Source organism: Erythrolamprus reginae, chromosome 3 (assembly GCF_031021105.1).
Source record: "Erythrolamprus reginae isolate rEryReg1 chromosome 3, rEryReg1.hap1, whole genome shotgun sequence".
NCBI lineage: Eukaryota > Metazoa > Chordata > Lepidosauria > Squamata > Dipsadidae > Erythrolamprus > Erythrolamprus reginae.
In genome coordinates, this window is record NC_091952.1 from 79,781,292 (window position 1) to 80,068,476 (window position 287,185).

Consider the following 287,185-nt stretch of genomic DNA (forward strand, 5'->3'; position numbering starts at 1 on the left):
CACACAGGCCATGCCCCCTCCCCAGCTCCGCGAAGGGAGAAAACGGCAACGTGACATGATGAGTTTGACATCCGTGTTGTAGAAGATAATTAGAGAATAAAAACTCCTTTATGTAACACTTAGTTAAAATGTGAAAATTGCTGTCATATGTTCTGCATCATGATTACAGGTTGGAAATGATGACCAAGACCTAAGATGATAAGAAGCTGGCCAAATCATTTGATGATCAGGCGATGAAGGATACCTGGTAATAATGGCTTCATTATTCATTCAGTAAAGTAATTTGCTTTCCGTTAATACTTGCTGAGGGACAAGTATAAAGGCATATCATTAGATTCAGATTGTGCTTGTGAACTTCTATGTAGCAGTCCAGCAGTATTGGTCTCATCCACATAGATTCTATTATTGTGTTTTTATATTGCATATATTTATGAAAGCAGAACTTTTTTGGAGAATAGGACAACTGAATTATAATATTTGTAGAATAATATATCCAGGAAGGAAAAGGGATATATCCCTTCCTCAGATATGGCAACTAAAATAGGATTATATGATTTTTTTTTCACTTTAATTGAGCTGCTACCACTACCTTCCTTCCCTCCCTCCCTCCCTCTTACCTTTATTCTACCTTATACTTGTATCCAGGGATGGGCTACTGCCCGGACAGGGAGGAACGCAGTGGGGTAGCGAAAATGGAGGTCCACCCAATTTGCACTGAAAGATTTATTTATCTATCTATCTATCTATCTATCTATCTATCTATCTATCTATCTATCTATTTGTCAAACAATTATAGGGTGATAATTTGTACATATTAAACATTAGATAAGTAATGATAAAAAGTAACAAAAGTAGACAATAGAACAAGGACGGTAGACACAATAGTGCGCTTATGCACGCCCCTTACAGACCTCTTAGAAAGGAGGAGAGGTCAATTGTAGATAGTCTAAGGTTAAAGGTTCTGGGGTTAGGAGTAGAAACCACAGAATCAGGTAGTGCATTCCAGGCATTGATTACTCTGTTGCTGAAGTCGTATTTTTTGCAGTCAAGTTTGGAGCGGTTGACAGTTTAAATTGATTTCATGCTTGTGTGTTGTTGCGGTTGAAGGTGAAGTAGTCATTAACAGGGAGGACATTTTGGTATATGATTTTATGAACTATAATTAAGTCAGAACAGAGACGACAGAGTTGTAAGTTGTCTAAACCAAGAATTTCAAGTCTGGCGGAGTAAGGTATTTTGTTGTGAGAAGAGGAATGAAGGACTCTTCTTGTGAAATATTTCTGGACTCTCTCAATTGTGTTGATGTTGAAAGAAAATGCAGGGTGTCCTGCTTAAGCCACGCCCACAGTGTGGTAGTAAAAATTTTGGTAGCCCTTCACTGCTTATATCACTGGGAAGAAGGGAGCTATTTCAACTCTAGTGCTGGTACTGTTTTGCTTCATTTCATGAGGCCCTGATCTAACAGTGCTTTGGACCTACCTTCCTATTAATCAAATTAACATACATTGATTTCAACCAACCTACAGTAAAGTCAATAAATCCTCCTTCAATAGATTGTACCTGTTTTATTATTTTTACATATTATTCTAGGTCCATTGAGATTAAGAGTGATCTGCACTTGAAACTTATATTCTCATATTCCAGCTGTTTCCTCGTGATGAGTTTCCATCATTTCTACAATTTTTTTTTTGCACTTTTCCTGCGCTATTTTTTTGACTGAATTCAAAGTCCATTTAAAAAATGTCATCTTTGTTTTGAGGGAAAGTTAAAGAGACTAAAGAAACTTTGTGCTTGCTCCCATCACAAATCATGACTTGTGATGAAGTCTGGATTATTTATTTATAGAAGCCATTCTGGAGTTGGGCAGCATATAAACTTTACAAATAAATAAATTTTACAAATAAATTTATTTATTTATTTATTTATTATTTATTTATTTATTAACAAACAAACAAAGGACGAAGGAACAAAGGAATGAATGAACGAATGAACGAATGAAAGAAAGAAAGAAAGAAAGAAATTAAACCAGGTGGCATACAATATGGAAATAATAAAAAAGCAATAATTCCCCATCTCCTTAGTGACAGCAGCTAAGTGAGCCATCAGATGGACCATCCCACTCCAGGGTCCCCAGGTCCATTGGCAAAACCAGATATGGACCTTGTGAAAGAATGGCAAAGTGGGGACCAATCTTATCCATGGAATGATGCTCCACAGGGAAGGAGCCATCACAGAGAAGACTTTCTTCTTGGTCCTACCAGATGGACTTCCTTAGTGGAGGAACTTATAGCATTTCCTGACTCTCCACTCTGCTGGGTTGGATAGAGTTGACCAGGAAAAGAAGGTCCTTCAAATAAATTATTCCCCAGCCATGCAGGCCTTAAAAGAGACAACTAGCACCTTTAATTGGATCCAGAATCATTACCCAATTCAGTTCCCACAAAAGAGATGACACATGTGCATATCTCAGTCTGCACAAAATAATGGTTTGCCACATTCTGAACCAATTGAAGCTTCCAGATACTTTTCAAGGGCAATCCAAAGTAGAGAACATTGCAACAATCAAAATGGAAGATGACTAGAGCATGAGTGAGTATGGATTGTTGGCTCAAGAAAGGGCATAACCTGCAGTTCTTTAAAGGCTCTTCCGGCCATTGCTGCCACTAGTTCCTCGAGCAGGAGTTTTGAATCTAGAAAAAAAAAAAACCAGAATATGCACATGATCCATCTGGGGCAGTTCCATCTCATCCAGGACCAAAGATGGCAATTGTCTATGGACCAAAGAACCACCAAACCATTATGTTTTGCTGTGTTCCGTTTCAGACTGTTGCTCCTCATTCAGCCCTTAAAGCTTCCAAGCACTGCAAGAGGGATGTCAAGGCATTGCTTAGCTCCCCATGGGACAAGGCATGGGGGACATCATCATATAGATGATATCTCAGCCTGTGATGATCTCACCCAGCAGCTTCATATAGACGTTAAACAGAAATGGAGACAGTACCAACCCCTACAAAAGAGGAAACCTTTTGTTTCATAGAAACACCAACTGAAAGTGACCATAGAGAAGTGCTTCACAATTATTTTCTATTATGCCCCCCCCACCAAGAAGAAGTATACATTTTGCCACACACACACCAACTCTCTGATCTGGGCCCCAATGGAATTTTAGTGTTTTGACACGGGGCCAGGCCAGCTTAATCAAGCCAATGTTTTGGGGTCGCCGGCCTTGCCCATAAGCCCCACCTCTGCTGGTTACACAAAGCAAATGTTGTGGAAGAGGTTGATTGATTGATTGGATTTGTATGCCGCCCCTCTCTGTAGACTCGGGGCGGCTAACAACAATGATAAAAACAGCATGTAACAATCCAATCCAATACTAAAATAACTAAAAAAAAACCTTATTACAAAAACCAAACATACATACAGACATACTATGCGTAAATTGTAAAGGCCTAGGGGGAAATAATATCTCAGTTCCCCCATGCCTGACGGCAGAGGTGGGTTTTAAGAAGTTTACGAAAGGCGAGGAGGGTGGGGGCAATTCTAATCTCTGGGGGGAATTGGTTCCAAAGGGCCGGGGCTGCCACAGAGAAGGCTCTTCCCCTGGCTCCCGCTAGACGACATTGTTTAGTCGACGGGACCCGTAGAAGGCCAACTCTTTTTGACCTAACTGGTCGCTGGGATTCGTGCAGAAGGCGGTCCCTGAGATAATCTGGTCCGATGCCATGAAGGGCTTTATAGGTCATAACCAACACTTTGAATTGTGACTGGAAACTGATCGGCAACCAATGCAGGCTGCGGAGTGTTGGTGTAACATGGGCATATTTGGGGAAGCCCATGACTGCTCTCGCAGCAGTATTCTGCATGATCTGAAGTTTCCGAACACTTTTCAAAGGTAGCCCCGTGTAGAGAGCATTGCAGGTAATGACTATGACTCAGGAAAAAGGTCAAGGAGAAAAAGAAATAAACCTAATTCAATCCTTGTCTAATTCCCTGGATGTTAAAAGTCACTGCACTCATCACGACTCAGTAAGGAGAATATGAAGAATTGGAAAAAGAAGAAGAAATGAAGTACATGGCATGGGGAAACTAAACATCTCCCCTGGGCACGTTAAATTTATATATGGTATGTTTGTGTGTGTGTTTGCTATTACATGGGGTTTTCTTAAATCGTTAAATATTTTAATTAATTGGATTGTTGTGACTGTTTTACTTGTTGTGAGCCGCCCCGAGTCTTCGGAGAGGGGCGGCATACAAGTCCAACTAATAAATAAATAAATAAATAAGTACAACTTCCAGCAGTACTGGCCAACATGACCAGTGAAGAAGCTGCTGGGAATTATGATTCCACTGCATCTTGGAAGGCTACTGGTTTTCCTCTCTGAAATGCAGAAGTGGGTGGTTGCAGCTCTGTGGATATTGCTTCTCAGCTCTCCACTTGTAACGTGAATGCCCCCATTTTTCTACACAAATATAACATTATCCCCACTCCATCAGATCATTTGAAAGCAAACACTGTAAGTTCCTTAAGCAAACATTCATATGAGATGCTTTTTTTATCCTCCAGAGGCCTGCACCCTTCGTGCCAAAAAGGGCATTAATGCATTCCCTTTGCTGTGGGTTTGAAATGATGTGTGGAGAATGCACCCAGATGGGTCACCCTCCTTCTTCTCCTCCTCCTCCTCCGTTTTTTTCTTCTTCTTGAATTTGATTCCCTGCAGCTGGAGGCAAGCATTTGGCAGGTGCCTGCTGATCCTTATTAAATTATTCCTAACTGTTTTTAAATTCTTGAGAGGCAACTAAAACCATGTGGAAAAGATGGATCGTGATGACTGAAAGTTCTGCTGACACCTATTTCCAGGTTATGGTTCTCTGTTTTCACTCATCTTATACAAAGTGGCACTGATGTGTGTGTGTGTTTGTGTGTGTGTGTGTAGTATTGCTTAAAGATGTGCAGAGAGCTGCAAAAATGCCACCATTGCGCAAAGAAGCAGTTAGCAGTACCTGGCACTTACAACATGAATCGTATTTCTCATTCCTCATAAAAAAATAAAATAAAAATGAAAAATTGCTTTGGTTATTAGCAATCTATGTTACAGGTAATCCAGGACTACCTGTATTAAGATTTTCCTCTAAAGGTGTGATCGAAAGAGATAGCAGCAGGATCCCATACCTTGTCTTGGTTATACTTGAAAAGCTTGTCCAGCATCTATAAAAATGTCTTAGAATAGAATAACAGAGTTGAAAGGGACCTTGGAGGTCTTCTAGTCCAACCCTCTGCTTAGGCAGGAAACTCTAAACAATTTCAGACAGATGGTAGTCCAACATCTTCTTAAAAACTTCCAGTGTTGGAGTATTCACAAGTTCTGGAGGCAAGTTGTTCCACTGATTAATTGTTCTAACTGTCAAGAAATTTCTTCTCAGTTCTAAATTAGATTAGATTAGATTAGATTTATTGGATTTATATGCCGCCCCTCTCCGCAGACCCGGGGCGGCTCACAACAATGGCAGAAAAAGTACATAGTGAAAAATCCAATACCCACCAATCCAATTACAGTTTTAGGTTAAGAAATTTATAAAACAACCCCAATATATATAAAGAACAAGCACACAATCAATCAAACACCAAAACAACATGGGCAAGGGGGAGATGTTTTAGTTCCCCCATGCCTGACGGCAGATGTGGGTTTTAAGGAGTTTACGAAAGGCAAGGAGGGTGGGGGCAATCCTAATCTCAGGGGGGAGCTGGTTCCAGAGGGTCGGAGCCACCACAGAGAAGGTTCTTCCCCTCGGTCCCACCAGACGACATTGTTTAGTCGACGGGACCCGAAGAAGGCCAACTCTGTGGGACCTAACCGGTCACTGGGATTCGTGCGGCAGAAGGCGGTCCCGAAGATATTCTGGTCTGGTGCCATGAAGGGCTTTATAGGTCATAACCAACACTTTGAATTGTGACTGGAAACTGATCGCCAACCAATGCAGACTGCGGAGTGTTGGAGTAATATGGGCATACTTAGAGAAGCCCTTAATTGCTCTCGCAGCTGCATTCTGCATGATCTGAAGTTTCCGAACACTTTTCAAAGGTAGCCCCATGTAGAGAGCGTTACAGTAGTCGAGCCTCGAGTGATGAGGGCATGAAAGTTGTTTCTTTCCTTGATTAGTTACCACCAATTGCTTCTTTTCCTGCCTTTAGTTGCTTTGTAGAATAGACTCCCTCTTCTTTGTGGCAACCCCTGAGATATTGGAACACTGCTATCATTCTGCTATTCTCTCTGTCTTAAGAAGGTTAGGATTGAAACTGCTCAGATATGTATCTTATGTGTCTTTGAAAAGAGATTTATTATCTTTATGTTGAAGATGACAGGTAAAATTCCTTCCTTAAAAAAAAGTTAAAATAATTAGTAGAAGTTGAATCATTGAACTTAAGATATGTGGTGGATTTACAATCTAAATTTATAGACATTTCCTAAAACCGGTTAATTTTAAAAATTTTACTGTATTTTTTTTTAGCATGCAAAGTATTTGATGGAAGTTTCGGAGGATGTACCTTCAAGTCTTAGGTTGAAAAGATGGTAACGCACCCACACAAACAATTCCTTTTAACTGTGTGGCCGCAGGATTGTGCCACATTTAGGCAGGATCAAGTTGTGGTTGATACTTTTCTCCTCCCACAGATTTTAGTAGGTGGATTTTTAACAAGAGGGTTTTTAACAGTATAATAGGATTTCTATCTGTTGCTCAAGCTGGTTTTATTAAATTAAATCTCAAATGGCTCAAATGAAATCATCCCGCTTGGCTGAAAAAGTGTATGGTGCCTGAATTTTGCAACAGATCTTATATGCTCCAACCATATCTCACCCTGATTTTAAAATGTTTTAATATGGTCACATTACAGATCATGTAAATGGAAATATACATGGAAACAGAATGGCAAAAATCGTTTTAGATAGCAAGCCATATTTTAAAAACACTCTATATATGAGAGAGTTAATAATAAAATACATGAGCAATATAAAATATAATATTTGCAATTTGATATTTCAGGAGATACTGTTTTTATCTTATATCTGTCTTTCTATTTTATTCACTCATCTTCCCCATCCATCATCTATTCATTTCTCTCATTAAAAAAACACATTAACATTATTTCCCCACAAAATCAGATTCTCTAACATGAGAAAAATATTCCAGTTCAAAAGCCTTGTTTCTCTCTTTCTCAAGAGAGCATTTATTGAGCTGCATCTTAATAGACAAGAAGACAGAAACAAATTGAACAGCATTGTTTTTCCTGAAAGGACAGCTATGTTAAAGCATGAGCGTCAAACTCGCCACATCATGTTGCTGTCACATGACATATTTTTCCCTTTGTGGACCTGGGATGGGCGGGGCCTGCTTTAAAGAATAATTATTTCTTCTTTGTCACTTTAACTCAAGAGTCTCCAACCTTGACAATTTTAAGACTTGTGGACTTCAACTTCCAAAGTTTAAAGCTTAGACTATCAAACATGGGGGAAAGTTTCTGTCAGAAAGGCAAAAAAAAGGCTAAATTGGGGTCTCCAACTTAGCAACTTTAAGCCTGGCAAACGTCAACTCCCAGAATTCTCCAGCCAGCGAAGCAAATTCTGGGAATTGAAGTCCACAAGTCTTAAAGTTGCCAAGGTTGGAGAACCCTACTTTAGCTTCCTCTCCTTCTTCTTAGCTGTTTTTTTATCGAGACACAGAAAAAAATAGTTTTATTTGATGGAGTGTCCTGACAAAATGATCCCTTCAAAGTAGGAATGCAATAGAAGGCACCGTCACAGTGTTTGTGTACTTTTTGTGTGTGTGTTCTCTGTAGTGGTCCTATTGCAAATGGTTTCCAGAGCATCTGTTATAGAAACCGCTGTGTTACCCATACCCAAGGATCAACTTTCCTTAAGAGAATCTGGTGAAAGAAAGATGAAAGGAGATCAGATAATATATTCAGCATATCTCAGAAAGAGTCTCAATAGCAGTAGCTCAGTTCTTCAGAAAAGAAGAAGCAAACCAAAAAGCCCTTCATGGCATCGGACCAGAATATCTCCGGGACCGCCTTCTGCCGCACGAATCCCAGCGACCGGTCAGGTCCCACAGAGTTGGCCTTCTCCGGGTCCCGTCGACTAAACAATGTCATTTGGCGGGACCCAGGAGAAGAGCCTTCTCTGTGGCGGCTCCAACCCTCTGGAACCAGCTCCCCCCAGATATCAGAGTTGCCCCCACCCTCATTGCCTTTCGCAAGCTCCTTAAAACCCACCTCTGTCGTCAGGCGTGGGGGAATTGAAATTTTTTCCCTTCCTCCTAGGCTTATAGAATTTATACATGGTATGCTTGTTTGTATGATTGGTCTCTTAAATTGGGGGGTTTTTAGATTATTTTTTAATATTAGATTTGTTACATTGTTTTCTTTATTGTTGTTAGCCACCCCGAGTCTTCGGAGAGGGGCGGCATACAAATCTAATAAATGAATGAATAAATGAATGAATGAATGAATGAATGAATGAATGAATGAATGAATGAATGAATAAATAAATAAATTTTCAAAAAGCAAAATGAAACAAAAAAAACCAAGTAATTCCAGTTGCCTTTTGGAAAGGCACCATTGGGATAGTATATAGCAGGTCATCATCCATGTGAACAATCATAGCAAGTAGAAAACTCTCAGTATACCATACATGCATTTTCCTATGAAAGTGAAAAACAACATTCATACATTTATATATATATAAGTGAGAGTCACATTGACTTTATAGTGAAATAAATGTGTGTGTGTGTGTGTTCTGTCAAATTACCCTGGTATACCCAAATATGGGATGCAGCATACTGCTTTTTTGCCTTTCAGCCCCTCTAGTTAATTTTATAGGCAAACAAACTATATACTATCTGTGTAACATATTTTTTCTGATAATGAAAATGAAGGGAGACTACTATAGATCTATTTTAAGCTATTTAGCTCTCTTACTGGGATGTGAACCTGGGTTGTCTGCCTTATATAACTCTTCCCTGGTACAAGCTGAGACAGGAGGACAACCTGTGGCCTAGAGGTTATAAGCTACTGTCTTATAAGGCAGACTGCCCAGGTTCAAATCCAGTAAGGGTATGGCTAGCTAATGAGCACTAAATAGCTTGAAATAGGTCTATACTAATCTTCCTTCATTTTTATTATCAGCAAAAATATATTTCACATGTGGAATATAGTTTGTTGGCTATAAAATTAACTGCCTGGATGGCCCCTGGAGGGGCTGAGACACAAAAAGGAAGCAGTATGCTCCCTTCCATATTACCAGTATGATTCAACAGAAAAGAAACATATATGACTCTTCCCTGGTACAAGCTGAGACAGGAGGAGAACCTGTGGCCTAGAGGTTATAAGCTACTGTCTTATAAGGCAGGCTGCCCAGGTTCAAATCCCAATAAGGGTATGGCTAGCTGATGAAAGCTAAATAGCTTGAAATAGATCTATACCACTCCCTTCATTTTCATTATCAGCAAAAATATGTTACACACACACATACACAAACATATGTAATATCATACACAGATACGTCTGTGTGTGTGTACATACAAATACACATAAACACACAAGATTTAGGACACAAAATGTATGTATGAATACACGCACAAACATACACACAGAGACAATTTATGCTGAAAAATAAGTTCAGTTGCGTTATCATTGGATGCTATATTTGTGCCAAGGAATGTGTGATAAGAAATACATAAGGCTTCTGAATTTCAGAAGGGAAAAAAAGTCATCCTTGCTTTCAATGCCCTTTAGGCATGTTTTTCCTTCAAGCAGAACCTTCAACAACAGTTTCTTAGCAGATCAGATGATCCATATCCCACCCACCATATTGAGTTCAGGAAAGGAGACGGGGTGGGGAGTTAACATCTGTTAAAGAAACTGATTTGTTTGGATAGTTCTGAATCGCTGGTATTCAAGGCACATTACATGGTACGTATGAAAGGGAGGCACTCCTGGTTTTGATTTGAAGTAGCCACATCAAATTGGTTCATTAAACCAGGCTGCAGTATTTATAGAGAAGGGGTTTTTTTTTTAATCATAGACTGTTGAATAGAAGGTAAGGAAAACATTTCTATACATTTCTCCAAAACAAAGATATTGGGTGTTATTCGGGGGGTTTTGCGGGGACAAAAACATTCAATTCAGGTACCAATTTTGGAAGAAACTGTCAAGATGTCTCAATCTGTAACTTGTTACAGTGCAGTTTGTCTTTTACAGGAAATTAGCCAGATGATATTTGCTGTTAGGCAGGAAATAAATATTGGAAATAAAATATGGAAAGAATGTTTCAATTGAAAAAAATAAATATTTTTACTTTTTGTTAGGAGCACAGCATAGTATAGCTTATGACCTTTCTTCATTGCTACACATTTTGGTTTCAGGACTTCCTTACTGAATATATGCCATCATTTGGCATCTTCAGTTCCTACCATTGCGACGTCTTGTCCAGCTCCATCAGTACACCTCTCCTTCACCTTCAACCGCAACAACACAAGAGCATGCAACAGATTCAAACTTAATATTAACCGCTCCAAACTTGACTGTAAAAAATATGACTTTAACAATCGAATTGTCGACGCGTGGAACTCATTACCGGACTCTATAGTGTCTACTCCCAACCCTCAACATTTCTCCCTTAGACTCTCCACGATTGACCTCTCCAGGTTCCTAAGAGGCCAGTAAGGGGCGTTCATAAGTGCATTGATGTGCCTAACGTCCCCTGTCCAATTACCTTTCCTTTTCTCATATATCCTATATATTCTCTCCCTCTCATCCACTCCTCTTCTTTTTTACCTACTATCCCTATATAAACTACTTAATGTCTATTTCATTCCATATGTATTGTATATTGGACAAAGAATAAATAAATAAATAAAAGAAATATCTCATTATAATAACAAACAAGTATTAACTGTTCTGCCGGGCTCTATGGTATGAGTCCCCCGAAAATTCAAGGGTAAAAATTTCAGACACACACACACTTGAAAGTTCAAAAACAATGTTCTTTATCACAAAAATTCAAAAGAAACAAAGCACCCTTTTTATATTGCAAAGAGCACTCATACCCAAAACAACCTGGTAGTCTGTACAATCCCCTTAATCAGTCCTTAAATACTTAGCTAGCAGCTGTGAAGAAACATCATGGCCCTCCTCCTTCTTCCATGAAGTGAGACCCCCACACTTTGCTCTGCTTTGGTTTCAAAGTCATGAAAAATCAACAAAGTCTGGAAACAGCAAGGCACGGTCCTGAAAAAACAACGCACTGTTTTTGACTCGTACAATGGAAGGCAGGTTGGCAGCAATTGTTTTTTCTGCAGTTCTGATTATTCTTTGAAGTATACAATATGTCGGTCCTGTTGGGTTGCAGAACCAGACAGTTATAGAGGTACAGATGACAGACTCAATGATTCATCAATATTCCCTCCCTCCCAGGTAAACCAGACAGGAAACAAGATTAAATGAACAAATTTTATTTTATTGATAAAGCTCATTAACAAGTTTTGCAAATCTGAAGCCACAAACTTTCTTCCACCATTTTTAACTTCCACCATTTTTAAAGGGCAGGTCCTTCCTAAGCTTCTTTCTCTAAGCATTAAGCCACAGAAGGCTCCTGCCCTTCTTGTCTAATTGCATTCTAGGCAGCATCTCTTCCTTTCTTTCCTCAAGATCATTTTCATTACATCAGCCTCCCCTTCAGATTCATCCTCCCTTTTGAGTTATCCTGGAAACTAGGTTATGGACTGTGAGGAAAAAAATGTACTGGTGCCACTCCCACTTTTTCCCCCGCAACTCCCTGTGAGCAGACAAGGTGTCCTATAATTCATCTACTCCATTTGAAATGGCGGCCACCCTTCCTTCAAGAATCTGCTGATCTTCCTATCCATGTTTAAAAATAATGATGATGATGATGAAGAAGATGATGATGATAATAATAATAACAACAACAACAGTAGCAGCAGCAACAACAACAACCACCACAGAGTTAGAAGAGACCTTGGAGGTCTTTTAGTCCTCCAGCTTAGGGAGGAAGCCCTACACCACTTCAGACAAATGGTTATCCAACAGTCTCTTAAATTTTTTAAAATTTTCTGAATAAAATAAAATATTTTTTAAAAATAAAAACTTTGTATATGGGCATGCTAAATCTCCCTCTGCAGTTCTTGCCTTCTTGTGCATTTGCTGCCTTTTTGTAATGTAGTCTTTGCTAGCTCCAGCTGTTGTTTTCAGAGCTCTGGGGCTGTTTGGCTCTCATGTCTGTTTCCTAGGCAGCATCTCTTCCAGAGGTGGGTTCCCCCCAGTTTGGACTGGTTCACACGAACTGGTAGCGACCCGCTGGTGACATCACCATGATGACATGAAACTGGTTCAGTTGGTGCTGTTCCATAGATGCAGCCTTATTTTTTAAATATATATATATATATATTATTTTTCTTCTGACCATGTACAAAAGCTGAGTTTCTGGCACTGAGCCACCCAAAAAACTATGCAATAATATTAGAAACATAGAAGACTGACGGCAGAAAAAGACCACATGATCCATCTAGTCTGCCCTTATACTATTTTTTGTATTTTATCTTAGGATGGATATATTTAAATATATATGTTTAAATTCAGTGACTGTGGATTTATCTACCACGTCTGCTGGAAGTTTGTTCCAAGGATCTACTACTCTTTCAGTAAAATAATATTTTCTGTTGCTTTTGATCTTTCCCCCAACTAACTTCAGATTGTGTTCCCTTGTTCTTGTGTTCACTTTCCTATTAAAAACACTTCCCTCCTGAACCTTACCGGTATTTAACCCTTTGACATATTTAAATGTTTGGATCATGTCCCCCCTTTTCCTTCTGTCCTCCAGACTATACAGATTGAGTTCATTAAGTCTTTCCTAATACATTTTATACTTAAGACCTTCCACCATTCTTGTAGCCCGTCTTTGGACCCGTTCAATTTTGCCAATATCTTTTTCTAGGTGAGGTCTCCAGAACTGAACACAGTATTCCAAATGTGGTCTCACCAGCGCTCTATATAGCAGGATCACAATCTCCTTCTTCCTGCTTGTTATACCTCTAGCTATGCAGCCAAGCATCCTACTTGCTTTTCCTACTGCCCGACCACACTGCTCACCCATTTTGAGTCTGTCAGAAATCACTAGCCCTAAATCTTTCTCTTCTGAAGTTTTTGCTAACACAGAACAATACAATACTCAGATTGAGGCTTCCTTTCCCCCATATTCTTTGGATTCATGCAGTACTTAGTGCTTAGGGTAACTAAATACATTCAATATTTAGGGAAACTGCTGTCTCAACATACCCAGAGCGACAGTTTGCAAATATCTGAAAAAAAGCCCAAGGGGTGGGGCTTAAGGGTAATGTAAGTGGTATCATCAAACCACTTCACATTCAATGGGGTGATTTAATCTGGGCTGAAAGAAAACAGTCTAATGTTCTTTGAAAAAATCCCTGCAACCCAAGACAAATTTGCCCCAATTAAGTAGGTAGCCTCTTTGCCCATCCAGCACTTGGCACCACAAAATGCCTGTGACAGGAGAAGAACCAGCGGCGGAAACAATCACATCATTGATAAATGTCATATGAAAATGAAAAGGGACACTTGAAGTCTTTCTCTTAGCTAATAATGAGACATTTAACCTTAAACCTAATGCCTTAACCACAATTAATTTTAAAATGGCCACATTAGCAATCCAAAGCTCTTATTCCTTCATTTCTAATTTATTTATAACTCCCCAAATCTATGACTATATAAATGATCACATTTTTAATTAGATTTTTTTCTATCCCTCTCTTACTATTTTTTATAAATAGCTCAAGGCAATGAACTAATAATGCTACTTTGTCCTCTTATTTTCTCTACAACAACTCTGTCAAATGGATTGAGCTGAAAGTGACTGGCCAGTCACCCAGGTGCTTTTCATAGCAGTGTTGGGACTAGAACTCACAACTTCCCAATTTCTAAGCCAACACCTTAACCACTCTGCCAAACTGGCTTTGTAAATAGTATATATTTCTTTTGCTTAAGCTTTGTGTTCTTAAAATGTGGTATTCCTGCATAAATTAAATTTTGATTTGGCACAACATTTTCATAGACATGCTCAGGTGTTACATTCAATATAAAAAATCTATAATGCAGAACCAGGACCAATAAGCTTATTTCCTCATTGGTCAGCAGAGAAACTGCTTAGCCAGTACTTTCAACTGATCACCTCTTCTTCTGATACCAAGGAACATAACTGCAACTATATAACATTTGGTTTTTAAAAACAGCTTAGGTTCTAAGTGTAATACAGATTTGGTTGGTTGGTTAGTTACTTGATTGGTTAGTTGGCTGGTTGGTTGATTCGACATCCCTAAAATTATTTATTTTTATTTATTTATTATTAGAGTTGGAAGGGACCTTGCAGATAATTTAGTCCAACCCCCTGTTGGTACAGGAGACCCTACATCACAATAGTCCAATATCAGTCCAGTCTTTTCTTGAAGGTTGCTAGTGTTGGAGCGTTCACCACCTCTGCGGGCAAGCTGATCGCTCACACAGTCAGAAAGTTCCCCTTTACTTCCAGGTTGAATCTCTCCTTGGACAGCTTCCAACCATTGCTCCTTGTCTGGCTTTCTGGTACTTTGGAAAATAATGTGTCCCCCTCTCCCTGTGGCAGCCTCTCAAGTATTTGTAGACTGCTATCATGTTCCTCCTGGACCTCCTCTTTGCTAGACTATCCATGCCCAATTCCTGCAACCTTTCCTCTAATGATTATAAATTATAATCCCCATATAATTATAAAATAATTATACATTATTTTACTGTTGAAACCCATTCCTTTATTATTTTCTACCTAGTACCAGAGAAGATCTTATGGATTCATTGTAGAACACCTGCTCTAAAGGCAGATGAACCCATTGAAAGCATCTCTAGGAAGAACTTAAGAGAAACCTGCAAGTTACAGAAAGCAATACTGATCTTCATCAAGACTAAGCACACCCAAGCCCTCGGTTTTAATTCAATACTGCTAACCCCCATTATACAATCCCAGAAGACCACAAAATTGGGTTTGGGGGTGAAGAAATCTTTACAAATCTTTAGAAAAGACATATTGTCACAAAGTTCCATTTAAAGATGCTAGTTTGCTTACTGCAACTTTTGTTACACCATCCAGCTACAGCAGTGCAAAACAAGTTGTTCACTTCGGACCTGGTGGCTCTGATGTACTGCCCTCCATTATGTTGGTAACCAATTCCAACATATTGTCAATTGAGGGTTACTATCAATCTATTGTAAAATTGCTTTCAGGCAGAAGAGTGATGCAAATTGATGCAAAGAAGACGGGGAATTTGCCAACCTATATTTTCCACAAGACAAAGATGCCTAGTTAGTAATTTTTTATTATTTTTAAATTCAATGGCTGTCTGCAACAACTGGCTGCTGGATGTCCAGCATCTGCATTGAAGATATACAGTGGTACCTCTATCTAAGAACACCTCTACTTAAGAATTTTTCTAGATAAGATTTTTTTGCCTCTTCTTAAGAACCATTTCTTACTTAAGAACCCAAGCCCAGAAAAATTTCCCAGGAAATTCCTGCCATTCCCCCTTTAATCCCGGCCATCTTGGGCTTTTCTGAGCTGCTAGAGGAGCATTTTGGTGGTGCTTAAGGAGACTTTGGTAGTCCAGAGCGAACGAAGCATTTTTCCTTTCTCTGGGCACTTGGAGAGGGAATAAACTTCTGCCAGTGCCCAGAGAAAAGAAACACTGTCTTTGCTCTGGGCAGCCCTGAGAGAACGGAGCGTTTTCCTTTCTCTGGGTGTTTGGAGAGGAAATAAACCACTTTGCCATGGTGACTCTCTCGTCCTTCATCCCATACACCTGGTGCGAGGTTGCCTTCTGGAGCATATGGGCACAGAAAGGCAAAAGGGGGTGCTTCGCCAGCCATATCAACTCGGCTTCAGCCAAACTGAAGAGTCACCACAGTGAAGGAAAGATGCAGGCTACAAAGAGAGAGAGAGAGAGAGAAGAAGGGAGCCCTTCCACATGGGAAGGAAGAGGAAGCAGGTAGCGACAGCAGCAGTAGCCGCCTCTCGGTCAAAGGAGTGGGAAGTTCACCCCTCTTGCCCGCCTGGGTTTCTCTCTCTGGTGCAGTGTATGGGAGGCAGACTTGTGCTAGGTGTATGGGAGGCGCGTGCTCCTCCTCGCCACCTCAGAGTCCCTCTCTTTTTTTTAAGCCTTAAAGTTTTGGATTTTTTTGATTCCTGTCACCTCACCTTCTTCCTTCAGCAGCGACTGTCCTCCTCCTCTTCTTCCACCCAAATTCCGGGCTTTTATTTCTTTCCTAATGGGTTTGCATGCATTATTTGCTTTTACATTGATTCCTATGGGAAAAATTGCTTCTACTTACAAACTTTTCTACTTAAGAACCTGGTCACGGAACAAATTAAGTTCTTAAGTAGAGGTACCACTGTAAAAATATATCTGCAAATGATATACTTGTAGAGCAAGTCTGGGATTTTCTTCATATATGTTAGATCTGATTGTCTAATTTTGTAGTAGCCATGATTCTAAAATAGATTAAAGCTTCCTGAGAATCTTAAATCCAGGGTTTTGTTCAAAGAGCAAATTTCAACCCATTGTAGTTGCAAAAATACACTTAATACCACATGAATTAATTACTAAAATGCCAGATGACAGCAAAGCTTAGTAAAATGGAATCCTCTGTTCTTACTCACACTTCTCTCTTTAGAGTATAAATCTGACCATCCCACTCAAAGATTAATTTTTTTTAAAACCCATCTCTTATACTTGCAGCAATGAGCTAGATGAATGATTATCCAACTCACAGAAAGCAACTACCAATGAAATTTGTTCACAAAAAAAGTGAATCTGAGGGTGGAAAATGCATATTTGTGAGACTGGTACAGAAATTGCAATCCTTGTATCAAAATTAACAAATTGTTCTCTCTCTCTCTCTCTCTCTCTCTCCTCCCTCCCTCTTTCCTTCCTTCCTTCTTTCCTTCCTTCCTTCCTTCGAATTAATTTTGTGAATTCTGAACTCCCAAATACTCTCATCATTCCATTCATCATTATATTAACAAGATCATGCAAGTAGAACCAAGCAAAATCTATAGCACGATAGATGCCTCTCTAGCTACCCCATTCCACTCGGACTTCCCTGTCCTGCTTAATTTTTAAAAAATATTTAATTTAAAATAATGAATTTTTAAAGGGGGGAAGTTGTAAAACAGAAGACCCACCTTCTTCATCATCTCTAAGAATGATCAAGTATTCTTTAGGCAGTAAATGTGACACAAGCTTTTTTACAGCTAGTATTTCCTTTTGAAATATTTTCACTTGTTTGGGAAATACAGGGTCAGGTGGAGTTTTTGTAATTAGTTGTAACTCAGGAGATTAATTTTGGGGGAAATGGAATGGGCAAGCATTCTAATAGCCATTTTATTTGTATGTCACAATATGTTCTCAACAATCCAATTGTAAATGATGGAAGGTGGAAATCAGCCTAATAATTCAGTTGATAAACAGTTACAAATGTTAATCATAATGTTAATATTCCAATTAGCAGGAACTGCAGCTTTTTTGCATTTTTCTCAGCCCAGTTTGGACCCAAAATACTGTATGTTTTATTAGCTGCGGACAAGAATGTTTAGATTCTTTTTTTTCATATTTAGCTTTTTCTGTTAAAGTGGCAAATGCCATTTCCAAGCAACATGATGGCTACCATTTTCTTTTCTCCACAATTTGCAAAAAAGGAATTAGTTGATGCGTAGAAAAACAAACCTTACTTTGTTTCTTGAGAAAACAACAATAAAACAGTCATTTATTCACATCTGGCTGCTGCAAAAACAGTGACCCATAGAATGCAACATTTCATACTTCAATGCTGCAGGCTAATATCCAGAGGTTATTCTCACCCATATTTATGAAAGATCAAACTCTGCCAGGAAAAAAATACCTATTGAGAAAACACAAGGACTCTTTATTTATATATATATTTATTAAAAAAAGAAAAGAAACTGACTAGTGATGACATCACCCTTCCCTTCTCCGGGGATCATTGCAAGGTTTAATCAGGAATAACAGTGTGGTTAAATGCAACATAAAAGTAAGCAACATTATAATAGCAATCTATGCCTGCCTCATCAAAAATAAAGGCCACAGATCTCGGTGAAGCTTGCTTCCAGGTTCTGTAGCACTTAGGTGTTATACAGCTCACTGAATTCAAAGAAGTGAGGTTGGAAAACAAAACAAAACAATTTAAACTAGCATGCTTAGTCTTCCCACTGTGCTGATCTTTTCCCCTGCACTTACATCAACTATTTTAACTCAAGACTGTTTGTTATGTTTGCAAGTTGTTAGAAATAATGTGATCGCTGATTGGAGCAGGGCGACCAATAAGAAGCCCGCTAGCGTGACCAATGGGAAGCCGAGGCGCGACCAATAAAGAGCCTCCAGGCGCAACCAATAGGAAGCCTCGGCGCAAAGTCTTGAAACATTGTCACCAATCCCAGCACTAGCAACAAAGTATATAAGGTGCAGTTTTTGCCGCTTGTCTCTAATCGCTACCTGCCTGCGAGCTGGTCACTTTAAATGTTCCTGATTATTAAATAAAGAGCTGTTATCCTCTTCATCGGCCTCCAGCCTCTGATTTAACACTATTAGAAAACAATATGGTTTAATCTTGATTTAGGAAACATTAGCAAATATCAAAAGCTTTTCATTGGCAAAAAAAAAAAAGAGAGAGAGAGAGAACTAAAAGCTGGCCAAAGAAGAGACAGACAGACAGGCAGATGAGAAAGAGGGAAGATATAAAAGAGGCAGAAGACTTAATAACAACAACGGTTTATAAAATCTTCTCCATTTCTGGCTAAAGGGATGCAATTTTGCAGAGCTACTGGAAACTATACTGGGAAATTAGCAGGAATAAACCAGTAGTGGGCTTCACAACTGATAAACAACCGTTTAGCCTAGGTCACCAAAAATGTGACTGCATATGCATGTATGCCTTCCATGCTTTCACAAGGCTGCCAGGACACGGAGTTGTGTGGTTTCACACACGTACTTTCAACACTAACTTGTGGCTTTGGGTAGAACAGGCAAGGAGTAGAAATCAGCTGTTCATGACGTGGGTGGGTGGGCAGCACCAGCCAGTGGTTGGAGCTACCAATACGGGTGAACCGGTCTGAACCAACAGCAGCCATCACTGGAATAGGCTCAAAGAGAGAGAGGCCTTTAGTTATTCTGGGTTTAACCTTGCTATGTACATAATAAGAGTAGAAGTGACATTTATTTATTTATTTATTTATTTATTTATTTATTTATTTATTTAGTTAGTTAGTTAGTTAGTTAGTTAGTTAGTTAGTTAGTTAGTTAGTTAGTTAGTTAGTCCAATACACAATGAGGGTTTTAGTTGGTATATATCTATATATACATAATAAAATACATGATGAAGGTTATAGAGGAGATACTCATAGTAAAATATATCTAAGAAATAATAGAAAAGAAAGTATAGTAATAGAACATATCAATGAAAGAATAGAAGAAGAGATATAAGAATAGAAGAAAGATATAGGAGATATAGGAGAGCAACAGGACAGGGGACGGAAGGCACTCTAGTGCACTTGTACTCTCCCCTTACTGACCTCTTAGGAATCTGGAGAGGTCAACCGTAGATAATCTAAGGGTAAAGTGTTGGTGGTTTGGGGATGACACTATGGAGTCCGGTAATGAGTTCCACGCTTCGACAACTTGGTTACTGAAGTCATATTTTTTACAGTCAAGTTTGGAGCGGTTAATATTAAGTTTAAATCTGTTGTGTGCTCTTGTGTTGTTGTGGTTGAAGCTGAAGTAGTCGTACCTTTCAAGTACCTTTCAAGTAGACTTGAAAGGTAGGACACCAGGAGATCCCTTATATTCTACACCTATGATTATTTAATGGACTGGGATGACTTATCCAACAGATAAATGGCCAATGATGTATTTATGTTTTCATTTTATAATCTGCTCTCCGACAGTGTGCAGTCTCTTTGGCTTTCCATGCTTAATAAATCCTGGCATTTTATGTATTTTGTCTTGGGATCTTGGGAACTTTACAGCTCTAACAAGCATTGATTCTATTACTGACTATTTCATGGTCTCATTTAAATTTGAAGAAGATAAACTCGAAAGGGAAATAAATTCCGGAACTGGTCAATTTTAAGTGCTGAAATAAATACATATAAATAAATAACGTCAGTGAATAAAGACAAAATTTGTACACATCATTGCCAGTGGTCTCATTTTAGATGTGATAAACTCTCAACAACGGCTTTTTAGAGATTGTTTATTTACAGTTCCTATTTTTTCTTTAATCAACTGGCCAAGCAGTTGTGACCATTGAAAACATAACGATTTTAACTTCAGAGCAGTTTTTGTATGCATGTAGAGTATATGAATGACAGATCTATTCACAAAGGGTCTTTTCTTTCCGATATTCATCCAGGAGCCAAATTGGCGGCCCCAAAACAATGAGAACAAGTGAGTTTCACTAATTTCTCTAGGAAATTATTCAGGCAATTCCACAATCTATTTAAAAAAGAGAATGGAGCATATAAAAAGAAGAAAAGACCACTTCTTTCTCAATTCTCCCTGCATTTCTTTATGACATGTATTGCTTCACAAATGCCTAAGAAATTTCCTGTTTAGAAATATAGCAATAGCACTTAGACTTATATGCCAACATAATAAACTATATATTTTAATAACAAGAGGTTTAATGAGATTATATAATATTACATTCCATAAATTCTCAAAATTTAATTTCCTTGGGATCAAAGTTCGCATTGTTTAATTCATAGTAGCAATACCTAAACAATGCAAACTTTGATTTCAAGCAAGTCACCCATAGTTTCAGCATGGCTCTCCTTATGTTCTTATAGTTGTGACAACTATAGAAAAAATTGGACATCCATTTGTCTGGGATGGTATACATCAGAAGGTGTTAGCATAGAAGACTTCCAAAGTCCCTTCCACCCTTATGAAATTGTGATTCCATAACCTTAATTGTTTAGTCTGATATCTGTTCCATATTTCCAGGAACTGTTCCTTATTTAAAATGCAATTATAATATTTGTTCCATATTGTTTTCAAAAGTGATACTTGGCTATGGAAGTGTGGCTCATAAGTGCAAACCTGCCCCCCCCCCCCATAAAACAAAAACAAAACCCACAACTTTAACTTTAACATAAGCGCGCTAGAGTGCCTTCTGTCCCCTGTCCTATAGTCTCTCCTATATCTTGTATTTCTTCTCTACTATATCCTCTATAACCTTCATTGTGTATTATTGTGTATTGGACAAAAAAATAAAATAAAATAAAATAAAATAAAATAAAATAAAATAAAATAAAATAAAATAAAATAAAATAAAATAAAATAAAATAAAATAAAATAAAATAAAATAAAATAAAATAAAATAAAATAAAATAAAATAAAATAAAATAAAATAAAATAAAATAAAATAAAATAAAATAAAATAAAATAAAATAAAATAAAATAAAATAAAATAAAATAAAATAAAATAAAATAAAATAAAATAAAATAAAATAAAATAAAATAAAATAAAATAAAATAAAATAAAATAAAATAAAATAAAATAAAATAAAATAAAATAAAATAAAATAAAATAAAATAAAATAAAATAAAATAAAATAAAATAAAATAAAATAAAATAAAATAAAATAAAATAAAATAAAATAAAATAAAATAAAATAAAATAAAATAAAATAAAATAAAATAAAATAAAATAAAATAAAATAAAATAAAATAAAATAAAATAAAATAAAATAAAATAAAATAAAATAAAATAAAATAAAATAAAATAAAATAAAATAAAATAAAATAAAATAAAATAAAATAAAATAACAAAACAAAACAAAATAATAAATAAAATAAAATAAATAAAATAAAATAAATATTATAGAGCCTCGGTAGCGCAGTGGTTAGAGTGCAGTACTGAAAGCTACTTCTGCTGATCACTGGCTGCCAGCAGTTTGGCAGATCGAATCTCAGTAGGCTCAAGGTTGACTCAACCTTTCATCCTTCCAAGGTCAGTAAAATGAGGACCCAGATTGTTGGGGGCAATAGGCTTACTCTCTGTAAACCGCTTAGGGAGGGCTGTAAAGCAGTGTGAAACAGTATATGTCTAAATGCTATTGCTATTTGTATGAATTACCATCCAGTTTCTTATGTGTTTCAATTCAAAACAGGTCTATAAATTGACTGTTCAAGTTACTCATGAGAATCATTATTAAAATTTATTTATTTATTTATTTATTTATTTATTTATTTATTTATTTATTATTTAGATTTGTATGCCTCCCCTCTCCGCAGACTCGGGGCGGCTCACAAGAAAGTGAAAACAATTTACAACAAATCTAAATTAATGTTTAAAAACATTTTAAAGACCCCATTTTCTAAATACACATACATACAAACATACCATTCATAAATTGTATATGCCCGGGGGAGATGTCTCAGTTCCCCCATGCCTGACGACAAAGGTGGGTCTTAAGGAGCTTACGAAAGGCAACGAGGGTAGGGGCAGTTCTAATCTCCGGGGAGAGTTGGTTCCAGAGGGCCGGGGCCGCCACAGAGAAGGCTCTTCCCCTGGGGCCCGCCAACCGACATTGTTTAGTTGACGGGACCCGGAGAAGGCCCACTCTGTGGGACCTAATCGGTCGCTGGGATTCGTGCGGCAGCAGGCGGTCTCGGAGATATTCTGGTCCAGTGCCATGAAGGGCTTTAAAGGTCATAACCAACACTTTGAATTGTGACCCCGAAGTTGATCGGCAACCAATGCAGACTGTGGAGTGTTGGTGAAACATGGGCATACCTAGGTAAGCCCATGACTGCTCTCGCAGCTGCATTCTGCACGATCTGAAGTTTCCGAACACTTTTCAAAGGTAGACCCATGTAGAGAGCATTACAGTAGTCGAACCTCGAGGTGAAGAGGGCATGAGTGACTGTGAGCAGTGAGTCCCGGTCCAGATAGGGCCGCAACTGGTGCACCAGGTGAACCTGGGCAAACGCCCCCCTCGCCACAGCTGAAAGATCAATCACATTTATTTATTTTGCAAAGTTATATGCTGGCCTGGCCTGTCCCAATAATTATGTTAATTAGTTATGAAAATTTGTTCAGCTATTAAAATAACTAACTTAAAAATAACTATCTCTAAAATGGCTATTTAAAATTTGATTTTTTTATATGCTCATAGATTATAACAATCAGAAAACCTGCCTCAATTGTACAGCATTAGCTCTACTTAGTGTCATTGTAACAAATTTAAATTTTATAGGTCATTCAATATGATATTATATTACATTAAATTAAATTATACTTATGAATTCTAGAAATAATTACTTAGAAAGGGAGCAAAATGAGATTCAATAATATGATTTAATAGCATGTTATTCAAATTGTGACATTTGTGTCATTTTATGACAAGATATTTTTCATTTTTGAGTTCTTCAACTGGTAAGCATAGCATTAAATTAAGTCATTATGGTGTACAAACAGTGCTTAGTAGTTTAGGGTGGTGTTGATTTGATAAGGTAATTGGTGCTTAGTCAACAAATCATTATTTTTTTAAAAAAAAAATTCATGGTTTCGCATATGTGAATCACTGCCTGATTCCTTGGAGCCCTTTTTTTCTTCTTTAGCAAAATAGGGACACTTGTCTTCAATCATTTGGCAATATACCTTTTTCAGAATGTCTTAAATATAATCCCTAATTTTTCAGCCAGAATCAGTTCATTCAGCAGTGAAGAATGCTGTTTAGCTGGCTATGGAGACTTGAACTCATTCAAAGTAAAGGGATATCTCTGAACATGTTTCTATCAATCTCAGGCTTCAGTCTTGCTTGCTGTTTTTCTTTACAGAGGCTCATGTCACCCCCAGACATAGTCTTTTGGGGTGGTGAGAGAGGTATAGGTAGAGAAGGTATAGGTGAACAAGGTATAGGTGAACATACTCTATTAGTATTTTGCCATTTTCAACAAGCAACCTACCAGTATATTCCTTTATGACTGTATAACTGTAACTTGTTGCTTGTATCCTAACAGTTTGTTTGTTTGTTTGTTTGTTTGTTTGTTTGTTTGTTCGTTCGTTCGTTCATTCATTTATTTATTTGTTTGTTTGTTTGTTTGTTTATTAGATTTGTATGCCGCCCCTCTCCGTAAAACAATTCATAAAAAATCTAATAATTTACAATTTAAAATATTTTTAAAAACCCATTATTAAGCAGACATACATACAAACATACCATACATAAATTGTATAGGCCTGGGGGAGATGTCTCAATTCTCCCATGCCTGACGACAAAGGGTTTTGAGGAGTTTATGAAAGGCAAGGAGGGTAGGGGCAGTTCTAATCTCTGGGGGGAGTTGTTTCCAGAGAGTCAGGGCCGCCACAGAAAAGGCTCTTTCCCTGGGGCCCGCCAACCGACATTGTTTAGTTGACGAGACCCGGAGAAGGCCCATTCTGTGGGACCTAATCGGTCGCTGGGATTCGTGCAGCAGAAGGCGGTCTCGGAGATATTCTAGTCCGATGCCATGAAGGGCTTTATAGGTCATAACCAACACTTTGAATTGTGACCGGAAATTAATCGGCAACCAATGCAGACTGCGGAGTGTTGGTGTAACATGGGCATACCTTTGGAAGCCCATGAATGCTCTCGCAGCTGCATTCTGCACGATCTGAAGTTTCCGAACACTTTTCAAAGGTAGCCTTTTTGTTAGCATCTATTACTACATCAGTACACTCTTCTGGCACCAGATTTATAGACAATATCCCTACACTGGTTGCCTATTTTTCCTTTGGGAACTGTCCCTTTTTCTTCCTCCTACATCTTTTTTAAAAAAGTTGCATATCTTCACTCGAGATTTCTGGGCATTCTAGCTATCTTTCTTTGGAATTGTTTTTTTTTTTAAAAAAAAAACATTCTTCTTCTTTTAATAGGAACATCCATCTAATTTGATTTCCATTTCTTATTAGCTTTCCATAATGGAATCCTGTTTAATATTATTCTGAATATACTAAAAATCTGCCTTTTTTTCTGCATTCCAACATGAACCTTTACCAGTAAGTAGCTTCATTTCCCTTTAAAAATCTAGAACTTGAGTGGTACATAGCCAGGCTGTGGCATTTTATAAGTCCTCTGCTCTTATAATGTATATGCCTTATATACAGTAATAAAATTCCAAGAATTCTACATCCTTCCAAATTTGCCTTTGAACTGTCACTGACTGTCAGAACTAGCATCCATATCACATCTAAAGGCTACAGCCAGATATCATATTTACCTATGTTTGTCAATGTCAGAATCTTGAACTTGCTTTGGTATTGTTTTATTTTGAAATGAAATCATGTGCCATGCCAACATGTCACAATTTAGCCAAAGTGCTGTTTATCATTGTGGCCAAGAAAGAAGAAATAGGTTCCTTTAGGTTGAAACTTTCAGATCATATTATATTCACAATTTGGCAAACCCCACACACGTCTGTGGTTAGAAGTAGAAATAAAAGGACCCGGCAATCCGAAGGAAAGACTAGCAGGCCTCTGTTTATTTATGAAGCATTATACGGTCCTTGTTTCATACTTACATTCATACGAACAACAACAAATAGTTTGAAGCTGCTGCCAGCTGGTTCACATAAGTTTCCAACATCCTTCCCACTTGGTGTGGATTGAAAGGAATGGAAATATTTTTGCCCTCCACAGAATTATCCTCCAGAAGTTCCAAATTCCTCAATTTCTGAAGTATGGTATATTCATGTGTTTTTATGTTGTATGTATGTAGTTTGTATGTTTTAACATTTAAAATTAATTTTAAAAAATTATTTAAAAAAAGGTATATTCAGAGTGTGTGTGTGTGTGTACATGCACGTGCGCACATACATGCACTCCACACCTTTTTGCCAAGGTGTGGTAAAGTAGAAAACAACTGAGATGGAGAGTCCCTTCAGCAATTCTTATATGCTATAGTCCTCAAGTGGTATGTGGTGAATTTACGGGAAATTGGTTTCTATTTCTGTGTGTTTGTGTGTGCGTGTTTTTCTCTCTCTCTTTCTTTCATTCTGTCTGACTGACTGATTGACACTCTCTTTCTCTCTCTCTCTCTCCCTCCCTCCCTCCCTCCTGTTTGGTGTATTTTCTTTTTGAAGGGTGAATCCTGTCATGCCCCCTTCATTCCCAAGTGAAGATATCAATCTGAAGGCAGTAAGACTAAATGGATCTGGTTCTTCTTGAACAGGAGATGGTCTGTAAACTCAGGGGATTAGTTAAAGTGTTCTTGTCTCATCTTATTCCAGAACAATACAGTGATACCTCATCTTACGAACTTAATTGGTTCTGGGACGAGATATGTAAGATGAAAAGTTTGTAAGATGAAACAATGTTTCCCATAGGAATCAATGGAAAAGCGATTAATGCATGCAAGCCCAAAACTCACCCCTTTTGCAAGCCAAACCGCCCATTTTTGCGCTGCTGGGATACCCCTGAGGCTCCCCTCCATTGGAAACCCCACCTCCAGACTTCTGTGTTTTTGTGATGCTGCTGGGGAATTCCAGCAGGGGAATCCCAGAAGCGCAAAAACGGGTGCTTCACTGGCAACAGAAGTCCGGAGGTGGGGTTTCCCAGCGAGGGGAGCCTCAGCAAAATTGCAGCATCGCAAAAATACGGAAGTCCGGAGATGGTGTTTCCCATGGAGGGGAGCCTCAGGGGAATCCCAGCAGTGCAAAAATGGGCGCTTTGCTGGCAACAGAAATCCAGAGGCAGGGCTTCCCAGTGGCGGCGGCTTGGGTTTCTAAGGTGAAAATAGTTTGGAAGAAGAGGCAAAAAAATCTTAAACCCCGGGTTTGCATCTTGAAAAGTTTGTATGATGAGGGGTTTGTAAGACGAGGTATCACTGTACTTAACTAGCATATATTTTACTGTCCACATTTTCCAATCCCTTCTTTTCTTGGCTAATATACCTTTACCATTTGATTTAACAGCAAGGACTGTGTATTAATCAAATGACAATATGTTCCACACCATCACCTTCTCAACACCACCAGTCAAGGAGAAAACTATCTACTAACCACAAAATAATTATGTGCAAATGATAGTTGACAAAGAAGTAGTCCCATGGGTTTATCTGCTTGTCAAAACTTTTTCCCATTCACCTGCCAACTCTCTCCCAACCTCAGGAATAAAACTGGGAGGGATGGCAGCAGTTAGGGGAAGAGAGGTTCTTTAATTCATTTATTTCTGGCTAATCTCCAACTTGATAGGCCATATCAACCTGAGTAGAAGACAACATAACAGGTTCTGAAAGAAGTGGGGATCAGTGTACACCCATGGTCTTTAGCACTCTTCTTGAATAATAGTAACCATAGGTTCCAAAAATAGTCCAAAGAAATAACAGGTGATAGGTAAAGGGAGAATAGCACGAGTCCTCTTTTCCTGGCACATTTTTTAAAATTAATTTTTATTGATTATAAAAAAGAAACAAACAAACAAACATAACACATAGGACATAAATGAGCATTTCCAAAGTGTGAACTGTAGGTGGTACACATCACAAAGGTAAAAACCTAATGCTGTGACTATAAAAAGTGATTTTCATGAATATATCCAGTTAATATATAAGATTAACATAATTTACATTTTCATTCTTATTTTGCTCATATTTGGAACTTATATATGATGTAGCCAGACTGACAACTGACTAGTGTTTGGACTGATCTAGGTCTCTGAGCTGATACTATGGAGAGATACTATGGAGACACTAAGGGGCATGCATAAGTGCACCAGCGTGCCTACCGTTGCATCCTATTGTTTCTCTCTTACTAGTATCATGTATATAAACATTGTTATGTCTGTAGATTGTTCTGAGTTCGGGTTTTGCCCCATGTAATATTTTGCATGTCTATGCGACGTTTCGGTGAAATCACATTCACCATCATCAGGCTGAAGTTGTAAGCTTCGTGCTGCTGTAAATATAGTTTGTTTGCAACTGCCATTTGTTCCTTATAAATAGTGGTGGGGGTGGAGATTTGGTTTGAATGTAGCAAATAGATTGGGTGGCTATGTTTTAATGATTTAATTGGTTGGTGGAATCACATTTAGTTGAAGGATTGACATGGTGATGATTATATGTTTTTTTGTTTAGGGCTGGTTTCCAAATTTCTGGTAGGCGGGACGTGTCATCACGTTTATTCATACTGAGGGGGTGTTTTTCTATTTCTATGGCTTCCATGATTATTCTTTTATATACGTGTTCTGTTTTGGAGAGTAATTTAGTTTTTTCGAAGTCAATTTCATGTCCTGTTTTTTTAATGTGCTGAAAAAGGGAGGAAGTTTTTTCTTCTTTTTTAACTGTATTTTTATGTTCTGCAATGTGTGCGTTTATTCTTCGATTAGTTTGTCTTTGTAAACAACCAATACATACTTGACAAAACAAACAAAGTTTCATTTCGATTTCCTCTTCCCAGAGCAGGGTGGCCCTAAATGACAGTTGCATGTCTCAGGGATCAGAGAGGAAGGGGTGCTTGCACCATCCAAAGTGGCTAGTATGGTAGCCTGATCCCATCCGTAGAGGTCACCTGGGACTGAAAAGTCATGGTCAGTGAAATGTATTAGAATTTACCTATACAGTGTTCCCTCAATTTTCGGGGGGGATGCGTTCCGAGACCGCCCGCAAAAGTTGAATTTCCGTGAAGTAGAGATGCGGAAGTAAATACACTATTTTGGGCTATAAACAGTATCACAAGCCATCCCTTAACACTGTAAACCTCTAAATTACCATTTCCCATTCCCTTAGCAACCATTTAGATTATTACTCACCATGTTTTTTATTAAAGTTTATTAAAAAATATTTATTAAAGGCGGATGAAAGTATGGCAATGACATATGACCTCATCGGGCAGGAAAAACCATGGTATAGAGAAAAAAACCGCAAAGTATTTTTTAATTAATATTTTTGAAAAAACGTGGTATAGACTTTTCGCGAAGTTTGAACCCGCGAAAATCGAGGGAACACTGTATAACAGAATGGCTTGTGACTGCTTAAGGGTGAGCACACCAATACAGATGACTTTAAGATACCTAGGTAGGAGAGGAGGACAAAATTGAATATCTCAGCAGGACAGCATGTATTGATTTCCTAAATCCAATTATTGAATTGAAATTGCTTCAGTCCAGCCATTGGCCTACTGATCTGGAAAATGTTTTTCAGCAATCTTCATGTAACAGCCGTAGTATTAACCTGTAAATTCCTATCCTTCATCTGAAGGCCAATGATGACAAAGGGTAGGGAGAAGCATAAGGTCTTTCAACACATAAGTAAACTTACAATCATTTTCAATTCAGCCCTCATGCTAATACATCAGACAGAAAGATGCACAGCTACGGGACACATACTGAACATTGACATCTGACTTTCCCCCATAGGGGAAAAAAAAGAAAGGTCTGGGTTTGTACCTTTTGTGCCCCACATTTGAAAAATCAATTTTTCTAATCTCACTCATCAGTCATTTCCTTTATTGTAATTCTGCGTAGGTCACCATTCCATTTCGTTTTCAGAGAGAGAGGCATATAGTAAACACAAGATACGAAACACAGTGGAGATTGTTGGAAAGTGTTTGAGCAGATGTCTGTTTAGTGATGATAACATTATGTTTGCTTTCATATTTCTAAAGTAAGTGCTTGGCATGTGGTCCTTTTTCGGAGGGGTATCTGTGTGGCAGTTGCCTACTTGTGTTTGCTTATGTAAATAAAGCAAGAGGCCTTGGAGGGAATATTCTGCAGGCATTTATTTAACTATTGTTGAAGAATAATATATGTGGGTTGACCTTAAAAGCACTTAGCATTTTTCAGCCATTCCCAAGCAGAGGAACAAGAAAGACCTAAGAATGGGTTCGCGGACTACTCTAGGGTTATATCTGCATTAAAGAGTTAAAAACATGGCAGAAGAAAACAGAGAGGTCTTCTTTAGACTTAGAGTTATATTGAGATACAAGGATAGGTCCTTCCAAAAGACAGTAATCAAAACTCTTTTTTCCTTTTCAACATTTCAAAGACTGATTCATTCCAGGCAACTATACCTAGCCTCTTCATTTATGAGACTGTTGCAGTTCTGATTTGTGGATACATTGGTAAGAAAGGGTGAAGGAAATAAATATATAATTTTTTTAAAAAAATGGAAACCCATCTATTCCATTGGGAAGCTGCAATTAAGCACCGAGTAAAAAAAACTTTTTTTATTTCATTTTTTTAAAAAAGCTTCAGCAAAGTTATACTATACATCAGGAAGAGCTTTACGTTTCACTCAACCCATATTGATCAACAATTCTTCATTCAGGAAGGATCCTGTATTAAAAATGATTAAGGTAATTATTGTTAATATTTGACTTCTTTTTATTATTGTACTACTGTATTGTTTTTATTGTTGTAAGCTGCCCTGAGTCCTAAGGGATTGGGCAGCATAGAAATTGAATAAATTATATTAAATTAAATTAAATATTATTCCACAGTAAATCCCACTGTATATATATTTAGAAACATGCTTACTAGGAAAGCAGTCAAAATACATTCAGTAGAACAGATTTACAAATAAAATGTGTGTCATATGATGCTGACAGATTCCAAATTTTCAAGTCTTTTTTCCTTTTCAACATTTCCCCTGTCCAATTGTCTCTCCTTATCTCATTTATCTTTTCTTCCTTTCTAATATGTTCGCCTATACTTTTATATCTTTTCTTCTATTCTTTTCTTTACTTATATTATTACACATCTTTCTCTTCAATGTGTATTATGTATTGGGCAAAATAAATAAATAAATAAATAAAAATAATAAAAATAAATAAGTGCAACAGTTAAGCTGCTTTGTACCTTAAAGGAGATTTGATTGAAACAAGCTTCAAAAAGCAAGATCCAATATAGCAAATGTTGTGTCTTCTTTCAGGCTAGTAGGAGCTCTTTATCTTTAATATAAAGGGTACCTTGGGACTTTTCTTCTTTTGATTCTATTTGAACAACATATCTTAAAATTGCATCTTGGCACACTTTGATTCCCCCCTCCCCCGCTCTGTTCCAATGTATTGCTGCTCAGAGTAATTTTTAAAATAAGTTAACTTGTTTTATTCAGAATTTCTCATGATTCCACATTAATCTCATATTATTACATGAATAGACAAGTCTTTCCCTTGATAACTACAGGTAAGGAACTTGTGCAAGCACAACTTGCTTACATGAGAAAAAAATGATGTTAGCAAAGCTTTTCCGGTCATATATAAGGAATAAATGTATCAGTTTATTACATATAAAAGGTTGCATAACCCAAACAATGCAACAACTCTGGGTTGTATTTAACCAGAGACATAAATATATATATATAAAAAACAATAGCCCTCCCCCCCAAACTGTACCCTATAACACTGTTATATATAAAATAAAAAATATATAAAAATGATTTCTAAGTACTATAATAGAATATCCAAAAGGGTTCTCTGCTCAAAAGGCCCTTGATGTCAAGAGGAAAAACCAGGTCTTAACAGATTTCTTAAAAACTAGCTGAGTGGTGTCCGTCATACAAATGGAATACTACTTTCTCTATACTATATAACTTAGAAACCAGTTTATAATGAAAAATCGGGATTTTTCAGAGGAGAATGTTCCTAGTACTGAACAGTGTGAAATATTAGATGGATGGATGAATGGACAGACAGAGGGACAGACAGATATGATAGATAGATAGATAGATAGATAGATAGATAGATAGATAGATAGATAGATAGATAGACATAGATAGATAGATAGATAGATAGATAGATAGATAGATAGATAGATAGATGATAGATAGATAGATAGATAGATAGATAGATAGAAAGATAGATAGATAGATAGATAGATAGATAGATAGATAGATAGATAGATAGATGATAGATAGATAGATAGATAGATAGATAAAGAGAGAGACAGAGAGAGAACAGAGACAGAGAAAGAGAAGGAGTGTGTGTGTGTGTGTGAATATATATAGTTTAGAGGTACCTATTATCTTTTACAACATTCTTCGCTTTCTTTAGTTCTTGGAAATGGTTGTTTTTCCTTTCTTTTCTTCATAGCATAGAATATCTTTCACTCCCTGCCCCCTTTTCCCTCAACTGCTTGAGCCAAAACCAATCAAGAAGCCATGCTTGTTTTGTATTTGGCATGGTTAACCAAAACTTAGTTTGAAGTCTGGTTCAAGGATGAGGGAATTGATCCAGGATAAAATGCTTATTTGAAATGAAGTTATGTCCTGTGGCAACATACTGCCAAAAAAAAAAAGAAGTTAAGGACTGAAACAAGATGAGGTATATTTTAATATTTTCCCTCTTGATGTATGTGAAAATGTTAGTCCTATATATAATCTCTGGGAGGCAAAGATGAAACACTGAGAAAATGGTAGTGGGAAATACTAGAACTTGATAAAATAAAGATATTGCCTAAAAACACAATCATTGTAGATGCAAAGCCAGGCATAAACAAACCACCAAGAAGAAGAAAATAAACAGTTCTGGTTCTACTAGTACTTTTGGCTATGTCCAGAATTGACATCTGATTGGCCACTGTACCTAATACGTGAATTAAAGACCTCTTCTGTGGGCTATAGAGGGGCGGCATATAAATCCAATAAATCTAATCTGTAGAGTCAGCAGATCCTGACTCTTCAATTATTTCTTTGGCCAACTAATCTTACTCGCTCCTTGAAAAGTCCTGAAAATAAAACAGAACTAATTGAAAACAATGGATCATTTTTACGAATTCATGTTGGAATTTCTCTCCCCTACCCTCTCTTCCCTTACTTTACTTTTTTAAATAAAATCAAGACTTTTTTTAAAAAAATCATTATCACTGAGAAGAATAGATCATTGAGAATATGTTTGCAATAATTAAGCATGCAATTAAATAAATATACTATTAATTTAAATATAAATTATTCAAATAAGTCAATCTAAGTAACCACAAGTACATTGTTTCCAAACTTCCTGCTATATAAATTAGAAACAGTTATATATGCATGTTTTTGTTTATTTGTCTCTGTTACATACCAGACCTTTGCAAAGACCTGTTCTTTTAAAAATGAAGAACTGAATCAATTACCGGCTATCTTTTTAATCCTTTCCAGATTTTTGTACTAAATGTATGAATCTAAAATGGCCTACATGGGATTACAGAAATAATGGATAATCTCATTTCCATGTAGAATTTTACAGCAGTAGAGTATGCGATATGGGTTCCAAACAGATGAGCTATATTCGAGGATGGGTCTGGCGAAGGTTTTGTAAGCTCTGGTAAGTAGTGTGAGATTGCCAGAGCAGAAGCTACGTAGGATTAGATTAACAACTCTTGAGGCCTTCTTAGCGATGTTGTTGCAGTGGGCTTTGGCACTTAGATCTTTAGTTATTAGTATCCCGAGGTCCTTAACCAAGTGGGGATTATCTGTGATAATTTGTTTATTAAGTTTGTATTTTAAGTTCTGATTCTTTTTGCCGATGTGTAGGACAGAGCATTTGCTGGTTGAGATTTGAAGTTGCCATGTGTTGGACCAGTCAGAAACTGAATGTAGGTCTTTTTGTAGGGTAGTTGTGCTATCAGTGGTGTTATCAGTGGTGGACCAACTGTAGTCTCCAAACACTCTTCAAGAGAAGCCCCATGTAGAGATAATTTGACATAGAGATAATTTGAAGTATTGTTAATAAATTCAGAGAAGTAGTTTCAGTGTGATTTTTAAATCATTTTTTTAATAAAATTAGATAATAATTGTTCTGTCGAGCTCTCTGGTAGAATCCTCCCGAAAATTCACAGATACAAATTTCAGACACACACACGTTTGAAAATTCAAAACAATGTTCTTTATACCGAAAATTCAAATAAACTAAGCACTCTTTTTGTATAGCAAAGGGCACTCGTCTCCAAACAAACTGGTAATTTGTACAAGTCCCTTATTAGTTCTGTGATACTTAGATTGCAGCTGTGAGGCAATTCACAGTCCTTCTTCTTTCACAAAGTGAAACACACTTTGCTCTGGTTTAAGCGGGGGGAAATCAGCACACAACTGTCGAAGTCAGCAAGGCAGGCATGAAACACAACAATCAGATAATCCTCCACAATGGCCAAACCCACAGGCTGCTATTTATAGCAGCCTCACTAATTACCACAGCCCCACCCAACCACAGGTGGCCTCATTTTCTTTGATAATAATCTCTCAGTTATTGCTGCCTATGCATCGCTCTTCGCATACGTGGCTGTATCATTAACTCTTGTTCCGAATCCAAGGAGGAGCTAGATAATTGATCTCCTTCTGAGCTGTCTGCCACATTCTCCTCCTCCCTGTCATTCATGTCTTCTTGGTCAGAGGAGCCTTCATCAGCAGATTCCACCGGGAGCAAAACAGGATGTGTCCCCCACATCCACAGCGCTTGGGACAGGAGCTGGGGCAGAGCTAACCACAACAATAATCAACCAGTAGCATTTTAGTTCTGAGAGTAAATTAAATTGAAATACTGGTTATTATATAGAGAAACCCTTTGAAATCAATATAACTTTATATAAATGTTCTAAAATACAAAGGGGTGTCAAACTCTCTGTCACGTTGCCATCACATTTTCATGACATTTTTCTCATTCACGGAGCTGGAGTGGGTGTGGCCTGCATATGATGTATTCTGCCCGCAGGCTGCCAGTTTGACACCCCTTTTCTAACATAAGGATAGGCAGTGAGTGAATTATCTCAATAGTTTTTTGTCCTTCTTCCCACTCCATACTCTGAGCATGCATACTGTCTCTCAAACCTTAAAGAAAAAGATTGAACAGAGCAAGACGTTAATAATGTGAGCTGGAGCATGTTTCCCTCTGTACAAAGAATCTTCTCCAAATTGAAATATAGGTCCAAATAATGAGCAAGAGCTAGAGTTAACATTTTTTAAAAATTCATCAAAGTTCAACATTGACATCACTCCTCTCCTATAATATTTATGAAATAAATAGCTTTAAGCAGGAAGCATAACAAATACATTGGAAATAAATAGGGTGCTTGGCTATTGCTTATGTTATAACACTGGAGAAGATCCAAGTAATCTGCGCCTGCTAGATTAAATGTCATCCATCATGAAAAAAGAAAGAGGGAGTTGATTTTTGGTAATTAATTATCCTTTTTCCTCTAACTCTTCCTCAATTGAGGGGGGTCCCTGGTGTTTTCTGAGCTTGTTTGTTTTATTGCAGATGTTTCATTCCCCAAACTTGGTAGCGTCATCAGTGTATAAAAGGACTAGCAGTGATGATGTTACCTAGTTTGGATAATGAAGCATCTGCAAAACAAAAACAAAACCCAAGCTCAGGACCCCTCATGTCAACCCAGAACTACAAATATTCTCCTTTATTGGTCATCTTCCATTTTTGCTCCATAGAGGGTCCAAATTCTCCAGAAGAGGTTATAAGGACTGCAGGAAGTCACAAGAAATGTTAAAAGTCATTCTTCCTTCTCTTCCTTTTAAATAGCAATTTTTTTGTTAAGAATTGTATTTTTAAAAAATTAAAAAAACTGATACAAACCACATAAAATAAAAGAATAAAATGGAAAAGAGAAATAGAAAAGAAATAGGAAAGGAAAGGAAAAAAGCAAGAATATACAAAAGAAAATCAATATACAATTACTTTCCCCCTCATCACAAGTATAAAAAACTGTAATTTAATTGCTTCTTAAAATAGAACAAATATGGCATACTTGTTCTTTTTTTTAAAAAAAATCTTTATTAAGAACATATAAAAATAGAAAGGAAAGAAAAAAATAAACAACATTCAAAGAAAAAAAAGAAAAAACAAGATAAACAGACAAATGAACATATAAATTTAAACAACATATAGAACGTATTCAGTTTCAGTAGTGTTCTTAAATGCACATAGATAGTTATCTATTAACTATGGCATGCTTGTTCTATATACCCTGTTTCCCCAATAGTAAGACACCCCCGATTGTAAGACGTATCGGGGGTTTCAGGGGGGTTGGCTAATATAAGCCGTACCCCGAAAGTAAGACATATGTCTTACTTTCGGGGAAACACAGGGGTATTGCCGCCTCCCTCTCATCTAGCTGCGCGCCGCCTCCTGCCCACGTCCGCACCGTCCCCCTCTCCATACGTTGCTGCGTCTGCCACCTCCCTCTGATCTTAATGAGCGCCGCCTCCTGCCCACTTCCGCGCCGCCCCCCCTCCATACATCACCGCGTCTAAATGTTAATTTTATGGTTAAAACAAAAAAAATCGATAATTTTTTTCCAATATAAGACATACCCCGAAAGTAAGACATAGTGGGGCTTTTGGGGATAAAAAGAAAGTAAGACACTGTCTTACTTTCGGGGAAACACGGTATCATCTCTTTATAAATAAATTCGTAAAACCTCATCATTCAGTTCTGGTGAGCAAAATGTCATTAAGGATTAGAAATAACAATATGTATTATAAACTCAATCAAATAAACCAATAAAATCCTTTAACTTTCAACAATTTAGATTTTTAATATTTTTAAATAATGTCCTATAATATGGTGTCTCTTCATTTTCTCTTTGATCCTTATCGCATTTTTTTTCAAAACTATAACAATTTTTTTAAGGACAATATAGTTACCTTTTTGGATCACTCTTCTGGGTTTGTTCTTTGTGTATCTTTTTTAATTATTAAGAGATCAGCTGATTTCATGTGCATAGCCAGCATAGCATCTTTTTCCATATCATTCTAGCAGCCTGTCATTTTTAAATCCAATTTCAAATGAGTCTCAGTCTTGTCCTGTAAAACTTGTTCCTCTTCCATAACATGTTTTAGACACAATGCAAACACTTTTTAAATTAACTACTGGTTAATTCCAGTAGTTCCATTATGACCTTCAACATATTTAAAGTTTTAAGATATTTTGCTTCAGTCTGTATTATTATCCATCTTTCTGAATGAGATGGGTGATTAAGAAATTATTTTATATAAATAAAATAAACAAATGAATAAATGAATGAACAATGAATAAATAAATAAATAAATAAATAAATAAATAAGTCGGATTTAAGTGTTCCTCACATTTAATTTTAATCTTTAGTTTCGTATGGTTCCCTCTAGTGTCCAACCTTCTAAGTCCCATTCCATCATAGTTTCTTTTTAAGAATTGAAAACAAAAGCATTTTTCCACAGGAAGAATTATTATAATGAATTACAAAATCTTATTTCAAATTTATCTGAACCCAAAAGCGAAGGTCTAATCACCATTATTCTGTTCATTCCAAAAGAAATTTTAAAAAGGTCCTTAAACTTGCTTTTAAAACTTCTTTCACTAAGGATTAAGCAAAGCTTACCTGGTGCTATAAAATGTATCAACCCAAAAGTTCTTAATAGCTGATTTGCATTTAGCAAGCAACTTCTGAAAATGATTAGGAGGGGAATTATGACAACCCAGTGTCTTTTCAAAAGATACTGACTGTGGTTTGAATGAAAGGAGTTTTTCTTAGCATCAAACCTGCCAGAGACCTCTGTTCTAAGGTCTTCTCATTAGAAGCAACTGTATGGAGAACTTGTGGGGAATCTCAAATCCTCTCCTTCTTTGGAGAGGAATTATGAAGAGCTGGTGCACTTCATTCCTCATTCCACAGCATTCTTTGGCTTAATTGTACACAAAGCCATGTTCAGTTCTTCATTTGTTCTCCAGAAGTCATTCCTCTTGTATACTGTTGAAAAATATAGAGAGAACTACTCACTTTTTATATTATTATAATAAAAGACTATTCTAATTATTCTGATTGCTTAAAAATTATTTTGTTATTTTACGTTGACTTTGTAAAGAATTGCTTCAGCATGGATTGTGCACCATAATTATAGATACTGTATAGCCAGAAACCAGATTAATATCCATCCACACAATGTGCTTTGGGCCAACTGAATATACAACACACCTTTGTTAGATTTCCCAATTGCAGCCACACCTACCTCTCCAGCTGCTCTAACCTGACAAGACAAAGACCTGCTAAAGGTAATCAAAACCAAAAGAATGCAGTGTGGTTATTCAAACTGCCAAATCCAAGATTCCCAGAAAAGAAAAAGCAAGAATTTCAGTTATTATTGAGCAAAGTGAATGAAGTATTCAAGAAATCCTATTAATCCTTCATAAACTTCATAAAAGTATTCTATGACCTGATAATTACACACATATAAGAAAGTTTTCATATCTTAAAAGTCTAACAGTGTAATCCCTTACATGTCTTCTTGAAGTGAATCCAGTACATAGAGTGGAATTGTACCAGCACTCACAATTAGTGATGGGCGAACCCAACGGTGTTTGGGTTTGGCAGGTTTGGACGAACTTCACGCAAAATTCAGCTGAACCCAAACCCGAACGGTCCGTGGCGCCAAAGCTCCGCCCCCGGAATCCCATGGTTTTTTATTTTAATGGATTTTTTCTTTTTATTTATTTTTATTTTTATGAAAAAGGACACCACAGCAGTGCCGCAAGCAAAGGGAGGTGCTTTCACGTAAAAATAAAAAAAAAATTTACATGAAAGGACCTCCCTTTGCTTGTGGCGCTGCTGCGGCGTCCTTTTTCGTAAAAATAAAAATAAATAAAATGAAAAAAATCCATTAAAATAAAAAACGATGGGATTCTGGGGGCAGAGCTTTGACGTCACGTATACTGGCAGGTTGCTAAGGACACCAAGGTGATCATTTCCTGGATTCCAGGGGTGGCAGTAGAATAATGGAGGGAGGATGGAATCCAGGAAGTGATCACCTTGGCATCCTTAGCAACCTGCCGGCATACGTGACGTCAAAGCTCTGCCCCCGGAATCTCTTCATGGGATTCCCCAGCTCCTTTTGTGCCTCCCGACCGGCCGACAGCTCCCCGGTGTTCACTTTCCTCTGCCTCCACCGGTGCCTGGCTCCTCCTCCTCTTCTCAGCAGATGACAGCCGTGCGGTGGCTTTCGCGTTGTTCGGCACGAATGCCAAACCAAAGCACGATTTTTTTTTAAAAAAAATCAGGTTCGGGTTCGGCATGCCGAACACCACAAAATTCGGTACGGACCGGAATTGTGCGGGTTCAGTTCGCCCAACACTACTCACAATATGAAAAAAAAATCCCTATTGATAATCCAGATTAATCAATAAGCGTGGATTAACTGTTGTTCCTACCAGTATAAACAAGATGGGCCGTAATAAGAGATGATGAAATCTGCAATATGACAATAGCTTGAGAATCAGAAGTAGCTGATCCCTTCTTTCAAAAATTATAATCAAGGATGTTTTGAACTCACATAATTTGTTGTTAGTTGTGAAGTCATGTCTGACCCATCAGGACCCCATGGACAACATTCCTCCAGGCCTATCTGCCCTCTACCATCCTCTGGAGTCCATTTAAGCTCACACCTACTGCTTCAGTGACTCCATCCAGCCACCTCATTTCCTTTCTTCTTTTGCCCTCAATATTTCCCAGCATTAAGCTCTTCTCCAGTGAGTCCTTCCTTCTCATTAGGTGGCCAAAGTACTTGAGCTTCATCTTCAGGATCTGGCCTTCTAAAGAGCAGAAAGGTTGATCTCCTCTAGGACTAACCAGTTTGATTTCCTTGCAGTCTGGGGGACTTATAGGAGTCTTCTCCATAATTCAAAAGCCGCAATTCTTTGGCTTTTCTTATGGTCCAACTTCCACAACCATACATTGCAACTGAGAAAACCATAGCCTTGACTATAAACACTTTTGCTGGCAAGGTAATGCCTCTGTTTTTTAGTATGCTATCTAAATTTGCTATAGCTTTCCTCCCCAGGAGCAAGTGTCTTTTAATTTCTTAGCTGTAGTCCTCATCTGCGGTGATCTTGGAGCCCAGGAAAATAAAATCTGTCACTACCTCCATTTCTTGCCACCCACATAATAGAGGTAGCTATATGATAATGTAATAATACCTAGTTAAAAAGCAATAGTAACTGTCACTTTTAAAGTGATGGGGTGGTTAAACCTATTTATCTTAGAATTTACTTTCAGTGCCACTGGCTCAATCATAAAATATTCAGGCAGTCCACAATTATTTGTGATTTAAGAAAGTCGTATGACTGGATTTAATTAGATGCTGCTGTCATTGAAACACAGAGAATCCTGACCAATCTCATTCTTTTCCTTCACCACTAAAATATCTCATTCCCACAAAATAGGAAGTGCAAATTTCCTAAAGGTGTATGTGTGTGTGTGGGGGGGGGGGGGTAGCTTCATGAAAATCCAAGTTCAACATGACAATATCTATGCCTTACACAGAATAATTCCCAAACTTTATGATGTACACATTTATGTTTTATTCAACACAATAAACTGCTGTAGAACTGTAATACTTGTGAACTGAATCACAGTAAGAAGCATATTCTAATATTTCTGGAGATATCAAACTTTTACCAACACAAGATAATTTTTTCCCTCCACAGAAAAATGAAGAAAAACAGTACCCATGATATGATAATTACTAGCCTTTCACAATCTGGTAATCAGATGTAGGCTACCTCTATTATTCCACTTGACGTGTTCACATAATTTAGGATGATGGGAACCTCAATCTAACACTTTTCATTCATACTTTGTTAGAGGAAACCTGGTCATAAATGGTCACTGGGAAACCTATAATAAACCATGTATTAATCCCACACTAATCTGGATCGCTATTGCTATTTATTGCAAAGCCACAAGTTGGTGTAGTTTTAGGTTTAATTTTCTTTCCCTTCCTTCTATCTTACCTGGTAGAGTTTATTTATTTATGTATTTATTCATTTGTCCAATACACAAATACATAGGAAGAAAAATAGACACGTGGTAATATATATAAGGGTAAAAGTGAATTTAGAGGAGAGGATATATATGAAAGGAAGAGAATATATATGATAGGTGAAAGAAAGGAAAGACAATTGGACAGTTGACAGATGTTGAAGATGGGAAAGCAAGTAGATTTTACAAATGGCTGGTTTCATTCACCATTCATTCATTGGCATCCTTCAGTCTCGAAAGACTATGGTATTGTGCTCTGGAAAGAGTTCCTAAAATGCTCTATGCAAAGCTGGAGTATCCTCTTCAGAGCACAAGGGCTGGGTAGGTTAGTATGGAGGGTAGACTGTAACCCGAAGAGCAGACTCTCCAAGTCTCTGAAATAATCCAATGGAATGGCAAAGCCAATACGATTGGTTCAAACTGTGTCGCAGGAGTTATCAAAACATGGCCGTACACAGTCATGAACTGCTTCCGGGACTCTGGCTCCAGATATTGCCTCAAGGTTTACTCCTGAAGCCTTTTCCAATGATGAATATAGCCACAAAGTGGTGGAGGTTTGGAGTCACAATTTCCCTTCTCCTAGAAGATGATTTTGCCACTTTATCTACCCTTGGTGCATATTCCACTTTCAAAACTGTTGACCATCTTCTCCTGTAACTCTGGAAAGGGAACCTTACAAGGTGCTACCAGCCAGATCAGCTGGACCAATATCATTTTTTAATGAGATATTACTTCTCCAACACGATGGTGTAATGGACAATGATCTTCCAAATATCCATGTAAATTTGGACAACTTCTTCTCCCCCAATCAGGATCGGGAATTGTGTTGGTGGAAAAAAGCAGGATCAGGAAAATTTCATTCACCAAGAAGCACAAAACCAAAGAGATGTCTTGGGAAAACTATATGGACAATTGCCGTTATAAACTCTAAATTTCAGGCGGTCTTTCTCACTTGCTTCTTACATAAGTAGCTCAAGAAAAAACAAAATTATATGCATGCATGCTTGTTTGTTTGTTTGTTTGTTTACTTACTTACTTACTTACTTACTTACTTACTTACTTACTTACTCACTCACTCACTCACTTACTTACTTTGGACTTATATGCTGCCCAACTGTTGAAGGACTCTGGGCGGCTCACAGCCAAGTATGAATAAAAGATAACAAAAAACCTCCTAAAACAGTTCAAAACTATCTAAAACCAACAGACAAACAATTAAAACACTTAAGAAAAATCATGCATACCCTGGGCCTGCCAGAAAACCAGGTTTTTATGGCTTTAGGGAAGGCTAGTAGGATGGGGGCAGTCCTAATCTCAAGAGGTAGCTGGTACCAAAGGATGGGAGCAGTCACAGAGAAGGCCCTCTCCTACAGGCCCACCAGCCAGCACTATTTAGCTGACGGTACCCGGAGAAAACTGAACCTGTAGACCCCTATCGGTCACTGGGAGGTATGTGGTAGGAGACGGTCCTGAAGATAGTCTGGCCCTAAGTCATGTAGGGCTTCAAAGGTAATAACCAATACCTTGAATTGCCAATAACCAACACCTTGAATATCAAGAAAAAATTGAATCTACTTTCTAATTCTTCAAATTTGGGGGTTGAGATTAAGATGGATTATTACTTTCAACAGCTTGTTGTCAACCATGGATTCTTGCTGACATCTGTATTCTAGCAGCAATATGCAGATGTCAAAGCAAGCTTGTATATCTGCACACTGTTCTTTTGATGATGCTTTATGGGCATTTGCAAGAGTTTCATAAAACATGAAGGCATATTGTCACTGTGTCATTCTGTCATCTCAAAAAAGAATGCTTTGTAGTGTTTGAAAACAAATTTTCATGGACTAGACAAATATCCTAAAAATCAAATCCATCTCATGGAAGTAGCTATATATAAGTGGGCAACCATAGAAATTACAATAGGAGAGAGGGGGGAGAGGGAGGGGAAAGAAGAGAGAACTAGAGAAAGTTCTCATGAAATCTCTTACAAACTCTGAATTCCTGTGAAGCTCCATAGGGTGAGGAAGCCATCTGTGCTTCATATACACCTGATCCAACAAAATGACACAATGTGAAAAGCTCTTTCTCTTGTTGACAATGAACAGTAAAAGTAATGATAGTAATAGCTTCTGCAGCCCGAGGAATGACATAACCGTCACTCACTTATAGCACAGGCATTAGATGGAACCATTTGTCAAAAGTTTAGTTTTGATTTATATCTTCATTTTTAAAAGTAGACCATTATGGTTGGGGGCCTTCTTAAAAAGCATTTTTTTGCTAGCACAAAGAGGGTTTCTAGATTGCTGTGGAATATTTTTTAAAATCATAATTATTTCCTATCATGCGACTCTTTTTCACTAGAAGAAAACATTTGCTTTACCCGTAAGAGCGTGAATTTCAAATTGTTTCAAAATCATATTGGCTGGCTTGCGTCTCAATCATAATCTGTAGCAACTTGACCCAGTATCTGTTATTTAACACGGAGCCATAGCCATGAAAGACTGGGCTGTAAGCCATTGTGCACATATGTTCTTTGAAAGCCTGATATTTTCATTTTGCTTCTTATGACCTTAACTTTAAGGAGCATCCATTTATAGTATCCAGATTTCCTCCACCACCCCCTTCCTCCCCCCCCCCCCGTAAATATTGTTTTTCATTCTCATTCCATCTTTTCCACTGCCTGCCTGCAAAGATCTAGAACTTGGTAAAAGAAAGCTTGTTTTAATAAATTCATTGATGTGAAGTTAAAGATTTCAATGGGGCCATGCATTTTTGAAAGACTGCCTGCTTACTGGAGCAAATGTTTAGAAAAATAACACCTAAATCCAGCTTGGTTCCTTTTTCCACTTCTAATAGACTACTGTTTTTATAAAAATGCAGAAGCAAGTCATAGTTTGTTTAGGTAAGTATGTGGCAAAACAAATTGGACCAGTTTTTATATGCTTTTTATATGTTTTGCTCCTTTTTCTTCTACTGGGAATATAGTATATACCAGTTTACGCTACAGTGGAATCTGGCTTTACTAGTAATTACTTCATCCAGAAAATCAGGACACCATAATTCATTTGTGAGTGTGGAAAATTCCATTGTATTCATCACATAGAATGAGAAATTCGAGTATTTCATCAGCAAAACTCAAAATTAGTTTACATGTCTAGCTTTGGCCCAAATCTTAGTTTGTGGTTCATCGTTGCTAAACTGAAGTCCATTAAAATTTCAAGAATTTTACCAAATCAATAACATGTTTTCATCCCTCTTCAACATGTGAAATCGTTCAATTCTATGAACAATCTGGAATGTCTTAGAGTTTTGTTTGAGAAATGGGTGGGTCTTCCCCTTCGGATTCTTCTTCAGGGAAGGGGAGGGGGGAAAATAATGCAGAAACATCAGTTGTAGCTTTTCTAGGAAGTAGCAGCTTAAGATTCTTGGAAGGTAATACACATAAGCCCATATGTCATTTTATTGGCAGAAGAGCCAGTAACATGATATTTCTGAAATTGATGTTCATGGTTTTTCTTTTTGCATCAAAGGAGACAATTGGCCAACTTCAACTCCTAATTGCAGGTGCCTAGAAAAACACCACAAAATCCTAGCACGTTGACTTACATGTTTCATTGACTCAGTAGGAATTATTGCTAAATTGGTGCTTAACCTATGTTCCTTGCAAAAGATTGCTATTCACATAATATTGTCACTTTTCAATAATTCACAGGGTCTACGGAAGAAGACTAACAAATACAGTGATACCTCGTCTTACAAATCCCTGGTCATACAAAATTTTCGAGATACAAACCCGGGGTTTAAGATTTTTTTGCCTCTTCTTCCAAACTATTTTCACCTTACAAAACCAAGCTGCCGCCACTAGAATGCCCTGCCTCCAGACTTCTGTTGCCAGTGATGCGCCCATTTTTGCGCTGCTGGGATTCCCCTGCAGCATCATAAAAACAAGGAAGTCCAGAGGTGGGGTTTCAAGGACTTCCGTGTTTTTGCGATGCTGCAATTTCCCTGAGGCTCCCCTCGCTGGGAAACCCCACCTACGGACTTCCGTTGCCAGCGATGTGCTCATTTTTGCACTGCTGGGATTCCCCTGCAGCATCACAAAAACACGGAAGTCCAGAGGGGGGGTTTCCCATGGAGGGGAGCCACAGGGGAATCCCAGCAGTGCAAAAACGGGCACTTTGGCTGGCAAAAGGGGTGAGTTTTGGGCTTGCACTCATTAATCGCTTTTGCATTGATTCCTATGGGAAACACTGTTTCATCTTACAAACTTTTCACCTTACAAACCTCGTCCCTGAACCAATTAAGTTCGTAAGACACGGTACCACTGCACTTCCCTTTTGGCTTTCTTTTCTTCCAGATGCTGGGATTTATTTTATGTTGTTTTATTGTATTACGATTATTTTAATTCAGCTGTTTCTTTTCATGACGGTAGTTCTTTTCCTCTTGTTCATTTCATTTGCTCAGCAATGAGGCTGCATGGATGTGGGCATATAGACTTGTCTAAAGAACAAGTGCTTTTTTATATTCAGAGCCAGAAGAAGGGGGGGAAAAGCTCACAATGTTAATGAATTCAGAACTCTTCAGACAGATCCTCATGCCATTGATGGTTGAACAAAAGAAAGCCTGTTTTGTTTTCTTCCATGAACAAAATTTGGGTCACTTTGCTAGATGAAACCGAGTGAAAGGAATAACCAAAGCAGAGATCTTTAATTAGGGTTTCATTAATATGCACAGAATTCTCTAGAAGTCCTTGACAGGCAGGCAGATACTTGCAAATGCAGTGGATCATCCCAGGGGAGACGGTCACCCTTCCAGTTTTCAATTACTTACGTGCTGAAATGAATGTTTATTTTTCTCTTTACATTCATCTGAAATTATGTACTTTTGCTGTTGCTGCTGCTGACTGACATTTAACCAAGGAGCACAGAATCAGTCTTCATTTGTTCATATGCATCACCCTGCAGTTGAAATCCTCATGTATAATCCTCCCTGTCTATCTTACCCACTTAATAAATCTACAAGCAAGTTTTTGTATAAAGAGTTAGGGACTAATCCAAGAGCGCTCAGTGAGTTTAATGGTTCAGTGAAGTTCTGAATCGTGATTTCCTGAATGTCCTTTGACAGCACATTTGCTGGTTTTTAGATTGCTTGCAATTTATGTAGGCTATATCAGTGTTTCCCAAGCTTGGCAACTTGAAGATATTTGGACTTCAACTCCAGGAATTCCCCAGCCAGCGTTCGCTGGCTGGGGAATTCTGGGAGTTGAAGTCCAAATATCTTCAAGTTGCCAAGCTTGGGAAACACTGGGCTATATCAATCAATGACTCCTCCCTATAGTCACTTCCACTACTGATTTTAAATTGACATTCTCTGATCCAGTAATCCAGGCAAAATATATCCTGGCATATTTTTGAAACATAGAGAAAAATTAAAATAAAGTGAAACTATGACTTTTATTGCACTGTAATGATCATTGTGGTATATATTAATTGAAGTTTTAATTGTATTTATTATCTACTGTGTTTATTTTTATCATTGTGAGTCCACGAGATGAAGGGCAGCATATAAATCGAATAAAATAAAATAAATAAAATAAATAAATATACTTTTACCAAGAATTGACTCTGCCATTGGATTACTTGTAAAAACAAATGTCATGTTTCTCCCTTTGTTTGTTATGGGCTGTGCTCTCTGTTTATATTCTAGTAATCTGAGAGCAAACTTCACTCCTTACTAGCACTGATGATGATGACCCATCCTAGACTACTGCTCATCTGTCTGGAACCCATACTACATCTCAGACATCAACACCCTTGACAATGTCCAAAGATATTTCACCAGAAGAGCCCTTCACTCCTCCACTCGAAACAGAATATCCTACGAAAATAGACTAACAATCCTGGACCTAGAAAGCCTAGAACTACGGTGCCTAAAACATGATTTGAGTATTGCCCACAAAATCATATGCTGCAACGTCCTACCGGTCAATGACTACTTCAGTTTCAACCGCAACAACACAAGAGCACACAACAGATTCAAACTTAATACGAACTGCTCCAAACATGACTGTAAAAAATATGATTTCAACAATCGAGTGATCAAAGCGTGGAACTCACTACCGGCCTCAATTGTGTCAACCCCTAACCCCCAACATTTCTCCCTTAGACTCTCCACGATTGACCTCTCCAAGTTCCTAAGAGGCCAGTAAGGGGCGTACATAAGTGCACTGGTGTGCCTTTCGTCCCCTGTCCAATTGTCTTTCCTTTCTCTCACTTATCATATATATTTTCTTTCTTTCATATATCCTCTCCTCTAAGTTCACTTTTACCCTTATATATATTACTACATGTCTATTTTTCTTCCTATGTATTTGTGTATTGGTCAAATGAATGAATGAATGAATGAATGAATGAATGAATGAATGAATGAATGAATGAATGAATGAATGAATAAATAAATAAATAAATGTTATCTAGTTTGGCCAATGAAAGGTCTACAAGAAAACATCCATGCTCAGACAACACCAACTCTGAGCTACAAATATTCTCCTTTTTTGGTAAATGCATCAATATATACCAAATAAAGAGAAAAAGAAGAAGAAAAGCAAATTGTACTTTTAAAAACAAAAACACAATGAAAACAGCAACATAAAAAGCAAAATTTGAGAAAATTAATCCTTCAAGCAGGCAGCTTAATTGATGAGACAACATTTCCACTTGCTGATCCTCCAGGTATAGAATTCTTTCCCTAATATCAGCAAACTCCTAGATTAAGTTATCCTCACTTTATAAAGCTTCTCAGTTTGAATAAACAATAGATATTTGCAAAACCACTGAGTGCAAAACAGTAAATTTAATGTTATTGAGGAATTCCAATGTCTTTTTCAGATGTTTTCCAACTCTGTACTTTCCAGTGTGCCTATTAATTCAGGAAGCATAAATTACGTCAGCTTGTATTAAAATAAAATAAAAAATCCAGTTCATCGTTATCTCAGGAGGCTTCACCAGCAATTTATTTTGGCTTTTGTTGTGATTCAGCCTGAGGCTGCTCAGGGACCAGCTGTGTCTCTGCTGGCTCCATGCCCGGAGGAGGATGACAGCGCAGAGGAGGGGGCTGAACAGTTGGACGGGGGAGAGGAGAGTCAGGAATGGGATGAAGGAGAACAGCATGAGAGCCCCGGGGGGGGGGGGGGCTCTCCCCAGCCAGTAGCTTGGAGTCATTAGGTGATGACGCACAAGCTGTCATTGACATGAGACAGAGACGTTCAGAGCAACGAAAGGAGCAGTTAAAGAAATATTTTCACCCTTGAATTAGAAACAGTTGGGTTTGGGTGTGGTCCTCATCAGCAGGGTTTAAAAGGCAGGCAAGGCCTTGAAGCCATGTGGAGTGTTATCAAATGGAGTTGCGGTGACCTGTTTTGATTCTCAGCGTCTCTGATCTTGGCTTGTGGCCTCGAAGTCTAGAAGACTCATGGGAGGCGTCTGTTTGCTATCTACAGCTTCGTCTTGGCAGCAAGAATCTGGTATTGCTTCATGGACTATTCCCTTCGTGTATATATTTGAAGTTCCAGCGTTTTTCCTGTTTGTAAGGACATTTTCTGTTACCTGTGTTTTCCTTGCATTATATAAACTGCCTTTGCCTTTTACCAGCGTGGCTGGCTTCTCTTTTTGGGTTGGTATTGGCTTCTGGAGTGACCGAGACAGAACAGCTTTGATGTTGGCTTTTCCCCACATCCTACCTTTCATTATATTTTTTAACTTTTACAGTCATCTTCATGTTCCTGAGAAGCATTTCAGCAGAGCTTATATACGTAACTTTACTTTTCTGTGTTGTGGGAGTTGACATCCTCTACCTCTTCCTTCTCACAAGTCTGTTCCTTGAAAATGCCAAGCCATATGAAAATAGCATTACAAAGAAAGAAGACAGAATTTTTCCCCTAAGGTTTTGTTTTGTTTTGTTTTAATGTACTAATGGAAGGAAGCTGCTGGCATCAAAGCAGTTAATGAAAATCGCACATTTCATTAAAAATAATGGAACTGTGCTTTCCTACAGCCCTCTTCTTTAAAAAGTTCCCGTATTATCCAATCTTAAACAGTTCCAATATTCTCTTACATTCTTAAAACTGTTAGAAACATAGAAGCATAGAAGACTGACGGCAGAAAAAGACCTCATGGTCCATCTAGTCTGCCCTTATACTATTTCCTGTATTTTATCTTACAATGGATATATGTTTATCCCAGGCATGTTTAAATTCAGTTACTGTGGATTTACCAACCACGTCTGCTGGAAGTTTGTTCCAAGGATCTACTACTCTTTCAGTGAAATAATATTTTCTCACGTTGCTCTTGATCTTTCCCCCAACTAACTTCAGATTGTGTCCCCTTGTTCTTGTGTTCACTTTCCTATTAAAAACACTTCCCTCCTGAACCTTATTTAACCCTTTAACATATTTAAATGTTTCAATCATGTCCCCCCTTTTCCTTCTGTCCTCCAGACTATACAGATTGAGTTCATTAAGTCTTTCCTGATACGTTTTATGCTTAAGATCTCCCACCATTCTTGTAGCCCGTCTTTGGACCCGTTCAATTTTGTCAATATCTTTTTGTAGGTGAGGTCTCCAGAACTGAACACAGTACTCCAAATGTGGTCTCACCAGCGCTCTATATAAGGGGATCACAATCTCCCTCTTCCTGCTTGTTATACCTCTAGCTATGCAGCCAAGCATCCTACTTGCTTTTCCTACCGCCCGTTCACACTGCTCACCCATTTTGAGACTGTCAGAAATCACTACCCCTAAATCCTTCTCTTCTGAAGTTTTTGCTAACACAGAACTGTTGTTTTTTACCTGCCATTTATTTTCTGGATATATTTTTTTTAAAGAACAAAAACATTAATTTTAGAATCTCCTTGCTAAGATCCTGAATGTGCAAATTGTAAATGCGTGCATGAATGTGCAAATTAATTATATTTTTATATATAATTCCCACTCTTTCTAAAATCTAAGCATGAATAAAGCAGCAGTGTCAATCTAAGCACTGTTTTTCACTTGGTTTAATCAATGGGCTCCTTCAAAACATAGCCATGAAACAAGCCCCTCAACATCTTCTTGTCAACCCGGCCACTTCATTTTCCTCAAAAAGCCATCGTGAACAAAGCCAAGTGGCCAAATAAAGGAAATCAGTCCCACGTTGGCTTTGTGCCCATGGAGCCCCATCAGAAGGCATGTGGTTCCAGAAAAGTGATACATCTCCATGATACAAAAGTCTTGTTGAGGCAGATCATAGGTCACTTATTCATTCCTATAGGGAGGGACGAGTGAATTCTTCAACTCTGTTTTAGTCAGCTATTCATGTAACCTCCAGTCTATTCCATTCTATTTTCACATATAATTATGTTTTTCTTTTTAAATCTACACCTCTGTGTTTCCCTTAAGATATGCATTTGAAGAAACATTTTTTCCTATGAAAATCCACATTTTTTTTAACGCTATGTCTTAAAAGTAATGCATTATGCCTGGATCTCCCCAGTGCACGTATTGTTAAATTGTAGAGGGCATTGCAAGTTTAGGGAAGTACAGATATCAATGTGCAGTGCTTCCTGGTTTGCAGATTGGTTTGGGAAATTGGAAATATTTTCATAAAAAGGTGAATCTAGTAAGATTGGGATCAAATTCCTGCTAGATGTAATTTCTAGCTCCATGTGAATGTACATATGGGAAGCAACACTGAAAGTTTTAATTCTTTCCCCTATGGACCTTTTTTCTCACTTGAAATTACATAGTCATGCAAAAAACTGCTGGTTCACTACAGTAACTTTCATTGTGTATGTGTGTCACTGTAATTTCAGGGGGGAAACAATAAAAGGAAAAAACTGTCAGTTTTTCAGTCAAATGATCTTTCCTGTTTAAAAGTGGTTGTTCCCCATAACCTTCCCCATCAATGTGAAACTTCTTGTGTTTGCTTCTTATCTGTACTTTTTATTTACTTAATTATTACAATTGTATGAGGCACTCCCAGGGGCGGGTTCCTCTTACCTTCCAACCAGTGTGCTGCGTCCCCTCGTGCGATTTTGTTACTGCACATGCTCATAGGGATGATTTTTCTTTTGTGCAAGCTCAGAGAACAAACAAATGCATCAAAAATTAGGGGAAAAAGATGGCACTGTGTACAGACTGCTCAAAGATGGCACTGGAACTGTTGCATGCAAATTGCCCAATCAGCGGGCCACTACCAGAACGGCGCACCAAGGCATGCCAATAGAAACCCACCTCTGGACACTCCCCATTGGGACTCCAAGCCATTTGGCAAAGGCAGACTTACAGGCTCTTTTGTTAGGTCAAGTGGGTGATGGTTGATCTCACTTGGGGGGAGGGGCATTTCCATTTCTGTCTCAAAGACAGATATTTACTGTAACAAAGGGCAATTGAATTGCTTTAAGGGTAAATAATAAAACCAATTAAGTACTATATTTTTCGGAGTATAAGACGCACCTTTTTCCTTCCTAAAATAAGCTGAAAATTCAGGTGCATCTTATACTCTCAATGTAGCTTTTTTCGAAGCTTTTTTTTCCAGCCCTAACTAGGTGCTAATGATTTTCCCAGTTCTTACCTTGCAGGTTCTTTCATTGTTACTCCAAGCTCTAAGTCTTTGCAGGGTTTTTTCATTGCTCTAACTTGCTCCAAATGTTTCTTTCCAGCCCTAACCAGGTGCTAATGATTTTACCAGCTCTTACTGGCATGCAAGCTCTTTCATTGTTACTCTCTCTAAAAAAGTTTTTTTAAGCCCTAACCAGTGCTGAAGCTGACCAGACTAAGAATGCTAGCCAGATAAATATTTGGTAAGCAGATTCTTTTCCCTATTTTCCTCCCCTAAAACTAAGGTGCGTCTTATACTCCGGTACGTCTTATATGGTATATAAATATATGGTATGTAAAGTTATGTCATATGTATTCCGTTTCTTAATTTTCTTTCCTCTCAGTTGTTGAATATAATATTCTATTGCCTCTTTACCTTTTCTGCTCCTCTATCCTTTCCTAAATAATAATAATAATAATTTCAGACAATAGCTTACACTTTAATGCTGCCCAATGCAGTGGGCAGCTTTACAATCATGCTAAACACCTCACTTTTAACTCATTATCATTTTGTTTCTTTATATCTCATTGATTTCATTTCTCCCTATGCAATCCAAAATTATATTTTATGCTCATTTTATTCTCCTTATTACTTCCTTTGTCCAGTACCCAGACTTTCTTAAACTCTACTTCATTTTTATTCATTGATTTTACTTCAACCGCTTCACTGGAAATATTTCCTGTGCAATTCTTTAATTTTATTTTCCTTTCAGTGAAAACCTTTAAATGACCCACCCATCTTAATTTGCTTTTCCTCTCATAACCTTCTTATTTGAAATACATTTGTGATTGTTATATTTTTTAATTCAGTTTTTAAAACTCTGAAGACATAAATAGGTTTTTGAGAGTAATCTCAGCAGATATCTCTCCCCCATCTCTCCCTCTCCCTCTCCCCCTTCTCTGGAGTCAAAGAATATCTACTACAGAATACTGTACTTCTATTATCCCAATAACAACTCAAACAAGAAGAACTTGTGTTTTTACCAGACTATATAAAGAAAGTTGTGGGTGTTAAATTTGTTTTGCACTAGTAATGACCTCGTCAGTAAGCCTCCATAATAGTCCACCACCTGATTCCTGGTTTCTAACACCAGGTATTCACTGCCAACTCTTGATTGGTGAGCTCAGGTCTCCCTGGTCTGAGGGACAAAAAATAAAATAAAATTATGTGCTCAAGTAATCCTTTTTTTCATACATAACCCAAAGAGAAATCCTGGCTACTACTCAATGAGTTCTTATCATGTTACAGTAGAGTATATTTATATGGAAGAATTTTATGGTTCAGCTTTCTCTCTGTATTTGAAAGCGATTTATAAAGCAAAATAGAAAAACAACAAAAGACTCTATAGTATCCCAGTTTCAAATTTCCACTACATTCTTTTATAAGATTTTGATTTCCTCAGAGAGATGTTATCAATAGATTTTGACTCAGAACATTTTAGTGGAGGAGATAGAGTTAAACAATCAGGAGAGGAAGATGGCGGCCTACAGTGGCACAAAAAATATGATTGTTTATTTATTTATTTATTTGTTTGTTTGTTTGTAAAATTTATAGGCTGCCCAGCTTCACATTGGACGTGGGTGTCTTACGATGTTCATGGGGCCCAAATTGCACAAAAATTATCCACAAATTATCTATAGCTCATGGTTCTTCGGTTTCAAGTGTTTCCAATGATTCTTTTAAAAGTTTACTTAGCAGCTTTTGATTGCCAAAATGCCAATCCCAGTTTGTTGACCCGGAAAGGAATGGCGGCAAAACAGCATCCTCTGAAAATTCTAGAAGCCAGATCTTTTTCTCAAGCATTTCTAAGCAGGCAAGCAAGAGCAGAGCCAGCATTGGAATTAGCTGTGGCTGGTATCCATCACTTTACACCAACGCTCAGAAACTTGTGCAAAGCTCCAAAACTTTCTTTAACTTTTTTTTTTTACCAGGGCTCCTTATCAAAACAGCCTGTTTCTCGGCTTTTAACACTGATTGAATCCAGCAGTCCCCAATTGGCACTGTCTAGATGTGTTGTAACTGGACCAATCAGAAAGATTGCAATGGGTGGAAATTTTAGGATTTTTAATCCTCCCATATCTTGGTGGAGCCAGTTTGGAAAAACTGATTTAGTACTGGTTCTGCTTAAGGAGGCTTAAAGCATGCAATATTCATTGTATTGTAGCACATATGATCTTTTTTCATTTTATACAGCTTACATTGTTAAAGTAATTACTGGTGCACAGCAGCTTACAGCAGTATTTGGAAGACCAGGAACTCCGATTACTGTAGTACTTTGTTAAATCGTTTCTGGTACACTGCAAATACCAAACTATTTACAGAAAAGGAATGCTCACTGGAATCACTGATAAAGAAAATAAAAATTCACTCCATTATAAAACTTCGGAAAGATGAGAACATTCAGATGGAAATGGCTGAAAACATGGTTCCTATCAAGCCAACGTTCACTTTTTTAAAAAGAGGGTAGGAATTCCATGTGGATTTCAAATTGTGTAATTATGGAAAGAATTCCTCACCATACTTTTATCCACATGTGTGTGAATCGACTTTTCTATTGTTTTCTTTTTCATTTTAAGAAAGCTGCTCCTCCCAAGGCAATTACAAGTGTAAGTCTGTTCTTTGTTAATATATCCTCAGGGCTCAAAGCTTAAAATAGGCAGCAGACTGAAAGTTGTAGCTCAGTTTGTCATGTTAGGGATGGTACATCAGGGATATAATAATTAGCATGGTCTATAGCTACCTTCCTCAATTGAGCATCGTTCACGAATGGTTCAGTACAACACACTATTTAGAATGGAGATAGTACCTATGAGGGAAGATGTTAACACCACAGACAATTCTACTATCCTGCAAAAAGACCTAGGTTATGTATCTGAAAAACAATTTTCAATATCTGCTAATAAATGCTCAGTCCTACACATTGGCAGTAAATATAAGAGCATCAAATACAAGCTGGGCAGAAACAATCTAAAAGATGACCCACACTCAAGGATCAAGGAGTACTCATTTCAAAAGATCTAAGCCCCAGAGCTCACTGTAACAACATTGCCAAAAAGGCATTAAGAGTTGTAAATCTTATTTTACGAAGTTTTCTCTCTGGTAATGCTTCACTGCTAATTAGGGCATACAAAATCTTTGCCAGACTTATCCTTGAACATTGCTCACCTGCCTGAAACCCACACTGCATTTCGGACATTAATACATTAGAAACGGTCCAGAGGTATTTTACAAGAATACTCAACTCCTTGGCTGACAATAATTTTTTTTATACCACTAGGCTTGAAATTTTAGGCATGGATAGCCTTGAACTACAATGTCTACATTCCAACCTAATCTAAGTACACAAGATTATCTACCATAACGTCCTACCTGTTAACGACTACTTTCTTAATAAGTCTTTAAGGAGTGCAAAAGCGCACCAGCATGCCTACCATCCCTGTCCTACTGTCCCCATTTATTTGTGTCCATTTTATATGTTTATGACTATGTTTTGCTATTTGTATCCATTTTTGGTGCAATTTTTCATGTGTCTATGTCTATGTCTATACTGATACTTGTTTCCTTATACTTATTGACAAATAAGCAAAATTAAATTAAATTAAATTTTAAAAAGATGGGCATGATTTTTCAACATTTAAGAAGATAATAGTTAAAGAACCTTCTCTGACACAGAGAACTACTGTATATAAAATGCAATAGTGAATGATACAGAAATAATTGTGTTGAATTTACACTTATCTGTAATTTCTTAAGTCTGTGAAGAGATTATTAAAAAGAATAAAATTGATTAACAGTCTATTTGTAAACTGCATTTCTGATCCATCTGGAGACTGGGCATTAACCATGTCTTCTTACTCTACTTATAGCAAATGGATATGTGTCATGGGGAGCATACAAGGAATAATGGACAAAAAAGAACCAAAGGTTAATTTTTGCCCTTCTCTTAAATGAAAAATCCATCTCATTCAAAATGGAAGAAAATTGAGAAAATGCTGCCATAATTTACTCCCCCATTTTTGTCCAAGAAAAGATGAAATGAAGTTGGCTTCTCATAGATAAGTCACTGTGTTGGTGAATTGGCAGGAGGGATTATGGAATGAACTCAGCTCGTGCAAGCTCATGTCTTTTAATAAAATGTATTACCAAACTCCTAAGGAGTTGGTGAAGAAACAGTTTTTTCATTCTATTTCATTCAAACTTGGCTCTTTGTGTCAACATTTTTATATCTAATTATGTATTTGTGCCTTTAAATCAGCCTTGACTCCTGACAATTGCCCGAACTAATCTCTGATTACTCATATTCTTGCCAATATTTCAGAAACGGTTTGCCATTCCCAGTTTCCCAGATTTGAGAGAAGGGATAGACCTGTTCCATTTCAGCAACGAGCCCCCCACACCTCGCCCTGGAAATTGGCAGAGGCACACTGATTTAACATTAATTTACTCCTAATATTTTCTAGCAATCGGGTCTTTTTAAAAGTTCACAAAATCATAAAAAAGGCTGCTCGGTGAGACAGCTGCTAATGAATGTCTTAATAACTAGCCAGAGGCCAAGCGAATACCCTTCCCTGTAACTTATATAAGGTTGACAGAAAGCCTGGAGCTCTTTAGCAAAAAATCAGGAAAGCTGAATTTTAATATCACAAGCTGAACAAGAATGTCCGAGAGAGAGAGAGAGAACCCAAAACCCACATCTGGAATGGAATGATGTTGACTTCTGCACTGAAGTGTCATGTGGCTAAGCCTAAGGGCATGGCCAATTGTTCTACAGATCTATTCACGCAGAGACCTCCTCTTGCTTAGCCACCTTCTGGAAGCTCTGTATGCCCTAGCGTCAAGAAGAGGCTCTTCCTCTTCTCTTCATGAGTACTCAGGTGCACCTCCGGAGGTGCAGAAAGCCCTGCTTGACTTTTAGCCTCTGACGCCACATCCTCTCTGACCTCCTCTCTATGAGATTTGGGTGCCAGGTGCACAGGTCTAGGGCACCGCGCCACAAACATCTCTTGATCCTTGGGTCCGTGACCAGCTGTGTGGAATGGGCCCCAACTATTTTATTTATTTTATTTTATTTTATTTTATTTTATTTTATTATTTTATTTTATTTTATTTTATTTTATTTTATTTTATTTTATTTTATTTTATTTTATTTTATTTTATTTTATTTTATTTTATTTTATTTTATTTTATTTTATTTTATTTTATTTTATTTTATTTTATTTTATTTTATTTTATTTTATTTTATTTATTTTATTTTATTTTATTTTATTTTATTTTATTTTATTTTATTTTATTTTATTTTATTTTATTTTATTTTATTTTATTTTATTTTATTTTATTTTATTTTATTTTATTTTATTTTATTTTATTTTATTTTATTTTATTTTATTTTATTTTATTTTATTTTATTTTATTTTATTTTATTTTATTTTATTTTATTTTATTTTATTTTATTTTATTTTATTTTATTTTATTTTATTTTATTTTATTTTATTTTATTTTATTTTATTTTATTTTATTTTATTTTTTAGAGTTGAAAGGAACCTTGCAGGTCATCAAGTCCAACCCCCTGTTCACCACCCCTAAGTGTTTGTAGACTTGTTTTCATTCCTACTCCCTCTGAAAAAGGCTTTTTCAGCCTTAATCAGGGGATAAAATAATGTGCTAAAGCTGGACAGACTAAGAATGCAAGCCAGGTGAATATCTGGTAGGTAGATTTTTTTCCCCATCCTCCCCGGCAACCAAGGTGCATCTTATATTCCAAAAATATTTATTAATTTATTATTATTTGTACTCAGGAGGCTAACAATAATAATAAATACAACAATGATAAAAATGTAGCAATAAAATCAGCAATACAATAAAAACAATAATATCCTACAAAAACCATTCATACTTGCAGTCAATCAAGTATGTAAAAAATACAGGACATGGAATCACCTATCACACTGACCTACTGAAGCCCTCCAAACATCTTAAGCAAACCAAAAGAACCAATCCCCTCAAGGGGTGGGTTAGTACCAGGAGCCATTTACAATGTACAATTCAAGGCCTATAATAGTGTGAAGGACAGACAAGCAGAAGACTAGAGTTCATTTGTGAACATCAACAAGCCACCAGAAGACATAATGAAAACTTCTTAATCTTACAACACATAGACAGACACAACCACAGACACTTATCATCCCCCTCAGTCCTTCTCTTCAATAGACTAGACATCTCTAGCTCTCTCAACCACTAATTATACGATGTAGCCTCCAGACTTTTTCTTATCTTTGTTGCTCTTCTCTGCCTGATTTCCAGGGTCTCAATATCTTTTTGTATCATGGTAACCAAAAAAGATGTTAAAGTCCTGGAAAATGTGCAGAGAACATTTCCAATCTTCAATAATTCTGACCAATAATTCATTCAAAATAAAAATCAGGATAACCGAATATGAATTATAACTGAATCAGCAATTTTTAAGCGGCAAAGGTTCATGGTTAGCATCTGTTGACATGTTGATCCTTGTTCTTCTTTGGCCTGATGTTTTGCCCATACTACTATACTTTTCCTTGTGATATGAAATATAAATTCCAACTTATATCCAAACTGAGAGCCACACCTAGAGACAAGCTTCAAACCATGAATTGAGTTAGAATAAGAACATGATTTGACTAATGTACATGTAATTAAAATTCGAAGTTTGATTTTAAAGCTAATTAAAATGATTGCAACAGTTCTTGTGATAGATCTTCCCTACTGGTTCATCAATGCTTACAATTTAATGATAATTTTGGGAAGCAGAGATAATTTTTAGTGCAAGAGGAAGGAAGGGGCCATATTCCATCCCAGAAAATCAAACTGTACACTTTTTCTTAGTAACTGATTGCTCCTGATATCTTCCCCATATCCATAGAAATAGATGATTTCTTCTAGCTGACATCAAGAATGCTAATCTTCCATGGATTACTTTCGTCCCCTGTCCAATTGTCTTTCCTTTCTTTCACCTATCTTATATATTCTCTTCCTTTCATATATCCCCTCCTCTAAGTTCACTTTCACCCTCTTTTATATGATCACGTGTCTATTTTTCTTCCTATGTATTTGTGTATTGGACAAATGAATAAATAAATAAATAAAATAAATAAATAAATAAATAGTGCAGACCTAGTAAATAGCTTGACAATGTTGAGGGAATTATTTGTTTAGCAGAGTGATAGTGTTTGGGGAAAAACTGTTCTTGTGTCTAGTTGTCTTGGTGTGCAGTGCTCTGTAGCAATGTTTTGAGGGTAGGAGTTGAAACAGTTTATGTCCAGGATGCAAGGGGTCTGTAAATATTTTCATGGACCTCTTTTTGACTCGTGCAGTATACAGGTCCTCAATGGAAGGCAGGTTGGCAGCAATTGTTTTTTCTGCAGTTCTGATTATCCTCTGAAGTCTTTGTTGGTCTTGTTGGGTTGCAGAACCAAACCAGACAGTCCTATTGTCTCTCCTATATCTCCTATATCTTCTCTTCTATACCTATATCTTTTCCTGCTATTCTCTCATAGTTATATTTTACTCCTTTATTTTCTCCTCCATTCCCCCTTTAATACATTCTACCTGATTATATCCTCTATAGCAGTGTTTCCCAACCTTTTTGGAGCCGCGGCACATTTTTCATATTTTCAAAATCCTGGGGAACATTGGGGGGGGGGGGGGGGGCTAAAAAAAGTTTGGACAAAAAAATCTCTCTTCCTCCCTTTCGCTCTATTTCTCTCTCCCTCTTTCTCTCTCTTCCTTCCTTTCTCTCTCCATCCCTCTTTCTTTCTCTCTTCCTTCCTTCCTTCCTCTCTTTCTGTCTCATCCTTCCTCTCTCATCTCTTTCCTTCCTCTCCCTCCCTTTCTGTCTTTCCTTTCTCTCCCTTTCTGTCTATCCTTTCTATCTCTCACCCCTTCTCCCTCTTTCATTCCCTTTCTCTCCCTCCCTTTCTCTCTCATTCCTTTCTCTCCCTCTTTCCTTTCTATCTCTCTTTCTTTTTCTCCCTCCTTCATATCTTCTTTCTCTCCCCCCTTCCTCCTTCTTTCCTTTCTCCCCCTCCCTTTCTCTTCCTTTTTCTCTATCCTTTCTACCTCTTACTCTTTCTTTCTCTCCCTCCTTCATTCAATTTTCTCTCCCTCCCTCCCTTTCTCTCTCTTTCCTTTCTCTCCCTCCCTTGTTCCCCCCTGGGGCTGCCTGTGCCTGCCCTGCACCACCCAACATGGACGTACAGCCCCCGGTCGTCGGTTCGTCGCCCCCCCCCCCCCACGGAGGGAGATCAGGCTGGCGAGGGCAGTAGATCTGCGTCCCCAGCCACTGGAGGGAAATCGGGCTGGCGGGGGTGGTGAATCCACCTCCCCAGCCAGGTGGAGGGAAATCGGGCTGGTGGGAGCGGCAAATCCACGGTCACCAGCCGGGTGGAGGGAGATCGGGCTGGCGAGGGCGGTGGATCCGCGTCCCCAGCCGCGCGGAGGGAAATCGGGCAGGCGGACGGGTGGCCGCGGCTCCCTGCGCGCCCCTGGAAAAGGGTGCGTGGGGGGCATTTTGGGGTGCGACAGGGAACGGGGCCTGGAGCCGCTGCAGCTGGCAGCCTCCTGTTTCCGCTGCCATTGCCCTCCCGCCGGGCCCCAAAGGACAATTGTTGCCACCCCCCTCCAGGAAAGCTCCAGCTGGGCGGGGTGCTGCTGCTGGCTCCGCCCTGGAGCTCTTGCTCACCGCTGCCATCTCCCAGCAACTGCCCGGGGCCGCTGCAGCCGGCAGCCTCCCGTTCCTGCTGCCATTGCCCCCCCCCTCCCCCGAGCCCGAAAGGACACTTGTTGCCGCCTCCACTGGGAAGCTCCAGCTGGGCGCGAAGAATAAAGCTCAGCTTCCGGTCTCAGAAGCTGAGCTTTGCGGCACACCTGATGATGTCTCGCGGCACACCAGTGTGCCGCGGCACACTGGTTGAAAAACACTGCTCTATAGCCCTCATTGTGTAATATGGTGTATTGGACAAAACAAACAAACAAATAAGTAAATAAATAAGCTTTTTCTTTCCAACCACCTCCCACTCCCCATGTCCCCACTACAGCAAAAGATTAGTTTGACTTGGAGATTATTAACTCGCTCTATAAATTCTATGTTCTAGAATGTAAATTCTAATTTCTCCCCTTATTGCAGGTCACTGAAAATAGCTACCATTTCTGGATGGTCACAGGAAATGGTCTTTCCTCAGCTGTTATAAATATTACTTCCTTGCATATGTTTTTCCCAGTAATGGAAACAGAAGAAGAAATCTTCCCAGGCCTAACTTGATTGGCTTTTTTGTTTTTGTTTTCCTGAAGTCAGGCTACACCCAGTTTCCTTTGACTGGTCTGGTCTGTTTATAAAAGATAGAAGGCTATAGAACAGTTGCCTGGTCCATATATATCCATGCATGTTAAAAAGCATTAAAATAGGAAGAATGTCATATGGTAAAAATGAACTTCCAGATCAGGGAAGCTCTCAAAATAGTAGAGATAGATGACAGACAGACAGACAGACAGACAGACAGACAGACAGACAGACAGACAGACAGACAGACAGATGATAGACATAGTTGGGCTTCTCCGGATCCCGTCGACTAAGCAATGTCATTTGGCGGGACCCAGGAGAAGAGCCTTCTCTGTGGCGGCCCCGACCTTCTGGAACCAGCTCCCCCTCAGATATCAGAGTTGCCCCCACCCTCCTTGCCTTTCGCAAGCTCCTTAAAACCCACCTCTGTCGTCAGGCATGGGGGAATTTAAATTTCCCTTCCCCCTAGGCTTATAGAATTTATACATGGTATGCTTGTATGTATGAGTGGTTCTTTAAATTGGGGTTTTTTAGATTATTTTTAATATTAGATTTGTTTATATTGTCTTTTTATATTGTTGTTAGCCGCCCCGAGTCTTCGGAGAGGGGCGGCATATAAACCAATCAATCAATCAATCAATCAATCAAATAAATAAGTAAATAAGTAAATAAGTAAATAAGTAAATAAGCAAATAAGCAAATAAGCAAATAAGCAAATAAGCAAATAAGCAAATAAGCAAATAAGCAAATAAGCAAATAAGCAAATAAGCAAATAAGCAAATAAGCAAATAAGCAAATAAGCAAATAAGCAAATAAGTAAATAAAATATCAGATTTAGAGACCATTCACAGAGAGGTTCTGGGCAGTATACAATTAAAGACAGATAGGTAATAATATTGAAGCATTCCAACAATCTGTAATTCCATAATTCACATTTATCATGTTCCACAAATGTTTCCAAATTCAGTAATCTCAATAAGGTCCTATGATTAGATCTAACTTTTTAACAATTTTATCTGCGGTGGGATTCAAAAAGTGTAACAACCAATTCACTGAGCTTGTATTTCACTTGCTCCCGGGGTGCGTGCGTGGTGCATTTGAAAACAGCTCTAAAACTTACATTCTACTGCAGCCCCAGTAAATAAAACAGCTGAGATGCGGAAATCTGTTCTGTTGTGCTTATCAGCTGGGCTTCATACAAAAGAAATATAGATCAGTATAATGCAGGAGCAGGCGGGCATTGGATCTGACCATTGGAGCAAATCAGTTCACTCTCAGCTGATTGTCGGAATTGGGGGCTCACCCAAATCGGTCTGAACCAGATGAATTGAAATTGGTTTAAAGCAGTGTTTTTCAACCAGTGTGCCGTGGCACACTAGTGTGCCGCGAGACATGGTCAGGTGTGCCGCGAAGCTCAGAGAAAGAAAACAAGAGAGAGAGAAAGAAAGAAAACAAGAGAGAAAGAAAGAAAGAGAGGGAAAGAAAGAGAAAGAGAACAAGAGAGAGAGCAAGAGAGAGAGAGCAAGAGAGAGAGAGAAAGAGAGAGAGAGAAAGAGAGGGAGGGAAGGTGGGAGAGAGAAAGACATAGAGGGAGGTAGGGAGGGAGAGAGAAAGAGAGCAAAAAAAGAGGAAAGAAGGAAGACAGAAAGAAAGAGGGATGGAGAGAGAAAAAGAGGAAGGGAGAGAAAGAGGGAGAGAGAAATAGAGCAAAAGGGAGGAAGAGAGAGAATTTTTTTGTCCAATATTTTTTAGCCGTCCCCCCCCCCCAACTCAATGTGCCCCATGGTTTTGTAAATGTAAAAAATGTGCCGCGGCTCAAAAAAGGTTGAAAATCACTGGTTTAAAGAACTTCTTTCTGGATTCAAACTTTTATATAGTGATGTCAGCCAAACTTTCTGTTCAGAAGTGGGTGTCTATGATTGGTGGATTCCCTTGATTTTTTTTTTTAAACACCTCTTGGTCAATTATCAAGAGGTGATTGTGTGACAATGGCAGAATGATTTTATAGTCAAAAGATGTAGACCACTATTAAGCTTCCTCTGTAGGAAAAAAATAGAAGGGAGAAGTGGTGGGAGAAAGGATAGAAGAGTACCCCCAGATCAGGGGTAGGCAAAGTTGGCTCTTGTATGACTTGTAGACTTCAACTCCCAGAATTCTTGAGTTAGCATGATTGGCTCAGGGATTCTGGGAGTTGAAGTCCACAAGTCATAGAAGAGCCAACTTTGCCTACTCCTGCCCCAGATCATTGGGATTCATTTTAAGGGAGAGGGGAGGGTGATTTCACAATAAATGTGCTTGAAAGCACTCTATTTCACTGAAAAACTAGAGGCGAAATTGGAGATTAAAGCAGAGGTGTACACTGTGCACCCTAAGGACTACAAGTAGATCCCAAATCCTTATTCATGCCTCCCAACCCTCCTTCAAATATGGTTGTTAAATTTAAGCAGTAAGATTGCTGAGAATTGGCAAGCAGCTGAGAAAAATTGTAGCATAATCCATAAATTATAGGGCTTTATGAATCAGTAAGTAGTTTGCTTAGGGATAAGGCTGAGTCCCTTGCTTTGCAGATCAGAGATGCTGCATGACTTTGAGGGTTTCTGCGGCCATTTCAACAGCCTTCTTGCATTGTCTAAGTCAGTGTTTCCCAACCTTGGCAACTTGAAGATATTTAGACTTCAACTCCCAGAATTCCCCAGCCAGCGAATGCTGACTGGGGAATTCTGGGAGTTGAAGTCCAGATATCTTCAAATTGCCAATGTTGGGAAACACTGGTCTAAGTGATGTATAGCCACTCATAGAAGATACCTCTGGGACTGTCAGTGATGCACTATTCCTTGACATTTTGACCAGATTTGTCAAGCATCCTTTCAAATGATTCCTTCACTCAAAGAAAATTAACCAGCAGACAGTCTGAGATTGTCTTTCAATGTTCAAAAATCCCATTTATCTCGACCTATATGGCATAACACAACCTGCTTCCATTCTTGTCCTCTGTATTTTGGGCTCCCTACCAGTATTGGGTTGCTACTGGTAGTGAAAAGGATGGCGCACCAGTAGCAAAGGTTGCACTGTGTGTGAAACTTCTGTTCTTCTGCATGGCATGTGTGCATGCATCACAACATTTTGTGCTTCTGCACATGGGCAAGAAGCAAAATCTCATGAGGGGACTTGTGCAAGAGACAGATTTTGGTGATTTTTTTGCTTCTGCGCATGTGCGGAAGCAAAGAAATGACTGTGCATCTCCTTATGAGATTTTGCTTCCTGCACATGCACAGAAGCAAAAACACACTGGGATATGCATGCACGCATGCAGGAAAAACAAAGCTGTCCATGCAGCACACCAGTAGCGTGTGGGAATGGGAATTTGCCCCTCCTACCTACAAATACCAGGCACCGCCCCTAGACCCAGCAAGATTGAGCCACAATTAGTACATGTTTATAGACATGAAAGAAATCCAAAGAACGGCTCTGTTCATGTAGACACTTTATAATTAACACATCGGCATTTACATTTAGGAATAGGTCACAATTCAAAGTGTTGGTTATGACCTATAAAGCCCTACATGGCATCGGACCAGAATACCTTCGGGACCACCTTCTGCCGCATGAATCCCAGCGACTGATTAGGTCCCACAGAGTTGGTCTTCTCCGGGTCCAGTCGACAAAACAATGTCATCTGGCCAGTGTTCCCACTAATTTTTTGGGGGGGTAGGCGGAAAAGTATAGTGTCTGAGCGGCAGTCCCTTCGGGACTGGGCGGCACAGAAATAATAAATAAACAAATAAACAAACAAACAAACAAATAAAAAACCCACCCTGTTTTGCCTCAGAGAATTTCAAAATAAAATACTGTACTGTGGGTCTATAACAGTGAGCTCATCATAGGGCAACTCTATCAATATCAAAATGCCACTTAAATAGTTGAGCTAGTTTCAAACTAGATTTTGATTTTCTTTCTCTCTTCCTTACTCCCATTCTTTTTCTTTCTCTTTTCCTTCCTCTCTTTTTTCTATCTGTTTCTCTCTCTTCCTCTCTTCCTCTCTCTCTCCTTCCCTCTCACTCTTTCCCTCTCGGCTTCTGGGCAGGTTTGGAAAACTCTGAGTTGATGATGATTTTTAAGTGAGCGATTGCTCACTGCTCAGCTTAGAGGGAACTATGGATCTGGCAGGATCCAGGGGAAGAGCCTTCTCTGTTGTGGCCCCGGCCCTCTGGAATCAACTCCCCCTGGAGATTAGGACTGCCCCCACCCTCCTTGCCTTCCATAAACTCCTGAAAACACACCTATGTCTCCAGGCATGGGGAAATTGATATACCCTTAGCTATTCCGCTTTATGTATGGTTTGCTTGGGCTGTATGATTGTTTTTTATAAGGGTTTTTAAAATTGTTTTTAATATTGTATTTGTATACTATTTATTGTTTGTTGCGAGCTGAGTCCTCATAGAGGGGCGGCATACAGATCTAATAAATTATTATTATGATTAAATTAATTAATAGTTCTAACTTTTTTAGCCCTGGAATAAAGATGTCAATATATCAGTGGTGGGTTGCTGCTGGTTTAGAACTGGTAGCTTTAGAACCGGTAGCAGAAATTTACCAGAGCTCACCAAACCAGCAGCGATGATCAGTGATCCACACTCCCAAACTGGTTCTCCGGTTGCCGCGGCTTGCAATTAAACCCTCTGTGCATGCTCCAAGGCTTCTGCTCATGCACAGAAGGTCATTTCTGGGTGTTTTGTGTGACATGACTTCCTCTCTTACATTTACCTGTGCTACAATTTATCATCAGTCGAGGATCTCTGCATTCAAAAACAGCACAACTAACGTGAGTTCTCTGGAATCTCTAGATAAATTTCGAACATCCTGGAATGCCACATATTTTACGAGACATGCAAAATTCTACAAGGAAGTTAGGTAACAGTGCATTTTGTAAAGTTAAATTTTATAGGGATAGGGGGGCCAGAACAGGACAGTATCTGCCTTGTCATGTTAATAATGCAAAAGAGAAATGGAGAGAAATGGCATCATGATTTATTAGAAATTTTGTCTTAACTAGTAAAGAGTTACTAGTTAAGTAAAAGGGTCCGACAAAGCTCTCAAATGTTTTCAGAATAAATATTGAATATTTTAATCTAAACCATACTTTTAGGCCACTATGTTTAGAAGACAAATGTAAAATGCAATGTTCAAAACATAATCAAAATTTAAGTATCCTTTACATCATTTTAGATTGCTTCAAGGAAAATCTATCCCTGCTACACTGCAGATATTACTAGATTTCTGAACTGCTGTTTCTTTGGGATATTTGGAGGAGGTGGTTTGGGGGGTTGAGGGTTTTGGGGTTTTTTTGCATTTTTATTATATGTGTAGCTTTGCTTGTACTGATTTTTTTATCACTCTTATCTACCCATTTTTCTTTTTTCACAGCTGAAATTTACATCCTTATGGGAATAAAATCCTTCAAAGTACATTAATAACAAGAATGAAATTTAATACATTATAGTATGCTAAGTATCTTAAAGATCTATTCATTACCAATAAATATTTCCCACAGCAGAGCGCAAATGTTTTTTAGTGGAAATTGGATTTGAATATAATTGTACTGCTCTAATTAATCTGCTATAGTTTTTGGCACAATTAGGAATTAGAATCACTGTGCTTTCAGGCATCTTTTAAATATATAGCAATGTTAGATTAGTGGCAAAAATATTATGGATACAAACAGAGGTGAGCTGCACTTACATTCATAAGATGTTTGCTGCTTGCGCTCATGTGCGGGCACACTCGCTTCATTCCCACATACCTATTTATGACTGAAATATAGTTTACAATGCAGAGCATCCATCAAAGCCTTCCCCAAACTCCAGCATTGAAACATAGAAACATAGAAGATTGATGGCAGAAAAAGCCCTCATGGTCCATCTACTCTGCCCTTATACCATTTAATGTATTTTATCTTAGGATGGATATATGTTTATCCCAGGCATGTTTAAATCCAGTTACTGTGGATTTACCAACCACGTCTGCTGAACGTTTGTTCCAAGCATCTACTCTTTCAGTAAAATAATATTTTCTCACATTGCTTCTGATCTTTCCCCCAACTAACCTCAGATTGTGACCCCCTGTTCTTGTGTTCACTTTCCTATTAAAAACACTTCCCTCCTGAACCTTATTTAACCCTTTAACATGTTTAAATATTTCGATCATGTCTCCCCTTTCCCTTCTGTCCTCCAGACTATACAGATTGAGTTCATTAAGTCTTTCCTAATAAATTTTATGCTTAAGACCTTCCACCATTTGCCATTCAATTTTATCTATATCTTTTTGTAGGTGAGGTCTCCAAAACTGAACACAGTATTTCGAATGTGGTCTCACCAGCACTCTATACAGCAGGATCACAATCTCCCTCGGAGATTGGCCCATATTCCTCCACAACCTCCTCCAAGTCTGCTGCCAACTCTCCACAACTCAGGCATATTTTTTCTCAGGTTTGCACACCATTGATTGAGATCAAGAACAGATACAGTTTTTTTCAGTTTGTTTTCCCACACTTCTGCTCCTAAGGATCTTCTTGTTCTTTGGAATTGAATTTCTGCGCATCCATATTAGAAACAACGTAGTTTTAAAAAATGAACATATCATCAAAGATAATTCTGCTCACCTTTGAGCTCTACCTTTTTAGTTACCCCACAAAAATAATTCCCAACAGATTTTACGTCCATATACATATAGAAATTTGTTTGGATTGAAATATTGAACATATAAATATGAGATGAAAAACAATACCGTAAGAATAAACATTTTAAAAGGTAGAAACTATAGAAAAATACTTGACACATAATTTGGAAGTTTGTATAAAGAAGTGAAATATTTAAAACATTTAGCGAACGTTTTAAAATTTTAATATTTATTCAAAAATATTGAATAGGAATATTTATACATTAACCATATTCTTCTTCTGTATTTATGCAAACTTACAAATTATGTGTCAATTATGTGTTACTTTAAAGATTTGTTCCTACATCATTTTTCTATAAATTTCGTATTTAAATGATATATGATACAGGAAAGAGAAAACCTATTTCCTTAATTTCTAATATAGCTGGTGGCAATATTTTAGCTAATTTACAAAATCAAAAGCACTTTCTCAGTAAAATACCTATTGTTGTTTAAAGATAAAGCTTACATTTTATTACTTTGTAGTATAAATAGTTGAAACAACACAAATTGATGAAAAACAAATGCCTAAAAACACAACATTCAGTTTCAAAGCCTTTGTTAATATTATTGTTGTTTCTCCTTTGTACACATATGTTTGTGCTTACTAATTAGGATGCTACACAGTGAAAAATAATACAAATATTTATACAGCCCCTTGTGTTACTGACTACTCTGTGCTGCTTCATAGTAATATGAGACCAAACCTTCTGAGGTTTTCTGGTTTATTCTTTAAATCAAAGTAATGGTTTATAATTTTTCTAATGAAACAAAAAGAGCTTGCTACTAAAAATATTTCAAAATGGGATAAAATGAGGATTTTGTCCATAAAATCAGCCAAGCAGCAAATGAGGTGGGTGTTAAAAGAAATTGCGGAGGGATCTTGTTGCAACTTTTTCTGAATAGAATCTTGATAAAGATGCTTTTTCAAATACAGGTCGTTTTCAACATACTATCACAACTGAGTCCCAAATTTCTAAGCGAGACAGTTATCAAGTGAATTTTGAGCCCCTTTATCACCTTTCTTGCCACAGTTGATAAGTGAATAACTACAATTGTTTTTTTTTTAAAAAAAATAGTTTATTTATTAAATTAATAAAAAAGGGAGGGGAGTATGAACAGGAAGAGAAAAAGGGTAAGGGGAAAGAATACAAAATCAAGTGAGTTAGGAAAATGATAGTATTATACATAGTAATACATTAAAATTTTTGTATCAATAATGTATTTCTCAGACTATGTATGTAAAAGATATCCTTATTGTTACCGTTTATATCTTATGTTATATTTGTAATTCATACATTTAATTTCCAATTTCTAATACATATACAGTGATCCCTCGATTATCGCGAGGGTTCCGTTCCAAGACCCCTCGCGATAATCGATTTTTCGTGATGTAGGGTTGCAGAAGTAAAAACACCATCTGCGCATGCGCGCCCTTTTTTTCATGGCCGCGCATGCACAGATGGTGGAGTTTGCGTGGGCGGCGGGGAAGACCCAGGGAAGGTTCCTTCAGCCGCCCAGCAGCTGATCTGCTCGGCAGCGCAGCGAGGAGCTGAATCGGGGTTTCCCCTTTGCGTGGGTGGCGGGGAAACCCCGATCTTCGTCTGCTCGCTGCTGCTGCGGCCGCCCAGCAGCTGATCGGCTCGGCAGCACAGCAGCAGCGAGCAGACAAAGATCGGGGTTTCCCCACCGCCCACGCAAAGGGGAAACCCCGATTCGGCTTCTCGCTGCGCTGCCGAGCAGATCAGCTGCTGGGCGGCCGAAGGAACCTTCCCTGGGTCTTCCTCGCTGATGCCCCCGCTCACCCGCCCGCCGCCCGCCGCCCGCCGCCCGCCAGCAAGAGGGGGAGAGATAGAGAAACAGAGAGAAGGAAAGAAAGAGATGAGAGAGGGAGGAAGAGAGTGTGAGAGAGGAAGAAGCAAGATAGAGAAAGAGAGAGAGAAAGAAAGATGAGAAAGGAAGAGAGTGACGTTATCGGGTGGGAAAAATCGCGATATAGCGTTTCGCGAAGAACGAGATCGCGAAAATTGAGGGATCACTGTATATATATATATTGGTTAGTAGAAAGTGATTTGTGAAAAGGGAAAATGAGTAAAGAAGAATATAGGTAAGGAAAGATAGTGTATTGATATTCAACTGGAATAGTTAAGGAAATTTAAAGTTTATTTAAAGGAGAAGTGTTTAGGAAGTATTGAGGGGGGTAAATCTGCGTGTGACGCAGACGTTTTTAAGTGGTATGACATAGTATAGTAGGATGATAGGGGGTGTATATTACAGTGTAATAAATGTATTCTTATGTGTAAAAAGAAAAAGTGTGAAAATTGATATAGAAATTGATGAGTATTTGTATTGATACGTTATGTGATGCATAAGAGTTTCTGTTTGGTTTAAAGACGAATAAAGAGAGATATGATATAAAATCTTTTTCAAATTGAATTTCAGTTTAGTTGGTTTTGGAATTATTTTGTGGATTGGTTTTGTTTCAGTTTAGAACGTTCAAAGATGAAATAGGCTTATTACTTTCATGATATGAAAATTTGATATTTTTTTGCTGTGACCCATTTATACCAATTATCCCATATTTTATAGTACTCTGAGTCTTTTTTATTTTGCATTTTCATTGCTATTTTGGACATCTCCGCGCACTCCATAATTTTAGCAATGACTACCAGTACTGATGGGTTTTTTTCTTATTAAATTACTAGTGTGGTTATTAAGTGAGTGGCTTCCTCACTGACTTTGCTTGCCAGAAGGTGATACTATGACCTCAGGACACTGAAACGGTCATAAATAGGACTCAGTTGCCAAACATCTGAATTTTGATCACATGATCATCGGGTTGCTGGAACGGTTGTAAGAGTGAAAAACAGTCATAAGTCAATTTTTTTCAGTGCCATTGTAACAGTCACTAAATGAGCTGTTGTAAATCAGGGACTACCTGTAACATCAAGGGACACTTTAGTGAGTTGCAATACAGTTTAGAGTGGTACAATTTAGAGCAGGGTGTCATCACGGCTGTGTCATGTGACATATTAGGATTATCTTCCCCTTTGCTAAACTGAGTGTGGGTGTGGCCACCATATGACACATCCAGCCTGCGGGTCAAGAGTTTGACAACCGGAGAGGGGTGGCATACAAATCTAATCAATAAATCAATAAATCAATAAATCAATAAATCAATAAATCAATAAATCAATAAATCAATAAATCAATAAATCAATAAATCAATAAATCAATAAATCAATAAATCAATAAATCAATAAATCAATAAATCAATAAATCAATAAATCAATAAATAATCAATAAATCAATAAATCCTGATTTACAGTGTGACCTTACAGGGGACTTCTTTTCTTATTTTGGGCTGTTGCTGTGTTATTCTCAATTGGGCAACATGTAGGATCCTGGCTCTGGGTGACGGAAATTGTAATCTAATTTATCTGTAGGCTGTCAGGCCTGGAAGCCATCTTGGGCTTTGGATCTTCAGGCCTGTCACATTTAGTGCTATGGAAACCTGGGGGGGGGGGAGATTGTAGCAGTGGTGGGTTGCTCCCAATTTGGGCCAGTGAACCGGTGGGGCGGCAGGAGGCTCCACCCACTCACCTGGGATGCTTTTGCACATGCGAGCAAGTGCACAGACCAGTAGCAAACTAATTTAGAACCCACTACTGGATTGTAGGCAGCTGGGAAGATATATAGTCATAATAACATTCCTTTCTCCAAGAGTCAAGGTCACTCTCTCCTGCACCTGGAGGGGTGTGGCTGGGAGGCATCTCCAGTTGGGATGATGCATTGATTGGATAATGTGATGGATATGTGGGTACAGGGGAAGGGACTTGGACTTTCTTTTGGGTGGGGAAAACCTGGAAGCTTTCAGATTTGGGTTTTTCCAGATGTGCCAATATGACATCTCTAATAAAATGGAATTTTGAGGAATGCCTAGCCTTGGAGTCTTCTTTAGTTGGGGGTGTTTCTTGGAACCCTGACATTGGGTGCCAGACAGAAGAACTATAACTGGGAATAGTTCTGCAAATCACAATTATCAAAACTATACCGCTACACAATTTTAGTAAGTCAATGATTTGTTCAATGATTTGTAAGCTGCCCAAAGTCACTTTGTAGAGGAGATGGCAGCATGTAAATTTAATAAACCAACAAACGAATGAATAAACACATAAATAAAGAGTCACCCTATGGACATATCTCTCTTTCCCCCCACCTCTTCTTTTGGGGACTGGGGTGAGGGATGCATGGACATTTCCTTGTACTGATCCTTCCTGAAATGCCTATCCACTCACCCACTTCTTGCACAACCAGACCACTTGTGTGGAAAACATGTGTATGTTTTGTGTGCAGAAGATAACCCGTTCAGTCTGCATCTCTAACTATGTCTGGGAAGGTTAACAGTCTGAAAGATTAGAAAGCTGATGCCAATTAAGATAGCCCGTTCAAAATGGGATGAAGCAATGATATGTCTATATAAGACTGCTAAGTTCTCTGTGATCTGAGAAGGAACAGAGCCCACTTATAATATTTATTTGTTTTCACAAAAATAATTTTCAGTCAAAGCTATTTGAAGACATCTTCAACATTTGCTATTTAGGCCCTAAGCAATAGCATCAAGTGACAAGAACACTCATTGGATTAATATTCTTACACATAGTATGGTTTGCAGTAGAGGAGAACCTTGTTTCACATTTATAAATTCCTCGGTGAAAGTGCAGGTCAAACTTTTGATAGGGGTGCAATTTTAGACAAGAGAGACTTTGTAGCTTTAGTAAAATTGTACAATGGAGGAAATCTACAGCCCTCCTATAGCTATCGGCAGGGTAGCAAGTTGGGGAAAATGACAAGATATACATTTGACTTCATTTTACAAATGCTGTAACGTATAGACTTCCATGAAATTGTTGGGTTTAACCACTGTCCTACATGCTTGCACTGTCTTGTAAGCACATCTCTTTGGTCAGGTCGCAATTAACTGACCAGTGTGTCACCTTTTGATGACTAAAAAGTGCAGGTACTCTGCAGACTATATAAACTTCTGCAGAGTAGATGCTCCCCCCCTTTTTGATCCTCTTTTCGCCTTGATGACCCTTCCTTGTCCACTTCCTGGGTGCTCCATTGTCCTCGGCTGAGGACACATGTGTGAGATGAAATCCAAAGCCATCCTCACACATGGGACCATCCAGAAGTTATTAATATGGACTGGAATATAAGCTTATCTGCCTGAAATCTACAATTGCATGAATCAACAAAATTGTAAGTAAAGATTGTATTTTTCATCTTTATGAAGGAGTGATCATTCATTGCTAACAAATGGGATTCTGAACCATGTGTTATTTCTTGCCATGGTAAATCCGCTGCAAATTAAGCCACCTGAACTCTGCTAATACAAATAATATTAATAATAATCAAAATACCCAACAGAAATGATGGAGCACAAATTCACAATGCATGATTTGCATGATAGCAAGAGCAGTTAGATTTATATACCTTATTAAAGAGTCAGCATATTGTCCTCAACAATCTGGCTCTTCATTTTATCCACTTCGGAAAGATCAAAGGCTGAATTTACCTTGAGCCAGTCAAGAGCAAACTGTTGGCAGTTGGCAGATTTAGCCTGCAATATGGCCAAAGGTGGCATTCAGCAGTTTCTGACCAGCTCTGGAGAACTGGTAGAAGAAATTTTGAGTAGTTTGGTGAACCGGTAAACACCACCTCTGACTGGCCCCGCCCCCATCTCTTCTCTGCCTCTCGAGTCCAGCTGATTGGAAGGAAATGGGGATTTGAGGTAACCTTCCTTTGGAGTGGGGTGGGAACAGAGATTTTCCTTCCCCTGCTATGCCCACCAAGCCACGCCCACCAAGTCACGCCCACAAAACCAGCAGTAATTTTTTTATTTTGGCATCCCACCACTGAGTACAGAATTCTAAGCACTGCACCACAGTGGATACTATAATTGCCCATGTGTTATTTTGGCCTCAACAAGATTTGCTAGAAATAGGATTCCTTGAGGCTCGACTACTGTAATGCTCTCTACATGGGGCTACCTTTGAAAAGTGTTTGGAAACTTCAGATTGTGCAGAATGCAGCTGCGAGAGCAGTCACGGGCTTCCCCAAATATGCCCATGTTACACCAACACTCCGTAGTCTGCATTGGTTGATGATCAGTTTCCGGTCACAATTCAAAGTGTTGTGCTGTGAGCCGCCCCGAGTCTGCGGAGAGGGGCGGCATACAAATCTAAATAATAAATAAATAAAATAAAATGACCTATAAAGCCCTTCATGGCACCGGACCAGATTATCTCAGGGACCGCCTTCTGCTGCATGAATCCTAGCGACCAGTTAGGTCCCACACAGTGGGCCTTCTCCAGGTCCCGTCAACTAAACAATGTCATTTGGCGGGACCCAGGGGAAGAGCCTTCTCTGTGGCAGCTCCGGCCCTCTGGAACCAACTCCCCCCAGAGATTAGAATTGCCCCCACCCTCCTCGCTTTTCGTAAGCTTCTTAAAATCCACCTCTGCCATCAGGCATGGGGGAACTGAGATATTCTTTCCCCCTAGGCCTTTACAATTTATGCATGGTATGTTTGTATGTATGTTTGGTTTTATAATAAGGTTTTTTTTTATTTTAGTTGTTTTAGTATTGGATTGTTACATGCTGTTTTTTATCACTGTTGTTAGCCACCCTGAGTCTGCGGAGAGGGGCGGCATACAAATCCAATAAATAGATAGATAGATAGATAGATAGATAGATAGATAGATAGATAGATAGATAGATAAGAAAGAAAGAAAGAAAGAAAGAAAGAAAGAAAGAAAGAAAGAAAGAAAGAAAGAAAGAAAGAAAGAAAGTCAGATTTCGGTGTTGATTGGAATTACAATCAAAACAACTAAAGAACTTCAAATTGCTTATTCCTATGTTATATAGTTCCATCCTTCATAATCTTGCCTTAAGAAAATGTGTACTGGCATGGGCTAGGTGCAATGTTTCTGAAATAATGGGGTGGGGGGCCCTGGGGGGGGCGTGGAGCAATGCTAGGGAGCGTGTGTGACCCCAGGGAATATGCATGGTCCCTCTCAATTGATTTCCCCTAACTGAAAACACTTCTGTGACACTTACTCCCAGGTAAGTGGGAAGCCCGGCCTTCCTCAGCCAATAGTTTGCTTGCAGTTTATAAGTAAAATAATAAATATTAACATTAAAATTGCATTGGGTCCCAGATTGGAGAGTTGGGGGGACGAAATGTTTACTTCTTTCTGAGAGGGGGAGGCATAACAGAAAATAATTGAGTAGCATAGGGCTGGGGTATGGTTACTTGAGGGGCCACCTCCCACCCTTAGTATCTACTCAGCTCAATCTGGCAGAGATAGCATGCTCTGTGTTCTATCAATTAAACATTGTCATTGTCATTATTATTATTATTATTATTATTATTATTATTATTATTATTATTATTATTATTATTATTACTACTACTACTACTACTACTACTACTATTACTATAACTGTCATTTCTCCTATTCTATTTTTTAAAATTTATTTATTAATTATTTTGTTTATTTATTGGATTTGTATGCCGCCCCTCTCCGGAGACTCGGGGCGGCTAACAACAGTAATAAAACAATGTACAATAATAATCCAATAAATACTAAAAATGATTAAAAAACCCATTAATATAAAAAACCAAACTTACATACAGACATACCACACATGAAATTGTAAAGGCCCAGGGGGAAAGAGCATCTCAATTCCCCCATGCCTGGTGGCAGAGGTGGGTTTTAAGGAGCTTACGAAAGGCAAGGAGGGTGGGGGCAATTCTAATCTCTGGGGGGAGTTGGTTCCAGAGGGCCGGGGCCACCACAGAGAAGGCTCTTCCCTTGGGTCCCGCCAAGCGGCATTGTTTAGTTGACGGGACCTGGAGAAGACCCACTCTGTGGGACCTAACCGGTCGCTGGGATTTGTGCAGCAGAAAGCGGTCCCTGAGATAATCTGGTCCGGTGCCATGTACAAGTAACTCACCTTTTGAGCTATTTGCAACTAACTTTTGTCCTTCTTTTATTTTTAAGCTATCTTTAAAAAAATCGTTTTTTCCTCTTAGAAATTTGCCAGATGTTAGCCTTTGCCCTGCTAAACAGGTCCAAAAGGGCACTCAAAGTCTTTAGGTTATTTTTTTACTCCTAAGCAACTGCGACTGATGTATAGATGTGACAATCCTGTTTGCAAAAGTAAACAATTTATGAACCTCTTTAGTGATAATGGCATAATCCATCATTAGCCAGCAGCTCTGTCTCCAAATGGATCTGCTGATTCTTGGACAGCTTCCTTGATAGGTATTCACAGAGTACTTTAAAGTTCATCTTAATTTCCTTCAACTTTGGTTGTCATTCCCACTTCTTTACTTTTATTTAAGGACATGGCACATTTTCAAGTTTATTGATAGAAAGGGAAATCAACAAGGAATCTTGTCGTGGGAAAAGTTAGGGGTAGTCATTTCACAAATAGGCAAGTAAAAAATACCAGGTCACTAAAAAAGATCAGGTTCATGTGTGCAACTGAATTAATTCCACGTTGGTTTTTTTTTTCCTAAAAAAAATATAAAAATATAGCCAAGTCAATATTGACATTCTTTGCAGAAATCTATTTTGTGATCACACTAAAATAAGATGTGCAGTTTCTGCTTTTAGCCAGCTTTTTTTAACCTCTTTTTGAGGGTAAGCTGCAATGTTTGGAGCATTTTAACCTTGGGCATCCAACTTGCCTTGATTCATGGACCTTACATTCCAGGTACCTATAGAGCAGTGTTTTTCAACCAGTGTGCCGTGGCACACTAGTGTGCCACAAAACATGGTCAGGTGTGCCGCGAAGAAGGAGGCTCAGGTTACGGTCGCAACTTTTTGCTGAGAGAGAGAGAGTGAGAGAGAGAAAGAGAGAGAGAGAAAGCAAGAGAAAGAAAAGAGAAACAGAGAAAGCAAGAGTGAGAGAGATAAAGCAAGAGAGAGAGAGAGAAAGAAAGCGAGAGAGAGAAAGAAAAGAGAAACAGAGAAAGCAAGAGTGAGAGAGATAAAGCAAGAGAGAGAGAGAGAGAAAGCAAGAGAGAGAAAGAAAAGAGAAACAGAGAAAGCAAGAGTGAGAGAGATAAAGCAAGAGAGAGAGAGAAAGCAAGAGAGAGAAAGAAAAGAGAAACAGAGAAAGAAAGAGTGAGAGAGATAAAGCAAGAGAGAGAGAAAGCAAGAGAGAGAAAGAAAAGAGAAACAGAGAAAGCAAGAGTGAGAGAGATAAAGCAAGAGAGAGAGAGAGAGAAAGCAAGAGAGAAAGAAAAGAGAAACAGAGAAAGCAAGAGTGAGAGAGATAAAGCAAGAGAGAGAGAGAGAAAGAAAGCGAGAGAGAGAAAAGGAGAGGAAGGGAGAGAGAAAGGAGCAAAAAGGGGAGGAAAAAAGAAAGGAGAAAATGATTGAGACAGAGAATGAGAGGAAAGAGAGAGAAACAAAAGAGAGAGAAGTGACTCTTGATTTAAAGCATATGATAAAAAGCACCCAAAGAATAAGAGAGAGAAAAACCCCAGCCCTCACCTGTTTTTGGAAATGGTTCAAGAGTGTGTATACACACACAAGGGTGGGGAGGAGATGGGTGGATAAAGAGAGGAGAGTGTCTTAGGGTGTTATTTTGTGTCATTGTGGTTGGTGGTGTGCCCCAGGATTTTAAAATGTAAAAAATGTGCCGCGGCTCAAAAAAGGTTGAAAATCACTGCTATAGAGTATAGATCTTTATGGCATCAGACTTTCCTTTCACCACCAGATGCATCTACAGCTAAGCATCCTTTCAGTTTTGGCCCAGCCGCTTCATTCTTTCTGGCGCTGCTAGTACTAGCCCTCTGCTCTTCCCCAGTAGTATATTGGACACCTTCCAATATCATATCTTTGGGCATATATATATGGGAACATATAAATGATTCCATATAAGGCAACTAATGCTTTGTTTTGCATTTGACGTGACCATGAAGACGCCTGCTGATTGGCTGTACGCCGGCTCCAGCAAATGCAGGAAATTGCCAGCACGGGATTGGTTAAGACGTTGACAGCTGGAATTATATAAGACCTGTCACACCAGTGATTACTTGCTCGCTGACTCAGTTAGCCAGGAGCAAGTCACTTTGTTAGCTGGGGCAAAGTCTCAAATAAACAGTTGAATTGTTTCCAAGCCTCGCTTCACTCATTACTCGCCTCATTATCAGATACAACTTTGAAATCTGGAAGTCCATTGTAAGCAATGAAGAAAAGATGAACAATGCATGTATTAAAATTCAGGAGGACAGTAATTTGGCACAAGTAGAGGTTAATATTCGGATATGAAACATTTTCTCCACTAGAAAGAATATGGCTATTCCCTAATGTTATTAACAATGCTAACAAATACTAATCGTGGTAGTTGCTCCAACAACACCTTTTTTCACTAGCAGTAATGCAATGTAAAATTCAAGTAGTGTAATGCAAAAAATTGCATTATGTGTACCTGATGAAAGAAATGGCTGGATAACAGTAGAAAAATAAAATCCACTTTCGATCTGAGGGGTTGGCGTACTAATAAAGGGGAATATTTGTTGCTCAGGGTTGAAATGAGAAGTTCTTCCTGCTCTCTGAGCTTTTTGTTTTCTTGTAGACATTTTATTACCTAAACTAAGTAACATCAGCAGTGCTAATTTGAGTAATAAAATTTCTGCAAGAAAACAATTATTCGCAGAGAGCACCAAGGACTTCTCATTTCAATCCTGAGCTACAGATATTCTTCGTTATTGATATTACAAATTTTGCTGAATTATATCCATTGCTACCCATTCCCACTGCAAGGATAATCCTTCCCCATAAACCCAGCTGTAAATCTGTATACTGTAGCCCTAGCCTAGGCCCCTGATATTATTTCCACATAGCACAGTATGGAATCTTCTGCTTATTATTTCATTCCATAAGTGTAACCCCATTGCGGTGATAGATGCTGTAATGCTGAAAATTTATATGTAAGTTAGCGTCCATGGGATTATTCAACCCTCTAAATCTATTGGCAGACCATACTTCATGACAGGGGTTTCAGCTTTTTCTCAGTTTACCATTTTTATTAAAGAGAATGCATGGATGACTGGCAATGGAGGCAACTAAAGACTTTAAAAAGAGTCCCGCTGGCTTATAAAAAGCCCTGTGTCAGGTTTCAAATAGTGGCCACTGAGAAGCTTTTAGGAAGCTGAGCATTAGAGCATGAAGCCAACTGCATCTGGCCTTCTCAAACTATGGCTCAGGGTTATGGGCAATTTAGAGGGGATTCGTAGTTTTTAAAAAATCTGATCACATGGCAGTACTGTCAAAACATGCTCTGAGCTTTACTCCCCCCCCCCCAACTTTTAGGCTGTGGAAATAAGTCCTGGCAAAAATGGAGTGTGTTTATACAACTCCTCTCTTTTGCTTTGTATAGGAAAAATGTGAATATTGACACACACCCCAAAAAAAATGGCACCAGGATTTGCTCCTCACTTGTTTCACTGTGTTAAACAATGGCATGGATTCTGTGAAATATGGGAACAACCCCTAAAATAGTGGTGACAAATCTTTTTTAATTCATGTGCTAACATGTGTACAAGTTCCCATGCCCCTTCCCTCCCCCCCATGCATGTGCATCCACCCGCGTGACTCACCCACGCATGCGCGCAGGCCTTTCTAAAGCCTGGTAGGTGAAAAAAATGCCCCAAACGGGCAAACTGGAAGTTCGGGAAAACACACTTCTGGTTTCCCATTGTGTTGGTCTTTGCACCCCGAAGGGTTCAGGGAAGCTTCCTGATGCTCCAGAGTGCAAAAAAACCAGCACAACAGGCAAAGTGGAAGTTCAGAAAATGCACTCCCAGTTTGCCCATTGTGCTGTTTTTTGCACTCCGGGGCTTCAGGAAGCTTCCCTGAACCCTCCCGGAAGGCAAAACGGTGTTTCCAAGGCCCAAAATCAGCTGGACAACAAGGCAAAGTCTCACATGCCCTCCAATATGGCTCCGCATGCTACCTATGGCATGCGTGCCATAGGTTTGCCATCATGGCCCTAAGATATACAAATGGTCCTTGACTTACCACCATTTGTTTAGTGACCATTCAAAATTACCACACCAATTGGGAAAAAAAGACTTCTGAACATTTTTCACATGTATGACTGTGGCAGCATCCCCATGGTCACATGATAAAAATTCAGACGCTTGGCAACTAGTATGTATTTATGTCAGTTGCAGTGTGCCAGGGTCAGGGGTGGGTTCGTCCTGGTTCAGACCAGATCACCCAAACGTTTAGTGATCTGCTGGTACCGAAATTTTGGCATCACGGATCCAGTTCTGTCTGGTCCAGTCCATGCTCGCCATAATCTTTTCTCTGAAATTTTGGTCAATTTTCCTGTTTGGATGGCTTCTCCTTGTTCTGTGCTTTGAAAAAAGCCCGCCCACTCGCCCACCCCTAGAATTAATACTGACCTTTATTTCTTCACCTGAAGCACAGCTGATCAGCTCGTCCACTGTGGTTTTGGGCTGAATCCACCTCCTGAGCATGTGCGGAAGTGAAATCGCATGAGGGAAGGCACGTGAAATGTCACAATGTGAACAAGTGGCGAAGGTACCAGGTGGCCAGGGTCATACAATCACCTTTTGCTACTTTCTGACAAGCCAAGCCATTGGATAAGCCATATTCACTTAGCAACCTTGTCACTAATTTAACAACTGCAATAATTCATTTAGCAACTGTTCTGCCGGGCTATCTGGTAGAAGCATCCGAAAATTCATGGGTACAAATTTCAGACACACACACGTTTGAAAATTCAAAACAATGTCCTTTATCACAAAATTCAAAAGAAACAAAGCACCCTTTTTGCATTGCAAAGAGCACTCTTCCCCAAAACAACCTTGTCGGCTGTACAAGTCCCTTAATCAGTCCTTAAGTACTTAGCTAGTAGCTGTGAAGAAACGTCACAGCCCTCCTTCTTCCCACAGAGTGAAACACACACACACTTTACTCTGCTTTGGTGTCAAAGGCGTGAAAAATCCACAAAGTTCAGACACAGCGAGGCACGATCCTGAAGAACTGCGATCAGATAATCTTCCACAACGGCCAACTAGCACACTGCTATTTGTAGCAGCAGCTCTAATTACTGGAGCCCCACCCAAACACAGGTGGCCTCTCTTATCTCCTGTAATATTTCCTCAATTGGTCTCTTCGATGCATAAGTCTGCGCCTGCGTGGGTTTAACACTTCCTCATCCGAATCAACCGAAGATAATGGAGATTGGCTTCCTGGGCTGCGTGCCAAGCCCCCCTCTTCCAAGTCACCCCCATCTTCTTGGTCCGAGGAAACTGCACTCCCTGACTCTGCCGGCAACAAAACAGGCCTAGGACATGTTGACGTTTCCCCTGCCCCCACCTCCACATTCCTTGGGGCAGGAGCTGGGCTAGAGCCAACCACAACAGCAACCATGAAAAGAAAAATCGTAAAATGAGATAACACTCATTTAGCATCTGTCTTGCTTTCCTCAGTTGTGATCATATGTTGAGAATGATCTGCATAAATTCAATTTTAACTATAAACCGAGGGTTGTGGGGGGTTTCGTTTTTGCTTTGCCGTGCCATTTCCTATGAAATAATTAGTTTTATTCATGCAAGTTGGGCTAGGATTTCATATATATTTCATTTAAGGGGCTACAATATCATAGCATTTGAGATTCTCTGAATTATTTATTTTTAAACTATTCTTCAACAGTTTAGGGAATTGGGAGGTCTCTATATTGTCTGCTCTTCATGTTTCTTTCGGAATTCAGTTTCAAAGTAGTTTTCAATTTACAATTTTAACACAGATTCTGCCACAAATCTAACATTAAATCAATGCCAAACCAATCTTTCTGGGTGGCAAATTCTTTGGGAAATAAAAAATAGTATAATCCCACAACTACAGTATTTCAATTTTGTATGTTCAAATTATAGAGATTGGACATACAATGCTTTCCTGTATTTGGATGCTGGAAAATCATAACTGACATTTTTTTAGAAGTGGATAACAACATATAATTGCTTAATATCAGATTATGTTTGGAACTGGGTAAAATAAATATCAGAAAATCATCAAGCTTCTGGTATTATTTTTGGAAGTTTTCACCGATTAGAATCTAGTGCTCAGTGCTCTTCTTTAAAACTCCTTTTCTGTACTGACCAAGTGATAACAGCATGTTAACTCCAATAAATGACTGATAACACCTACATGAAATTCACTTTGATTTGCTTTCAGCTTGGACAGAATATATTGTACTGTTCCTGGCTAATGATTGTATGCAGAGGTGGGTTTCAGCAGGTTCTGATCAGTTCTGGAGAACCGGTAGTGGAAATTTAGAGTAGTTCAAAGAACCAGTAGCAGAAATTTTGAGTAGTTTGGAGAACCGGTAGTGGAAATTTTGAGTAGTTCAGATAACCGGTAGTGGAAATTTTGAGTAGTTTGGATAACCTGTAAATACCATCTCTGACTGGTCCCGCTCCCATCTATTCTCTGCCTCCCAAATCCCAGCTGATCGAGAGGAAATGGAGATTTTGCAGTAACCTTACCCTGGAGTCGGGAGGGAATGCAAATTTTACAGTATCCTTCCCCTGCCCACCAAGCCACGCCCACAGAACTGGTAGTAATGGTCATCTTTGTTGTTTTTTTTAAAAACCCACCACTGATTGTATGGTTTCTATTTCAATATAATACGAACAGGCAGTCCTTGACTTACAACCACTACTGAGACTGACATTTTTGTTGGTATTGGACCTGAGTTTACAACAATTTTTCATAGTGGTTGTTAAGCAAATCATATTTGTGAAGTGAATCATGTGGTCATTAAGTGAATTCAGCTTTCCCAATGGGTGTTTTTCACAGGAAATCAACAAAGGATTGAAAATTGTGAGCATGTCACTGCAGGATACTTTACCTAGTCACCTTTAATCCTCAGACATCATTCAAGCCACTCTGCTTCCCCAACTACTTTTAAAAATAACAACATATCTTGCACTGTGGAATTCTGTTCAGAATTTTAATTATTACCACCAATTTACCCAGTGTGGCCTCTACTTGTTTATTTTTCTCTAACAGACACTCCGTTTGTCTTACATCTCCACACACATCTGTTTTTCTGATTTTTGTTCCAAGGTTACTCGTAAGTAAATTAAGTAAAAAAGTATCAAGACAAATTCCTTGTGTGTCAAATCACACTTGGCCAATAAACTATTCTATTCTATTCTTCCTGTTTATGATGGTGCTGTTGCTACTTAAACATTGTCACTCAAGCAAGAACACTAAAAATGCAGAGGAAGGGCGTGACCAAAGTGGTGTTTGTGTATAGAACATCTGAATTTGGGTGGCTTGTCCATGAAATAAAACATGCAAGTTTCATCTGGAAACAGAATGACATGAAGTTTTTGTCTTCCAAAAAACCAACTGGTATGCCAGTATTCCCAGGAAGAAGTTGAAAGCCGGGGTGTATCCTTGATTTACTGTGATTAACATGTTAATAGTTTTGGAAGAGGCAATAATTTTATTGTACCTTTTCATTAGCATTGAGACATACATACCATGATCTGAGTCTACAGAGAAGGGAGACCTAGAAATCAAACCAATAAAATAAAATAATGATTTAAACAAAAACAATATTTTAACCAGTAATTGTATTTTTCTGATGCAAGATTAATGTAAAAGCAAAGATGAAGAATCTGCAGCACTAAAGCTTTATCTGAGCTCAGAATGATTTCCCAACTGCTCAATTCAGATCTCAGTTAAGAATGAATGATCTCCATCCCTACCTCCTTTCTTGTCTGGCTGCAGGATTGGAAGGAAGGAAGTGATAAAGAAGTGGATTACAATAACTAAAAAAGTAAAGCAGAATTATTCAGTCAGAATGAGACAGAATAGATCCTGCCCCATTGGGTCCAGTATTTCCCACTGTTCTATTCCTGTAGGCAATGACCAGGCTGAACCTGAGGGTGGGGTCAAATGCATAATAAGTAATGAGTCCTTGAGCAATCGCAAGAGATCCAAGTCCAGTGCACATTGAATGTATCTCTTATGCATCTCTGCTCATTTCCCTTGACTATCAATTGATCAGATTCTTGTAGAGAGCTTAACTTTGCAATAAATCTTCATACTCATTTGAACGGCCTTAATTTCCTGACACTCGACAATTTCACCATCAACATCTGCCTCCTGCACAAGGCACCAGCTCCTAAGTATATAGTCCTGATAGGAATGTAGCCCTTGATTATTTTTCCCAAGAAATTGTTATTCTTTCTATAAAGCACATTTATACGACAATATTTTTGCAAATACAAACTTTAATTCTGTACTCTACAAAAAGTCTTGCATATTCTTCTTTTTACAAAAAAAGGAGAAAGAAACATTACAAAAATACAGACAATTTAATACAATTTGATATAATTGTCTTTAGTTGTTATTTTCATTAAAATATTGCTACCAAAGAACTACAATATTTTAATCGACTATATAAAAAAATTAAACCAATGCTTTCCTTTTAAGCAGCAACATGTAAATAAACACAGGTCAAAACACAGTTTATGATCATAGTGGATATATCTAACATTGTTTGGAAATAATATTTTACATAGTTAATTTGTAATGTTTTATACATTATTTATATAGTATTTATATATTTATATATATTTATAAAAACATAGCTTGCTAGAATTGAAATGATAGGACGGATTTTGCATAGCAAAGGTGTGCAAAGGCCAGTCTGTTTAGTTAGCCTGCTCGGTTTACTTCTTAAAATAAATTTTAAAAATCTGTCTTTCAGAATTCCCCGCCAAAGGGCAGAAATTAGTTCTGCTCTCATTCATCTCCTTTGCCTGCCCTTGGTTCTTGAGAGCTGCACCCCAACCTGGTGCCCTCAATGTGTATCCTACAACTCCCTCCATTTCATTCAGTTCTGCCAATCATAAAGGGAATTACAGTCCAGTTCACCCCAACAGCAACAAAATGGAGAAAATGGGCTTAAGGAATAGCTATAAATCTCCTGTTTTCTTCAGGGCATGGGGAATTCAAGAAGGGTTTAAATGAATATCAGGATAAGACGGCTCTGCCCAGCAGTCCGTCACTTGCCTGGAGGATTAGTGTTCTGAGTTTCAATCCCAGTCCTTATAGTGCTAACATATATCAACAAGACTGTCCACACAAAAAAAATCTTTTATGAGTGGGGACTGTTCAAAATACAGTTCCACCATTAGTGGTAGTGGATAGGAAGCTTTGCTGGGCCATTGAGTAAACACAGGCTAGAGATACCAAACAGGATTATGGACAATACATATTAAAGGCATTTAATTCTGGATATCTTGAATGTCCTATAGTTGATTAATCCTATCTATTCTCCAATGTTTAGAGATGTATCACTTGCGAGAACAAATACTGAATGAATCTTACAAACTGGAGAATCAGCTGAGTTCTGTTTACCAAGTCAATTTTGTTTTATGTCTCCTCAAATAGAAAGTGGTATTATTGTTCAGGGGAATGTACAATAGGAAAAAAAAATATTTTCTAATATTTTACAGGGCATGCTTCATCTAAACCAAAGTAAGTCACAGTATGGAATGGAAAGAACCCAAAATATATAGATATATAAAAGAGATTATCCTTAAAAAGTGACCACAATCGATGTCAGTGCTTATTTCTTGTACATAGTGCTATAATTTAGTTAGTGAGGGTTTGTGTCTCTACATCCCCGTTCCATTTTCCTAACAGAAAATCACAAATCTTCATTGGAAGGAAGGAAGGAAGGAAGGAAGGAAGGAAGGAAGGAAGGAAGGAAGGAAGGATGGAAAACCATGGAAAACAGAGATGGCCAGTTTCCTAACAATTATTTAGTGTTCATTACAGTATGAACAATTTAGCATTCACTACAACATGAACACTCAGCCAATTGCACATTTAGAAATTCCTGCGTGAGTTGACTTGTTTTGTGATTGTTGCCTCTGACTTGGCTGAACAACATCCATTTTATGCAAATGTTGTAAAGAGTTAAAAAGGCCACAGAGTAAGACCTTGCGGTCAGGCAAAAGTCTCTCCCTACATTCTACTGTCAGATGAGATTGAGAGCAGCAGGTAGTCGCTGTCAGCAGTCATTTTGCAAAAATCAAAATAATAATAAAAAAATAAAAAAAAATAAAAAGAAGTCAAATGTCTACACCATGTTGTGATGGTTGTTCCTGTCAATGATGTCCACAGGTGATAATATCTCCCTCCGGATGGGAGGAGACTGCAACACCTTGGTTTTCTGCTTGAAGAGGTCTGAGACATAAAAGACCTGTAAATAAAAATAAATATATTTAAAATGAGGGTTTACGGGTTTTACTCCTAATACATTTTCCTTTAGTCAAGTCTCTCATTCATAAGGCAAAAAAATTCCCCCACCTGGTACCTCTTCCAGGTATGTGAAGTGAACCTTGTTAAAAGAGGCTAAAATAGCTGTTCAGAAGTTATACAGTTAGAGAACTGCATTTATGTAATGGAGAACAAGCAAGATACATACACAAAAAATATATTTTTGGAAATTGAATCCAACACTGCTCCCTTATCTATGAGAATTTCCCTTTTCATTCTTGATTTTATTTTCTCCTTCTATTGGATTATCCTTTCTTCACAATATAATTTACTATTCTAATTTGCTGCGTGGAAATACCTAGGCAGAGTGTGCACTAAAGTAAGGAGTTTTGAGTGAAAGGATTTAGTAATGTGGAAATAGTCCAATTTCAACTTTACTTTTCTAAATCATCACACAAAATCATGTCATTGTAGTCCTTTTGGTAATCCAAACTCTGCTATTAATAAATTTTCCTTAAGAGTCAGTTGTCTGCAATTATTAGTCAGGGAATAGTTTGATGTTTTTTCACTTTCCTCTCCCCTCTCCTTCCTCTTCTTCACCCTCTTTTCCTCTCCATTAATATATTAACACTTACTCAGGATGACTGTTCAGTATTTATGGGGCAGCATTAAGAGAGATTCCCAGCCACTTTTCCCTGAAATAGTCTATGAGGTAAGCACGGTTACGGATGTGAAATAGTCTTCGTTTAGCTATTCACAGAGGCTGCCACACAATGAAAAATCCCAGAGAGGAAACTTTAACATCCTCCTCTAATATAGCAGTTGAATATCTTATCAGGCTAACATAATGGGCGTGCTTTTTCTCTTGCAAAATATTATTCTGAGGCCAGAAAGGAAGAGATCCAGACAGCGCCTGATTCTGCAAACAGCAGAATAAAGTTAATCTCTCTTACACAGTAATATTCCAGTCATCAAAATCCTCATCATATGGAGGTACTTGTGCACTTATTTATACACCTCTGCTGAAAGTAGAATTTTTTTCTACTTTCTAATTTGTGGGAGAATTAGACTGATATTGCTCATCAAACATTATGAGGTTAATAAAGGGTCAGAAGCTACAATCCAAGAAGTGGCAATGACTTATGCTATATATATTAAAAATGGCATATAAGATTGACTGGAGTAGAAGAAGTAGAAGTTTTGTTCAGATTATACGACTTCTTTCAGGACCAGGTTCAAGCTCTGCCATCCTCAGTATGCCAGCAAAGTATCATTCAATTATTTCCCAGAGTGAGAAGTCACCAAGCACATTATAAATTTAATAAATGATTCATTTTATAAATACAAAATTAAACTGAGGCTTCTAATGGTTTTATAATATTTCTGCATCTAAATACTGCACTGAAGCATAGTTACTTCACTGACGAATTTCCCTTTGTTGAGAAAAAGAGGTAGTACAAGAAAAAATCAAAGTTAGATTGTACAATTTTTTTAAGTTCTTTCTTTCTCATTGTCATCCTAAAACTTGTTTCAAATTAAGTCAAATTAAAGACCAATTGGCCTTCCAGAACTTTTTTCTTTTATTTATTTATTAGATTTGTATGCCGCCCCTCTCCGAAGACTTTTGCTTTTGAGAAATACACAACTTCTAAAGAGAACCTTGTTACTAGGTAATTAATGAGGCCAAATTATCTTTATTGTTCTCTCTGTGTGTGTGTGTGTGTGTGCATTATTGGTATACAGTGATACCTTGTCTTACAAACTTAATTGGTTCCGGGATGAGGTTCTTAAGGTGAAAAGTTTGTAAGACGAAACAATGTTTCCCATAGGAATCAATGGAAAAGCGATTAATGAGTGCAAGCCCAAAATTTACCCCTTTTGCCAGCCGAAGAGCCCGTTTTTGCACTGCTGGGATTCCCCTGAGGCTCCTCTCCATGGGAAACCCCACCTCCGGACTTCTGTGTTTTTGTGATGCTGCAGGGGAATCCCAGCATCGCAAAAATGAGCGCTTCGCTGGCAACTGCTGTGCACTTATCATAGTGTGGCTGCAGCGAGTAGTTGAAGCTGCTACTCCTCCCCATGGTCCTGATTTCTAATCCTAGTCAAGACTGGAGTTAACTCAGACGCACACGTGCACATATCGGAGAGGCATAGCTGCGCACACAGCATACCGGTAGCAGCAGGAGCGGAAACCCCCACCTGGATGGAAAGGAAAATTGATTTATATTCATGACCTCCCTAATTTTGTGACTACATGGATAATACTGTCTGAATTTAATATATATTTTTATTTTAGCAAATCTCAGCATATTTATGTTACAGAGAATTCAAGAATATTTCAGCGATTGAAATACAAATGTTATATTGTTTTGTTTTTCAGTTGGGAAAATCAAATAATCAATCCACCTATTACTACAGTGTTTGAATGTCAACAAGACTAATTCAAATGCTAGGACATCACAACCTTCTTGTGGAAAAACACTACATAACAAGTAATAAATCACTAGACCCATATTTTATTTATTAGTTTAGCAATGCCAATCAGCAATAGAGATTGCTTTGCATGTGATTGACTGATGGATGGATGGATGACATGCTATCATTGTTTTTAATTCTTACCTACCACATAGATAGATTTTCTCCATATCAATCAGTCTCTAACCTGTTCTTTTAGGTTTCCCAACAGTATACTACTCATTGCTACTGTAATTGTATCTATTCACCTTGCTCCTGGCTATCATATTCTTTTTTCTTCCGCTTTTTCTACTTTTAAAGCCTTATAAATGATCAAGTCAGACTTTTGACTTTTCAGTGAAATGATTGCTGTGTGTATTGTCTCAAAGCTCCTTGGCTTCACAAGCCAAGAGGTTACCAACAAGCTGTTTATATCAAGATTCTTGTCTTGTTCCTCCAAATCATGATAGAAATCCAAAGCAGAAAGAATTTATTTTTTTTATTTTAAAAGATAAGTCAAAAAATTCCCATCTGGATGTAAATTTTAGCTTTTGCTTGAGGGTGATTCTTGGGGGTGGGGAGGAGAATTAGTTTAGTAACTAAATAAAAGTTAATTCAATGGACATAGTACAGCAGGACACTGTAACCCAAGCAACAGGCCAGAATCCTTAAGATGCCCAGATCATCAATGAAAGTTCCAGTCCAGGTCATAAATCTAATTCTCTGTGTAGCTGAACAATAATAACCACAATGAACCTATTACAAATAATGCAAAAGCTCTTTTTGCTCAAATCCATCCTATCGCAAAGGGTTATGGAACAGTAACCCCATATATCTGGATGACACCAGACTGCCAATGTCCAACACTGGTAATGAGACAATTAAGATTGTCAGATTTTACTTTAGCAATTGATTTAGAAAAATAGAGGGAAGTTCTTGAGTTCATAAATCTTCTTTTGCATTTTGTGTATCAGTTTCAGACTGGGAGCAGGGTGAGAGGGAGTGAAGAAAAACAGGGCAAGCAAGGACTTTGGCTGTACAGACTTTTACCAACAGGAGGAGGAAGCAGCAAACGGTCTGTTTTATACATGTGTCTCACTCCCAGTCTCACTCCTGCCTTCTGCCGCACGAATCCCAGCGACCGATTAGGTCCCACAGAGTTGGCCTTCTCCGGGTCCCGTCAACTAAACAATGCCATTTGGCAGGACCCAGGGGAAGAGCCTTCTCTGTGGCAGCCCCGACCCTCTGGAACCAGCTCCCCCCAGAGATTAGAACTGCCCCCACCCTCCTCGCCTTTCGTAAACTCCTTAAAACCCACCTTTGCCGTCAGACATGGGGGAATTGAAACATCTCCCCCGGGCCTATACAGTTTATGTATGGTATGCTTGTGTGTATGTTTGCTTTTAATAATGGGGATTTTAGTGTTTCTTTTAAATTATTAGATTTGTTATATATTGTTTATTATTGTTGTGAGCCGCCCCGAGTCTACGGAGAGGGGCGGCATACAAATCTAATAAATAAATAAAATAAATAAATGAATGAATAATTCTATTCTATAAAAGCTAAAGCAGACCAAGAGTAGAGTCAGGAACTAGAGAAATCCGTTTAAAAGATAAATAAATAAACATACAATGAAGGAAGTAATAATCTTCAATAATCGTAAACATTTGTGAGATGGGTGGCACATAAATCAAAAAAATACATGAATAAAACATTATTCCTGCAACAACTGAATCACATAGTCCGCATCCATGAAATCATGGGAGGCCCTAGAAAATTGCTGACCATCCCTCTTCTCAGTTTCCGTTTCTTTGGTCATGCCTGTGGTTGCAAGGCTGGGCGAATGGTGACAAATGCTTTCTCTGTATCCTGGTTCAGGCCTGACACATATAGAAGAGGAGCTGGCAGGGTAAGAAAAAAATGATTGGGGTGAAAAAGAAAAGAGGCATGCATGTGCTTGATATTGAGCAGACAGCTGTTTCCTCCGGCCTCTACCTCGTCACAGGAAAGTCAAGGCAAAGCAGCCAAATCCTCTTCTGCCTCAGTAAACCAGGCCATCTGTTAACTGCTCAGGAAAAGTATGTTGGATTTGTAACTTGTCACTGCACAGGAAACAGTGAAACTGTCCATCTCTTCTATTGTCTGCCTAAAGCTGTTCACTTCTGTGCCATGAGATTATCAATAATTTGATACACCTTGAATTCGATGCTTCATCTAGGTCAGAGAACAAAACTATGATTTAAAAAAAAATCACCACCTTTTCTTGATACCCCAAATCGGGTGCCTTACAGAGATACTGATAAGTGGGCGTAGGCCTCTGTTTACCTTCTAGAAGATAATTGGTATCTATAAGCATAAGAGTATAATAACTACTCTTAGTTCAGTGGTTCTCAACCTTTCTAATGCTGTGACCCCTTAATATAGTTTCTCCTGTTGCGGTGACCCCCAAGCATAAGTCTAGCATCAATTCTCCCAAGCTGATTGGCAGGAAGATCAGAGGGACACCCCCACTGTAAACACCTGATTGGTCCGATTGTAAAAATACGTTCCAAGGTGCCAGAATAGAAACTTTAGTTCCTAACACCATGGGAAATTTGTCTTTTCCCATGGGCTTAGGTGACCCAAAGGGGTCCCGACCCCCAGATTGAGAATCATTACCTTGGTTACAGATTCCAGGTTCATAAATGCAAAATGGTGGTTCTTCAGCTCTTAGTTAATACAATAAACTCCAGGGAGGAAAGAATTAACACCTGGAGAGGATGACTTTGCACACACTTGTTATTCAGAGTTCTTCAATAACAAGAACTAGTGTGTCATATGAACTCAACCTGGTTCAACTATTTAAAAAAATAAATGAAAAAGCCTGGAATTAGTTCAATGATACATACAATGCTATCAATTACAAACATGATATGAATGATTACACAGCTGCATTCCTCCATAAACAGCTATCAAATCATTTCTGGATTGTTTTGTCTGTGAGGAAATTGAATATTTAAAGAGATAATTGCAGGGAATTAGAAACCCAGATAATGGAAGAATGGTGGAAATAGGCGTTGATTGCTTACCTGAACGCCTCTTCTCGTACGGTGAGTGGGTACAGCAGTCACATGGGTTGCTCCTGTCCAATCCGTTGGAACTGAGCCTAGTATTAAAAAAGAGTGCTGGATCCGCCCCTTCCCCAGAATTCGCGAATCCATAGACTAGGCTCAGTAGTGAAGCTCTTTAATGTTCAACTCTCATGTGTTATAAGAAAATAGAATAGAAGGTAAAGAAGACCACACAAAGGGAGGGAAGTGACTGCTGTACCCACTCACCGTACGAGAAGAGGCGTTCAGGTAAGCAATCAACGCCTATTCTCCGTACTGAAGGAGTGGGTCCAGCAGTCACATGGGACATACCCAAGAGATAGGTCCCTAGGGTGGGAGTACATAGCTATCGTGAGAGATAACGGATTGGAGTACTCTTCTGCCGAAGGCAGCGTCCGCTGATGCGTACGAATCGTTGATGAAGGAATTTGGCGAGGCCCAAGTGGCTGCTTTGCAGACTTCTTCCAACGGAGCCTGAGTCGCCCAAGCGGCAGATGTGGCAGCACTTCTGGTGGAATGCGCTGTAATATTCCTTGGAATGGAAAGGGAAGCTGTCTCGTAGGCCTTAGAGATGGTCCCTCTGATCCAACGACCTATTACTGTAGAAGACACTCTGGATCCCAAGGATCTGGGATGGTAGGCTATGAAGAGTGCTTCAGACCTCCGGATGGATCTTGTGCGTTGGATATAAACCTTTAGCGCTCTAGTGAGATCCAGAGTGTGCCATCTAGTTGCCAGGGGATGCTCTCGTTGGAGGCAGAAGGAAGGTAATATGATATCCTGAGATCTGTGGGACATGGAACTGACCTTTGGTAGAAAGGTGGGGTCCAGTCGCAGAACCACCTTGTCCTGGTGAAAACTGACAAAGGTCCTGTCTGATAGAAAGGGCTGCCAACTCAGATATGCGTCGGGCGGATGTAATCGCCACCAGGAATGCTACCTTGAAGGATAGGTACCTGAGGGACGCAGAGTTCAGGGGTTCGTAAGGTGCCTGAGTAAGAGAGTGGAGAACCCGTGGCAAGTCCCAGGTGAGATATCTGTGGATCTTAGAAGGCCTGAAGTTGGCCACTCCTCTTAGAAATTTTTGGATTTCTGGAAGGGAGCGGAGGGGCTGCCTGCGAGGCCCCGCCAAGACGGAAGAGATGGCGGCCAGGTGTCGGCGGATGGTGCTGGTAGAGAGGCCTTGGTGGGAGCCTTTCATGAGGAAGGTGATTATCCTGTGGGTGGGAAGACACAGGGGAGATAAGCCCTTCTGCAAGCACCACTGATGGAATTTGGACCAAGTATGGTCGTAGATCCGGTTGGTAGACCCTCTTCTAGACTTCAGGATGATTTCCACTGTGTCCGGGTCATACCCTCGCAGGTCTAAGTCCCTCCGGATAATAACCAGGCGGTGAGGTGAAACCACTCTGGGTCTGGATGGAAGGAGGCCCCCTGTCGCGACATATCCTCCGAAAACGGGGAGTCGCCAGGGGTCCTGGACGGACATTGTTGGAGGTCCGCGAACCAGGGCCTGCGAGGCCAGTGAGGGGCAATCAGAATTACTCGGGCCTTCTCCAGGAGGATTTTGTTGATCACGTCTGGCAGAATTGGAATTGGAGGAAAGGCATACAATAGACCTGGAGGCCAAGGACTCCTGAGGGCAGTGATTGCCTCTGCTCCCGGAGACGGGAACCTGGAGATGAAGTGAGGGAGCTGGGCATTGGCTTTGGTCGCCAATAGATCCAACACTGAATGGCCGAACCTGAGGCAGACTTGGTGGAACAGTGACTGATGGAGATTTCACTCGCCTGGATCTATGGTCGCTCGCGAGAGCCAGTCCGCTTGGACGTTGAGGCTCCCCGAGATGTGGTCGGCTAGAAGCGACTGGAGATTCTTCTCTGCCCAAAGGCCTAACTTCAGGGCCTCCCTCCTGAGGGCCTAGGCTCTTGTGCCTCCCTGTCTGCAAATATGGCCTTTGGTGGCTATATTGTCGGTGAAAATCAGCACATGCTGGTTGGAGATGTGAGATTGGAATTGTTTTAGAGCTAGAGACACGGCTCTTAATTCTAATCAATTGATGGGCCTGGAAGCCTCCTCCAGTGCCCATGTGCCCTGAGCTAAAAGACCCTGGGCGTGGGCTCCCCAGCCCGAGAGGCTGGCATCTGTGGTGACTACAACTGGTCGGGGCACTGGAAGGGAGATCCCTTGTCTAGGGCTGGAGAAGTCCACCACTTGAGGGATCTGCGAACCGTCGGTGGAATGGCGACGATTCGAGTTGCTGTGGCCCGATCTCTGGGAGGTAATAGAAGCCACTGTAGTTCCCTGGCGTGAAGACAGGCCCAGGGGACAATACCAATAGATGACACCATTTTACCCAAAGGGAAGATAGGGTGGCAATGGAGGTAGATTGCTGGGGCAGGATGCGAGCAATGAGATCCAAAAGGCTGCGTTTTCTCTCAGTAGAGAGGAAAACCTGGGATAACTCAGAATTAATGATAGTTCCCAGATGCAGAATGGAAGTGGATGGATCAAGGTGGCTCCTTTTAAGATTTATGGAGAAACCATGATTCTGTAGAACCGACATGGTAAAAGAGAGGTCTGCCGCCACCCAGTTCTGGAATTTCCATGAATTAAAATGTCATCTAAATAACATAAAATATGAATGGGAGAAGCCCGGATATGAGCCGCCAAGGATCCCAAGAGTTTAGTGAAGACTCTGGGAGCTGAGTAGGGCCCAAATGGCATGGCCTTACACTGAAAATGCCTGCCTTGAAAGGCAAAGCGCAGAAATTTCCTATGGACCTTGACAATGGGGATATGGAGGAAGGCCTCCGTGAGATCCAGAGACACCATAAAGTCTCCCCGATGTAGAGCTGCTAAAAATGGAAGATAAGGAATGCATTTTGAAATCCTATATTTTATGAACCGGTTCAATTTTTTTAGATCTAAGATGGCTCTCCAGCCTCCAGAGGTCTTAGGGACCATGAAGAGGATGGGAGAAGCCTAAACCTCTCTGGAGAGAGGGGACCGGTTGAAAAGCTCTAATAGTCAACAAATGAGAAATAGCCTCCTCCATTCGGATACGAGATGGAGGGGAACTGGGAGAAGGACACGAAATAAAACGGTTAGGGGGAGGTGAAATGAACTCTAACCTTAGGCTCCTTTCCACAGTGTCAATGACCCAGGGGTCCTTACAAGAACGGTGCCAGGCGGAAGAGAACCAGGCTAGGCGACCGCCTATGGGAAAGGAGGAAAACTTACCATCTGGCTCTTTTGGAAGCCCTGGTAGAAGAGGATCCTCTCTGATAACGGGAACCTCTGCCCCTGGTGGTTCTAGATTGGGATCGAAACCGAGGGGAAAACTGACCTGGACTCCTTTGAAATGCGAAGCTCTGATCCTGTAGACGCCCTGTGCGCCGAAAGGGCTACGGTTTAGGGGCCTTCTAGGTGGTAGGTCCCAAGACCTTTTTCTTGTCTGTGGTCTCTGTAAGGAGAGGGTCCAGAAGGTCTCCGAAGAGGAGGTCACGTTTCAGCGGACCCCTGGCTAACTGCCACTTCTGTCTTACTCCCGCCTGCCAAGGGTGGAGCCATAGAAGTCTTCTGGCCGTTGTGGAGGCTGCTACTGACCTGGCTGCAAATCTGGAAGATTGGAGGGTAGCATCTGCTACATATTGGGCAGCTGCGAAGATTTTGTTGAAATCCTGTTGGCCCCGTAAGTCATCTGGAGGCAGGTGTGGTTGGAGCTGACGAAGCCACAAGAGCATAGCTCTGGAAAAGAAGGATGCCGCTGCAGCACTCTTAAAGGCCCATGAGTCTGCAAGAAGACTCCTTTTGAGCATTGCTCAAGTCGTTTGTCCTCTGGCCGGAGGACCTCCTCTGCTTCGCCAGGCATGGCGGCAGTCGAGTGGAGAGTCTTCACTGGTTCATCTGGCTTGGGACATGTTAGGAGTTCCTCATAGACGGAGGAGAGCTTGTAGAGCTTCTAGTCCTTGGGAGTGGGAGTAAAGCCAGCAGTTGGGTGGTCCCACTGTTTAAGCAAGGCATCCTTAAACAACTTGGGCATAGGAATTACCTCATTGTCTTCCTGTTCTTTCATGAAAAAGAGGAAGATTATCCTCCGGAGGATCTGAGGAAGAAGTAGCCTGTTTTTCTTGCCCGGCTAGCCCCGTGGATACTCTAGCTTTAAGCAGGAGAGATTTGAAAAGCTGCGAAGGAAAGATAGCAGCTGGGGCTGGAATCTTAATCTGAGATTCCTCATCTTCCGACAGACGCTGAAATGGGTCATCAACCTCTTCTGCATCCACGTCCTCATCCTCTTCCTGAGAGGAGTCAGAGACCTCCATGGCTGGGGCTCTGTAGGAAGGAGAAGAACTCACGGGACGGGAGGAGCGTGGAGAGGGATGAGACAGAGAAGGCACATTGAAAGATGAGAGTTTAGCGTCAATGGTGTTAGTCAGAATAGTCAAGATAGACTGAAACTCCGGTGGCAAGGAAGAAATATCAGCCGGAAAAGCCGGAGGATCCCTGAGGGCCTGAGCAGGTTCTGGCTGGGAGGAATCCTCGGTAATATCTGGCTCCTCTGGACCTAAACCCCATAGGTTAGGTTGGGGTGGATTTAGGTTTGGCTCATCCAGGGATAGCACAGGAACCCCAGAAAGAGGCAGGTTAGAGGCCTCCGGGGGGGTTGGATTGATATGCACTTGGGCCTGCACCTTAAAAGTTTGGCTGGTTTATCATGTATTTTTTGTAGGGCTGGGTCCCTTCTCTTCTCAGCCCTGGTGGGCTTGGCTAAGGAAAGGGTGCCTGAGAAGGAGGAGGAAGAGGCCTGGGGAACTTCAGTAGAATTACCAGTAGGCCTAACCTCTTTGGGACCTTTGGTAGTGCCTCTCTTGGGAAAAGAAGCCATAGTCTGACAATTAACAGAAGACAAGGCTGAGCCAATAACTGAATAATAAGGAGAAGAATTTCAAGGACTTCCCAAGAGGAATGGATCCTGCTTCGAGGCCTCGAAGCTGCTGAAACTTGAGGACAATCTGGGCAAACCCAGAGTTCGTGCCCCCAAACCCAGCGGGGCCAGCCTCCCTAAACTTTATAATTAAGTAAACCAAGGCACTCTGGTTGGAGGCTTAGCCGGTGGAGAATTTAGCCTGGGACCCCCAAGGCCCGCTCCGGGATCCACGCGGTGGACTGAGGCCTACACGGCTGGCAAGGGGCCAACACGAGAGGCCTAGATTTAAAAAGGGCGCGAAGGCCTTCGCGCCGAAAAAGATCGCTGCGTAAAATTTCTTAAAGGGGAAGCGATCGACTAAGTCCAGGAGACTAGAAGGCGTCTCACTCCGCAGGAGGTATTTCTTAAGCCCTTAAATATTTTTGTATACAATAAATAATCAATAATTCAATAGGTAAATACTTGCACCAGGACCTCCAGGCCAAAGGATTAGAAGAATCCACAAGCGGCCGCAGGAATCGTAACCGGCAAAACCGCCGGGGGAAAACGAAACCGCAACTTCTCCCAAGGAAAAAAGCCTAGCCGCTTTTTTTCTTTTTTTCTTTTAAACGGCTGGCGCAATTAGTGCAAGTAAATAATTAAAGACAATAAATCTTACTACTTTTTGAAGGAAAAGATCGAAGGGAAGGTGTTAGAATGTTGAACGAGCTATCACAATACAACCGCAGGATATGCGAACTGAGCGAATTCTGGGGAAGGGGCGGATCCAGCACTCTTTTTTAATACTAGGCTCAGTTCCAACGGATTGGACAGGAGCAACCCATGTGACTGCTGGACCCACTCCTTCAGTACGGAGAAAAGCAAGGCACGTGACTTTTGATAACAAAAGAACTGAGACATATAATGTATTTTTCAAATATTTGAAAGGATGCTACATGAAATGAGTACAGTGATACCTTGTCTTACAAACTTAATTGGTTCCAGGACGAGGTTCTTAAGATGAAACGTTTGTAAAACGAAACAATGTTTTCCATAGGAATCAATGGAAAAGTGATTAATGCGTGCAAGCCCAAAATTCACCCCTTTTGCCAGCCGAATCACCCGTTTTTGTGCTGCTGGGATTCCCATGAGGCTCCCATCCATGGGAAACCCCACCTCCGGACTTCTGTGTTTTTGCAATGCTGCAGGGGAATCCCAGTAGGGGAATCCCAGCATCGCAAAAATGAGCGCTTCGCTGGCAATAGAAGTCCAGAGGTGGGGTTTCCCAGCGAACGGAGCATCAGTGAAATCGCAGCATCACAAAAACACCGAAGTCCTCCAAACCCCACCTCCGGACCTCTGTGTTTTTGTGATGCTGCGATTTCACTTAGGCTCCCCTCGTTGGGAAACCCCACCTCCGGACTTCCATTGCCGGTGAAGCGCCCGTTTTTGCGCTGCTGGGATTCCCCTGCTGGGATTCCTCTGCAGCATCACAAAAACACGGAAGTCTGGAGATGGGGTTTCCCATGGAGGGGAGCCTCAGGGGAATCCCAGCAGCACAAAAACCGATGCTTCGCTGGCAACGGAAGTCCAGAGGCGGGGCATCCCAGCGGCGGTGGGTTTGTAAGGTGAAAATAGTTTGTAAGAAAAGGCAAAAAAATCTTAAACCCCAGGTTTGTATCTCGAAAAGTTTGTATGACGAGGCGTTTGTAAGACGAGGTATCACTGTATCTCTCCTTCCTAATTCCTTAGGACAGACATGGGAAACTATTTATAACTTGTGCACTTCAACTCCCAGAATTCCTGAGCCAGCCATGCTGGCTCAAGAATTCTGGAAGTTGATGTCCACAAGTCATAAAAGGGCCATAGTTCCCCATCCCTTCTTTAGGTAATAGAATAATGGATTTAGTAACAGGAAGTAAATTTTCAATTGTTAGTGGGGGAAACTTTCTTATCAATAAGTGTAGTTCAATAGTGACACTACAGTAATTAGCCAAATAAGTGGTAGACTCTTATCAAGCAGACTTAGAAAACATAATGGCATAAAATGCTACTTCATTAGCCCTCTTATTTCCTACTCAGCAAAACCCAAAACCAAACAAATTTCATTCAGCAAAGTTGCTCTGCCTACATGGCACACGGAAGGTGAAGGAAAAAGAGAATAATTTAGCAGCCGTGTTTAAACCTTTTAGGAATGAATGAGAAAAAAGAGCCACTGTAGTCATTTATGGATTCACCTAGGTGAATTGTGGCATGGGTTCCTTGAGAGACTCTCCCCAATTACATCTGCCTGTCCCACCAGAACCAGAAGAACATGTATGCTATGGATCTCATCTGCCAGTGCAGTGATTCCCAATCTGGGGGTCGGGACCCCTTTGGGGTTGAACGACCGTTTCACAGGAGTTGCCTAAGATCATGGGGGAAAAGACAAATTTCCCATGGTGTTAGAACTAAAGCTTTCATTCTGGCGCCTTGGAAAATATTTTTATAGTCTGACCAATCAGGCGTTTATAGTGGGGGTGTCCCTCTGACCCTTCTGCCAAGCAGCTTAAAGCACTGTTGGGAGAATAGGCGTTGATTGCTTACCTGAACGCCTCTTCTCGTACGGTGAGCGGGTACAGCAGTCACATGGGTTGCTCATGTCCAATCCGGTGGAACTGAGCCTAGTGTTAAAAAAGCTTGCTGGATCCGCCCCTTCCCCAGAATTCGCGAATCCATAGACTAGGCTCAGCTGTGAAGCTCTGTAGTGTTCAACTCTCATTGTTAGAGGAAGAAAGGTTATAGGAAGGTAAAGAAGACACATACAAGGGCGGGAAGTGACTGCTGTACCCGCTCACCGTACGAGAAGAGGCGTTCAGGTAAGCAATCAACGCCTATTCTCCGTACTGAAGGAGCGGGTCCAGCAGTCACATGGGACATACCCAATAGATGGTCCCTAGGGTGGGATTAGATTGCTATCGTGAGAGATAACGGATTGGAGTACCCTTCTGCCGAAGGCAGCGTCCGCTGAGGCGTAAGAATCAATTTTGTAGTGCCTGATGAAGGAATTTGGCGAGGCCCAAGTGGCTGCTTTGCAGACCTCCTCCAACGGGGCTTGAGTCGCCCAAGCAGCCGAAGTGGCTGCGCTCCTGGTGGAATGCGCTGTGATGTTCCTTGGAACTGAGAGGGCGGCCGATTCGTAGGCCTTAGATATAGTCCCTCTGATCCAACGGCCTATCACTGTAGAAGACACTTTGGCCCCCATGACTCTGGGATGATAGGCTATAAAAAGTGCTTCCGACCTCCGAAAGGGTCCTGTGCGTTGGATGTAGATCCTCAGCGCTCTAATGAGATCCAGGGTGTGCCATCTAATTGCCAAGGGATGGTCCCGTTGGAGACAGAAGGAAGGTAAGACAATATCCTGAGTCCTGTGGAACATGGAACTGACCTTGGGTAAGAAGGTGGGGTCCAGTCGCAAGACTACCTTGTCCTGATGAAATTGGCAGAGGTCCTGCCTGATTGAGAGGGCAGCCAACTCCGAAATGCGTCGGGCAGAGGTAATAGCCACCAGGAATGCCACCTTAAAGGATAGGTACCTGAGGGACGCCGATTTTAAGGGTTCGTATGGTGCCTGCGTGAGGGAATGGAGAACCCGTGGTAAATCCCAGGATGGATACCTGTGGACCTTGGAAGGTCTGAGGTTGGCTATACCCTTGAGGAATTCCTGAACTTCTGGAAAGGAACGGAGAGGCTGTCTGCGGGGCCCCGCTAGGACAGAGGAAATGGCCGCCAGATGACGCCGGAGGGTGCTGGTGGAAAGTCCTTTATGGAAACCTTGCATAAGGAAGGAAATGATCCTGTGTATGGGGATGCACAGGGGAGAGAGACCCTCCTGTAGACACCACTGGTGAAACTTGGACCACGTATGGTCGTAGATTCGATTGGTCGAACCCCTTCTGGCCTTTAAGATGACCTCCACTGAATCGGGGTCGTGTCCACGCAGTTCTAGGTCTCTCCTGATAACAGCCAGGCGGTGAGGTGGAACCACTCCGGGTCTGGATGGAATGAGGCCCCCTGCCGCAGCATATCCCCCGAAACGGGGAGTCGCCACGGGTCCTGGACGGACAACTGTTGGAGATCCGCGAACCAGGGCCGGCGGGGCCAATGGGGGGCGATTAGGATTACTCGGGCCCTCTCGGTGAGGACCTTGTGAATCACGTCCGGGAGAATTGGAATTGGAGGGAATGCGTAGAGTAGGCCTGGAGGCCATGGGCTCCGGAGGGCATTGATTGCTTCCGCTCCCGGGGATGGAAATCTGGAAAAAAAGCGAGGGAGTTGGGCGTTCGCATTGGTCGCGAAGAGATCCAGAACTGGTAGGCCGAATCTGAGGCTGATTTGATGGAACAGGTCCTGATGGAGATTCCACTCTCCGGGGTCTATCGTTGCTCGAGATAGCCAATCCGCCTGGACGTTGAGGCTCCCCGAGATGTGGTCGGCTAGGAGCGACCGAAGATGTTTTTCCGCCCAAAGGCCTAACTTGAGGGCCTCCCTCATGAGGGCCTTGGATCTCGTGCCCCCCTGTCTGCAGATATGACTTTTCGTGGCGATGTTGTCGGTGAGAATGAGAACGTGCCGGTTGGGGATGCGAGGAAAGAATTGCTTCAGAGCCAGGGAGACGGCTCTTAATTCTAGCCAATTGATTGGCTTGGAAGCTTCCTCCGGGGACCACGTGCCCTGGGCTATCATCCCCTGGGCGTGGGCGCCCCATCCCGATAGACTGGCGTCTGTGGTGATGACAAATTGATCCGGGCACCTGAAAGGGGATCCTTTGTCCATGGCCGGAGACTTCCACCACTTGAAGGATCTGCGAACAATTGGTGGAATGACAATGCGACGGCTTGAGTTGCTGTGCCCCGATCTCTGAAAGGGTAATAGGAGCCACTGTAGTTCCCTAGCATGAAGGCGAGCCCAGGGAATGATGCCTATGCATGACACCATCTTACCCAAAAGGGAAGACAGGGATACTATGGCAACTGAAGGTTGAGATAAAATGCATGAAATTAACTCCGCTATACTGATTTTTCTCTCAGGAGAGAGAAAGACCTGGGAGGATTCTGAATTAATAACGGATCCCAGGTGTAAAATGGATGTGGAAGGTTGGAGATGACTTTTGTCAAAGTTGATGGAAAAACCATGGTCCTGTAGAACTGACATGGTGACAGAAAGGTCTGTTTTCACTTTCTCTAGGGAGTTCCCATGAATCAAAATATCATCAAGGTAACATAAAATGTGGATGGGAGACGCCCGGATATAGGCCGCCAGAGACCCCAAGAGCTTTGTAAAGACCCGAGGGGCCGAGGAAAGGCCAAATGGCATCGCCCTATACTGGAAATGCCTGCCCTGAAAGGAGAAACGTAGAAATTTTCTGTGGCATTTGGCTATAGGGATATGGAGGTAGGCCTCAGTGAGGTCTAAAGAGACCATGAAATCTCCCGGGTGGATGGCAGCCAAAATGGATGATAAGGAGTGCATCTTAAACTTCCTATATTTGATGAATAGGTTCAGCTTCTTTAAATCCAAAATAGCTCTCCAACCTCCGGAGGATTTTGGAACCATAAATAGGATGGAATAAAAACCTAGACCCTTCTGACCGGGGGGAACCGGTTGAATGGCTCTGATGGACAATAAGTGGGAAATGGCCTCCTCCATACGGTTACAATCTGAGGAGGACCTGGGAGAAGGGCAGGAAATAAAACGTTTCGGGGGGGGAGAAGTAAATTCTAAAAGAAGGCCTGTTTGAACAGTGTCAATGACCCAGGGGTCCTTGGAGGTGAGACGCCAATTAGAGGCGAAATGGGCTAGACGGCCACCTATGGGAATCGAGGAAAAACTACCATCTAGGTTTTTTTGAAGCCCTGTTAGAGGACGCTCCCCTTTGGAAGCGAAAACCTCTGCCCCTGGAGTTCCTACCTTGGGAACGAAAGCGGGGGGAATACTGACCTGGAGATCTCTGATAGGAAGCCGCTTGATCTTGCTGACGCCCTGGGCGACGAAAGGACTGCGTTTTGGTAGCCTTTTTGGTGGTTGGACCCAATACTTTCTTCTTGTCCGTGGTTTCCGTGAGGAGTGGATCCAGAAGATCCCCGAAAAGGTCGCGCTTTAAGGGTCCCAGAGATAACTGCCACTTCTGACGTACTCCTGCTTGCCAAGGGCGAAGCCATAGGAGTCTTCTTGCCGTAGTAGAAGCTGCAATAGACTTAGCAGAAAATCTAGTAGATTGTAAAGTGGCATCAGCCACGTACTGAGCAGCTGCAAAGACTTTGTTGAAGTCTTGTTGACCTCTCAAGTCATCGGGAGGAATATGCTGTTGAAGTTGGCGAAGCCACAGAAGCATGGCTCTGGAGAAAAAGGAAGCCGCTGCAGAACTTTTAATGGCCCAGGAATCTGCGGTGAATCCTCTTTTGAGCATCTGTTCAATCCGCTTGTCCTCTGGGCGGAGGACTTCCTCTGCTTCGCCTGGCACAGCCGCCGCCGAGTGAAGGATCTTGACAGGTTCATCCGGTTTAGGAAAGGAAAGGAGCTCCTCATAGGAAGAGGAGAGTTTGTACAACTTTTTGTCCTTGGTTGAGGGATTGAGCCCCGAGGCTGGGAAATCCCACTGCTTAAGTAAGGCATCTTTAAACAATTTAGGCATAGGAATTACCTCATTATCTTCCTGTTCCTCTGTGAAGTAAGGTAAATTCTCCTCCGGGGGATCAGTGGATGTGGAGGCCTGTTTCTCCTGGGCCGCCAATCCCGTAGCAATTCTAGCTTTGAGGAGGAGAGATTTGAACAATTGAGAGGGAAAAATAGTAATTGGAGAAGGAACCTTTATTTGGGATTCCTCATCATCTGAGAGGCCTTGAAAGGGATCCTCATCCTCCTCCATATCCTCATATTCGTCCTGAGAGGAATCTGATTCATCCTGAATAGGAGCTCTAACCGTTGGGGAAGAACCCAAGGGGCGGGAGGGACGAGGAGGAGGAGGAGGTAAGGGAAGCGCATTGATGGTAGAGAGTTTAGCATCAATGGCCTTGGATAACACAGAAAAAATAGATTGGAATTCAGGAGGTAAACTGGAAATATCAGCAGGAATGGCAGAAGAATCCCTGAAGGCCTGGGAGGATCCTGGCTGGGAGGAATCTTCAATAATATCTGGTTCCTCTGGACCTACTCCCCATAGGTTAGGTTGGGGTCTGTCTAGGTTTGGCTCATCCAGAGATAACACAGGGACCCCAGAAGGAGGCAGATAGGAAGCCTCTGGGGGGTCATGGCTACTGAGTACTTGGGCCTGTACTTTCAAACGCTTTGCTGATTTGTCATGAATTTTTTGTAGGGCTAGGTCCCTTCTCTTCTCAGCCCTGGTGACTTTGGTCGAGGGACGGGCCCCTGGAGAAGAGGAGGTCGAGGCCTGGGGGATACTGGTAATCTCATCGCCTGTAGGCCTGGCCTCTCTGGAACCTTGAGTGGTGCCTCTCTTGGGAAAAGTAGCCATAGTCTGACAATTAACAGAAGACAAGGCTGAGCCAATAACTGAATAATTAGGGAGAAGAATTTCAAAAACTTCCCAAGAGGAATGGATCCTGCTCCGAGGCCTCGGAGCTGCTGAGACTTGAGGGCAATCTGGGCAAACCCAGAGTTCGTGTCCCCAAATACAGCGTGGCCAGCCTCCCTAAACTTTAATTAAAGTAACCAAGGCACTCTGGTTGGAGGCTTAGCCGGTGGAGAATTAAGCCTGAGCGTCCCAAAGCCCACTCCGGGATCCAAGCGGTGGACTGAGGCCTACGCGGCTGGCAGAAGGCCAACACGAGAGGCCTAAATTTAAAAAGGGCGCGAAGGCCTTCGCGCCGAAAAATCGCTCCGTAATAGACTTCTTAAAGGGGAAGCGATCGACTAAGTCCAGGAGACTAAAACAAGCGTCTCACTCCGCAGGAGGTATTTCTTAAGCCCTTTAACAATAATACTATAATCAATCAATGAAGCAATACTTGCACCAAGACCTCCAGGCCGAAGGATTAAAGGAATCCACAAGCGGCAGCGGGGATCGTAAACGGCAAACAGCCGGGGGGAAACGAAACCGCAACTTCTCCCAAAGGAAAAAAGCCGAGCCACAAACGGCTGGCGCTATTAGTGCAAGTAAACAAATAAGGATAAACAATTCTTACTACTTTTGAAGGAAAGATCGAAGGGAAGGTGTTAGAATGTTGAACGAGCTATCACAATACAACCGCAGGATATGCGAACTGAGCGAATTCTGGGGAAGGGGCGGATCCAGCAAGCTTTTTTAACACTAGGCTCAGTTCCACCGGATTGGACATGAGCAACCCATGTGACTGCTGGACCCGCTCCTTCAGTACGGAGAATTGGTGCTACACCAGGACTCCTTTTCTGCCATGGCACCCATCTTATGAAACAGCCTCCATCCTGAAGTGGGGTGGGCTCCCTGTTTTCCAAAGGGAAGGCCTGCAAAATCTGGTTATGCCAGCCAGCCTGGGGGGTCCCTGGGGGCTCCTATCGAGGTATTGAAGCTCCATTGTTGTTGACATCTGCTGTCCTCTGACAATCACGGTTTTGGATAATAATTGTTTGTTATATAATACTACATTATGGTTTTTATTCAACTCTGCTCAGAGTCATTTTTTCATGAAATATTAATTTGATGAATGGAATGAATAAATAAAATAAACTATGCTGGTAATATGCCCAGTTTGGCCCAAATTCAAAGAAAGCTCTTCCCCCCCCCGCCCCCCGCCAAACCCTAAACATGCCAAACCTCAATCGTTTTCCGGGGGGATGCAGAAAGCAGCTGTTTCACATGAGTTTCAGCATTCTACATTACACCTGAAAGGCTAGAGGTCACTTGGCATTTAATATTTCCATTTTCCCAGCATTATATAAAGAAATCCTACATATGTTTTCTTGGCTTAAGAGTGTTCTTGCCTTTCTTGCTCGATTTTACCAATGCCAACCTAATCCCCTCTACTGACAAGTAAATCTCCTTCCTTTCCCCAACCCCATTCCAGGCTGCTAATGTGTTCAACTAATAACAACCTGTGGCACGCGGAACCCTTTCTATGGGCATGCGTACTATCACCAGCCGCTCTTCCGGTTTCCACTGCATGCATACATGCCAGATAGCAGATCTGGTGCACATGCGCACCAGCCAGCTGCTGTCTTCCGGGTTCCCCTGTGTAACTGTCTAGCGTGCATGTGTGCAATGGAACCCACAAGAGCAATTGGCCACTTCACTGCAGATTTATTTATTGATTGATTAGATTTCTATGCTGCCCTTCTCGAGGCGACTCAGGGTGGTGTACAACATTAATATAACAATATATAAGAAATCTAATATCTCTAAAATATGAAAATTTGCTAAGAACAACAAAAAACCCCATGAACACTCACATATATTCATCCAATCTAATCGTATCTCATATTGGCCGGAGTCTCATCACTCACGGCCCCCATGCCTGCTGGCAAAGGTAAGTTTTTAAGGCTTTGCGAAAGACCAGGAGGGAGGGGGTGGTACGTATCTCTGGAGGGAGTTCATTCCAGAGGGCTGGGGACGCCACAGAGAAGGCTCTTCCCCTAGACACCATCAGTCGACATTGTCTGGCCGACAGGACCTGGAGAAGGCCGACTCTGTGGGACTTAATTGGCCGCTGGGATACATGAGGCAGCAGACGGTCCCAAAGATAATCTGGTCCTAAGCCATGTAGGGCTTTATAGGTCATAACCAGCACTTTGAATTGGGCCCGGAGACCAATAGGCAACCAGTGCAGCTTGCGGAGTGATGTTGAAATGTGGGCAGATCTTGATAGTCCCACTATAGCTCACGCAGCTGCATTTTGCACAATTTGTAGTCTCCGAACAGTCTTCAAAGGCAGCCCCATGTAGAGAAAGTCATTTTTCCAGATTCTGGCGCTCTGGCACACGCACTCAAGATTCAGCACTTGGTGCTGAAAAGATAAGCCATCACTGTAAAAGCTCAATAGTAGTAAGTGAAAGAGAAAAATCTTGGAGTCCCAATACACAATCACTTAAATATGATCCAGAATGTGCTGCTACTAAAAAAAACTTACACAGTCCTAGACTACATTAACAGAGATAATATCAAAATCAGTGTTATCACTTTATAATGCTTTTGGTAACACTACACTTGGAATATTGCACCTAGTTTTGTTGGCCATGATATAAAAAAGACATTGCAATTCTAGAAAGAGTGCAGAGAAAAGCAATAAAGATGATTAGGGGATTGGAGCAGTGGTGGGATTCAAATTTTTTAACAGCTGGTTCTGTGGGCATGGCTTGGTGGTCATGTGACTGGGTGAGCGGTGAAGGCTGGCAAGCAAGGAAAGCGGATGAGGAGTGGAGATCAGTAATATTTAATTACTTTTAAGAGTGTCTGGCACTATAGTTAATTAGTGTTTAAAAGATGTTATGGAAGAGGAACAAGTTTCACCAGACAAGACTGAGACTGAGGTAAAAGTGGATTTGAAAATGACACCCTATAAGAATGATATGCAAAAGATGTTACACTGTATATATAAAAGAATGGCTGGTATTTTCACAATTACAATTAATTAATTGAAAAATAAACACTTTTAAAAAAAGATATAGGACAAAATCATCTAAGAAGTTATCTTAAGAATGAAATTTAAAGGCACATTCATTGAGCAATACTGAATGCTTTTTCTGAAATTTATTCCTCAGTTTAAAAAACAGGAATATATGATTTAGGTTCAGTATTGTGCTCAGCTTGTACTCAAGTCAAGTGTTATGGTAGAAGCCGTAATAACAAACTGACATTGGATGTATGTAAATACATAATCTTCATCCCAAAGCATGCAACTTCACCTTTGCTTCTCAGCTGACATTCAAAGACTAACCAGTGTATTAAAATGCTATAAGCATTTTTCCCACCTTACAGTAACAAGTTCTAAACCTTATGATGGCTAATTTCATAATGCAAGTTTACATTAAAATGAACATATGACATTTAGACCAGATAAAACAAAAATCCAATTTCAATACTTTATCACTTTAAATGATGCGCTCTGCTATAACTTTAGCATTTCAACAAATTTAAGTAAACCAATTGCCAACAATTAATCAACACTGCGAGAATATTTAATCCAAGACTTTCAGTTTCTTTTTGGAGGGCTGTTCTACCTGAAGTTCATGTCAAGCTTCCAAAAGCCACAAGAGTGGCTCTGAGCCCTTCCAAAAGATGCAACTGAATTACAATTTTAATTTAATGTCAAATGTGTAGGAAGTAATTATGTTAATTGCATTTAATTAATGAAGTTAAATTAATTTAAATTAAGTAGGTTTCATGTTTTAAAAATGCATCCTAGATTTACACAGAGAAAAGTAGTATTACAAAAGCTAATTTTGAAAGACTCTACCTCTGGGATCCCTTCAAATGTATGGTGGCAGACACTTTTAAAAACATAAAACAACTTAACAATATAGGTGTCAAGGAGAACACTTTTCCTTACATAAGCATGCACTTGCTTCCAGGTACCATCATGATCAGAGATAAGAAAGATAATATCTAGGAGATTGAAAAATCTTGTCCAGGAACATTTGCCAAGAGCTAACTTCATTATTATGTAAAACATGTTATAATTTCCTGGTCCTTCTAGCTTTGTGTATTTATCTTAGAAATATTTTAAGAAATCTTGTTGGTCATTTCCTTATTTGCAGATTTTAATCTATTCAATTTTGAAGTGTTATTACTGTTTAGTTTATTTTACTGCTTGGATTGTTAGTGTTTTACTGAGATTCTCAGATGTAATGTAGTATAAAAATCTTCTACATATACAAACAAATCAAGGGTCTTGCTAGCCGAGTCTCACTCCCTGTTGGATATATATTCCAAACTCCATGATGGGAGATAAAATTCTTATATATGGTGCTTGAATAGTGGTTTGTTTTCTGTGCCATATTACAATTCATGGATGTTTTAAGTTAAAGGAAGTCCTATCACAGTCTCTAACATGCAACAGAATACAATTTTGTTACATGTGACATTTACTGAAATAATAAAGCTGGTAATATAGAAGACTTACTATACAATATGCCACCAGGGCTCCTTGTGTAAAGCCTGCCAGTACATCTGTGGGGTGATGTTTGTGGTCGGACACACGAGAAAGTCCTGTATAAAATGCCATCATGATCAGTGTGAACTGTAACAATGGACGCAGCAGGCGAGCTCCTCTCCAAGTAAATCTGGCTTGCAGGTACAACTGTAATGACAAAGAAAGTAACAGAAAAGCATAATGATACTGTCTTCAAAATAAATGGCACAGTTAATTTTCTCCAAAATGAAAGATTCCAAAATCCTGGTTTAATGCTATGTTAATTATGGCAGACTAACCAACTTCTGGGCAACCTTCTTCAACTTAGCCAGTTCTCCCTGTACAAAAGCTAGTACTAAATATTGAGGTAGCAATTTCCTCTTGCTACTGATTTCAGGGTGCCTGACCAATTTCATTTTGTGTATATTAGGCTACAACTCCCATTGAACTTAGCAAGTGTAACATTGGAGAAAGCAGGTACAGATGAACAAAAATATAAGACTGATAATATTTTTCCCCATTTTCTGTGTGAGGGGTATCTATGCCACTAAATATCACATCACATGGCAGAGAGCTCTTTAACTCAGGGGGTTTTCAGTTCTGGATTATGTCAGCCATGGTTTGTGGGAACTGTAGTCAGCAACACCTAGAAACATAGAAACATAGAAGACTGACGGCAGAAAAAGACCTCATGGTCCATCTAGTCTGCCCTTATACTATTTCCTGTATTTTATCTTACAATGGATATATGTTTATCCCAGGCATGTTTAAATTCAGTTACTGTGGATTTACCAACCACGTCTGCTGGAAGTTTGTTCCAAGGATCTACTACTCTTTCAGTAAAATAATATTTTCTCATGTTGCCTTTGATCATTCCCCCAACTAACTTCAGATTGTGTCCCCTTGTTCTTGTGAAAGATGACAGGCTCTCCCAATCTTTATGAAAGTATATTACTCTTTGGGGTGGGGGTGGGGATTGCTTTCCAGAGCCACATTTTATCCCGCTCCAATTTAGATTAAAAAATCTGAACTTTCAAATCATATATAGCAAATTATCTTGGCTTCCCTGGCTCGATGCTAATAAACTTCACTGGGTAACCCTGATTCTCATTCTGATAATTGCAATCGCTTTTTCCAGGTTATAATATTTCCTTTTTTTCATTTTTCCTCTTGGACTAAATATGCCACACTTAAGAGCTTCTTCATAAGAAGGGTCCCTAATCCTTTTGGCTTCCCCTTTTCCATGCTATGTAAAAATCTACAAAGCTCTTTCAAACCTGACTGCTGGATATTTTAAAATACGATGTCGTTTCTTACACTGTGAAGTCATACGTTTGAATTTCGCCTCTTTTCTAGTTTTGCCTGAAATTCAAGTTCTGTTGAGTTGCTTTCGACTTTAAGGCTCCTTAAACATAAAATTTAGAGTGAAAAGTGACATTTTTGCTGCAGAGGTGGAGCAGAAACCTATAAATATGCAGACATACACTCAGATGAAAAACTGAGGGTGTGACCTGATATGAAGTAGCTGGATGAGGTCAAATGGACACGTCTCCTTTGCCTTGTTCCTCCCCCTTGTTATCCTGATCCAGTTTCCTCTCAAAAGCTGAGGGCACAGCCTATTTCTCAGGTTCCTGTGGGAACCAGGGAGGCAGAAAGGGAAAGAGGCTGCAGGAAACACATAGACGTCTCCTCACAAATCAAAGGAGCTGGTAGCTGACCCAACCCAAAAGTCAGGGTGTGGAGAATGTGGGCCCAACTGAATACCTCATCAACTACTGCCTTCCTGTGCATAGGGAGCAAGGAATGGGATGTGACAAGGTCACAGAAATGCCCCATGTAGGATCTGAGTTGTAATATTGATGGAAGGAATTGAGCGGTTATGTTACATCTACAAAAGTGCATTAAAAAAAAATCCTGCATATTGCTGAATATTTATTATTTGGACATGTATGCTGCCACACTTCTAGATGACTCAGAAGAATAGACCTCAGATAGGAATAATAGGAATAACCTATCAATAACTCAGATAGGAATAACAGGAATAACTCAGAGGAATAGAGAACTTACAATCTATAAGAAAATATTCAACGAAAGTTCCTGATTGTCTGAACATGAAATGCAATCAGATTCTTTGCTGGAATGTAATTACCGAATGACATGCTTGAATCTTGAGGTTACGTTTGTTTTTTGTGGCTAGGGATCCCTTTATATAAATCTCAAGTCTCTCAAACCTTTCTTAGAAGAATTCTCTCATTTAATAAAATTTTCTACTATCTAAATCTAACTCATATCCAGTCCTGGTCAAAGTATCTGTGGTTGAATGCAGTGGGTGTAATTTTCGGGTGTGTGTACGGAATTCAAAATCTTTCCACCCAAATTCCTCTCCTAGAATTTGATGGAAGTGCTCCGATATCTTTAGAGCAGGCTTGCCCACAACTAACCTCAAATATACTCTTCCTGGATTATTTCTATCAACGTAATGGGTTCAATTGTGTGCCATCCTGTGACTGCCATGAATTCTCACGCTAAAAAGGTTATTTTAGATAACTCCAGCCCTACATTAGATCTTGTTTTTCTTTGATAATATTAAGTGTGATTAAGAGCGCATTAGCACTATAAAAAAAACTGGGTAGGAAGAAAATGATTACAACTTTTTCTAGCAATAACCCAGCTGTAAATGTACATGACTGAATGACAAAGTCAGGCAGGTTGACCAGCTTGAGAACAAGCCTTCTATCTAAATCTCATTTTTGCCAGTTCTTACCTGGCATATTAGAACTGTTTTGGAGGCAGTGGAACAGACAAGAGCTACCTTTTGTTACTGGAAAATGGGAATACTGTAGTTCATTAATGGCCCTTCCCTGAAATGCTACCGCCTAGTGCCGTGATGGTGAACCTATGACACTCATGCCACAAGTGGTACGTGGAGCCATATCAATGGCACATGAAGTGATTTTTAGCTCTTCAGAACCTTTCTAGGAGCCTGGGGAGGACCCTGCCCTGTAGGTGCTCTGGAGATTGGAAACGTTCCCTTTGCTGACTTCCGGTTGAACCAGAAATTCAGTTTTTTCGCCCTCCCGAGGCTCCTAGAAAGGCTCTGAAGCCTGGGGAGAGTAAAAATATGAAATTTCCAGTTCAACCAGAAGTCGGCAAATGGAATGTTTCCAGTCTCTGGGGGTGTGTGGGGTTGGGTGTAGGCCATTTTTGCCCTTTCCAGGCTCGGAGAAAGACTCTGGAGCTTCGGGAGAACAAACAGGCCTTCCGGTACAACCGGAACTTGGCAAATGAGCCATTTTCTGCCTCTGGAGGGTCTCTGGGGAAGGTGGGGAAGGCCATTTTCACTCTCCCCATGCTCCTACAAAGGCTCTGAACTCTGGGGAAGAGAAAAAAACAGACATGCCATCGCATGCCGGAGGGTCACACACACATGTATGGGGGGGTGCATGGAATTATGGGTAGGGTATGCATGCACCCCCCCCCCCCTTTTGGTATGTGGAACAAAAACGATTCACCATCATTGGTCTAGTGCGACCTAGGAAGTGTGGCTTTTTTTGTAACAGCTGATACCCTGGGAAACGTCCTTTTCTTGGGGAGCCATCAGACGGTCACTCTCTTCTCCTCCCAGAATGCCCTGGCACCGGGATAGGGTAAGATAGAAAACTGAAGATGGTTTAGTTGTAGGCAACAAAGGAGAATGACTGACGTATGTTTTTAGGATGGTTTTTTACTGTTTCTTGGTTTTACCATTAGTGTGAGCATTCAGAGTTGTATTCTAAGATGTGAGGTCCTATGTTTCTTTTAGATAAATAGAATGACAGTATTCCACCTATAAAGGCAATTTTGCTACTGAAGTGCTCTGAAAGAGAAAGGTAAAGCCAGTGAAATTTTACTCTTGATGTGTCTTTTAAAATTAAGTTTTAAGTTGAATTTTAAAATGTTAATCAATATATATGCCTATCCTTTTATGATGAAAAGATAATGTCTGGCTTGTAACCAGCACTTTTTGTATAAGAGTGATACATATGTCCACAGAATCAAATTCCCATGTTTTATTTACATATGTCTGGTAACAAATTTGCAAAAAGCCCTCCTAGGAAAACAGAAACAGAAGCTGACTTTATCACAGATGAATTCAGGCTAAAATCTGCATCTAATTTTGTTATGATCAAATGCGGTAAAAACAGCACGTATGTCCGAGACTTTTGCTAAATATAAAGGGTTAATTAATTGAGTTCTTGCTAACCAAATTTCCCCCGTCTCATTCATGATCCATTTTGACATTGCCATCCTATCCTTACTTCTTTAAAGGCTTTCATTATAAAGTGAAACCAAGCTAAAGAAAACAAAACTTTATTTTTTTTAAAAATACTAAAGTTGTTTTTATAGCGAATTATATATGGTTTTTTTAGTAAAGTCTCCTACTGCTGCAAACTCAGTCGTAGGAGGTTTACAGAGGCGCCGAGGTGGTGTTTGGAATGAAACAAAACATTGAGCAACTACAGCGGCAGACCAATGGGCAGCCATGGGAAAAACAGCCACCAATAGCATGAACTAGAAAAGTGTGACAAAACCAAAGGAGGAGGGAAGAATGCAATGACCTGGTGACCATTGGGTGCAAGAGTTGCTGAAAAAACCATACAAGTATTAAAATTCTGGCAAGAGCTGAACCACCACATAATCAACAGCTCTGGGGTAATATGCAGCACCGCCATTGCCAGGGGACTTCCAGTGATGTCAGTGGGAATAGACTGTGGTCAGCCAGAGATCCTAAGCAAATAAAAATGAGGTATCCGTATTTCTTAAGAGAACAGCAGGAGAAAAACTATTAATAGTTGCTGATATATTTTTACTTTTTGGAATATATTGTAAAAAAAAAAAAGGCGGCTCATTCCAGCTTGTAACCCAAGCCCTGCTTCTAGATTCACCTCCTACATGTCATTTTTTTTGCTATTTCCAGTAGTATTAGTGAACACATATGTTATGAAACTTTTGTGCATGTCAGATTAGTTTTCTGCTTATTTGTCCTGGCCGAAGCAAAGCATATTTAGATACTCCATATAATTAAATGGAGATGAATCTGTGCCATTTGAAATTGCTCAGAAGGATGGAGGGACTCAACCCAAACTGGACATGCTCTTCTGAATTGATAACTGAAATGTGTTGGAACTACAGCTTTTAATCATAATCTCCAAACATCTAGAGCAGTGATGGTGAACATATGGCACGGATACTACAGGTGGCATATGGAGCCATATCTGCTGGCACACGAACCGTTGCCCTAACTTAACTCCAACGTGCATGTATGTTCCGGCCAGTTGATTTTTGGCTCACACAGAGGCTCTGGGAGGGCGCTTTTGGCTTCCAGAGAGCCTCGGGGGGATGGGGGAGGCCCTTTTTACCCTCTCCTGGCGCCAGGGAAGCCTTTGGAGCCTGGGAAGGGCGAAACAGGAGTCTATTGGACAACCAGAAGTTGGGAAACAGGCCGTTTCCGGCCTCCAGAGAGCCTCCAGGTGGGGGAGGGGAAGCAGGGTTCACATTCCCCAGGCATTGAATTATGAGTGTGGGCACTCACACATGCGCAATAACACATGCGCACACTCTTTAAGCACCCGAGAGAAAAAAAGGTTCGCCATCACTGATCTAGAGAATATCAGCTGGTTAGAAAAAGGAGAAGAGAGATACAATCGGCTACAAAGAATAAATATTTTGTTGTCTGACTCTGAACACTTGAAATTCATATATAGTGTACAGTATATACATTTATCATATATATACTTATTTACACACACACACACACACACACACACACACACACACGTGATGAGGCTGATGAGGTGGCCACATACAATGTTGTTTTTGGAGATAAATAAGAAGGCATGTAAAATACTACTCTACTTGACTAATTGTAATGTGGCTATAAAATTGATTCATAGCTTTTTATGGTAGTAAAGATTAACATCTTACAAGTGAGTGAGTAGCAGAACTTGGCCTTGCTCAGATCAGTTAGAAAAATGTAAGAGGGGAAGAGAAAAGTATTTCCTTTGTTGAATTTGCACTTTGAAATTCGTCACCAATGTTTATCTAATACACTAGCCATCTTCCTACTGAAATATAGTTTTAGGTCTGCTCCGGTAACTAAGAAAAAATATCAAGTAATCCCAGAAATTTTATTATTAAATATTAAAGATATATAAGAGTTTATTTCCTAATTCATCATGGCACAATTAAAGATATGTCAGCAAGGCTACATAAGTAAGCAATCCCAATGATGGTTGGCACATGCATGGTGTCTGTGGGAAACATTATATACTTGACTAGCAAAACTTTGGCAAACATTAAGGCAGTAATTGATGTTAAGGAAGACAAAGGTAGGGTTTGAAGACTGACACAGTAGTATCAGAACAGAACATTAAGAGTAAAATAAGCTTTGGTCTAATTAATTCTAATATGGGGTAGGCAACCTATTGATAATTTGTCACATTTTGAATGGTTAAGAATGTTAATATCACAATGGCAGGATCTCATTATATGTATGGACATAACTGGAAGTATTTTGTTAAAATATTGAAGGGATTCTCTTTTCCTCTTTATTTTATCAACTATGTTATACCCAATTGGGGATTACATTAATTTCTTTTTTTGGTCCACTAAAAATGACTGGAAACAGTGGAGCCAATTATCAGCAACCGGGGGCTGAAAAAGGGGGAGGGGGCTCAAGGGTTATGTGGTCCTGGGATTTCAGGTTACCCCTGTTCTCGTTTTTTCTCCCTCCTTGTTGAGGTTAAATCTACAGAAATTGAGATTTTGAACTCACTGTAGAACTACTGATTTATATAAAGAAATATATATATAGCTAATTGCCACAATTACATATTTAATAATGCCTCTGAAGATGAAATTAAGATATTACTCTCTATAAGGCTTACAATATGGAGCTGATTTCCAACAGAGCTAAAGGGCATAAGGTTAGCAAAGTTGACTTATATTGAACTGATCATGGGGAACCATCATATCTGATTCTTCAATCACTATTCTCTTGTTAAGTTAGAAAGGTAGTTTCAATTTCAAAGCCTATCTGCCAGAAGTCTATCTGCCAAATATTTCTGGGGCATCTATTTACAAGTTTAATGCAGACATTTGGGCGCAAAATTTCTGCAAAAACAGCTAATTTTATCAGATAATGTCTCCTTTTACTTTGGACCATTGCTTTTTTACCATGATTTATTTATTTATTTATTTATTTATTTATTTATTTATTTATTTATTTATTTATTTATTTATTTATTTATTTATTTATTTATTTATTTATTTATTTATTTATTTATTTATTTATTTATTTATTTATTTATTTATTTATTTATTTATTTATTTATTTATTTATTTATTTATTTAATTCGACTTCTATACCAACCAATCCCGAAGGACACTGGGCGGCTTACAACAATATAAAAACACAAATACATTAAAAAAGAAATCAAATATGGAAAAATCTAAAACTATATTCTCAATTTAAAAAGCCAATCAAGTGACACAAATACATAACATTCCATGTATTTTGGCTATGACAGATGGCACTTCATGGCCCCCAGGCCTACCGGCAAAGCCAGATCTTCATAGCCTTTCGGAACGCCAGTAGGGTGGGAGCAGTACGGACATGGTGGGGGGGGAATTGGTTCCATAGAGCCTGGGCAGCCACAGAGAAGACCCTCCCCTGTGGTCCCACCAACCTGCATTGCTTAGTTGAGGGAATCTGGAGGAGGCCAACTCTGTGTGATCTTATTGGTTTCTGATGAAATCAATGCACCCAACTAAAATAAATTATAAAGATCCAAGTTGCGGAAAGTACACAATGCCAGTGTCTCCTTCGCAACAACAGTGTATCTTAAAAAAAAGCCTGCTGATCAAAGGAGGGACTGAATTATCTGTTAGTCTGAATTATTTCTCAACTCTTTTTAAATGGATGTCATGAGATATGCAGCACAGAATAATCAGGGCTTGGTTCTATATTCATAGACAATAAGGGCTAATTTATTTCCACATAACAATAGATCAACATGTTAAAAATATGTGATGAAATGCCATCTTATAGCAACAACCGTATTCAGATATATAGGCATTTGCTTAAACCTATTTTTAAAAAGCATCACTGTTTGAAAATCTTTTTAAAAAATCAATGTTTTGAGACCACTTCATATATTCCATATTATAAAGTACAGACCACTGTCGTATTTTCCTTAAATTTTTATATATATATATGTAATACGCCAGGTATTATACTAAGTGTGGTATATTAAATGTATCACATAACATCATCTGCTCTAAACATGGGTTGAATAGCAGGCAAAATGTGAATCCTCGAAATATATGCAAACATTTCTTTGAATTTTAAAAATGTAATAGGAACCAAATATGAGTGTATAAATACAGAACCTTAAAACATTTTAATGTGTCAAGAGCTCTGGGGAACATAGTTTTAACGTTGGTGCAAAAAATAAAATAAAACAACCTCAGCCACAACCAGCAACCTTGGCAAATTTCATGAAGATCTATTTCCTGGAGGTCTAGAATGTAGACAAAACAATTCTTTAGGGAAAATGGCCTCAATAGTGTGTCTCCTTCCTCACTTTGAAAATGAAAGAAAATTAGCACCTTATGGGAAAGTTTGCCATTAGTCAGCGCTTCAAGTTTCATTTTTTTTAAAAATTCTAACAAATGAAAGTAGCATAACAGGCTGCATTTAATTGTATGATCAGCTGGGCCAGAAAGTTCTCAGCAGGTTGAAAACCAGCAAGGACCTTGATTATATGTACTATAACAGGGAGGAGGGAGGAAAAATTTTAGGAACACTTTTGTATGAGACAAAACATGCAAAGACAGACCCCAGCACAGCAGCAATAAAATACTTGTTTGAGCATGCCAGTATTAAAAGAATCCAAACCGAGCATGACTAATTTAAACCAAAGGTGAATCTTAAAACTTCCTTGAATCTATTTTTTACCCATCAATTTCCAATGGCAGGAATTCCAGGATTTGCTCTGGATATTTCCAGTGCTGAATCAAATTAGGGCAGGAATCTGCAACTTTAAACATTCAAAGAGCCTTTTGGACCAGTTTCCTACAGAAAAGAAAACACTAGGAGTCACAAAACCAGAGTGGGTGTGGCCAACTTGCCATCACTCACTCTCACCCAGTCACATGACTGTCTTTCTCTCTCTCCCTCTCTTCTTCTCCCTCTCTTTCCCCCTCCCTCTCTTTCTCTCTCTGTTTCTTTTTCTTTCATGTCTCTTTCTCTCTTTCCCTCCCTTCCTCTCTCTCTCTCTCTTGTCTCCCTCACTCCCTCTTCTCCCTATCTCTCTTTGTCCCTTGAGGGAGGGGGGGAGCAAGGAACCCTGTACTGGTGCTGGCTGGTGGGAATCCAATGTCTACAGGCAGACGAAACCAGAAGCAGCACCAATGATCAGTTAGTTGGAGGATGAGTTTGTAGCACCAAGGGAGTAGTGGACTGAAAATTTATTTATTTATTTATTTATTAGATTTGTATGCCGCCCCTTTCCGTAGACTCGGGGCGGCTCGCCCCGAGTCTACGTTTGGGAACTACTGGTTAAACCTTTTAAACAAAAAGGATGTAGCTTTCCAGAAACTGTTGTCATTCGTTTCTATTACTCTAGTTAAGGAAATTAGAAATGAGGGTTAATACTACTCTCCAGTTCTCAAAAAATATCTTTAAAGAAAAAATTGTCTTCTGACCATTCTTAAATGCAAGGCTGCCTTTCTATCTATCTATCTATCTATCTATCTATCTATCTATCTATCTATCTATCTATCTATCTATCTATCTATCTATCTATCTATCTATCTATCTCAAGACAAAATCTTAAGTAGTACTGTAATTCTGAATGTCCAAGAGATGACCCTCATTGCTAATAAGTAAAATCCAAAATATAAATACTCTATCTATGCATTGTTGGGAACAAAATCAAGTTTTAACTTCTTTTGCGTTGCATGCTTGTCCCTCCGGTTCACTGCCCATGTTATTTTAACATTGCTGAGAGGAAATGGTATAAATGTTTACGGAGTAACTTTGAAATCCTTACAGGGGGAAAAAAAGAGAGAGGAAAATATGAGGAAATAAATTCACATAGACTATCAAACAGCCTGGATGTATGGTAATTGAATTACAAAGATTGCTACCAACTTAAAGAGGAAAGGGGAAAGGAGGAGGAGGAACAGCAGCAGGGAGTTGTCTTAATTTATCTTTTCAGGCAGCAACAAGGAGGAATTGTAATAGGAAAGGCCTATTCATAGATATGTTTTTATATGTTCAAGTCTGCATCCCTCCTTGGTAACCCTATTCCTATTTCATACCTAAGAATATGGCAGATATGAGGCCTACGGATCCGTTGGAAAGTCTCAAAAGGGGAAAAAAGGGGCCTTTCCCATGTTACATTTTAATCACAAATCACTCGTTAAATCTCTCCCTCTTCCTTCCAAAAAGCTTAGAGCTGCTCCACCCATAATTGACCTATGCAAGGTTTCTTTCAGGAGTTCTACCCAGCTTACTTCCAGCCAGGAAGCACTTTTACATAATAAACGAAGGGAAGGAAGGGCACAGCCATTTTTCATTGACAAAGAAAAACAAGGCCAGACCCAGAAATTTTGAGTGAAACTATGTGGGCAAGTCAAATCCACCTGCCCTGCTTCCTGGACTGCTTCTGGGTAAGGGAGTTTTTTTTAAAAAAAATTGCCCCCCCTTTTTTTCGCCTAATGAAAGAGATAATTATAATATTCACTCAATGTATGCAAATGTCAGATAAGCAGCCTAACATTATCTCATTATGTTTTCTGATGAAATGAAGTATGTGCAAAGGTGTACATTTTGTGTTTTCTTTTTTGCTTTCCCTGTTTTCTACGCTCTTGATGCTGTTGTAAGGAAGCTTCGAATGGAACAGCTATGCAGATAAAGATTTCCAAGCATTCCAGTCCTGAAGAATGTATGACATCCGAACCAATGGACGCATTTCAAGGATTGTATTTCTCTACCCATTTCTATCTGATGTCACCCACTTGCCCAAGTTGGACACGAAATGTGGATGCAGCCCCACTCTTGGGAAAAAAATACTTTTAATGAGCTTTCAGAGGATTCACGTTTTGTCTGATGCAGACAAGAGGCTGAGTTGCTGCTTTAGGCTACAACAATGTTTTAAAGTTAAAATAAAGAGCTTCCTTTTTTTTTTGCCCTCAAAAAATATCTTTCCTTTTTTTTTCTTTTTTATAATTTTTTTATTGAAAACACAAACAAAAAACAAAAAAAAAAGGTCAACAATAATATAAATTCACATTTACATTTCAGTTTCTTTTCTCTTCAATCCAGCTATCGAGTTTCCCCAATATGGTAATTCCAATGTAAATTGGCTTAATTTGGCACAATCTAATATTTTTCTGATCCCCATCTCCTCGGTTTCCTTTTCCTATAATCTTGAAATTATGCTAACTTTGTTAACAACTTTTCAGGGCTAATAAATTATGATGGTTGATTATCAAGATCGACCAACCATAGTTTATAGGTAGTATTAGTTAACCTGAATTTGTTCTAATGCTGGCTAGGTAGCCAACTAGGCTGTTTAACGAGGAGCAGAATCTAGTTAATGTATTAAAATCTTGCATCCCATTAATTAGAGACTTAGAATAATTTTATTGTCAACTTTAAATATATACTAATCGGCACACATTAAAATGAAATTTCATTGCATACAGCTCTCAAAGGGTCACCACTTCCAATATATATTACACAAACATGACAAAAATGTAAATAAACAAAAAGTGTATTTATAATAACAAAAATATTAAATTTGATTTGTATTACAAAGTTAATATATTAAAATTAGAATAGAGTCTCTCTTTTAGAATTAAAAGACAAGTCTAATTGAAAACAAATCCATTCATTTTATCCAAATATTCTCCTCTACATTGTAGGAAAGCCTTTCTTGTGTTATTAACTTTACTAAAAAAAAAAATTTAATATCAAAAGCCAAATTTCACTAAAACTTTAGGTAATGCATGATACTTAACCAAACCCTACATCTCAAAGAGGAGCATAGCCATTTTGAATGGATTATCATTTTATTTCCTTAGGGGGAGCACTTTGTGGTCCTAATTACAGTTCTAATGCAAATCTATTTGTGGTTAGTGGTCACCCTGGTGTAGAGAACAAGGAAGATGACCTTGATGGAGATAAGCAGTGTCCATTGCCAAACACTGTTAAGTCCAGAACAAGATCACATTCAAAAGCATCTCAGGCAGGTGCTTTCTGAATTCTCTCAACTATAAAGAAGTGGAATTGCAGTACAACTTGCAAGATTCTGGTACTACAGCTAATCCCAATCTCTGCCATCTTTCCAGTGGAGTTGATTTTCTGGTCTGATCTACCTAGTGAGGCTGACACATGGAGGAGGGACTACACACCTTTGACACATGGCTTTGTATTATTACTCTACCTTACCTGAACTGATGCTCTTTTTTCAGTGCATCAGGTAGCTAATCTGGGCTATCAATTGATATAATCTACGTAGGATTGTTGAATCTTTCTTTAGTAACTCTTCTTCCATTCTGTCCAATACATTCTTAATATAGCTTTTGCCGCTTTTTAATTTCCAAATATAGTGATTTATCTGCTTCACTTTTTTCCCCTTTGATAACAAGCACTTGTACTACATTCATGAACAAACAACATTATTTTTGGAACATCAAACTCATGATAGTCCACCACTGAAATTCAGAATATTTTCCAGTGTTTCAGTCCTTCCTAACACTATCCCACAAGTTGAATTCTGGATCTTCTAGATAAAAAAACCTGTATGTCTCTGATTTGAATCTAAGATCACCTGAATTCAAAACAACTATCAGAAACTCTTAAGCGTAAAGAGAGAAACCAGTATTGCAGGATCTGTGCCACATTGTTTTATATGGAAATGACGGCTGGAAGCCAAAATAACATTGTTCACATGACTGCATTTCTCCATGTTTACACTGCTGCATTTTCCAAGCAATTTTATATGTGGATGGGATGAACTTGTCAAAGTCAAGTTAGTTTCAAACATATATTCTATGAACTAATAGCATCTGAATTACTGTGTCTATGCTTCTTCATAAATAACAGGGTTTTTAACCATAAATTATAAGAGAGATATAGGGAAGTTACACAAAAGTTGCTAAGTAAAATAACTTTAGACTTACCACCAAATAAAGCATGGTATAGAGTGAGAAGGAAGCATGTCCAGAGAAAAATGATTTCCTGAAAAGGAAAAAAAAATACGAAGCATTGCATTCACTCTGTTATTTGAATAAGTGGTCAGTTATTCTGCTTTCTCATCTCCTAAGGTGAAAACAACAGAGAACTAAAACTTCTCTTTATTATATCTAAATTCATTTTTAACTATTAATTCAGGATTAAATAATTGTCACAAGAAACAGCAGACATCTAAGATGAAATATTAACTGATCTAATTATCAAATGCTTGTCACTGCAAATATTTATACAGCCACCCCATCTCACTCAAGATGATTCTGAGTAATGTTCAATAATTGATCTAATATCTGTTTGATTTTTAATAAACAGCTATTGTGAGCTGTGGTGGCATAATGATTAGAAGGCAATATTGCAAATAACTGACTGCTCACTGCCTGGACTTTGATCCTGATAGGGTTCAAGGTTGACTCAACCTTCCCAGTCAACTTTGAATTGTCAGTAAAATGACGACCCAGATCGCTGGGGGAAATATGCTGGTTCTGTAAGCCACCAGAGTGCTGCAAAACACTATGGAGCAGTATATAAGTCTAAGTTCTATCGCTATCTAATCTTCCTATGAAGTTCATTCATATACTATTGAGAAATAGAAACAATGCAATCATCATTGTGCCCAGCATGAGGAAACACACTTCCGCTTATACAGCATATAATATGTATTTAGTATGCCATACAGGTTTACAGATGGTGTTTTCCGGAATTCACATTTACAGTTGAATTAAACAGGTATGTATAAACTATATACCTAAAAGTGAAAACCATTCATGCCGTAATCACGAAATTTCCAGAACCATAAAGCCTACAAACTTGAATTTTGCCAGATATGTTCCTCTTGGCTTCTAGGTGCTCACTAAGAAAGGATTTTTCAAAATGACCATCAGAAGGGTTGTGCGCACATACGCAGGAGTGATTAGGATAAAAAAAATACCCAGGCAGCACCGGGTCATCAGCTAGTCCTATCTAAAATCCTGATGATCTTCGAGCTCACCTTTGACCACTATATTCTGTGCTTTTTGGAAAATGAACTATTTTGATACATCAGCCATATTGTGTCTTAATTGCTCTTTAAATTTTGAATTCCCAACAATCTTAAAAAAAAATGCATTCTTCTTCCACATTTTTAAGCAAAATTTATGAAATCTACATCAACAAAAGGACATCATTTTGGTTGAGCTACAGGTGTCCTTTTTTGGGGGGGGGGGGAGAGAAGACTCTTACCTTGCTTCCTGGACTTTGCTTTCATCAAGATTAAGGCACTGATATTCTTGTATATAACCCTGGGAGCAGTTGATTTTTGCAAAGTCTGGCATACACACTGCAATGAAATTGGGTCTCAGGCGTCCCACCGACACTTTGGCAATATCAGTAAAGGATTGACTGATAGCACAGCCAAAGGCAAAGCAGCCTACTTGCTTGTATAATGCGGCAATGTATGGATTCTGGATAAAAGACCGAGATTTCTCCTTCAGACAGTGGATCCGATAAAACTCTCCTATAATAATCTGCAAAAAAGAAAGATATATCTTTTTAAAAAGGATATTCATTCAGTCTTATTTGTATCGCTTTAACACAATAGCTGATCACTGTGTAACTGCTGAAATATATTCACCAAATGATTTATTAGGGATGAATTATTGGCAGCAACTAGTTGAACTTGGCGGATATCAAAGATAATCTGGACTGGATCCAATATATTTTTGGGGAGGTCACATGGAAATATCAGGCTGTGAAGTTGAGAAAGCATCCAGAAAAAGGAAATGGCATATTGTTGCCAAGAAAACTACAGATTATCTTTTCTCACCTCTCCTGAAATTGATTTGAAGGATATTTTAACTTCACTTTTTAAAAAGATGATTTACCTCTTATATTAAATCACAATTCTCCATTTAATAGTTGCAAATATGGTCAATAAAGTGAGGATCATCACAGGCAGAAAAGCAGATTAGCTCAAATTGAAGGTTTTGAACTGTTCATTTTGAATTTCAGAATGTTAAAATGTACTCACACACTTTTTTCCCATATAGATTTGCTTTTGAAATACAGGACCCCCCGCAACGAGCGGGTTTTCGCGAAGTAGCGCTGCGGAAGTAAAAACACCATCTGCGCATGTGCAGATGGTGTTTTTACTCCCACAGCGCTAGCGAGGAGCCGAAGATTGGGGGCGGCGCGGCTGTTTGCCGCCGGCATGGAGGGCTTCCTAGCAGCCCCCCAAACCCGGGTTGGGGGTCCGGGGGGCGCTGGCTCTCGGCGCTTTCGAGCTGAGTCCAGGAGCGAATTCGCTCCCGGACTCAGCTCAAAAGCGCCGATAGCAAGCGGCAAGGAACGGCTTGTCTCGGCGCTTTCGAGCTGAGTCCGGGAGCGAATTCGCTCCCGGACTCAGCTCAAAAGCGCCGATAGCAAGCGGCAAGGAACGGCTTGTCTCGGCGCTTTCGAGCTGAGTCCGGGAGCGAATTCGCTCCCGGACTCAGCTCAAAAGCGCCGATAGCAAGCGGCAAGGAACGGCTTGTCTCGGCGCTTTCGAGCTGAGTCCGGGAGCGAATTCGCTTCCGGACTCAGCTCAAAAGCGGCGAGAATGAACGGCGTGGGTGGGCGAAGGGCGGGCGGCAGCGAGGAGTTTGCGTGGGCGGTGGGGAAACTCCTCGCTGACGCCAGCAAGAGGGGGAAGACTCAGGGAAGCCGCCCAGCAGCTGATCTCCCGGTTGCCATCTACGCATGCGTGCCCCGGGCACGCATGCGTAGATGGTATTTTGACTTCCGGGTTGAAAAATAGCGAAGTACCCTGTTCGCAATGGTTGGGGACGCAATAAACGGGGGATCACTGTATACCATCAAAGCCAAGTGGAATTCAATTAAGCCCCACAATGTGGTTTTGAGTCCTTATTCTTGCAGATATTGACATCATAAACTCACATTTGTTGCTCAAATATCTACTTGTGTACCAAATAATTCCATATTACTGCTAGTCTGGGATAGCAATTTCTTTGCCTGAACCGCTGCTAGTTTATCTAATATGGTCTTTCTACATGATTTGCATTTACATACCAAATACTCAAATCTACCCAAGAGTATTCAAAGCTTCAGGCGTGATGTGCACTTCCTATTAATTTTCCAGTTGGCTTACCAGCCAACATAAAAGGGTATTCAGAACAACAAATTAGCCACAATATTTTACAACTACATAATGAAGAAGTTGTTTCGGGTAGTAGTTTTCAACAGTAGCAGGTAAGACCATCATCTATCCTGATCCACTGACAAACCAACTCAATTCCAATAATAGCACCAGTCTATTTGAAGGTCCATTCAGATCTCCACCCTGTATATTATAGATTTCATTGAGGGCCTCATCAAGGTTGTGCCAAGGTTGTGCATGGCCAAGATAGGTGTGGCCAGGTCAACATCACTTGGGTTGGAGGCACCTATGGCGCTCGAGCACTCTACCAGTGAAAACAGGCTTCCGAGCTTCGTTTTCAGCTGCAATGGCTGCAGCCCTCTGCCACTGAAAATGGAGCTCCATTTTCGCTGCCAGATGCATCATGGGCAGTCCTTTGTTGTTTCCAGAGCGGCCCCATAAGCACTCTGTGGGCCGGATAAGGTTCAGCCTTGAATTTGATGCCCCTGTTCTAGCTGATATTGAAGGGAAGATGATGTGAAATAAAGTAACAACAGTTATGGAAGAAGATGAAGGCAAAGAGATACATGTACTTATGTTTACTTCTCAGATATTAATTTGTAGATGGGAGTGTCTATTGGCACATGGATTTGCTGCCCTGATTTTGCGGGTTACACTTGATTGCATTAGTTCCTCTTAAATGCCCCAAGTATCTAACTAGTTACAGCAGGTAGTTTATATTTGTTAATGTACTGCCAAGCTACCATATCATCCTTTCTATGAAAAAACACAATGTTTTGTTTTTCTCTTCTATGAATCAGATTTTCTCTCTGCTTCTCCCTCTAAGCTCTTGTACAGATTTTTAATTAATATATTAGCAAAATGATGTGATTTAACAAAAAAAAAGTTTCTAATTCCATTAAACATAGACAATTTAATTTATAAGAAAAGGAGCCATTATTCAGGAAAACTAATTTATTTTTTCTCTGGTTCTCCCTATAAGATCTTATATGGCTTTTTAAATTAATGTATTAACAAAATGAAACAAAAAATGTTTCTAATTCCATTAAATATTGCTCATATATAGACAATTTGATTTATAAGAAAAAGAGCCATTCATTCAGGGAAACTAGTGTATTGTACTTTGGGCTGCCTATTTCATCTTCAATATACTTGAACCAACAGATGGTTACTGTAATTCACAAGATATATTAATTGTATTGCTTTCCAAAGGAGTCTGTATTGGACAAGCAGTAAAGATCTGCTTAAATGGGTTACTGTCATGGTACTTTTACATCATCTTAAGGAACAAATCTGTGTTCTATTGACATGTCAAATGACAGATTTCTATGTTTGGACTGGCTAAGCCCACTTTTCTATAAGGCAATGTGATTATTTTGAATAATAAAATGGAATCCTCCACTCTACCTCTGTAGCTCTACTCTGATCAGTGTGGTTAAAGATGCTACAGGTGTGGTTTGTGGTACACGCCACTCAATAGCTAAATTCTTACATCTGTTTCATTTTTGCTGTATCAAAGATTTCTGTGTAATATGCCTTCTAAAACTGACACTAAAACTGTATGTGTCTATGTGAGAACGGTTCTGTTTTTATATTTCAGATGTTTATATATTTGAAGAAAAGAGTTCAAATGACACAACCGTGATTGGGTTATTTTCTTGTCATTGAATCTGATCTTGAAGAGAGAACATACATATCGGGATACAGAGATACAATACTTCAGAGCAATTTATTGATCAAACTATAAGTATAATGTGGGTTAAATATTGAATCAGAAGGTTGTGTAAGTTACTGCTTTAAGAGTTGCAAACTTTAGGATTATCCTTGTATCTTTGTTCCAGGTATTACCCTATAACCCTAGAGACATAATTAGAAAAACTAGTCCAGCTGGTTTCATTTGAACATGCCATGTACTGCTTATTACCCGAAAGCAACCAAATAAAATAAAATCAAAAAGCTGTGGGCGTTTCTGGCATCATTACACCACTTATTGGACAATTGCTCTTCAGACATTGCAAAATATAAGCTTCAGGTGTAGTCGAGAATTGCAAGTAATTCCACAGGTACAACAGTTCCTAAACTAATCCTCTGAGTTCAAGATTGCCTTCTGGATTGAGAGCTTTTAAAATGCTACTACTATAACTGCACCCATATGTCTAAGCCAGTGTTTCTCAATCTTGGCAGCTGGAAGATGTGTGGACTTCAACTCCCAGAATTCCTCAACAATGCCAAGATTGAAAAACAACAGTTGAAGCCAGGGGTGGGCAACTATGACAACTTTAGGACATGTGGACTTCCCAGAATTCTTGAGGCAGCCACGTTGATGTAGGAATTTTGAGAATTGAAGTCCACAGATCATAAAGTTGCTATTGTTTCCCAGCCTGGTCTAAGCCATAGGGAGATTTATCTTCCATGTATGACTATGAATCTTATTTATCTTATCTTCCTATTGAACAATGTTATGAGTGGTGGCTGTCCTCTCACCTCCAGTTTTATTTTACAGTGTTTAAAGAAGCACTTTCTTTATACAGTAGTACCTCTAGATACGAGCTGCTCCACATGCGAGTATTCCAAGATACGAGCCACGAGGGGAGAGAAATTTCTGTTCCAGACCCGAGCTCAAATTTGAGATACGAGCCGAGCGTCCACTAGGTGGCGCAGGAATCCTTGCTTTTGGTTATCTCGGAGGGGAAAAGCAAAGTCTAAAGCCATTTGTTCCAGATACGAGTTGCTCGACATACAAGCTCCCTTCTGGAACGAATTATACTCGTATCTAGAGGTACTACTGTAGTTCATAACTTACCATTAGGTTTACCTTTAATTGATTATTTTATCACACAATTTATCTAAGGCAAAATTGCAAATTATTCTGAAAAAGACCATGATTGAGTCTCACTTCTATTATACCACAGGCCCATTATTATAATGGGGAAAACCACTCCCTAATGGTTCAAAATGATTGTTCTTAATATTATTTATTCTGATTGATTCTGTTTATAATCCTAAAATATTGGATCAAAATTCCATCATTTTCTGCCAGCTGAGATTATGGGGATTATAATAATTTAATAATAAACACTAACTTGCATGCATCCAACCTTAAATGAAAATAGGGCGATCCTAATGATAAAGAAATCACAATAAAGATGAGAAGTATGATAAAACAAGAGAGCTCACTTTCCCTTGTCAAAGGGTTGGGTGAGCAGTTATTGTATTCACAGCTCATCTGAATAACAGCTTGGTGAAGGCTATCTGCCTCTGAGAGAGAACCTTGTTCCAGAAAATAGGCACCAGACTGTCTTGGGAGTACCAGATTAAGGACATTTAAAACAAAATATAGTCATGCTGAATATCTCTGACCTTTTGCTTACACTGTAATACACAAGGCTATATGTGTATTTACTCAAAACACCAACAATGATTTTCTACTAAAAGCGTCATTATATGGAGTCATGACATTCCGAAAGGCCATTTCAGAAAGAAATTTGTTTCATAGCATTATTTAGAAAGCACAGTGAAATTAATCAAGCAAGGGCTTCATTTTTGGAGTGCTATAAATCAGCATTTATAGCTTGCCTCCAAATTATATTCTTATGCCATCCAGTTGCTATATAATTCTAGATGGAGGAGTGGGAATGACAAGAAGGTCATACATCTGCAATTTGCTGGAAGTATATGAGACGGAAAAGGGAATATTTACGTCAGGGCACCTGCTTGAAGATGGATGACATGTTCAATGCAAAATATACAAAAGGATCAAGTAGGCAAGCAAGTTCAAAAGTGATGCTAAATTATCTTTTTTTAATAATACAATAAATTTGTATTAAAATTTGAAATGTGTAGACATCAGAGAGCTATTGTTAATGGCAAGTATTCTGAGCAGACAGGTTACAAGCGGTGTGCCACAAGGGTCTGTTCTGGGTCCTATTCTTTTTAATATGTTTGTGAGTGACATAGGGGAAGGTTTGGTAGGGAAGGTTTGGCTATTTGCCGATGACACTAAAGTGTGCAATAGGGTTAATATTCCTGGAGGCGTCTGTAATATGGTAAATGATTTAGCTTTACTAGATAAATGGTCAAAGCAATGGAAACTGCAGTTTAATGTTTCCAAATGTAAAATAGAAACATAGAAGTCTGACGGCAGAAAAAGACCTCATGGTCCATCTAGTCTGCCCTTATACTATTTTCTGTATTTTATCTTAGGATGGATATATGTTTATCCCAGGCATGTTTAAATTCAGTTACTGTGGATTTATCTACCACGTCTGCTGGAAGTTTGTTCCAAGGATCTACTACTCTTTCAGTAAAATAATATTTTCTCATGTTGCTTTTGATCTTTCCCCCAACTAACTTCAGATTATTCAAATAATGCACTTGGGGAAAAGGAATCCTCAATCTGAGTATTGTATTGGCAGTTCTGTGTTAGCAAAAAACTTCAGAAGAAAAGGATTTAGGGGTAGTGATTTCTGACAGTCTCAAAATGGGTGAACAGTGCAGTCAGGCAGTAGGGAAAGCAAGTAGGATGCTTGGCTGCCCATAGCTAGAGGTATAACAAGCAGGAAGAGGGAGACTATGATCCCGCTATATAGAGTGCTGGTGAGACCACATTTGGAATACAGTGATCCCCCGGTTATTGCGTCCCCGACCATTGCGAACAGGGTAATTCGCGATTTTTCAACCTGGAAGTCAAAATACCATCTACGCATGCGTGCCGGGCACGCATGCGTAGATGGCAGCGGCTTCCCTGGGTCTTCCCCCTCTTGCTGGCGTCAGCGAGGAGTTTCCCCACCGCCCACGCAAACTCCTCGCTGCCGCTCGCCCGCCCTTCGCCTGCCCACGCCGTTCGCTCCCCCCTCTTGCTGGCGGGAGGGCGAGAAGCCCTCCCCAGCACCCGCTCGCCCGCCCTTCGCCGCTCGCCCGCCCTTCGCCCTGGCGGAGAAATTCCAGCCCCCACCTGGTCCCGCCCGATCCTCCTCCCTGAGGCAGCTCGCCCTCCCATGGCCGCTTCCTCCACCCTCCATTGCAAGCCCTCGCCACCGCAGCCAACGCGCGCTGCGATCTTCAAGCCCGGCTCCTTTCGGCCCAGCATCCCGGGCCAAGCAGCTGCCTTCCGTGACTGAGCCTGGCTGGCCCGGAAGATCGTAGCGCGCGTTGGCTGCAGCGGCGAGCGAAGCCAAGCCGGCAGCAATGTCGCCGCCGGTGCAGCCAACGCGCGCTACGATCTTCCGGGCGAGCCAGGCTCAGTGACGGAAGGCAGCCGCTTGGGCCGAGAGGAGCCGGCCTTGATCCGCCAACGCGCGCTACGATCTTCCGGGCCAGCCAGGCTCAGCGGATCAAGGCCGGCTCCTCTCGGCCCAAGCAGCTGCCTTCCGTCACTGAGCCTGGCTGGCCCGGAAGATCGTAGCGCGCGTTGGCTGCAGCGGCGAGCGAAGCCAAGCCGGCAGCAATGTCGCCGCCGGTGCAGCCAACGCGCGCTACGATCTTCCGGGCCAGCCAGGCTCAGTGACGGAAGGCAGCCGCTTGGGCCGAGAGGAGCCGGCCTTGATCCGCCAAAGCGCGCTACGATCTTCCGGGCCAGCCAGGCTCAGCGGATCAAGGCCGGCTCCTCTCGGCCCAAGCGGCTGCCTTCCGTCACTGAGCCTGGCTCGCCCGGAAGATCGTAGCGCGCGTTGGCTGCAGCGGCGAGCGAAGCCAAGCCGGCAGCAATGTCGCCGCCGGTGCAGCCAACGCGCGCTACGATCTTCCGGGCCAGCCAGGCTCAGCGGATCAAGGCAGCCGCTTGGGCCGAGAGGAGCCGGCCTTGATCCGCTGAGCCTTCACATTCCTCCAAGTCATTTCGCCGCTCATGTCCTGGCTAAACCAGGCAGCAGGAGACAGGCTTTGAGTTTTGGCTGCGGGGCGAGGGAGTTAGGAAAGTCCTACTTCTCCCCCCGCAGCCAAAACTCAAAGCCTGTCTCCTGCTGCCCGGTTTAGCCAGGACACGAGCGGCGAAATGACTTGGAGGAATGTGAAGCTGAAACCGGCCGGTTTCAGCTTCACATTCCTCCAAGTCATTTCGCCGCTCGTGTCCTGGCTAAACCGGGCAGCAGGAGACAGGCGGTGGGCTGGGAGCCGCAGGCGAAAGGAGCTCGGGCATTGTTCTCCGGACCCCGCCCGCAGCCTGGAGAGGGAAAGGGCCGCCGCGGGGCTGAGCGGGCGGGGTCCGGAGAACAATGCCTGGCGCCGCGCTCCGATGCCCGAGCTCCTTTCGCCTGCGGCTCCCAGCAGCACTTTGAATCCAGCAGCTTCTGCTGGATACGGGCGGTGGGTGGGACGAGCGGCACGGAAGCCAGGGGCTGTGGCAGCTCGCCCCCCCCATCGCCCGTATCCAGCAGAAGCGGCGGGATTCAAAGGGATTCAAGGCTAACTTCTGCGCTTGGCTTGAGGACTCAGCTCGGAAGCTGCACGGGTGTTTTAAAAGGTCTCCGCCGGCATGGGGGGCTTCCTACCACCTCCCGAACCCCCAACTCGGGTTTGGGGGGGTGCTAAGAAGCCCCCCATGCCGGCGGAGACCTTTTAAAACACCCGTGCAGCTTCCGAGCTGAGTCCTCAATCTTCGGCTCCTCGCTAGCGCTGCGGAAGTAAAAACACCATCTGCACATGCGCAGATGGTGTTTGTACTTCCGCAGCGCTACTTCGCGAAAACCCGCTCGTTGCGGGGGTTCCTGGAACGGAACCCTCGCAACGAGCGGGGGATCACTGTACTGTGTTCAGTTCTGGAGGCCTCACCTACAAAAAGATATTGACAAAATTGAACGGGTCCAAAGACGGGCTACAAGAATGGTGGAAGGTTTTAAGCATAAAACATATCAGGAAAGACTTAAATAACTCAATCTGTATAGTCTGGAGGACAGAAGGAAAAGGGGGGACATGATCGAAACATTTAAATATGTTAAAGGGTTAAATAAGGTCCAGGAGGGAAATGTTTTTAATAGGAAAGTGAACACAAGAACAAGGGGACACAATCTGAAGTTAGTTGGGGGAAAGATCAAAAGCAACATGAGAAAATATTATTTTACTGAAAGAGTAGTAGATCCATGGAACAAATTTCCAGCATATGTGGTAGATAAATCCACAGTAACTGAATTTAAACATGCCTGGGATAAACATATATCCATCCTAAGATAAAATACAGAAAATAGTATAAGGGCAGACTAGATGGACCATGAGGTCTTTTTCTGCCGTCAGACTTCTATGTTTCTGTTTCTATGAGTTATAATGTGAAATGCATTGTAACTTGACATGTAATCAACATAGGAATATTTGAGTAAATATTTTCAGGAGTACTTCTCAATTGTGTTTATATTCAATTATTAGGGCAATAGTCTTTACGATTACAGATGAGTTAATACTTGATCATATTTTTCTGTTGCTTCCATATGTAGCATGCTTTTACTAGCACAATTCACAAGCTTTCACTGGGTTATTTCCACATCTACCGGAAATGCCTTAGACTTGATGGTAATACTATACATCATCTGTATAAACATGCTTGCCTAGCATCTTCTAATCTCAAGTCCTGAAGACAATTTAATGAAAATACACAATTTAATCAAGTGCAAATGGTTATGCTCACTGAAAGAGAAATGTAAGTTTAATTACTTTTTGCCATATGTTCAAAATACCTAGGTGCTCTAAATTCCAATTTTAGTAATTGCTTCTAGTGAAGAAAAAGAACTAAAACTTTTTAAAAGGTGTCAAGCAGTTTCCAAGAGCTACTTTCTTTAAAGACACAAAGTGAGAATCAATGGATTACACTACTTCTAGGAAACTATTTATGCTTATTGTTATTTATGAAGGAAAACTATGATTTATGTTTTAATTTCTAAAGCAAAATTCCAAACATTCAATCATGAAAGAAGAAGCCAAAAAAAATCAATATCACACAGAATGATAAAATGAAAAGTCATTACAGTGGTCCCTCGACTTGCGCGTTCTCGATTAGCGCGAAACGCTGCAACGCGGTTTTTCAAAAAATATTATTTAAAAAATAAAATATTAAAATATTATTTAAAAAAAAAATTTTTAAAAAAAAAAAATTTTTTTTTAAAAAAAAATTTTTTTTTATTCTGTTCCCTGAATGGAGACCGCTGGCCGCTCAATCGGGCCGGCAGGGAACAGAATGGAGCCTTCCGCGGCGGGGCTGGGGGAGCCGAGCCCAGCCCCGTGACATTCGCTTTCCTGCCACCCGCAGCCGAGTGATCGTGGGCTCCTTCGCAACCTCAGAGAGCTTCCTGGTTTTCGTGAGCTTTCATGCCCAGGAAGCTCTCCGAGGTTGCGAAGGAGCCCAGGATCACTCGGCTGCAGGAAAGCGAATGTCACGGGGCTGGGCTCGGCTCCCCCAGCCCCGCCGCGGAAGGCTCCATTCTGTTCCCTGAATGGAGACCGCCGGCCGCTCAATCGGGCCGGCAGGGAACAGAATGGAGCGTTCCGCGGCGGGGCTGGTAGGAGGGGAGCCGGGGGGATAACCGAGCCCAGCCCCGTGGGATTTGCCTTCCTCCCGCTTGCAGCCGAGTGATCGTGGGCTCCTTCGCAACCTCAGAGAGCTTCCTGGTTTTCGTGAGCTTTCATGCCCAGGAAGCTCTCCGAGGTTGCGAAGGTTACATCTTCCGCTGCCAGCCAGGCCATGCTGGCGGCAGCGGAACAATCGCTGGCTGTCAACTTTTCTTTTTAAAACTGGGCAGGAGCTGACTTGCCTCCCCAGTGCTAAAAAGAAAAGTTGACAGCCAGCGCTGCGAAACCTTCTTGCGACACCTCTCTTCTTTCCCCCCCTCCCTCTCAGGCAACCCATTCACATGCCATTAACTTGCACTGAGCAAGAGACGCACCCTTCTCGCCATCTCGTCGCGCGCGGGTGGGCGTGGCAGACAAAAGACTGCCGCTATTCCAGAGGGGGCATTCCGATTTTCGAAAGAGATGGGAAAGGGGCGGGGCGGCTCGAGTCACGTGACCCGGAGCGCTCCCGGCGAAATGAATGACTTTTTTAAAAAGGGGGTTCAGGCTCAGGAGGACCACGGAAAGCTGCGAAGATGGCGGCGTCGGCGTTTGGTGGCAGGGGGATTCTGGCGGCTGGTCTCCTTCGCAGTCACGTGGCCATCGTGACGGGCGGAGGCACGGGCATCGGCAAGGCTATCGCTGCTGAGTTGCTGCATCTCGGTGGGCAACGGAGCTCCCAAAGGAGAGAGCCGAGTAGCCTCTCTGGCAGCGGGCTGATTTCTCCTCCCTTGAGGGAATGGGAGACTCCCTGTTATGGATGGTAGCTTTAGGACTTGGACAAGAGTGACAGGATGTCTCTGGAGATTCTCAGTCTTCCATGGTTGTCCCAAAAGTGCTTTCTTTCAAAAGGCAACTGGACTTTCTTGATTACAGTGATCTCTCGAGGGGCGAGGTGGGGGAGAACGGGAGGCTCAGCATTCCGTCAGCCGCAGCGCTGGCTGTCAACTTTTCTTTTTAAAACTGGGCAGGAGCTGACTTGCCTCCCCAGTGCTAAAAAGAAAAGTTGACAGCCAGCGCTGCGACTGACGGAATGCTGAGCCTCCCGTTCTCCCCCACCTCGCCCCTTCCGGTTTCGGCGTTCGGCAACGGAGTCCGGCGCTGGGGCCATGCGGGGCCGCTCATCCAGGGGGGCGTGGACTGGCAAGCGGCAAGTGATCTGGCGGGAAGACCAAGGGAAGGTTCCTTCAGCCGCCCAACACCTGATCCGCTCCGCAGCGCGGCAGCAGCGAGGAGCCGAAGATGGGGTTTCCCCTTTGCCTTTACCCCATCTTCGGCTCCTCGCTGCTTCCGCGCTGCGGAGCAGATCAGCTGTTGGGCGGCTGAAGGAATCTTCCCTTGGTCTTCCCCGCCGCCCACACGCAAACTCCACCATCTGCGCATGTGCGGCCATGAAAAAAATGGCGCACATGCGCAGATGGTGGTTTTACTTCCGCATCCAGTATAACGCGGAAATCGGTTAGCGCGGGAGGTCTTGGAACGTAACCCCCGCGCTAATCGAGAGATCACTGTATGCCAAAACCACAAAAACCTATAAGAAACCGAGGAAATAAAGCCAAATGTAAAATCTTAGGCAACTGGAAACAACTTGATTGGAGACTAGTCCACAATTGAAGTGTCAACACAATAAATGTCTTTCATTATCAACATGCAAAACACACAATGCTAATTATATTACTTAAAATCTGAAGTTCTTGAGGGTAACAGAGTGCTCAATAGATCTCTCAATTTTTCTTTTTAATGCTTAGCACATTTCCTCTACATTTACCTAAGAACAACTAGAATTCTTCCAAAATCCATTGCTGGTTTTGAGCAGGCATTGAGCTTACTGATTGTTGGTTATGGGTGCCTAATAAGAAACAATTATGGGTCAAAGCAAAAGAAGATTCTTTCTAATATACCAGTCAATATACACAGACATAGTTCAAAGAATTATAATTCAAAGAAGATTATTCTGTCCCGCAAGCCCAGTTTGCATGAGACAAGAGAAGGTTTCAAAAAATATGGAAGCAAGATTATAGATGTCTTGGTTTGAGAAACTGGACTGGGGAAAACAGAAGCTGAATGAAGCAATGGATTATGTAAATTACAGAATATGGATGTGAAAGAAAAGTCAGAGAAATGGATTGATTTAAATCTGCAGCATTCATGGCTACTTCATGGTAAAAAATTGAACAAAAACATAAAGTTATTTTTAGTTTGTAAATAAAACTCCACGTATTATTTGGACTTCAAAACTGCAATACTATCCCAAATATAAATTGATATGAAAGCTGTGGAGCTTTACTAAAGCTACCTAGGTTTAGGACCTGGCCTGCTCCAAAATGTGCTGCAAATCTTGAGATACGAGTGCTGCCCAGCTGATGGTCTGTCTATTTGTTGGACTATTTTCAAATGCAGGCAGAAAGCCAAGAACTAAATTTGCATACAGGATGAATAAAGGCATCTCTGTCTCAATCTCTTTTTCTTTGGGAGAATGCAATTAATTGCCAGATGGTCTATTGCAGTTATTTACAGGCAACTGAAACATTGTTCCTTTACTGGAAGATGAATCGCTTACAAATCCTCTGTGGTTTCTGTGGATACTTTGGAATGTATTTCCACCACTGGCAAATCTGTAGTAAGCCTATATCCAATATGTTTGATTAAATACAAGGAAAAATATACAAATGTAAGTTGATCCGTGTGACTGTTTCAAATCCTTTCCTGGGGTATGTATGGATGAAGGATCGGTGCATAAAAACATGACAAAGCAAAACAAAAAAAACTTTGAACTTTACAGAGGTTGATAATTAACCCAATATAGCTGGTCAACTTTTTCCTAGGCAGAACTTTGAAGGGGTTATCTGCTTTAAAGAAAATCTGACTCAGTTATTTGAACAGGTCAAATAATCAAATCAATTCAGGGCACCAGATCAAATCAGGACCTATCAAATAACTTCAGAAAGACTTGAAGGCAATTTTGAGATTCAGTTGGCTTTCTGGTTGGCAGGATCTAAGACATTATTGCTGGTTCCTACCCAACCAGAAAGCCAACTGAATCTTGAAATTGCCTTCAAATATTTCTGAAGTTATTTGGGTGCCAGGAAGAAAAGGAATGGTTGAATTCACCAACGAACAAATTTGCTCATCTTTGCACAACAGCTGTTTTTCACAGTGGTCTTGGAAGTATGGTCCTACTCACTTTTTTGATAGAGGTGGGTGAGGGGAAAGAAATAGGGACTCTGTTTTTTTAAATCCTCCTTCCTTAATGATGCTTTACAGTTTCCCAAATCTATTCCGTGATCTTCCATTTTTCTCTATCACACATATAAAATCATTTCAGAATCATTTGTCCTTAATTCTCAAACTATATATCAGTCTCTTTGGCCAAACTGTTTGCAGTTCTTAAGTCCCCATTTTATTCTCCTCCATCTCTCAAAAATAAACAAAAGAAATTTCTGTTTCCGTTCTGCAATTTTTTGTGTCTTGTCTTATTTTGATAAATTTATCTTTTTGTCTGCATGAGAGTGAGATGCATGTGTGCATATGAACCCCCAAAATGCATTGCGAGTGTGGCCTCACCTGCAGGCACCCTGTCCCCCACACACATACCCACATGGCCCCCTGCATGTGTCCCCTGTTTATAAATGTGCAGCCCGAAATTTAAAGCAACCTGTTGGAACTGTAATAAAGAGACTGGTACCTTCTATCACATGTGGTGGTCTTGCTCTAAAATCAAAATTCTATGGAAGACTATACATAGGTGGTTGTTAGAAATTACGCAGATGGAGATTGAATTCACCCCTGAAGGTTTCTTACTGGGAATTTGGAATAAAAAGTACCTTAAACAAATATTACACCTAGTGATGCATATAATTACAGCAACTAGCATAATCTACGCTCAAACATGGAAAAACCAAAACATCAGAAAGCCAACTCATTGAAAAAATCTATAGATGTGCAGAGATGGATGAAATGACGAGAGACATTAAGGGAACAAAAGACAATGAAACCAACAAACTATGGGGAAAATGGTACATATGGATCCAAAATAGAAATATAAAGAGAAATATAAAAAGGAGTGCTCAAACCTAGTGACAATTACACTTACACACAATTTTTCTCTTAATTAGTCTAATATAGATAAATGTATATATACATAAATCTACCTATTTTTCTGACGGTTGTATCTTCCCTATATTGAAGTGATTATTTCTAATAGTGGCGTAACGATAAATACAGAATGAATCTGAAACGGGATATGATCTGTAAGACTATTGAGGTGATCTTTCTTTTTATGTAACTGAAAATCATAAAAAAACCCTTAAAAAAAAGAATGTGCAGCCCACCGTATGCGCAGGGACCTGAACACCAGCTGGCCAGCAGGAGGCATGCATGCATGTACAGCAGGGTTAAGCTGGGGCGATAGCTTGTGTGCCCACAGAGAGGGCGCTGTGTGCTGGAGGTTTGCCATCACTGGCCTAGGATCTAATTATTTTTAAGCCAATCGACTGTGAGATCACTTGAAATCAAATACGGATACCTTCAAATCTCTAATCACAAATTGTAATTGAATCTTTCTATTTCATTTCTCATTATTTTGCATACACTATCAAAGATAACAGAAATAAATTCTGCCTGATGTAGCAAACATTATAAGATTTAAAATTTACAACACAGATTGGGCACAATTGAACTTAATCTTACATAACCAGGAATATAACCCCGAGTCCTCGGAGAGGAGCGGCATACAAATCTAAATAATAATAATAATAATAATAATAATAATAATAATAATAATAATAATAATAATAATAATAATTTCAAATGAATTAGGAGAGAGAAAAAACCAGGAAGAAAAACTGCAGAGTGATTCTATCTTTGACACATACAAAAACATGGACTCTCTAAAAAACTACTACTAACTTGCCTAGGGGATATGTGTATTTGACAAGATTGTTTTCTTTTAAACTGCTGGTGGTCTTGATAATTGCACAAATATAGCAGTTTGAAAATTGGAATTTGCCTCCCTAACAGCATGCTATTACATAGTCATGACCCATCCTCCTGCAGCCAAAATTGTGGCAAAACCCTTAATAAGTTGAAGTGGGAGAATCTTCTTTTGGCAAATGGTGACCCTGGGTATTTTGTTTCTTTTTTTCCCTTTTTTTAGTTAAGAAGGGGGGGGGAGAATGCTCCGGCAACTAATTCAGTACAGATGTGCAAAAGCTGAAACTTCATCCTGAATAAACATGTTTTAAAGATATTAAGCTCTTCTTCTGACTTGTGTCTCCAGCAAAGAGGATGCATGTGGTGTGAACTGCTGGAAATATTTAAAGGGCAGTAGTGATGTTAAGACCAAAGTGCACAGCATTTCACTATATGCTGAAATCAGGGCTGAAAACGGTTTTTAACAAATACTTAGAAAGCTTCTAATGGAATTTGCCTCTCTGCTTCTGTCAAGTCAGCCTTGCAATTGTCCCTTCCTGAGTAGGAATCTTCAGTTTTCAAGTTACTGTACAGGTAGTTCTTGATTTACGACCATTCATTTAGTGACCACTTAAAGTAACAACAGCTCTAAAAAAAAAAAGTACCGGTAACTTGAGGATAAAATTTAACTGCTAGCTTAACTGGCTTTTATTTACAAGGATTACAGCATCCCGTGATCACCATCTGCAGCCAGCTTCCAATGAGCAAAATCAAGGAGGGAAGTTGGACTTGCTTAACAACTGCAGGGATGGCAAAAAAAGGTTGCAAAAGTGCACATGATTCTGATTGTGGTTATATTGCAAGTCGAGAACAACCTATATTTTTTAAGGATCAAATCAGACAGAAAGGTCAGACAGTTGAATACAGGTAGTCCACAGTTAAGAATGATAACTGCAAAGAGAATTTCTGTTTGTTAAGTGATGCAGCTGTCATTAAACAATAATTAATTAGTATGCTCAATTAAGCACATTCCAGGCAGCTCACAGGCAGGATGGCAGAGAGGTTAAGGCACAGTGATAGCACAGCAGGGCCAGGATTGGCTGCTACCAGGAAGGGGAAGGTGCAAATTATTAGCATTCATCATTTACTTTCCTTGTAGGAAGCCAGCAGGGAAAATCACAAATGACAATCATATTTATACTGTATGCTTGTCGGGGTGCTAGGACAGCTGGAATGTTGAGGACCAGGCTTAAATTTTGTTTTTCAGCATCATTGTGATTCTGAACAGTTACTGAATGAATTTGGTAAGCAAGGACTACCCGCACACATATTTATCTTATTTGTAATGGTATCTTTTGTAAATATAACCATTTGTCTTTCCCTCCCCCAAAATATACTATATTCTTCCACACTTTGTAGCTAAATATGGGTACAACTAGATGACAGATCGAACACATGAATAATTGGAGGTACCATTTTCATATCTTCTAAGAACTTCAGTGAAATCTACCATCTAAAAAGACAATTTAAATCCTGTCCAAGAACATGCAACATAATTATGTTACATTGCCCTTCTATGCTGCCCTGAGTCGGTTGAGAAGGGCGGCATAGAAGTGAAATGAATAAATAGATAGTAGGCAGCGGTGACAAGCATAGGTGAAGGGGAAATAGCAGAGTGAAGGGGTGGTGGGAGGTGAGCAAAGGAGGCGGCGGTGGCAGAGCACTTGGCTCCAGGGCTGTCTTTTGTAATGTCTTGCATTTTCTTTTAGAATGGACTTCTCTGGACACAATGCCAAGAAATGCGATAGAGCTACAAGTGTTAGGTAGGATGCATGCCAAAATGTCCCACCTGCCAGAAATGAGTCTCTGTGAGACTCTCCACACCACCGCCACCGCCTTGTGGAGCAGGACTCTGCAAGGCTTGTGCCATTGCATGCATGAATGGCAGGAGGACCCCAGCTGTACTGTATGATGTAGCAGGAAAAGCAAGGCAAACTACCTGCCACTTAGCGCCACCCTGCCACCACCCTTGCCCCTTACCACCTCCATAAGTGCTCCCACTCCCCCAGGTGGCAGTACCGCCCACTTTGGGAACCAATCACCTACACCTTTCACAGATATTCTGTTGCTAGGAAAAAAACAACAACAACAACCATCTCTAAAAAGTTCTAGCACTAAAAATGAATGCTTATTCTTACTCAACGTTTCTATGTCATTTGAAAACAAAACGATCATTAAGAATAAGAGAAGAATAGGGATTCTGTATATTTCTGGAGTATTAATATTCTACTCAAATAATCATGGAACCTACGTTAAATAATATCTTTTGAAGAAAACATGTATTTGTCTTTTGGATAGCAATCTGCAAGTCTAAAAGATTTTGGAAATAATGAAATATAATTGTTCAACCTGCAGGGATTACAGCTGATATGGCTCTATTAACTATGTAGGTCATGATTACATAAATAAAATTAATACAGAATAGAAATGGTAATCTAAACAATTATCTTCTTTTTGTCACTGGGCTATTCGTCAATCATTACCTTCCTAAATGAGCAGGTTATGTACACAATAGCAATGTTACAACACTTTATTTAGTTGAAGTGTTAACAAGACTGGTACAGGGAGCATTAAGCTGTAAACATAGATGTATTAACTAGAATGTATCTAATAAGAAATGCTGTTTTAAAGTTTGCAATATCTATTTTATTTGTATCATCTCTACCTCTACCATCTCAGGGGTTGCCACAAAGAAGAAGGTGTCAGGCTATTCTCCAAAGCACCTGAAGGTAGGACAAGAAGCAAGGAGCGGAAGCCAATCAAGGAGAGAAGCAACTTAGAACTAAGGAGAAAACTCCTGACAGTTGGAACAATTGCTTAGTGGAATGGCTTGCCTCCAGAAGTTGTGAATGCTCCAACACTGGAAGTTTTTAAGATGTTTGGATAACCATTTGTCTGAAGTAGTGTAGGATCTCCTGCCCAAGCAGGGGGTTGGACTAGAAGGTCCCTTCCAACTCGTTGTTGTTGTTGAGTCAGAAATCTGAGTCAGTATCTCTTTTTCACTATAACTAATAAAGCTTTCTTCACTTTTAAAAAATCTTAATATTACCAATTCATTTATATTATCCAGTAGTTACCCTAGTTATTTTTTAAAAATCTACAAATCTAACCCAGAAGGTTGTTTGGTTGTTTCTTTTTTTTTAGTTTTTAATTACCATAATCTGCATTTTTGTTATAAGAAAGTTACTTGACTATTATTAACACATATGTTATCACTTTATAATATTCATGTCAGTCGCTGACCAATACAATGTAAGTGCTTAATAAGCATTTGTTCAGCGATTGTTCAAACTTGCAATAGGATTTAAATGTATGTCCAGTTCTCAAAGTCCCATGATCATATGATTATGATTTGCGATCTTCCCTGTTGGTTTCCTTCAAGGAAAGTTAATAAGGAAGCTAGCAGGAAATCAGAAGTCTTAGATATGTCAGTTTAATAAACCTGCAGCCCTTGCTTAATGATAGCAACCAGAACTGCTCTCGATAAGTAGTGCAATCATGCTGTTTTTCAGCTTATCACCATGTCACTTAATGGGGTTTCCAATCCCAATTGCATGGCTAAGCAAGTACAATCTGTAAAGCATGCAAGACCTTGTTTGGTTTATTACAATACAAATCCAATTAATCAATCAATCAATCAATTAATTAATTAATTAAATAAAATTAAATAAAATTAAATAAAATTAAATAAATATTAAACTATCTTCTTATAAAATAATTTCCATACACAAACTTGCTACCTGAAAATCAGCTTCTGGTTTATGGTTGAGTTTCTTTAAGCACTGTTTCTCAGTGGCCATTTGATTTTCATCCTCAGTGGCCATTTGATTTTCATCCCTCAGTAACTGCTGAGGCCAAGGGGGGGAGAGTGAGTATCCAAATGTGTTAAAACTGGGGGCTGATGACAATTCTATCATATTTTTTTTTAAAAAAATTCTAGGGAAATAAAACAATTAAAAAGTAAAAAGTGGGTCAAGGACAGCCTCTCAGCTAAGATTAAAAATATGGCACTGATCTGACTGATCAGTCCATTCATTCTGCTGGCATTCAAAAATAAATGAATTGCCTGGGAGAGGAAATGACAAAGTTGGTCATTCATAGGAATAAAAAATTCTTCTCATAAGATTATTTATGTAAATAAGTTACTGTAATTGTCCTGAAATATTGAAATTGCATTTGTCTACTGATCAGTGGTTTTGTGTAGCTGATCATGTGCGGCCTTACACTTAAATCTCATGGTATAATTTGAAACATAACCAAATTTTCCAGAATTTATGAAATGAATGACTTAATTCATAAGCATACCAAGCCATTATTTGTTACCCTTGTAAAAATTACCCTTGACTTCATGGACTCACTCTTCCTCCTAAGTCCAGAACTATCTGTACCAGGGCAGAAATATTGACAGACAACTGCCAATTCCAAGAAAGAATATACTTCATGATTCATCATGAAATATAGATAAATACACCCCCCCCCCCCAAAAAAAAAACCCTTTATCAGTCTAGGGCTACTGTGCACAACTTTGAAGCTCCTAGCTGCACATTACTGAAAATTAAAATTTGTATGAACTAAATTTTATTGAGATTTGCTTCTGAAAGGCCATCATGTCCTTATTTCGAGATTATTTCTATATGTTTTGATTTATAAAGTTCTCCAGGTACTACATTTTAATCATCCAGTTCTATCCTCAGAGATAGGACAATGATACCCTAACTTCATTTACATTATTTTGATCCTAAAGTGGCCAGATATATTTTGCAATTGAAACTGTAATATCAAAGCCAGTTATTCAACAACCATTTTTTTTCAGAAGATAGTTTAATGACTAGTTATTTATGAATATTAGCAAAAGACAGGTACAATATTTTGTTTACGATCCAGTAGATAAGTTTAATTTAAGGCCTGGTGTTTAAAAAACAACCATGGATAAAGTAAAGAAGCATATCAAATCAAAAACCCAATATAATGGCATTATTGCCAATTGTTGTGTTTAAGGACAGAAAACATTTTATTGCAAATATGCAGATTTCTGTTATTTGTCTTACTTACAGCAAGTATGGCAATAAGAATGCCTGCAGCACACAGAACAGCATCGTTGATGGTCTCTCCACTTTTCATAGGGTAACGGATGCTTTCATCATTACAGTAAAATCCCCGTGGATATGGTGCAATTGTGCTCGTTTCAATGATCAAAAATGGCAATCCAGCTAATTGGAAAAAAGCAAGAGAAGAAAAAGTTGTAAGAAACATAAAAACACTCGGCCAAATTACCAGGAAATCTTTATTGCTAAGAATTCAGTGAAGGCCTGCAACTTCATCTTAAGCCAAATCCATAAGAAGAGCACGATCATCAAGCCCAGCAAAATTGTCATCTTTAAAACAATTTTATTTCAGTTTTCATCTACCTTGTAGTAATAGAAAACAAAGGTGGAATGGACATAGACAGTTCTTTTTTTTTCTTCTCAGCAAAAGCTGTAGAAGTTATATGCTGCCCAACCCCAAATAGAATGAACTTCTTGGTGAGCTCACAAGATTAAACTGAAGATCTTGAATAAAGTTTACATTACCAATAACAAATGTAATCATCTCTAAAACATACATGGAAAGTTGCCAAACAGAAATATGGTTTCTATTAGTCCATCTGTATGAATTACTATGAAATATGCAACATATTGCTTGATGAAAGACACCACTGTGCTTAGGAAATGGCTTTTTAACAAAACATAATGGCCCACAAGTCTTGTGCTTATTTGATAGCCAATCAACATTAACTTTTCCTAACTCAGGGGAAAGGGTAGAGTTTTATCTCTTTTGATTCAGAAACACTAAATCTTAATTGCAGGGATAGGCAACTATGGCCCCTTCGTGACCTGTAGACTTCAACTCCCAGAATTCCACCCTGGCTCAGGAATTTTGGGAGTTGAAGTCCACAGATGTAAAGGGGCCATAATTGCCCACTCCTACTCAAAGGAATACTTCCAGAATTACTAACATTTTTGTTTACTTTGAAGTGTATATGCATCATCTCACCAATTGGTTGTTTCAATGCTCCTCTCCTTTAGAATTGGCAAATTAAAAACCTCCCCATGACCCTGGAAGCACTAGAATCTAAATTCCAATTCCCACAGAATTAGAAAGAATAGAATAGAATTCTTTATTGGCCAAGTGTGATTGGACGCACAAGGATTTTGTCTTGGTGCATATGCTCTCAATGTACATAAAAGAAAAAGATACATTTGTCAAGAATCATGTGGTACAACAATTAACGACTGTCATGGGGTCAAATAAGCAATGAAGAAACAATCAATATTAATAAAAATCTTAGGATGCAAGCAGCAAGTTACAATCATACAATCCTAAGTGGGAGGAAAAGGATGATAGGAATGATGAGAAAAAAACTAGTAGAAATAGAAGTGCAGACTTAGTAAAAAGTTTGACAATAGCTTGGTGTGCAGTGCTCTGTAGCAACATTTTGAAGTTATGTGTTGAAACAATTTGTGTCCAGGATGTGAAGGGTCAGTAAATATTTTCACCGCCCTCTTTTTGACTCGTGCAGTATACAGGTCCTAAATGGAAGGCAGGTTGGCAGCAATAGTTTTTTCTGCAGTTCTGATTATCCTCTGAAGTCTGTATTGGTCTTGTTGGGTTGCAGAGTTAGTGTGTTAGCTATCATTTATCGGGACACAAGATGACCGTATTCCTTCATTTTATTAATAATTTAATATGCCCACTTCACTATTTTATAAATTGTTTTTCTTCTACATTTAATTGCCCTAAGGTTTAACAAAAGCGGAGAAGAATGTAAATCAAATCAATTAAAGAAAACTGAATTATCTTCCTGAAACTGAGATAACTTTGGGGATAGGATAAACCACTGCTTAATGAAAATAGAAAAACTGTGTTGTTGCTCTTTAATTGTGACTTGTTGCCAGCAATATTTACTGTATTTTAATAAACATATGTTAAAAATGATAATGGAAATTAGAATCAGGAAATTTTTGACTTGGAATTTAATCAAGCACCTTTGTCTTTGGAACTATCTATTTTACAACACATTCATAATTACTGAGCAGCAATATTTTTGTCAATTGAACCTTCATTTTGCAACCCAAAACTTAGTGTATGCAGGCATTCTCTTTCCACAACCTAAATTATGTTGGGAGACAGCCAATGTGGAGACAGAGTTGGGCTTCTGAGCCAAAAGTATGTGATACTAATAATCTTTTCTTTTTTTTAAGAAAAACCCTTTGCATCCCAATGAAAATTTACTGCTGAAAAACTAACACAGCATGATGTGATCTGGCTTCATATACTCAAGCAATAGTTTAATAGTTAAACTTCGGGGATTAAATGCACCATGGTTACGTGGCTTATTGTTATTGTTCTAGTTCCTCTTTTTAATAGTTTTCACATGACAGATCTGTAAAACATATGTTCCATCGAACAATAAATCTATCGGAGAGCTAAATAAGGCTTTAACAAAAGGGCAAGAGGCATCTTAAGGAGATCGGACACTATACAGTGATACCTCGTCTTATGAACCCCTCATCATACGAACTTTTCGAGATATGAACCCGGGGTTTAAGATTTTTTTGCCTCTTCTTCCGAACTATTTTCACCTTACAAACCTGCCGCCGCCGCTGGGATGTCCCACCTCGGACTTCCATTGCCAGCCAAAGCGCCCGTTTTTGTGCTGGTGGGATTCCTCTGAGGCTCCCCTCCATGGGAAACCCCACCTCCGGATTTTGCGATGATGCATGGGAATCCCAGCAGAGGAATCCCACCTGTGTGCAAATGGGCGCTTTGGATGGCAACGGAAGTCCGGAGGTGGGATTTCCCAGCAAGGGAAGCTCAGCGAAATTGCAGCATCGTAAATGCTGCGATTTCGCTGAGGCTTCCCTCGCTGGGAAACCCCACTTCCAGACCTCCGTTGCCAGCTAAGCACCTGTTTTTACGATGCTGGGATTTTCCTGCTGGGATTCCCCTGCAGTATCGCAAAAACACGGAAGTCCGAAGGTGGGGCTTCCCATGGAGGGGAGCTTCAGGGAAATCCCACCAGCGCAAAAATGAGCACTTCGGTTGGCAAAAGGGATGAAGTTTGGGCTTGCATGCATTAATCGCTTTTCCATTGATTCCTATGGGAAACATTGTTTCATCTTACGAACTTTGCACCTTACGAACGTCATCCTGGAACCAATTAAGTTCGTAAGACAAGGTATCACTGTATTATGATTTCTCTTCATTAATGGAACAATTTTGGGGCTTCATTTTTCTTTTCACTCAATCAATCTAGAATGGCCAAACTTAAATCTTACAACTGTTCTTCATATATTTTAATTTCTTCTTTTCAATTATTTTCATTACAGATACATATGCAAACACACAGAGATACAAACATACATATATACACGCACAGACAGGGAAACACACAAGTATACAGGCATGATTTTAGAAATTCAAGGGTTTTGTTTTTGTCTCCTGCAAATGTGTGGTTTGGTGGGATATTGCCAATTGAGTCTTGACATTTTTCCAACACAGCAGTAACCTCAGATTGCCTATTTTCATATGAGAAACATAAACACACCCACAGAAGCTGAACGGATATTGCTCACAGAACCCATGACATGCCCAGACTCTGAGGCCTGGGCACAAGCCATGTTTAGAAAGGTTACATCTAGATCTAGCCACACATTGCCCTCTGAAGGAACATGGTTGTGCCAATGTGCTGGGAAAGGTAATCTTGCTTCTAAAGATTATCTTTTGGAACCCAGATTGTTTGAAGAGTTGGGTGTCAGTCGCCACCCACAACGTCTGGCATCCACCCCATCTTATGGGAATGGTTAGCACTGAGGTTCCAGCATGGATTTAGGCCACCCTGAAAAGAAATGTACAGATGAATCCCTCCTTTGGCCCTAGGGAAAGGCAATTGTGGGGTCACCACAGATGAAAATCTCAGAGTAAAAAGAGCGCAAAGACATTGGAGTGTGAATGTTTACAGGAAAGGCCCCCAACCAATCTCTGTTTTCAGTTAAGCCAGGAATATCAACAGCTTTGCTACTTCTGTATTCCACTCCGTTCTAAATAGACTCCATTCATGGGGCTTTCAGCTGGGCTTTAAAGGTTTCCTGCACTGCAGTCTTGTCATCTGGCTGTGAACTAGCTTAAATTAAGCCAGCTTCAGAAATCCCACCCGCAGTAATAGCCAAGTATTTTCTCTGGGCTTAATATGGTTTGTGACTGGTGGGCTCCCCTGCTTCTTTTCCCTTCTTATTTATTCTAGGGTATCAATCAACAATTGCTTTCCATTCTCTGACTTGGGACAAAACAACTGTTGCACAGTTCGTCCTGACAGTTAGGCTAGAAGGAGAAACGTGATAGAACTCTTGTTAAGTCATGGTCAAAACAAAATACAACAAAATAATTTTAAAAATCCATCATTTTGCTTTCCACAAATAAAAAACCAACACCAACAACTCATTTCAGGATGGGCGACAAGGGAGGCACCAACTAAGCACACCCTAACCAACAGGAATGGAGGCATTCATGTGGAATGGAATGAAGCATGGCAGGTTGGCTTGTGCTGGCAGATGGGAGGAAAAAATACTACTCAAGGAATGGAACAAAGAAACTGAAGTAGGGGTCATTTTCCAGCAGGTTGAGGATAGTCCTGAGCATGACAGCACCAGTTCCTCTGCTCCCTAAAATGATAGGTAGTTCTATCCACATGCTGGGAAATGCAGAGGTGGGTTGGTTCAACCTTCATAACGCTGGAGAAATCCACTAACAAGAGCTGAATTACTGAGTTACGATGTTAATTGTATTGCATACAAAAAAGCTGAACTGGAGATGATCCAACTCCTTAATGAAGCCTTTGTGAAAGAGAAAGACCAAGAGAGAGAAGCAAACGTAACTTGGCATCAACATCTGAGCCGGCCATTAATGTTAATGCTGGTCACTGCATAGATCACTTCCTTGTTCTTCCCCTTCATCTTAACATTGTGAGGTGCTGGACTCTGAGTAGAGAAACTGAGCTTCTATTTCATCCTCTGCCATGAACAAATCCCTTTGCCATGAACAAATCTCTTGAATTCATGACAATATTATTGGCTTAAGGAAACTATTCTTCATTCTTCCATTCTTTAATTGGAGATTCAGCCCTAAAATATTAAGTAACGTGATAAAAATCTTCTTTCTTCCCAGCATACAATGAAACCCTCTCTACTTGCAGCGCTTCTTGAAACAAGTGTGAATATTCATGGGTCCAGTTAAGATGTTTTCCAATGGTTAAAAATGAGAAACAAAGAAAATCAATGTCCCTACTGCATGGAGTGAAGTCCCAGTGACTTTTTGACTCCTCTCCATTGGTGCTGTCTTATTTGCAAAGGGACTTTAATGGAAAAAAAAGTTGAAGCTGTTTTCTATATTACATTTTAATATCATAGTAGAGTTTGAGTGAATCCTGGTGGGTTTGAGGCACCAAATGGATTGTTTTATCAACATTTTGCTCCACAACCAATTAATTTTTTCACTCTACCTCTTCAAATGCTAACAACCCCAGAACAATAGGAGGTGATTTCTTTTTTTAAAAGCATGACATTTTAGGACAGCACACACTGGGGAGAAAAATCAAAGGACTCGTCTGTTGGATTCAATGCTTTGAAATATCGAACCTTTGAAAACTTAACACTTGTGCAGATTGGGAGGGACTGGGGGCTGTGAGAGGATAAACTTTCACCGGCCACCCATCGATGGACTCTCTGTGGTAACCCAGCCAAGCAGCTCTGATCTTCCCAGCTGAAATTTCACCTTTGCACTAAATTAAACACAGTTACTTTCCCCACCTTTCAAATTCTTCTCTTTGCTTTGTTTTCATACCACTCTCTTCAGTTCCCTGTCGATGTTACAAGACAGAAAAGAAGTCCAGTTTGGTAAAGCACCTGAATTGATTTCCAGTAACTCTTACAAAAGCTTATTCTCCAGTTATTTATTTATTATTCATGCAACTTATCAACCCTTCTCACTCTTCATGAACTTTGGAAAGTCTAGAATTATTAAAAGAACAAAAGGAATAACATTACACGTTAAGTCCTTCAACAACGTCAAGTGAAAAGTACACACATATTTGGTATGTGAAGGCATATCTTATGCATTTGTTTCTACACAGAAACACAATGTCAAATTCTTACTATCTTCTAGAAGGCCACAGATATACTTTTTAAAACGTGAATTTTGCTTACTCAAGCATTTCATTTATGGGTAAATGAGCCGTTGTACTCACCTGAACGGTCTTCTCAATGCGCTGCGTGGAGAGTCCAACATGGGTTATACTCTAGTCTTATTGGTAGGGACTGAGTTTAAAATTTAAATATTTAAATTGGCTACACCCCCCAACCGACCCCTAGGGTCCAGTTTTTAAACGAAGGCGTAGACAGGTGTAGTATAAATATATATATATAAAACTTTATTGACATAAAACAATAACTGCGACCCTGAGCCGATAGGCCGGGTGGGTTTGGACTCTCCACGCAGCGCATTGAGAAGACCGTTCAGGTGAGTACAACGGCTCTTCTCCAATGCGCTGCTTAGGAGAGTCCAACATGGGATATACCCAAGCTACTGAGACAGGGAGGGAACAGGCCCGGCCAGGGGAGCAGTGGAGGTGTCAACACTCTGGAGGACCCGCCTGCCAAAGTCTGCTTCTGCCGCTGCAAAGAGGTCCAGCCGGTAGTGTCTAATAAACGTTGTTGGGGATGCCCACGTAGCTGCTCTGCAGATGTCCTCGACCGACGCTTGAGTGTTCCAAGCGGCGGAAGTAGCCGCGCTCCTTGTGGAGTGGGCTGTAATCCCCTGTGGAACTTGCAGGGATTGGGACTTATACGCTTCAGTTATGCAGGAGCGTATCCAACGTCCGATGGTTTGGGAAGAGACCTTCTGACCCAAGTAAGCCGGCAGGAAGGAGATAAACATCGCCTTGGATTTCCTAAGATGTTGGGTCCTGTGAATGTATATTTCGAGGGCTCGCCTGACGTCTAATTTGTGCCAACGGCGCTCGTTGGGGTCAGTGGCTTCCGCATAGAAATCAGGTAGAATGACTTCCTGAGCACGGTGAAAAGGTGTGTTCATCTTTGGTAAAAATGCTGGATCTAATCGCAACACCACCCTGTTTTGGTGGAACACACATAGGTCCTGTCTCACCGATAGGGCCGACAATTCCGATACCCTTCTGGCTGACGTCACTGCGATCAAGAAGGCTGTCTTTATTGAAAGGTAGCGCAGTGGAATTGATTTTATTGGCTCGAATGGAGGGCATGTTAATGCCTGTAGCACTAGCGTGAGGTCCCAGGTAGGGTATCTGTGTACTACTTGAGGTCTCAGGTTCCCTGCACCACGGAGGAAGTCCCGGATGCAAGGGTGGTGGTACAGAGATCTCCACTTGTCCAAGTGGATTACCGTGGAGAGGGCCGCTACGTGCCGACGGAGGGTATTAGGTGCAAGTCCTTTATCCAGTCCTGCCTGAAGAAAGGATAAAATCTGTTCCAACGATTCCTTAAGCGGATCCAAGTTCTTTGATTTACAGAAATTGAAATATGTTGTCCATGTTGCACCGTAAATTCTGGTGGTTGAGGCTCGACGGGCTGCCTGTATTGTCGAGATTACATCTTCAGGTAGCGAGAGAGATCTTAGTCGACACCCCTCAAGCGCCAAGCGGTGAGATGCCACCACTGAGGATCCGGGTGGTGGACCGACCCTTGGGAGAGTGCTATCCGATTGTCCGGGATCCTCCATGGTCTGGAGACCGACAGATTCTGCAGGTCGGAGAACCAGGGGCGCCGCGGCCAGTGTGGTGCTATTAGTATTAACTCCGCTCTCTCCTCCAGGAGCTTGGAGACAACTTTTGGAATGAGAGGGGTTGGTGGGAAGGCATAGAGAAGGCCCCTCGGCCAGGGGGATCTCAGGGCGTTGATTCCCTCTGCGTCCGTGGACGGGAAGCGTGAAAAGAATCGAGGGAGCTGTGTATTGTCCCTGGTGGCAAAGAGGTCGACCTGTGGTGTTCCGAACCGTAGACAGATGTCGAGGAAAATGCTCGGATCCAAACGCCATTCTGCCGGGTCCAGTGTTGCCCGGCTCAGCCAATCCGCCTGTGTATTCGAGGTTCCTGCTATGTGTTCCGCCCTCAAAGACTGCAGGTGTCTTTCCGCCCAGGATATCAGTGATTCTGCTTCCTTCATGAGGCAACTGGATTTGGTGCCTCCCTGATGGTTTATGTGCGCTCGTGTGGCCACATTGTCCGTGAGGATGAGTACCGGACGGCCCGCAATTCGGGGAAGGAATTGTTGGAGCGCCAGTGAAACCGCCCTCAGCTCTAGGAAATTGATGCTGTTGTTGCTGAGGTCCTCTGATGTCCAGCAGCCCTGGGCTATTTGTTGAGCTGTGTGTGCGCCCCAGCCGGAGAGGCTCGCATCGGTTGTTACTGTGATGCCCATCTGCTCCTTGAAACAGGTGCCCTGTTGTATGGCTGATGTAGTCCACCACCGAAGGGATCGATGAACCTTGGAGGGAAGTAATACCAGTCTGTTGGTGTGACTGGTTCTTCCCTTCTGAAAGGGCAGAAGGAACCACTGCAGCTGACGGGCGTGGAGTCTTGCCCATGGTACTACATCGATACAGGACACAAATATCCCCAGGAGTCGGGATAGTAGGGATAGCTGTACCTTGTGGTTGTGTCGTATTGATTCCACCGTCTCCAGCAGAGAGGACTGGCGGTCCGGAGACAGGAAGACCTGGCAGCTGGTCGTATCTATGATGGTGCCCAGGTGTTGGAGGGATCTCGTGGGGATTAGATGGCTCTTGGGAACATTTATTGAAAACCCATGTGCCTGCAGGGACTGAATGGTGTGCCTGAGGTCTACCTCTGCTTGGCTGGGGGACCTGGAGAGGATAATAATGTCGTCTAGATATGCCTGTAGTCTTATCGACTGGAGGCGTAAATCTGCCATTACGACATCTAACAGTTTGGTGAAGGCCCTTGGTGCGGACGATAGTCCGAAGGGCATGGCTCGATATTGGTAATGCCCCCCCTCTAGGTAAAAACGTAGGTACCTCCTGTGAGCTGGATGTATGGGTACATGCAGGTAGGCCTCCTGTAGATCTATGGAGGTCAGGAGATCGTATTGCCGGATGCAGGCTAGGATGGACTTGAGCGACTGCATCTTGAACCTGCGGTATCTTATGTACACATTTAGCTGTTTGAGGTTCAGTATTAGCCTGTGACCTCCTGAAGCCTTGGGAACTAGGAAGATAAGCGAATAAAACCCTTGACCTTCCTGGTCTAGGGGCACCGGTTCGATGGCTGCAATGTCCAACAGATGTTGCACTTCTTGTCTCAGAAGGTTTTGTTCCGTTTTGTTGGTGGGAGTCGGGCATCTGAAGAACCGGTTTGGTGGAGAGGCAGTAAATTCTAGACTTAGTCCTGAACGAATGGTATTTAGGGCCCAACGGTCGGAGGATGTTAGCTCCCATTGTGTGAGAAAACGTTGTAGTCTGCCTCCGACGGGGATGTCTGCTGGGTAGTCACTTGGACTTCCTGAAGTTCCTGTATGACTGGCCTCGAAAGGGGCGTTTTGGCTGGGTATACTGGCGGTACCCTCCCGTGCTTCTGTCAGCAAAGGGCTGTCTGTCCTGCTGGTAGGATCCCTGGCCGTAGGGTCTCTGGGTTTGTGGAAAAGTAGATACTGCGGCAGAGTCCTGGCGAAAGGTTTGTCTACGAAAATAAGGGGCCGACCTTCTGTCGGCTCGCCTATAAGTCTTTGGTAAGACCTTTCGCTTATCCTTGTCTTCGACCAACACTGCATCCAAGGAATCGCCAAACAACTTTGACCCACTGAAAGGGGCTGCTGCCAGGCGCCACTTAGAACGGGAGTCTGCTTGCCAGCTTTTGAGCCAGAGAAGACGGCGTGATGCCATAGTGGCTGCCATTGATCGAGACGCAAATTTAGCAGAGTTTAGGGTTGCGTCTGCCGAAAATTCGGCTGCGGCAAGAAGTTTTGTTAGATCTTGCCGAAGTCTGGCATCCTCTGGGCCCAACCTGGATTGCATCTCCTTGAGCCAGATGATTGATGTGCGGTTAAAGAAGGAAGCCGCATGCGCAGCCCGCAAGGCCCAGGCAGCTGACTGGTGTGATTTGCGGATGAGACCCTCCGCTTTGCGGTCATCAGGCTTAAGTCCCTCCATATCTGCTGGGACTATGGCATTGGACACTAGGCTGGCGACCGGCTGGTCAACAGGTGGAAACAGTAGTAGTTCCTCAATATCAGGCCCGAAGCCATAGAACTTCTTCTCGGTAGAGGAAGGACCTGGGGCAGCCGTCGGGTGTTCCCACGGGCGCTTGATATTGTCTATGAAGATGGAAGACGAGGGAATGAAGTCAAGTTCCCTTTCTGGTTCCGAAAACAGACCAGCTGTTGGATCCAAGCCCACTGAAGCCTCTGCAGGTTTTGTGGTGGATCCCAGTTTGACTGTCATCTTAGCCTTGTGCAAAAGTGTTTTGAACATGGCCGGTTTGAATAGGCCTGTGAACACTGGATGGTCTGTGGATGTCTCTTCATCCTCTGAGAATTCATCCTCCAGCTCACTACCTTCCTCATGCGATGGGGCCTGAGCCCCCAGAGAATCCTGATAAGGGTAGTGGATGTTGGCTGTGGGCCAAGTCTCTGGGGGTTGGTTCCCAGTTGGCGTGGGAGGGCGTTGTTGGATGCCAGTGGCAATGCCTTGGGAATAGGCGTTGGCAATCAAGTCCTGCACCGATGGGGGCAGGTGGTGCCACGTGTCTGGGCCAGACCGCAGACCTGCTGCTGTGGGCGTGAAGGAAGCTGATGTTCCTGGCCTTTGTGTCTGAGGTGAAGACTGAAGACCACCGCCCCTTTCTGGGATAGCTGTGGGGACCGAAGGGCCGGGAATGGGCCCCAACTCACCCCGTTCTGGAGACCAGTCCTTATTGGTGGTGGCCCCGTAAAGGTCCGGCATGGCTGAAGTGGAGGCCATTGGCTCAGCTGGCATAGGTAGTTGAGGTGGTGGAGAACCCCAAGGCTGTTGGGATTGGCTACAGGATGGAGTCCAGGTTTGCTTTTGTGCCTGCTCCATCATTTTCTCTAGAGCTTTAATCCTCTTTTCTGTTTCCTTTAGGGAGCTTGAAGCCTTTGACTTGGATTTAGGCTTAGAAGAGGAAGCCTTGTCCTTGGGTCTCACCACAGCTGGGGCAACTGAAGGTTCCTCTGCCCCCTGCTGGTAGTCCTTGCTCTCAGCCATCCTCAAATGCAGCAAACGGCAGGCAAGTAGGCAGGTTCGCCTTAGAAATGCCGAAAAAAACAAACAACCAGCTGGCGTCTTCAACCGCTTTGAAATTCCCCTGCGTTCAGTAGCAATAGTGCAAAGACGCTGGGAGGCTGCCTTTTAAATTGATTGCTCGCGCCTGCGCTCTTGAGGTCAGGCACTCGGTTTTCGCGCCAATAGAGCTCGGGAAGTTTCGACTTCCTGGTTGTCGGCTTTTTGCACGTGCGTGCGTGTGTTCCCAGCTCTTACAATGGCGCACGCCGAGAGCTTTTCACCGGAGCTGGGATGTCTGGAGCGTTTTGGCTTAATCCAGCTCCCTGAGCTTCGAGGATTACAGCGGAGAGACGGACCCTCGCAGCTTCAACGGTTAGTAATTTGGCAGCTCAGGCGATGCCCGCAGAGGGCAGGGGCCTGGAGAGGGACGCCCCTTAGTTCCTGAAGCTTTGCCCGCGGAGGGTTAGGCTTCGCTCAGAGACAGAAGGAACAGCGGCGTCCTGGGTGGTATCCACTGGGGAAAGGGACCCATTAGTAGAATCCTTGGGCGGTTCTTGCCGGCGGACCGGTTAACCAGCCAGAAAGGTTTATTTTAGCACTTACCTTAATGATGTTTTGAATTCCCTTGAATATGGAGAGTCCAACATGAGTAGAAGAAATCAAAAAAACCAGTCGGAGAGAAATTAATAACGTCCCTACTCTACGACTGAGTTTAAAAAACTGGACCCTAGGGGTCGGTTGGGGGGTGTAGCCAATTTAAATATTTAAATTTTAAACTCAGTCCCTACCAATAAGACTAGAGTATAACCCATGTTGGACTCTCCTAAGCAGCGCATTGGAGAAAAACTTGTACCCTCCAGACTTTGTGACTAGAATTCTTATTGGAGCTAAGCCACAAGACCAATACTGTATTAAATAATAGGACAAGAAGATGGAATTGTTTTCTTTTTTTTTGTTTTCAGGTGGGCAACGAAGTCACGATCAAACAGCTGGGGGGGTGTCCATAATCAGAACACAAGCAAAGCCTAATACATTTGATACAAATGTGAACTCGGATTTAATAGCATTAATGCAATACAATTAGTATAATTATTCCTCTTGCATTTAAAAACGTTTCATTTTGTTTCATTAAATATTAGGTTTGATGGCAATGTTTGGAAGGTTAAGCCACATTCATAGCTTTAGGAGATTACATACCAAGTTGCACAGTAAACTTGAATACTGTGCAAAACATCTGGAAGTCATTGGGCAACCTATTCATGATTTAATCTAAACTGGTGATACCTTCCTTTGGCTTATGTTTGATTTACAAATCAATAGATTAGATTTCGTATCAAAAGTAGAAAACTTTTTCCCCTTCTGTCTTTAGCTTACAGTGATTAGAGAGACAAAAGGGCGAAAGAGAGAACCCAGAACAGCTAAAATTGCATAAATCCTCTTATTTGCACTATCAAATCTCTCATGTTGAGATAAGAAGCCAAAATTCCTATTCTTCCTATATTTGACTCAAGATAAAGATGAAAGGGGGGGGGGACCAAAATATTTTGGAGTGTTTTGTATACATGTGCATGTGGGGTCATGGGGTCAATGAACTCTGATTTTTCAAGTCTTACTATCTAGATTCACACATCATTCTACTACCACAACACTGCTAAGCAAGATAGTTGTTAAAGTGAATTTTGCCCCATTTTATGGCCTTTCTTGCCACAGTTTTTAAGTGAATCACTGCCAGGAAATAACAAGATTCTTAAGAGAATCTGGCTTCTTCATTGACTTTGCTTGCCAGGGCACAAAAGGGGATCACATGATCCCGAGACACTGAACTGTCATAAATATGTACCAGTTGCCAAGCATCTAAATTTTGTTCACATGGTCATGGGGATGCTCCAACAGTGATAAGTGTGAAAAATGGTGATTAGTCACTTTTTTCAGTGGTGGTGTAACTTCGAACAGTCACTAAATGAACTGTTGAAAGTTGAGAAATAGAAAAATATGGTAATCCTGTTATTGGAGTTGGCTCCCTGACATTCTACCTTGTTAGTTTGTTTTTAAAAAGCACTGATTTTAGGGAAACAACTGGATCCCACTTTGGAATTTGTTAAATAAATAAGCTTTTTAAGTCAAGGCCAACATTTAACATTTCTTTCTCTTTCTCTCTGATCTGTGTTCTGTCTGGGTCACTCCAGAAGCCAATACCAACCCAAAAAGAGAAGCCAGACACACTGGTAAAAGGCAAAGGCAGTTTTATAAAATTCAAGAAAAACACAGGTAACAGAAAATGTCCTTACAAACAGGAAAATGCTGTATCTTCAGATATATCCACGAAGGCCAAAAGTCCATGCAGCAATACAGAATTCTTGCTGCCAAGCCAAGGCTGTAGATAGCAGACCTACACCTCCCACGGATCTTCCAAAGCTGCTGGGCCACAAGCCAGGAACAGAGACGCCGAGAAACAAGACAGGATAACGCCACACCAAGCTGATAACACTCCACATGGCTTCAAGGGCTTGCCTGCCTTTTAAACCCTGCTAAGGAGGACCACACCCAAACCCAGCTGTTCCTAATTCAGTGCTGATAATACTTCTTTAATTGCTCCTTTCTCTGATCTGAACGTCTCTGTCGCATGTCAATGACGGCTTGTGCGTCATCACCTAATGACTCCAAGCTACTGGCTGGGGAAAGCCCCCCCCCCCGGGGCTCTCATGCTGTTCTCCTTCATCCCATTCCTGATTTTCCTCTCCCCCGTCCGACTGTTCAGCCCCCTCCTCTTCGCTGTCCTCCTCCTCTGGGCATGGAGCCAGCAGAGACACAGCTGGTCCCTGAGCAGCCTCAGGCTGAACTACAACAATCTGTGATGGGAAAATCTCCAAGAAAAATGGTAGCAACATGGGTTCATCCAACTGTACACCTTCCTTTCCTTTCACTGGTCGTAAATCGAGAACTACTCATAACTGGTTCACTGATCTAATTTGATTCATTTAACAATGGGACTTCCTTACTTTTGAATGGCCTATAAAAATATAAACAAATCTCACCTTATAGAATGTTCTCATATTAATAAGTAAAATCTTAAACTCGGCAACTCCATTTGGAAGATCCAGTTAGGAACGTCTCATATTCCTGATGGCACAGAACTCTGCATCTCACACTATGGAGGTTTGTAATCCACTCAACTTAATATAAGAAACTAGTTGATGAAACCATTAAGTATGCTAAAGGGAATCAATCCAGAAGGAGCCAAAAAGCAATGGAATCAAAATATAGTATTTTAGAAACCCGTGCTTTCCCATCAAATTCCAAAGAAGCCATATCATAGCAAGTTGTAGTATTTCAAAACTGCTAAAGCTCCAGAAGCCAATTACATGTGGCTGACCTTGATTGACCCAGCTTAGACGAGAAAGTTGTAATTTCTGAAATTCTAACGGATTGAAGCTTACATAATAATCACATCTGAATTACTGTCTACTGATTTACACACAATGGTTTATGAAGTTGTGGAAAAGTATACTGGGCACACATTTTTCCCTGTTTTGTTTTGGGGATTTTCCCCCCATAATCAAACAGGAGGGGGGAGTCAGGGCTGCTTATTACAACCAAACTGTGAAATTCTGATTTAGTGTCAATTCAAAACAAGAAAAATATATCTAACTTTAAACACCAGGACTAAACATAGAGGAGGATTTTTTTCCCCACCATTCACATTGCCATTTTTTAAAAACTTTGGCAGCAATATAGGTTGTGAGCTACTTGAATAGCGTGCCTGGAAAATCTCCACAAATTTTACAGAACAGATAATACTCAACATATGACCAGAATTGAACACAACATTTATGTTGCTAAGCAGGAGAGTTATTGAGTTTTGTCCTATTTTACCATAGCAAATTACTGCAGATGTTAAGTGAATCTGGCTTCTACCCTTGACTTTGCTTGTTGGAAGCTAGCTGAGAAAGTTATAAAATGGTGATCCCAGGACCCCAGCATGCTACAACCATCATAAATACATGCCAGTTACTAAATGCCCAAAATTTAATGGAGATGAGGAAACTGTCATGTGAAAACCAATCATAAATCCCTTTTCTAAGTTCTGTTGTAACTTTGAAGTTGCTAAATGAATGGTTGCAAGTCGAAAACTACCTGTATAAATCTATATAAGCCGTGTGTGTGTTGGGGCGAAGGATTACATTAGCCCCATTGTCCACAGTACTATACAGTCACAATAACTTCATGTTGGTCCTTCATCTGCCTTTTATAACTCCAATTTTTTTTTGCGGTTTTAGGCAACTTTCTTTTCTTCTTCACTTACCGTAATTATGAAGACATGTGAAGCTTAAAAAGTTCATTGTCTACTCTTGCTTTCTGTTCATAACACAAAAATAAATATTCTAATATTCATAAATATTCTAATATTCACCTCTTAAGTCTTAAAAGGCCATTTTTTTGCTCTGGATTCTTCACTCCGTCTTCTATAACAATCACCGTTCCTTTTTTCTAAAGAAAAATTTTCTGCTATGTTGCTCATTTAGATTAGGAATGTACCCTAATGTCTTTGCTGCCAATTATAATTTTCTTGCTTTCGCTAGCTTTCATTATAGAGAGCTCTTACCCTGAAAGTATAGAAAGCTGTCCAAGGGGCTTTCATTAAGCCCAACCCTTCATTAGGCAAAAAAAAAAGCAGTCACCCTAAGTGACAGAGGATCCTCTGATCATTGTGAAAGCTACTGTCATTCCTTCTGGTGGAAACATTGCTTATTCTAGTGCTCCAAACCATCTGCTGCCATGGACTCAGTGATAAATGTTACTTTACTGCCAATAGTTAAACAATAAGATTCAATTGCCAATCCAGTCAGCTTTTATATAGGAAATGAAGAACACATCCTTTTGCAAAATTGGGCTTTATGTTTTGGTAGCACGATGTCTTGGTAAGTCTTGACTGACCTACAGCAACTACAGTAGTAATCAAAATTAAATTCATATATACCTGTGGCATTAAAAACCTTCCAGTTAAACAGAATCAAATGCAATGACATACAATGGCATTCCCCATATCAGACCCAAATTTGCTACTATTCATCTCTTTTGCTGCATTTGAACAAAGATAGCTAAAGACCATTCCCTCTCGGTTGATTTCTTTCATTCTGGAGTGAAAGAATCCAGATTGGAAAATTCAAAACCTTCCTCATCTAGTTTCAGGTTTGACTTCAGCAATGACGTTGTATCCTGTACAACTCACTGATCAAAAACTTTGTCTAAATGTAATTTCCCCAATGATTCCAGAATGATGACAACTTTTTTTTTAGTTTAATAAGACATTTAGAGGAAGTTTAATTAATACGAGGCTGAAAAGATCACTACAATACTTGCATTTCCAGAGGAGGGTTTCTGTAGAATGCAATTTCACATTGAATTCAGATTGAATGGTTTAATGGAAGACTTCTTGTTTTGCTGGACATCTTGCATTCAGAGGGGATGACGGTTAGCTCTGAACCATCAATACAGGCTGAACAGCCTGGCAGACAAGGAATTATTCTGCACATATGCTTCTCATATATTGCAGTCGAAATCTGAAACTTGTTCCTAAATCCCCACTGGAAGAAATAGTAACAGAGCTACCATTCGCTTGTCCTCTTGGGTCATGCTATATATATGTTCTACAAATTTAAAAAAATGATAATGTCCAACTTTCCTGTTCAGACCTCCTGTAACAATGCAATGCCCAGGGGTCAGGCAATGTGTGAATAAATTGGACGATAAAAAAGTGGGGGGGAAACCCTTAGGGAATAGCAACCTCTTTTTCTCACTTTTTTCCCTTTTTTTCACAATTTATTGCGGTATGTCAGACAAAGCCCTCTCTGTTCTCAGCACTTTCCCCTCCCCTTAAGGGCTCTGCGCCAAATAATGTTATTCCCTTTCACCATGGCACTGCCATGAGAGCAGGCTGGTATGATTGCCTGAAAATCGTAGGCTTTTCATGGAAAATCCTTTTGCTCAACAACCTCCTTTGTCAAATTAGACATGAAAAGGGAAAAGCAAAAAAGGAGAAGCACCCAGATGAAATCTAATCATTGGGATTGGGAACAACGCTATGAGAAAATGCCACAATCACAAAGGGATGGGAGAGCAACATGTGCCCCCATGTGTGTGTGCGCGCGTGTGTGCGTGCTCACACTACAATATATTCAAGTAAGACCACTCGTCCTGTCTATAGAGGAGACCATTCCTCTATAGACAGCAGCATTACCAGACTTTTTTTAATGTTGCTGAAGCTTGCAAAATAATAAAATATATCAGAGTCAAATATAATCTATACAATAGATATAATACAAGAGAAGAGTGTTTCTCAACCTTCGATGCGTATCCTTCATCCCTCAGAATTTCATTCTTTCTTGTCCCCCATTAAATGGCACAGGCTCTTCAAAAGGTTGGCTTTAACAATTAAAATATTATTCCCAATCATTCTTAAAAACATGTGTTTAAAAAGCTGCAAATAATTTTTTCTGACGGTTTAATTGTTGAGAAAATTAAAGCTTTTTTTTTTTTTGGGGGGGGGGGGGGAGGAACCCTGTCCAAAGTGTCCTCCTCTCTTTTACTACTTTTCTTATACAAGCATTTGAAAAGGTTTGTCAAACTATACCAACCAGAAATCTATTTCTCTATAGGAATGTATAAACAGACTGCATCTTTCCTGTTGCTAGATTAAAATCTACAAAAAGGTGCCAAGTCTGCTCATTCAGAGATTCATGTATGCAAAAACTTATGAAGTAACCTGCACAGCAAACCAAAAGTATAAACATTTCAGAAACTAATTTGTAGTGCTCCAAAGGAATGTGTCGATATGTGTGCATGTACACGTCAGAAGCACTTATTTCAGTAATATATTGCAAGATAGTGGATTTCAATATCTTGGATATGGTCCTGTTTCAGGTCCACCAGTCAAGCTATTCTCAAAGACTGTTGAGTCGTAAATCTGTAGTCCTCAACTTATGGCCACAACTGAGTCCAAAATTTGTTGCCAAGCAAGACAGTTGTTAAATGGGTTTTATCCTATTTTATGATCTTTCTTCCCACAGATGTCACGTGAATCACTGCAGTCGTTAAGGTAGCAACATGGTTGTTAAATGAATCTGATTTCCTTATTGTCTTTGCAAGTCAAAAGGTGGCAAAAGGTGATCACATCACCCTGGGTCCGCAACTTGGGCATCCTCCTCGATCCACAGCTGACTTTAGAACATCATCTTTCAGCTGTGGCGAGGGGGGCATTTGCCCAGGTTCGCCTGGTGCACCAGTTGCGGCCCTACCTAGATAGGGAGTCCTTGCTCATGGTCACTCATGCCCTTATCACCTCGAGGTTCGACTACTGCAATGCTCTCTAAATGGGGCTACCTTTGAAAAGCGTTCGGAAACTACAAATTGTGCAAAATGCAACCGCGAGAGCAGTCGTGGGCTTGCCCAGACACGTGCATATCTCCACGGCCTGCATTGGCTGCCAACTGGTTTCAATTCAAAGTGTTGGTTATGACCTATAAAGCCCTACACGGCATGGGACTAGAATACCTCTGAGACCACCTTCTGCCGCAGAGTCGGCCTTCTCCAGGTTCCGTCAACTAGACAATGTCGTTTGGTGGGGCCTATGGAGAGAGCCTTCTCTGTGGGGGCCCTGGCCCTCTGGAATCAGCTCCTCCCAGAGATTCATACTGCCCCCACCCTCCTTGCCTTCCATAAGAGTCTGAAGACTCATTTATGCCGCCAGGCCTGGGACCATTAGATCCTTGCCCTCTGGCCAATGAATGTGTGGAGAGAATGTTGAGTGAATGGAATGATTGTTTTTTACGCTTTTTGGGGTTTCAGATTCTTAATTAATTAATTGGATGTGAGATTTTGTATACTGTGTATTATATGTTGTGAGCCGCCCTGAGTCCTTGGAGAGGGGCAGCATAGATTTTAAGATTAAGATTTAATTGCATTTGTATGCCTATTGAAATCCAATTAATATTATGATCGAATATTATAGAAATCCAATTAAACAAACAAACAAACCATCATAAATACATGCCAGTTGCCAAGCATCTCAATTTTGATCATGTGACCATTGGGATGCAACAACAGTCGGGTGAAAAACGGTCATTAAGTCACTTTTTTCAGTGCCATTATAACTTTGAACAATCAAAACAAATGGCTCTAGGTCAAGGACTACTTGTAAATTAAATTTACCTTTGAAGATAAGAGACCAGAGAATGAAAACATGATAAAACTATATTTGACTGCTCTTGCTGGGGATAGATGCTTGGATTGGCTGAGGGCTTTAATGGTCTTGGGATGTCATTTAGCAGGTTAATTAAGGCTCAACATAGATTATAATGTTTGCCAACCTTAATCTTAAGCAAATAGCTTAAACAATAGGCCATAAGATTTAGGATAAGGGGATTGTAAATGAAACAAACAAAATGTTAAAAAGTTATGTATTTATTTATTTAGTTAGTTAGTTATTGACCAAGCACATCTAAATTATATTAAGGTAACCAAAATATCTTTACAATCCCCAAGACACGTCATAACTGTTGATAAGGCCTAATGTTTGGAAATTGAAAGTTGAATAATTTGACATGCCCATCAGGCAGCAATTTAAAGGAATTGCCAGTATTAAATAGTGAAGATACATGTTTGTTCTTTTCAGAAGAAAAATAATTATGTTCTTATTTTACAAAAAAGTAACGCATATATTGTATCTACTTATAGAACTTGTTAAATAGCAATGGTGTTTTCCTTCAAATGTGCATTAAATCCGCTGGCTTGCACTAGGCATGTACAACCATTAAACTATAGGTACAATATATTAAGTCCTACAACACTGCTATTGTGTTTTTAATCAAGGTCTTTTAGAGATCATACCCTGCAGTATTCTATTCCATATTCTACAAGCAACAGAAGCCAGATGATTATAGTACAAATCGCATCTCTATCTCTGCTGAAAGAAGTAGATGAAGATCCTAAACAAGAGCTGACCTCCTCAAATTGACTTGTAAAGTTAAAAGACTACAATATACAGCTTGTAATTAACTCTATTTAAAATGCCCTGTAATTGATGCTAACCCAAGTTAACTGACATCTGATAAGCATGTTAAAGCATAATACAATTGGTTTAACATTGGTTCAACTTGCTGTGCAAAGCCAGGCAATTTGGGTATTTTAAACAAATTCTATCTTAGGTTTTATTGTCTTATAAACAATGAATGAAAGCCAGTCAATAAGTCACTTTATGAAGAGGTGAGGATCCTTGGCAGTTTAAGGTGCTACTCATATTAGAAATGTTCCATAAAAAAATAAACTCTTAAAATACAAATAGTCCTCAGGACTAATATTGTACATTAGCAGAACATAATACCACACACAGAGCCCCAAAGCCTAGGGTGTACCTCTTCAGTGATTTCTTCATGTCCAATCTAAAGCAGTTAACTGCATTTCTGCAATGACGCAGGCAACCAAAATATATTAATTAAACAAATATATAATATAGAACTCTGGAGATGTTTTCCACATAATCCTTCAGGTTTAGCCCTGGGAGTTACTGGAGATGCTGATATTGTATCTAGAAGGCATTAAGTATCTGGGCAGCAGTGGGGATTAGATAGTTCTCGGTTTACAACCATTTCTTTAGTGATCGACGTTATGACATCACTGGAAAAGTGACTTATGACCGTTTTACATACTTACAACCGTTGCATTCTCATGGTCAAGTGATCAAAATTCGGATACTCGACAAATGGTTCGTATTTATGATGGTTGAAGTGTCCTGGGGTCATGTTTACCTTTTGTGAACTTCTGACGAGCAAAGTCAATGAGGAAACCAGTGTCAACCCTGAAGCTGATCTGACCAAGGCCATTTTGACGCTATGGGTGTATTACTCTGACAACCAGATCTACTTAACCTGTTACTACCCAGAAAGGTCACAAAATGGAGCACAACTCTCTTAACAGCTGTCTTGCTTAGGAACATAAATTTTGGCCTGAGCAGTGTTCACAAGTGGAAGACTACCTGGCACTTGGACTGGTACGTTATTGGTTTGCTTTCATGTTTATAAACCACAGGAAACATGCATACATGTCGGTCTAAATTTTATGTTTTACTTACTAGGAAATTCTAATTCTCATTATGAGCTGAGGTGGCAGTACTGCAGGCCACTAAAGCTGCCTGCTAGATCTGCAGGTCAGCAGTTCAAATCTCGTCACCAGCTCAATGTTGACTCAGCCTTCCATCCTTCCGAGGTGGGTAAAATGAGGACCCAGATTGTAAGGGCAATATGCTGGCTCTGTTAAAAAGTGCTATTGCTAACATATTATAAGCCACCCTAAGTCTAAGGAGAAGGGCAAAAAAAATATTGAATAAAATAAAAATAAATTATGGAATTCATTAGCAGCCCCTTATATTCACAATAGTGAGATAGAAACTAGATATAAAATTGGAGGGCCCTTCAGTGATTTAAGGACATCCCTAAGCTTAAATGCATGTGTTCTTAAGGTTACCAAAAAAGATTAGAAAAAGCCTCTAGTAGTGTGTGGCTTGATGAAATCATGTCTTTAGTGTAACTAAAATTTCCTTTCCGCCATCCCCCCTCCTTTGTTTTAAACATTTTAGCATGCATTGAAGGTGCGGAGTCTTAACCATTCGTTTAAAAAAAAATTAATTAGAAATTGTTCAAATAAATTAGGAAAACAATAGGGAAATATGAACTTGGCACTTCACTGCTGAGCTTTGGACATGGTTGGCTTTCCCCATTCCTCCAATTTACATTACAGTATTATTAATTTCTTTAAACAGAATGGTTACACTCATTTAATAGCAAATGTCACTTTGTGGAAAATTAATGGAGAACCCATAAGCATAATGGGAAAGAGTACAGATATATCAGTGGAACAGACACAGAATGATTAATATTCTGAAAAGCATTCTGCCTCAAATTAAAAAATAAACCCTGTAAAACAATAGGGTCTATAAATAAAAATAAAAATGTAATTGCCTTTATTCATATAACAGAAGAACTTAGTTATTCCCAGTTTCCTAACACAACTCATCTTCCTCCAATTACTCTCTATAATGTGGATTCAAGTCAGAAAAAGAGGAACAAATGTGGTACACAAAGCAGTAATTAGTGTATTATGTCTCACTGGGAAAAAAATAGAATGGAATTTACACTGTAAAACTAAGCAAGTTCCCTACACAGGGAAAAAAAAATCATGTTTGTAAGTTGATAATCTGTTACATGAAAGACTTAGTAGAAATTCCTGATTTTTACTAGGCTGTAATCAGACCAGAGGTGGGTTCCTCCCAGTTCAGACCAAATCGTCTGAACCGTTAGCAACCTGCTGATGACGTGAAGATGGGGTCATGGATCCGGTTGTTTGTGCCAGTCCGTGCGTCCCGCCATCTTTTCTTTTGAATTTTTGGCAATTTTTTTTGTCCAGTGTTTGGATGGCTTTTCCTCATCCTCTGCTTTGAAAAAAGCCCCCCCGCCCACCCACCACGGTTAATACCAACATTTATTTCTTTGCCCAAAGCACAGCTGTGTTTGGGGCTAAAACCACCTTCTGAGCATGCGCGGAAGTGAATTTGCACGAGGGGCTGCACGTGCAAAACGTCGCAATGCGAACCGGTGGTGAAGATAAGTGGAACCCACCCCTGAATCAGACATCCTATGCATCAATATCATTCTAGGTAGCCAACTGAAGAACAGTTTGAATAAGGCAGTACTTCTCAAGTAGTGGGGTACTCCCACCAGGTGCAGCACAGAGTGATGCTGGGGGGGGGGGGGCACGTGACCCCTGGGAAAGGTGCTTTTTTGCACAGGTAGTAGGACGCATGTCCTACCTGACACTTGTACCCGTACCATTGTCACTTTCCTTGGCGTTATGTACAGGGCAGCCCATTTTAAAAGAAAACGGCTCACGAGTTTGATCAAACTTCTTGAACCCGCGAAACATTTTCTTTTAGACCAGGCTGCCCTGGACACAATGCTGAGGAACGCCAGGGAGGTACTGGTACAAACGTCAGGTAGGATGCATGTCTCACTGTAGGGTGCAATTTGGGGACTACAGTTGCCGTGGAGAGTTGGGGTGTGTGTAAAACGTTTACTTCTTCCTGGGGGAGGGCGTAACAGAAAATAATTGAGAAGCACTGGAATAAGGGAAGAACTGTCCCAGAAGGGTGAAGAAAAGCTGAGAACAAAAAAAGAAGAGAAATGAGATAGCTCCCTGAAGCTGACTTTTATCAGCTTACTTGAAAAGCCATGCTCGGCTGAGTGTCTTTCTACTTCACTGCATACCCAATATATTTTGTTCCTCACCCAAGAGTTCTGGGTGCTGCGCCAACCCCAGACAGTTTTCAGCAAAGCCAAACCTCAACTTGGCCACTGAAAAGCTTCTTTGTTAGCTATTGCCTCCCAACTCCGCAGACCCTGCAAGTGAGCCCCTTAATCCTGTAATATGGTTGGTGGGCCTTAGCTGCTGGAAGGTCGATGGTTCCCCTTAACAGATTTTCAAACATCAGTGCTAAGACATATTTATTACTAAGAAGCACTTTCTAGTGCCAATTTAAAAAAAAACAACTGGGGGAGATCCACTGAGCAGAGCAAAGAATAGCACAGAACTATTTTCAATGAAAGTTTTATCCTTAACTAATACCAGAGATCTTAAATTGTCCCACTCCTTGTTTAAATCATGAAAAAGCATCATTTTCCAGCGATATCTGGTTAAGAAGAACCACAAAGTTTGAAATGGGCTGTTTTCATTCTTTAGTACTTTAATACTGTATTATAAAGTAAATCTAAAGGATTTATTTATATCTTCCAGCTTTTCTTTGCTTCCCCCCCTTTTTTTGCGGAGGGGGGGTTGACCAAAGCTCTTCATATTGAAAGTATTGGATTCTTTCCTTCAGCTTCTCTGAAATAATTTTCTAATCCGTAACTTACTTGCTAATGTGCACTTCAGTGTTCAAAAAGCCTAACACTTCCCAAAAAGGCCACAATTATGGTGATTGTCATTTTAAAAATAAATTGGTAGATGAGGTAACAACATAAATGTTCTATTAGTATGTTCTAAAAAAGGTCACATGTATGAAATTTATTTTTAATAGTAAAGCCTGACCTCAACATACATTTCCATCTTGTCTTTCCGAAGTTGCATTTATGAATTTGTTTCTTTCCATAATAGTCTGCTGAACCAATACTATCTGGCAGCACACTGAAAGGCAACTGCCAATTCCTTGCTTATGAAAAATCCAAACATTTATTTTCCTAAATAAATACCAATGATTAGACTTAAAAAGCTCAGTGTTGGCATCACTGAGAGCCAATACAAACCACTATGCTCCAGCCTGCAGCCTCCACATGTGCACACAAATTGCCAGCATGGAATGGTTGATTCAGGTCAGGGCTTTTAACCTTTTGCCCTTTCCTCTCAAAAGTAAGATCTAGAATCTCCTATGATACAGCTGCAATTCACATTTTCTGTAAATGTGAAAAAACAATTATTTTTTTCCTACCAGTTTTTATTAAGTTTACAAAGAAAGCAAAAAAGTAAATAATAGGAAAAATGGGGAAGGTAAAAGAGAAAAGTGAGGGAAAAGAAAGAAAAGACTTCTGAATTCCTTTGGTGCAGTAAAATAAGGCATTAAAATCAAACCTCAATGTTTTACTTATACAGTAGAAATGGCTAGTTTAACCCAAAATCAAAGTTTCATTTTTTTTCCACCTCAAACATAAAGTCCAGAAGCGGTTTCTAAGTACATATAAAAGTTTGTATTTTTTTTCTTCGATCAAAGCAGTCAATCTCTGTTAATTTTTGCAGGTCCATTGTGGGGATCAAGGTGACTTTCCATTTCTGTGCATGAAAAAATCATTCTCTTATAGCTTATAGAGAAAGCGCCAGTTTGGTGCACCAGGCTAGGAACTGGGGGATCGTGAATTCTAGACCCACATCAAGCATAAAGCCAGCTGAGTGATCTTGGGTTCATCACTCTCTCTCAGCCTTGGAAAGGAGGCAATGACAAAACCACTTCTGAAAAATCTTCTCAAGAAAAATGCAGGGACCTTAGTCTGGACATTGGCCTGACTTGAAAGCATACAATTTATGACTTAAATTTATGACTTACACATACAATTTATGCGGAAGGTAAACAGAGTCTACGGAGAGGGGTGGCATACAAACAAACAAACAAACAAATTAAATAAATAAATAAATAGTAAATAAGTAAATAAGTAAACAAACAAACAAACAAACAAACAAACAAACTGAATCAAGTAACAGGTAAAATGTCCTCCTTCTACCCACCTGTGGAATGTGGAACAGAAATTATTATTGAAATGGCAGTCTCAATTCAGATTCCAGACAGACATGCTGGAGATTTTCATCAGGAATATTTACAGCAGGACATCTGGGTTCCGGCAATACGATTTTACAACAGGTTGCACATGCATCGTTTTCACTGAAATGATTGTTCAATGACACTAAGATACTCTAGTGTGAGCTTATGAAAGATCAACCAAAGATCTAAGAATAAGCATTCATAAAGCCCCCGTTGTCACTCAAAACAGTATTTCAGGGTCAGTAGGACCCATACATTAATACCAAATGACAACCTGAATACGTTTATATAGCCTTTCCCCACAGACCTAAACTAATCTTGCTGCACTAAAACTGTAGGTGGCAGAGCCATATTTTCCATGCTATCAACGATTCTCTGCTTGAAACGCAAAGCTGGAACATTACCATTTAGCATGGAAACACATCTGAAATCCAAATCAGTGCTTTGAAATGATCTGATTCTCACACTGTGCTTTGGGTTCTGTTGCTGGCAAAGACAACTTCAGAAGCAGATGGCAAAGTTCTTCTAACACTGCAAATAGCCAAATCAGCGGAAAGTTTTTGCCTTAAGGACAAAGCAAACATAGTGGAAAGGCAGTTTGGTCTAGTGGTTAAAGCACCGGGCTAGAAAAGCAAGAGACTGTGAGTTCAAGTCCCACCTTAGCCATGAAAGCAGTGACTTTGAGCCAGTCACACTCTCTCAGTCCAACCTACCTCACAGGTAAATTATTGCGGAGAAAATACTAAGAAAGTGTGTTGTACTGTATATGCTTGCTAGCTTCAATTATTTGTAAAAATAATAAAGGCAGAATACAAGTAAATAAATAATAATAATGTAGAGTTTTTACTGAAGGTCAAGTTCATAATTATTTGGATCACAACTTGGAGGAGAAAAATTAATAATAATAATAATAATAATAATAATAATAATAATAATAATAATAATAATTTATTAGATTTGTATGCCGACCCTCTCTGAAGCCTTCCTTTCCTTGCTCCCTTTTAAGGAAAATACCTCTTCCAATGCTAGCATTTATTTCATGGGAGAGCAAGCAAATCATTTTCCAATTAGATGGCAGCTAAACTGTCTTCTGTGCTATGGAATGTAAGCCAGACCTCTTTTGTTAAACATTACTGAGAGACAATGGGTGGCATGGAGACTCAGCTTCCTAATCAAGAAGTAAAGATTGGGAGACATGCTCCTTAATACCATATACATTTTCTCCAGAAAGAATAATAATGATTTGAAGATGTTCCTGAGCAACCAGATGTTTTGGGCTGCTTCCACAGCAAGCACTATAGGAGCGTAAGAACAGCACTGGGTTTCTCCCAGTTCAGACCGGTTCTTAGATCCGGCAACAGTGGTGGTAGGCTCGACCCACCCGCCCGGGAGGCTTCTGCGCATATGCAGAAGTGTCACAGGCGCACACACAAGCCGGTAGCAAACTAATTCAGAACCCACTACTGAGTAAGAAGCATATCTAGCACTAGATGAAGTTTTGTATATTTGTTAGAATTCATTCATTGGCACTGGGAGATTTTGACCAAGCCAAGATTGGAATTTCAGAGATGATTTGATTTTAAAAAATACACACTGACTGCAAGAAGTCATTTAACACCAACCCAAACCTACCCATTGTTTGTTCACTTTTTACATTCCAATAAAGTCCACAATAGAGAAGAATTTCCCAAAGCCTATGGCTGCTGGTATACAGTTTGCTATGCAAAATAGAAAGAAAAGGGTGGGAAATGTTTTTCCAAGAAAGGACAGAGCCAATCCTTCAGGAAACTTCTTTGTAACTTTAAGCATGTGAGGATATTTCTTTCCCTTGCCTTAAATGGGCCGTTTACATCTGACTTTTCCATGGATTTGGGTTTGTGAATAATTCATGCCAAGTTTTAAAAGTGTTGCAAACTCTGGCCTTTAGGAGAACAGAAGCTATTGAAAAGTATAATTTTGTAAAAACTCATTCACAAACTAATGCAACCTTGAATAACATTACCACAAAGACACAGGCCAAGAAAGACTGAGCATGAAATAGGAATAAAATAGAGGTGGAGAGGTACAGGCATGCACAAAAGCCTCAATTTAAAGTACAGTAATTGCATTTACCCAACTGTTCATAGATACTGCTACAAAAGGAGGCTAAATAATAGATGGGACTTAACCCACTTGCAGTGCAAAATGTGACTATGGATACTGGTATGAAAGAGTTCCGTATCATGGGTCTGATCCATACAATATTGGAACAGAATTTGTATATAGCATAGTTGTCTTTTAGCCCATGTATGAGCAAGTATCAGGATAAGCCCTCTGAGGATTTGAGAAAAACTGCAGAATAGATCTACAGAATGTTTCCTGGCAGATAGTTGCTTAATGATGATAAATGAGGAAAAAATATGTGGTTACTCCATCATTTCCTCCTTAACAAATCTATTGGGGGACCATATCACCCAAACCGTTAGCGACCTGCTGGTGATGTGACAATGGTGTCACAGATCCGTTTCGGTCGGTGCTGGTCCGTGGGAGCCACCATCTTTTTTTTTGGCATTTTTGGCAAAACTTTTACTGTTTTGAAAGTTTTTCCTGTTCTGCTGCTTGTAAATGGGCCTTCCTGCCCACCCCCATGTTTAAACTGACCTTTATTCCTTCCCCCAAAGCACAGCTGATCAGCTCAATTGTTTCTGGCAGATTCCACCTACTGAGCATGTGCAAAAGCCAAATTGCAGGAGGGAGCATGTGCCCATGCACAAAATGTCGTGAGGGTGAAGGTAAGTGGAACTCATCCCTGATTGGGGGGAAATGGACCTTTGGTCACAAATAAATGTATATGACCACAAAACTGAACCCAAAAGTTATGTTGTTGTTGTTGTTGTTGTTGTTGTTGTTGTTATTATTATTATTATTATTATTATTATTATTACTATTAATAATAATAATAATAATTAGATTTGTATGCCGCCCCTCTCCGTAGACTCGTTGCTAAGTGAAACATTTGTTAACTGAGTTTTGCCCCATTTTACACCCTTTCTTGCCACAGTTGTTAAGTGAATCATTGCAGCTTTTAATTTAATAATATTGTTAAGTGAATCTGGCTTCCCCATTGACTTTGCTTGTCAGAAGGTGACAAAAGCGGATCACATAACCCCTGGACAGTGCAACTTTCATAAATATTATCCAGTTAAAAAGCATCCAAATTTTGACCAGGTTGCAATGGTCATCAAGTGTGAAAAACAGTCATGTCACTTTTCAGAGCCATTGTAACTTTGAACCATCACTAAATGAACTGATGTAAACTGAGAACTACCTGTACAGCCTTATTGCAAAAGTGAAAAGTCTATAAAAGCATGTCTAGGGCAGAACAGAACCATCCTGCACAACTGTATAATTCCTTTTTAGTAAGTTTCCTTTTACAGTGATTGTAGCATAAGGTAAGCACTCTTTTTACCTGCTGTCCAGATATGTTACAACAATGACAATCCCTATGACCCCTGTCTGCTAGAGTTGTGTTGATGGGATTGTAGGAGTTATAATACAACAAATCTAGAAGGTACTAGGTTGGGTCTAGAAGAAAAAATACGGACAAATAATGTTCTCCATTCTTCATCTATTGCCACCCTTGTTTTCAAAATTAGCCTCAGATCCATTCTACACAGTTGGAGAGTTGTCATGTTTAGTCATGTCTAACTTGGCCCTTGCTCTTTGGTTTTGGATTTCACAACCCAGCCATTTAATGAGAACATTAGCCTAATGTCTTAGGGGCCTTTCTCCACCTGCTCGAAGGAAACCCAAGTACCAGAGACAAACCAGAACTTGTAAACTTCACAAGATTTCTATAATTAGGCATCAGTTTTCCAGTACCTGAAAAGTGCTGCCACTTTGACAGCAGCGTAAAGACCTCAATAAAATAAATGCAGGGAATACGCCCATTTGGTAAAAGCCTTAGGGATCCTCCTACGAAACTCGGCTTCCCACCTGCTTCTGATTCGTTTTTTGCCCCAAACTATAAATAGCTTATTTGTATAAATATGCCACTGGCAATACAATCTAAGCCTTTAAAAAATGCAATCAAAGCACCAGGCAGACTACTGATATAATCAAACAGAAAGAGACACAATGGAATTCCAGGAGCAGACAATGTTGCTGATTAATGGGCTACAGTCAAATTACATCAAAATGGAAGAGGGGCTTGTTGATAACACCTAATCTTGAATAAAAGAGTTGTCATGTGTTCCTTTCTGAACAACTGGTGACAACTGAAAAAGGTAATTTCAGAATCCCATAAAACCTCAGTTCCTCTTTTCCTCTGATGAAAAAAGAACTCAAGACACATCTCACTCTGAAGATAAAAGTTTGGCAACATCGGTTTATTTCTTTGCCTTATCTGAATAAACAATTCTTGGGTGCCTATGAGAAGGCTGTTTATCATTCTCCTTTTGTCTTTAATAACCAACCCACTTAATCTTTGCATGAGACATATTTCTTCTGCTCTTCCTTGCTCACCCTAACCAGGACACAATTATAGTCCAGAAGCCAATTTTCCTGTCATGACCTCATGATTTTGCCCTTGCTTCATCCTCCACATTTTGGGGAAAGCTTAAAGTTATCTTCAACTGCCCCAGTTTTCAAGTATCTGCCTTCTTCACCTGGCAAAAGTTTCACTGTGGATATGATCAATGATCACGTGATGGCTGATTCACCATGGAGTTGCCATCAGCCCAGCTTTCATTGACCACGTTGAACTGCTGCCGGGATACCTTTTCCATCTGATCATTGGGAATGGCCTACTGTGGCCATTTTATCCTAGGCCGCAGGAAAGACCAATAACACTTTGGGTGCCAAGAACTGTCATTTTCTTGAAATATTATGCTATTGATTACTGATCCTACCTACCAGTCGGCTACAATCCATCTCCATATCTGTTACTTGCCCACTGGGCGAATTCTGAAAACCAACTTATTATTCTTTAGAAAGAATTTCATTCCTGTTCAAAAAACACCAGAATTTGGAGCACTGACTCCGTCAGACAGCAGAACTGGCCATCCCTCTTAGTGCATGCTACTTCTTAGTTGTGTGCCCCACCATTCTAAGTGTCTAAGTAGCCCTGGTCTATACCATCTTTGTTATGGAAAATGACTGGTGGTGATTGTCCTTCCGGCAAATTAAGTTTAATTAGAGGGGAAACAAAGCTAGAATCATTTTCTGGATTGTTAACATGACAAAATAGAAATCAGAAGTGTGGGAGAGGGGTAAACACAATCTTAATTTTCTGCCACTTGAAGAGTGGTAGACAGCCTTAAGATACTAAGATACTAAGAATGCTTTTGCATTTGTCTGTGTAGTATGGTCAGAGAAAATTGTTGCTTAAAATGGTGAATGCAGAAGCATTTTCACTTGATATCTTGATATGGCCTAACTTATGGTAATTAAGTTATAAGGCAGTGATGGTGAATCTTTTTTTCCTCAGGTGCCAAAAGAGTGTGAGTGTGCTCTATTGTGCACGCCCGAGTATCCACACTCATAATTCAATGCCTGGGGAGGGCAAAAACAGCTTCTCCTGCCCCCCTGGAGGCCCTCTGGAAGCTGGAAAAGGCCTGTTTCCCAATTTATGGTGGGCCCAGTAGGCTCATGTTTCGCCCTCCCTAGGCTCCAAAGGATTCCTTGAAGCTAGAGGAGGGTAAAAAAGACTCTCCCATCCTCCCGGAGGCTCTCTGGAAGCCAAAAATGCCCCTCTGTGTGAGCTAAAAATCTGCTGGCCGGCACACACATGAACACTGGAGTTGAACTAGGGCAACAGCTCGCATGCCAGTAGATATGGCTCCTCATGCCACCTGTGGCACCCGTGCCATAGGTTCGCCATCACTGTTATAGGGAGAGACAATTCAGCCTTTCTAGTAATGAGTAGAGGGGATGAAGAAAGAAGAAGGGTCCATGGTGGCCTACAAAATCAGAAGTTTGGTTCAGAGCAGTCTACCTCTAGATGTGTGGGGACTTCATCTTTCAAAATGCTTAGAAATGTTGCCAAAAATTCCCAGAAAGCAAAGCCAAGAAAGTTCTAGGATACAGAAAAAGCCACTTCGAATCTGAACAAGGTCATATTTAACAGCTGAGTATTGACTCTGAAGAAATTTAGTAAGATGCCTTAGCAATCTCTAATGAAAATCCTGGGCAGTGGGAGGAGATGACTTGCAACGAAGAAATAATGTTTCACTGGGAGTCTGTTTGAGGTTGCTTGGGTGAGAAATACAATTAACTGTATTAAAATTACCCGTTTACCTCAAAAGGCTTCTGGGATGGTGTTATTCTTGCCTCAAAACCATGGCAACGGGGTCTCTTTTGCTAAGAAGGCCTTAGCTTGGTGTTCTTGGCCGGTTGCCATGGGGACCAGGCTTGTACAATGCCTATACTGAGCATAAGAGTGGGAAAGACAGCGCAGTCAGGTTTCTGTGCAAATTATGTGCCACAGGAACTAACCTCTGCTAACAGCTTTCGCACTGAAAAAGAAAAAAACTAGCAGGAAAATGCCTCTCCACCTCCCTTGTTCTTTTCCCCACACAGAAGAATGGAAACAGCTGACAAAGATTTCAAAGAGCTGGGACACGCATACTTCACGTTCTCTTCGTTTTCTCCCCTTTTTTTGAATGCCATGCTTCAGCAAACTCATGAAAAGAAAGGGTGGGCCTGCCTCTATTGCAGAATGTCTAAACTCTGAGGGAGCCTACAATGGGAGGGGAAAAAGGACTCTGGAAAGAGAATTAATGCCCATTTTGAAGTTGTTATTTTGTTCCAGATCAAACCTGTGCAGAATCTTAACTTTTTTTAAAGAAGAAAAGTTTATTTAAAACAATTGCACTCAAGCCCCATTTTAAAATAAAAGGCACTGTGGATTTTTGGCTGGGATGCAATGCTGCCACCATTTTTCATGAATAGCAATTGATGGAAGCTGTAAGTAGCCTGCTAAAAAAGGCAGTGCATTAAAGTGTTACTCAAAGTAGCATTTATAGAATTAGCAACCTGAAGCTGTTGCTTCTAAGAAAATACTGAAACTACTCAGAGTATTTGCTGAATTCTAGGCCTGGGGAAAAGGCACCAGAAATAATCTGGATTAAACAGGGTATCCATCATTACTAGTTTCTTTCTATTTTTTGTCTTCCTAATTAAAGATTCTGCTTTCAGACCTAACCCTATCACCAACCTATTACCAACAAGTACAGGCACAGAGAATTTAATGTTTTGGAATATTAATTCGATCCAAGTGCCTAATACAGCTACAGGGTAACAGAAGAAACTTTGCTGATTTTTAAACTGCAGTAAATACCGTAACACTATAAGAAAACATAAGGCGTATTTTATCCAGCAGGCTGGGTCAATGGGGCAAATTAAAAGGGAACACTCAAATAACACATCCTAGATCTGAATGAATGAAATATTCTCATTGAATACAGTGATCCCCCGATCATTGCAAGGGTTCCGTTCCAGGACCCCCCGCAACGAGCGGGTTTTCGCGAAGTAGCGCTGCGGAAGTAAAAACACCATCTGCGCATGCGCAGATGGTGTTTTTACTTCCGCAGCGCTAGCGAGGAGCTGAAGATTGGGGGCGGCGCGGCTGTTTTAAAACGTCGCCGCCGACATGGGGGGCTTGCCAGCACCCCCCGGACCCCCAACCCGGGTTTGGGGGGGTGCTAGGAAGCCCCCCATGCCGGCGGCGACGTTTTAAAACAGCCGCGCGGCTTCCCAACTGAGTCCCGAAGACAAACGTCAAAGGCAAACTTCCGCGTTTGTCTTCGGGACTCATTGGGAAGCCGCGCGGCTGTTTTAAAACGTCGCCGCCGGCATGGGGGGCTTCCTAGCAGCCCCCCAAACCCAGGTTGGGGGTCCGGGGGGTGCTGGCAAGCCCCCCATGCCGGCGGCGACGTTTTAAAACAGCCGCGCCGCCCCCAATCTTCGGCTCCTCGCTAGCGGGCAGGCAGGCGGCGGACAAGCCATTCGCTGGCGCCGCTCGCTCGCGCTTCCCAGCTGAGTCCTGAAGCGAATTCGCTTCAGGACTCAGCTGGGAAGCGGCGAGAATGAACGGCGTGGGCGGGCGATGCGCGAGCGGGCGGCGGACAAGCCGTTCACTCGCGCTCGCTCTTGCCGCTTTCCAGCTGAGTCCTGAAGCGAATTCGCTTCAGGACTCAGCTGGGAAGCGGCGAGAATGAACGGCGTGGGCGGGCGAAGGGCGGGCGGCAGCGAGGAGTTTGCGTGGGTGGTGGGGAAACTCCTTGCTGATGCCCGCCGCTCGCCCTCCCGCCAGCAAGAGGGGGAAGACCTAGGGAAGCCGCCCAGCAGCTGATCTGCCCGGCGCCATCTACGCATGCGTGCCCATAGAAAAAAGGGCACGCATGCGCAGATGGTGTTTTTACTTCCGGGTTGCAAAATCGCAAATTAGCCCATTCTCAATGATCGGGAACGCAATAACCGGGGGATCACTGTACTTTGTTCTGTACAAAGTTGAATGTGCACAACAGCATGTGAAATTGAATGTCAATCAGTGTTGCTTCCTAAGTGGACAGTTTGATTTCACAGAAGATTGATTTTCTTGGAGTTATATTGTGTTGTTTAAGTGTTCCCTTTATTTTTTTGAGCAGTGTATAACCAATGCAATATAATCCTCAGTAGGGAATTATCTGCCTTTCCTAAGGTTTGATTGAGGACCAAATCAGGGGTGGATTCCTCCCAGGTCAGATTGGATCACCTGAACCATTAGCGATCTGCTAGTGACATCACTGAACTGGATCAGATGGTATGAGCGCTGCCATCTTTTTAAATTTTTAGCATTTTATTTTACTGCTTTGAAGTACTGTACATTATTTTTCTTTTCTGCTGCTTTTAAAAGGGCATGTGCCCACACTCATAATGAAATGACTCCCCACCGTGGATGTGAATGCAACCCCCCTTGCTGCCCTGCATGTGTGCAGGCCTCACTGAAGCCTCCAGACTTCCAGTAGGCTCGTTGGGTCCGTTTTTTGCCATCCACAGGCTTTGAAGGCTTTCCTGAAGCCCAGGGAGGGCGAAAACAGCCTCCCCCATCCTCCGGAAGGCTGAAAACCAGCTGACATAGGGCAGCGCCTTGCGTGCCCTCAGATATGGCTCCGTGTGCCACCTCTTCTCCATCATTAATTATATGGATTTTAGATGTTTTTTAAGTATTGGATTTGTACATTGTTTATTACTATTGTGAGCCGCCCCGAGTCTTTGGAGAAGGGCAGCATACAAATCTAATAAATTAATAATAATAATAATAATAATAATAATAATAACTATTATTATTATTATTATTATTATTATTATTATTATTATCAAGGTTCTAAGCCATGGCACCCAGGATTGATTTTACAGATGTTGTTACACTTTAACAGCTTGAGGCCTACAGGTATTGATAATAGGAAGGGCAAAACATGACCTGACTTAGTGTACTGGTCACTGAGTAAGCCCTCTAGCTAAGCAAACTGAGTTTGAAAAATCAAAATCAAGAATAAGTAAAGGCTGATACAGTGGTACCTCTACTTACGAACTTAATTTGTTCCATGACCAGGTTTTTAAGTAGAAAAGTTTGTAAAAAGCAATTTTTCTCATAGAAATCAATGTAAAAGCAAATAATGTGTGCGATTGGGGAAACCACAGGGAGGATGGAGGCCCTGTTTCCTCCCAGGAGATTCCTAGAGAGGCCCCATGGAGGCTTCTCCCTGCCTTTTCCGGTTACACTTTTGGAAGCTCTGGTTTGCAAGTGGAAAATGCTTCTTGAGAAGAGGCAAAAAAAATCTGGAACACCCCGTTCTTATCTAGAAAAGTTCGTAAGAAGAGGCGTTTGTAGGTAAAGGTACCACTGTATAGCTATTTTGCCCTGCTTTAAATTTAATAGTCAACAATTTTTATTTATTTATTTATTTATTTGTTTGTTTGTTTATTTGATTGATTGGATTTCTATGCCACCATATTCCTCAGACTCAATACTATATCTTTTAAGAACATTAAAACTAAGAAAGCAGTGTATGTATCTGTCTTCAATTGGTGATGTTGTACTCAACCACAGGTGTGCTAATTGCCATACCAACTCCATACAAACTTGGCTTAACAATCTATTTTGTTGTTTGTCTGCCTTTCTCAAAGTGATGACAACCCCGGCAACTTCACAAGCTACTTTTATTGATTAGAGAACAATATACTTGCAACTAGTCACCAATCCAGCAAAACCTCTACCTTCCCAATATCTTACGGCAGCTGTCAAAACATAAGCTGCAGATACAAAAAATTTTTTCACAGACTTCTGTTCTCTCCTGATATATGCTACCTTTGAGATGTCCACTTTCCAAATTTATGGAAAGCAGAAAACAACAAAATTACCCAATCCCTCCAAAAGTAGATTAATTAATATTATCTGAGATTAGCTTCAGATTCAGATATTTCTACAAATAGGAAGTGGGCTCCAAACCTAAAGATAATAATGTTCTTCTAGATAAGGAAGTAGAACCTATCAACTTTCAGTATTCGTTTAGTACTAGAATGGTATTAAGCATTAGAGCAATTAATTCACTTTCTAAGAAATATATTCTGTATATGTGACCACTCAGTATCACTTTGCACCACGAGATAAAAGCACATAAATTTCATAAATAAACATATTTATTTATATACATGTGTATAGATGCTCACTAGATACATGATTCTGGATAACTTGATAATGATAAACAAAATAAAAACAGGTCTAAAATTGCTCACGTTTTTAAAAAATCAAAAGCATAAAATAACTGCCAAGAACATTCATAACATCCTACATACAAATTAACCATGAAACGGGCTCAATACTACTGCCAGGGCCTCAGGCTAGATGGCAAACCCAAGTTTTTAATGCCTTGCGAAAGGCCAGTGGGTGGATGATATTCCATTGAGAGAGAACCATGGCAGAGAAGGTTCTCTTCTTGGTTTTGCAAGATGGAACTCTCTACTGCCAGGATCTGCAGCATGCCATTCCCGCCTGCTGGGAACTACATTCTAGTAAATTAGTTTCATATGATTCCTTCATTATGGATGTCAAAGTAATACAGAATTTCATTTGCTGATAATCCTGTTGTTTTGGCAAAGGACTCAATGTTCAAAACTAGTAATTTTATACACTGTTTGGATGGTGAAGGTTTACACCTTACTGTATTTATTTACAATGTTATCAGCTGTTTAGTTTCTGCTTCCAATCTTTAAAAGAGAAACTTTAATAATACCTAGCCTGTAGAATACTATCAGAGCTAGTTATGGGATTAAGATTTCCAATCAGGCATTTATATTTTACGTTTTTGTATCTTAGATGGATGTTGGAAAATTGGACCATATGCATTTGGGACTAACTACAGATTTTACCTGCAATACATTCAGTGAAAACATGTAGAAGGAGCAGGGGGAAAAACAATGAATAACTTTAAGCAATACTAGTTGGGAATTATGTAATCTGCAATCTAACACCTCTGAGTAGCATCTCAAATCTAATTGTAGATTAGGAAGAATGGTGTAAAGCATGCTGTTGATTTCCTAACAGCTTTGATCATAAGAAATCTTATTGCAAATGTGTTTAATAATAGAATATAGAAGTGACCCTTTGCTCCTGGATTGAGAAAAATGCATTTGTTTTCCATTAACTGGGCTTTATAATAAATAACAAGCTAGATAACTGATTTCTTGATTGAATGAGACTCAATTCACAATAACATTCATAGAACTGCAACCTTCATTGTTTTGGGTTATTCCAAAGTAATACTTCTAGACTTTGATTATCTTTCTAAAATATCCTATATATGCTGGAAAATCTCTCAGATAAAATGCCTTTTTTATTTTTAACACCACTGTGCTTGAATTCCACTTCCAAAATGGTTCATAGGATTCACCTACTTGGGATAAACTTTACAGAGTGTAGATAACAAAGGCATTATCGGCTCATCAGCTCCTGCTTGGTCTTAAGTAACTGACTGATGCAATAGAAAGATCCTCAGTAGTTGAACATAAGCATCAGTTGCACCATAACATAAAAACTTGTGATCTGCCAATCCACAGCATCCTCCGCAGAGAAGCAAGTTCTAGTGCTTTTTTTTTTGCCAGCAGTTGCTGAATATTTTTAAACACTTTTTGGATCAGAGTTGTAAAAAGCACAAAGGAGATCTCTGGTGGCCCTCCAACTGATACTGATTGGACCTGAGATCATCCCTTTTCATTTGTCATGCAAATTAGAGTTGATAGAAGCTGAAACTTAGCAATTGCAGATAATGTAGCTGATGTTTGCCTGGAGGTGCACAGCATGGCAATTTGGGAAATGCACAAGCTATTCATTTCTGCTCCAAGGCCATTTTACGTATCTACAGTAATTGAATACAGGTACAGGATTTTAGGAAAGATATTTTACTGAAAGTATAAACTTCAACCAAACCATCAGCTGGTGGATCACGCTTTCTAAGTTTTAAATAGGATCTAAATATAATAACTGTACGTTCTCACAAAATTGGTAAGTAATAATAATAATAATTATTATTATTATTATTATTACTTACCAATTTTGTGATTATTTATTATTATTTTGTAATAATAATAATTATCATTATTATTATTATTATTATTATTATTTATTAGATTTGTATGTAAAAAGATAAAATTCATATGTAATCCTGGCAGAATACACAGCATTCAGAAATAAAGGCTGTATAATTTGTAAGCAACAAAAATGGGATAAATATCCTTGCCTGACAGTTTGTCTTTGATCCCAATTACTTTTTTTGTGCTTCAATTTATTTTTATTGATAAATACGCAATCTGGTTCCCCTTTTTAGGAGTAAGTCCCATTGAATTCAGCGTGGCAACTGCTCTAGTGTAGAAGATATTTAATTCTACTGTTAATTATATTCTTCCACCTGTACGCTAAGCAGTTTAGAGAATATGAAAAAAAAAAGCATGATTTACATTGGGTGAAGGGAGAGTTCACATATACTAATTAAATGTTTTTCTTTTTGACATCCAATTAAGACAATTATTTACCATCTTTCCTCCTGTTACCTGGTACATTACACAAACTACTATTCCAATCCAGGATATATTTTAATGTGCAGATTTATTTCAGTTTCACATTTTTAAATAACAAAAAATGGGAGCATATAGGTGGTTTCATGATGCCCAGAAAACTAATTATTGCTGTACAGTAAAATTAAAATGAAACAGTTTCCACTTCCAGTGGCATGACAAGACCAGAGACTTCACTAGAAGCTACCTAAGTACAGGATTCTAAATATATTTATATAAGAAGGAATTTTAAAAATGCATTTTAGTATTTTTAGCTACTATATATCTGTCATAATAAAGCTAGAATGTGTTCTAGAAAAAGTAATGAAAAGCATCACACCACTCTTCAAAGTATTTTACAATTCATTTGTCCTCATATTATTGTCCAGAGAGTGAAGAAATCAGGCTGAGAAACAACAATTTGCACAAGGACACTCCATCTGTAACTCAGTTGCAATGTTAATAAACGTCCTCACTGTGCGCACAATCTAAGCTAATACATGTTGTTTTCTTTATGAATGTTTTTGAGACTCAGTTTGGTATAGTGCAGGGGTAAGCAAAGTTGGCGCTTCTATGACATGTGGACTTCAACTCCCAGAATTCCTGAGCTAACATGGTAGGCTCAGGAATTCTGGGAATTGAAGTCCACAAGTCATAGAAGAGCCAACTTTGCCTACCCCCTGGTCTAGTGGTTAAGGCATCAGGCTAGAAAGTAGGAGACTGACTTCAAGTTCTGCCTTAGCCATAAAACCAGCAGGCGGGTTTGAGTCAGTCACTCTCTGTTAGCCCAACCCTCCTTACAAGGTTGTTGTTTTATGGAGGAAGGTGTGCTGGATATGTTCACGGCCTTGAGTTATTTGTAAATATAATAAAAGTGGAATACAAATAATACAAAACAAATAAACAGAAATCTTATAAAGTAACCTTTCTTCTCCAATAAACTAGTTTCTTTGTTTTGAAAATCATGTTAAGATATCACTGGATTAAAATCCCACAGGTGTCTAGTTAAAGATTCATCTAGTATATATCCAGCAGAGGAAAGAAAAAAATTGTGCAACATCTCAGCAAAGCACTAATTGATGTCCTTCTTAACCTGTTCGTAACCCATTAGCAGAGTTAGTCCTACTGAAATCTTAATTAGTATAATTGCATTGTTAATTATGGAAACATTTTTGGCCATAAAATAGTTATCTGAAACATTCATTCATTTCCATGATTTTAAAATTAGACAATTACCAACTTTCATTATCAACTTTCATTCCATCATTACCTTACACTCTTAGAAAAAGTGATTTGAAAATTAACAACTGGCACTAATTGGACTGAATCTATATATTATGTACAAGAAAAGGAAAGCCAATAACAACAACTGTTTCCTTAATTGTCATCATGGAGTGAAAACACTGGCCCATAGCCAAACAAAGGACAGCACATGGATGTGTGGGAAGATACACAGAAGCTCACTTTTAAGTATCCTTAATTGAGTGCTCACAGGAAAAGGTTATTCACTTGCTCTTCCTACATTTACAGAGATCATTGGGGAAGTAAATTCAATTGATGCTTGATAACTCAATAATCCTATCGACCTTTATTAAGAAGCCAGTTCATGCTCAAGTCAGCTCATAAATCAGATCATTCATATTTACCTTGAAAGAGGCCTCACCGCTTCCAAGGGTACATGAGTAGCACTGTGCCATAATACTCCGACGTGATTATTTAATGGGATTAGGTAAACCCCACTAAAATCAGTGGGATTTATTTCTTACAGTAGTAGACATGGCTAGCATTAATCTGTGGCTTTTCATTCCAAGTGTCAACATGCTAAATGACACTAAACAGAAAGACCTGCTGGAACACAAAAAGCTTTTGTTAATTTTTAATTTGTTAATTATGTTATGTCATTGATCCCATGACCATGTATTTTACCAGTCACTGCCAGAATCACCATGCAATCTGTCTGGTCCAAGGGTAGGCAAAGTTGGCTCTTCTATGACTTGTGGACTTCAACTCCCAGAATTCCTAAATTAGCATGACTGGCTCAGTAATTCTGGGAATTGAAGTCCACCTGTCATAGAAGAGCCAACTTTGCCTATCCCTGGTCTGATCTAATGGTGAGGCACCAAGCTAGAAACCAGGAGACTGTGATTTCTAGTCCCATATTAGGCATGAAAGTCGACTAGGGGTTCTGGGACAGTCATTCTTACTTAGTCCATCTCATCTCACAGGGTTGCTGCAATGGGGAAACTAGTTGGAGGAAAGCGCGTTAAATAGGTTTGGCATCTTGAGTTATTTATAAAAATAGTACAATGCAGAATAAAACAAAAAAACAAACCCAGAATAATCTTATTTACAAACTCCAATATATTTAATGGAGCATCTAGGGATTTGATGACTAGTAAGCACAAGGCTCTTCAAGGATTAAAATGGGCTTCTTACCACATTGATAAGCCAACCTGGTGACACTTATTTATTCACAAGTAAAATAATTTGCTCAATGAGAATTATTCCCACAAGTGAATTTAGGAACAGTTTTTCTACAATATAAATGTTCTAAATGCTGATAAAAGCAAAACACCTATCAAGGAGTTTAATTTTCCATTTGGAAAAGCTGATTAATGTATAGTATCTGTATAGTTCTACTTTTAAAAAATGATGGTGAGTTTTTTCCTTCAAGATTGTTGAGGTCCGTATTTGTAGGGAATAACAAAGAAAAAAAAAGATGGAGCAGAACCTATTACCTTGCTTAATATATTAGTGCCTAATAATGGGAACCAGATGAAGAGGCCTTCAGAAATTAGGTCAAACTGACAGAATGATGAAAAATATACTCAAAGCAGAAACCATGTATGTTATGAATGTGGTTATTAAAGTGACACACTATTGTACTGCATTTTTATGTGAAAGCTAACTGATTGCTCCAATATGGAGGAATAAGTAAAGCATTGTTAACGTTACCATAACATCAGGATAAAAATTATAACATTTTTCAATAGCTAAGCCATTTTTTAACGTACCTTAGGGCAGGGGTCTCCAACCTTGGCAACTTTAATACTTATGGACTTCAATTCCCAGAGTTCCTCAGAGTAAAGCTGGCTGAAGAATTCTGGGAGTTGAAGTCCACAAGTCTTAAAGTGACCAAGGTTGGAGATCCCTGCCTCAGGGGATATGCAAATGATAATACAGTGTCTAACTGGAGGCTTCATTAGAAAACACTATGCAGATAATTACTGTTCTCAACAAGTGTTGATTTATTGGCCAAAGAGCTCCCACTTCAAGTGTCTCTTCTAAGGTAGAGAAGCTGTCCTGTACTCTGTGCTTAAAATGACAGCCTAACTTCATTCATAAGGAAACTATGAGGAATTCAATGGGAATTATTTCTATGAAGCCCTGAAATAAATCATAAGTGGCTAGGTTCATATATGTTAATTAGACTACGATTTACAATCCGTAACAGCTGGGTTCCCAGAACATGCCAAGGTAAAGTTAAATAAACCACATTATGGCTTAATTTAATGTATGAACCTTGTCAGTGTGATGAAGGAAGTATTAGGGGAGAAACTATGATGAAGTGGTTAGAGTGAAACCTATTTCACAGGGCAACTAAATCTAGTTTAATTTTATGACAAATCTATACAATGACTTAACTACTCAAATGATATGTCACCCATATATTTTTCTATTTAACATTCATCCAGGAGTACGTTAAAAGCAAGGATTAACTGTTCTACAGTTTTCAGAAATAGAAGTATATGTTTACCTGCTTAGCAATTTCAGTGTGCAAAACATTCAAGGATTGTATCTAATGTTAACTTGGTGAAAAGTGTACAGAACAGTGAGCTGAGCAATCATTTGTAGATGGATTTCTGTGTATCACATTACTGAATCTGACATTTGCTCAAGAATAATAATAGGGTGCCCACAACCTTCACAATTCCAAGTCAGAAACCCAATTTATCTGGAGAGATCAGTCTCTAATCTCCCTGGCTGGAAGAGTACAACAGTAGAATGACATAAGTAAACATTGACTCTAAATAGAAACATAGAAACATAGAAACATAGAAGACTGACGGCAGAAAAAGACCTCTTGGTCCATCTAGTCTGCCCTTTTACTATTTCCTGTATTTTATCTTAGGATGGATATATGTTTATCCCAGGCATGTTTAAATTCAGTTACTGTGGATTTCCCAACCACGTCTGCTGGAAGTTTGTTCCAAGGATCTACTACTCTTTCAGTAAAATAATATTTTCTCATGTTGCCTTTGATCTTTCCCCCAACTAACTTCAGATTGTGTCCCCTTGTTCTTGTGTTCACTTTCCTGTTAAAAACACTTCCCTCCTGAACCCTATTTAACCCTTTAACATATTTAAATGTTTCGATCATGTCCCCCCTTTTCCTTCTGTCTTCCAGACTATACAGATTGAGTTCATTCAGTCTTTCCTGATACGTTTTATACTTAAGACCTTCCACCATTCTTGTAGCCCGTCTTTGGACCCGTTCAATTTTGTCAATATCTTTTTGTAGGTGAGGTCTCCAGAACTGAACACAGTACTCCAAATGTGGTCTCACCAGCGCTCTATATAAGGGGATCACAATCTCCCTCTTCCTGCTTGTTATACCCCTAGCTATGCAGCCAAGCATCCTACTTGCCTTTCCTACATTCTGTGCCATAATAAAATGCTACTCTAGATTTGTTTCATTACGAACATTTTATAAAGTATATAAAGTGCCTTTCATGAAATATAAAGGGTAGCATCATGAATCTGACTTTTTTCCAGGAATGTTACCCGCTGACAGGAAATTGTGCAACCGGTGGCCAAAATCAATTTGCATCTCCTGTATCAATAGCTGGGGAATACTGTGGAAGCTAGAATCCCAAAATATATGCCTATTTTAGATTTAAGAAATAGGATCAGACCTTTAATTGCACCTTATTAAACAGACTAAAGCAGCACCCTTAGTCTTCATTTACAGATATGTCCTTTTTCCTGTTTGTATTAGCCTCCATAGATTATTATGCATAAGGCAGATGAGGGGAAAACAATATAAAAACTCTAAAGAGGAAAATACATCTGAGATTTGTTTAACCTGAAAAGAGACCAAGGAATCCACATGTATAAACATACTATTAAATAATCTCTTTGCTTCAAAATGTCATCATTTTTGTATGTCAGAAGTCTAGGGGTGTCTGCATTTTCTGAAGTTAATGAGAAAACATCATTTGAATAAAAAAGGGCATTTATGTTCAGAATCCCTTATAATTACTCAAGTGATACAGAAGCAGATGGCCACTGATTTGCTTACCACAGAATTAACTTTGCATTTAGGAATATAAACACCAATCATGGAGACTGTTAAGATATATTACTTCTTGCTTAATGTTGATTATAATATACATAACAATATGATAATTGCACAAAATAAGATCACATGTGTGCCAGTTTTGTTAAAGTGCAATACTTTGAGTGAGTCATATAAATGTTGCATTTCCAATGGACCATTTCATTTGTTTTTCAAAAATTTATTGGTTTGGATTTTCAAATCCCAGAAATTCCAATCACAATGACTAGAAATTCTAGAATGATAGTCTTATCCCATTGAAAATATGTCAAGTCATACTACATCAAAATATGGGTATTCTCCAATTAAGGTTTAATTGTCCAATCATCTGATAGATAGATATGCATCATTTTAAACCCATCATACTGTAAACTGGACAGCTACAATTAAATCACAGGTCAACAAAGCCAGATCCTTAATTAGCATAAAAGACTAAATTTTCTGTGGTCTGCAACTAATACACTTACCATATGACCTTTTCAACATAATATGTATGGAAATCATGTAGTTGATCAGAGCATACATTTACTTTTTCCCTAGCCCTTTCCCTTTATTTTTAACCTTTTTCTTTGTTTTATACTTTTTTGAAGTTTAATAAAGTTTTGGGGAAAAGAGGCAAGGTTAGTTGCTGCTCTTTGATAAGTGGATCAATTCAGAAACAATCTTAACATAACCCCATTTCAGTACAAACTTGATTATTTTACTAGCTGTAAAATCCCTTCCATTGGACACCCCAAAATGAAGAAGTCACCCATACACCTAATATTTAGAAATGGAGAAGCTGAAGGAGTTTGAATGGAACAATCTTCTAGATCATGTTATCATAACAAATTTGGAGTGCATTCTTGCTCTTTTCCACACTAGGTTATTTGAACAAACACCTTAGTACTAGTGCCATATAGCATTCATGGCCATCTGTTCAGTTTCTCTGCAGTATGAGCAGGATTACCTGAAAAACCATCTTTTTAGTCAAGAAGTTAGATACACTTTTCAATCCTGGATAGTTTGCAGAGTTAATGAAGAGGATCGATGTTTACCAGAGACAGAACTTCTAAACATCTGCTTGTGTACTGAGCACTCATCCTCTCCTTTGCATTTATATGCAATTAGCATTTGCCTGTCATTCATGAAAACTGAAACCACCACAAATAAAGCATAATAACCCCTACCAAAATGTTGTCTGGGGGGATCCCTGTGTCTAAAAGTGCAGGCTTTCTATATCAGATTGTGGCACCTCACAGGAACAACTGTTTGACTTTGCAGGGGGAGAGAATTATTTAGTGTTAGTCCCTTCCCACAGGTTGCAGAAGACAACTTATTTAAAATGAATGAATGATATTGATAGTTTTTTAATTAGAATTTTAAAGATTGTTTTTAATGTATTAAGTGGATTGTTATTATTTTTTCTTGATTTTCTGTACGTGCTGTGAGCCGCCTCAGTCCTTGCAGAGGGGCAGCATACAAATCCAATTAAATCCAAATCCAAATCTAAAAGGGGTATTGCTGACTTCAAAGTTCTCAGTTCCCTCAGAAGTCCACAAAACAAACTTTCAAGCTCATCAATTACTATGGCTTTGTTGCTCTGCCATTCATATAGATTACTACATGTGTGTGTGTATATATACTCTAGATCAGTGTTTCCCAACTTTGGCCACTTGAAGATATTTGGACTTCAACTCCCAGAATTCCCCAGCCAGCGAATGCTGGTTGGGGAATTCTGGGAGTTAAAAGTCCAGATATCTTCAAGTGGCCAAGGTTAGGAAACACTGCTCTAGATTACTACATGTATGTGCTCTGCCATTCATGTAGATTACTGCATGTGTTTGTGTATGTGTGTGTATACTCCACCTCCCCCAACCCCTTTAACAACCTTTTTCCGAGTTCGTTACTACTGCTGCAAATAGGATCCTTAATTGAGATTAACACACACATACATACACACTTCAGACCTGGAATATGTGAAAAGAACCCCTCTCACCCCAGAAAACTTTTAGAAGCTCAATCAGTAGCAATCAAGTGAATTCAGCCCACAGAAACGGCGCCTCATTTGCTCAGCTGCGTTTAAAAGTCGCGAGTCGGGAAGTGATGCTTTGTTTACACGAGGCTCAGCTCAATAGTAGGAGGACATCCATTTTTTATTCCGAGTCAATTTCGGAGCTAGGTGCTTTCCTACAGTCAGATCAAGCCAATTAAAGGGGAAGGGGGAAAGAGAAAGAGAGGACGTGCCTCAAATCGAAGAAGGGCTTTCGGCCAATGATTTACACAGAGTCACCTGAGGCAAGACAATGGAGAGTTTGAGATCACCCACCCACCGAGCCTCTCCTAGGGTCAGCGAGAAGAGAGTGCAAACAAACCCCAAACAAACGAGATCCTTGCAGAAAATCAGCGCGAGAAAAAGTTTTAATTTTGCAGGAAGTTTGCAGGAAACTAGAGAGGGTTGGAGAAAGGCAGAACGTTCGAAGAGTAATGAAGAGGAGAATTGGTTAGTATTCACAAGTAGGTTGTGGAAAAGGAGGAGAAAAGTTTGCAAACAAGCGACGTTGGAATTTTGGGATTTTTTTGAGAGGGAGAGATCCGGGAGAGAGAGGGAAAAAAGAGGATTAAATCAGGAGAAAGGATCTTTGCTAGGTTCAAATCTCACCCATGAAGAGGCAGAAGAGGTCGAGGCAAACCAACAAAGCTTTCTTGCTGGAGCTTTTGGTCGGGTTGTTATTCAAGGCAGTGCTGCCCCCGTTCTTGCTCTCCGGGACGATCGCCTTGTCGTACTTGTAATTCTGCATGTTTTGGTGGGCAGGGGGACCCCGAAATCAGCCTTTTCCAAAGCAACGAGGATGTCTTCGGGCGAGCTGGTTGGAAAAGGGGAGGCAGAGGGGGGCAGAAGATCCAGGCGATGGGAACGATGCTACTAAGCTGGCTTTTCGCGTCCGGATTTTTGCTTGCTTGGAGAGGAGGAGGAGATGGTCGAAGGGGGTCGCAAGCTTTGTTTTGGGGTCGACTTTGCCGCTGAGAATTGAAGTTTCCAGACCGCAGAGACCTCCTTTCTCGATCGTGACGAAGTCCCGAGGAAGACTTAATGAAAACTCCTTGGAAAGGATGAGTTTCCAAAAGTTGGGAAGTTGGGGGGAAAAGTTTTGCGCGCGCACACGCACGCACGCAGCGTGTTTCTCTGATCCGGCTACTCCCGACCGGCGACTCGGTTTACTAGCTCAGCCTGGAGGCTGGTTTAGTTAATGAATGGAGTTGGCGGGCCGGGCAGAGAGAGAGAGAAAGGGCGAGCCTCCAGGAGGACCTCGCCCGCAAAACCGAGCTCCAAGCTCCCCTCAAAAAAATATGCCGAAGCCCCGCTCGCCGCCGCTTAGCGCCGCCACCGGTACTGTGGGATCGAGCTTGGATGGATCGCTACTTTTATTTCGTCAGGTCCTTTTTTCCACTCTGCGTCCTTCCCAAGTACAACCCCCTTCCTTAAACTGGCAGATATGATAATTAACTTCGCGGTCGTTTTCCCTCCCTCCTGCACCCCCCCCCCCTTGCCCGCCCGCCCCAACTCCACCTCCCTGTCCCGTCCCAGAAGCGGGAACGAAAAGAGGCGAAAGCCATCATCCAGAAACCCGGCGTGCGAGCGCCCCCAGCGGTGACTCGGAAGGCAACAGCGCGCCGGGTTTTAAAAGGAGGGTTGTTTAAGCCGCCTGTGGACGGCGACTGTATGAGTTCACGCACTTCGTTGGACGTCCCCCGCAACTCAAGAAAAGTCGGAACGGCAAACAAAAACAAACAGTGAGGGAAGGTTTCATGCATTGAATGTGCTGAAAGAATGTGGAGTGAATGGAATGATTTGGTTTTTTATGGTTTTTGGTTTTTTTTAGATTTTTAATTAGTTAATTGAATTTAAGATATTGTGGACTGTATAGATTATATGTTGTGAGCCGTTCCGAGTCCTCGGAGAGGGGCGGCATAGAAATCCAATAAATATATAATATTGATTAAAGCAGGCTTTCCCAGCCTGGTTCCTTCGAGAGGGATAATGGACTTCAAATCCCATTATCCACAGGCAGAGGGAGACGGTGATCACTTTGCAGCAGGGAATAACACCTGCGCTGGGGTTGTAAAGTGGCTGCTACACATTTCCATCATATTTGGCGGGACGCTGGCTTCAGAATCACTGTTTCACAACAAGCTAAAGAAACTGGGTTCAATTCAATGGGGCTGGGCTTGCTTGGCCCCTTTTGAGCAGAAGGCTAAAGATGGATTATAATTTCCTTCCTTCCTTCCTTCCTTCCTTCCTTTTAAAGAAGGGTTTTGGGAGCTTCACACAAACTATTTTGTGGAGAATTCTGGGAGTTGAAGCAATAATGGGCTGTTGTCCCCTGTAAGCAGTGGGGGTAGTAAATGTATGCACTATTTATTGAATATTTAATAGTTTTTTAATTGCCCTTCCTTCTCTAGTACCTTAGTATAATCCTTAACTTTTAAAATAGGAAATAATTAAATAGTATGTTTTTACCCATAAACGCTTTAATCATTTTAATCATTATCTAGAGGTGAACTTTTGTAGCAATTAAAGAAAATTGAGCTACTTGTCTAATCTGTTATACTGAACCTTGTGGGTTCAGTACAAAACCTAAAAATGTTACTGTGTTCCTCAACAAATAATGCTGTCTATCATTTGGTGACTATTCAAATAATGTGACTTAATCAACTGAAAAAAAGTCCAAGCACCTATTTGGAAACTTATCTTGGTCGGTAAGCCGCTCCCACCCAGTCACAAGACCTTTAAGCTATTCCTGGTCACATGATTGTCAAACCACTCCCACTTGGTCACATGACTATCAAGCCACACCCACAGTGTGGCAGTAAAAAATTTGGCAGCCATCACTGAGTTGAAGTCCACTTATTTTAAAAGGGTGGCTGGGGTTGAGAAATGCTGGTTTAAACAATTGGATTTAAAATGAATCTAGAATCATCCCAGGATATTAAAATCATATCATTCCAAATTGGACTGTGCTTTCTCTGTGTCATATAATATATGTTGGTATATGCATAATTTTGTATTTATTTTGTCATGTTTATGTAGTTTATATTGGAGATGAAGATCTTTTGAGAGCTGTATGCAACAAATTTCACTTTAATATATGCTGATTAGTCTACATTCAAAGCAGGGGTGGGTTGCATTTACCTGCAAACCGGTGCAATATATGAGCATCCTCTTGATTCGGGCCACACCCGTACCTGCCTCTCACACAATTTTGCTTCTGTACATGCGAAGGAAGCCAAAACACACCAAAATCTTGTGAGGGGATGCTTGCGCATGTGCGATTTCGGTGAGTTTTTTGCTTCTCTACATACGTGGAAGCAAAAAAACACCAAAAGTGTGCACACGCAAGCATCTCCTCACAAGATTTTGCTTCTGTACATGCGAAGGAAGCAAAAAAATCAGGAAAAAAGATGGCGCTGCCTGGCGGACCAGCACCAGACCGGTCGTGCACCAATTGCACAATCTGGCGGCTGCGCACCAATTGTGCAATCTGGCGGCTGCACACAAATTGCGCAACCTGTCAGCTCCACACAAATTGTCCAATCTGATGGCTGCGCACAAATTGCGCAATTCCGGTAGGCAGAACAGAGTCGCCTACGGTACTGGTAGGAACCCACCACTGACTAAAAGTGACAATAAAGTTATTTTAAGACTAAGCTTAATAAGAGAGGGAATCCTTTGACAGAAATAATTTTAAATATGTGCAAAATATCTTTGAGCATTGTTGACATACTTACACAACCTATACAAAATTGGATATCAGTAAGCATCAAAGAGCAGCACGAACGAGGTTTTATTTAATTGATGATCACAAATATCTGTCCTTTTCAGTGATGGTTAAGGGTTGCATTTCTTTCAAAATAACCTTCCAGGGACTACAGAGAACATAGTGGTCATAATGGAGAACAATACTGTATTTCCTTTCAGAGGATTATGTCATGTGATACCTCTTGCTTCCTGTTCCTCCATTCTCCATTTTTTTCTACAGCACATGCGCAGACACATGGAATAATAACTGGTTGGGTTTCTTCCTCCAATCTGGTGCATTGCAGTGCAACCCTGAGCTATTAACATTCCCATCATTTGGCATTCCTGCAAGTCATATTGCTTTTGTGCAGCATACAACTTGCAGATTATCTCTTGTTTGTTCCTAGATCTCGTTTTGGTGGTCCTGGGAACACCATTGGATGTTAACAGCCTTCTGTGTTTTGGAGTTAATTAAATAGATAATATGAAACCTAGTGGAGTTAATAATTGGCTTATTTTGCTTCTTATTTTTTAATAAAACAATTTTGGCTGTTGACAATCAGTGCTGATTGTGGTGGGTAAACCAAAAAAACCCCACTTCACATTTCTTACAATATGTGAATACAGTCATATGTATACAAGGCTGGGCCCTTCACTCCTCCATTCGAAACAGAATACCCTACGAAAGTAGATTAACAATCCTGGGTCTAGAAAGCTTAGAACTATGACGCCTAAAACACGATCTAAGTATTGCCCACAAGATCATATGCTGCAATGTTCTACCTGTCAATAACTACTTCAGCTTCAATCGCAACAACACAAGAGCACGCAACAGATTCAAATGTAATATTAACCACTCCAAACCTGACTGTAAAAAATATGACTTCAGCAATCGAGTTGTCGAAGCGTGGAACTTATTACCTGACTCAGTAGTAACAACCCCTAACCCCCAACATTTTTCCCTTAGACTATCCACGATTGACCTCTCCAGTAAGAGGCGTGCATAAGTGCACTAGAGTGCCTTCCGTCCCCTGTCCAATTGTCTCTCCTTATCTCATTTATCTTTTCTTCCTTTCATATATCTTCTCCTCTATTTTTATATCTTTTCTTCTATCCTTTTCTCTATATATATTACTACATGTCTATTCTCTTCAATGTGTATTGGACTAAATTAATCAATCAATCAATTAATTAATTAATTAATTTTACTAATATTACCGTAGTTTAAAAAAGCCAGGATGAGACTGAATTCGACATATTGATTTCAGTTAGCCCCCTTAAAAAGATTTTTAAATGGATGTTCACCCAATTGCCTTCGGACATGAGTAATAGCGTCTGTCAAATTAGACTGCCTGTCAAATATGTTGGGAAAGAAAATGAGATGAAAGTTATTTTTTAAAAAAAACAAGTTTCCAAATTTTACCATAGCATTAGAATGTTAATATAATGCTTTTCCAAAAATCCATTTGTTATCTTCCTTTCAGAGAGTCAGCATCCCGGAAGAGGGCAGATTAGTGTAAATAAGGGTTATTTGGATTATCCAGATCAACATTAATCCATAGTTATGTTGCTTTAAAGAGAAGGAGATGTAGAGACAATCACAATGTAGCAGTATTTTGTCTCCTGTGGCGACAGCCTGTATGTGGCAGAACCTTTATATGCATCTTTCATATTCAAAATATTTGTCTCTGCACATTGTGCAGTGATACCTCGTCTTACAAACGTCTCGTCATACAAACTTTCCGGGGTTTTATGATTTTTTTGCCTCTTACAAACTATTTTCACCTTACAAACCCACCGCCGCTGCTGGGATGCCCCGCCTCCGGACTTCCATTGCCAGCGAAGCACCCGTTTTTGCGATGCTGGGATTTCCCTGCAGCATCGCAAAAACACAGAAGTCTGTAGGTGGGGTTTCCCATGGAGAGAAGCCTCAGGGGAATCCCAGCAGCGCAAAAACGGGCGCTTCGGCTGGCAAAAGGGGTGAATTTTGGGCTTGCACGCATTAATTGCTTTTCCATTGATTCCTATGGGAAACATTGTTTCATCTTACAAACTTTTCACCTTAAGAACCTCGTCCCGGAACCAATTAAGTTTGTAAGACAAGGTATCACTGTATATCTAAAATAACCTGATAACCTACAAGGTATTTGTGTGCAGGAGCTTTCTATGTTGCGTAAGAGATTTTCCCCACCATAAATCTACCTGCTTATTTTATTTTATTTTAACCCAAGCATGGTGCTTGTGTGAACTAAATCATCCATACACAATCCTTGGTGACATATTCTACTGTTTTAAAAGAAAATGTTTATTTAAATGGTATTTAAACATACCAATAGAAAGTTGATATGCTAGCAAACAAACTACCTTTGACATCCTCTGAATTGTGAAGGATGGCCTTGATAGCCAGATAGAATGAAAATGTGTCTTAGAAAATGAAGTGGAATATCTCTGCTCAGCTTGAATTTTTTTTTTGAATTATTTTTCTTTTGAACACGCAAAGAAGCCGAGTTTCCGGCACTGTGCATGCAGTCACCATCTTGTTTTTGGCATTAGTGTTACAATTTATTATTATTTTATTCACAAAAAAATAGTAATACACAGTGTGAAGTATTTCCATATGATGCACGCAGATCCAAGTACGGTGGCCTTTTGCAACTGACAGATTGTGATTTTTTTTAATTAGATTTGTATGCCGCCCCTCTCCGAAGACTCGGGGTGGCTCACAACAATAATAGAAACAATATAACAGTGAAACAAATCTAATGTTAAAAATAAAACATATTAAATGCTAGCAATTAAAACCATACAACACATACATACCAAACATAAAATATAAAAGCCTGGGGGAGGATGTCTCAGTTCCCCCATGCCTGGCGATAAAGGTGGGTCTTGAGTAATTTGTGAAAGACAAGGAAGTTGGGGGCCGTTCTAATCTCTGGGGGGAGTTGATTCCAGAGGGCCGGGGCTGCCACAGAGAAGGCTCTTCCCCTGGGGCCCGCCAAACAACATTGTTTGGTCGACGGGACCCAGAGAAGGCCAACTCTGTGGGACCTTATCGGCCGCTGGGATTCATGCGGTGGAAGGCAGTTCCGGAGATTTCCGGATTTTGACAGATCGTGATTTATTTATTTAACAATTTATTATTATTATCATTATTGTTGCATTTTTTGGCACCATGCATGTGAACGCAAAGTGCCCACGTGCCCACAAGGCACGCCCACATGGTGCAAGAGCAAGCGAACTGGTAGTGATGTAAATTAGAACCCACCCTTAATCTGGCATGTCCTTTAAGCAAAACTCGGGTGGTTTGTTCACCTGGTACGCAATGATTGACATATTGGGATTTGGGTAAGAGCAATTCCCAGATTGTGAGATCACAGTTACATTATTCATTTAGGATTATTATTCTTGCTTACTTTTTTTAACCTGATCTTCTGGAGCTGCTTGTGAAGCATACAGCTTCTTCTAATAAATGCCGGACATGAGAATATTTCTGTATCTCTAAAGGCGGGACACAGAATTCTTACATTATTAAGATGGATTTGACTCATACAATGTGCACTTATACTAATGGACACTTCGCCTAATGCTTTTAACATGCCTGTTCCTTTTTTGTATGTGCCTTAATAGGGGCAATTTGAAAGCGACTAGCAAAATTATTCACGTAATTCATATGTAGTGTTGGCTTACTAACCTCTGACATTCCCTTGGAACTAAAACCATTGATTATTGGTTGTTGTTTCTAGTTCTTTCAACTTGCGGAGTCAGAAATCAAAATCCTCCATGGGTTTAGGGAGGAACCTCAGCATTTTCATTACAAATATGGGACCCAGAGAAAAATTATTTTACATTTTTTTTCATACCAATTTCCAGTAGTTTGATGAGAGAAAATTTCCTTCGAAGAAAACGAGATATCATGGTCCTCGACTTACAACAGTTCCTTCAGTAACCGTTTGCAGTTACAACGGCACTGAAAAAAGTGACTTATGACCATTGCAGTATCCCCATGGTCACATGATCAAAATTTGAGATACAGATTTATACTTTAGGACAGTTGCAGGGTCCCAACCAGGATCATGATCATTTTGTGACCTTCTGACAAGCAAAGTCAATGGGGAATCCAGATTAACTTAACAATCCTGTTACTAACTTAACAACTCTAGTGATTCACTTAACAACTGTGGCAAGAAAGGTCATAAAATGAAGCCCAACTCACTTAACAACTGTCTCACTTAGTGGCAGACATTTCAAGCTCAATGGTGGTCATAAATTGAGGACTACCTGCATTTAGTGAGATTCTTATGGATGCGGTATAAATTACTTGTCCATTTGCCTGTATTTAACTGTAGCACAACCAACAGGGGTGTGTGTGAATGTTCTGTCCTTTACAATCATCCCTCCAACTGTCCAGTTTCCCAGGACCTGGCTTTGCCGACAGGCCTGGGGGCCATGAACCAACAACATCAATGACCAAATTGTATGAATGTTTAGTATGCATGTTGGGTTAGTTTATTATGCTTATTGGGGTTTTAATTAATGTTTTATAACTTAGTTTATATTTGACTTCTTTTTATTGTCTTGTATTTTATATTGCTGTAATCCGCCCTGAGTCCTTCGGAATTGGGCGGCATAGAATGGGCGACAAAACAATGGCCTTCTCTGTGGCGGCCCCGGCCCTCTGGAACCAGCTCCCCCCGGATATTAGAACTGCCCCCATCCTCCTTGCCTTCCGTAAGCTATTAAAGACCCACCTATGACGTCAGGCATGGGGAAGCTGAGCCCCTGGGTTATATTATTTATGTATAGTATGAGTGTATTGTATGGTTTTTAAATACTGTAATGGGTTTTAGACTTCTTCGTGGCCTTACAGAAGGCCAGTAGGGTGGAAGTAGTACAGACATCGGGGGTGGGGAGTTGATTTCGTAGAGCCGGGGCGGCAACAGAGAAGGCCCTCACGACGACGCCAACCTGCATTGCTTAGTCGACAGGGCCTGGAGGAGGCCAACTCTGCGTGATCTTATTTACATTTTGCATTTGGAAAACCTGTATAAGGATGCAATATTTATTTAGCCAGGGAAATTTTAAAAATTCTCCTAGATTTCCAAATGTGTTTCTCAAAATTTAGACAGAATCTTTTCTCAACTTGTCCAATCTGCTTGGGTAAACCAACGTATTAGGACAGGGCATTGCGCAAGGAAAGAGACATAAACATTTGTTACATCCCTGTTATCTAGCATTATCTATTCTGCAATGAGGTCCCACAAAATATTAATCAGTTCCAACCTGGTGCATTTGAAAACCAATCAGTCAATAAAATAACACTATCTAAAGAGAGGCTTAACAAGCCGATATGTATAGCTACATTACTAGCAGTGTACAGGGTCGAGTGGTTGGGGTGGAGTTGGGGGTAAGATCCTTTGACAAAGCAATCCCACGTAAAGCTCTTAAATCTTTTGTATTCAAGGGAGCTTACTTCTAGCTTAATACAACATGATTGTAGGCTGAAGGATAGGCCTTGATTAAGGCTAGCTTCTCTGTCATAGATGTGGACAATTATTTGTTTACTTGCTAGGTTTATTCCCTATCTTTTGTTCAGGAGCTCAAGGCAGCATAGTTAGCATTCTTTCCTCCTACTTTCCCCTAAAAATAACCGTAGGAAGGCCTTGGCTAAGAAAACGTGACAGGCCCAAAGTCATCCAGTGACCTTTCATAAGTGAGAGTGGATTTGAACCTAAGTTTCCTCAGCATCACTCCTACACCTATCTGGACCAGGACTCACTGCTCACAGTCACTCATGCCCTCATCACCTCAAGATTCGACTACTGTAATGCTCTCTACATGGGGCTACCTTTGAAAAGTGTTCAGAAACTTCAGATCGTGCAGAATGCATCTGCGAGAGCAATCATGGGCTTCCCTAAGTATGTCCATGTTACACGAACACTCTGCAGTCTGCATTGGTTGCCGATCAGTTTCCGGTCACAATTGGTTATAAAGCCCTTCATGGCATCGGACCAGAATATCTCCGGGGCCGCCTTCTGCCGCAGAAATCCCAGCGACCGATTAGGTCCCACAGAGTTGGCCTTCTCTGGGTCCCGTCGACTAAACAATGTCGTCTGGCGGGTCCCTGGGGAAGAGCCTTCTCTGTGGCGGCCCCGACTCTCTGGAACCAGCTCCCCCCGGAGATTAGAACTGCCCCCACCCTCCTTGCCTTCCGTAAACTCCTTAAAACTCACCTCTGCCGTCAGGCATGGGGGAATTGAGGCATCCCCCCCCGGGCCTATACAATTTATGTATGGTATGTTTGTGTGTATGTCTGCTTTAATAATGGGGTTTTTTAATGTTTTTTAAAATTTATTAGATTTGTTATGAATTGTTTTATTGTATGCTGTGAGCCACCCCGAGTCTATGGAGAGGGCCGGCATACAAATCTAATAAATAAATAAATATTTCAATAGAAAATCAAAGTAGGTTCGGAGAGAAATAGGTCTCTATTATGTGTATTGTCTTGCAGTTAGGTGATTGTGATTTCTCATCTTCTCAGCTGCTTCCCAACAAAGTGAAATTGGATCTGGTCACATGTTGACTTACTTAGTGACTGCCTTGCTTAGTGGATGAAATTCTGGTGCCCATTGTATTTATAGCATAAGGATTACATGTATACAATTATTCCTTAAAATTAGTCATAGGTTCAAATAGGTTCCCAATTAATTGAGAATCAAATTTAGATAAAATTATTGACACAAGTACACGTTGAGGATGGAAGTGGCAAGATTTGTCATATTTTATTTGTTTGTTTATATCCTCTCTTTATTATTTTTACAAATAACTCAAGGCGGAAAAACATATTCAAACAAAGTTTCCTCCTCCCATTTTTCCCACAACACAACAAAAATCCTGTGAAGGGAATTGGGCTAAGAGAGGGTGACTGGCCCAAGGTCATCCATGTGGGCTTTCATGGCCATGTCAGGACTTGAACTCATCGTCTCTCGCTTTCTAGTCTAGACTCTAGAGTCTTAACTACTAGACCAAAGTGACTCTATTTATCTTATGCGATATATTCTCATGTCTCTCACATGTGGAACAGCACCTCCTTTGAATCCCATAAAACATGTGCCTCCCGTCTAAAAATAAATGTGCTTCTAGATTCAGATTTTTTTTTACACATATGTAAGGACTGTGCAAAAATGATTGATTGAAACAATGATCTGTTAGTAAAACTGTCTTTAATCAAGCTGTACTCTTCTCAGCAGTATCTAGGGTTCCAAATGAAAAACAGACTTGGTTAGTAGTTAATGGGCTGAGTGCAGTTTTTGTCATAATTAGATTTGGCTTATAAAGATTTTAAAAGGACCTGACAACTTTAAGTAAATGACAACAATTTCAATCAATATCTAATTATAGCTAAATGTGAATCCAGTACAATGATTTGTTATTTTGGAATCCTTATGAAAAAGATTTTCATGACATTTCATCCAAGTAAGCAATAGAAACAAGATCATAAGATCAATTACTATATATTAGTATTGGATTTTGTTTTATTGCTGTTGTTAGCCGCCCCGAGTCTGCGGAGAGGGGCGGCATACAAATCCAATAAATAAATAAATAATAATAATAATAATAATTATTATTATTATTATTATTATTATTATTATTATTATTATTTATAGCGGTGATCCTATGAATATTTCTTGAGAGCCCTAAACTTTTGGGACACAGTGAGACAATATCTACCATGTGTCTCATTATCTGGACTTAAATATCAGTCAAAATGGAACATGGTTAAATGATGTGCTATATGAAATGATCCTGGGGAGGAAAGCTAGACAGCATATTAAAAAGCAGAGACATCACCCTGCAAACAAAAGTTTATTTATTTATTTTATTTATTTGTCAAACAAGTACAGTGTTCCCTCGATTTTCGCGGGGAATGCATTCCGAGATTGCCCATGAAAGTCGAATTTCCGTGAAGTAGAGATGCGGAAGTAAATACACTATTTTGGCTATGAACAGTATCCCAAGCCTTCCCTTAACACTTTAAACCCCTAAATTACAATTTCCCATTTCCTTAGCAACCATTTAGATTATTACTCATAATTATTACATTTTTTACATAATTATTACATGTTTTTTAAAGGCAGACAAAAGTTTGACAATGACATATGACATCATCGGGCGGGAAAAACCATGGTATAGGGGAAAATAACCGCGAAGTATTTTTTTAATTAATATTTTTGAAAAACCATGGTATAGACGTTTTGCGAAGTTCGAACCCGCGAAAATCGAGGGAACACTGTATAGAATTATAGTTTGTATTAACATAACATAAGTAGAAAGTAGTGAGAAAAAAGATAATGAGACAGTAGGACAGTAGGAAAATTGTGTATAGTCAAAGCTATGGTTTTCCCAGTTGCAATGTATGGCTGTGAAAGTTGGATCATAAGGAAGGTTAAGCACCAAAGAATTAAGGCCTTTGAACTATGGTGCTGAAGAAGACTTCTGTGTGTCCCTTGGACTGCAAGGCAATCAAACTGGTCAGTCCTAGAGGAGATCAACCCTGACTGTTCTTTAGAAGGCCAGATTCTGAAGATGAAACTCAAATACTTTGGCCACCTAATGAGAAGGAATAACTCCGTGGAAATGAGGTTAATGCTGGGAGTAATTGAAAGCAAAAGAAGAAGAGGAGGGCAGAGAATGAGGTAGCTGAATGGAGTAACTGAAGCAGTCCGTGTGAGTTTGAATAGACTCTGGACGATGGCAAAGGATAGGAAGTCCTGGAGGAACATTGCACATGGGGTCGCAATGGGTCGGACACGATTTCGCAACTAACAACAACAACAACAACAATATGAAATGAAATACATAATCAAATAGTCAAAACTTTAATTCATAGTTGAATTTTTTTTAACAGAAATAATTACTATATACTGTATAAGTAATCATTGAGTTACAATCATTGATTTTGTGACTGCTCAAAGTTACAATGGCTTTGAAAAAAATGACTTGTGGTTGTTTTTCACACTTACAACCATCCCCATGGTCATGTCATCCAAATTTAGATGCTGGGCAACTGGCATGCATTTATGAAAGTTGCAGTGTCCTGGAGAATTAGTTGTAAGTCAAGGACTGCCTGTATCAGTGATGGAGAACCTTTTTTTCCTCAGGTACTGAAAGAGCGTGGCCGCATGCTATTATGGATGCATGAGTGCCCACATCCATAATTCAATGCCTAGGTAGGGCGAAAACAACTTCGCCCGCCCCCCCGGAGGCCCTCTGGAGGCTGGAAACAGCCAGTTTTCCAACTTCTGGTGGCCCGAGTAGGCTCATGTTTCACCCTCCCCAGGCTCCAAAGGCTTCCCTGGAGCTAGGGGAGGGTAAAAATGCCCTCCCCCATCCCTATGGAGGCTCTCTGAAAGCAAAAAAGACCTTCCCAGAGCCTCTGTGAGCCAAAAACCAGCTGGCCGGCATACACATGCATGTTGGAGCAGAGTTAAGGCAATGGCTCGAGTACCTGTGGCACCCATGCCATAGGTTTGCCATCACTGGCCTATATGCTCAGAAAAGGCACACAAACACAAGACCTGAAGAATGTCTTACTAAACTCAGCTAAATTCATATAATTTTACTGTTAATCATTCCTAGACAGGGTCAATTTTACATGTGCCATCTTTAAGGGGGTTAATTTTATTAAATGTTTTATTAGCAATTAAGCAATGGAACAGCTTGCCTTCATAAATTGTGGATGCTCCATCACTGGAGGCTTTCAAAAAGAGACTGGACAATCATTTATCTGAGTGTCCTGTTCAAGCAGAGGGTTGGACTAGAAGACCTCTAAGGTCCCATCCATCACTATTATTACGTGTTCTATGTTATCTGCAGTCCTCAGAAATGGCTTCATGCTACTTAATGGTCCCTCCATCTTTAAAATAAATGTTTGCATTTGTGCTCATTCTTCTCTATTTAATCTTCAAAAAAAAACCACCAACCCCCAAATATGAGTTGTTATCAAACTGAATGTAGGGCTATCTGACAAAGGAATTCATATACACAGCAATTTGAATAAAGTTTCTTTCTATTTTATGGATTGAATCAGATTTTTCTTGCCCCTTCCTCCTTTTATGGAAGCAGTTGAAATTTGGCAAGCCTTTTTATCAACTCAAACAGAAGGAAATGCTACCATCTAGTGCTTCCACATATTAATGCAATCAAGGTAAATGTCTTGATTGAATCTTGAATACATTATTAGTCAGGTTTTAAACTTTGCCTCCGTAAAAGCATACGCTCTAAAACAAAGCAGAGAAAGTTACAGCTTGCTTCAGACTTTGAAAGACCTTGGAGAAGCAGAATATTGATTTTGGCTTCTCATTTCCTCACACATTCTTTATGTTCACTGGAAGAGATTCCACACAACCTCTCAATCTGTTTTTCTTTGGTCTATTAAAACGAATAACTAGTAAAATAGTTTTACTGTATATATTTTAATAGATTTGTTATATGGCCTTATATTGACTGATTTATTCATTGAAAATAGAGAGTACTGAGATGCTCCAGTGGCCATGAGCTTTCAGATTATTGTGTTCTAATTATTTCATATTCTGATGGCAACCCGCTGTTGATGTCATGAATGGTGTCATGAATCCGGTTCGGTCGGTGCTGGTCTGTGGGTACCACCATCTTTTTAAAATTATTATTATTATTATTATTTATTGGATTTGTATGCCGCTTCTCTCCGCAGACTCGGGGCGGCTAACAACAATGATAAAAAACAACATGTAACAATCCAATTTAATAAAACAACTAAAAACCCTTATTATAAAAACCAAACATACCATACATAACTTGTAATGGCCTAGGGGAAGGAATATCCTAACTCCCCCATGCCTGGCGACAAAGGTGGGTCTTGAGTAATTTGCAAAAGACAAGGAGGGCGGGGGCCGTTCTAATCTCTGGGGGGAGTTGATTCCAGAGGGCCGGGGCCGCCACAGAGAAGGCTCTTCCCCTGGGGCCCTCCAAACGACATTATTTGGTCAATGGGACCTCCCCTTATATAGAGCGCTGGTGAGACCACATTTGGAGTACTGTGTTCAGTTCTGGAGACCTCACCTACAAAAAGATATTGACAAAATTGAACGGGTCCAAAGACGGGCTACAAGAATGGTGGAAGGTCTGAAGTATAAAACGTATCAGGAAAGACTTAATGAACTCAATCTGTATAGTCTGGAAGACAGAAGGAAAAGGGGGGACATGATCGAAACATTTAAATATGTTAAAGGGTTAAATAGGGTTCAGGAGGGAAGTGTTTTTAACAGGAAAGTGAACACAAGAACAAGGGGACACAATCTGAAGTTAGTTGGGGGAAAGATCAAAGGCAACATGAGAAAGTATTATTTTACTGAAAGAGTAGTAGATCCTTGGAACAAACTTCCAGCAGACGTGGTTGGTAAATCCACAGTAACCGAATTTAAACATGCCTGGGATAAACATATATCCATTGTAAGATAAAATACAGGAAATAGTAAAAGGGCAGACTAGATGGACCATGGGGTCTTTTTCTGCCGTCAGTCTTCTATGTTTCTATGTTTCTATGTTTCTAACTCTGTGGGACCTTATCGGCCGCTGAATTTTTTACTGTTTGCAAGTTTTTTCCTCTGCTATTGCTTGAAAAAGGGCCCTCCCACTGGCCCCCGGTTTTATGCTTACTTTTATTCCTTCGCCCAAAGTACAGCTGATCAGTTCCTCAGCTATGTTTCAGGGTGATTATGCCTACTGAGCATGTGCGGAAGCAAAATTGCACAAGGGGACGCCCATGTGCACGCTTGCTTCGCTTGCACACACCTGTAAAATGTCGCGAGTCAAACCACTGGCAAAGGTAAGTGAAACCCACCCCTGGGTGGTTCCTATGTCAGATCTCTTCAATTTTAATTCCCAATGTGAAACAGGTCCAAGGACATCCAAAATAATTGCAGCTAAATCTGTATTATATGCACTGGTATGGTCTATATAACTAAAACACCAAATCTGTATAATTTTTCCACAGATGCTCTTTTGTGGCTGTTATAACTCTTTAATTTGCAACACAGTTTATACCTCAGTGAAGAATCTGACTTCAGTTTAAACCAAACACTTGTAGAGTTTGAATAATCATGTTTATAAAATAATTATATTGGTTAGGATCAATAAATGTGGGATATATTTGTGACTTCTTTCTTGGATGACCCACTGTGACTGTAGTAAGCAAATACACAACTCGGTATATTATAAAACATTACCCTAAACAGGGTTTATTTTAATCATGGTTTTTGAACAAGCACTTGTTCCTCTGCATAATTCATAACATTCAACTTTGTATTATGATTTAACAACAATTTATTGGCTTACAATTGCTGAAAGTGAAAATCTGGCAATAATTACTATGCCCAAAAGTTAAATTTGCATCATAAAAAGAAAGGATAAAGATAGATAAGATCATGATAAGTGAATTTTTAAAAATGGTATTATCAAACATTTCCAAGCTACAGAATTTTATCGAAGTCATTTGTGAACAAAAACTGGCTTATGCATTTAAATCAATCAATCAATCAATCAATCAATATTCTGCCAGGATAACTAAATATACCTATCACTACTTAAGTCATTCAAAGTTTTTTATCCTCTCAGTTTCTATTTAAAAAATATCTATATTTTGAAATTAATCTCTTGTGGCATCCAAGATAGTTCAGCTGTCAAATTTAAGTGTCTAGAGCCAAATTAGACTAAATATGGCAGGCTATTAATCAAGGCAGAAAGGAGAACAAATTAATAGACATTGTAGCAAAAATAAATATTGATAGGTCAAAATTGTGTGTATGTGTGTGTCTTTTTCGTGCAGCTGCAACTACATATAGAACTACATACAGAACCATGTGCTCTCTGCCTTACATTTCAAAATCAGCTTTTGGTACTAATCTTTAACGAAAGAAATAGTAAGTACACAAATATTGCTATACAAATATTATTATAAAAGCAAAATCTAAAACAAACTAAATTTAAAGAATGAGAATAGAAGATAATAAAAAGTGCAAGTAAAAAGGGAAAAAAATCAGAGAAAAATAAGAACATAATAAAGAGAAAGATATATAAAGAAGTGTTGTTCTTCATCTCAATTATGAAGAAATTTAATCCGCAGTTATGAAGACCTTTCATCCCCTATGAATGTGATGGTGAACCTGTGGCATCTTTCCTCTGTGACTAACTATGTCTGTGATGGTGAATCTATGGCCTTTCATCCCCTATGAATATGATGGTGAACAGGTGGCATGCAGAGCCCCATGTCAGTCCCAGCATGCATGCACGTGCTGGTCAACTGATTTTCAGCCTTGATGAAAGCCATTTTATTCTCCGAACACGCCAGGAAACTTTCCTGCAAAAAACAGCAAAGAGTGCAAAATGGACTTCTGGTTTGCCCATTGGGAGGTTTTCTGCACTCTGAAGGATTCAGGGAAGCTTCGCCCGGCGTGCGAAAAACAGCCCAATGGACAAACCAAAAGTTTGGTAGCGACCCAAAGAACTGGTTCTGTTGGTGTCAGTCATCCTTTTTCTTTTTCTTTTTTTTTTATAAAAGTTTTTATTTACAAGTATACAAAAAATACATAAAAGACAATAATAACAGTTGACAATTGAAATCTAATACATTACATCGTGAATTTGAACGATATGTCTGAATATAAAAATACAACAATCAGTAAACATATAGACTTACAAAGAAAGGATAGAGAGAAAGGAGAAAAGAAAAAAGAAAAGAACAAAGGAGAAGAGAGAAAAAGAAAGGAAGAAAAGGGTGGGCGAGTGTACAGTGTAGCTGTGTTAAGAATATGAACTTGTTTTAAATTTAGTAGCTCATTACCTTACATCAAAATTGGTAGTATGGATAGGTAAAAGCAAGCGTTGAATAAATCACGGTATAGAGATTTTAAAACTAAAAGTTATATTTCATATTTATATATCTAATATCTCTTACAACTATTGGAAAAAAAGAGGAAAGGCCAGTCATCTTTTTTTCCAGGTGTTTTTTTTTTTCCATTCTGCACATGCAAAGAAGCTGAATTTTTGGCACTGTGTATATGGTCACCATCTTATTTTTGGCTTGGGGGGTGTTTTTTTTATTTTGGGGGTGGGATTTTTTTCCGGGTTTTTTTTTCTTCTGCAAATGCACAAAAGCTGAAGTTTCCAGCACTGTGCGTGTGATTGCCATCTTGTTTTTATCTTGTTTTTTTTAAAAAAAAATACTTTTTTTGGCACCGTTCATGTGTGGCACAGCCACACAGCACAGAAGGCTGCAAACCAGCAGTGAGGTAAGTTAGAACCTACCCCTGCTTTAACAGCTTAAAAGTAATTTATGAATAAGTTCCAAAAGGGATTAGAAAGTTTGACTTGCTAACTTAATATCCTTTTAAAGTTTCTGCTGTGGTTGCGAGCAGCAAGATGATTAATCCTATCATCTCCCAGTGCTCAAATGTGTAGAGAATTTTCTCCTGCAGTCTCCTTACAAGGAGCTGCTGTCTGGAGCACTTGCAAGCGATCTTTTATTGTCTTCTTATCTGTTCCAAGATCCAATCTACTCACTGGTTCTTTGGTCTTTGCCACAGTTATTGACATTTGACATTAAAATAGTTGACTTTGCACTATGTGCTGACCAGCATCCAAAACCCAGCAGTTAAGAAAGTAAGGAATCAGAGGTTTAAGACTGTATTTTTGAGTCATGAAAATAATTGCCGTTTTAGATCAAAACGTTGCACACAAAAAAACCAGAGAATGCCTTTATTTATTTGTTTGTTTGTTTGTTTGTTTGTTTTGTAGCCACTGCTTTTATAATTCCACAAATAATAATAAAAAATCCTAGTTATTTTATTTAGAATAGAATAGAATAGAATTCTTTATTGTCTTGGTGTATATACTCTCACTGTACATAAAAGAAAAAGATACATTTGTCAAGAATCATGAGATGCAACACTTAATGATTGTCATAGGAGTCAAATTAGCAATGAGGAAATAATCCATATTGTATGCCGCCCCGAGTTCTTGGAGAGGGGTGGCATACAAATCTAATTAGTAGTAGTAGTAGTAGTAGTAGTAGTAGTAGTAGTAGTAGTAATAATAATAATAATAATCATCATCATCATCATCATCATCTTAAGGATACAAGCAACAAGTTCCAGTCACACAGTCATTAGTGGGAGGAAATGGGTGATAGGAATGATGAGAAAAAACTAGTAGTAATAGTAGTGCAGACTTAGTAAATAGTTTGACAGTGTTGAGGGAATTATTTGTTTAGCAGATTATTTTATTTAACTAGGTCAAAAACCAGAAACCATATCACAGGATGCCAATTGCACCTGCCAAACTTCTTGCTTATGGGGGAATTCCAGGTAATAAAACAGGTCAGGTGATGGTCATCATGGGATGTGCAACTAATCTTAAATATATCTTGAATTATTCAGATAAACCTTAGTTATGCATGTGGCAATAAAATGTTTACATAATTATCTTGTACTTTCCACTACACCCTCAAATCCCTAACTAGCAGAGCTTCTTACGGTGATCCTGGGATTTTTCATGAACTGCTTTTTAAAAATCCAATTTGCCTCAAACTCCTTAGTGACAAAGTTGTGAAGGGTTTGAGGATAAAAAAAAAATACTCATCTTTGAACTGGTTTGACACTGGTTTTAAAATAGATCATCTTGAGTTTTCTAGGGCAGTATCTCACTTAATTGAATGGAATTGCTTTATGTTTGCTTTGTGAGATAATATTTCATGTCCAGGTTTGGGAACTGGTTGTTTCAATAAGATACAACAGTTCTATTTTTCAATAATTTATGAATCACAAGAGCTTGTATATGCTCAAAATTAGTGATCTAAATGTTGGCCTGGGATACCAGACACTTAATGAATTGAAAAAGGGAGGGATTACATTGAACAACTGTTGCACAAGTGTTTGGGAACTGTAACAAATGACCCTTGACTTTCAAATTTCCACTTTCATGGTTATTCAAAGCTCTGAATGTTGTTGCAAGTTAATGACATTTACATTTTTGTTTGATACTTTTGGGATGCACCTTTTTGCATAGTGTGTAGGTCTATACTCATTGAATGCAATTAGAGTTATCCCTGAATAATTATGCATAAAATTGCCAAACAGTGCTAATTGCATAGAACAGAACACTAAAATAATGGTATGGTTTCACATTTCTTCTTGGCTCTAATGCTGTAGCTTTAAACCATCCTTTTTCATTTTGATGTCCTCTAGATATACTGAGCTTCAACTTACATGATAACTTAATTTATCAGCTGAAATCCAAATAATTTATAATAATAATTTAACAGCTGAAATCCAAAATCTTGAGAGGCATCGGTTTGGGAAAGGCGGGTTTAAATGCACAGACATAGTAATGTGAGCTAATTTGTCTCTGGCGTGTCAAAATGCATCAATCTTTTACAGGATCAAGTTTGTAAATCTAAAATGACACCGCTGTCCTTGAAATTTCTCTAAGACAGCTTATATCTTTGAATCCTCCCCTTTGTTCACAAAAATAAAAATTAAAAAAAAATCTCCCCAAACCCATTCTCTTTTTTCCATTCACGTCAGTGAACATGAAGTGTCAGAGATAATAAGCTCTCCCTTTTCCTATTAGGAACAATAACTACACTGTCCAAATATGCTCTACTATGATTTATGAGCTGTGTAGAGATACAGCCTGGTTGTAAAAATCAATACAGTAGACTCAACATATTTTTTTCTTTTTTTAAAAGTATTGAAGCAAAATACTTTAGGCGGTTTTTAAGACCACGTATTCTAATGAAGTAACTCTACAATGCAGCCTTATGGGTGCCTTTATTTATAGGCAAGTCCTCCGAGTTCAATGGAGCTTACAATAGACAAGCTACAGCCACATGCTTACAAGTAGCAGTTCCCTTAAATTGCATGCTTATGATCACCCTGCACAGCATGGTAATTAGAAAATGTGGAGTGGAGGCTTATTTTCCAGATACATGGTTACAGAATGTCAGCCTAACTATGGCAATGTAATAAATAAGCATATATAACATTGAGGGTTTCTAAATTTAGCGACCCTCTCCTTTTCATTTCATTAGAGCTGACATGAAACAAGAAGTGGAGGAACAAGTTATACACATTATGTTTTTTAAAATATATCTTTCTTGTGATAACAACTCCTCTTCTTCCTATGGCTACCTTTCTGCAGACTGAACATTATCATGCTGTTCTGTCGGGCTCTCTGGTAGACTCCTCCCAAAAATTCACAGGTACAAATTTCAGACACACACACGTTTGAAAATTCAAAACAATGTTCTTTATAATGAAAATTCACTTAAACTAAGCCCTCTTTTGGTATAGCAAAGAGCACTTGTCTCCAAACAAACTGGTAATTTGTACAAGTCCCTTATCAGTTCTGTGATACTTAGCTTGCAGCTGTGAGGCAATTCACAGTCCTTCTTCTTTCACAAAGTGAAACACACTTTGCTCTGGTTTAGTTTCAAAGCGGGGAAAAAGCAGCACACAAAAGGTCAAAGTCAGTAAAGCAGTCACGAAACACAAAGATCAGATAATCCTCCACAATGGCCAAACCCACAGGCTGCTATTTATAGCAGCCTCACTAATCACCACAGCCCCACCCAACCACAGGTGGCCTCATTTTCTTTGATAATAATCTCTCAGTTGTTGTTGCCTATGCATCGCTCTCCGCATGCGTGGCTATATCATTAACTCTTGTTCTGAATCCAAGGAGGAGCTAGATAATTGATCTCCTTCTGAGCTGTCTGCCACACTCTCCTCCTCCCTGTCATTCATGTCTTCTTGGTCAGAGGAGCCTTCATCATCAGATTCCACCAGGGGCAAAACAGGCCTGCAGCATGTGGATGTCTCCCCCACATCCACAGTCTTTGGGCAGGAGCTGGGCCAGAGCTAACCACAACACATGCGCTGCATCAATTATTCTGTCTGTTGCACCAATTCACAGAGACCTATGGAACAATCACCCACATTTTATTTGTAAGCAAATAAATAAATAAATAAATAAATACATACATACATACATACATACATACATACATACATACATACATACAAGTATTACTCGGCTTATGACCACAACTGAGCCCAAAACTTCTATTGTTAAGTGAGGCATTTGTTAAGTGAGTTTTGTCCCTTTTTACCATCTTTCTTGCCACAGTTGTCAAGAGAATCACTGCAGTTGATAAGTTAGTAACCCTGTTATAAATCAATCTGTCTTCCACATCGACTTGGCTTGTTGAGTCACAAAAGGGGAATCACGTGACCTTGGGACACAGCTATGGACATAAATACAAACCAGTTGCTTAGCGTCCCAATTTTGATCACCTGATTATAGGGATTCTGTAAAGTGTAATTGTGAAAAATGGCCATAAGTTACATTTTTCTGTGCCGTTGAAATTTGAACAGTTACTAAACAAAGTGTTGTAAGTTGAGGACTACCTGTATTAAATTACTTGAAATAAAACCCATTTACTTCTTTTGAGATTTTCTCCCATAAATAGATTTTCAGACTCATTCTTCTTTTGCTTATCCTGGAAGGAAAGAAAATAGCTTATGTTTTTTTGTTTTTAAACTTCTCCCTTCGTTCAAGGCTATGTCCTCTTGTGTGACCAGTTTTTAGTTCTGTGATTTTCCATGGACGAAACTTTTCCATGTCTTGACCACACAAGCAGTTTTAGAATAAAGACCTTGCTGTTTTTCTGAATGCGAAAAACCTTGTAGCTACGAGATAGGGAGGCAAAGCAAGGCAGTATTTATTTGTTCTTTGAACAAGGCCATGGCTGTGCTAGTGGCACAGACGAGCGTTGATACAAGCTTGTGGGCATTAGAAATGTACATGACAACATATGCTGGTTGCATTCAGTAATAATGAGAAGTGCGATCAAGTCATGTTCTGTTTGAAAGAGATTTGGAGGCCTGCAATCGATAGATGACAAATGCTGAAGCAGCATCTAATAATAATAATAATAATAATAATAATAATAATAATAATAATAATAATAATAATTTATTAGATTTGTATGCTGCCCCTCTCCGAGGACTCGGAGCAGCTCACAACAGACAATGCAAAATACAAATCCAATATTTTAAAAAACCCTTATTAAGAAACAATCATGCAATCCAAACAAATCAAACATAAAGCGGAACAGCCAAGAGGTATATCAATTTCCCCATGCCTGGCAACATAGGTGGGTTTTCAGGAGTTTACGAAAGGCAAGGAGGGTGGGGGTAGTCCTAATCTCTGGTGGGAGTTTGATTCCAGAGGGCCAGGGCCACCACAGAGAAGGCTCTTTCCCCTGGGTCCTGCCAGATGACGTTGTTTTGTTGACGAGACCCGGAGAAGGCCAACTCTGTGGGACCTAATCGGTCGCTGGGATTCGTGTGGCAGAAGGTGGTCCCGAAGGTATTCTGGTCCGATGCCATGTAGGGCATAGTAGTAGGTGAGATTCATACATTCAAATGAAAATGTGTATGGAACCAGTATGGATATTATTTTAAAAAGCCATTGGGAATAATAATATTTTACATTATTTTAAAAAGCCATTGGGAGTAAGGCGCATAGAACAGTACTCTTGCGTCAGAGACTACGGTTCAAATTCAGGCAAGCTTTAATGACCTTGAACCTCTTTCAATAAGGTGCTTTACAGAGCAGTTGCAGAGGTTAGGGTTAGGGTCCCTTCAATAAAGGCAACAAACCCAAGCATAAATTAATGCCACACACCAGCGGGGAAGCAAGCTGGACAAGGAAATATACATGTAGATGGGTTATATTCTTCATAAGTTCTATCGCAAGGCATACATTGTATTATAGAATCATACAATCATAGAGATGGAAGAGACCTTGAAGGTCTTTCAGTCCAATTCCCTGGATTCCTTATACCACGAACTGTATACCACAAGTGGCACGCGGAACCATATCTGCTGGCATGAAAGCCGTTACCCTAGCTCAGCTCCAATGTGCATGTGTGTGTCCTCCAACTGATTTTCGGCTGGGAGGGCATTTTTGGCTTCCAGAGAGTCTCCGGGGGAATAGGGGAGAGCACCTTTGCCTCTGGAGCCTGGGAAGGGTGAAAAGTGGGCCTACCGGACCCGCCAGAGTTTGGGAAATGGGCTGTTTCAGGTCTCCAGAGGGCCTCCGAGGTGGGTGGGAGAGACATAAATGAGCCATTCAATTGGTTAATTGTTCTCGCTCTCAGGAAATTTCCCCATAGTTTTAGATTGGAGCTCTCTCTGATAAGTTTCTATCCGTTACTTCCTGTCCTGTCCTTACGTGCTTTGCAGAGTTTTAACAATTTAAGACATAACAATAAGGGCGTTAGGCTGGATGAATGTAAAATCTGCTCCAGTGTTTACTGAGCAGCACTGATAATTAACAAAGCATCTGTAAAATACTAAGTATAAACAATTATCTCATCAGTCCCCCATCATTGGATAGAATCCTGCATTGATACTTCAGTACTTTTACTTTCATAAACACTTATCCTGTAATTGTGTGGCTTCCTGATCTGGCATGCTTCTCATATGTTCAGATTGAAATTCAATCATCCTGACTTGTGATTCTGAGTGTCAATCCCTATTCATTGGGAAGGTGCCAGGGGTGGGTTCTGGTTTCTCCTGCTGCTGGTTCTCTTGGGGGTGCACCATATACGCACACGTGCATTGTGGCTATTATTATTATTATTATTATTATTATTATTATTATTATTATTATTATTATTATTACAACACAGCAAACGAGATCACTCTGCTGGATTTCGTATTTCATCATCAGTCAGGCGCTTCCCAAGCACCTAGGACTGCATGATGTAGCGGCCAATTATGTTTGCCGATCCCAGTAAAGCGGCCTTTTGCAATTGACAGATGGAAATTTTGTCAATTCCGATGGTTTTCAAATGTCCGCTGAGATCCTTTGGCACTGCGCCCAGGGTGCCAAGTACCACTGGGACCACTTTCACTGGCTTATGCCAGAGTCGTTGCAGCTCGATTTTTAGATCTTCGTATTTCACTAATTTCTCTAGCTGCTTCTCCTCAATTCTGCTGCCTCCTGGGATTGCGATGTCAATGATCCATACTTTCTTTTTCTCCACAATCAGGATGTCTGGTGTGTTATGCTTCAGAATTCGGTCATTCTGAAGTCAGAAGTCCCACAGTAGTTTTGCTTGCTCATTTTTGACAAGCAAGCAAAACTACTGTAGGAATTATTATTATTATTATTATTATTATTATTATTAATATTATTTATTAGATTTGTATGCCGCCCTTCCCTGAAAACTCGGGGTGGCTCACATAATAAAAAAGAAACAAAGTGTACAAAACAAATCTAATACATTAAAAAACTACAACTAAAAACCCTATATATTACTCAATCAAACAATCCAATGGTACATACATTATGCATGCACAGTACTTTTAAAAAGCTTCTGCTCATGTACAGAAGCAAAAAACAAGATGGCAGCGCCTATGACACTGCTGAGAGAACTAGCTCTGGGGGGCGTGGCAGGCCTGGGTCACTGCTAGTGCATGCACAGTACAGTGGTACATCTACTTAAGAACGCCTCTATTTAAGAAATTTTCTAGATAAGAACTGGGTGCTCAAGATTTTTTTGCCTCTACTTAAGAACTATTTTCTACTTAAGAACCCGAGCCCGGAAAAAATCCCCAGGAAATTTGAGGGCGGCACGAAGGCCCGGCCAGTTTCCTGCCATTCTCCCTTTAATCCCGGCCATCTCAGGCTTTTCTGGGCTGCCAGAGGAGTCTTTCAGTGGCGCTTAAGGAGGCTTTGACAGCCCAGAGCTAACGGAGCATTTTCCTTTCTCTGGGTGCTTGGACAGGGAATAAACTACTTCACTGTGGTGAATCCCTCCCACTGCCTTCCTTACACCTGGCGTGAGGTTGCCTCCCGGAGCGTCTGGATGTGGAAAGGCAAAAGGGGGCACTCCCCTCACCTTCTTCCTTTGGCAGCGACTGTCCTCTTCTTCCTCTTCCTCTTCCTCCTCCCATCCAAATTCCGAGCTTTTATTTCTTTCCTAATGGGTTTGCATGCATTATTTGCTTTTACATTGATTACTTTTACATTGGGGAAAATTGCTTCTACTTAAGAACGTTTCTACTTAAGAACCTGGTAACGTAACGAATTAAGTTCTTAAGTAGAGATACCACTGTACTTTTAAAAAGCTTCTGCGCATACAAAGAAGCAAAAAACAAGATGGCAGTGCCTATGGCGCTGCTGAGAGAACCAGCTCAGGGGGGCATGGCAGGCCTAGGTCACTGTCAGTTCCAGCAATCCAGGTTGCCAGATTACTACCGGTTCCATAGAATCAATCCATACTGAGAGGAACCCACCTCTGGAAGGCTCCATAAGGCTGCCATAACCTCAAAAAATATTGCTTCTTCTCCATTCTTAAGGGTAAATCTCAGTACCTAGTGAAACCTCTGATTCTTGAATGGATCTTGGAATTGTTACTGCTGTCTATCATCTCAAAGCACCAGTTTTCAAAACTACTTTTATTCCCAGTGAAATGAAATCTAGTCAGGGCTAGTCAGGGCGAAATGAAACACAAAGCTTTAAAAATATTATGGCAAGGATTCATCTGAAAGGTTTTCATAGAGGTTTTGTGCTTTGCCAAGGAAATATATCTAGTGCCACCCTTGAAGTATTTTGTCTATGCCCAGAACAAGGTGACATGATCCGATAATGGAAAAGTTACACTAACAAGGAGATCACATTGCTAAGTGTGCATATCCAGGATCAAACATGTTCTGCATTAACTCCATGTGTGGTGAATGAAACTGGTAATATGATGGGGGCCAAGGAAGGAAAAAGGTATACTTATCACCTTACACCTTGAGAAGCTTGTCTTTGGCATACATGCTTATCATGGCCACTGCCAAAAGTGATCATATGTCTTCATGTTTTGTCTCCCTACACTCACATTTGGGAACTAAATTTTGTCCTTCTTTGTATGGCAAATCTGATGATGAAGAAATGAATGAACAAGTAGGGAATTCTTGGTTCCTCCTTCTGTTAGACCAAGCCACAATGAGGTAGGAACATTAGATTTGTGAGCCGCTCCGAGTCTTTGGAGAGGGGCGGCATACAAATCTAATAAATAATAATAATAACACCCCGCATATCCTCGCAATACTCTCCACACTTATTATTTATTTATATCCCCACCTTTAGTTTTACAAATAATTCAAGATGGTAAACAGATCCACTTTCTGTTGTGGTTAGCTCTGGCCCAGCTCCTGCCCCAAGGACTGTGGATGTGGGGGAGACATCCACATGCTGCAGGCCTGTTTTGCCCCCGGTGGAATCTGATGATGAAGGCTCCTCTGACCAAGAAGGCATGAGTGACAGGGAGGAGGAGAGTGTGGCAGACAGCTCAGAAGGAGATCAATTATCTAGCTCCTCCTTGGATTCAGAACAAGAATTAATGATACAGCCAAGCATGCGGAGAGCGATGCATAGGCAACAACAACTGAGAGATTATTATCAAAGAAAATGAGACCACCTGTGGTTGGGTGGGGCTGTAGTAATTAGTGAGGCTGCTATAAATAGCAGCCTGTGGGTTTGGCCACACTGATCGTTGTGTTTCCTGACTGCTTTACTGACTTTGACCTTTTGTGTGCTGATTTTTCCCCGCTTTGAAACTAAACCAGAGCAAAGTGTTTCACTTTGTGAAAGAAGAAGGACTGTGAATTGCCTCACAGCTGCAAGCTAAGTATCACAGAACTGATAAGGGACTTGTACAAATTACCAGTTTGTTTGGAGACCAGTACTCTTTGCTAAACCAAAAGAGGGCTTAATTTAAGTGAATTTTCATTATAAAGAACATTGTTTTGAATTTTCAAACGTGTGTGTGTCTGAAATTTGTACCTGTGAATTTTTGGGAGGATTCTACCAGAGAGCCCGACAGAACACTTTCCTTCTCCTATTTCACCAACAGCATGAGGCGGGTGGGCTTGAGAGAGGACAAATTGCTCAAAGTTACCCACTTTGGGTAAGTCCCAAAGGACTTGAACTCACAATTTCCAGCTTTCTAGCCTGGTGTGTTAACCACTAGACCGAACTGTCTCTCTGCATCTTCCTGTACATTCTTATATTTCCTCCAGCGTGCCACCCACCAAACATTTAAAGCCAGTAAATAGATAACCAAACCAGGAAACCCAGAATGGATAATACAAAATAATGATTCCTATATCACAGTATTACACTTGCTTGCCTACATTATTATGTACATTTGCATTATCATACTCGCTTGCACACAAATGCATGATGATTACTGCTGATAAGAAGCCACTTTTTTTCTAAATGAAAAACAGGGTTGGGGGAGAGAGAATGGTTTTAGAAATTACCTAGAAGCCAGCTTCTATTTTAATATCTATTTTAATACCAGTGTTGTATAAATCAAACATCAAGCTTAGAGAACACCAAGGACTCGTCACTTCAACCCTGACCTACAAATATTCTCCTTGATTGGAAGGACAGCCTTTGCTGAAAACAAGGATTCAAGTCCTTTCACTAATTCTCATACTTTATTTTTTGATCAGAATAATAGTGCTTTGTGATTTTTATAAATTGTCCCTTTTGTCCTAGGGATATTTAAAGTGATGTATGCAAGTCAGAAAGAAGGGGTATTAAGGCACAAGCTGGCCAATTCTGACAATACTTTGTGTTTGTGAGAATGGAATTGTGAGTGTTACCAGTGGGGCATAGGGTTCAGTGATGGGCTCCTATGGGTATGGTCAGGTATGCCGAACCGGTAAAAAAAATTTGGTCAGGTATGCAGAACTAATAGAAAAAAATTGAACTTTTTTCTTTTTTTCCCTTTCTGAGCTCTGGTTATGTTTTTCCTATTGTTGAATGTGTATAATTTTAGAAGAGCTGTGTGTGCATATGTGTTTGTGTGCATACACATACAGTTTATATAGTAGATAAGGTATATTTTTGTGTGCCTGTGTATAATATGTATGTACATATATGGCATATATACATAGTATATTTTGGATGTTCAGTAATAATAAATAGGGAAATTATATCTCTTCATGGTGAGGAGAGGCCAGGCACCCTAAACCTAACAAGAACCCTTGACCTGAGTGATGTCAAGTCGGCCATCTTTAAGCCAGTCACATGACCTTTAAGCCACTCCCCAGTCACATGACCATCAAGCCACTCCCACCGGTAACATGGCCGGCAAGCCACACCCACAAAATAAGCCACGCTCAGTGTGGCAGTAAAAATTTTTGCAGCCATTCACTGCCCGGATTATAAACTAAATTCCTAACTTTGGCAACTTTAAGACCTGGGACTTCAACTCCCAGAATTCCTCAGCTAGCCATGCTGTCTGGACAATTCTTGGGAGTTGAAGTCCACACATCTTAAATTTGGGAACCCCTGAGGTAGTTGAAGAAGCCACTCTCTGGACTTCACTTTAATCAAAACCCTTGCATTGTGGGCTACCATGCCAGAGAAATAAGATGATTTGAATCTGGGGTTGGCAAGAGAGAGGGGGATGAATTAAGTAAGGTCCCCTAAATAAGTTGCCCATCTGCAAAACATTTTGTGACTACACTGTTCTTTTTATCCCATTTAACAGCTGTGGAAAATGCTGCTTACTTATTCATTACAGCTATAATTTCAGCCTTAATTGGTACACAAATCTGATTACACAGAAGCCCATGGGATTTCGGTTTTGATTTTGTTGAAATCAGGCGGTGACCTTGATGAAGCTTTAGGCAGACATTAGCAAGTCGGATTTCAAAAGAACATGCTTTGAAGAGGAAAAAGATGGAAAAGTGCAGCTAATTTGAATTTTAGTTGCCTAAAAGCAAAGAGTTTGATTTTTCATATACACCTGTCTAAGATGTGCTGCAGACTAAAATATTTTTTTTGTGTGTGGTGGTCTCTATAAAAGGAAATGTTCTATCATGAGAAATTTACCAAATTTAATTCTTCTCTCCACTATGTAGGTGAGTTGCAGCTGATACTATTCGAGCCAATGTTTTCTTTTTAAACAACAACAAAAACATTGCTGTTACATTTTGTATTTGTTTTTAGAAGATGGATCATTTAGTATGTTCATTTAACAGTTCTTATTTCTTCACACTGCTTTATTTTATAATGTTATGTTTCAGTGTACTTTGGGTAAAATATAAATGGGATTAAAATGATATTTATTAAGGAGTGTGTAGAACGACCCTTGAGTTATCAAGGACATGCACATTGGAAAGTGTGGGATTCCAGAAGATATCCAGGTGATAAGAATAATTATTCAGTCATACAAAACAGATTCAGTAAAGTGTATAAAATAGTGTTTACTTTAGAAATAGCACAGTCAAGTTAAACAGTCCAGTCATACACATCAAATCAGTCAATAACTCTCAATACAATAATAAGATTAAGCCTGTCTTTGTCTTAAATATAAGACATACATTACAGCTTACAAATACATCAAACTAACATCGAACATACAGAGTTTACTACATCAGTCATAGTGAATCAGCAGAAAGAGCAGAGAGAGCAGAGAGAGAAAATCATGCTTTCTGGCTCCCTCTTATGGTAATTTGCAACATTACTTCTTAAAGCAATAGTACTTCAATACAAACAGACATTCATTGATAGTTTGTTTATATATTGCAAACCCAACTCTTTTGCACATACAGTGGTACCTCAAGATACGAACCCCTCGTATTACGAACAACCCGAGATACGAACCCGGGGTTCAGAAAATTTTTGCCTCTTCTTATGAACTTTTTTCGTCTTACGAACGCCAAACCCGAACTTCCGGGTTCGGCGTTCGGGAGGCTGCTGGGAAGCCCCACGGCCCAGCTGTCACCTTTTAAAACACCCGGGGGGCTTCCCGGAAGCCGAAGCCGGAAGTTCCGGTTTGGCGTTCGGCTTCGGGAAGCTGCTGGGAAGCCCCCCGGCTGTTTTAAAGGTGACAGCCGGGAGGCGGGGCTTCTCGGCGGCGGCGGCAGGTTCGTAAGATGGAAAACGTTCGGGAGGCCACTTTGGGTTTTTGGCTGGGAGGGAGGGCAGGAGGTCCGGCGCTGGGGGAGGGAGTCAGGAAGGTCCTCCTGCTCCCCCCTCCCAGTGAAAAACACAAAGACGGTCTGCCGCCGGAGACCCCTTTATATTTTTGGCTGGGGGGGGAAGCAGGAGGTGCAGGATCGGGCCGGCGGCGGGCGCGGGAAAAGGCAGCAGGTCTGGGACACCCCCCACCCCAGCACTTTGAATCCCGCCGCTTCTGCTGGATACGGGCGGTGGGCAGGGCGAGCTGCCAAGCCCCTGGCTTCCGCGCCGCTCGTCCCACCCACCGCCCGTATCCAGCAGAAGCTGCTGGATTCAAAGTGCTGGGGTGGGGGGGCTGTCAGGACACCCCCCACCCCAGCACTTTGAATCCCGCCGCTTCTGCTGGATACGGGCGATGGGCGGGGCGAGCTGCCAAGCCCCTGGCTTCCGCGCCGCTCGTCCCACCCACCGCCCGTATCCAGCAGAAGCTGCTGGATTCAAAGTGCTGGGGTGGGGGGGCTGTCAGGACAAGCCGCGCACAAAGGCCGAGGCGAGGCTGAGCAGGAGGAGAAGCCAACCAGCGAGGCGGTGGGCTGGGAGCCGCAGGCGAAAGGAGCTCGGGCATCGGAGCGCGGCGCCAGGCATTGTTCTCCGGACCCCGCCCGCTCAGCCCCGCGGCGGCCCTTTCCCTCTCCAGGCTGCGGGCGGGGTCCGGAGAACAATGCCCGAGCTCCTTTCGCCTGCGGCTCCCAGCCCACTGCCTCGCTGGTTGGCTTCGCCTCCTGCTCAGCCTCGCCTCGGCCTTTCTGCGCGGCTCCTCTGCTGGAGCTCTGCCGCGCGCACCCCTTCGCAGCCCCCTCGCTCCTTGTCCCGACAGCCCCCCCATCCCAGCACTTTGAATACAGCAGCCGGGCTGAGCGGGCGGGGTCCGGAGAACAATGCGTTTGAAGGCTGCTGGAAAGCTGCGCGGCTGTTTTAAAAGGTGACAGCCGGGCTGGGGGGGTTTCCAGCAGCCGCCAAACGCGGAAGTTTGGGTTTGGCGTTTGGCTTCGGGAGATGGCTGGGAAGCCGCACGGCTGTTTTAAAAGGTCACAGCCGGGCTGGGGGGGTTGCTGGGAAGCCCCCCAGCCCAGCTGTGACCTTTTAAAAGAGCCACGCATCTTCCCAGCCATCTCCCGAAGCCAAACGCCAAACCCAAACTTCGCTTCTGTCCTGGCTAAATCGTGTGGCAGTAAACAGGCTTTGGGGTTTTGGCTGGGGGGAGAAGTAGGACCTTCCTAACTCCCTCCCCCCCAGCCAAAATCCCAAAGCATGTTTGCTGCCACACGATTTAGTGGCGAAGTGACGTGAAGGGATGGAAAGCTGAAACTGCCCGGTTTCAGCTCCCCATTCCTCCACGTCACTTCGCTCCTGTCCTGGCTAAATCGTGTGGCAGCAAACAGGCTTTGCGGTTTTGGCTGGGGGGGAAGGAGTTAGGAAGGTCCTACTTCTCTACCCCAGCCAAAACCCCAAAGCATGTTTGCTGCCACACGATTTAGCGGCGAAGTGACGTGAAGGGATGGAAAGCTGAAACCGCCCGGTTTCAGCTCCCCATTCCTCCACGTCACTTCGCCCTGAATGCTTCTTGGCCGCCTGGCAGACCGCTCGCAGCCAGCGGGCGGCGGTGGTGGTGGGGGAAGCCTCGCGGGGATGCCGGGCAAGAGCGATCTTCTGCCGGCCATGGGCGAGCGGCGGGGAGTCGCCCATGGCCGGCAGAAGATCGCTCTTGCTGACCTGATGCCTCGCGGTGAAGCCGGGCAAGAGCGATCTTCTGCCGGCCATGGGCGACTCCCCGCTGCTCGCCCGTGAAAAGCAAATCGGAGACTGTGTTTTGTTTATATTGTTTCAGAAAAAAATGTTGAGAGGGTGTTTAATGTGAGGATTTAAACTGCCTGTTCTAGACAAAATTGTATTTTTATGCATGGTTTGGATTGGGAAAAAAATAAAAGTGCATCAAATGTAGAGTTCCTATCCAAGCTTTAGGAAAAGCAGGATTTTACTAAAAATTGTCACCATATCTCCAGGGGACAAAATCAAGTATACAGTGGTACCTCGAGATACGAGTTTAATTCGTTCCGGACCTGGGCTCTTAAGTCGAGCAGCTCTTATCTCGAACGACTTTTCCCCATAGGAATTAATGTAAATAATTTTAATTGGTTCCAGCCCTCAAAAAACTCACAAAGTTAGTCTAAATTATGCAGAAAGACATGTTTTTAATGAAGAAATGTACATGTACATATAAATGAATAATGAAGTTTCTTTCACTTAACTTGTAAACTTTCTTAAACTTTTAAATTTACATATGTTCAACTTCTCTGCCACCCAATCCTGTAGGACAGAGGTCCCCAACCCTTTTTGCACCAGGGACCGGCTTTAAGCGATCAAGAGAGGAATGGGTGAATGAATGGACGGAGGGTGGGAAGGAAGGAAGGAAAGAGGGAAGGGACAGGAACAGAGGAAGGAAGCAAGGAAACTTATGAAAGGGGAGAGTAAGAGAGGAATGAGTGAAGGGAGGGAGGGAAGAAGGTGGGAAGGAGAAAGAAAAGAAGAAATAGAGGAAGGGAAGGTAAAAGAGAGAAAGAAAAAGAGCAAGAAAGAAAGCTGCAAGCACCCCCCCCGAGCCCCCCAGGCCGGCTGCAACCTTTTAAAACACGCGCGCCGCTTCGCAGCTGTCTCCTGAAGCCGAACGCGGAAGTTAGCGTTTGGCTTCAGGAGACAGCTCCTTGGCGCTTGTATCTCGAATTTGGGCTTGTAAGTAGAACAAAAATATCTCTCCCCTCCCAGCTCTTATCTCGAGTTGCTCTTAAGTAGAGCAGCTCTTATGTCGGGGTTCCACTGTATTAGCATGCAGCAGAAACATAGCTGGGGACTGTTCAATTTTAATCATGCCTCATGAAAAAGTAATACACACAATCAGTTTCCAGTTCAATGAATGCCACTGTACAGTCTTTTTAAAAAAAAATAGAGCTGCATTCTGAGACTGCTTGCTTATTAAGATCACCAATGAAATATTTATTGATTATTTAAGCAGGTACCTATATATTTCCTATCAGCTATTTTAAGAATAGTGCATTGAGGCCCTTGCTGATACTAGAAACAATTCCCCAAGTAATTATATGTTCTTCAATGTAACAATATTTCCAAGAATCACCCAATCCCCTAGCTACAAGCCACCATGCATCTGGCTAAAAATAGCATATCCCCGAGTGCCTCGGATAAGGTTTTCACTTTAATTAATATTTCAGGCTAATTTCTAGCAGTTGAAAAAGGTAAAGCTCATTTTTTATAAAAATGCTGGCATGCCGCCACAATAATGTAAGTGGAATAAACAGAGGGGGGAGGAGTGGAAATGTGTCATTTCGAAAGGAAGATGCATTATTTTTAAATTAATAAAGCCTTTTTCACCAAGGATGAATTTTTATATTTGGCTTATTATTGGTAGTGATAAAGAACGGAGGCAGAGAGTGACCCTTGAAAGGAATACAAAATAAAGTGTTTTTAAAAATGTTCAAATGAGATATGTTCAAATGTTCAAATGAGACAGGGTGTGGCAATTGTTCAAATAATTTTCTAAAGAACTACTACAAATAATATCATCTAGGTAAAAATTCCACAGAATCAAAGAATACAACTGTCACGTTTTTAAATATATTGAACAACACGGGGCCTAGAGTAGAGCCTTGGAGTATACTACTTGAAATTTTCCACTAGTGATATAAAATCACTAACATAAACTTTTTCAACATCTGTACCTATCTACTAGCATAGTGCATTTTGCATTTTGCTATTGTTTCCAAGCTGCCTTCCACTGAGGACCTGTATACTGCACGAGTCAAAAAGAGGGCTGTGAAAATATTTACCGACCCCTTGCATCCTGGACACAAACTGTTTCAGCACCTATCTATCATCTGTCTGCCTGCCTGTCTGTCTGTCTGTCTGTCTGTCTGCCTGCCTGCCTGCCTGCCTGCCTGCCTGCCTGCCTGCCTGCCTGCCTATCTATCCGATTTGTATCCCACCCTTCTCCTTAGACTCAGGGCAATTTACAGCATGTTAGCAATAACACTTTTAAACAGAGCCAGCATATTGTCCCCACAATCCAGGTCCTCATTTTACCCATGGAAGGATGGAAGGCTGAGTCAACCTTGAGCCAGTGATGAGATTTGAACCGCTGACCTACAGATCTATAGTCAGCTTCAGTGGCCTGTGGCACAGCACTCTACCTGCTGTGCCACCCTGGCTCAAAAGCTCCTATCCTCAAAATGTCACTACAGAGCACTGCACACCAAGACAACTAGACATAAGAACAATTTTTCCCCGATTGCCATCACTCTACTAAACAAATAATTCCCTCAAAACTGTCAAACTATTTACAAAGTCTGCACTACTATTACTACTAGGTTTTTCTCAGGATCCCTCTCACCCATTTCTTCCCACTTATGACTGTAACTTGTTGCTTGTATCCTTAAGAGTTCTATTAATATTGAATTTTTTTCCTCATTGCTTATTTGACCTCTATGACAATCATTGTGTTGTACCTCATGATCCTTGACAAAAGTATATTTTCTTCTATGTACACTGAGAGCATATGTACCAAAGGCAAGTTCCTTGTATGTCCAATCACACTTGGCCAATAAAGAAATCTATTGTATTCTAGAATCTCATGGGAGATTTATTGAATTATTTGCTGAAACCATGTGTGAGTTCACCCATCCAAATACTATTCATCCATCCACATACTATTCAAACAGCCTACCACTTTCAAAGCCCACCAGGGTTGAGCCGGAACAACCATTTTCTAAAAACACAGTGCTATGGCCCATCATCATCTTCATTTAGCGACCTCATAATCCCTTGGACGGTGGAGTCTGGGCAACTGAATGGAACTAGCAGAGTGTTTTAATGGCCAGATGCCCTTCCTGTCAACAATGCAGAGTTTTGTTCATCAGATTTATTTATTTATTTATTTATTTATTCATTCATTCATTCATTCATTCATTCGTTCAATTTTTATTCCACCCTTCTCCTTAGACTCAGGGTGGCTTACAACATGTTACCAATAGCACTTTTTAACAGAGCCAGCATATTGCCCCCACAATCCGGGTCCTCATTTTACCCACTTCGGAAGGATGGAAGGCTGAGTCAACCTTATTCTCAGTGTGCCCAGAGAGAAAAGTATCTGCCTCTACCTAGGATTGAACTCACAGCCTCCTGATTGTGAGGCGAGCGGTCCATCTCTAGGGCACCGCACCACTCCAGTGCTCATCAATCATCTGAATGTATTCAGTGCTGCTAATATCTAGTACTGAAATCTTGGTGGCACTCTGCTGCCTTGTCTCCAGTTCTGAACCTGATAACACATATCCCCTCCCTCAAGCCTTTGAAAATACTGACCCTATATGTCAAAAGCCAGAGGCAAGGAAGCAAAGGTAGGCTTGTTTGGAACAGTGTCTTCCACCAGAGCAATCTATTTGAAAATACGTGTGATTGCTACTGGGATTACTTGCTGACCTTGACCTCAGTGCCTTAATTCACGGAGCAGATCTTGACCCCACTTTTTCCTTTTGCCTATGTCAGATTGATAGTTTTTGACTCCAGATTCTTTGCTGAACATTTCTTATCTTGCAGTTTAATACACGAGTAGACAACCTGGTGCCCTCCAAATTCCTTAGGCAACAACTTCCCATCTGCTCCCTCTAAAATGTTCAGGTTCAGGGAATCTAAAGGTAAAGCAACTAGACGATGCTTGATTTGTTTATCCATGTAAAAACAAATAATATTAAACATAAGAGTGGAAAAGAGTGCCATTCGCTTAGTTGTACAAGAGCACCGATTCTTCCCGGCTCTTCTATTGACTGCTATTAAGAAGCAACTAAAAAGCATAGGATAGATAGTATAATTGGTTAAAACAAAATAATTATCAAAACCTACTTTAAAATAGGTCTATAATTCAAGATAGTATAAAGGACGATATTACTTTACTTTCTGTGTACTCAATATCAGAATAACTACCGTAGATACATAGAATATCATAGAATGGAATGGAATGGAATAGAATTCTTTATTGGCCAAGTGTGATTGGACACACAAGGAATTTGTCTTTTGTGCATATGCTCTGTAAATAAAAGAAAATATATATTTGTCAAAAATCATGTGGTACAACACTGAATGATTGTCATTAGGTATGTAATACAAATGAAATAGATGTTCAAAAAGAAATGGGTGACTCAATTTACTGAAAATTATCTTTTTTATATTATAATAATAATAGAATACAATGAGGATAATAATATTGCAAACTGTAAATACGTAAGAGAATAATATCGGCAAGCTGTAAAGGAAAATTGTAAATGTTTTACTTGTTTTTTCATTTAGATGTGCAGTATGTTGTGTTTATGTTGTAAGTTCATTTTATGTTTTTGTACATTTATGTTTGTTTTTAAAGGATAAATTAATAAAGACTTTTTTTTTTAAAAAAAGCAACAGATGCAGCATAGGAAGACAGCAAGAAACATTACCTTTGGCTTCTTCCATCAAGTTCTCACTGCCTCTATATTCTATATTCAGTTAGCCATTACACAAATTGATTGGTTTTTGGCTGATTATGGGGCATCAAGCCAGTTTCAATTCAATCAATCAGAATAGAGCTGGAAGGGACTTTGGAGGTCTTTCAATCCTCAAGTAGGAGACTCTATACAATTTGTGATAAGTGGCTGTCCAGTGTTGTTAAAAAAATCTCCTGCGATGAAACACCCACAACTTCTGGAGGCCAGCTGTTATTCTCATTAGGCAGGTTATCCTTAAGAACAGGTTGCTTCTTTTTTTGATTAGTTTCCATCCATTGTTTCTTGTCTTCTGATGCTTTGGAAAATAAGTTGACCTCCTCTTTTGGCCTCTCAAATGCTGTAATGTTGCTATCATGTCATCTCCTAGTAAGCCTATAGGTACAACGAGGAATCAAGCTTGGTATTGGTAGTGGGCAAACTTCTGAAAAAAATTAAGCACTGAGTTTGTGACTATTGTTCCTGAATTTAGAAAAGAATGCACTGCTCAAAGAATTAGTATGATTGGATATATCATGCCAAACCAACTGTATCTCCTTTCTTATACAATGGCCAGTTTAGGTGATTTCAGGAATGTGGCCACACATGACTTCAGCTAAGAATTCAACGTATGTCCTGGGAGTTTATGCTAGAAACAATAGCAAAATGTGGGTTGGCTTATGCTACCATACAGGGGTTGATTCTAATCTAGTCTTTCAGGTGTACTCACTGCTATCATAACTGAGTCAATCTGTCACAAGTTAATAATGCTGGGCTGAGATTGTTCTTTCTCCCCAATTCTTTTTTCCCTGTGATATATGTCTTAGATTAATTGCTTCTGAGAAAGTATTATTACTCTCCCAAAGAATAGCTGGGAAATGCTGAAAATTTGCTAGCTTCAAGCATTCTCCCAGAGGATAAGAATTGTTCAAATACCATGCAGTGTAATTTAAGATTCCAAGCAAAATTAATTTTTTATAAATGTTGTGAGGTCAAATAATTCTAATTTTGCCAGCTGTTTTGGCAATTCTGTTGTTACAGCTCCTAATGCGCCAATAAATATTGGGAAAAGTTTGCTGATTTATTCCAAAATTTATATTGTTAAATTTTAATGCTTTCCCAGTTCCTCTTAAACTACTGTGTCAATTGGTATTGTTGCACTATAAGTAAAACTTACTTTTCTTCAACTACATAATGTCTTAAGTAATGTGTTCTAGATAGCAATCTATTTGAATTTGGGAATCCTTTAACATTTTTACATGTCATTCTGAAATTTTTTGATATCAGGATGATGTAATATTTTGGGGACATCAAATCCATACCTTTTACAGGCAGCCTTGATTAACGATCACTCATTTCATAATTTATCAAATGTTGAACAAATGATATTTGCAGTCAATTCTTGAAGTTATGATGGTCCCAGCAAGCCCACAGTCATGTGATGGTGATCCAGGTGCTTTGCACCTGGCTCACACTTACAATGGTTATAGTCTCCCTTGCATGATTTCCATTTGTGACCACCCTGCAAGCTTCCCAAAAGTAAAGACAATGGGTAAGCTGATAAGAAAAGTTGCAGATTGCTTCTGCAAGTCATTGATGCTTTATTTATTTATTTATTTATTTGTTTGTTTGTTTGTTTGTTTGTTTGTTGTTTGTTTGTCCAATACCCAATACATATGGAAGAGAATAGACATGAAGTAATATATATATAAAGATAATATGTAAAAATAGAGGAGAAGATATATGAAAGGAAGAAAATATATATGATATATGAGATAAAGGAAAGACAATTGGACAGGGGATGAAAGGCACACTAGTGCACATTTTCTTCCAAAGAGCTGGCTACAGATGATGAAATCTTGTGTATTCTATAAGAAGGCCTGACCACAGCACACCACTCAAGCCACAGTTCATGGCAACACACCTAGCTGACTCACACTGAGTTTCATCATGCCAGCCATCTGAGTCCCATCCTTTACTCCGCAGCAGCCAACCCCTGCCCAGTCTACTACTGGCTTGCTTGTGATCTGCTAAGGACTTGCAACTTCCTGCTGGTTTCCCCATTGACTTTGCTTGCTGCAAGTTGGCAGGGAAAGTCAATGGGCAATGCAAGTTGGCAGCAAATTGTAGCCATGTGAGGTTCTCACTTAAGAACTTGTGATACTTGTGTGAACTTGTGACAATGGCAATGGGGACTGTAAGGGTACACACCTTAATGATGGGAATTCCAGTCTCAATGACTGTCATTAAGCAAGGTTGACCTGTACATAAATTCCAATGCATCATCTTTCCTACCTTCTTCCTATTGCTGTTGTAATTGTTAGAAAGTCTGGGGATGATGCAACCCCACAAAATACGGCTGACTTCAAATTGGGAAAAAGCTATCTTCGGGGTGACAGTCAGAGAGGCTGTGTGCATTGGTCAGGGGAGCTGCTGGTGCTGGCTGGCATGCCTAAGAAAGGCAGGTGGGCAAGGAAGACTGGAAATTGGCCCAATTCCAGTCTCTGGAGGCTTGGGAGGCCATTTTTGCCCCCCTGAAGGCTCGAGGAAAGCCTCCAGAATTCATGGAAGGCAAAAACACCACCATCCCACCACCATAGTGCAGGAGGCCAAGGCCACACCCACCATAACCATGCCCACTCAGCAACTGAGCAGAGAATTTTAACTCAGGTAGGTAAGTAAGTAAGTAAGTAAGTAAGTAAGTAAGTAAGTAAGTAAGTAAGTAAGTAAGTAAATCGATCAATCAATCAATCTTTTGCTAAAATTTTTGAAGCCGATCCCTGCTGTCTGGGTATAAGAAAACCCCAAAATCTTCACTTTCTTACGAAGATTTTAAATATATACATTAATGCATTTTATGTTTTGTCCTCTTACAAGCAAGTGATATATGGCATATGGTAAAATTGCAGAAGCAGCTCATTTCAATGGAAATAGGAGCAAATGTTACTACAGTATTAACATTATTTCTTTATTATGTATTAAACAGCTACTTCTTTTCAGGATAATCAGTGGGAACAATACCCATGACATTAAAGAAATCATTTAAGAAATACGTAGCCTATCCCATCTAATCTTCCACATAGTAACGTTTCACTCTTTCAAGATATTAACCCTCCTGCTCAATTTTGGAGAAATGATTTGGCCATCTTTTTATCCAATTTATTAATACAAATATCGAAGGATAGAGGGACTAGCTACTATTCTTGAATGGTTTGGCAGCCCAAATTGATACTTCTTTCCAGTCTTGTGAGGAGCCATTGATGAGCACCTTTTCAATATGACTTTTCCAGAGAACTACGTATTCATTTAACTGTCATCTCATCAAACCTACAGGTGAATCAAAGCGTCCTAGGGTACTTTGCTGAAATTACAGCAGATTCCAATTATGCAGAGAGATAGTGAGCTCCCCTGACCCCCGCCATGTTCAAACAAAGGCTATAAAGTCATCTGTCAGGAATGCTTTAATTTGAATTCCTTGCCCGGCCAGGGATTAGACTTGATAAGCTAAATTACCCCTTCCAACTCTGTGATTCTATGAACACTTAATATGTCGTACAGCTCCTGGAAGGTCGTCTACTCAATCTGTGATCATTTTATTATGAGGTTTGATTTCCAGTTTCACAAACTTCTTGGCATTATACTGAGTTTTTGCATATTACCTTTCACTGTAATCTGCTATCTTATGTATCTTCATGGTGCTTAAAAAATATATATTGTGCCCCACGTTACCCCCAAGAGGCCTCATACAGCCATATAAGAAAAGAATCCAGCACGTTATTAACCATTCCACATTTCTCCTTTACCAAAAAGGACTAGTCAAGGTGAGCTGCAACGATCTGGACAATTGATAGCTGGCAGCAAAGGATTTGAAGCTTTCTTTAAGGCCGTGGTTCTCAACCTGGGGGTCGGGACCCCTTTGGGGGTCCAATGACCATTTCACAGGGGTCATCTAAGACCAAGGGAAAATTTCCCATGGGGTTAAGAACTAAAGCTTCTATTGTATTGCTTTGGAACATAATTTTACAATCTGACCAATCCGGCATTTATATTGGGGGTGTCCCTCTGACCTTCCTGCCAATCAGCTTCTCAATTCTCTCTGCTGGGAGAATTGGCGCTAGACTTATGGTTGGGGGTCACCACAACAGGAGGAACTGTATTAAGGGGTCCTGGTATTCGAAAGGTTGAGAATCACTGCATTAATCTCTTTGCTGCCATCCAGTGACCATCTAAAGCAGTGGTTTCCAACTTTTTTTTGTCCATGCCTCACCTAAGCATCTCTAAAATCCTCATCTCCCCCCCACCCCGTGACATATAAGTCTTGCTAGTCAAAAAGTGAACTCCTACTCATGTGGAGGAAGCCTAAAAAGGTCATTAATTTGGTTTAAACAAGGTTTTAATTGCCCCTATTAAAAATCAAATTGCCCCTCTATGGGGCATGGGCAGTGAAGGGCTACCATTTTTTTTACTACCACTGTGGGCGTGGCTTATGCAGGACGCCCTTGCATTGTCTTACAACATCTTTCTGTGCAAATTGGGTACTCTGGGGTGGAGCTCCATTTTTGCTACCCCCCACCCCAGCAGCCCACTCGTTGGGAACCAGGGATCTAAAGTTTTACATTGGTGTTTGGTATTGTAGTCCTACCGTTACCATCTTTTCTCCTCAGCCTTTTTAACTTGTGGAAATAGTTTATTTAATTTATTTATTTGATTATATTTCTATGCCGCCCAATTCCCTAGGGCAGAGGTCTCCAAACTTGACAACTTTAAGACTTGTGGACTTCAACTTCCAGAATTCTCCAGCCAGCTATGGAGTTGAAGTCCACAAGTCTTAAAGTTGCCTATTTTGGAGACCCTTGCTCTAGGGACTCATTACTAGGGATTTCCCTAGGGACTCAGTAGTAATGAAGTTACTACTATGCCATGTCCCCGTGTACCGAATTTCACGTCTCCTCTACCTATTTTACTCACTGCATCATTAGCACCCCAATCATTAATGTGTTGGGGTGCTATGCCTAATGGGCGCCAAGCTGGAGATGTTCCTCAGAGCGGCCTGCTTGTTTTGGACCCATATCCCGGAGCCAAGTCCGTTCTCTTTATTCACCTGTCCAACCCGCCCCCGCCCCTCCACTGCCCGCTTCGTCTCCGTCGGCTGTCTCCGTCTCGCCTCCCCTCCCGGCCCTGCTGCATTGTGGTTCGGCCGGACCGGCGGCGAGAGCGGAGCCGAGCCAAGCGAAGATGGCTGAGCCGAAGCAGCCGCCGAAGCACGACGGGAGGGTGAAGATCGGCCACTACGTGCTGGGGGACACGCTGGGGGTCGGCACCTTCGGCAAAGTCAAGAGCTGAGTACGGGGCACGGGGCGGGGCAAGCAGGACGGGGCGCCGGGTTACAGGCCGGCAGCGGCGCAGGGTCGTTTCCCGCCGCCGACCGGGTTCCACGCGCGGCGGTGGCGGCACCAGCAAAAAAGCCGGCGCGCTCGCCCGGAATTGGAGCCAGCGAGCAAGCCGGGTATCGGGGCTCTCCACCCGCCTTCTCCATCCTCCAGGGTCGCCACTGCAGGGGTTCCGTCTCTCCGGTGGAAGGAAAGGCGGGGGGAAAGGCGGCCTGCAGGGCTTGGTGTGGCTGAGAGTTGCGAGGCGGCGTAGCAACTGTTCCTCCGGGTGTGCTAAAGTGCTCGAGTCATTTTTCCCTCTCACACACGCACAACCTTCCAACGACCGAGTCGGGCTGGATCTCCCAGCACGACTTCCCTCATCCCCAAGTAATAATAATAATAATAATAATAATAATAATAATAACAACAATAATAACAACAATTATTATGTGTATGTAATTATTATTATTATTATTAGTAGTAGTAGTATGTTATTATTATTAATAATAATATTATTAATATTAATATTAATATTAATATTATTATTAATATTATTATTATTATTATTATTATTATTATTATTATTATTTATTAGATTTGTATGCTGCCCCTCCTTGGACTAGGAGCGGCTCACAAGTGAATAGCACTTGCTGCCTGGGGACTATGGGGGCTTCAAATCCGTTCATCCAGATTAATTAGATGCTGGAGAAGATAAGTTCAGGGAGAATTTTATCCTTTTTTTTTAGGGAAGACCCAACCTACAGTACAATAAGTGTGACTTTGGGGGGGAGATATATAATGGAAGCAAATGGGCATGCTGATATTGCAATGATAAGACTTAGGATGAATAATGCAAGGGGTTGTGGTTTTGCTCCACAAAAGGAATACAACTTTTTTTTCAAAAAGTTTTTTGTATTTTTCTCCATCTTCACATATAAATTTTACAATTTTAACATGTACTGTATATACCGTTCAATATTACATACACGTAATTCCAAATTATTCTTTATTTCATAAGCCAAAATCTTAAATAATTGATTCACCCCCCTTTGACTAACACCAGTCTGCCCCTCTAGCTGTTCTTTCTTGCACACTCCCTCCTTCATCAAACCCTTTTCTCCTTCTACCTACTTTTCCTTCACTCCTCCTTTTCTTCTCTTCCTTCTCTCTCTCTCACCGCTTCCTTCCTCAACTTCACTCCCCTTCTCTTCCTCCCTTTCTACTTCTCCTCCCACATTTTAGTACCTTTCCTAGAGTGTTTTCCAATCTAAAAAAAAATCCTTAGCAAAACTATTTAAGTAGGCATTTCTCACTGAGAAATAAGACATGGTATCAATGTTGCGTTTCGGACGTTGGGGAAGAAAATGCCTCCACGGATCAGTTTGATTTTCCATAAACCCCTGGAAAATCTTCTACCTCAAGAAATGCCTTTCCTAACAATGTTTATTTGCTCAGAATCAGAACTCATCATGTTGTGTTCTAGAATGAATTCTGTTTTGATCCATTTGCAATTCTCATTCAATTGACACAGGATTGCAGCCGCATTTGTTTTATCTTTTTTTAATCAAATATACTTATATTAATATATATATTATTTCTATAGCATTCCTGAGATGTGGGAGATCAGTAAGCCATACTCTTAAGTTAGTATACTTTGAAGTGCTGCTTTATTGATCAATGCATTACAGCTGATTGATTTAGTTGTTCTAATTTGACTTTTTAATTCTAGAATTATGTTCTAACACAAACTTATTTGGGGTTAATAATATTTGAAGTCATTTCAAAATTGAAATTCTATTTGTGTGCATTTTAGAGAACAGAATACTATGTAGAATTTAATTTTCAAAATGGTAGTACAGCAATTAAGTTTCATTGTTTAAGAATATACTGTCTTTTCACTGTTCATAATTTTATACTATTCAGCTATATATAGCATACATATATATATAAAGGAACATGGCAACGCTTTTGGAAATGCTGAACCTTTGCTTACATTTTTAGAGTTACAAAACACCCATATTAGGAACCTACACTGTTACACTACACAACAAATAATACCTTCTCTTGTTATTCATCCTACAAGACATTCAAGTAGCCTTAACAAGTCCCAAAGGAGTGAAACAATAATATCTCTGTATCTGTTGCTTACTGTAAGCAAATGATGGATTACAAAGCAGGCTGTTTATTATTAATGATTAATGTATTAGAAAAGATTTTGTAGACACATATCTTTTATAAATGGACTACTCAGTAGGAATATGTACATACAAGCTTGTTTATTTTGTTGGCTGGAGTTAGCCAATGTATTTTTAAAATTATTTTAATCAAAGTCACTGAATAAAACACAAATAATCACTCTAGAGTTGGGCAGAGTCTAGTCTTGTCATCAAATTTTACAACTGCGACTCTTCATTCTTGGTTATGTCTGTAGAATATTTTTCCATAAGTGCTCCTGGAGATGACAGATACATGAAGTAATATCATCAGACCATCTGATGGGACTACACAAATGAATGAGGAGGTTTGATTATTGCAAGTTGCTCAGACACATTGAGAGTCAGGTGACATACAAGTTTAATAAATTATGTATTATTATTATTATATCTGACATAGCAAACAACTATATACATCTGCTTCATTTCATCATTAGCAGGCTCTCGGTTAAACATTTGGTAAAAGGACATTAGTGGTGATGATTATAGTTGCTTTCCAATCATGCCCAATTCTCAGCTACCTGGAGAGATTTCCACAATTTTCTTGACAAGGTTTTTAAAACTGCTCTGCCTTTGCCTCCTTCCAAGGACTAAGAGTAAGCAATTATGCCAAGGTCACCCAGCTGGTTTTATGCCTTAAGATAAGGCTAGAACTCGTGGTCCCCCAGTTTCTATCCTGAGGCCTTGATGGATCTCAAGCTACTCTTAAGACACCCAGAAATGCTTGGTTAATTTAACTCCAATGTTATTTCTGCTATTTTTAGATATACTGTAGCTTATTTCAGATATTTATACTGCTCAAAAAAATAAAGGGAACACTGAAATAACACATCCTAGATCTGAATGAATGAAATATTCTCATTGAATACTTTATTCTGTACAAAGTGGAATGTGCACAACAGCATGTGAAATTGATTGTCAATCAGTGTTGCTTCCTAACTAGACAGTTTGATTTCACAGAAGTTTGATTTACAGTGGTACCTCGAGATACGAGTTTAATTCGTTCCGGACCTGGGCTCTTAAGTCGAGCAGCTCTTATCTCGAACGACTTTTCCCCATAGGAATTAATGTAAATAATTTTAATTGGTTCCAGCCCTCAAAAAACTCACAAAGTTAGTCTAAATTATGCAGAAAGACATGTTTTTAATGAAGAAATGTACATGTACATATAAATGAATAATGAAGTTTCTTTCACTTAACTTGTAAACTTTCTTAAACTTTTAAATTTACATATGTTCAACTTCTCTGCCACCCAATCCTGTAGGACAGAGGTCCCCAACCCTTTTTGCACCAGGGACCGGCTTTAAGCGATCAAGAGAGGAATGGGTGAATGAATGGACGGAGGGTGGGAAGGAAGGAAGGAAAGAGGGAAGGGACAGGAACAGAGGAAGGAAGCAAGGAAACTTATGAAAGGGGAGAGTAAGAGAGGAATGAGTGAAGGGAGGGAGGGAGGGAAGAAGGTGGGAAGGAGAAAGAAAAGAAGAAATAGAGGAAGGGAAGGTAAAAGAGAGAAAGAAAAAGAGCAAGAAAGAAAGAAAGAAAGAAAGAAAGAAAGGGGGAAGGGACAGGAACAGAGGAAGGAAGCAAGGAAACTTATGAAAGGGGAGAGTAAGAGAGGAATGAGTGAAGGGAGGGAGGGAGGGAAGAAGGTGGGAAGGAGAAAGAAAAGAAGAAATAGAAGGGAAGGTAAAAGAGAGAAAGAAAAAGAGAAAGGAAGAAAGCTGCACGCACCCCCCCGAGCCCCCCAGGCCGGCTGCAACCTTTTAAAACACGCGCGCCGCTTCGCAGCTGTCTCCTGAAGCCGAACGCAGAAGTTAGCGTTTGGCTTCAGGAGACAGCTCCTTGGCGCTTGTATCTCGAATTTGGGCTTGTAAGTAGAACAAAAATATCTCTCCCCTCCCAGCTCTTATCTCGAGTTGCTCTTAAGTAGAGCAGCTCTTATGTCGGGGTTCCACTGTACTTGGAATTATATTGTGTTGTTTAAGTGTTCCCTTTATTGTTTTGAGCAGTGTACATAACTAGCATCTTTGTTTTATCATTTCCCAACATATTTAGCTAAATGTTAGTGTTTTGATTACTAGAGCACCCTAATCTTCCCTCTCCACTCTTAGTGTCTCTTCTCAGGGATAGAAACCAAATATTCAAAAATTAGTAGAAGTATTTTACAGAAAACTGGAAGTCCTCAACTTCCAATGGTTTGTTTAGTGACAATGGCACTGAAAAAGGTGACTTATGACTTTTTCCTACTTACAAAAGTTACAGCATCCACATGATCATGTAATTTATATTTGGATGCTTGACACCTGGTTCATATTTATTACAGTTGCAGTGTCCCAGGATCATGTGATCACATTTTGCCAGCTTCTGACAAACAAAGTCAATGGGGAAACCAGATTCTCTTAACAACCAGGTTACTAACCTATCAGCTGCAGTGATTCACGTAACAAGCGTGGCAAGAAAAGATATAAAATTGGGCAAAATTCAATGAACAAATGTCTCACTTAACTATAAAAACGTTGGGCTCAGTTTTGATTGTAAATTGAGGATTACCTGTATAGATCACCATCATCAGTTGCTAATGTGTGTCAAACAAGTACTGTAATTCCTAATTGAAATTACCATATTACCGTAAGTCTTTATTGCCAACTATTTTGCGACCCATATGCATATTGTTAGTAAGTACATGTATAAGGCAGTAAAAAGATTGTGGTTATACTGATCTACAGCTTGGCTGTTAAAAACCAAGTGTTTGATAGGCTCCAGAGAGCTTAGTTTAAGAAAAATTATAAATATGTGACTGTACAAAGAAAGATATTGCACTTTACAGTACTTTTTATCACTTTTTGTGACATTTCACAATGAAATGTGAATGGATATACTTCCAGGATAAGAAAAGCTATATATTTCCTTTTCTAAATGTCCTATTCTGTGCATAAATATCTACAACACATCTATTGATAACCTTCCCAATGTTACCACTGTTTCTAAAACACCAGCCAATAAGGAGCAGACACTTTTTAAAAGGTAAAGTCCAAAAGTGATATAAAATTAAGAGTAAACAAAATCAGTGAAGATAGTTGGAGAGCCTTGAAGATGTCCAGAATTTCATAATTTATTGTTTATTCAAAATTACATGCTGCCATATTTGTATTAATTCTCAAGACACCGCAAACATTGTGTGCCTGGCTAATACAGGTCTTTTTTGGCAGTTTAAGAACAGGCTAGGTAATTAAATAGTGTTTTTTAATCCTGAATTCTTGTAAATGGAAACTAAATGATAGTTCTTATTAGCTCTTTATGTGTGTTTCTGTAATAATAACCTACAGCATCACTCAGGCATTGCCATGATGGTATGTAACCTGTCTGCATTAGCAATTTATCACAAAAGCAATGTATGGATGATGTTGTAAATTGCTGGTTTCCTCTTTGTAATCATTTGGACCATTTCTTAAGTTGATTTACATTTTTTGGAAAGATCCTTATGCATCATAGAATAGTCCGTTCCATTAGAGGGAACATAGTACTGATCTATATATCTTGCATGTTAGAAAAGCATAATTAGAAACATAGAAGTCTGACGGCAGAAAAAGACCTCATGGTCCATCTAGTCTGCCCTTATACTATTTTCTGTATTTTATTTAGGATGGATATATGTTTATCCCAGGCATGTTTAAATTCAGTTACTGTGGATTTATCTACCACGTCTGCTGGAAGTTTGTTCCAAGGATCTACTACTCTTTCAGTAAAATAATATTTTCTGTTGCTTTTGATCTTTCCCCCAACTAACTTCAGATTGTGTCCCCTTGTTCTTGTGTTCACTTTCCTATTAAAAACACTTCCCTCCTGGACCTTATTTAACCCTTTAATATATTTAAATGTTTCGATCATGTCCCCACTTTTCCTTCTGTCCTCCAGACTATACAGATTGAGTTCATTAAGTCTTTCCTGATACGTTTTATGCTTAAGACCTTCCACCATTCTTGTAGCCCCTCTTTGGACCCGTTCAATTTTGTCAATATCTTTTTGTAGGTGAGGTATCCAGAACTGAACACAGTATTCCAAATGTGGCCTCACCAGCATTCTATATAGCGATTTTAATCTCAAAATTTGCTTTTCACTCTGAATTTGTATGGGGTCATAAAATGAGCAAGCCAAACTATTTTTATTTTGAAGCGTGGCAAGCCAGTTTATTTTTAGAACACTCTTATTGAGGAAAGAATTTCAGACTGCCCTTATCTCTGCTAATAATAGTGACTTGCTCAATTTATACAGCTACCGAATTACCACTCCACCCTCTCCTTTAGTCAGGCTATCTCTTAATTGCAGATTTTCTAGTTCATAGTTCACTTGGTTTTAAAATGTAATGATTTGATTAAACTGGGATGCTAAACTGCAGCCTACCTATTTATACTTGAATGTGTATGTTTCTCCAAGTGTGTGCATTTTTCTTTGTCATTTTATGGAATATAACCATGGGTGATGTGTACTGAAACCTCTATCTTGTGTTAGATATTTTAAAAATAATAATTATTAATTGCTAAATTTTGTCTTGACTCCCCCCCCCCACACCCCCCCCCCCCCCAATTGTTTCAAAAATGCTGGATTGGAAGCTAATAAGCTGCATATTATGGGGAAGTGGGGATAGGGAAATATTATTAGTAGTCTGAAAATATAAGGAATAGATAAATAATTTCTAAAAGAAAGATGGGCAAGCAGTAATGTTCCTAAAGAGAAAAAGAAATAATCCATAGTAAATTTTAAATCAATTGCTTAACAAGAGTATAGTGATACAGTAATATATTATATCGCCTGAAATGGATAAGATTCTTAGCTATATTACTTAGAATTGCAGTCTTAATATAATTTATATTTATTTTATATTTATATGCTACTAGTAGCTGGATACTCGGGCTTGATAAATTGACACTTAAGCTGAAAAATTAATGAGTAGTTTAAAAAGGCACTATATTATTTCGTTAGTGACGGTAAGCAAAGTTTCTTAGGGAAGTTCTTTGGGAGTTGGGCGGCATAGAAATACAATAAATTAAATTAATTAAATTCTGTTATTAGAGATTAAGATGTTATTGTAAGTCTAACAACAGTAAAATAGATGGGGTTAAGCCTTTTAATCCCATCAGCAACCCGGGCTTTTTTGTCTACGTAGACAGGCTAATAACTTGCATAGCATAGACTTTCAATTCCTTCCTCAGATGAATTGTTCAGGATCTCCCTATAAACAACATTCCTGGTTTTGCTCTCTGGCTTGGGGATGACCAGGCTGTCAGGTGATCTGACTCTGGAGCACGCCACATAGAACTGGCCATGAGAGAAACAGTCACTCTTCAGATGCACACTAGCTATTTTCAAAGTCTGTCCCTGTGCCTTATTGATGGTGATGGCATAGCACACCTTAATGGGAAATTGTAGACATTTGAACTTGAAGTGGTAGTCTGATGGGATCAGAGGAATTTGGGGTATGAAAATGGTTTCTCCCTGATTGACACCTGGGAAAATTGTGGCTTTTATTATGTGATTGTACAGGGTTAGATTGCATAATAGCATGTTTGGAGCACCAACCTTGTGGTAGCGGTCATGAGGTGGCAATCCTGGTGGGTTGAGAGTGTGCAAGTACTCCACAGGGTAATGTACAGCATCCTCAATCTCCATTACTAAATCCAGAGACTTCAACATACTTCATATGTTCAGTAGAATGTGTAACTCTTTAGCATCAGAGCATGTTAATATAAGGCAATTGTTCTTTTCAGGTGGGGTGGGGTGGTAGAACATCTAACTACTTAGCACCAGAGCATGTTAATATAATATGTATAAAAATACTAATGGTCATTTCAAAAAATCCTTTCTTAGCCAAGGGGAACGTACATTCCAAGTTTTAAGTTTATAGACTTTACAGTTCTGGAGATTTCGTGATGAGGGAGTGGTATGCTAGTAGCTGGATGTACTTTGCTAGGAAACTGAACTCCTTAGCATGGAGTAGAAAGTCTAAAACTTCCAGATTACAGGCTGGATGAGTCATATGCAGGCCATGCCTACTGGCAGTTGGAACAAAGTTATTTTCACATGGAGAGGGGGAGTAGAACTCCTTAGCATCAGAGCATGTTAAAATAATATAAGAAATAACTAATGATCTGAGGGTCATTTCAAAAAATCCTTTCTTAACACGTACTTAGAAGCCAAGGGGAACATACATGCCAAGTTTAAAGTTTGTAGTCTTTATGGTTCTGGAGATTTCACGAAGACGTGTGAGTGATATTTGGCAGTTAGATAGACAGACAGATAGGTAGATAGATCCAGGAGCCCAAGGTAGATTAAATAGCAAAACTATGTGAGGAATACTGGACTGAGAATGACTATTCCAAATCACCCAGGGAGTTTCTATGATGAGGTGAACTTGAACCTGGGTTTCTTCAGCCCTAAAGACTAATAAAATATGACTTTCTGATCCTTCAGGATAGACTTTGAAATGTACATAGGAAGTCCTCAACTTATATTCACAATTGAGCTCAAACTTTTGTTAAGTGAGATATCTGTTTAGTGAATTTTGCAACTATTTGCAACCTTTCCTGTCACAGTTGTGAAATTAGTAACAAAGTTGTGAAGCGAATCTGTCTTTCCATTGAATTTGCTTATCAGAAGGTCACAAAACGTGATCATATGACCATGGGATCTTGAAACCATCATAAATATGATCCAGTTACCAAGCATCTGAATTTTTATCACATGACCATGGGGAAAAAACATTCATAAAAGTGAAAAACAGTCATGTCATTTTTTTCTGTGTTGTCGTAACTTTGAATAGTCACTGAATTAATTGTTATAAGTCAAGGTAAAGTAGTTTGGATTTAGTTCATAGTTGATTCATTTTCTGTATCTTCCATTTCCCCATTCCACCTCCCCAAAAAACTGTTCTAAAAACTAAATACCTTAAATGTATATTTAGAAAAGATTATTCTTTGGTAAAGGTCAAATAAACATCTACAGGACAATCACATATGATTGCAGTCTAATCTGTGTACTCTTACTTGGAAGTGAGTTCCCTGCAATTATTTAGAATTGCTTCTAAATAAACATACTGTAAGAATTTTGATTTTTCTTTCTTAATTGGGCAATTGTGCTCAAACGCAAACAAAACATGCCACCCTTTTATTTCAAAACTTATAAAATAGAAATTTTTGCAACAAGTAGCAAATGGATGAGAGAAAGCTTTTAATAGAACTCCATTAAATAATGAAATGCTGCAAATAATTTCATGCAGCAAGTGGCCTGTTGACAGACAGGTGGACAGAAATAGGCCCCTGTGCAAAAACCTTGATGATTTTGAATTACAGCTCCTGTCAGGTTGAACTAGCACAACCAATTTTGGTCAGGGATGGAGAGGATATTATAGTACAAAATATTATTGAAGAAGGTTGGCAAAGCAAGGTTGCCCTAATTAATGGAAATAATTAGTTGAAAATAGCATTCACAAAAGAAGAAATGATGAAAGCTTTCTCCTCTCATTATTAGTGATCTTGAGAGTGGCAATAACCAGATAGCTGCAGGATACTGCCCTTCCCTACTTTTTTTTTTAATTAGAGTCAAAGCAGTAAGTATTAAAGTAGTTTTAGAAGTCATCTAGTGGCAAATCTTTTGGGGCATTCTGCCTTAGCTCTTAACAATGTCATGTCACTAGCCAGCTCAGGAAGCTCAAACTGCCCAAGGAGCTGCTGATACAGTTCTACAGAGGAATCATTGAGTTTGTCATCTGCACCTCTATAACTGTCTGGTTTGGTGCTGCAACCCAACAGGATCGACACAGACTTCAGAGGATAATCAGAACTGCAGAAAAAACAATTGCTGCCAACCTGCCTTCCATTGAGGACCTGTATACTGCACGAGTCAAAAAGAGGGTGGGGAAAATATTTACTGACCCCTCACATCCTGGACACAAATTGTTTCAACTCCTACCGTCAAAATGTCGCTACAGAGCACTGCACACCAAGACAACTAGACACAAGAACAGTTTTTTCCTGAACTCTACTAAACAAATAATTCCCTCAACACTGTCAGACTTTCTACTAAATCTGCACTTCTATTCTACTAGTTTTTCTCATCATTCCTTTCACCCATTTCCTCCCATGTTGACTGTATGACTGTAACTTGTTGCTTATATCCTAAGATTTTTATTAATATTGCTTCTTCATTGCTTATTTGACCCCTATGACAATCATTAAGTGTTGTACCATATGATTCTTGACAAATGTATATTTTATTTTATATACGCTGAGAGCATATGCACCAAGACAAATTCCTTGTGTATCCAATCACACTTGGCCAATAAAAATTCTATTCTATTCTATTCTATTCTATTCTATATGTCCTTTATCTCATTTATACAGAGAGGCAAACTGGTACCAGTTTCCTTCAGTGCAGTTGTCATTGCTAGTAAGTGAACTGAAAAAAAAAAAGGTTTCTTTTGGTGGTACCAGTATTGGGTTCCTACGTAAACGGGGGGAACGCCATTCTGATAGCGAAAATGGAGCTGCACACATAGCTCCAGTTGACTGGTGAGTGGACACATGCGTTGGAATGAGATTAGCTTCCTGTACATGCGCAGAAAGCAAAATCTCGCATGAGGACATGCGGACGTGTGAGATTTCGATGATTTTTGCTCATTTTTTGCTTTTGCTCATGCGTGAAAGCAAAAAAATCAGCTAAAATCACCAAACTCTTGTGCTCACACACATCCTCACATGCACAGGAAGCAAATGTTGCTCCAGCACGTATGCGCCAGGGTCGCAGAGCTCCACGGGAAGTGCACTGGTATCAGCGGTAATTGGAATCTGCCTCTCGGTCCTATATATAAAAAAATCATGCTGCTCTTTAAAACTTATGAATTGTATGCTGACCTTGATGTAAGAAGAAGCATTTCAACTCTGAATTAATTTATATTTTTGTTACTACTTTTATTAATGTTGTAAAAGTTATTATTAGATAAATTTATCCACAACTGATATCAAACATTGGTTTTTGAATAATGTAATTTCTAGAAAGAAAAATAGATTTAGAATAAACTGTATTTTCATATTTATGTCACAATACAATTCCATATACAGTACAGTGGTACCTCTACTTAAGAACTTAATTTGTTCCGTGACCAGGTTCTTAAGTAGAACCATTTGTAAGAAGAAGCAATTTTTCCCATAGGAATCAATGTAAAAGCAAATAATATGTGCGATTGGGAAAACCACAGAGAGGGTGGAGGCCCTGTTTCCTCCCAGGAGATTCCTAGAGAGGCCCCACAGAGGCTTCTCCCTGCCTTTTCCTGTTACAGTTTTGGAAGCTTGGGTTTGTAAGTAGAAAATGGTTCTTGAGAAGAGACAAAAAAATCTTGAACACCTGGTTCTTATCTAGAAAAGGTCATAAGTAGAGGCATTCTTAGGTAGAGGTACCACTGTATACAACTCAAGAATACAGTAAGTTCCATTAAATCCAATTGTTTGGGTAGGATTTCATAGCCTTTTAGAGGTTGCAGTCTTTAAAATACTTACATTGCAAACCAGGGAAACTTTCCTGAGTAGAGATTGTGTAGCAGCAGATTTTTCTTTCTCAGGCACAAAGAAAAAAAATATCCGCTGCAAATTCTGTGTGGCATCAGGAAGGGCATACAGCCATCCAATTAAGCTCCACTCTTGCCCCGATTCTACTGTGAATTAAAGGATTACAGGGTTTTAATTTTATTGTAGTGTTAATACGTAAGTGATTCATCTCACAAATCAGTAACCTCTTTTATGTAAACAGAAATTAACATTCAACTTTTTTGTCTTTTATTTAGTTGGAGAACACCAGCTTACTGGACATAAAGTAGCAGTGAAAATTTTAAACAGACAAAAGATTCGTAGTTTGGATGTTGTTGGAAAGATCAAACGAGAAATCCAGAATTTAAAACTTTTCAGGCATCCCCATATTATCAAACTGTAAGCATACTAACTTATTCTCTTCGTAGCAAAATACAAAAATGTGTGAAATATATATTTCTGTATTGCAAGTATTTTGCTGTATTTTTAATATGATTAAGAATAATATAAATGTAAACACAAAGTAAGTTTTATTGCTCTTATATCGAATATGCCCCCAAGCCCATAGAATACTTGTATGGACATTCTTCCTCTTGAAACTCAGCCAGCAAAATATTTATTGGGATTACTATCATATTAATTGTTGTCAATTAAATTTACATGCCAACCATATCACAGTTTGGGATGACTCTGGACCATTATAAAATGTTTTTCAAAATGTTTCAGGCTAATTTATATTTCTTGTTCTGTAACAGACAGAAAATAAAACTTTGACTCTCAGTTTGATGCAGTATCTTGTACTTTTCTGGGATAACTGGTACAAGATTGCACAGTTGCTTGATAAAAGCAAAGTAGCACTTAGTGTAGGTGTTCATATTAGGTGATGAAATGAAAAATAGATCTTTTAATCTAGATAGACTAATATATAATTATATATTTATGTATTAAAATTTCAAGAGCAAAATTGAAATGTTTTTTATTTCATTGAATAATGCATAAAAAGGAAGTACTCAGCTTATTCAAACATAGTATTGTAGCTGTGTACTTCTGAGACCAATCTCTAAAGCAAAAAACAAGTCTTTTTTCCTGATACAGGATGGTTGAGGTCTTTCTTGGTTGTCCATTTTGAACCTTCATTAAAATGGCTGCATTATTGTAAATACATGTATAGCCATATTGTATGTTCTTAATAACGGTGAATATATATAATCGCTTTATACAGGTAGAACTCAACTTACAACAATTCATTTAGTGTCCATTCAAAGTTATAATGGCACTAAATAAAGTGAGTTATGATTGTTTTTCGCACTTACAACTGTTGCGGTATCTCCACAGTCAAGTGATCAAAACTCAGATGCTTGACAACTGACTCCCATTTATGACAATTGCAATGTCCCAGGTGATATGATCACCTTTTGTAAACTTCTGACAAGAAAAGTCAATGGAGAAGCCACATTCACTATGCAATGGTGTTATTAATTTAATAAATGCAGTGATTTTCTCTCACATCGAAAGAAGAGTCCAGGATGGGTTATTCTAGCTCTATGGACTGAGTTGAAAGGGCATTCCAGGTAAGAACCAATGCCCCTTCACTTAACAATGGTACCAAGAAAGATAATAAAACGGGGCAAAATTCACTTAATATCTTGCTTAGTCACAAAAAAATTGGGCTTGATTGGGGTTGTAAGTCAAGGATTATCTGTATTGTGGATCCAGACAGATTGTAAATAGGAGTAAATATGCTACTCAAAAAAATAGAGGGAACACTCAAATAACACATCCTAGATCTGAATGAATGAAATTTTCTCATTGAATACTTTGTTCTGTACAGAGTTGAATGTGCAAAACAGCATGTGAAATTGATTGTCAGTGTTGCTTCCTAAGTGGACAGTTTGATTTCATAGAAGTTTGGTTTACTTGGAGTTATATTGTGTCATTTAAGTGTTCCCTTAATTTTTTTTGAGCAGTGTATTATTGCGCCATATTTTGGGACTGAATGAGAAGGCTAACAAAAACTCCACAAGTCCTGCATTGTAAGGTGAAGGAACCATTCCTGTTATGTAATCATTGGACATATACAGTACTAACGTATTTTGACTTTTGAATCTGCAGTGTCTTAATTTTCTCTTGGTAGCAATGTTCAGAATATTAGTTCTGAGAAGATTTATTGAACAAAGTTCTTAGAGGAGTGAAGAAGTTTAATGTAGGGGGTAGAGTAGGAGTAATGAAGATCTATCAAACAGTTTAATTGACCAGAGTCCCAAAGGAGTTTGCAAAAAAAGAGACCAATTTATCCTTTAGAATTGAAAAGTAATTGTATAGAAAGTAAATTCCAGTGATTTTATTAAGGACTCCTTTAAGATTAGACAAAGGGTCTTAAGAACTTCGTTCAGCAAAAACATTTAAGATACAATTATTTTCTTGTATGTTTTCAATAGATATCAGGTGATCAGCACCCCTACTGATTTTTTCATGGTGATGGAATATGTGTCCGGTGGAGAATTATTTGATTATATCTGTAAACATGGACATGTAAGTGTCTTATCTAATTGGAATTAAAAATGCATGTGGTGAAAGGACAAACAGACAGTAGTGGAAAATAGAATTGCTTTGCTAAATTGTATTATTTTAGCCCAAGCCTATTAGCCATATGTAAAATGATTTGCTATTGAATCAAATCACTGATGTATATTTTTTCCTTTATTGTAGCTATTGGCTACAATACTCTTCCCCATCTGGTGCCCACCAGATGCATTGCATTTAACAATTGGACCATGTTCACTTGGATAATGATGTTAAAATCAGCACATCTAATAAACTCCCAATTGGGAAAGATTGTTATCCAGTTTTACAATTCAGCAATTCTACTAATCATCATAGCTCAAACCAAATATATCTTAATTAATTGGAAATTAATATAAGCGCTAAGCACAAGCAACCTCCATCACCCTCTTTTGTTTAAAATCATCGACAGCCCAAGGGTTTATTTACATCAGTGTTTCTCATCCTTGGTCACTTTTTGAGGTCTGGACTTAAACCTTCCGAATTCCCCAGTCAGCATGGGGGAAATCTGGGAGTTGAAATCCAGACCTCTTAAAGTGGCCAAAGTTTATCTCATGCCACTGATCACAGTAACAATGATTTGGAGATCATCTGATTTTGTAAAAACATGGAAACATGGATACAGAGGTCATTTCACACAATCTTAAAATTTATTTGGTGTTGTGGAAAGATTTATAAGTATGTTTAGTTAGTGATATGATTACTAGCAAATGTGCCATATATAATATGAACAACAATTCAGGCTAAGAACAGCAAAAATGCTTCAGGAAAAACATGTTTTATAGACAAATAATACAATTTAAAGTACAGTACTTTATTCTTTGCATTTTTTTTCTTTTCAAAGTAGAGTTACTGATGAAGACTAGACTAGACTAGAATAGAATAGAATAGAATAGAATAGAATAGAATAACATAGTTGGAAGGGACCTTGGAGGTTTTCTAGTCCAACCCCCTGCTTAGGCAGGAAACCCTACACCACTTCAGACAAATGTTTATCTAACATCTTCTTTAAAACTTCCAGTGTTGGAGCATTCATAACTATAAATCTAGTATAGGAGTAGCATTTCATACCGTTATTTTGCATTTTTGTAGTTTAGTCTACTGTTTATAAATTTAGTCAGTGATGAATGTGTTATATAATAGTTAATTATAAAATGTGAGGTATGCAGTTATTTTGATTATTCTATCATTATAATCAGCTGATAAGGCTCATTAATTAATGAAGAAATTCCACTTTAGTTTTGAACTCAACTACATCATTCTCTATATAAACAGAGAAAGCCAAATTAGGTTGTCTTGTTGTAATTGATGACATCTTGTAGCTTGAAGTTTCAATAGTATACTTAAAACGCCTCTCGTGTAAAAATTAACTTCTTTCTGCAGATACATCATTTAGAAAGATTTGACTTAAACTGCCCTTTGATGATCCCCCTCCCCCATCCTCCAGGGGTTTTATGTATAATAACATTAAAAAAAAAATATGAACTCACATAACTATAGACCAAAGTGCAATAGTCTTTTCTACCATCACAGTACTCTGTCTCTCTTCATTCATCTCTTTATCTACTAGTGCTACTTCAGAACACTGGAGGATGTGATTTTTTAATTATTTCCACATATAAAATGTTCTCAGAGCTCATTTTGAAAATTAACATTAGGGCTTTTTAACATAAAATGTTACACAAACCAAGCTTTAGGAATCACCAGTCTTGTTCTGATGTGTGCGTGCAAGCAATGTTACGAAATGCATAGATCAGAATCACTTGTGTGATTCCTCCCATTTTTAAAGGAATAGATTTTATGTCATGTTGGGGTTTTTAAAATTGTATTAGACTTAGAGCTTACATTTCCATTTGTATTCTATATTTTCAAAATAAACAATTGCATCAACCTGAAATGCAAGGATTCCTTATGCTGTCTAAGCCCAGGAAACTATATTCTGGTTTAATAGAAGCTACCTAAATCAAGCCAGGATAAAGCCATGGTTAGAATAAAACTCAATATCCTGGGATTAGATTTTATAAAGAATTAGAGTTGGTTTTGGAGCAAAAGTTTTCAGTATACTCTCTGTGCTCAAAAGAATAGGGCTATAAGCATAAGGCATCACGAATCCCAGCGACCGATAAGGTCCCACAGAGTTGGCCTTCTCCGGGTCCCGTCGACTAAACAATGTCATTTGGCGGGCCCCAGGGGAAGAGCCTTCTCTGTGGCGGCCCCGGTCCTCTGGAACCAACTCCCCCTGGAGATTAGAACTGCCCCCACCCTTCCTGTCTTTCATAAACTACTTAAGACTCACTTATACCGCCAGGCATGGGGTTGAGACACTTTTCCCCAGGCTTTTTTTTATACTTTGTTTTATGTTTGGTATGAATGTTGCTGTTTGGTTTTTAAATAATGATAGGGTTTTATATGTTTTTAATATTAGATTTGTTCCACTGTTATATTGTTTTTATTGTCCTGAGTCTTCGGAGAGGGGCGGCATACAAATCTAATAAATAAATAAATAAATAAAATACGGTACATAAATTTGTTGTCAAACATCAAGGTCCGTTTTCAGCAATAACAATTTGGAATATTCCTAGACTATCCTTGCATACAATTATTCTTGAAGGGTGATTTCAGAATATGTTGGTTGCTGCTGAAAGCAGGACATCTGTTTTAGGAAGTCCTTGACTTGTCATTATTGCTGCTTGTATATGTGCTTGGGAATGATTGGGCGTACAAACACGTAATAGCAGTCAATTGCTGACCCTTCTCCTTGCTAGCATCACTATTCTCATCTTGCTGTGTGAGAGGATGAAACATCTCTTAGATAGCAGCAACAGTATCAGCAAGTTAAATACCTCTTTATGCCAATCAGTGATGCCAGTCTTGATCTTAAAACATATAAAATGTATTTGCCAACTGTGACTTAACTTATGTTAGGGATCGGATAAAGAGTAGCCACAAAAATGTAAAAGATGTTTTGAAAGTCTATAGATCTTTGGAAAATTCTTGGAAAGGATTATGCAGTAATATATTGATTCTTTGATCATAATAGTTTTAAAACTTCAGTCCAGTTTGCCTCCAGTTATGTTTTATTATATCTTTTATCACAGCTCACTTGAGCTAGTGGGTATAAAGTTTGGGAATGACTGGAATTGTCAGTTCATCAATCAGTTTTATTGTAGAAAGAGACCACTATCTTATAATGAAATAAAATATTTTCAAGCCACATAAAATTACATAAAAATTAAAATTAGAATAGAATAGAATAGAATTTTATTGGCCAAATGTGATTGAACACACAAGGAATTTGTCTTGGTGCATATGCTCTCAGTGTACATAAAAGAAAAAGATACATTTGTCAAGAATCATGTGGTACAACACTTAATGATTGTCATTGGGGTCAAATAAGCAATGAAGAAACAGTCAATGTTAATAAAAATCTTAGGATCCAAGCAACAAGTTACAGTCATACAGTCCTAAGTGGGAGGAAAAGGATGATAGGGATGATGAGAAAAACTAATAGAAATAGAAGTGCAGATTTAGTAAAAAGTCTGACAGTGTTGATGGAATTATTTGTTTAGCAGAGTGATGGTATTTGGGGGAAAAACTGTTCTTGTGTATAGTTGTCTTGGTGTGCAGTGCTCTGTAGTGACGTTTTGAGGGTAGGGGTTGAAACAGTTTGTGTTCAGGATTTACATAAATTACCGTATATACTCGAGTATAAGCCGACCCGAGTATAAGCCGAGGCACCAATTTTTGCCACAAAAACTGGGAAAACGTATTGACCCGAGTATAAGCCGAGGTTAGAAAATGCAGTGGCTACTGGTAACTTATAAAAATGGAAAACAATAAAATTACATTAATTGAGACATGTTTTAGAATATTTATTTTAAAGAAAACCAGTAAACTAGCTCTGTAAATTTAAAAGAGGGTAAACAAATTAACAATATTAACAATAAATTAAAAAGTAAAAAAAGTAGCTCGATCAGGAACAAAGCTAAAACCTAAGAGTTAAAATCCTTCAAAACTGGATTCCTTCTCATCATTAATTGGATTTACATTATTGTTCTGTTTTTATATATGCTGTGAGCCACCCTGAGTCCTTGGAGAGGGATTGCATACAAATCCAATTAAATAAATAAACAAACAAACAAACAAACAAATAAGTGTATCCAAAGAAGAGCTTCAGCATTAGCTGCTGTGAGGTTATCAGCATAGAAAACCAAATAGATAGATAGATAGATAGATAGATAGATAGATAGATAGATAGATAGATAGATAGATAGATATAGATAGATAGAAAGATAGACAGACAGACAGACAGAAAAATAGATAGATAGATAGATAGATAGATAGATAGAAATAGATAGATAGATAGATATAGATAGAAAGATAGATAGACAGACAGACAGACAGATAGAAAAATAGATAGATAGCTAGCTAGCTAGATAGATAGATAGATAGATAGATATAGATAGAAAGATAGATAGACAGACAGACAGACAGATAGAAAAATAGATAGATAGATAGATAGATAGATAGATAGATAGATAGAAATAGATACAGATAGATAGATAGATAGATAGATAGATAGAAAGAAAGAAAAATAGTTAGATAGAAAAATAGATAGATAGAAATAGATACAGATAGATAGATAGATGATAGATAGATAGATAGACAGATAGATATAAAGATAGACAGACAGATAGAAAAATAGATAGATAGATAGATAGATAGATAGATAGAAAGAAATAGATACAGATAGATAGATAGATAGATAGATAGATAGATAGAAAAATAGATAGAAAAATAGATAGATAGAAAGATAGACAGATAGAAAAAGAATTCCTGTCTAGCTCTGCCTCATAACACATTATTAGATCCTATCCAAGCAAGGACAGCAACTACCACAAAATACCATTTTTTAAACAGTTTAAATCCTTTCAAAGGAGGGGGAGGAGAATCTGACAGCAGGGGGCCTTTTTAATCCGACTCACCATTGCAAATGGCTGCCTTCTTTGCTTGAGGCAGGGAGAGGAACTACGGCGTGCCAGAGGGGACAAAAGCTGGTGCCTCCTCGCTCTGGCTCAAGCAATGGCGCCCTCGTGTGGTGACTTTGTCAATGACCCGAATATAAGCCGAGGCTGTGTTTTTCAGCCCATTTTTGGGGCTAAAAAACTCGGCTTATACTCGAGTATATACGGTACACAAAAACAGTATAAAATATAGTTACACACAAAAATAAAAGAGAAAGACCCCTGGTGACTTTCTTCCATCTGACAACACCATTTGTTCCTTCCAGGGCACTTTATCCATATCATCTTTTTCACTGTAAACACACTGTAATATTTGGGGAAGAAATCTGCTTCTTCGTGTCTTATTATGTTGTTTACAAATTGTACAATTGTATCCGGATAAGACGGAGTGGCTGTGGGTTCTGCCTCCCAAGGACAATCCCATCTGTCCGTCCATCACCCTGGGGGGGGAATTGTTGACCCCCTCAGAGAGGGTCCGCAACTTGGGCGTCCTCCTCGATCCACAGCTCACATTAGAACAACATCTTTCAGCTGTGGCGAGGGGGGCGTTTGCCCAGGTTCGCCTGGTGCACCAGTTGCGGCCCTATCTGGACCGGGACTCATTGCTCACAGTCACTCATGCCCTCATCACCTCGAGGTTCGACTACTGTAATGCTCTCTACATGGGGCTACCTTTGAAAAGTGTTCGGAAACTTCAGATCGTGCAAAATGCAGCTGCGAGAGCAGTCATGGGCCTACCTAGGTATGCCCATGTTTCACCATCACTCCGCAGTCTGCATTGGCTGCCGATCAATTTCCGGTCACAATTCAAAGTGTTGGTTATGACCTTTAAAGCCCTTCATGGCATTGGACCAGAATATCTCCGAGACCGCCTCCTGCCGCACGAATCCCAGCGACCGATTAGGTCCCACAGAGTGGGCCTTCTCCGGGTCCCGTCAACTAAACAATGTCGGTTGGCGGGCCCCAGGGGAAGAGCCTTCTCTGTGGCGGCCCCGGCCCTCTGGAACCAACTCCCCCCGGAGATTAGAACTGCCCCTACTCTTCCTGCCTTCCGTAAACTCCTTAAAACCCACCTTTGCCGTCAGGCATGGGGGAACTGAAACATCTCCCCCTGGGCACGTTTAATTTATGCATGGTATGTCTGTGTGTATGACTGTTAGTATATGGGTTTTTTAAATATTTAAATATTTTAAATTTGTCTGATTGCTTATGATTTGTTTTTACATGTTGTGAGCCGCCCCGAGTCTTCGGAGAGGGGCGGCATACAAATCTAAGTAATAAATAAATAATAAATAAATAAATAATCAAATCCTGCCCTTGCAGAAGTACTACCTTGTTCCTCCTGAGTTTTCCTGTCACCATTCTCTCGCTTGATCATAAGTCATTCCCACTAACATTTGGAGAATTTCTCACCGTTCCTTCAGTTTCTGGGATTCATAGAAAATACTACATTTTTCTTTCTTTCTTTCTTTCTTTCTTTCTTTCTTTCTTTCTTTCTTTCTTTCTTTTGTTCTTTCTTGCTTTCTATCTACCTACCTACCTACCTATCTATCTATCTATCTGCCTACCCTGTTTCCCCAAAATTAAGCCCTCCCCAGATAATAAGCCCAATCAGGCTTTCGAGTGCATGTGCTAAAATAAGCCTTTCCCCCAAAATAAGCCTTCCTCCAAAATATTTAAACGCATGAGCAGTTGGTCTCCTCCATTTCCTCTGTTTGCTTGCTGTGCAAACAACACAAGGTTAGGAGGCAAGGCCGGAAAGGGGAGGGGGAGGAAATATGCTCTATGCATCCCACACACCCTTACTTAACAACTGCTCCTGAAACCCTAGCCACTATGCCATTTCTGTTACCCTATTGGCTGCCGCAAAAGCCATTAACGAAGAACAAGGAGGCGACATCCGTATAGGGAAAACCGAGAGAGAACCAGGTGAGGTGACACTTAACTGTTTGACCAGCCTTAATTTTCAGAAACTCTGCAAAAATATCACCTCTTGTTTTTCAATTTAGTGCTATTAACCATACTGTAATTCCAAATTTGTCTTGTGGCTCATCCAAGAGAGGGTTGCTGCATTGTTAAGTGGCATACAGAAAATCGTAGAATGAGTGTCAAACTGGTGGCCCGTGGGCTGGATGCGTCACGTGCAGGCCACGCCCAACCCAGCTCGTTCGGGATTGGGCGGCATAGAAGTCAAATAAAAAAAGCTCCACAAACAGGAAAAATGTTGCTAAATGTCACTTGACCGCAACGTGATGTAGCGAGTTTGATACCTGTGTCCTAGTGCATTTATTTGCTTTTGTTGTTGTTGTTGTTGTTGCAGGTAGAAGAAGCTGAAGCCAGGCGCCTCTTCCAGCAAATTCTGTCAGCTGTGGATTACTGCCATAGGCATATGGTGGTTCACAGAGATCTGAAACCAGAGAATGTGCTGCTGGATGCACACATGAATGCCAAGATAGCTGATTTTGGTATGTGACCCTAATAGCATTCCAAAAATGTAATTGGCTACCAGCCAATTCTCTGGACTGTGTCAATGTTAACTTCTTTCAGGGAACTCAGTGTTATTTTCCATCACTGTTATAAGCTTCTGTGTTATTGTGAAGAGCTCTTTTAAATGAAAACATTGGCTTAATCTTCTCCAAGTTAGTAAACTGTCGGTAAAGAAATTCCATGATTATTGAAAACCAAATGTTTTCAATAGAACAACTATGAAATTAGGAAGTTAGATTCCAGGCAGATTCAAGAACAACTATCTTTCTATTATTTTATGGGGAGCCATTTGACCTTCACTAAAGCCTAAATTGCTTTGGTTAGTAATTTCATTGGAAAATACATTGTGAATTATCAGTGGTGGCAGCTTTCTCCTAGCTCTCTCTGCTTTCCTACTACAGTGAAGAAAATATATTTACAAAAATATCTGCTGTTGTGATAGATCTTCTGTCAGAATGCCAGTCTTAAGTGAGCAAAATAACTAATTGTTTTTTTAACACAGTATATATAGTATATTTACAGTGGTACCTCTTCCTAAGAACACCTCTACTTAGGAACTTTTCTAGATAGGAACCGGGTGTTCAAGATTGTTTTGCCTCTTCTCAAGAACCATTTTCCACTTACAAACCCAAGCCTCCGAAACTGTAACCGGAAAAGGCAGGGAGAAGCCTCCATGGGGCTTCTTTAGGAATCTCCTGGGAAGAAACACGGCCGGAAAAGGTGGGGAGAAGCCTCTGTGGGGCTGCTCTAGGAATCTCCTGGGAGGAAACAGGGGTTCCACTCTCCCTGTGGTTTCCCCAATTGCACGCATTATTTGCTTTTACATTGATTCCTATGGGAAAAATTGCTTCTTACAAACTTTTCTACTTAAGAACCTGGTCACAGAATGAATTAAGTTTGTAAGTACCACTGTACTGTTGAATAAATCATTTCCCCCCTGTAATCTGTTTCACTTCCCCTTCAAATAGAAATGGCAGAATATAGAAATATTTCACTTAAACTAATGGTCATCTTCATGTAGATAAATAAGAATATTCCAGGTCTAGTATAAAACACAAAGTTTTATACCTGTTTGTCTGGACATCCAGAACTTTTTCCTCTATGTCTCTGTGTGCAAAAATTTAATTATTGGTAGGATTAATTTGGATGCAGGAGTCTGCAGAAAAAATAAGATTCTATATATATATGAAGGAAATGTCTAGAAAATGCTGACACCGTTGGAGCAAACCATAACCAAGCAGTTTTATTGCTTGGTGACTGTTTAGTTTGTTAGGGGGAAAAAAGTGGTATAGCTCTAGAATTCATTTCTTATTATTTTACAGTTGGCTGTTCTATTCCTTTCCTTTCCATTCCATTCCAACTGTAATTTCCCAGTTTGAGTTCTTCTACCTTTTTGATTCATCTCTATAAGTGAATATCTAAACGTTTTTTTTAGGGCTGTCCAATATGATGTCAGATGGTGAATTCCTGAGAACCAGCTGTGGCTCACCCAACTACGCAGCACCGGAAGTAATCTCTGGAAGGTAGAAGATGACGGAAATGGTTGCATGTTGAAATGCTTGGGGAATGAAGTGAAATGGTTTATGTTATTAACTTATTTAGGTAATGAGAGCTACATGATTTTATTTTTAAAAAGAAATAACAGCCTAAAAAAAGAAAAGAATGACAGATACCTTGAGTTGACCAATAGTTAGAAATATTTTATTTCAAATTAACTCCTAACATCAAATACATCATCAAAAAAGCACAACAAAGATGTTATTTCTGTGCCAACTCAGAAAGCTTTAGATTTATAATGAAACTCAAACTGCCCAAGGAGCTGCTGATACAGTTCTACAGAGGAATCATTGAGTCTGTCATCTGCACCTCTATAACTGTTTGGTTTGGTTCTGCAACCCAACAAGACCGACATAGACTCAGAGGATAATCAGAACTGCAGAAAAAACAATTACTGCCAACCTGCCTCCCATTGATGACCTGTATACTGCACGGGTTAAAAAGAGGGCTGTGAAAATATTTACTGCCCCTCACATCTTGGACATAAATTGTTTCAACTCCTACCCTCAAAACGTTGCTATAGAGTAGTGCACACCAAGACAACTAGACACAAGAGCAGTTTTTCCCTGAACGCTATCACTCTGCTATACAAATAATTCCCTCACCACTTTCAAACTATTAACTAAGGCTGCATTATTATTACTATTAGTTTTTCTCATGGTTCCTATCACCCATCTTCTCCCACTTATGACTTTATGACTGTAACTTGTTGCTTGTATCCTTATGACTTATATTAATATTGATTGTTTCCTGATTACTTATTTGAACCCTATGACAATCATTAAGTGTTGTACCTCATGATTGTATCTCCAGATCCAATACCATCCAGAAATGGTAATCAGACATCCAATGTGACAATCATTAAGTATTGGTACGTCATGATTCTCGACAAATATATATTTTCTTTTAAGTACACTGAGAGCATAATCACCAAAGACAAATTCCTTGTGTACTCAATCACAGTTGGCCAATAAAGAATTCTATTCTATTCTGAAACATGACCAAACAGATTTTTCAGTACTATATTGCCAAGTATCAACAACCTGGAGTGCCAAAGAATATATTAGGAATACTTGGTTTGAAAAGAGATAAAAAAGGAGAGGTATCAACACAAAATGATTAAGAGAAGGAGGAGGAGGGTTCTGTAATTTCTGGTCTTCGTTTTGAGTGGAGGCAATTATTTAGCACTGCTTTTCTCTTCTCCCCCAACTATTTAATATTAAGACATAATTAATGACATTTTTCTTTTCTTCAGATTGTATGCTGGCCCAGAAGTGGATATCTGGAGCTGTGGTGTTATTCTTTATGCTCTCCTCTGTGGGACTCTTCCTTTTGATGATGATCATGTTCCAACCCTGTTTAAAAAAATCCGGGGAGGCGTTTTCTACATTCCTGAATATCTCAACCGCTCAATAGCAACCCTGCTGATGCATATGCTGCAGGTTGATCCACTCAAACGAGCCACCATCAAGGACATACGGTAAGCCTGTGCCAAAATTCTAACATGCCGCTGATTAACATTTTTCTAAAGCAAGAAAGAAGAGGGTTGCAGCGAAGAATGTGTTTATTGTGTAATTTGATAACCAGAAAGAGATTGGACAATCATTTCCAATCTGATTAAACGTAGGCTGAAAATTGTTAATTAATTGTTAATGAGATGAGATTTAAAATAATCTGTAATAACAACATAGAATGAAAATGAAATAGTATGTAATAAAGGTACATTTTAATAAGTTGCAAAACTGTTTAGGTAAAAGAACATATAATATGTATTAAAGCCTTAATTATATCATGGTACTCTATAGTTATTATACCACTCCATGGACTAGATTTCGGCCCTTTGTTTCAGCCTTATTTCAATATCTCCAATATGCCACATTCCAAAAATCTGAAATCTTCATGCAATATGTGGTTTGAAGTATTGATTGTGCATGTATGTTCTCTTGGGGGATACAAGGGACCTCTTTCATATTAATGAACTCTAGGTCTATCAAGTTAAAGTTCCCCTTTTCCTTGGATTCAACAGTTTCTTGCCTGAGTATATTCTACAATTATTCTTTTTTTCATAGCGGTTTAATCAGAACATAGGAATCAGTCCTAAAGAATCATAACCCTCTGGCCATTAAAATCAAACTTGTACAAGTGTCCATGTGCAAGCATTTAACATTTTCCCTGGTTTGTTTTACAATTCTGTCTTAATTTGATGGAAAATAAATTGTTTTCCTTTCCGTCTTGCAAAGGATAACATTTTAGTAAAATCTTCAGGTGGATGGAGTCTATCCTCAGGAATATAGTTATAAGATGATTAAGCGCCATGTCTTTTTTCCTATATACAATCATCTTCCCAGCATTTTGCAGTATTTTGCGGTTTCCATACCTTAGTTAACTTCCAGTGGGAAACCTTAGACAGAAACTTTTTCATATCAGAAAGTTTGGGCAGTGAGGAATACTGCAGAATGATTCAGAGGTGTAGGTTGATATATGTGATAATGTGATGACAATAATAATAATAAAACCCATGAGAATAGCACATCTGATGCTCCCCACAATCGAATAATCTCAAGAAGACTTTTAAACTGTCCGCCCAGTTACATAACATTGATGAAGTACATTTAGAAATTTGAAAGAGATTTCAATATACTGTTAAACATTGACATTGTTCTAACTGGAGTAACATTTTTATTTTCTTCTAGAGAGCACGAATGGTTCAAGCAAGATCTGCCCAGTTATTTGTTCCCCGAAGATCCATCGTACGATGCCAATGTCATGGATGATGATGCTGTGAGAGAGGTTTGTGAGAAATTTGAATGCACCGAGTCAGAAGTGATGGCTAGCTTGTACAGTGGAGATCCTCAAGACCAGCTTTCGGTTGCTTATCACCTGATCATTGACAATCGGAGAATCATGAATCAGGCTAGTGAGTTCTACCTTGCCTCCAGCCCACCTAGTGGCTCTTTTATGGACGATTCTATGCATATCCCTCCAGGGGTGAAACCTCATCCGGAAAGGATGCCCCCTCTTGTTGCAGATAGTCCCAAAGCAAAAAGCTCTTTGGATGCATTGAACACCACTAAGCCAAAACCGTCGACTGTGAAAAAAGCCAAGTGGCATTTAGGAATACGAAGTCAAAGCAGGCCTTACGATATCATGGCTGAAGTTTACCGGGCCATGAAACATCTGGATTTTGAGTGGAAGGTAAGAGTAGCCATGCTGTTTGGCTCTTGAAGGCTTTTCAGATGAGTAATTCTATGTATTTATGTATGATTTAATTTAAAACATGTGAATGCTACCTTTGGATGTGTCCAAGGGAGGCTTGTATTAGTTTAATTCAGTTTTATTGGTTACAGTCAAAAATCAGTTAAGGCTTATGTACATAAAACAGATTAAATATAATATGTTATAAGTAGTCCTTGATTTACAAACATTTCTTTAGTGACTGTTCAACATTACAAAGGCATTGAAAAAAAGTAACTAGCAGAGTTAGCAGCAGTCAGACGCAGAGGAGGTGGAAGGAAAGTGTAAGTCAGAGCCTTTGCAAAAAGTTTTTTATTTTTTCTCCATCACTCCATACATAAATCAATATACCTTCCAATATTACAATATTATAATGAAATACAAAGTTATACATTTTAATCAATCATTCATAAATTTTTTAAATATAACACTTTATTCCAGGTATATTTTACTACAAAAGTGCTGCTTCTAAAAAGAAAAAAAATCTAATTTTATCTTCTGGGATCTCTACCAATTAATTTCAATCCCCCCCTCCCAAATTGACCGCTATTAGCTTAATTTACCAAAATAGTTATTTTTCTCTTGCTTTTTAATTTTAAGGCATATTATTTATTTATTTATTGGATTTGTATGCCGCCCCTCTCCGGAGACTCAGAGCGGCTAACAGCAACAATAAAACAGTGTACAATAGTAATCTAATACTAAAAACGATTAAAAACCCATTAATATAAAAACCAGACAGACAGACAGACAGACAGACAGACAGACAGACATACCATGCATAGAATTGTAAAGGGATAGGGGGAAAGAGGATCTCAATTCCCCCATGCCTGACGGCAGAGGTGGGTTTTAAGTAGCTTACGAAAGGCAAGGAGGGTGGGGGCAATTCTAATCTCTGGGGGGAGTTGGTTCCAGAGGGCCGCCACAGAGAAGGCTCTTCCCCTGGGTCCCGCCAAACGACATTGTTTAGTTGATGGGACCCGGAGAAGATCCACTCTATGGGACCTAACTGGTCGCTGGGATTCGTGCAGCAGAAGGCGGTCCCTGAGATAATCTGGTCCGGTGCCATGAAGGGCTTTATAGGTCATAACCAACACTTTGAATTGTGATCGGAAACTGATCGGCAACCATTGCAGACTGCGGAGTGTTGGTATAACATGGGCATATTTGCTTCCTTACATTTCTTAATCATTTTATTCAGCATTCATTTTTCTTGTCCCCTATTTTATCATAACTAAATGCCCCATAAGGATCAATATTCACTTCTATATTTTTTTTAGTTTCTTCTCATATTAGTCTTCATTATTTTATCTACATTATTCCAAGTCATTTAATTCTCCAAGTCTCAGCATAATGGATTTTTCAAATACATCCAAACCAATCTCATATATTATTTACCGTATTTTTCGCTCTATAAGACGCACCTGCTGATAAGACGCACCTAGATTTTAGAGGAGGAAAATAGAAAAAAAATATTTTGAGCCAAAAAGGGGAGAGGAAGAGAGGAAGGAGTGAAAGAAGGGAGTGAGGGAGGGAAGAATGGAGGAAGGAAAAGGAAAGCAAGAAATGGAGGGAGGAAAGGAAGGAAAGAAAGAAAGAAAGAAAGAAAGAAAGAAAGAAAGAAAGAAAGAAAGGGGGAAGGGACAGGAACAGAGGAAGGAAGCAAGGAAACTTATGAAAGGGGAGAGTAAGAGAGGAAGGACTGAAGGGAGGGAGGGAAGAAGGTAGGAAGGAGAAAGAAAAGAAGAAATAGAGGAAGGGAAGGTAAAAGAGAGAAAGAAAAAGAGCAAGAAAGAAAGCAAGAAAGAGAGAAAGAAAGAAAATGAAAGAGAAATAAAAATAGAGAGGGGGAATGAAAGAAATGGAATGAGGGAAGGAAGGAGAGAAAGAAAGCAAGAGAAAGAAAAAAGAATGAAAGAGCAAGAGAGCAAGAGAGAAAAAGAAAGAAGGAAAGAAAGAAAGAAAGAAAGAAAGGCAACTTCAAAGAAAGGCTCACTGAGCATCTCTCACTCTCTCTCTCTTTCTATCCCTCTTTCTTTCTTTCTCTTCCTTTCTCTCTCTCCTCTTTCTTTATCTCCTCTCTCTCCCTCCCTCTCTCTTTCTCTCCCCCCTCTCTCCCCCTTTCCCTCTCTCTTTCTCTCTCTCTCTTGCTATCTCTCCCCCCTCTCCCTCTCTCTCCCCCTCTCCCTCTCTCTCCCTCTCTTGCTATCTCTCCCCCCTCTCCCACTCTCTTTCTCCCTCTCCCTCTCGTTCTCTCTCTCCCCCTCTCTCTTTCTCTCTCTCTCCCCCTCTTTCTCTCTCTTCTTCTCACTTTCTCTCTCTTGTTTCCTTTCTGTCTGGGCAGATGGCTGCCTTCTGCCTTGGGGCGCGATTCGCCCCCTCTCCTCCTCCGCCGCCGCCTTCTGCCTTGGGACGCGATCCACCCCCTCTCCTCCTCCGCCGCTTCCTGCCTTGGGCGAGCAATCCCGGAGTCCGGGACTGTGTGGCTTTTCGCCATGAAGAGGAAACGGCTCCGGCAGCAGGGAAAAGTTGGCCGTTTTCTCTTCATGGCGTAAAGCCACCCTGTCCCGGACTCCTGGATTGCTCGCCCAAGGCAGGGGGCGGCGGAGGAGGAGAGGGGGCGGATCGCGCCCCAAGGCAGAAGGCAGCGATGTTGGAGAGGGGGCAGATTGTGCCCCAAGGCAGGAGGAGGCAGCGGAGGAGAGGAGGCAGATCGCGCCCCAACGCAGGAGGTGGCAGAGGAGGAGAGGAGGCGGATCGGGCGGGCAATAGGGCAGCGTGGAGAAGCCAGGGGCGCATTTGGCCGGAGGCACCGTGGGGAGGCAGGGGCGGCCGCGGCTCCCTTTACTCCTACTGCCACACCTCCCCGCCCCCGCCCACCTCCCCGCGGGCTGGCAGGGGGATGGGGAGCGCGCACCCGTGGAAAAGGGCGCTCGGGTGTATTTGGGGGTGCACGCCTGCTCACGGGCGCAGCTTACGTGGAACGGTGGGCCAGGCAGCAGCTAGGCAGCCAGCCGGCGGGATGGCGCTTCCGAATTCGCAGCCTCCCCCCCCCCTCCCTGCCTGCATCTTCGCTCCATAAGACGAGGCTGATTTTTCATCCTACTTTGGGAGGAAAAAAACTGCGTCTTATGGAGCGAAAAATACGGTATTTGTTTGTTTGTTTGTTATATTTAATAATATGTCACCCAATTCCGAAGGATTCAGGGCGGCTTACAACAATATAAAATACAAATACAATAAAAAGAAGTGAAATATAAATATTTAAAATGATAAATAGATATAAAATAATAAGCTATCATAATATACCTTTTTTGGGTCTATTTTGGTCTATTTCCACTCTCTCTAATTTTTAGTTTTTCACATTTATGCTGATAATTATATTGAATCAAAAAATTAGTCCATCACCATTATCAATTCATCAATCTAATGTGCAATATCAACCTGTATAAACAGAACAGGAAACTCTTCACTCTTAGTAAAATAATTATATTAATTATATAATATAGCATTTCCAAATAATTGGTAATGGGCTTTAGTTATAGATTCCTTTAATCTTACTACTCCATTGTATCCACAGGTTAAGCAGCCGTTCCTTAATTTCTGCTCCTTTTGTTCCCCTTAGAATATTAAAGTATTTGTTTTCACTTTTCTGATGGTGATATCACTCACCTGCCTCTGTTTCCTTCACCCTCTGCAGCACCTTACTTTAGTTATTCCTTTCCAGATTACTCCAGTCCCACAATTCAATCCTGTTGATGTGACAGGATAGCTAGCACGACAGTTAAATGTCATCTTCTGTTGGCCGTTGGCCGAGGGGGCTGAGCCGACTCTCTGAGGGGGTTTGCCACACACCTCCAGCCCACCGGCAAGTGCTCCTCTTTTCCCCCACCCCTACACAATGGTTCTGACTGGCATGGATATCTGAGTTCCTCTATGGAGCGAGGGGAAACTCCATGGCACCGCAGCATTGGTCACGCTTTCTTCTAGCTTCAGACCCTTTGGAAGGCTCTGATAAGGAAACAACTGTGTTTGAAATGTTTGGGTTAGCGGTGTTGGGTAGGACAGGCAGCAGAAGCTGGGCATGTTCCATCCTTACACACACACACACACACTGCTGTCACTGTGCCAAGCCTATCTCTTGTTCTGAATGCTTAAATATAGTGATCCTTATTTAACGACCACTCATTCGGAGACCATTTAAACTTGCAACAGCATTAAACAAGTAATATTCACAGCTGGTCGTCAAAATTATAACCATTGCAGCACCTCAAGGTCACACGATTGCAGTCCAAGTACATAGCAGCTGACCCGGATTTCCAACCATTGCATCTTTTTTCTGCAGAGACTTGTGTTCTGCAGGACTTGTGTCCCACTGCCTGATGAACACAAGGGAAAGCAATCTCTTTTCTCTAGTTTTTATATATGTTTATGGAAAACTACTGATGAAGAATCAGGCTGTTTATATGTTGAAAATTATATATATCATGTATCAGGCTCTTGACCTGATTGCGCCTTTGCGACCTCTCCGTGGCGCTAGACCCCGTAGAGCTCCATGGTTCAACGAGGAGCTCCGGGAGTTGAAACGCCAGAAGAGACACCTAGAGAAGCGATGGAGGAAGAGTAGGTCTGAATCTGATCGAACACTTGTAAGAGCTTTTATTAAGACTTACAAAGTGGCGCTCAAGGCGGCAAGATGCGCGTACCATGCCGCCTTGATTGCATCAGCGGAATCCTGCCCGGCAGCTCTGTTTAGGGTGACCCGCTTCCTTCTTAACCAGGGGGGAGTTGGGGAGCCGTTGCAGAGCAGTGCCGAGGATTTTAACACGTTTTTCGCTGATAAAATCGCTCAGATCCGGGCTGACCTCGACTCCAATTGGAAAACAGAGTCGACTGACAACGAATCAGTCGAGTGACTGGGGCACGTACTTGTCCACTTGTCTGGGAAGAGTTTGATCTGGTGACACCTGATGAAGTGGACAAGGCCATTGGAGCTGTGAGTTCCGCCACCTGTTTACTGGATCCGTGTCCCTCCTGGCTGGTCTCGGCCAGCAGGGAGGTGACACGGAGCTGGGTCCAGGAGATTACCAACGCTTCCTTGGGGAGGGGAGTTTTTCCAACACTCTATAAAGAGGCGCTCGTGCACCCCCTCCTCAAGAAGCCTTCCCTGGACCCAGCCGTACTTAATAACTATCGCCCAGTCTCCAAACTTCCCTTTATGGGGAAGGTTGTTGAGAAGGTGGTGGTGCTCCAGCTCCAACGGTCCTTGGAAGAAGCCGATTATCTAGTCCCCAGCAGTCGGGTTTCAGGCCCGGTTACAGCACGGAAACTGCTTTGGTCGCATTGATGGATGATCTCTGGCGGGCCCGGGACAGGGGTTTATCCTCTGTCCTGGTGCTTCTTGACCTCTCAGCGGCTTTCGATACCATCGACCATGGTATCCTTCTGCACCGGCTGGAGGGGTTGGGGGTGGGAGGCACTGTTCTCCAGTGGTTCTGCTCCTACCTCTCCGGTCAGTCGCAGTCGGTGTTAGTGGGGGGTCAGAGGTCGACTCCGAGGTCTCTCCCTTGTGGGGTGCCTCAGGGGTCGGTCCTCTCCCCCCTGCTATTTAATATCTACATGAAACCGCTGGGTGAGATCATCCAAGGGCATGGGGTGAGGTATCATCAGTACGCTGATGATACCCAGCTTTACATCTCCACCCCATGTCCAGTCAACGAAGCAGTGGAAGTGATGTGCCGGTGTCTGGAGGCTGTTGGGGCCTGGATGGGTGTCAACAGACTCAAACTCAACCCGGATAAGACGGAGTGGCTGTGGGTTTTGCCTCCCAAGGACAATCCCATCTGTCTGTCCATTACCCTGGGGGGGGATCATTGTCCCCCTCGGAGAGGGTCCGCAACTTGGGCGTCCTCCTCGATCCACAGCTCACATTAGAGAACCATCTTTCAGCTGTGGCGAGGGGGGCGTTTGCCCAGGTTCGCCTGGTGCACCAGTTGTGGCCCTATCTGGACTGGGACTCATTGTTCACAGTCACTCATGCCCTCATCACCTCGAGGTTCGACTACTGTAATGCTCTCTACATGGGGCTACCTTTGAAAAGTGTTCGGAAACTTCAGATCGTGCAGAATGCAGCTGCGAGAGCGGTCATGGGCTTACCTAGGTATGCCCATGTTTCACCATCACTCCGCAGTCTGCATTGGCTGCCGATCAATTTCCGGTCACAATTCAAAGTGTTGGTTATGACCTTTAAAGCTCTTCATGGCACTGGATATCTCCGAGACCGCCTTCTGCCGCACGAATCCCAGCGACCGATTAGGTCCCACAAAGTGGGCCTTCTCCGGGTCCCGTCAACTAAACAATGTCGGTTGGCGGGCCCCAGGGGAAGAGCCTTCTCTGTGGCGGCCCCGACTCTCTGGAACCAACTCCCCCCAGAGATTAGAACTGCCCCTACTCTCCCTGCCTTCCGTAAACTCCTTAAAACCCACCTTTGTCGTCAGGCATGGGGGAACTGAAACACCTCTCCCGGGCATGTACAATTTATGCATGGTATGTTTGTGTGTGTGTTTGTTAGAAAAATGGGGTTCTTTTTTAAATATTTTAAAGTTATTTGGATTTGTTATGAATTGTTGTGTCTTGTTGTGAGCCGCCCCGAGTCTGTAGAGAGGGGCGGCATACAAATCTAAATAATAAATAATAAATAAATAAATTTCTTCAGCTCTGATAGATGGTGGAGAATGGAAAGATTTATACTCCATGCAGACAGCTGGTCAGTTGCATTCTTTTACCTAATTGTTAAGGTCACCTGGAGGTTTATCTTTGACCTGAGTGGTACAAATGGGTGCGGAGTCTTCTTGGAACTGTTGGAAGGACTATGTTGTAGACTGGAGATAGATAACGTCGTATCCCTCCCCCTCTTTGACCGACCCCTCTTTCAAGTCAGCGGTCCTCTCTGTCAAAAATGTGGACTTTGCTGTCTTCAGAAGAGTGGCCTGTGTCTTTTAAATGCAGATGGACTGCTGAATCTAGTCTTCATGTGTTTGTATGTTGTGCCATGTGCTTATGAAGTCATTGTTTTGTTTCCCCAATGTACAGATCTGCCCATGGCTCGCTGCATTGTACTGCATGTTCCACGTTGCTCAGTTTAGATCTCAGCATTTTATCTTTATGGTGGACAAGCTTCTGCCTTAGTGTATTCTTGGGTTTGAAGTGTGCTGTTTTTATTATTGTTGTTAGCCGCCCTGAGTCTGCGGAGAGGGGCGGCATACAAATCCAATCAATCAATCAATCAATAAATTATTATTATTATTATTATTATTATTATTATTATTATTATTATTATTATTAATTAGGTTTGTATGCTGCCCCTCTCCGCAGACTCGGTTATGTTGGTTGAAGATCCTCCTGAGCTTTTCCAATATGCCTGCAATGTGCATAAACATTGCTTCGTTTATTGTTCTCTTTGTTGTTTGTTATGGATGAATTTCTATAGGATTATTATTATTATTTTGAGATTTGATGAAGGCCCACTTGAGATAGCCACAGGTTCTGAGGGCTTCCTTGATAGAAACATAGAAGATTGACGGCACAAAAAGACCTCATAGTCCATCTAGTCTGCCCTTATAGTATTTCCTGTATTTTATCTTAGGATGGATGTTTATCCCAGGCTTGTTTAAATTCAGTTACTGTTGATGTGTTTTCAATCTTTTTTTCCCCCATGTTATTTTTCTTTCTTTCGGAACTGAAGAAACTTTTTGGATGAGAAGCAAAATGTCTTCAAAAAAAACCCCAGAAAGTCCAATTGCCTCCTGAAAAAGCACCTTTGAGATTTTCTCTCTCTTTCGCGCTCTCTTCTATCTCTCATCCATCCATCTATCTGTCTCTATCAAATTTCTAAATCACCCAACTCCCAATAAATTTTATCTTGATAGAGGGTAGCAACATGCTAAAATTCCAGTATGAACAAAACTATAATTAAGAAAGCTGGTTGGAGAATTTTCACATAGAATAAATAACATCTTTCTCAACCACGTTTCACTGAATACTTGCATTGTCTAAAACAGAAAATAAATAAAAAACCGAAAGCAGGTTCTAAGAGGGTTTAAGAGACCGAGCGGGTTTAAGAGACATTTATAAAACATCTGTAAGGAAATGTTATTTGATAGTTTTTTGCAGAATTGTGGAAAACCCTATTCATTTCCCCCCCCCCTCAAACTCCAATACTGAGATTAATCTAGTTAAGATGCTTTTTTTTTTCAGTTTCCTGAAAGGTATATCTCACTGACTTGAACTGGATTACAGAAGAGAAATGTCTGAGACAACATTCCTTTTCTTGATGCAAAATTATTTTTTGAAATATGAAATTAAAATTCTTTTTACCTTTTCCATAATTAAGTTTTTATATCCCTCTGAACTTATTACATTCCTTTGCTTTAAGCAAAATTATTTTTTGAAATGTGAAATTAACGTTCTTTTTTCTTTTCCATAATTATGTTTTTCTCAAATGGTAATTATCTGTTTTAGGTGGTGAATGCCTATCACCTTCGAGTACGTAGAAAGAATCCAGTTACAGGAAATTATGTGAAAATGAGTTTGCAGTTGTATCAGGTGGACAATCGCAGCTATCTGTTGGACTTTAAAAGCATCGATGGTATGTAGAAAATTCAAGCATTCCCAAACTTGAAGGAAGAAAAACAATAACACCCAAACCCAAACAGCTCCATCTTTTCTCTCCCCCCCAATCATACTTTATATCTACTTTATGATTCTACTAGTCAGAACAATTGTTGTTTAGCAACACTTCTTCAGTCCATTTGTCATCACTTAGTGTTAACTGTGACAGATTAATGATACACATGGGTAAAACGAAAAAATTCTGCTTCTTGCAAGATTCACAATAATCCCTCAGCAGGAAATATTCTTGCAAGCCTTTTCTGATCACAGACCATTTCTGAAGTCCTAATAGTATTTTCTACAAAAGCGATGAATCCCCCTCCCCCGATGATTCCATATTTCTATATCATTAGTATCACTTTCAATTTATTATCTCCAAAAACCTCCTCAATTCCTTGGTTTTCTTTTTGCCCTTTTGTGATTCCCCCCCCTTTTCTTGGATGGGATGGGATATATAAATACTAGATATTAAAAGGAATTGGAGAAACATAGATGCGTGCAATTTATTCATAAAACTGTTTCATAAAAGATTGACACACTGCTTCCCCAGATTTGCAAACTAGTGATCAAAATTTGTTAAAAATTCAGTCCAGTTTCAATACTGCTTACAAATTAAAGGTCTTAGCAGAATCACAGTCTTAAGTGAGTTATCTCAGTATTTTTCAAACTTGGCAACTGGACAACCCAGCATTCCGGCTGCCGAATTTTGGGAATTAAAATCCACACTTCTTAAAGCTGCTTAGTTTGAAAGACACTGATTTATCTGATAGTGACACTCTCTGAACTTAATGGAACATGCATATATGATTTTATTCTTGGACATTTTGCTTGAGACCAATGGGACTGAAGTTGAGATAGCTGTCAGTAGTTTTGAAGACAGCTATAAGCCATTTAACATAAAGGGGAGGGAAAGGATTTGGTAAGAATCTAGAATAGCAAAGACCATAATTATGGCAAAATGTTTGAAGAAAAGCGTGACTTGAAAGAAATAAGTGTAGCAATACAGTTAAAAAGTCTTCCCATGTTACTCTTGTAGCGTAGAAGTTATGGCAGAACAGCTCCTTCTTCTTCTCTGAAGAAGACAGCAGAGGTTTAGGAATTATGGATAGGAATGGGGAATTACATGAGACTATTAATTCATGGCCTGAGATATCTGGAGATTGCGTAGGAGACCGCTAGTAAAAGCAGCTTCCATTTCATGAAAATGGGGAGGAGGAGGAGGGTGATGATGGTGATGAGGAGGAAGAGGAGATATAAAATAAGAGCAGGAGCTTACCTCAGTCTATTCTTCAAACTATCTTTTGTTAGGTGAATTGTCTTCCATCATGGCATCGGACCAGAATATCTCCGGGACCGCCTACTGCCGCACAAATCCCAGCAACCAGTTAGGTCCCACAGAGTTGGTCTTCTCCGGGTCCTGTCGACTAAACAATGTCATTTGGCGGGACCCAGGGGAAGAGCCTTCTCTGTGGCGGCCCCAGCCCTCTGGAACCAACTCCCCCCAGAGATCAGAAATGCCCCCACCCTCCTTGCCTTTCGTAAACTTCTCAAAACCCACCTCTGCCGTCAGGCATGGGGGAATTGAAATATCTTCCCCAGCCCTATATAATTTATGTATGGTGTGTTGTGTGCATGTTTTTTTAAATTATGGGTTTTTAACTTCGTATTATTAGATTTGTATTGTACATTGTTTCTATCACTGCTGTGAGCCGCCCCGAGTCTACGGAGAGGGGCGGCATACAAATTTAATAAATAAATAAATAAAAGCTAAGTCAGGAGTAAAATTTAAGAGTAGAGAGGAATTTTAACCTCCTACAAGCACAAAATATTGTTTTAAATCATTTCTCTGTGTTTTCAAGATGATGTCATGGAACAAAGATCGGGTTCTTCTACGCCTCAACGCTCAAGCTCAGCCGCTCGTTTGCACAGACCAAGACTAAGTCTTGACTCCGCCACTGTTGATTGCCAGTCACTTCCTGGTTCCCCCACTGGATCTTTCACTGGGAGCATGTCCTCTATGACACCACGCTTTGGGAGCCATACGTTGGACTTCTTTGAAATGTGTGCCAGTCTCATTATGGCTCTGGCTGGCTGACAGGTGTAATTCAGAGGCTTGATTTCAGTGGGTGAGCATAGGCCTTGGTAAACCCTGTACTCAAGGCTGAGTCAGGAGTACATGGCAGGTGGCAGAGGAAGCCTCATTTTGAACTTACAGATATCAGATTCTGTACCCAGAAATTACTTTATATACAGTATTTAGGAGAGAAGACAAAGGTGTTCGATTTAGGTAAGTCTGTTCGCAGATTTCGCTGTATTTTTTCCAGGAATTTGGGATTGCTGGTGTTGTTTCATAGGCATGGTAGAAATTATGAGCAGTGAAGTTAGTGCTTAACGAAGGTGAAGATTGAAGCCTTCAGCCAACGGCTGGTAGCTATTGGACTCTACTTGCTGCCACTCAAAACCAGATGCTGCACTGCTGCCAAAAATCTGAAAACCTCTACAGTTGAAGGATCTAAAACATTCATGCCTTGTTGAATGAACAGTGCAATAGTATTCCTGAAAACTTGACCATCAAAAAAGGCTTTTAAAAAAAGAATAAATAAAACTTACTTTAGAAAACAGAAGCAATACAATCCTAGATAGAATTAATTTAGATTTATACTCATGGAAGAAAAGTTTGTCTCTGCTGTTCTTCCACATATTATAACATGCAAGAAATTACCTGTACAATAGAACTGTAGCTCAGTGAAAAGTGCAATTTTGATTTTTTTTAATATATCAGATTTTAAATAATTATAATTTAGACCAAGGTATTTAAGTTTGAAAATACATTATGACAGGCCTTTGGCCAAGTTTCATATATTTTTTGTCTTCTATAGAAATGATTTTGGTATGCTTAGAAGTCAATAGTGCTTTTATATCCTCCTCATTATTGCAGACTACCTCCTAAACAGGATTCAAGACTTGCTGACTTGAGAGCAGAGATCTAGAACTAAGCAATATCAGAGGTCTCCAAATCTGAGATAGATGATTCATTATAAAGCAATTCTTGTGACTGGGGTAAAATTAAATAAAACAACTGTTTTTATTAAAGGTAGGAGGTGACAATGCAGAAACATCTCTTATTTCAGTTATTAGCAGTAAGTAACCTCTTCCTGATCGCAATACATTTTTATTACATTTTTGTTGCTGCTGGATTGTACTGCTGTTTTTCACCCCAGTAGAAAAATGTCCTCAGAGATGAAGCAAACTAAATCATTCAATATGTGAAATACCCCAAACCTAGATGTTGAAAACCATTCAAATTCAGAAATCACTTCAATATAATTCTTGTGAGTGGTGGATGGTAGTCAGGGTTACGGATTCTTTTTGCAAGCTATCCAGCAGCAACATTGCCCCAGTTTTAATTAAAGATTTTTTTTTATTAAGGAGTTTCCGTTTTCATTGAAGGAATTCTTTTCACCGCAGCCTTTCATAACCACTTTGCCCTTTCTGCTGTTCATCATCCAACATTTGTTAGACTCAGACCACCTACTATATCTCATAAACAAAATTTGCACTCTGCTTTTTATCTCATTATTAGTTCTGCCATCAATCATTTCTGGCTGTGTTTGCATCGAATATATCAAAATGCTGGGTTTGCATATTTAAATCAGCAATATTTATTAATCTCATGGCAGCAACAGATCAAAACCTCTATAGCCACGATATAAAATTCAGAATTGTGGGGGAAAGGGAAAAATATGTTTTCCTTCAGGGATGAGTTCCTTTGGTAATGTCCTCTTTCAGGGGGAAAAAAAGGCTAATAAACTGATAAGGAAAGATAATTGCAGGCTAGCCCCGCTTTCTGGAGAAGAGAGAGGGTAGCAGTAAACATTAGCAGCAGTCAAAAAAAGGCTCAAGTGAAAAAAAGAACAGGGCACTCAAGACAAGTTTTTCTTGCTTCAAAAGCTAATCAGTATTTAAATGCTTATGTAGCATTAGTTGTCTGTAACAATATTTGTTATGTGCTAATTTTAGGTTTTGAGAAGAAAGGTTTACTGACACACACAGCATATTTCATTCACTTGTAATCCTGTATATGTCAACAGCCCCCAAACCTTTGGGCACCAGGGACTGGTTCTATGGAGAAAAATTTTTCCATAGACTAGAGGGCACATGGTTTTGTGCATTGCTTGCATACCACGGAAGGGGCATTGCTTGTTTGTGCAGACTGGTTTCTGATATGCCACAGACTGGTGCCAGTTCATGGACCGGGGGGGTTGGAGACCCCCTCTGTATGTGTATTCTCAGAAACTACCATATTTTTCAGAGTATAAGACCCGTCCTTTTCCCCCTAAAAGAGGCTGAAAATTTGGGTGCGTCTTATACTCTGAATGTAGCTTTTTCAATGTAGCTGTTTTATTCAGGCCAATGAGGCACTAACGATCTTCCTGGGTCTTCCTAGCTGGCAGGCTTTTTCATTCCTAATGGCTCTGAAGAATGTTTTTTCCAGCCCTAATGAGGTGCTTACAATCTTCCTGGTTCTTATTGGCTTGCAGGCCTTTTCATTGCTACTTTCTCCGAAGGGTTTTTCCAGCCCTAAGTTTTTGCAGGCTCTTTTTCATTGCTACTGGTTCCGAATAATCTTTTTTTAAGCCGTAATCAGGAGATAAAATAATGTGCTAAGCAGACTAAGGATGCTAGCCAAATGAATACCTGGTAGGCAAATTTTTTTACCCTATTTTCCTCCCCAACAACTAAGATGCGTCTTATACTCTGAAAAATATGTTAAGTCTCACTGGCTTTAGGTAGACTTAGGTTTAAGTAAGAACATAGAACATTGCTATACAAAATATTTAATCTATCCTTTCGAGAGAGAAAATATTTATCTCCAAAGGATAGATTTGGAGAAGGTTTGCCTATTTGCTGATGACTCTAACGTGTGCAATAGGGTTGATATTCCTGGAGGAGTCTGTAATATGGCAAATGATTTAGCTTTACTAGATAAGTGGTCAAAGCAATAGAAACTGCAGTTTAATGTTTCCAAATGTAAAATAATGCACTTGAGGAAAAGGAATCCTCAATCTGAGTATTGTATTGGCAGTTCTGTGTTTGCAAAAACTTCAGAAGAGAAGGATTTAGGGGTAGTGATTTCTGACATTCTTAAAATGGGTGAACAGTGCGGTCAAGTGGTAGGGAAAGCAAGTAGAATGCTTGGCTGCATAGTTAGAGGTATAAAAAGCAGGAAGAGGGAGATTGTGATCCCGCTGTATAGAGTCTGGGCTACAAAATGGGCTACAAAAATGGTGGAAGGTTTTAAGCATAAAATGTATCAGGAAAGACTTAATGAACTCAATCTATATAGTCTGAAGGACAGATGGAAAAGGGGGGACATGATTGAAATATTTAAATATATTAAAGGGTTAAATAAGGTTCAGGAAGGAAGTGTTTTTAATAGGAAAGTGTACACAAGAACAAGGGGACACAATCTGAAGTTAGTTGGGGGAAAGATCAAAAGCAACATGAGAAAATATTATTTTACTGAAAGAGTAGCAGATGCTTGGAACAAACTTCCAGCAGACGTGGTTGGTAAATCCATAGTAACTGAATTTAAACATGCCTGGAATAAACACACATCCATCCTAAGATAAAATACAGGAAATAGTATAAGGGCAGACTATATGGACCATGAGGTCTTCTATGTTTCTAAGATGGAGGAGTCTATCTGTTTTAGTTTTAAACATTGATCCAAAGGGAGCATTTTTGGGCATTGCTGCAGAAGCCAGTTGTGGAAGTGGATGGATTTGAGATTTCACAGAAAGATATTTCCCAGATCATTAGGGACATTCTAATGCAGGCAAAAAAAACCACAGAACCCCAATATGCATCTTGATATTTGTGTTGGCTCTAGCATCTCTACATCCCCAGAATTTGAGAATAATTTATGGAGCCAAAGTTGTGCAACAGGGAGGTTTATTAGAACCAGTAAATAACACTGCAGCGAATATTTTTTCAGCAAGTCACTGCATAATCAAAAGTCAGACTAGAGTGGTCTTAGATGATGACACGCTCGATCATGAATGCATAACATTGGTCTTGATGTGTTTCTTTACCGAAAACCTGACATTTTGACGTGTGTCATTTTTATGAATCACAAAAACCTCCACCTTTTTAAGTCCACAAATGCAGCAGTTTGAAGTCACAGCATTATCTAAATTGGCTAGAATATCTGTCATAAGCGAGTCACATGTAACTATTGCGTTGAGATTGTCCGCAGTACATTTTTAAAAGTAACATTAATGGGCATTAATCACTAATTGCTTTGAAACATTAACAAGCTTGTTGAATTCTAGATTTCAGATATGCTTCTTTGTGAGTAAAGCTTTGTCATTTTCCCCTTCAATAGGAAAACATTTTTTGCCTTTTTAGTACTGACAGCATCCTTTTACAATACTATTTCATGAGAACTGGAATATGAATTTGACAGTGTTGTTCCAGACCTTAGGGCTTCTGTGTACTTCTAAAGCTTAACTGCCTGTGACTTTGCTGAGGTACAGATAAAGCAAGAATGACTTATGTTTAGTGTTCGTTTTCTTTAGGCTATCTCAAGGCATCACATTTACTAAATGCGTAGTAACAAAACACTTTATTACTGGAAATGGTAGCATCCTTTAAACATTAGGGTGAAACTTGTAGATGCCGCAGTTCATTATTTCATAGTTTTTCTTTATGCTTTGTTCTCATAATAGCTGCTCTTTAAGCTATTTGTAATACTTATTAATACTTGATATTAATAAGTTGATAAATTGAGGTTGCATTAAAAATAGCAGGCTGACATCTAGTATAAATTACATGTGTGATAGAGTCAAAACATTATTTTAGGCAAAATGGGAATACAATTTTAGCCAAATAACTTTGCATGAAGCCTTTCCAAATAATTCAAAAATTGAACCTTTTTCATTTTTTGATATGGCATCTCAACAGTCACTTATCTGAATATGATTGTTAAGATGCTTAAGGTTTCCCCTCCCCATGTTGATATTCATTTTACAGGATTTCCTTCATATAATGAATGTTGATATAATTAAAGGAATAGCAAGTACAGTCACTGTTTGCTGAACGTGGATGTAGGTACAGATTGTACTTGACTTATGACCACAATTCACTCCAAAATTTCCATTGCCAAGCAAGACAGTTGTTAAGTGAATTTTGGCCCATTTTACAACAATTCTTGCCACAGTTGTTAAGTGAATCACTGCAGTTGTTAAGATAGCAACAAGATGGTTAAATGAATTTGGCTTCCCCATTTACTTTGCTTGGAAGGAAGTCACAAAAGCTGATCACCGGAACCCCAGGACATTGCAATGGTCATAAATATGAGTCAGTTGCCAAGTGTCTCAAATTTGATTACATGACCACGGGGATATTTCAATGATCATAAATATGAAAAGTGGTCATAAGTCACCTTTTTCAGTGCTCTTGTTACTGTTGTAAGTCAAGGACTAACTGTATCTTGAACGGCTGTGTAAATGAGCTTCTGAGTATGAAGATATATGGATTTAGAATTTCAGGAAGGATGTCGGATTGTCCTTTTTGCTCTTACATAAATATATATATGTAGCCTCTTCTATCATCAACAAGGAAACCTATACCTAGGATTATCTAGCTGGTAATCTCTCTGATATGGCAGCAAATAGCATTTTCTTATATTTTTATTTATTTTATTTATTTGTTTTGCCAAGTATGTATTGGTGGTATACACACACACACACACACACACACATGATATATATAGAATAGAATGGAATGGAATAGAACTTTAATGGCCAAGTGAGATTAGACACGCAAGGAATTTGTCTTGGTGCATATGCTCTTAGTGTACATAAAAGAAAAAGATACATTTGTGAAGAGTCATGTGGTACAACACTTAATGATTATCATAGGGGTCAAATAAACAATGAAGAAAAAATCAATATTAATAAAAATCTTAAGATACAAGCAACAAGTTGAAGTCTTACAGTCCTAAGTAGGAGGGAAAGGATGATAGGAATGATGAGAAAAACTAGTAGAAATAGAAGTGCAGATTTAGTAAAAAGTTTGACAGTGTTGAGGGAATTATTTGTTTAGTAGAGTGATGGCGTTCAGGAAAAAACTGTTCTTGTGTCTAGTTGCCTTGGTGTGCAGTGCTCTGTAGTGACATTTTGAGAGTAGGAGTAGAAACAGTTTGTGTCCAGGATGTGAGGGGTCAGTAAATATTTTCCCCACCCTCTTTTTGACTCATGCAGTATACAGGTCCTCGATGGAAGGCAGGTTGGCAGCAATTGTTTTTTCTGCAGTTCTCATTATCCTCTGAAGTCTGTATCAGTCCTGTTGGGTTGCAGCACCAAACCGGACAGTTATAGAGGTGCAGATGACAGACTCAATGATTCCTCTGTAGAACTGTATCAGCAGCTCCTTGGGCAGTTTGAGCTTCCTAAGGTGGCGCAGAAAGAACATTCTTTGTTGTGCTTTTTTTGATGATGTTTTTGATGTTAGGTGATCATTTTAGGTCTTGAGGTATGATAGAACCTAGAAATTTGAAGGTTTCTACTGTTGATACTGTGTTGTCTAGCATTGTGAGAGATGGAAGGGTGGATATATATATACACTGCTCAAAAAATAATGGGAACACTCAAAAAATACATCCTAAATCTGAATTAATGAAATATTCTTATTGAATACTTTGTTCTGTAGAAAGTTGAATATGCACAACAGCATGTGAAATTGATTGTCAATCAGTGTTGCTTCCTAAGTGGACAGTTTGATTTTTCAGAAGTTTGATTTACTTAGAGTTATATTCTGTTGTTTAAGTGTTCCCTTTATTTATTTTTTGAGCAGTGTATATGGCAGCCCGTATATGATAACCATAGGTGTCCCAAGCTTTCCTTTTAATCGCAAGTCATATTTCAAGCTGGCATTCTTCTGAAGACAGAAACTCCCAGAACTCCCAGCAAGGTCAAAGGCCAGGTTAGTTGGAAATTACTGTCCCGGATACTTTTAGATCTAGGTAAGATCTACAGCAAAGGCTCGACACTATGGCCTCTTTATGACTTATAGACTTCAACTCCCAGCATTCCTAAGCCAGCCTGGCTGCTGAAGTCATAAAGGGACCATAGTTCCCCTGGTCTACAGTATGCATGGCACTTGGTCTACTTTATTTTTCTCAAATTTTTGAAAATCTAGAAAGGCAGAAGTATACTCCATAAGGAATAAAAACATACTCTCTGTGCTCCCAAAGCAGATGTTTTCAGAAAAGGTGCAATTGCTTAATGCCCATGTTATTACTTTACCTTCATGTTGCACTTTACCTCTTTTTTAATATCCAATTCAGATTGCTAGTAAGGCTCATTCAATAAGTATCAATTAGGAATATCACATATGTGAAAGATAAATTTAACAAAACACCATTGATTGCAACACAATTATACTCTTACAGCCATTACAAAATGTATTGGTTTGCTGGTGTAAAGACCCTCTTGACTATTGCATTTTCATTGTGGAGTCAGGATTGGAATTTGGATGTACACAAATGTCAGGTGTCTACTAAATTGTCAAAAAGGATGGCTAGAATTAAGATGAATTACCGTTTTGCCTTCTGAAAGGGCAGTGCTTGCGCTATGGAGCTAATGTGATATTCAGTATAGATTCAGGTGGCTGTTACCGATCTATTTAAGTGAGGATTGATAGTGATGTTGTTTCCCCCCAACAAACAGGATAAATGCATTTCTACATCGTTGAAGTGAATGTACAATTTTCAACCACTGGTTTATTGGCATGTTCCAGGTTAGAAAATCACTAATTCCTACCCACCTCCTCCCCCCCGCCCCAAATCCCTTTGAATCAATACAGAATGTGTGAAGACAGAGATAGTCGTGGCTCATATAACAAGTTTTCATTCACAGATAATAGTGGTGTAATCCTTTAGGTTTTGGATTTCAAACAAGGCTACTTAAATTGAATTTTAAGTAGGGTTAATTTCCTTGCAATAATTTTTTCCCAACAGCCGCTGCATTATCTTAATTTCTTCCATAGTAGCATTGTTGTTGCTGTTTTTTGAATATGTGATCTGAGTCAAATAGAAAAAATTGTGCCTTTTTGCACTAGGAACTGAAAATGACAGAATGTATCACGTTTGCTCATTTTGCAGAAAAGTCCATCACCTTCATTACCATAGGTACAGGTTATTTAAAATACTTGAAGTGCACTGACTGTTACCACATGGCCTAATTGATGACATTTGCATGTGATGACGCTTGTTACTATAATGATGCGGTGCAACCAAAGTGTTGTTATTGATGAGTTCTAGTTTAATAGTAGTTAATGTCTGTTTTAGTAGGCAGGACTTATGAATCTCTTCAGAGTGACAGGCAGGCCTCGTCCTACAACTGTTTAGTGACAATCAAAATTACAATGGCACTGGAAAAAGTGACTTATGACCGTTTTCACACTTATGACTGTTACAGCATCCCCATTTGAATGCTTGACAATTGGTTCATATCGATAACAGTTGCAGTGTCTCAAGGTCACGTGATCAATGGGGAAATCCAGATTCATTTAGCAATTCTGTTATTAAGTTAACAACTGCAATGATTCACTTAACAAATGTGGTACAAAAGGTTGTAAAATGGGGCGAACTTAACAAATTTCTCACTTAGCAACATAAGTTTGGTGGTGGTAAGCTGAGAACATTGGAGTATTCAGATCTTCAGAGGAGGTATTTTACTTGATCTTCACTTTTGATTTCTCAACTAGCTGTACTGCTTCACTTGATAATAGTCTTCGATAAGGAGAGTATTGCAATGCACTCTACATGGGGCTACCCCTGAAAAGCATTTGGAGACTACAACTGGTCCAGAATGCAGCTGCGCGAGCTGTTGTGGGTGCTCCTAGGCACACCCACATCACACCAACTCTCTGTGAACTGCACTGGCTCCCAATCAGTCTCCAGATGCAATTCAAGGTGTTGGTTATTACCTATAAAGCCCTACATGGCTTAGGGCCAAACTATCTTCGGGACCGCCTTCTACTGCACGGCTCCCAGCAACAGGTAAGGGCCCACAAAGTTGGCCTTCTCCGGGTCCCATCAGCTCAACAGTGTCAGCTAGTGGGGCTGTGTGGCAGGGGTTTCTCTGTGGTGGCTCCGGCTCTCTGGAACCAGCTACCTGCTGAGATCCATACTGCCCCTGCCCTACTGGCCTTCCGGAAAGCTGTAAAGACCTGGCTTTTCAAGCTGGCCTGAGGCCGTTGATCAAAAGTGGTAGCGTCTAGATCTGGCCACAAGAGATATGCATGGTTTTAATATGGGTTTTAAATTATCTTTTTAAATTGTTCTTTTTAGATGTTTTTCTTTGTTGTAAGTTGCCCAGAGTCCTTTGGGAATTGGGCGGCATATAAATTAAACAAACAAATAAATAAATGAGGTGCCCGTTTTTGAAAAGTGGCCATCAAAGCATAAACATTCAAGGAAACCCATGGCTAATTCTTTCTATGTAGACCAGTGGCCTAGCTCGATGCAAACCAGCTCTTTGTATTTCTTTGCCCCTTAACAATAATATCAATGTAATTAAGTTGCATTCATGTTTTGGCTAAAATGTTAATGTTTTTCCTCTTCCTTGCCTCTATCACTCCTATCCAGAATTTATCTTAACTATTAGTGTTCATGCCACTTTCTCAGTACAGTGGTACCTCTACTTATGAACTTAATTCGTTCCGTGACCAGGTTCTTAAATAGAAAAGTTTGTAAGAAGAAGCAATTTATCCAAAAAGAATCAATGTAAAAGCAAATAATGAGTGCGATTGGGGAAACCAAAGGGAGGGTGGAGGCCCTGTTTCCTCCCAGGAGATTCCTAGAGAGGCTCCACAGAGGTTTCTCCCCGCCTTTTCCGGTTACAGTTTCGGAGGCTCGAGTTTGTAAGTGGAAAATGGTTCTTGAGAAGAGGCAAAAAAATCTTGAACACCCAGTTCTTATCTAGAAAAGTCCGTAAGTAGAGGCGTTCTTAGGTAGAGGTACCACTGTACTTTCAAACGGCAATGCCCATCCAAGGGGGCCATTTTAAAATTTCTTTTGTTAAGTGAAACAGTTGTTGAATGAATTTCTTTACCCCATTTTATGACCATTCTTGCACAAAGTTATTAAGTGAATCAATGCAGTTATTAAACTAGTAACACAGTTGTTAAGAGGATATGACCTTCCCACTGACTTTGCTTGTCAGAAGTTCGCGAAAGGTGATCATTTCTTCTAAGGACACTGCAGCCGTCATAAAAATGAGTCAGTTGCCAAGCATCTATTGGATTGTCATATGCTGTTTACTACTGTTGTTAGCCACCCCGAGTCTCTGGAGAGGGGCGGCATACAAATCCAATAAAATCAAAATCAAATCAAATCTGAATTTTGTATCACAAAAGCTGCTTTTGAGGAAGGAAGAAGGAAACCTTCCATTAACCTTTTCCTTATTTGTTTCCAAATGACTTTTGATCATCAAATCCCTGGATCTTCAGTTTTCATAAGCTCTGCCATCACTGCAAATATTATTTTGTTTAATGAAAAGTAGATCAAGTTGGAAAGTGAGCCTTTAAATTAATGATTAAATGAAAGTGCTGCTTTTGGTATCTACCGCATTTGTTGACAGATTTAATAAAAAGTTAGTTACCAGTTTTAGCATTTTAGTATTGCCCGTTAAGTTCTCCTTAAATGCTTTGAAACTACTTCTGAAACTGCCTTAAGTAATCTAAAACAATGTGACATAATGTTTATTTGAAAAGTTGACATGTATGTCTATGCATTTTCCTAAGTAATTATTGTAAACTCATAAAACTTTTGAATGGCTACCAGTCTTCCGGTATTATTTCATCCCTAATTTTAAGTGGAACTTCATCTCTCCCCACAATATTAAGGTACACTGGTATGTATGTCTATCTAGCAGCACTATTTTTTCCTTCAGTGTGACTATTTTTTTTCTTCAATGTACAAAATAATAGATATGGAACTACTAGATTTTTTAAAAATAGCACTGTTAAAACAAACTCTGATAAGAAACTGTGGGAGGAAAGGTTCCATTTCTTCTTAAAAGGTAAATAAGGGAAAATAAGATGAATGAATATCAAATAGAAATTAACACAAGTGATTTTTAAGAACAACACCTGGTAAAATTAAAAAATAAAGTGTTGCTGTATTCAGATATTGTTTGCAGTAAGAAAATGCATAGCATTGGCATAACTAGGGACAGCAAAATTTGTCAATATGCCTATGGAAAGATAGTATTTCACAAAATAATATTCCCTGATGCTTTCATGTTTCATTCTTAAGATATAGAGGAGGCATTTTGAACTGATCTTTGTTCAGCTGATATAAGTTAGAAGACAGCACAAGTGTACACTATTTTTTCAGTTTTGTAATTTAAAAAAAAGGATAATTGAAGTTTCATGTACCTATTTTTATGCTGAAAAAAATGTTTACTGTATCTCATTGCGTGTGATTATTACTTCATGGTTGACATTTGCACTTCAATAAACAGATTATAAAAGTAAACACATGAGTTTCTCATGTGAACTTTTCAGCCCTTTTATACTCTAGAATTATAGTACTGTACTGTGGTTACGGTTAATGTTTTCATCACTGTGTTCAGAGAAAATGTAGGCTTCCAGGGAATTGCCATTAAAAGCAAAAAAAACCCAATAATATGCTATGACCAAGAACAAACTCAGAAAACCATTTTTCTAAATTCTATTTTTTTTTTTTTGCTGGCAACATTTACAACTTGTGATGACAAACTTCACTTTTGCCTACTTTGAGTAAACCTATTGGCACTCATATGTTGGGCTGTGTTGTGGTTAGCTTTGGCCCAGCTCCTGCCCCCAAGGACTGTGGATGTGGGGGAGACATCCACATGCAGCATGTGGCCTGTTCCCCCCCCCCCGGTGGAATCTGCTGATGAAGGCTCCTCTGACCCAGAAGATATGAGTGACAGGGAGGAGGAGAGTGTGGCAGACAGCTCAGAAGGAGATCAATTATCTAGCTCCTCCTTGGATTCAGAACAGGAGTTAATGATACAGCCACGCATGCGGAGAGCGATGCATAGGCAACAACAACTGAGAGATTATTATCAAAGAAAATGAGGCCACCTGTGGTTGGGTGGGGCTGTGGCAATTAGTGAGGCTGCTATAAAGAGCAGCCTGTGGGTTTGGCCATTGTGGAGGATTATCTGATCGTTTTGTGACTGTTTTACTGACTTTGACCTTTTGTGTGCTGATTTTTCCCCGCTTTGAAACTAAACCAGAGCAAAGTGTGTTTCACTTTGGGAAAGAAGAAGGTCGTTGAATTGCCTCACAGCTGCAAGCAAAGTATCACAGAACTGATAAGGGACTTGTACAAATTACCAGTTTGTTTGGAGACGAGTGCTATACCAAAAGAGGGCTTAGGTACATTGTTTTGAATTTTCAAACGTGTGTGTGTCTGAAATTTGTACCTGTGAATTTTTGGGAGGATTCTACCAGAAAGCCCGACAGAACAGGCTGTATGCCCTATTGCAGTGGCCTCAACCTTTTGGACACCAGGAACCAGTTCTGTGGAGAGAGGGTTTTTGGTGGACTGGAGGGGACATGGTTTTGTGTGCTGCCTACACCTCACAGATGGGGCTTTGCTTATTTGCACGGCCGGATTTTTGGCATGCTGTGGCCTAGTGCCAATCCAGGAACTGGAGTTGGGGATCCCGGTGTTTTGCTCCTCTGTTTGCAGCAAGTTAAGTGGAAATCTGCCTGTCCATGTTGTCCGTTTGATAAATGGCATAGATACAAGATTCATTACATTTATCTAGTTACAGTGTTCTTCAAAGAAAAAGAAAAACCATAAAATTATAGTTCACAACCTTGAAAAATATGTGCAATATCTAGGCTTGTAGTCTTGTTAGCTTGTGTTCATTTTACACTTTTTCCCCCAGGGACTTGAACAGACTCAGACTCCTTGGACTTACTTTAATATAAGTAGGCCAATAACCTCATTGTTGCATTATTTAAATTTGAACTGTATTTTAAGGAAAACAGGGCAATTGATTCTAGCTAGATAGAAAGTGGAAATGAAAGATTTTAAGAAAAAATATATGTCCATTAATGAAATATCACAGTGAGAGATTTTTAAAAATAGTAGGTAATGCCCAAAATGATAGCACCTGGACCACCTTTCAGTTACTTTTAAGTGGTTTTGGAATTTTTCTGTTGCTTTCTAATGGACAATAACTTACCATGAATTCTTAATGATAGATTCCATAAATATTTGAAAGAAATCAAGTGAACAGAGGAAAAGCTAGAAGAGAAAGCCATATGCAAAATATACCTGATGTCCTATATTTTGTTTAGTTCTTTAAAATGAGCCCTCTTTTTTGTGGGGGAGGCTTTTCTCAAAATGGAAACTCTCCATCGCATCTAAAATCACAATAACAACTGTACATGCACTAGACCAGTGATTTTCAACCTTTTTTGAGCCACGACACATTTTTTACATTTACAAAATCCTGGGGCACACCACCAACCAAAATGACACAAAATGACACCCTAAGACACTCTCGTCTCTTTTTCCATCTCTGTCTCCTCCCCCCCTTGTGTGTGTATGTGTGTATACATATTCTGGAACCCTTTCCAAAACAGGTGAGGGCTGGGTTTTTTCTCTCTCTTATTCTTTGGGTGCTTTTTATCATATGCTTTAAATCAAGAGTCACTTCTCTCTCTCTTTTGTTTCTCTCTTTCCTCTCATTCTCTGTCTCAATCATTTTCTCATTTCTCTTTTTTTCCTCCCCCTTTTGCTCATTTCTCTCTCTCTCTATTCCTCTCCTTTTCTCTTCCTCTCTCTCTTTCTTTCTTTCTTTCTCTTTCTCTCTCTCTTTCTTTCTCTCTTTCTTTCTCTTTTTCTTTCTTTCTTTCTCTATTTCTTTCTCTTTCTCTCTCTCTTTCTTTCTCTCTTTCTTTCTTTCTCTTTCTCTCTCTTTCTTTCTTTCTCTCTTTCTTTCTCTCTCGCTTTCTTTTTCTCACACTCTTTCTTTCTCTCTCTTTCTTTCTCTCTCTCTCTCTTTCTCTCAGCAAAAAGTTGCGAGACCAAAACCTGAGCTTCCTTCTTCGCGGCACACCTGACCATGTCTCGCGGCACACTAGTTTGCCATGGCACAGTGGTTGAAAAACACTGCACTAGACCACACTTGATCATTTTACAACCTGCAGACCACATCCTATCCAGCCCAAAGTGACAACCCTCCGTAACGGTCCCAGTTTCTTATGACGTCCTTGAGAAAATTAATTGCCTTACCATGCTAGACTCAACAAGCATTTATAACTTGCATAAAATTAAATTGAATTGTGTGGTATTCAAATTTGTTATAGGTAGTCCTAATTTAGAACCACAATAGAGACTGGAAATTTGTAAGTGAAACAATGAGTGTGATTATGGTCCAACTTCAGCTTTCCTTTGCAGACCTGGAAAGCTCATTAATGTGAGGATTGATTGTAAAGTTACTTTCTCCATAGTGGATGGAGCCAACATCCAAGTATGGGATGACACCATCCATTCAGCCAATGAGGACTGAGTCTGTCAAATTGTAGGTCTGCACCTCTGCCTCCATTGTCCCCAATGTTCATGTGTGTGCCGGCCAGCTGATTATTTGGCTCACAGAGGCTCTGGGAGGGCACTTTTGGCTTCCAGAGAAGCCTTTGGAGCCTGGGGAGGGCGGAACATGAGAATACTGGGCCCACCAGAAATTGGGAAACAGGCCCTTTCTAGCACCCAGAGGGCCTCTGGTGGGGCAGGGAAGTTGTTTTCGCACTCCCCAGGCATTGAATTATGGGTGTGGGCACTCGTGCATGTGCAATAGCACACACCTATGGTCTTTCGGCACTCGAGGAAAAAAATGTTCGCTTACCACTGTCTTATGTTATCCAATCCTGAAAAACATGTCATCCAGCAAACCATACTGACGGGAGGAGAGCTATTCTTGATCTAAAATGCCTAAACAAGTGTATAACTTATAAAAGATTCAAGATGCACACCCACCAAACCATACTGAGTGGCATTAGGAAGGGGGACCTCCTCACCTTGATTGACCTCATTGAGGATTATATCACATACTGATTCAGCCTTACCACTGCAAATTTTTACATTTTTCCTATGCAAGTATTCATTATGAGTATAGGGCCCTCCTATTCGGCATAGCTTCAGCACCTAGAGTCTTTACTAAGGTGTTCGCTGTAGTGGCACCTTAGAGCCATACCTGTGAATGTTCAATGTTACCTGTAAGCTGTGTGATTATACTCAATACACAGTGCAGCAATGACGGCCGCATAGCCCATGCAGAGGTCCATCGAGGTGGTCTGCAGGGCGGCCACCTGGGCCTCACTGGTGCCTTTGATCCGCCACTATAAAATTGATGTTTTTGCTTCGGGGGAAGTGGCATTTGGTCACCGGGTGCTTCAAAGGGTGCAGTTGCAGACTCTGAACTCCAACCAGACGTAGTCCTCGCAATGGACAGATGGCTTTGGTATGTCCCATACTTTTATGTTGGCTCCACCCACTATGAAAAAGGGTTGTTGGTCCTTATCTGATACACCTCTTCTCATAGGGGGGAGCCAACATCCAATCCCACCCAAAATCATTGGGTGACTATGCTTCCGTGATCTGATTGGTTGGTGTAATCATGGTTATAGAAGGAATGGTATGAAGATTATGAAGTGTTTTGTTTAAGTCTGATTTCCAAATATAAAATTCTAAAATCATAATAATTAAAGGATTGACATATTGATTATAATGAAGTTTTTATTTTGTTTAAGGCTGGTTTCCAAATCTCTGGCAGACGTGAGGTATCATCCCGTTTATTTAAACAAAAAGATCTTTTTTCAATTTCAATAGCTTCTAGAGAGATTCTTTTATATAAATTCTCTGTTTTGTGGAGTAATTTAGTTTTTTCAAAGTCAATTTCGTGCCCTGTTCTTTTAATGTGCTGGACAAGGGAGGAGGTCTTCTCCTGTTTCTTGACTGCATTCATATGTTCTGCCATGCGCTGGCTCACTCTTCGGTTAGTTTGTCCAATGTATGTGGCTGCACATGTTTTGCAAGGGATTTCATAGATACCTTGGTATTCTAATTGGATTTTATCTTTGGGGCTCCTTAGGATATTAGATATTTTTTGGTTAGTGCAAAATGAGGTTTTGATGTTATGTTTTTGTAGAATTTTACTAATTTTATCCGTGGTGCCTTTGATGTAAGGAAGGATGGTGGTGCCATTGTCCTGTTCTTGATCTTGTTTTTTGGGGGGTGTCTCTTTATTGATTAGGTTTGTTATTGTTTTCTCTTTGAATCCATTAGAAATTAGTACATCTTTGAGTTTGTTCAATTCAGTTTTTAAGTGCTCATGGTCAGCTAAGCGTTTGGTTCTGGTGATGAGAGTTTTGGCCACTGAGGTGATTTGTGCGGGGTGGTGGTGTGAGTGTGCATTTAGATAACGGTTGGTATGGGTTTTCTTTTGGTAGATAGTATGTCCTAGGCTGCCATTGGGTTTTTTATAGACCAGTACATCTAGAAAGGGAAGTTGATCATTGATTTCTGTTTCCATAGTAAACTGTATTTTGGGGTGTAGGCTGTTGAGATGAGTGAGGAAATTGTCTAGTTTTTCTTTACCATGTGGCCAATATATATATTTAGTGGACCTTGGTAGAACACACATTGAGTCCGTCTATCCGTCTTTGCCAAAGAGGAGGCAATGGAGGCAGAGGCGGAGATCTAAAATTTGACAGGCTCAGTCCTCATTGGCTGAATGGACAATGTCATCCCATACTTGGATGTTGGCTCCACCCTGTTGTGATTCAGCCTGAGGCTCCTCAGGGACCGGCTGCATCTCTGCTGGATCCAGGCCCGGAGGAGGAGGACAGTGAACAGGAGGGGGAGGACCAGGCAGACGGGGGAGAGGAAAGTCAGGAAGAGGATGAGGGGGAGCAGCCTGAGAGTCCCGGGGGGGGGGGGCTCTCCCCAGCCAGTAGCCTGGCCTCATTGAATGAGGAAGCACAGGCTATAATTGACATGAGACAGCAACGTGCAGCTCAGAGACGGGACCAATTAGAAAGGTATTGGCATCACTGAATTGGCAACAGCTGGGTTTGGGTGTGGTTCTCCTCAGCAGGGTTTAAAAGGCAGGCAAGCCCTTTCAGTCATGTGGAGCGTTATCAACTGGAAGTTCTGTGACCCTGCTTTACTTCTCGGCGTCTCTGATCTTGGCTTGTGGCCTAGAAGACTGGAAGACTTGGGGGAGGCGTATGTTTGTTATCTCCAGTGTTGTTTTTGACAGAAAGAATCCTGTTTTACTTCATGGCCTTCGTGACACATCTTTGAAGTTTCTGCGTGTTCCTGTTTGTAAGGACATTTTCTGTTACCTGTGCTTGCTTTGAATTCTATAAACTGCCTTTGATTTTTACCAGTGTGTCTGGATTTTTTTTTTGGGTTGGTGTTTGCTTCTGGAGGGACCCAGACAGAACACACCCTATGAGAAGAGGCGTATCAGATAAGGACCAAAGCCCCTTTTCAT

General features: G+C 40.0%; 2 protein-coding genes across 2 annotated transcripts; one reads left to right on the forward strand and one right to left on the reverse strand.

Moving 5' to 3' along the window:
* Nucleotides 1–85,252: 85,252 nt before the first annotated feature.
* On the reverse strand, nucleotides 85,253–191,001 carry PLPP3 (phospholipid phosphatase 3). Its single transcript, XM_070745976.1, has 6 exons — nucleotides 190,124–191,001; nucleotides 143,447–143,604; nucleotides 122,980–123,263; nucleotides 121,692–121,749; nucleotides 108,450–108,626; nucleotides 85,253–85,888 (listed from the first exon to the last, which is right to left on the reverse strand). Exons 1-6 carry the CDS (start codon nucleotides 190,260–190,262, stop codon nucleotides 85,766–85,768), a joined length of 939 nt encoding a protein of 312 aa, XP_070602077.1. The 5' UTR covers nucleotides 190,263–191,001; the 3' UTR covers nucleotides 85,253–85,765.
* A 41,151-nt stretch (nucleotides 191,002–232,152) lies between these two features.
* PRKAA2 (protein kinase AMP-activated catalytic subunit alpha 2) lies at nucleotides 232,153–270,172 on the forward strand. Its single transcript, XM_070748975.1, has 9 exons — nucleotides 232,153–232,255; nucleotides 244,335–244,476; nucleotides 246,516–246,609; nucleotides 253,984–254,128; nucleotides 255,586–255,673; nucleotides 256,963–257,187; nucleotides 258,401–258,902; nucleotides 267,462–267,588; nucleotides 269,471–270,172. Exons 1-9 carry the CDS (start codon nucleotides 232,153–232,155, stop codon nucleotides 269,704–269,706), a joined length of 1,662 nt encoding a protein of 553 aa, XP_070605076.1. The 3' UTR covers nucleotides 269,707–270,172.
* Nucleotides 270,173–287,185: the final 17,013 nt, after the last annotated feature.

Coding starts and splice junctions, on each gene's coding strand:
- PLPP3 (XM_070745976.1), bottom strand. CDS start 190,262: ATGCAGAATTACAAGTACGACAAGGCGATCGTCCCGGAGAGCAAGAAC. Junction 143,605..190,123: donor CCTCTTCTGCCTCTTCATGG/GTGAGATTTGAA, acceptor TTTTCCAATTAG/CTGGATTGCCATTTTTGATC. Junction 108,627..121,691: donor ATACCATGCTTTATTTGGTG/GTAAGTCTAAAG, acceptor TTGTCATTACAG/TTGTACCTGCAAGCCAGATT.
- PRKAA2 (XM_070748975.1), top strand. CDS start 232,153: ATGGCTGAGCCGAAGCAGCCGCCGAAGCACGACGGGAGGGTGAAGATC. Junction 254,129..255,585: donor TGCCAAGATAGCTGATTTTG/GTATGTGACCCT, acceptor CGTTTTTTTTAG/GGCTGTCCAATATGATGTCA. Junction 267,589..269,470: donor GGACTTTAAAAGCATCGATG/GTATGTAGAAAA, acceptor TGTGTTTTCAAG/ATGATGTCATGGAACAAAGA.